Below are 282621 nucleotides of genomic sequence, written 5' to 3' on the forward strand. Positions count from 1 at the left end.
CATATATTTGCTACTGTGGGCCTGTGTGGAGCCAGGGCTTAATAGAGAAAATGGGTAGTATTTTGCCTTACACTTTCTTGCCGTTTTAAACATCCGTCTAAGAAAATATGGCTAATGTTCTCCCCATGGCTGCAATGGCCATGGACTGTCTTTTCCTGTTTACCTGCAGCCTGGTTTAGTGGGGTTAATGTAGAAGACACAAAATCTGAAGGGAAGAGTCACTGCAAGTGTTTGGTGGGGAAGGGCCATGTGTAGGCCATGTGTTTCTAAATGAGATGGCTGCCATGGTTATTAATGCATTTCCTCCTTGTCTTTTTTGTTTTACTATCACATATGGGGCCATCTGGTTCCTCTGTGGGACTCCCAAGACTTTTTGGCAAGCACATATGTGAAGATGTCTAGGGTTTTTCCTCTCAAGCCTTTCTACTACATCTTATTTCTGGAAACCCTGCTTAAAAAAGAGCTTTCATGGACAGCTGCAGTCTCTACCTGTAACACAAACCTCCTCACTATCACCTGTGCTGACATTGTAGGGCAGCGTTGAGAAAAATCCTCCTTCAACTACAGGTCTGGTGGCACATTAAGAAAGCGAATGCACTTCGCAGGGTGGTTCAGGCACTGTGGCAGGTGGTGTGAGACAGATGCTTGTGGTCCCCTCAGCCTCTGAAGTGAGCATGTGGCATGGTATCTCAAGGCAGAAGGAAATTTTAAATATGCTCGAAGCACAAATTCATTCCTTTCAAGTCTTGAGAGGTTAGAAGCCCTTGAATTGTCTTGAGTGTTAATGTTTTTTCCTGTGCAGTATCAGGCGAGAAGCTGCTTATGGAGCTGTTGGGCCTTCTTGGAAGATAAATGTGACCTATAGAATCACATTTATCACGGTGTCTCTTGTAAGAAATACAGCCTGCTTTCAGGGTAGCTGGATGGATTACAGAGATGCAAAACTGGAACAATTCAGCAATCAGGAACTTGGTGCAAAGGCCTTCATGAAAGAGATGAAGCAACGACTAAAACTGGAATAAATTTGCTTTAGAAGGAAAGAAAATCATCACACAAGGGAAGGATTGCTTCAAGTGTAAGCAAGGAAATTGTGCTATGAGTAGTAAAGTTAGCCAGAGTAAAAGCACCAAATAAACTAAGTACCAGGAGATACATTTCAAACAAGTTTTATCTGGCTCTCAAATACTCCTTTTTGAGAGGTAGGGGCAGACATGTATTACAGCTGAGCAGTCTTGAGGGATGGATTCCATGCTGGGGGACACTGCCTCTGGTTATCATTTCAAATTTTCCAATTTCAGAACATTCAAAACTTTCCATCGCTGTCAAATCTGTTTAATAGAAAGTTATTCTTGTCTAACAAAACTGGTTTCTTATAAATAGCGAGGATTGGGCACAGCTTGTGGTTATAGTATAACAAAAATTCACTTCTGGAGGCCTCAGCTGTCCAACTAAGGGCTGTATGGAACTAGGGCCTGAGCTTCCCTGTTGCCTTTGAGATTGGTTGCAGGGCATTATCTCAACAGCTTGGTTTCAAAGGCTGTGCAATTATAATGTCCCTCAAAGAGTTTATAACCTAGAGGTCAGAAAAAGGTATACACAGATGAAACAAATGGCTTGGGGTGACATAAGCTGTTGTATGAGATCTAAGATGATATGGAAACACTTCACCAGTAAATGTCCATGGTCTCAGTACTCTGCCCTCCCAGCCACTGTCAGGCTGCAGTTCATCCTGTGCCCAAAGGAGCCGGGGGGTTCAGGAGGGATTTCAGGTGGGACAAAGCAGTGACTATAGTTTTTGAGAATGTGGTATGCAAGTAATGCACTGCTGTGCAGGGAGGGTGAACCGATGCTGTTCTGAAGCCAGAAATTTGTGCCTGTGGCACTGAAGGAGAGAGACCAAGAGGGATTGGATAGCTGACATTATTTGCATATCACCTTGATTTTTATGCCACTTTTATGCTTAAGGGTTTGATTATGAGAAGAGTTTTGGCAGTGAAGAGGCTGGGATAAAAGGCTGGCTGAATTCTGGAGCAGCATGTAGGAAAAAATGGCAAGACTTTTCAGAGGGTTTTTTTTTTAATAAAAACTCTGCATTTGGGAAACCTATACTTCACTAATGTTAATTTACATCTGGCATTTAGTTTTGGTTTAATAACAGACATAGAAGGAAATTGAAAATATCTGAATGCTTTATCTCAACTTTTTTCTGAAGGAGATGTTTCAGCTAGGAAATAGAGATTTTGAGAGAGCAAGTGTAAGTACAGAAGAGGTGAGAAAATCAAATAGATAAAAAGAAATCAAGAGGGGGTCTGGAAGAAAGATGGCCTAAATGACTGGAAAAAAAGTCTTCACAAGCAGGACTCAAATTAGATTTTAACGTGGATTTTCATTTATGCACAATATGCCTTAATTTTTTTTATGTTTCTGAGGAAAATAGCTCATAGTTCTGTTGATTCTCAGGCGGTAAAAAGACTGTGATTTCAGACTGCTATCATTAGAAACAATTGTCTGGAATTACTACTAATTGGTGAAGCTAGGGCAAATTCTGCTCTTACACCACCCACTCTGCTGTTTGCTGCATATATAGGCTTGTTTTCTGACATCTCTCCTGCTCATAGTTCACAGAAAATGCCATACTGGTAGGTGATTGTCATCATCAGGCCTGAAGATGGGCAGAGGTAGCAGCTGCTCATGGCCTTTGTTCCCACCAACTCCAGGTAAAGATCCTGGTGAAATGGGACAGTTGCTGCTTTTCAAACAAGTTAGTAGGTCAAATTAAAAACAGAGCTCTCAGCTGGCTGAGTGCCTCGTCTTCCCTACAAATTCACTTATGCTTGGGTCATGAATTTTCTTTTTCCCCCTCCTATAAGGATTTAGTCTCTGTTACAAAATCAGGGTATAAAAAAATTTCATACCACTGTAACAGGTACAATAATCTTTTGGATGAATTCAAATCCTTGCAATTATTATTCCAGCTCAAGCTAAATTAAATTTAACAATACAGAAAGTAGCTTCTGGAGTACCGTAAATCTCACTTCAGGCTTTGATGAATCCGGATTAGTATTTTTGGTTGGAAAGAGACATAATGAAGCCATGACTGCTTGGAAAAATTCTAAAGATTAGTTACACCCTGCTTAAAGGGAAATTATTTTGATCCACAGCTTTTACTTCTGTTTAATAACCTCTGTAAACTTCTCTGAATGACTCTGAAAAGATTAATTCCGCGGAATTTAAGTTGGAAGCATTTTGTGACTGAAAATTTTACCACGTCCTGTGGACTTCATATGCCACTTGTGCACCAGGAGGAGGAGTATGAAGGATGCTGACCTACTTTAGAACAACGGAAAACAGATTTAGGAAATAATTAAAAAATAAATCCTTCTCGTTCAGGATAATTCTTGCAGAACAATAGAGCAATATTTGAAGCTTTAAAACTATATGTTCTAATTTCACTGTATTTTTCATTTAGAAAAACACTTAAAAAATGAAGATTCTCCATTCAGTGGGGAAATTGTGCAGTGTCTTGAAGATACTATTGCTGCTATTAAGAAATTGGTAAGAAAAATCTAATATTTAGTTTCAAATACGTGGGGAAAAGTTAGTTGGTAGCCATGAAATTAATCTTTTATGGTTGTACTGTGTTCTCTTGTGTGAGTAATATTCTACCTTTAGAGAGAGAAAGAGACAGTTTGGAGTGAAGTTGTTGGGTGCTTGCATGCACTTTGCTGCCTGCAGAAGTTTGGCTATAACTGAACAAACCAACCTGACTAGTACAGGTCACACAGCTGATCCAAGCCTTAGCTCACCTGCTGATATTTTAATGGGGGAACAGTAGATACCACTTATACTAGGGGCTAGTGAAATTTGAGGCGTGGCCAGCCTTCTGTTGAAGTAAAAAGAGGAAGGGTCTTATGCTCAGCAGAGTAATTTGGGACTCAGGGTTGAAGGTTTTTTTTCCCCTTTACTCTGGTGTGTCTTCATAGTTTGCTTTTGTGTGAGAAGTGTAAGCTCTGAACCTGCAGTGACTTAGTAGGAGTATCACAAAAATCACTTGAAGGCTAAGGTGTACTTGTGTAGAGCTTTTTATGTCATAAGGGCATTAATGCTGTGGGTGCAAGGGAGAAAAATAATGCTTCCCTCTCAGGGCTACTGTGAGGATACACCCACTAATGTTAGTGTGTTCTGCAGATGGTACAGAGTTCAGCAGGTAGGTGGTTTGCCCTATGACTAGGTACAAAAGGATTTTTTTTTAACAGTTTGTTTTTCCTTGAAACAATTGCATTGTGTGTGACAATAAGAGTCTCTATAGTAATTATGAGCTGAGGATGGCTGTTCGTAGGTAGCTAACTTTTTCTGTAAGACCTCTGAAGCCATTAAAGCCAGAATGGCTTCAAACAGAAGGTATTTTAAAAGTATCTCCATAATGTATTTGTCTAGGTAGGTGTAAATCTTGTAAAACTTTACTTTCTCCTTCAGTAGGCCTCTAAGTCGTCTATTTCAGACCAGCTCTGCATTAGCCTGTCAAATGAGTGTTTTATGTAACGTGCTGAAATCATAAAGCTGTTTTCTTTTTCACTGCTTCAGCTAATTGACGATGTAACTCATACGAAATTAAAACCTTTTACACATTTATTTTACACCTCTAAATATTTCATCTTCCCAAGGAAATGAGAGTAATTTATATGTGTGCATATAGAATTTGCTCTGTAGACAGTAAAATTCAACAGTAGACAGTAAAACTCAACAGTATCTTTTCTTCCCATAGTGTCTCAGCTGGCGACTGTAACTGCTAGCAAAACTGAAGGAGAAAGATAGGATTCATTTTATGCATAAGTTGTGATGCCAAAGTCAACATCTGTTTAAGAACGGATTTCTTTCCCAGCCATTTGGGGCTTCATCAACCCGCCTACAATTCCCAGTCATACAAATTTGGGGATTCAGTTGTTTGAAGGCTTTTCCCACAATCAGTTCAGTCTGTTTTCTCTTGCTCCACCGTCACTCTAAAAGTGACCCTTTTCATACCATTAATTGTGAACCAGAAGATGACTTTCTAGTGTGTCTCAAGGCCAGCTAGGGTCCCCCTTCTTCAGTATAGCTTCAGGCCACAGGGAAATGACACTCTGCTGTTGCTTAAATAATACCTCTCATGCACAATGGCAGAAGCTGACAGCTAAGACCTTCCCTGCCAGCACAGCTTTTGTAGCAGAGATGTCAGTAATGGCTTCCTGAAGGTTGTTAACAGTCAGAAGCCAACAGTTCCTGGAGATACATAGGTTTGTTCAGCTACCTGTAAAACAAGTTAGTTGTTATTTTGAAGAGTGAAAGAAAGGAAAGAGAGCAAGTATGAGCAAGGGGAATGATATACCTAGGCATGGAAAATATCCAGTATCAACTAACTAAAAAAAGAAATAAATGGTTTGTCAGGAAGAAGTGCTTTTTCATCTGTTGTATTACTTGGTTCTCACTTGTGGATTTTTTAATTGTCAGGAAGAAATTCGAAGACATACCCTTGAATGCCTAGAAGAGGAGACTATAAAAACCAGCAATCTTTGCTTCAGAATGCAGAGTTTTCCGGGAGAGATTTTTGCAGAGATGACAGGTAGTACTGACTTAACCAGCTCTGAAAAAACAAGAGAATTGAGTTTTCTATGCATTTAAACAACTTGAAGTATTCTATAAAATAAATCTTACTGCTAAAGGTAATAACTTTCAATAATAACTTCTTAATGAAAGAAGATAGGTGTTTGCTGATGTATGATACTGTGAGGGATTATTGTCTCACATAAGAGTATAAACGAGAGATATCTTCACTGAAGACCATGCACAAGCACTAGAGGAATGACTGGAGAATTGCAGTATTCAGTTCTGATCCCAGCTGTGCCACAGCCTTTCTCTGCTACTTAAGAAGGAGCACTTGAGTGCTCTGGGCTGCAAGTTCCCTCTTTGTGAAGTTGGGATAATAATGCTTATCTGATGCACTATTACTTTTGGGTGGGGTTCATCTGACCAAATGCTTATCAACTGTCTCTTTTAGACAGTGAAGACAGAGATGCACTTCTAGGCATGATTCATCTCACCCTAGAATAGATGTTTAAAGCAAGTCAGAAGAATCATGAGTTGGAAGTGCCTCTTTCTCTCTACTGGCTATGAAGGGAGGCTAAAGTCCTGGCTCAAATGTAGGTATCTAGATGAAAATAAAGTTGAGCTCTATTTCTTCTCCCCCCCCCCCCCCCCCCCCAGGTATGGCTTGACTTTTAAGATGACCAAGGCATATTCTGCTACCACCCTTCTCTTTACACTGTAGTCACAAAGCAAAGTGGTCAGGGAGCTGATCTAGATGAATGTTAGGATTTCTTCTTTTTGGGAGAAGCAAGGGAGTTGGAGTTCTTTATCTGGCTAACCATGAGGCTGCATGATTGTTAGTGGTGGTGTTATCAATTAATATGTACAATATGATTGAAATAACCAGGGAGCTGCTAAAGTCCTGTGTACAGTCCCCATCAGTTAATAGCTAAAATAGGAAAACAATAACTAGACATGATTCAGTGTTTAGGAACTAATTACTAGACCATGGGGCTTTATGTTTATGTCAGAAAAGGTAATGGATTGTGGTCTGGTTGATAAACCTTGAAGAACCACTTGGAACTGCCAAGATTAGGGAAGAAGTAGGTAAAAGGTAATTCCTACAGGGGGAGATCGCGACCACCGACTCATTGACCACCTACGCAAATGATACCACCTACTCAAAAGAAGACAATGAAGGAAGAAGAAAGCGTCTACGCACTAATTTACATGAGGGGCAAAGAAGAAAGAATGGATCATTAAGGAAAATAACAATGAATATGTATTAGTTAAGTGTCTAAATGTGAGAATTTTTGAGACAAGGGTGTGCTGTCTTGAGACACCCATTCAAGCGCATCAATGAAATTAATTTGAAAATACCTTGACTCTGTGTGTTACTGGCTTGCCCGCTGGGTAAATGAACCCTGTTTGTGGGACAACAGTGGCACAGGAGGAGGGATGGCAACATGGCAGGGTGGCCAGCGAGAGCAGGACTGCTCCTTTTGGAGTACTATGGAGTTAGATCAGCTTTAGGTTTGTCATGAAACAGCAACCAGAGCTGCTCTTTTTCTTTTTTTTCTTTTTTTTTCTTTTTTCTTTTTTTTTCTTTTTTTCTTTTTTCTTTTTTCTTTTGTTTTCTTTGTTTTTCTTTTTTTTTTAATTTTTTTTTTCCCAGCTACATTCTATGTTTGTTGTTTACTTTCTCATAGCAAGTTTACTCCCTCACCTTCTCTCTGCCTATACCACGTGGCTGCTATGCAGTTAGTCGATTGTTTATACTAGCTGCTCCCATTCTGCACTGCCTAAGTGTTTTTGTGTGGGTGGATGTACACTAATGTGACTGTTATCTCAGAAGCTGAAGAGATGCTGTAGTACAACACCCCTGCACAGAGGAGCTTTATCCACAGTGCCTCTTCATGCAGGCTCTTCACTTTTACACAGCAGTGGCTCTTCTGGGAGAAAATCTATTGAATTTCAAGCCAGGTGATCCTGTTCCTTGTCCCTGGCTGCCAGAGCTGGTTATGCAGAAGATTGGGGGGGGGGGGGGGAATAATTTTTATCAGTTCACAATACATCTAGGGAATTTCTTAGACATATAGTATGAAAAAGAGCAATTGTTCCATGAGAACACAGCAGGCTTCTTGTTGATAAATGCAGATGACTCAGGGAAAATGTGATAAGACTAAACTACTGAAATACCATGCATGATTTCAGGGACGTTAGTGTCTTAGAATCACAGCTATCCCTTACCAGGCGCTAGTACCAATAGTAGTGAATTAAAGATTATGGATCAATCCCTTATTGCATTATCTTGTATATACCTTTTTATAGATAAAAGGCTTCTGCATGTTTTGCATTTATTTTTTAGCTCTTGTTACTGCTGCACGCGAATCTAGTGCTGCTAAGATACATCAGCTGCAGTCTGCATTGAAAAGCATTGCTTATGAAATTGAATTACTGGATGAGAAGCAAAGCCTTTGTGAAAGACAGAATGCTGCACTGTGGTATGTTTTCATTTGAACAAGGAAAACCATACTAGTGAGATGATTAAGGAGAACTGAAATGTTATCAAAACATGCTGAGTAGTGCTTGGCCCTCACCCCTGCAGCTAGCCACAAATGTTCCTAGGCAACTCTTTGCTGCAGCAGCAAGCCTGGTTTTTAAGATCTATTTTCTTGAAGAGCAGAGCCCGCCTGCTGCTGCCTGCCCTCTGTAGCCCTGACAAGCTCTCTTAGGGAAAATTGTCTGCAGCTTCACTTCTCACACCAGCAGGGAGAGTTTTCTTTTTCAACAATTAATGTTAAGGAACTACTACAGACAAAAATCAGTTTTCAGTTAAAACAAGAACAGTGGAAGGAACTCTGAATCAGTAACTGTGCTAGAGACCCATCTTCCTCTTCAAGAGTTACCCCAAGAGGATACAGAGACTTGGGAGATACTTGTTTTCTCCCTGCCAGATTTCATGTTACTGTCACCTTCTGCCTTGCTGCTAGAGCTGTTCAAAAATAAATCGCAATGCATTTTCTTAGGGGAAGCCTGCATTCTTTATTCTTTCAATGCTTGCAAGCAGCCGTTCCATTTTTAATGAAACTTGTGGAAAATAATCACGCCAGTAAAAGTAAAGCTTTGATAAAGTTATAATACAAACAACTGAAAGCTGTTTCATTGGAATGCAAGGTCTTAGATGGTCTTCATCACAGGTACTGCTGCACGTCATGCTTTATAGTATATATAGTGCTATAGTAGACTGAGTTGCTAACATATGGATAGGCAAGGATTCATTTCAACGAACATCTGAACCCAGTCTTCGATCTGAATGAATGGTAGGAAATATAATTTTCATCTATTTTTTTTTTTTTTCCAGTGAGGAACAGGAATACTTGCGGACACAGTATAAAGAAAGAGTAGACTTGCTGAATGAAAGGATGGCAACAAAAGTTAACACAAATGTTCTCTTAATTGAAACTTGTGATAAAACAAGAGATACAGAAAGAGAAATAATCAGGGCAAAGGCAGCATTAGCAGAATTGAAAGAAAAAATAGCTGAAAAAATAAGCAAACTTGAGAAAGAGAAAGAAGAATGTGATAAAAAGGTAAAGGTTTTAAAATGTACTTCACAGTAAATTACCTTAGAAATTATTGCAGATGTTGTATTTTGCTTTCTCATATGGTGCTAACATATGTCTCCACAGCAGCACAAACAGAAAAGTGACTCTCTTGACATCAGGTGCACACATGCTGTTTTGACTTCTGTATGCATGTACTTATCTGTGTGTGGTGTGTATACATATACACACAAACACGCACACATCAAAATTGCATGGTATATGAAATTTGTTTTCTAGCAGCACATCTCAGAGTGTCATGTCTGTATTGGTGCTTCTTACTGACTGTGGGACAAATAATCATGTACTGGGAACTCAACCCCTCCAGGCAAACTGCTTAAAATAAAGGTACCTATATTTTCCAGCAAGCTCTGAGATAAGGTTTTACTGTTTTTTTTATAGTCTGCCCTACTTTCAGTTGTGTATATTTGATATTCTTTCTGAACAATAACATAAAAACAGATGATCAGATTAAAAGAAAACTTTCTAGTAGAAAATATGATATAATCAGGTTCCTACACTAGAATAAAATCACATGAAATTTTGACAGATCAGGTCCTAATTTGCTTGTTATATTAATTAAATATTGTTTCTTTTTCTTATAGAATTTTGTCATTTGGTACATAGCTGTGGCTTTTGCAGAAAATTATTTTCTTCCAGTGTAAATTTTGTGCTCATTTAATTTTGGAAGACTTCAGATGTTTTAATATAAATTTTTAAACATTGTACCGTACATTGCTCAATTAATTGTATTATTTTTAATGTAGAAGAGAGAAATGAAAAAAATCCTTGATACTCAGGAGGCAAACAATTCCAAGAAAAAGCATGAACTTGAAAACTTGAATATAAAATCTTTGGACCTACAGCATTTGATAGGTCTGAATTCAATGGTAAGTTATATAGAAAATTGTTTTGGTTCATTAATGCAAAGATCAAAATTCAATTCATAATTGGTCAATGTGAGGGGAATTTATAGAGAAACACAGTCCCTACCTTTTAAGAAGAAAAATAAGCTTGCATGATGTCTAATTGACTGACATTATTAACTGTTAGTTACTCGGTTGTAAAGTCACTTTAAAAAATAGAAGGTCCATATAGACTGTTTTTACCAACTTAATGAAACAGTTGGCTACTATGTGCTCGTCAATCTATTTATCAGGACATTGTTATAGGGAATATTAAAAAAAGTCAGTGAGACGATGACTTGGCTCCCAGTCCTGCACATGGCTCTGGTAGAGGTAGTTGGAGGACTAGCTGAAAAAGAGACATGATAATCAACAGATATTTAGTGGATGCAAACTATGATGTAAGGGGAAGAAATAGGAAGAAATTTAGAAAAGAAGGCTGTTCAGATATTATGAAAGAGTTTGTACTGGAAAAGTGTTGTAGAAACTAAAACAAACAAGGAGACTTTAATATGCCCAACCGCCTGGGAATGCATTCAGCAGTGTAAGTAACTCCACACTGGTGGACATGACAATTTTAAGGAGGCTCAGGATCTGGAAAGTCAAGGCTAATAGGGCTAAAAGACAACCAGGCTTTCTCTGTCTGCCACCTATTTAATATGGGCTTCCAGTTCAACCCTGCCTACTCTAGAACTACTTTTCCCTTTTTGCAGGGATAACTTATCAGAGAAAAGTAAGGAAAGATCAGTGTCTTCATCTTTCCTGTTATGATTTCTTGCAGAGTTAACTCAAACTATGTGCATTCAGTTTAATATCTGCTAAGTTACCTCAGGACTCCTGAAAGCAACCATACTGCAAAACTAATACTTGTGTAATGAGTTGAGCCAAACTGAGATGTAAAACATCCATTTTCTGTCCCAGTCTTGCCAACTTCTGTTAGAAGCACTGCTGCCCTCCCAGTAAAAGTCCTTTCTGTCTGAATGAGTATCATGTTAGTAAAAATTCCAGAACCGTACCTGAGTTAACTCTGCAGCGAGGTTCCCTTGAATGACAGATTTCATAGGTTAATTTTTTAAAGTGTCTTTTCATTACCAACCTGCACTGATTTTTTTTTTAACTCTTTCAGTGATTAAATACAGTAGATAAAGCCTTAACCACTACTTCCTCAGTATTCTTTCTTTGCAGGCTGTAGTAATTTTGACTGAAATCTCAGAGTGGCTAGAAAATAGCAGTCTCATGCAGATGTTATGAAATCTTAAAAAAAAAAAAAAAAAAGACCGACAAGTGGCAGTAAAGGGATTCATTATCTGCTGTTTTGGAAATTTCAGATGTTTTTGACATAGTCTGTTATATTTTTTATAGGCTATATTTAATGAGGAAAGTCTCATAGCAAAACTGAAAGAAAAAAGCAAGCAACTGGAAAAAACCCTGGAATTAAAAAAGACAGACATGCTGGCACTCTCAGAGAAGAAGTAAGAATTACTATACCACTTGAGTTGATCTTTTTGCTAAACCTGCATTAATGTTTTCTGAGGGAATTTTTGCCCAGTATTTAAGAAGAACCAGCCAAATTCTATAAAGTATGTGAATTATATAATGGGAATCTTTCTGTTGGCGTCAGTGGGCATACAGTAAAGACTTGGAGGACAGCTGAAGCTAATCTAAATTAGCTGTCAGGGAACAAATATTCACAAACAGTGCCCTTTGGGCTAGAGTTATACTGTTATTCTAACAATACACATGGTTGGAAAGACAGTCATTACTCCCTGCATATGCTATCATTGTCCTATCAGCTGGAATACTTATATTTGCTGTGGCACAGAGATTTCTTCTTCTGTATGTTACCTGAGATGCAAAGCATGACAAATGATGTGAATAAGCAAAATAATCCAAATATCGTTCTATGGGCTTGTCTATGTTACACCCATGGAGCTCAATGTGGAGATCCTCAATTTAGTATTATCCAGGCTAGCTCCATAGCTCTTCTCTTCTGATGCTGCCATAGGCCTTCTGAAGGGTTATATGACCAAAGAGATCGGGAGAAAAACTGAGACTTGTCCTGGTGATTCAAACTTCTTTTTTGAACCCATTTCTCTGTACAAGCTGAGCTGAGAATCCCTACAAAGAAGAAAATATAAGTTCTTGGAAACTTGGCTAAAATTATTGCTCTGAACTCCACTATTTGTCTTGATGGCAGAACTAATTCATTAATGTCTTCATGAAATGAATGTTGCCATTAATTAACAATGTAATTACTGTAAAAAATGAGCTGCAGCCAGCATCCGGCTGTGGCTCTTGATCCTGTAGGCAGTTATAAATTGCTTATCTTTACTCTCCTGAGTATTAACTTTAGTAGAAATATTTGTGCAAGGGAAGTTGACCATGCTCATGTTTCGAGGGTCCAAACAGTTATGATCTGGTGATGACCACAGAGCTGTGGGCTATGGTGAATTTCATAGCCTGGGTGTAACAGAAGCAGTGTCTTTCTGTTCTTTTTGTGCTGCATTTTTATAGCTGCTGTGTTGTGAATGTCTTTATTTGTTTTAGAGTGTTTGTCCTTCATAACTTATTCTACTATTTAATGTAACAGATGAGTTTGGCAGTTGAGTTAAAGAAAGGATCTGGTCAATGTATTTTTTCTTTCACAGTGTTTGGCACATGCTCTCAAAGCCTGGTCAATATGGATTTCTGGTTCTATATTTGTTTGCTATAAGATTACTAGGATGCTGGGGCTTTCTATTCCTCTTTTTTCTTTTTGATATCCTCTCCTCCTCCATATCAGATTTCTTTCTTCAGACACTTCTTTAGGTAGGCTTATACTTCTTGCATGACTCCTGTTTTGTATGGAAGATAGAAAAAGGAAGTGAGTATCCCTTGTTCTGACTGCATCCTGTAAAACATACAAATGCACAATGTTCATCCAAGCAAGAAATATAAATCTATGCACAAACTTTCCGATTTTAACCTGTAGATCTGTTGCTAGTAGGACTTACCCACCTGAAAACCTATCTGCTTTCTCCTTGTGTACTTTTTCGATCAGTTTGTCTATAGAAAATATTGCCTCTCCCCACAAGCCTTCCTTGGCTTGTATTTTGTATTTTAAGATCCTGTAGTAGAAAGCCTACTAGTTCTCTATGTCCTTACCTTCTTTGCAAGTTGTATTCTCATCAGGTATATTACAGGAAAGTAATGAAAAAAGACACCTGAATGGAATAGAGCTCAAATGTATGTAGGCATAGATTATGTTCACATGAGGGGCCTGAGAATAAGAATGCATGATTTTTTATTTTTTTTAAATATTTTTTTGTTAATGCCCTCCTAAATATGTCTACATTGGCTTTGTTTAATAGGAATCAGCTTGATTCTGAATTACTGCTTTTACAATCAAAAATTGCCCAAGAAAAGGAAGATTTCAATAAGGAACTTGAAAAGGTAAGAGAGATATTTTTATTCTGGCTCAGAGTTTTTACTAGGCCTTATCTTGTTGAAATACTCAATGAGAACAGGCCTGCACAAAGTGTGACATGTGAGGTGCTTTAGGTGCTTTGATTTGCCTGTGCCTCTGTGCTTGATGAGTGCGAGCAGGGAGAAGAGGCACAAACATTTGCAGGACATGTGGCTTCTACCTTCTACTATACTTGGGTTTTGGAAGCCGTGATGGAGGTAGGGGCAAGATCTTCTCTTCAACTGAGGCCACGGGCTGATGTTGAAAGACTTAAAGGGCACTGACAGGTGGGGTAAGCTTGAGCGTGTGGTCTTCTGTGCTGGGATATAAGGGAATAGAGGGTTATGAGCTTAGGATGTTGATTTGGGAGGGAGTATATGTGCAGTAAGAGAATGGGGCAGACAGATGTATGTAGGAGGATTGTGGGGAGATTTGTTAACAAGGATGAGGTTGGGCTCCTGGTCTGGAAAGCTGAGTGCAGTTTTCATAGTCATCCTTGTTGACTTGCTCCATGCTTTTTAATATTATTATTAGCTTTTATTGCATGTGGGGAAAATGTAACTAGTGGTGGCACTCCATTTGCTGAACCTGTGAAGGAATGCCGACTGCCTGAGATTATTGTTATGTAGACTACACACATCTATCAGGGGTGGTTTCCTAGCTATGTTCATAACTTCTCCAAAGGTGTACATATCAAACAAGATGTTGGTCCATTAAAAATGCTGCCATACTGACATTCGGCAGCACTAGGTGGGAGCCACATTCTCCCCATCCTATGGCAACCCCACCTGTTCTTCTACTGCCTTCCTACCATCAAAAGCCAGGACCCCAATCATCATCTTCCTATTTCCTTTTTCTCTTCCATCTTCCTGCCCTTGCCTCATTCAGCCAGGACCCGTGACTCCTGCTTCCTTCCATCTTGATATTGCATGCCCACCAGCCCAGTGTTCCTTCATTGTCAAGCTTTCCTCATTTCTACTTTATCACTCTTTGTAGTCCACACAGTGGAAGTCACTACCTCCAGCTGGAGCAAAGTACCATGTGTCTGGGAGCAGCATGCAGCTTGCAGGCTGCTTCAGAGTGGTGAATTTGAATGAGGCCGTGGAAATCAAGATCCAGAAACATGATCTTGATGTGCCATCTATATATGTTAATTACATACACGCTGTGAATCTTGATTCATTGTAAAGTTCTCTAAGATTTTTTTGATTAAAGGAACTATAGCAGTATAAAATGTTGTTATAAGGTAAAACGGAGACAGAAATAATAATAAGCTAACATCTATGGTCCTTATTTCTAGACTAAGGAAGATCTAAGCAATGCTAAATGCCTGAATAAAAAACTTAAATTAGAAAATAAAGCTGTGCGCCAAAAGTATGAACAAGTACTGGAAGAAGAACAACGCTGGGCTATAAAAAGGGATGAGATGGTGGCAAAGTAGGTTTTACCTGTCAGCTTTTGAATACAGATTTCTTAAGTTTGTGATTTTATGACTAAGGATTTTCTTGCTACATAGTGAGATCATGTTTCTGACAAGGTATCTAACATTTCTTTTTTTCTTCTGGTAGATTGGGGAAATTATCTGTTTTATTGGATGAAAAGCTTGAATTTCTGGCAAATCATATGATGGAAAAGAAAAACCTAGAGAAAGAGATTGAAAATCTTGAAGACAGCCTACTGTATGTAGTTTTTCAATCTTGACAACAGTAAATGGCCTCAGTACTGTTTACTCAGGAGTTCAGCTGGTTTAAGTGATTCTGAAGTGTAACATTCAATAGGGAAGTTAAATGGGTTTATAAACTATACTAGTAGGCTGGTATGAAACTTCATACAAAAAAGAGGTTAGCTGCCAATTACCCTAATTTAATCTGCAGTTTCTTATCACCAAGCAATGCACATACAAATACTGAAGGCTATTGAAGCAATGCAGAATGTAAAACTTCACAAACAGTTGGGACTGTGAACTCCATAGTGTGGTACCAGGTCTTGGACCAAGCCACTACCCTTTTATGGTGGTATCTGAGAAAATCTGCTTTTACTCAGATAAAGCTAAGTAAGCACAGATTTGCCCTGTGCACAGAAGTGCTCTGCAAAAGAAATCTTTGGCTTGTGTAGTCTAAGCAGAACAGACGTCCTGTGCAGTGGGGGATGGCTGGCAGGAGCACGGTCAAAGCACTGCAGCTCTCTGTTAGCCTGTAGTTGGTGGAAGAGATTTGGGATTTTGCTGCCATAGGGTGAGGGTAGGCCCGTGTGTGCTGACCCCAGATATCCTGCTTTGGACCCAGTTCATCTATTTGCTAGAGAATCAGGAGATCAAGGCCTTACATTACACACTAACAATCAAATTCTGTCATGTAACAAAGGTAAGCCTGACAAACGGGAGAGCTTTTCTTTTTGTCTCTGCTGGAGTCTCATTCTTTGCAAGAGAAAGTAAAAAGGTTCAGCCAATTAATCTTATGTCCCTCAAACTTAGCAGAGCCAAATATTTGCATGCACTCTGTGTTTTGAATGACATCAGTTGTGCTGGTTCTGTGCAATATTTTCACAGTGTGGCACTGAAGGGGCTGTGCTCCTGGGGTCTTCCTGTTATCTAAAACCTCCTGACGAATGTTTTGTTAATATGGAGTTGCCCTACTTATAGATATAATTATAACTAAAAAGTAAGAAAATAACTGCTCACCTCCCTTTTCATCCTGAATAAGAAAACATACAATACATTTATTCTGCTTTGTAGGAAAAGAAGTACATTTCTATCTTGATAGGATCGGTGTCTGCATTTTTCCTGGCAAAGGAAATATTGTTGCCATGTAAACGTGGGATGCAGAAAATAAGACCATGAGGTAGTCACACACTGCTAAAAAGGAGGTAGCCATGCACTGCTAAAGAGGACGAGAACTTGTAATGAAGTGCAATGTATATACAGTATAAAACTAAGTTAGCAAGATAATGAGGTGAAATAAGCATCGCATAGTATCTTGATGCCAATTGGATATCTACACTAATGATAGTAAAGGAAAGAGTTGTAAGAGCTTTCTCCTAGAGACAATCAGCTTTTAATTTCAGACTTTTAAACTAGACTACATGGAACTGTGCAAAATGCACCGCAGCTCTGATCCCTCAGAAAAACTGATTGTAAAATTCCCTTCTCCCAGTCCCTGTCCCCATACTTCCCTAGGTTTTTATTTTATGTCTGTACATAATTATCTTGTCCTGTGAATTTTCACTAGCTTCACAACATCCCTCTATATCAAACCCCAAATAATTTAATTTCAGTGGACATCACAGACCTCCCAGTTACTTTAACAGGGCCACCAAACTGGAAATCAAAATTAAGATCTTTTGTTAATTTTTTTTTTTCTAAAAGTAATATGCAATATATTCAGAATCTCACTGTTCACCTTACAAGATTGACTGATTATTTTTTTTTTAATGAGCAATTTCAAATGAAGTCTGTCAGATTTCATTCAAAGAGGGCAGTCTTCAATTGATTAAAACCTCTGAACTGAGAAGTTGACAATAATGAATGTAGTTTTAGAAAGTATGGAACGGAAGTCTAATTTTTCAGTGTTTTCTAATAATTATTTGGGACGCATTCTGCTACTAGTAAAATGTCTTGCAGTGCTGGCTCCATACATTTAGCTTTGCATTTAGAACAATAAAACCTTTGGAAGAAAGCACCATACTATCTCTTTGTAAATCCATGTGGGGTTTGGAGTAGGTGCTTCCCACCACCTTTGTGTCTTGAAGGAGTGAGAATCACTGGTTTCATACTACCAGCCTTTTTATTGTATTGAACTCTCCTAGAATGGGTCGAATACGTATAAAGTTCATGCATTTTAGTATTTACCACACGTAATACACTGGAAAATACATACAAAATTAAAATAAATTGATTTGTCCATCTGGCCAGAAGTTCTACTTCTGAAAATGCTCTTTTGTAGTACTTGCTACTAATACATTAGAGTAATTGTTCATTTCCGAAACATCTGTTCTTGTGTTTTGCATTTGTTTATTGTTTCTGGCTTGAAAAAAATACTCCTGGATTTGCCTTGGGTCCCTAACAAGACCCTCTGAATTTTAAACTGATGTTTCTAACCTGAGAAACAACAATGTGTTAACACATAGCTATGGTTGAACACTATAATATGTGTAGGTTTTTGAGACGTGACCCACAGGTGCCATATTGTCTCTCTCCAACTAGTGTTAATATGTTGGTTGGTGGGAAGGAAATTTTGAAAAACTGTACTAAAATTTTGACATAGAGTAAGCACTCTCCAAATCTTCAGCATTATTTCTGAAAGTTTACCTTTCTTACCCCCAGAAATACTACAAAGAGCTATGCAGAAGAGCTGGCATCTCTAAAGCAAGACTCGAAGACAGAAAATAAGACAAGGTAGGATAAACTAGAAAGTGTGCATTGTATCTTTAAAACAAAGCAGCAAATTAATGAATTACTGCATCTTGTTGGTGCTATTATATAAGAGATATAAACCCAAAGACTTACTATGTAAATATTCAGTGATATGATGGCAGGTAAAAGGACATCTCCTCAAGTATATCCAAGGTTTCATTTGAATATTAGTGCTATACTGCCAAGTGGTGAGAACCACTGAACTTACTGTATAAGTGGCTTTTAATCATTATGGTACTAAGTGTTCTAAGTTATTTTATAAGCTATTTGGGATTTTCCCAGGATATGGACACTTATGTAAATTGTAAAACTGCATTTTTTAATTTATTTGTTTTCATTAATTTCAATTAATGTTCATTGGTAGCTGATCCTGCACCTCTGAGGTCAATGAGAGCTTTGCCATTGAATTCGATGAGAAAAAAGTGTCTCAGTTCCCTGTAGTATCAAGCACCCATAGCTCCAGCTAGGAAGTATGGGAACTTTGTGTGCTGAACACCTTTCAAAATCAGGTCCTCAGACTGGTGGGATCTGGGGTTCCAGCTGTCATATACACAAATCCTTTGACTGAGTCTGTAAGAAAGAGATATCCTTGCATTTTCAGGTATTTCATCTTTCTTCCTTGGATTTATGTATTTTTCATTACTTAAACAGTGTCTTCTACTGAATCTGTCTTTTTAGGAAACTTTTAGAGAGAATTGTAAGGAGCATGTTACACAAAAGTCACAAAAAGACTAAGGGTTATTTTATCTATATTCAGAACATCTGCCATGAAGTAGTTTGCATCACTCTTCATTTACACAGACGTGTCTACCCACAGTGGTGTGAGGTACCTATAGAAAAAGCCTTGAGTTGGATAAATCTAGGTGAATGATTGTAGCTGGAATTAGAGTGATATAAGGCTTTCCTGCTAGTTTTGAGTTTCTCAGCACCTGCCAGATTTCAGCTGAAGCTCTTGGGGGTCTGTTCATACTGTTTGTCTAAACTCAGTTTTGTGTGTCTGGTTCTTGAGGTGCTATCATTCCACACCAATATGGAGATACCTTCTTGTCAGAGCATTAAGACCTATGTACTTGGTAGGTTTTGGGGGCTTTTTTTTTTTTTTTCTTCCATGAATGCCTCCTTGTATGTGAGATCCCTGATAGGATTTTCACCTCCACTTCATTACTGGCAAGAAAAAAAGTTAATTCAGGAAAGTACTTAGCCCCCTACAGTTGGTAGGATGCTCTCCAAAATAAACCCATTGTCTGCTCAGCTGTTTCAGACTAGCTCTGCAGCTCTGACTTCTCATTTGATTATTCTGCCATGTAAGGTGCAAAGAGATCTGGAGATTTCTTGGTCATCTGGTCCCGTCTGGTTCTCCCCTGAATATTGCATCATAATTTTGTCTTCCAAAAATAATCATACTCAATCCAAAAAGCCATTGTTGCTTTCCCCCCTTACTCTCATTAAGATGTCATTCTGAAATCTTATTCTTTTGATGAATAGTAAAAAAATAGTTTTTTCTGACTTCCAGTCTGCATTTTCACATAGACAGCTAATGCCTTTTTAGTTTTGTATCAGTGTAGTCTTTTATCCTTTTCACGGTTTACAAACCCTAGAGTTTTATGAATGTGAAATCTTGTCCCTTCCAACCTTCCGATTTGCTAAGCTAAATTAACCAAATTATTTGGTCCAGACTTATGCTAACTAATTTTAGGCACATAACAGAGGCACTTAAGTGAGACTAGTCACCTTAAGACTCCTCCTCCAGGTTCAGTAGAGGTTTTTCTGTCTCTTCATGCATCTCTCCTAGATTTTGTCAGGATCCCAGACTTCTATTTTAACCACTTTGATTGTAGTCATGAAGTTACAGGTTATATGTTTGAGTCTTCCAACCACTCAAATTAGGCTTGCAGTGCCTCTGATAATGTTGTCTCCCTTCTCTGTTTCTTCTCCCAATTTCAATTTATTTCTGTTCATGTGTCTGTCACTAGAGTAATGCTTCATTGGAAGCTACTGTACTTAGCAAAGCAGAGGGAACTCTTTTTCTCAGAGGAGGAGAATACAAACAGAAAAGTTAATGAAAGAATAGAGGCTGGCAAAAAAAGGCATGCTGAACTACTTCTGGAGGTATGTTTAACAACAGGTATTTTAACCCATTACATCCAGTGTTACGATACATTCATGCTGTACATAATCAGAGTAAACCGACACCTAAGTAAGTAACCTCCAAAGGCCAATTCTTTGTAAGCTATTAAACATGATATCAGGTCTAAAGATCTTCAGTATCTAAAAATCTAAATATCTCCATGCTTGGAGATATTCAAAAGCCATTTGGATACGGTCCTGGCCAACTTGCTCCAAGTGGCCCTGCTTGAGCAGGGGGTTGGACACAATGACCTCCAGAGGTCCCTTCCAACCTCAACTATTCTGTGATTCTGTGATCTGAGCTTAACTCCTATTAATAACCATTTTAAAGCAATTATTTATCTTAGCAGATGTTGTGTTTTAAATGCAGATTGCTCTCATTTTGCTCTAATTGCTTATTTCTGAGTGGTCCACGTAGACATTACGTATTTCAGAAATCACTGACCTTCATTTTGCTTTCCATTATGAGATTGAAGACCTTGAGAAAAAGCTTTTTCAGTCTGAAAAGCAAGCCAAAGCCCTGAGTGAAGAAGCAAGTAAGAGGGAAAATGATTACAGGAATTATAATGAGGAGTTTACTAACAAAATAAAATGTCTGGAGGTAAGTTTCATTGTTCTTTTTATTAACCTTGGGAAGATTTCTGATGGATGAATTGGTAGTGTTTGTTGCACCTCATTGCATCTATGCTCATTGGAGCTACGCTCATATGTGACCCATCTGTCAGTAATTGTTTCAAGAAAATTCTCTACTTTTCAGGTTGGTGTTTTGTTTTGGTTTGGTTTTTTAATGGTCAAAAACACTTAAGACCCTCACATTGAGACACTAGAGTCAGTACACAACTATATATGTACATGTATGTATATATATTCATGTATGTATGGGCATCTATGCCAAAAGAATGCAGTGAAGGTGTTTCTCAGAAGGGATGCCTCCCATTTTAAAATAAAAATATTGCAGGACCAGATTCGTTCCTGAGATGCATCCAGTTTAGCTTTGTAGTGAGCCTCCCAATGTGTAACCTGTTCATGTAGAATTTGTTTCATCATTTTTGGGTAAACAGGCCAACATTCATGGAGATATGACAGCTTGATTTTAGACACTGGTCAAATTCTCCTCTGAATTATTGTTGTTGTAAATCTATTGGAGTGACTGATGGTGTGCAAGACATAACCCAAGGCTACTTAGTGTCAGTGTTCTTTAAAACACTGATGAGCTTTCTTTCCCAAAGAAAGTAGGACACTGAAATGCTGAATATGAACTATGCAGAGCTTTCAAAGATTTCAAGCACTTCTCCGATCTTTGGTATATAGCATACCCTCTATCCCCAGGGAAACTGTCTGATTCATCGTCAACAGTCTGATTGGAGAGAGGATAAATCACATGCCAGGAGTGTAAGAAATATTCTCTTTGTACGTCTGAGCTTAGAAAGGTAGATTTACAGAAGGCCTTGAAGATCTTTGGAGAGGTTATGCTCCCATATCATGCAAGACAGTTATGGTCATGTAACTGCTCAAGCTTCCCTAAAAATGAGTGCTGGGACTGTCGCTGCTAAGTAAACAGTTGTGCTGGATTCATTCTCATGCTCTTTCTGGCAGTTGAGCTATGCAGAGTATACAAAAGACATGCTAAATATACCTTGACACTCTCTGTCTTTTCTTTAATATGATCCATTCTAAAAGAGTTTTTCCCCCATCTAATAGAGTGCTGACGAAACTGTTATCAGAAGGTTGCCATTTCCTTTGTGGCCTGGACAGAGCCAGATTGAAAAAGTAATTGTAACTGTTTATTTTCATTCAGTGACACGCTCTAGCATTTTCTCCTTTTCTAGCTGTTTTCCTGCTTTGCTTTCATTTCCTACCATTTTGATGAAACAATTGCAGTTGCTTTTTTTTCTTCCCCTTTTTACTTTTGGAACTTTCAGCATTTTCTTGCACTTGCTCTCCACTCTTTTCATCCGCAAAATGATTCTGTCTGAATGCTGTCTCATGGAGGTGGTCTGTGCAAGGGGAATAAATTCCTTTGTAAGAGTCATGTCAGATCAGGTTCATTCTGCTCTGTCTGGAGCATCATGATGATGCATGATATCAAATTAGTCCATAGAAATGAGACTCAGATCGCCTTTCTTTCTCTGCCTTCTTCACTTATCTGTATCTGCCAAGGGAGCCATTTCATCTATTCTCCTCCATGTTTTCCAGTTTTTTCATTCTTTTTACCCATCCTTCTACTACAGTCCTTAAAAAAAAAAAAAAAAAACAAACAGCTCATGAGCATATCCAAACATCTATACTTTGAGGTTTTCTGATATTTCTAGTCTTTGATCACAGAAGTGGATGTGACTTACCTGACTTCAGAGTCTCAGAGGGAACAAAAACTTGTAGTGCAGCATTTGACATTAATGTCCTGTAAAGAAGCAAGTTCAGAGTCCTGGTGTTACACTTCACATCCTGGGCCCAGTTTCATTTCTTTGTATGGCTTTATTCCTTGGCTATCATCTTGTCTCTCTCTTAATATTGTTCTTCAAGTCTCCCAGTCTATATAGGTTGTTCCTGTTCTCCCTTTTTGTATTTTAATGTGTTGCAGCAAAAGAGAAGAGATGTATTTTTCCACTGCAAAGTCATCTAACTCATGACTTGTGTTCCTTTGGCCCTAAACAAGATGAGATTCCACTATGCTGACAGATGCACATACATTGAATTAGACTTTTTTTTTTTCCTTTAAAATCAAACGTCAGATTTTTTTTAAAGCTAAGGAATGAGACAGAGAAAGATTAAAGTGTACAGATTTGTAGTGGTATTTAGGTGATGATCTGCTTAGTCTTTAAGAGCTAATAGTACCTTCTTCCCCATACTGATATAACAGAGTGCAAAGATTCCCAGGCTGGTAAGTCTGTGCAGCCCCGTTATAGGGGGATGTATAGGTCAGATCCAGGAGCACTGTAGTTACATTTGTATTAAACAAATATTAGTATGATTGAAAAAAAATTTGCTTACGGCTGGGCACGGAGAAACAACATGAGACACGTCAAGCCACAAAATGACATGCTGGTAGGAAAGGACATGTGGAATAATGTGAAAGCCCTCCATGTTTGTGGTAAGATAAAGACATATTAGTTTTGCTTCACTGATGGGTCAGCAGAATCAAATGCCTAGTATACTAATGCCAGCATCAGAAAAGTAACATCTCAGGCAAGAATAGGGAAGGAACCAGTTAGCAAGCATACCTAGAGAACTCAGATACCTTCAGATCATCTAAGTCTGATGAAATTCACCTTCAGGTAGTTAAGTTAAGTTAATTTCAGAGCTATTCATGGTTATATTTAAGTGCACATCAAGAATAGGTGAGCAAAGCTCAAATCAACTTCAGTTCCCAAAATAGCCCTACTGGGTAAGACACAATGTTGGTCCTACCAGGATCCTGTCTTCTGCAGTGATCAATAGTCCTTCTTGGAGAAGTAATGTAAGAACAGTAAAATATAGACTGACCCTTCTTCTGTATAATTTCCGTGACAAATGAAGTGTCAGGGACTTCTTTGGATGGAGATGGTATCTGCATTTAATAGCCTTTGATGGAATTTTATGCTATGCTGGATCTTCAGTGCAATATTCTCCTATCACTGATTGATTCTTTTAGCTCACATATACATTTATCCTCCGTAACAACCTATAACATATAATTTATTTAATAAGGACAATAATTTTCTTTTGTTTAAACCTGCTGTCTCACAAGTTTATTGGCATCTTGCAGTTCTTGTGTTACAAGAAACAGTGAATAACTGTTGTCTTCTCATCTTCTCCAGCAAAGATGTGTGATTTTACACACCTTTATTGTGTGTGTCCTCAGTTGCCTCTTTTCCAGGCTGAAGAATCCCAGGTACAAATACAATTGGAAAATCATCCTAGATAATGGTTACCCATGCTTTACTGACAAAACAGAATAATGGTCCGTGTTAGTTTGCGGGAGGTCTGCTCTCAGCCTGGAATTAATCTGTAATTATTTCCTTCATGACTCAAGTGATAGGATAGAGTGAATACTTACTGTATCTGCAGATGACAAACATGGTAAGAGTGGGAGCACGCTCTGCAGGGCAGAAGAACTAGAATTCAGAATTATTTTAGCAAGCTAGAGAAGTAATTTTGGGGAAAAAAGATCATAATAAAATCCCTGTACAACTCCACCACAAGGCAGGCGTTTAGGCAGTGATAAATAGTATTAAAGCTGATGAGTTGAACATAAGTCAACAAAGATTTGTAGTAATGAAAAAGGCAACCGTCAAACCAGTCTGTATAAAGAGGCAGATAGCCAGGCAAGGCTTGTGATGTAAGTTTTCTACTCCACCTGGGTTTGGTAGGACACAGCTGGAGTACAGTTTTTGGTATTGATCACCTCATTTAAGGAGGATGTAGTTTATTTTGAGGTCCAAGAGGTAAAAGTAAAGATGATCAGAAAAAAAAAGATGTGCAGCTTTTCCATTTAAAATAGGTAAATCTAACAGAAAACATGGTAGTAACTACTGAATAAATAAAAATTGATAACAAGGTGATAAGCTTTTCTCCTTGTCCACTTGTTGAGACAAAGAACAGGGAAGAGAATAGATTTAACTTAAGAAAAATTTAGGCCCTAAGAAAGCATTGACAGCACAAATAGTAAAACCCTGGAATCAGTTGTCTGAGACACGGTATCTCTACCACTAGGGTTTTTAAGGACAAATCAAACATCTGTCATGGGTACTTAGGTCTAATTGATTCTGCTGTACAGCAAAAAGATGGACTAAGATGACCTTTTGGGATCATTTCCAGTATTCTTTTATCTGGGTTTTTTTTTCCTCTGGATATGTTGAATTATTTATGCATTTAAATGCTGCTTAGATTATTGATTAATATTTAGTTTCATTAAAGAATGACATCAAAACTGCAACTGAAAATCTGCTTAAAAAAGAACAAGAATTAAACACAAGCAGACTAACCTTGCAAGAAACCCAGAGAGAAACAGAACAGAAGTATGCAAAATACCAAGAACTGAGGAAATAATTTTTAGGTAAGTATTAAGTAGCTCCTCTACATAGTGGGGCTTTTTCTTGCTGTTTCCAAAATCAGCATGCCATAGCCCTTTGTCTGCCTATGGCTCAGGTGATCTATAAAACAAGTATAAGCTGAGCTCTTTGCAACAACTGGAGTCTGTAGACATGGCCATAACATAAATATGAAGCATTTTTAAAAAATGCCAGACTAGTTAAACAGGTGGCTTACTGATGGAACCTAGTTTTATTTATAACAGCTTAACTTTAATGTTCAGTCATTACACTGTCTAAAACCCCTTTTCTTGCTTTGTAGAAAAGAAAGATGAAGAGGTACGAGTCAAAAAAGCCATTCAGCAGTCGATCAAAACTACTGAGAAGCTCAAGGAGGACATGGTAATAACTTAAAACTCAGCTGTACTACTTCTGCAAGTTTCCACCACCAACTTTATTTCCTCCTAGTAAAGACCAGGCACACATGGAGACTGGGATCGGGGGAGACAGGCTGGGACTGGGGACATACCTTCCTCCCTGCTGCTGTGTTTCCCTCTGGGCGATGCCTCAGACCTCAGCTCAACCTGTAACCCAGCATTTATATCAAGCTGCCCTTGTGCTTGATTTTGCATTCCTTAGGCATGTAAGCAAGTAAAAAAGAAGCTGGTGAACTAAGGGCATTTGTGAACCTGCTTCTATTCAGATGGTTGCTGCTGCTAGGGCAGGAATTTCTGCCACCTCAGTAACTCATATTTGAAAAATCTTCCTGTATCCTTGCCTCTTTATCTGTATTTCTCATTTCTGACTTCAGGCATCCAATCAGCACCAGCGTGAGGAGAGAGAAAGTTGTAGAGCTGTGGGGGTAGTTGCAGTGCCTCAAAATGTCTGAGGCATGGTAAATCTAGTGCTTCCAGCCACAGTGTCCCCGCAGAGCTCGCACAGTGACTCTGCCTGTCAGCCACCCTCAGACCTGCTACAGCTGATAAGCCCAAGTGCAGTAGCCACAGTGCGTGTCAGACATGCTGTGCCCGCACTGGTCATTTTTATGGTGCATACTTAACCAGTCCCAGTATGTACTGGGGCCATTTGCTTAGGGCTGCTGGGCATCAGGCAGCCTGGCCAGAGGCTGGGCTGTACATCCCAGGTAAACAATCAGATTGCTTTTGCTTTCTGTTTCTCTGCCAGAACAAAACTTTTAAGTGGAAAAGAAACACAGTCACACCTTCTGCTGCTAATAGGAAGAATTAAAATGTCTTTCGGTACTGATAAGCATAAGACAAGCTCAATAAACTACATAAAGGGCTCTTATGAGGCTGGTCAGATTGCAGGATTCGTGCCCCAGTGGTCTGGTAACGGGCAAATCTCTGATGAGCTCCACAGAAGCCACATCAACACAGAAATTTTCTCTGTTCAGAAAACGGGGGAGACCTGTTTCTCCAACCATATTAGAATAGGAATAGCACAACAAAACAGTTGTGTACACCTGAGCCTCCAGTGACAGAAAAGTGATGCTCCTGTCATTGGGTGACCCTGCAGCAGGAAGGTCACTTCACATCAGAGCTTGTTCCTTTCTTGTGGACCACAAGCAGTCACTTCCCCACTCTGTATCTCTTCCTCCTCGTTGGTAAGAGGGCATAGATACCCATCTCAGATGGTACTTTGAAATTTTTAAGTGAAAGCTGCCGCATAACAAAAACTGTCTTCACTTCATTTAATTACAAAAAACCTATTTAAAGATCAGTTAGCAGTGAAGAGTTTATTATTAACAGCCGGAGCTGAGGAACAAGTTGCGGATCAAGCGTGATGCTGCAACCGGCCAGCTGAAAAATCATACAGAGAGTATGAAGCTGCTAGAACGAGACATCTATGAGATCAACAGGAAACTTGACATTGTGAACACTGAGAACTGCAGATTGAAATTAGTGAGTATATTGAAGTTTGACAGTGTTCCTTCCCAGTATGAAGTTCTCTGTACGTTTTTCATTTCACAGAGAACTAGCTGTGGAAGATGATGAAACATAAACAGCACAGGGCAAACCAGGCCTTTTAAATGAATGTGTGGGGCTGTGTTTAATTTGGAAGGAAACAAAGAGGAATATCCAAGGTCCAGGCATCTCCCTGAGACATAATCAATATCGTATATCTACTGCATTCAGTCAGGGATTGTAGGAAAAGGCCTTCCTGCCACATGAAGGGGGCTGAGATGAACGTGAGATGTAGAATAGGCCTGTGCAATTTCGAATATATGCTTTTGAAAATGCTCTGTGTACCTTTCAGGCCCTGGGCTATCAGGGTAGTAGAATCTCCTTCCCCATAAAACACATGAAGTAAAAGTGGTCTTATTGCCAACTGTTACTGGGCTGCCATGTGGACCTGAACCCACATTTGTGCAGCCATGTGAGCTACGTTTGTAAGACGATCTGAACCCTGTGCACTGTTTGCTGCCTGCAAGCACAGAGCTCTACTGCTGCAAGGGCAGCTGCCTGAATCTGTGTGTGTGCTAGCACTGCAGATGCTAGGTACCAGCTATTCTGCAGCTCTATCTGATTACACCCTTATGGAAACAAAGGCTTCCCTCAGGAAGAAAACTCTTGGTTATACTACAAACATCACTCTCCTTACGTTCAATTCACTAACAGAAGCTGAGCAGCTCTGATTTTTCTGATGCCTGTATTGCACCAGGGAATGCCTTTTATTGTGCCTGACCTGGGCCATCTAACCCATTTCAGCCAAACCTGGGACAGTACAAGCTGGGTACTGGTAGAGCTGATCCAACGTGAAAGAGTCCATCCTATTTTGGGGGAGTGAGTGAGGAAGAGTTTCCCTTTTTGCACATGATCTGTGCTGTTCTGCCTGTTCTCCACATCCTCATCAATTTTATTTGGTAGCATGGACATAGCTGGCTTGTGTTGATTTTGGCAACTGTTAAAATTTGTTCAACAAGATGAAATGGATGCTATTGTTGAAAGAAAGCCTGTCCAGAGGAATACATTAACCTTTTTATTTCCATAAGCTAAAACTCAGTTTATTCTTCCTGATCTCTCTAGAAACAGTGAAACTGTTTGGAAATTATTTAGAAAACTGTGGCAAGTATTCAGTTGTAATTATTTTTTAACAGTGCAATGCGCAGATAAAAGAAGATATTTTTGCAATGAATGCTGAAGCAGAAAACCACAAGTCAGCAACAGTCAAAATCCTGAATGACCTAGCAGTGCTTCATGGTAACATGTTAATAATGATTTCAAAACAAAAAAGTGTAATTTTTAAAAGAATATGTCTCAGTCCTTATGTCTTTTTTTGGCACAGCAATCTGCCACATTTTAACTGTTGTGTCTGTTGTAGATCATCTTCTGAAGGGATGGGCAGAGGAGAGCTTGATTCAAAAGGTGAATTTCAATTTTCTATCATACTTTTTTGCATAAATATATTTCAGTTACCATGTAAAAAATAAAATTTCATATTGCAAATAAGGCACTACAATCTTTGAAGTCATACAGGGGCAAAGTATTAAACCTATGTTTTCCAACATTGTATAAAAGTCCTGGTTATAAAAATAATTTTTCCCAATGTTGTTCCTTTTGCTGGTCTTATATTCAAGCCTTACTTAAATGTGTACATAACAGCTGGGGATAGCCTTCATTTTGAACAGGAATTAAACCAAACTATCATGTAAGTTTTCCTCCAGTTATTCCATCAGAAAGTCAAACTGCTTTTTTTATGCAAGGATTGGGTAGTTAATGGAAAAACTTCCTGCAGAGGTACAGGTCTGGTGGCCAGTCAAGCTGTGGGAAAACAAGACAAACAAAACAAGTTTCTTAACATTTTGTGAAGGTTTTGTTTGTTTGGGGTTTTTTTAAAGAAAAAATAAGTTCTACTCTGTGTCTTTACAGGAATTTCTGGAGAATGAGCAGGAAGTACTGAACGCAGTGACAGCTCTAACAAGAAAAATTCAACAACGAGAGGAAAAGATTGGTGATATTAATAGGAGGCTACAAAATAAGCTGGAAGGACTGACTTCTCTGTTTGACAAAAAAATCTAGAATGGATGATCACTTAAAGATACACTAAACTTTTTTCCCACCCTTTTAAAAAGTTTTTTCTTTTTCTTTTTTTTTTTTTTTTAAATCCCAGAATATGTTAATTCTTAGCAGTTTGTGATAAAACACAAGTAGTACAGCCATGTTCTATCTGATAACTTTGCTGCAGATTGAGACCTAGTGGTACATTTATTAGAAGAACTAGGCATGCTTTATAACACAGCCTGGATATTATCATCTTTAATTTCCACTTTCTAAAGGGTTGTGATAACAACAGTGAGGGGGTTGTAAAATAGTCTGAGCATCACTGGTCTCTCCAGAACTATATGTTTGCTTTTCCACAAAGGGTAGATAAAGCTAACAGACCCCCCCCAAATCCCGCAGGTTGTGGTTGCATGGTTATCACTATAGGACTATATGGTTGATTATTGTTTATGTTCTTTAGAACTTTACGTGTGGGCAATTTGTACTGCTGTTTTCATTTAAATGAACAATATTCGGTACTCGTGTCTTGGGGAGAGGTAATATTACACAGGGGCCCTGGGCGCATACAATCACTTGCTTCAGGGCCTCCTTTTAACTCAGACCTATAGATACCTGCTTTACTTGTTGGTTCACAGAGGTCTCATTTGTAATGAGTCACAGGTTTGGTCACTGAATGACCATCGTCTTGTTCAGAATCTTTTTTTATAAATATTAAAGCTGAAAGGCTACGGCATACAGGCTGCTTTGAAATCATGGGGTGTGGGTAGTGTGGCAGGAAACCAGGGAGAGGAATGATGAATTTTCAGAGGAAGGGAATGGCCCTGGAAGGAAGTCAGGCAGAGAGGGGAAGGATGGTGAACATACAGCAGAAGAGAATCCTGCTTCATCTGAAAGCCTGCGCCAGTATTATTTTCTGTGTCAGTTGTGCAGGGCAGGTTCCTTCACGAGGAGCCTGCACAAAAACATTGCTTAGTCATTGAAAACTGCATGTATTAATTTAGCTGCGTCTACCTAACTTTTTGGCTGCCATTACATTTTTTAATGCTAGTGAGTGAAGGTGATAAAAAGAGTTTATTAATTTTTATTTTACATTCCAGGTTTTGCTGAAGGCTAAAGCGCTAGAGCCCAGCAGGAAGGTCAGTGTTTGGATATGCCATGCATGGTCCACAGGGCACACTGCCTTCCTGTAAGCTCTGCTTTTAATAGAGTCCCTCATTCTGCAGCCTTCAAAATCAACACATGATTCTCTAGACCTATCAAAAGATGTATGCTTTACTACAGCTAACATTACCTAGGGGTTGTTGTTACTTTTTCTTTTTAAAAACAAGATATAGCCCAACATTTAAACCCAATACATATAGTCCATACATAGAAATGCACATAAAAGTGTGCAGTCCTTAGTACCACACCTTTTCAAAGGGCTTTTCCTGCACGGTGCTGCACTGGCTGCTCGCATGCCTACAGTGCCTGTACTGATGTGACAGTTGTGCAAATGTAGACATAAAACTGTGTTTAGGGCATTTTAAAGAAAAATAGGCCTATGACTCAGTTATGGAAATGGTATTTTAACACATGACTTTTAAAACCATACTTTTAGAACTGTCGTCTAGATTGTGTCTGCAAAGTACATATTGTATATAGCAGTATAGACAGCATTTGATTCCCTTAAGGAGATCAATTACTTCCTTAATCCCTAAATAAAAGCTTACTTCTGCATGCAAGACCTAGTTTGTTTGCACACTATTTTTAGAAGCAGTGAACTTGTCAATTGGCGTTTCAAAGGAAAAAAGCTATCATCAGGAAAGGCGTTCAGATGTAATGAAATCAAACCTTCTATGGAGAAAGAGGAGAGCGACATCTCGAGGCAGCCTGGCTGAGATGACACCCCTCAAAGCCCCTGAGCTGCTGGCAGGCTCTGTCCTTACCAATGTTGATAGGTAATAGAATAGAAAAGGCATTACTGTCGCACTTAAATGTAGAAATACACAGTTATTTGCACTGCTACAGCCAATGATCCATACAGCAGGAAGAGTTTAAATTAAGATTATTCTTCCCTCTGTGTTTAGACCTTCAGCACTGCTCTGCATCTTCTTCTAGACCCTCTATAGCACTAAGTTACCGGTGACTAACATACAGGATACACGCTTTGGGTATCTTCCTGTACAATTCAGAGAGAAGGCTAGAGTCTGTCAGTGAACATTTTGCTTCAGCAAGGCCAAAAGCTCACTTCTGAACAGCCTCAGAAATTCTAGCAATTCTTATCAAGGTGTTCACATGAAGTATAGATTTTGATGAATGTAAAGCAAAGATAATGGTATCTCTTTAAGGAGATAAGCAATCTCCAATTCTTTTTATTAAATCTGTGCTGGTTTTGTACTTCAGTCACTCTAGCAGTTTCTGTCATTGCAGCGGTGATATTGCATAAAGAGCTGTTCTTTTCTCAGCTGCTAAACTCCACTCCTGCCTAACCACTGCTCTTGCAGTAGTACGGGTACAGCTGCGGCCACACAGTGAGACATGTGAGCAGCTGGCACCACTGATACACAGGTGAAACGGGCATGAAGTGCTCTTGCAGGAGGAAGCTAAGGTGACTGTGCTGAAAGGTGCAGAGAAGGCTTCACCCAGACATAGTGAACAGATGCTTCACAGGCTTACCCACAGCAAGTGGTTTGCTGACAACTACCAGGAAAAGAAAATCTTTGATCTTAGATGGAAATTTATAATCAAGGTATAAGAAAATGGCTTTAGGGGGAAGGGTACTACTACTGTTTAATCTTCTCCAGGAAGAGGTCTCCATACATGAAGTACACAGAGCATAAACTATAGAGAACTTTACGCTTTCCTCTCCTTCTACCTAGCAGTCAGACTAAAGCATCATGAGGAATCATGCTCAGCATGTTTTATTTTTTGATGGAAGAAAGACAAAAGTCTGTTTTCACTAGTGGGGGATAGCAGCTAGAGTACATGATGAGAAAGCTCTATGTACGTGAAGCTCTATGGTATATTCAAGCCCTATTTGTTTTACTGAAAGTCTATTGAAAACCAGGCTCTATTGTTTTATTCAAACACCACCTAAAATATCGTATTAGGAAATAAACATATACAAGCAAACCTCTGTACTAGAATGTAGCACAAGCTTTTTATACAGATTCACAGTGATAAATAGATACAAAGACATTCCCTTTGATCTATACGAGACACAAAGAATACAAAGTGCAGCTTTTTAATATTACACAGTCTCACTCAGAGGTGTTTCACCTAGAAGTCTTGTACATAAATAACTTCTTTTAAAACAGAAGTTTCCAAAGTGTAACAAGTACTAAAATTGCTTAATCCAGATCATTAGGACAGGGTTGTTGGCACAGGCTCCTTTTAATGTCCATTTCCACCTTCTGAGAGTATGCGTGACGGCTCGGTGTACTTCGCTGTCACTAAGTAGAAGAGGGCAGGTGCAGGCACCAAGGCAAGCAACGGCAGGTCCTGCTCAAGCTTATCCAGTTTGGAAATGGAGATGATTCCATAGGCATGAAGTAACCAGTGGCTGAAGAGGACAACAAGCCTTTTCTTCCTCACAAGAAGATCCTTGAAAGACTTGCAAAATAAAGAGAGTATCCTGTTAGCATTCAGCCTGTTACCTAGTCCCTGATGTTTAAGAGAGGTTCTAGGTAGCGCAGAGAGACTGTGGGAAGCCTCCTGGGTTTGAGACCTTCCAGCACATAACACAGTTTCTCAGTGCGCCACAAGAGGGAACTCTCGCAGGAGCTTCTTCCTCCAGCTAAGAGGAGAAGTCATAGAGGAAGAGGTTTAAACACAGAATACACTGCTGAGAAAAGGCAAGAGACGAAGTGGTCTCTGCTCATTCCAGTATTTTATATTATGAGTTTTAACACAGGAAACATGTTTACCTACCTCCACTTCAGAAGCAGACATGTACACAGCCAGCGTAACCAAAGACAACACCAGTATGATGTATGGGAAGGCATAATCTAAAGGCAAACATTGAACACATGAGCAGGAAAAAGAACACGATAGACATTGCAGCAGAGACAGTTTTTCCACATATAACCATGGGTGTGAAGTAAACTAAGCTACTACAGCCTGCCTCTTATCATCTCATCAAACACGCACAGCAGTAAGGGTCCAATACAACTATTCAACACTTTTGTCTTAGGTTTTCAAACTTTTTCTAATATTTCTAGGTGGAATTACTGTACACTTAAATCACTAGTTGAAAAAGGCAGATAACGAGAAAAGTAGTCAGGCTGGGTGGGGATTTTGCGGCACCTGTCCCCTTCAAGTGACAAGTAAGCCGGAAGCTAAACCAAAAATAGCTGATCTCCCCAAACTTATACTATAAGCCGTCTCTGAAATCAGACAAACTCTACCTTAGCAGGAAGTGGAATTAACTCCCTCTGAGGTAATTTCCTCTCATACCCCCTCTACTCCCTTTCTGGGAAAAGGACAGTCTCTAGCACCACTGGCAGAGGCAAAGCAGTGTTGGTCAGGAGCCTCGTTAGGACAGGGCTACTGCTGAGCAACATTTTCAGGTAAGACTCCTCACAATAACCTTAAACAATGTCCATATTCTCAAAGCAAAAAAGAGTGTCATGTCCCTTCCCTCCCTCCCTCCCATAAGTCATTTGTTTGTGTGTGTTTATAGGTGCATTTATTAGTGTTACTAGGAGGGAACTCACAGAGCAAGCCTCCTCCAACGGCCTGAAGCACGGTGAGGATAGGAAAGAAGTACAGCGCTGCATAAATGCTTTTAAATCGATCAGACTTTCCTAAACCACAGGCAATTTTCTTAACCAGAAGAGGCCGAAGTAGCATCATTAACACAAGACAGAAGGCGTAATATATAAACACAATGGTGTACCTGGGGAAAAAAAAAAAAAAAAGAAATTCCTTAAAATGTGCAGTTCTTTTTCTCCTGCAGACTCAACTCAGAACCAGGGAGTTTGGGGTTAGAGTCAGTCAAGTCTAAAGAATTTAAAATCAAAGGATGTAAACACAGAATGACGGGTTCACTTTTCCTAGGGGAAATGGTTAAGATGCAGCAAAGGGGAAAAAAAAGGAAGTCTTACGCTTCATAGCTAAATAGCCTAGACAATGCCACCTTCTTTGGTGGCTCAGAAAGTCATTAGGTGTTGCTAAGTGTTTCACGCATAAAACAGCTCAATGCATGAAAGACTTCAGGGGACTGATACTCATTGGTCTGAGTTATATCTGAACACTTTTTGCAGCTTTGAGAAGAGGCACGGACAGAAACATGCTTGTATAAAAGGAAGGGACAGACAGGAGCACAAATGCCTTTAGACTCACAGGGGATAGACTGCTTCATGAGTGCAGTGCACCGTGGTGATGTAGTCGGGACTTGGGTTGTAAAGCATCGTGTACCAGTCCGAAAGCTTCTTCACCTTGCAGGAGCGGATATGCAGAGAGCCGACAGGGTCACTGACGAGCAGCGTAACAATTGCTGCAATGCTGCACTCGAACAAGGCGGTGACGTGCTGCAACAACGCGCTGGAGCTGTGGAAGGAAAAAGAGAGATTTACTACTATTGTGCTAAACCTATAGGAAATTCGAATGCCGACTGGGAAGTGGAGACCCATGCAGTACAGAACCTTCTACAGACTTACTATTCCCTGTGACCAAGGTTAGGACAACTCTGAATAAAAAGTTAAGTATTTGAAGCTGAATGTGAAAACTCATTTACAATCTCAGATGATTTAGTGTGCAAAATGTGATTGAACAACATTCCAGCTTCTTAAATGAAAGCTTGCTGTAGCATAAGCATCCTGTCAGGTGAGGGATGACAACACTCATGCTCTTGCAGTTTCAAAGAAAGCAGCAGTGAGGATAAGACACCACGCGTCTCAGAATGGATAACATTGTTACATACGATATAAGTAAAATTTTCGAAGCTGCAAGTCCTTGTTAAAGATGGTATATAATAATATATTAAACTCTCTCAGTCCCCTATGTTTTCAGCGTTTAGTACACTCCAGAGTCATTACTTCTTAAAAGTTCCAGTCTGGCACCTAACGGCCACATGTAGTGTGGTTTTAAACTCCTTTTTTACAGAACTTCCTTGATGCACCACGCTGACGTAAAGGTTACATCAGCTATGTTATCAGGACCAAAACCCAGTATACATATTCCTAAAGAGAAAACTCAAACCCATTCTCTCATTGCATGGGTGCAGCACTGCTGATCTGGGCCTCTGCAGGTGGTAGGCCTGGCCCAGGAGAGAGGGCATGACACACTCTCGCCCGCTACTGGGAAAGCCAATCTAGCCCAAATTGCCAGAAAGACCAGCCACCACCACATTAAATAGACACAGACCATCTCCTGAGGGCAGTGACTGGCAAGAAGGACCGGCAGGACTCTTACATTTGTAAATAACCCCGCCCCCCTCCCGCTGCCCAAAGCTTATGTGCTACCATATCAACTCAACCAACAGCATGAACTGCTGCACAGTTCAATTCAGCATCTCAGGTTGATCACTCATGGATACGAGATTTCCATTTTTAAATAACTTATCTGAAGAACAGGTATACGAACCTCTTTTTTCCTGAATACCATTCAATAAAGAACCAGTGTAAAACCAGAGGAAGCATGGCCATGAAGCCAAGGTACAGCCAGTCATAGCGGTCTGGAGATCCCATACATTCCCGGCAGATTTTGTTGTCATCAGTTCTTTGACCTCTAGGGCATACCTACAAAAAGCAGAGACTTTGTTTACAAAGCATCCGAGTACCAATAACGAACCATTATGGTTTCTAGAAAAACAGCCTGAAGTAGTACTGGGGCAAGAAAAGTATCAGATTTTTAAAGAGATGAAACATTAACCTCAGCCATTTCTCAGCTTACACTGGCGTTGCTCTCTCTGGCTGTTGCTTCTTAATATAAACAAAGGTGAAGCATGTTTAAAAGGCTTCATCCAAGACCCCCTTTTCCTCTCCTGCTGTCCTGTTATCGCTAAGCTCACTCACCAGGTCGCTCACAACCACTGCCCCCCCAGAGTTTCTTGCTCCCCGTTTATTCCACCCTTCCTGGATCTTACTCTCCCTTAGTACTCCAATAAAATCTGCAGGCAGAGTGATTTCAGCACAGTTCTCTGTACCATCCCATTCTCTTCCAGCTTTCACAGCCCCTCCGCTCAGCTCCATTTTAGCACCGAGCCTTCAGCACCTCCTTCGGGAAACACTTCATCGAGCAGCTCCTGCTTTCGGTAAGGGAGCTCTGCCCGCCCTTTGCAGCCTCATCTCCCCCGATCCCCAAGGCACCTCGGGGCTGCGGGCCGCGGTGCTGCTTACAGCGGGATCCGCATCAGCCTCCGCAGCGGTGCGGTGCGGTCCGGCCCGCGCTGCCGATGCCAGGCCCAGCCCGGGAGCGAGCGGGGCCATCCCCCCTCCCCAGGCCGAGCCCCTCCGGCGCCGCACTCACCCCGCAGTCCCCGTAGGTCTCCACGGAGCCGTTGACCGACAGGACGGTCCTGCCGCAGTACAGCCCGAGACAGGCGGGCTGGATGTCCACAGCTGCGGGGAGAGCGCAGCCCGCGTTACCGCGGCGCTCCGATACGATCCGCCCCCCCCCCCCCCCGCCTCGCACACGGCGGCTCCCCCCGCAGCCGAGAGGCACCGAGCAGCACCCCAGCCCGCTCCAGCCGCTGACACCCCCCCCCCTCGATTCCCCATCCCTACTCCCACTCGGGTACCGCCGGGCCCGGTGCCCCCGGCCCGGCCCGTCCTACCGGAGCGGAACATCCCGGTAACCCAACAATAGGCCCTCCCGCTCCGCCGAGCTACTTCCGTACGCGCCACTTCCGCTTCCGACGCGGGCACACGCTCTACACCCCCCTCCCTTCGGAGGAACGTGGTGTGGGCGTGGTCACGCCCAAGGGGCGGGGTTGCTCCGCCCATGAGTGAGGCCATACGCAGGGGCGGGATTGCTCTGCCTCGGGGGGGCGTGGCTGCGGGCGGGGGGGGTGGCTGCGGGCGGGGGGGCGTGCCCCGCGTGGTTCCCGCCCAGTCCCCTCGGGGTGAGAGCGATGGCGGCGGAGGCGGCGGAGGCCGGCGGGGGTTGTGCGGGCCGGGGGCTGCCGCCGCACTCGCCCTCGGGCCTGGTGCTGCAGACGGTGGAGATGCACACGGGCGGCGAGCCGCTGCGCATCATCCCGCGGCTGGAGGCGGCGGAGGCGGCGGCGGAGAGCAGGGGGCTGTCGCTGCTGTCGTTGCGGCGGGAAGTGGCGGCCACGCAGGACCACGTGCGGCGGGCGCTGGTGCACGAGCCGCGGGGCCACGCCGGCATGTACGGGGCGGTGGTGGTTCGTGGCGGGGCGGCCGCCGCCGGCGCCCACCTGGCAGCCCTCTTCCTGCACGGCGCCGGCTATAGCGCCATGTGCGGCCACGCCGTGCTGGCCCTCGGTCGCTTCGCCCTCGACTACGGGCTGGTGGCGGAGCCCAGCCGCCCCGAGACCGCCGTCCGCCTGCGCTGCCCCTGCGGGCCCGTCACCGCCTTTGTGCCCTGGGACGGCAGCCGTAGCGGCAACCCCGTCCGCTTCCACAGTGTGCCCGCCTTCGCTGCCGCCACCGGTAGGAACCGGGCGCGCCGCAATGGGTTTTGGGGTCGGGGGGGGGTGGGGTTGGTGGTGGCCGTGCTGTGGTTTGGGGGCTGGCGGCCTGGCTGAGGAGCGTCTGGCAAATCCCTCCCCAATTCCGATGTTCCTCAGAGGCCGCCAGGGATGGCATAAGGCGTCACATGCTGCTCTCTGGCATGGGAGCGCTCAAGTCATTGTCCCCGTCCCCTCCTCTTGCGTGCGGCTGGGTCCCTTCACTCTGCGTGCGAGCCCATGGCTCAGCATGGTTTCCCCTCCTCACAGACCTCCCTTTCCCTGCCCAGACTTGGCCATCGACATCCCTGGTCACGGGAAGGTGGTGGTCGACATCGGCTATGGTGGCACTTTCTACGCCTTCCTCAGCGCCGAGCAGCTGGGCCTTGATGTGTGCTCCTCAAAGACCAGAGACCTCGTCAATGCGGCGAGCGCAGTGACGGAAGCGGTGAAGAAACAGGTATGGCGGAGTGCTGCGGTACCCCAGTGTGTACCCTTCAGGGGTGACTGCACCAGAGTGAGGCCCTTTATTCCCCCAAGACGCTCGGGGTGGGAGGGAGTCCTACCCTTCCAGCCCCATGTTGAACTTCAGAGTCCTCCTCCAGCCTCACAAGGATGTGAGAAGGAGCTCGCTTTCTTGCTGCTCCATCCGTCTGTTACTGGAGAAGCAGAGGTGGAAACGCAGCACTGTGGCCTCGTCCCCTTCCTCTGGTCTCTCGAGGAAGCTGTGCTGCACGCACTGCTGACTGCCCAGCCGTGCTGCGTGTTGGTGAACCTGTCTGTGCTGTTCCCAGTTCAAGCTTCATCACCCTGAAAGTGAAGACCTGGCTTTCCTCTATGGCACCATACTGACAGATGGGAAAGACGCCTTTAGTGAGGAGCCCACCACCAACATCTGTGTGTTTGCAGACGAACAGGTACAGAAACGGGCTCTTCTCAGACACACGAGGCACCACCTTTTCCACTGCAGAGACGAGGGACAGCTCTGCTGCTTCTTGGTTTGAGCAGCGATTGTTGCTTCTGCTGCAGTGATGTCTCTGAAGAGCTGAGTGTCACTTAACACATGCCGGTTTAGTTCCTAATGACAGAAATACTTCTGCACATCCTAGACGGTGGCATTTAAAAAACATTCATACCCATGTCTCATAGGTGGGAGTTTCCCAGGAGTTCAGGGGCTGAGGTGGGATCCCAACATAGTGCATGTCCTTAAAGGTCCCAGTCTAGGGAACAGTTGCTGGGGATGAACAGAGCAAGAGAGAAAAGAGGAGGTGTAAACTTCTATCCTTGTCTGCAGGGGGTAAGGTATCAGTCATGTAAATAGCAGGGGAAGTTTTGGTTGGACTTCCAGCAGTGAGGAGTGTGGAGCACTGGGACAGATCACCTTGGAAGCTGGCCAACACTGTGTTTTTGGAGGTTTTAAAAACCAGGCTGGCCAGCAGCGCTTTCAGCGTAAGGAGAACTAATCCTACCTTGATGCGTGAGAATGGGGAAGGTGGCCTCTGCTCCTCTCAGTCCTTTTGCTGTGATGCTCGGAAGCTTTCAAGTGCTCCCTAAATAGCCTCAACATTTATTAGATCATTCATCCCTACAAGTTTGCCAAAGCTGATCATAATCCAAAAGTACCCCAAACCTTATTTTGTCTTCTCATTTGTGATGTATCTGGATTCTGGTCAAAACCCTGGGCTAGAGGGGTTTCCCCCAAGCACAGTATAAAGGTGGCAAAGAGAACTGAGAGAAGCAATATCGTTTTCTATTAAACCCCAAAACACTAGAGCTGGTTAATCTTCTCTTCTGAATGTAGGTTGACCGAAGTCCAACTGGTTCGGGTGTGACAGCTCGCATCGCCTTGCAGTACCATAAGGGACTCATCCAGCTGAATCAGACCAGAAAGTTTCGGAGCAGCACCACAGGGTCCTTGTTCACCGGGAAGGCAGTGAAGGCAAGTGGCTTGTCCTCTGTCTTGAGGACTGCTGGAAAAGTCCTGTTGCCTTGGCTCAGTGAAGAAGCAGAAAAGTCTTTCTGTACCTGGAGAAGGACGTATGGAAGGAGGGAGGTGCCTGGGTGTCTTGCTTTCCCACAAGCCTCAGGCTTCAAGATTTTTTATTAGGGAAGCAAGCAACAGTAAGACCTTGTTCTCTTGCATGGCTTCCCTGCAAATCCTCTCTCGGCCATCAGGAAAGGACCAGGGTGAGAAAATCTCCGATGCTGATGTAGATAAATCAGTCTGGTCCATTCTCAGTGGCAGCTAAGGGTGGATTCCTGGTTTAGTCCCCTCTTCCCTGCTTAAAGGCTGAGTGCATTATTCAGAGATGTAGAAGCTGGGTCTGCACATCCAGGTTTCCAGGCCTGGCCCTGGCCCCATGGGATCTGGCAGCACGTGGCTGTGAAGGTTTGGATGTGCCCCAGGGAGCTCTTGGTCTTTGGCTGCAAGTGCCCACCAGCTTGTCGGCCTCCTTTGAGGCAAACCCACACTGTGGCAGTGCGGGGGCTTGTGAGGTCGGAGCAGCAGTTGTGCAGGTGTGGAGCTCATGCAGGCAAGGTGAGGTGGTAAAAGGGCTGCTGCGCACTTTGGGATGTACGTGGGCAGGGCAGAGCGGTTGGTGAGGGGTGCTCGGTGCCAGGTAGCGCTGGCATTTCGTGGAGTCAGGAGAGCAGAGAACCTCCTGTCGCCTCTGTCCTGATCCTCATACCTCTGCAGGAAGCCAAGTTTGGGGACTACAACGCTGTCATCGTGGAAGTCTCGGGAGAAGCCTTTTACACTGGTACAGCCACCTTCACTGTCGAAGAGGAGGACCCGCTGAAACATGGCTTCTTTTTCAAGTGATCTGAGCCACTGGGCAGTGGCAAGGTCTCCCTGATGGTGCTGCACTTCTCCTGCCCACGCATTTCTGTTCTGCTTCTCCGCACGGCTCGTTGCAATATGCCAGAGCAACAGGAACAGCCTTTGGTGGAGTGACAGTGTCTGCCATGTTTCAGGATAACAGGGCGTGTTCTCCTGTTGTGATTAGCATATTGGGTGCAATGTGATTAGCATATATGGGCTGCTCTGAGAAGGCATAATCTTTTTCTTTTTTTTTTTTTTCAATAATTATTCACAGAAAACAGAGCTGATCTTGGAGAGCTATCTTCAAATCTGTGTGCCTTCTGTATGTCTGCAAATTACTAATTTCAAATGCAGATTCCTATTAAATGCCAGCTGAAGACACTGCCTTTCTCCTCATTTTCACTCCCGGAGCTCATTTCCAGGACTCTGCCCAGTGTGTCAGGGCTGTTGGTTTGAATTGCCTGCTCTTTCTCGATTCCTCCTGCTCAGCTGGCCATGCTACTCTGTCTCACGTCCCAGCTTCCCTCATCTACCCTGCTCAGTCCTGTCCCGACACCCCCTTCCTCACTGCACTCCTTTCATTCCTGCCAGAGCTCTCCTGCGTCCTGGGGCTGGTTGCAGGTACTTGCTCAGAACTTCCTGCTGTCCCTGCTGCGTGTCCAGGTCAGGCCGCTTCCCTAAACCTTCCTCTCTTGCTTATCTTGGACCGTTGGCTGCAAATACCCTGTGGTTAACTTTCAACAGCAGGAATTTGAAGGTCTGAGCCATTAAGACCTTTGATTGCTAATTATTTACTGATGATTGTGTCTCAGCCCTGGGGGCAGCTTTGCAGTGGCAGAAGCAAAGCTTCAGACCACTTGTGGCCTGTAATTTCCACTGTGTCTCTGGACAAAATGGTGTTCGTTTATTGAAGACACTCCTGAGACCGTGCCTCGTTAAAATGAGACATGAGAATGATCATCTCCCAGTAGCTCATGCAGTGGAAGGGAACAATTCATACTGGAAAGCTTGGAAAAGGTTGGCAGAGAAAAGCCTGGGAGGAGTTTCTTCTGTCAGCTTGAAAATTATAACTTTGGAATGGGAAGAAACAAAAATCCCCTCGTTCAGAGAACGGCTGTGCTGCCAACAACAGTGATTTTTTAGGGGCTTTTGCTCCTAGCTTTCCTGTAACCCCCAGATAAATCCCGTACAGCCTCTGGTCCAGGGGAGCAAGAAGTGACGCACCAATCCTCTGCGCTTGCAGCAGCAAATTCCACGACGTGTTTCTAGCTTCTGGGCATCTCCCTTGTCACCAGCCCCCCAGCCTGGCTCCCGGGGAAGAGCTGGGGCAGCAAGTCACGAAGCCCAGCATGGAAAGGAAGGTTGGAAGCTCTTCAGCCATTAATTGGGTCGCAGCCTTCGTTATTCACTATCCCTATCCCTAAGGAATTTTTCATGTAGGAGCAGGCAGCTCCAGCATGGCTGAGAGCAGGGGTACGGGGTCCTGCTGCCGATGGGAGGGGGGCTCCCGGTCTGACCCCTCAAGCCCTCAGCTTCTGAGACCCCAGCCCAGAGAGCATGGGGGGGTGGTCCCGGCCTCACTGGAATGTCTGGGGGTAGCTGGCCCCTGCCCCTTCGTGGTGGGCTGCAGGGCCGTGAGGGGAGAGGGGTGTGAGGGGAGAGGGACCGTGAGGGGAGAGGGACCGTGAGGGGAGAGGGGTGTGAGGGGAGAGGGGCCGTGAGGGGAGAGGGGCCGTGAGGGGAGAGGGACCGTGAGGGGAGAGGGACCGTGAGGGGAGAGGGACCATGAGGGGAGAGGGGTGTGAGGGGAGAGGGACCATGAGGGGGAGAGGGGTGTGAGGGGAGAGGGGCCGTGAGGGGAGAGGGCTGTGAGGGGAGAGGGCTGTGAGGGGAGAGGGACCATGAGGGGAGAGGGGCGTGAGGGGAGAGGGGCCGTGAGGGGAGAGGGGTGTGAGGGGAGAGGGCTGTGAAAGGAGGGGGGCCATGAGGGCAGAGGGGCCGTGAGGGGAGAGGGCCATGAGGGGAGAGGGGGCTGTGGGGACCCGTCCCCGACTCTGGGATGGGGATGATGCCGGTGTGGGCTGAAGCGGGGGGGGGGGGGGGGGGGGGGGGGAGTCCCTGTCCCCAGCCCAGCCGTGATGGCCGGGGTCTCCCGTCCCCGCCGCTCGGCTGGGGGAGCCGGTTCCCCGGGCAACGGCGGCTGGGCGACGTCAGCGGCTGGCGGGGCCGGCGGCCCGGCGCGGGCGGGGAGCGGGGCGGGCGGGCAGCGCCTCTGCAGCCGCGGCGCGGGCCGGGGCATGAGGCTGCGCATGGAGCCGGCGGCGGCCGTGCCGGGCAACCTCTCCCGCGGCGGCGGCGGCGGCAACGAGAGCGGCGGCGCGGCGGCGGGAGCGGCGGCGGGGGTGGTCTGCGGCGGCGCTGGCCTCGCAGGCGCTGGCGCTGCTGCTCATCTTCGCCCTCTCGGCGCTGGGCAACGGGGCGGTGGTGCTGGTGATCGCCCGGCACCGGCAGCTCCGCACGGTCACCAACGCCTTCGTGCTGTCGCTGTCGCTGTCGGAGCTGCTGGGCGCCCTGCTCTGCCTGCCCCTGGCCTTCCTCAGCCTGCTCAGCCGCCCGCCCGGCGCCTGGCTCTTCGGGCAGCGCCTCTGCCTGGCCAGCGCCGCCCTCCATGCCGGGCTGGGCATCGCCGCCACCCTCACCATGGCCCTCCTCTCCTTCGACCGCTACTGCGCCATCGTCCGCCAGCCCCGACACAAGATGGGCCGCCGTCGCGCCGCCCAGCTCCTGGCCGCCGTCTGGCTGGCCGCCCTGGCCCTGGCCGGACCCTGGTACGGGCTGGCGGGCGAGGGGCGGCAGGAGGCCCGGCCTGGGGCCTACCGCTGCATCTACGTGCTGCCCTGGGGCTCCTCCCGGCTGGGGCCGCCCTACGGCGCGGCCCTCATCGTGCTCTGCTACCTCCTGCCCTTCGCCCTCATGTGCTTCTGCCACTACAACATCTGCCGGGCCGTGCGGCTGGCCGAGAGCCGCGTGCGGCCCCTCACCACCTACGGGCACCTGCTGCGGGCCTACGGGGAGATGCGCACGGCCACCACCGTCCTCATCATGATCGTCTCCATCATCTGCTGCTGGGGGCCCTACTGCATCCTGGGGCTGGCCGCCGCCGCCGGCCACCTGCCCTTCTCGCCCACCATGGACGCCGTAGCCAGCGGGATGGCCTGGGCCAACGGCGCCATCAACCCACTCATCTACGCCGCCCGCAACCCCAACATCTCCGTGCTGCTGCGGCGCAGTCGTGAGGGTGGCTACAGGACTAGGAACAATGTGGCGGCCTACCTCTCGGTCCCGGGCCGCCAGCCGGAGCCCTGGAACCGGGCTGACCGCGTCCGGGAGCGCTACGTCAACCGGCACAGCGGCCCCCCCGGGCAGCGCCCCGACCTCCTCCAGCCCGGCGAGCGGGGCAGAGGTGGCCATGTGGGCCTGCAAGAACCCCGCTGTACTCTTCTGTCGGGATGGGCAACCAGACACCATCTCTGAGGCTGCCTTGCCGGCCAAAGCAGACACCGTCGACACCAGCCTCTGAAGGGATGGGGGTCTGGGGTGGAGTCACTGGGCTCCGGGGCTGTCTCCCTGAGGAAACGCAGGCAGCCCCGGCACTTGGAGCCCTTTGCAGCCAGATTACCGGGAAATGGGAGGGACGGGACTGCATGAGCCACAGTGTGGTTTCTTCTCCATTCTGTGAACTGGTTTGGATACCCAGTCTGCGAGCAGCAAGAGCTCCACAGGGAAATCAAGTCCCTCTTCACTTTCAGCAGGCCTGACACACTGGTGATAGCCGCCAAGCCCAGCCAGCACAAGAGCTTGACTGCAAGAATGAAACGGTGTTTTCTCCAGTCCTGTAGGAAGTGCCACAGTGAAGCTGAGACAGACACACAAATAAGCCCAAACTGATTGACTGTGTGAGCTGTTTGTTAAGTGCCAAAAAAATGACTGAAAGCTGAGCACTGGCAGCTGGAAGACACTCTGAAAACATCACTGTGAAAATGGCATCATGGCAAGAAAATGTTGCTTTAACCCATCATATATGGAAGTGCTGATAGTCAGAAGGTCATAGACTGTAGGACAGGCTAAAAAAGTGATCTATTAAGAAAGATGATTTTTTTTTTTCTTCAAACTCCCAAGCATAACAAAATAGTAATTGTTGTGACAGGGAAGATATATGATATCGGGAGGGAGGGAAAGGAAGGTGAAACCTCAGCTGTCAGAATTTCAGCAGCCTTTTTTTTTTTTTTGCAGGTACAGTCAGCTTAAAATACTATGAGTATGAGAAATGAGTGTTCTTCAGACAGACTGAGGAAAAGGGTGTGGGTGTAGACTGCTATCACTGAGTTTGTGCACAAGGTGTGCGTTTTCTTTCTGAGCTCATCCAAAGTGTCTCACATCTCTTAAGAGTTTAACCGTGTTTAGAGGAGCCATGTGAGAGAGGTGAGTATCTGAAAGGACAGGTAAAGCAATATCATGTGCTCTTTGTGTGCTCTTAAGCATGTGAATACGTGTATATGCAGAGAACAGCTATTACTGTATTGATGGCAGCAATCTGCTGCTGGACTTTAATATTTAAAAGCCAACTCTGTTTGCCATTGAAAAAAAGGAAAATACACAATGGAAGTGCGATTGCACGGCATAAATTCATGTGAATTTATCGGTGTAATTTTTTTGTCCAAAGGCCTAAAGCCTTAAATTAGTATTTTGAATCAGAAACTAAGACTGGGCCTTCCTTTATCTTTGCCAGAGTTAAATGTGAAAAACAGGCAGTGTTTTTCCTTGTACAGGCTTTAAAAATAAAATGTTACTGTTTTACCGGCTTTTTCAACTGTTTGTGACCCAAGTGAACATACTATCATTATTTTGTAAGTGAGACAAGAAATAAATTGTCTTTTATGCAGGAGATTAAAGTGTCTCAGCCTGGCATCGTTTTCAGCCCAGCCTTGATAAGGGAACTTCTGTAAAAAATTGCCAGATGAACGATAGCAGAGAGAGACCTAAGTGTTTGTGAAATTTTAAGGCAGCTGTTTTTCATGCTGTGAGCATTACTGTAATTTTCTTCTGTGATGCTCCTGAAGTCCACGAGGAAAAGGTTTGACCCTTGACTACTTCTCAGCACTGATACTTTGCCCTGCAGATCCTGGATTTTACAAGTTGAACAGTGTATTCATACTGTTTGAGAGAGAAGCTGTACAGAAAACCCACAGCTTTTCACACAAGCTGTTTGACAGCAAGTGAACACTAGTGACTTCTTAGAAGGGTAGGACAGGAATTTCTTGCATACCTGCCCTTCCGCAGCAAGGTATGGCTAGTGTAAAGTGAAAGAGGTGGTTGTGAATGATGAGATTAGGTTTAACTCTTACCTAGGTAGCTGGCAGGTGGTAACAAGGAGATTGGTGCGGTCTAATTTGCCATACAGATCACTCTGGTGTTTGAACAGCTTCAAAAGCTTTTGCCTGAGTTCCACTAGTCATTGACTCTTGTATTATCTATAGAAAACTTTAACTACGATCCAGGAGATAGCAGAGAAAACCCGTGGGGTTCTGCCTTCCCAGAAGGGACATTTCTCCATGAGTTGTAGCAACAGTCCTTAGAGTAAATTCCAGTGCTCTGTAACGCTGGGAGGACAGAAGCAAGGAAAACTGTCCAAGCTGAATACTCATCAGCCTTGTGCAGTATAGACAGCAGGCAAAGGCAGACTGCTTCTAGTTCCTGTATCACCTGCAGTGCAGCACCCTAACTCCGATCCTCTGGCCATGGTACAGCTAGCGTGTTTGGCTTGTATCCTTATTGTGGTATGAAGTCCATGTTGTAGGAGAAAGCATGGCACTGTTTTTAGCCTGGCCCCCCTGCAGCTCTGAAGCAGAGCCTGTACTTTGACCAGAAGTGATCATTTAGAGCCTTCCTGTCTTTAGCACCATACCTATTCATGGCGGTTTTTTGCACTTTTTGCATGCAAGAAGAGATTTCTCTGCCAATTGGAACAAACTTGGTCAGAATAGATGAACTAAGGGGTGGTTCTTGGGTTAAGAAGATGAGGAAGATGAAGGTCCAGCACCACTGCGCCTGACTTGTGGCGTGCCATTCAGTGCTATCTGTGGCTACATTGATCTTACAGCAGAAAGCCCCTGAGAAGGGTGGTCCTGCTCCCCTTGGTGCTCAGCTCTGGCCACCTTCCCAGTCCCTTCTGTCCCCACCACCCCAGCTGACTCTCGCTAACCAGCTCAGGCACTAAACCACAGAAAACCACTGATTCCCTCTTTTGCATGCTGGTTTAGTTTTCTACTGCTTTAATACCCTGACCAGCGTACCACAGGCCAGGTAAGCATCTCGCTTCTGGCAAGGTCAGGATTGGGGATGCTAGGACTGAGGTCGACCACGAAGTGTCGTGGGAGCTGCACCAGGAGTGAACTAACACAGCTTTCTAGGAAGGTGGTAGTGAAGTTGGAACAACACAGATTTCAAAATGTTTTTAACAAGCACTGGCCGGTGCCCATATGTTAGTCTTGTATGTGAAGAGCTGAATAAGGGCAGCTGGCTGCAGCCTTTGAGCCTTCACAAATTAGCACATTTCTGTTAAACACTAACTTGGGCTGTAGCAAGGGGAGGTTCTTGACCAGATCCTTTTTGACGTGGACCTGCTGCAGCTCCACTAGAGAGCCAGCCTGTGTTTTAAAGCTGTGCCTGTCCTGTATTCCTCATAATCATAGAATCATAGAATCATTTAGGTTGGAAAAGACCCTTAAGATCATCAAGTCCAACTGTAAACCTAACACTGCCAACTCCACCACTAAACTATGTCCCTAAGCCCCATGTCCATACATCTTTTAAATACCTCCAGGGATGGTGCCTCAACCACTTCCCTGGGCAGCCTGTTCCAATGCTTGACAACCCATTCAGTGAAGAAATGTTTCCTAATATCCAATCTAAACTTCCCCTGGCATAACTTGAGGCCATTTCCTCTCATCCTATCACTCGTTACTTGGGAAAAGAGACCTGTACTCACCTCGCCACAACCTCCTCTCAGGTAGCTGTAGAGAGTGATAAGGTCTCCCCCCCCAGCCTCCTGTTCTCCAGACTAAACAACCCCACCTCTCTCAGACATTCCTCATATCACAGCACTGTTGAGCAAGTCAGGTACATGGGTCTCTCCTGCCACATTTTTAGAAGTATGTTTTAAAAAATACAACAAAGTGTGAAGTGTCTTAAATAAACCACAAAGAGCAGAGAGAGAGACACACGCAAACACACACAAAGCACGCCAAAGGCTGCAGTCTGCCTGTCAAAAGGGTACTTGAAATGCTGCTGTGTCCCAGCTGTGCTGAAGGTTGCTGCTTCTCACCGGCAGTGCAGGGTGGGCGAGAAGGTCTTGGCCATGCTAGCATACAAGCCTTGTTCCTGACAATAGCTCTGTGTGTTCATCCAGAAGAAGGAGACCTGAGGTTGTTTTACTCACTGTTATATAAAACCTCACTGTTTAGCTCTGAAAACTCTGCCCATGGTCACAGCTGCTTGTTCCTGGGTAAGAAAACATTGAGGAGGTGGCTCCTCGCCAAGCCTCTATGGGGACATCACCTCCACATCTCTTACATGCCTATGCTGGTGTCACCCCTCTTAGAGATCCCCTTTCTTTGGGCTGAAGGAGAACTCAGAAGGCAGCAAGACACCGAGGTTTTAGACACTGCAAAACTAGCTTTGAGGGTCCAACCCTCCAGCCATGGGTCTGCAATAGTTCTTCCCTTCTTCCTCCCTTGAGATGAGCCTGGATGCTAGGTGAACCACAATCTTGTTTGCACAAGGACTCTGCAAAGGATGTTGGGACACTTTTTAGCACCCCAATTCAAAAATCACGTGGGTTATTCAGTGCAGGATATTTGGCATAAGGGAGATGGCAGTTCACATGTTTTGAAGACCAGTTAAGCCCTGGATACCAGTGACAATGTTAGTCAAAGCCAAATTAAAAATTACTCCTTGGGCTCTTTAGTCCCTCGTTGACTTTCCAGCGTACTTACTTACCCTCAGTTTAAGAGTGCCATACTATCTGGCAATGATATGCATGCCACTGATATAACTAATGCATTATATCTTAGAAGGAAAAACATTAAGTCTTGATGAATGACAAGCATTTTAGAAGGAATTTTTCCAACTGGAGTCAGTGGTAGTTTTGATGTTGATTTAATCATCACATTCATTCAAGTCATTATTTTCCACTCCCTTCCTAATCTCTGGATGAAGTCTTCGTTCAAAGCAAATGCTTTGTGCATAACTTATGAATTGTGAACAATTACCAATTTATAAGTGACAGCCTGATGGGCTGTAATACCTGACAATAATCACCAGAACCGGAACAGCTCCCGTGAATGAGATCACCCATTCCCACTTCTCTTTCAGCACTGGTGTTTGTTTGCATATCCAGTAGATGCCAGCAGAGACCTGACCACCCAGCACAGCTTTTCAACTAATGATCCTAAGAAAAGCCTCCTTCTGTTAATGAGATCAACCACTCTGCCTTCAGGACTGCTGCATCCCAAATAAAAGCATTCAGAGTGAGGGTTGCGACCAACACAGTGCAAGCTGCAAGAGTAGCTTTCTGAAACCTAGTTTCAAAGACAGATTCAGTAGTCATCAAACTCAACATGTGCTGCTCTTTGGAAGGTTTGTCAAAGAGGCTGGAATGAATAGTTTGGAAAGCGCATCAGAAAAGTGGCATTTTGTGCAACACGCTTTTCAGAGCTGCAGAAGCTGCAGCCTGGGTGCCTGGTGAGATCAGTCCTGATGCTGGCAGGGCACTTAGTTCAGCGGCAGAGCTGCCTCTTCAGTCTAGCTGCATTTGTATTTTTATATGGTGACTCTGATGATTGATTATTAATAATAAATGGGTGCACCTCTAGATCTGCTTGCAAAGCATTACACAGCTACAAGGTAGTAACTAAGTGCCGGCAAAATAAAATGGTCCCAAATCCTCCAGGAGGAGTAACCTGCAATGGGATCCAGGCTTGGGTGACCCTATGCCCAGCTGCGCTGCACTGCTTTGCTGCTGCAAGCCATGAGCTTGCCCAGACTAGTGGGGTGAGTCCCAGTGACTTCACTGGGGCTGGATGTGGGAGGGTGAGGCACTATCCATACCATGGCCAGCCCTCTTGCTGTTCCCAATTTGCGAAGGAGCAATGGGTTTCTAATGCTATGCTGCTGGCAGCACACTGCGAGTCTTGAAGCATCTACGGTCATCCCAGCTGAAGTGCTTGGGGAATAGCTCTGCGTTTCTAGATATTTTTTCCTAGGAAATCACCACTGTAAGAAGCAGGAGGAAAAGTGACATGGAGAGGCAGACTGTAAATCCCTCTCAATGGCATCAAATGGATGAGCCACTGGGGAAATCAAAGTGAAAGTAGTAGAAACCCCAGAGCACAACACTAGGGCCTGCATTAGTCTAGCAGGGCAGTGATGGATGATCTGCTCAGCCAAGAAGTCCCCAGGAGGCTGTGACAGAAGCCAGAGGAGACTTAGCAAGGGGAGCTTAAAGGTGAAGGGAATGCCGACACAGCATGACGCGCACTGAGGGTCAGATCCTGCCCTGGATTCACTTGCAAAGACGCCCCTCCTCGCCAGGCAGCTGTGCCAGAAGGAAGGCAGGTGGTGACACCCTCCAGCATTTCTGTCCCAGGGAGCTGGCAGGGTTGTGCCAAGCAGCTCCCAGGCCAGGCTGGCGTGTCTGCACAGCCCTGCCCTGCTCCTGTCCCCATCACTGTGGGCATCGCCACCCTGTGCTCGGCTCCACATGCCTCAGGGGTGGGTTTTTGACTGAGCCTTAAACTCAGGCTCTTCTAGCACAAATTGCATTAGCCACAACCAAAGAACAATCTGTGCGTTTTCTGCAGGGATGATTGTGCTCATCTTGCCACCCCAACTGGAGGGGCTGTGCTGGTGCTTGCTGCTCAGGCAGCGGTCAAGCCCTGCAGCCTTGCTCTGTTTGTACTGGGTGAAACAGCACACCAATGTGCCCGCAGGCTTCTGGGGTCATCACGAAAGGTGAGCTGGATCCAGCTATGATTCATAAGAGGAAGTAAATTCACTCTGAGAGGAGCCGTTTGTTATTTGTGCTATTTCTCGACTTGCTGGCACTGAGCTCCTCCAGATTCAGCTGGCTTTGGAAAGGCAAGCACTGGCAGAAGCCCACAAAACTGATTAGGGAGCAATTTCCAAATACTTGGGTTCCTTAATTTTATGCATCCATTATTCTTGCCTTTATAAACTATTTTCAACCTTATCTCTTTCATAAAGAGTCAGGTCAGAAACTAATAAACAAGGGAGCATCTAAAGGGATTCATAAACTAAAAAAAGTTTTTTTTAAAGCTTTGCTCTGAAAAGAGGATTTCACCTTTTCTCAGAGGGGTTTTTATTGTTGTGTGTGCACTGAAGAGTTAAAGGCCTTTGCAAATCTCAGTGCTTCACGCATCTTTCCCTTCAGACTTGGGGACACCGTCTCCTCCTTGCCACCATAAGGAGAAGCAGAAAGTTGCAGCAAGGGTGACTTTGGGGACGTCACTTACTTAGGAAAATGACACTCCTCAGCTCCCAGGGTGGAGATCAGGAGTGGAAATACTCAGTGCTGCCCTTCCACTTCTGGAGGAACATCCCTGTTTCTCCCAGGGGCCAGAGCAAGTCTGGCTGAAGGCAGCAGGAATCCCTCCACCTGCTTCTGCCAGCAGTACTGATGCATAGGCTTAAACACTTAGGTTTATGCTCGGAGGCTTGACCAGAGGGTTTCGCTGAAGTGTGCACACTCAGAGCAGATGGAAATTGTCCCCAGGTTTGGGCTGCACGTGGGCACTGGTCTGGCTCCCAGGAGAGGCTGACAGCTAGCACCGGGCCAGTCCATCCCACCACAGCAGAGGGCAGCTGGGGAGATGCTGGTGCTGTGGCTGGTGAGGAACAAACCCCCCCCGGAGGGGTCCTAAAAATTCAAAACCCTCAGGGTCATAGATGTGGACAAAAGCAGTAAGATAAATTTCTCTTAAATCGCTCCCCCAGCAATTCCCTCACAACCATGTAAATGTGATTTGCTTTCCTGACCTAGCAACATACTCTGAACTAATCTCAGCATCAGGGGAAAAAATGCTCTGAGTAACCAGGTCACTTATTTCTCCAGTGAAATCTAATGTGCCACGGCACTTGTGCTTCTCCCTGACCTTTGCCTGTGGCTTCTGTGCTCAGTCTGGTGCATTTTACAGAACATTTGGTAATATACAAAGCCTGAGGTCGTGTCAAGTTTTGAATACAACATCTGAATTGTGGATTCTTTCCAGAAAAATGTAACAACTCAAACAGTGATTGCCCTCTGCTATTAAAGTGGAAAGATTTGCTGTCGAAACTAGGTCTTGCCTGAGTGCTTCACACACTGATTTCACAATAAAAAGGGTCTCAGGGAGAGATCAGGAGCTGGGCGAAGCACAAGGCTGGGGCTTTCTCACCTCTCCTTGAGCCCAGGCGATGATCTGCACAGAGCTTGGCAAAAGTAAAGCTGTGTGAATGTACACAAGCACAAATTGAAGCAGATGGAAAAGCTTCCATTACCCCACAGTGCCCAAATCCTAGGTAAAGCCAGGGCACTGTCCCAGCCCGGCTTTGTTTACAGCAGCGTCCTGGAAGCCAAAGGGATGGGTTAGGCAGCAGGAGCATAGCTATGTTTGGCTGTCCCATGTCCTCCAGACTTGCTGTTGTGGTGCCCAGGATAAATCCTTGGTTTAGGGCAGCCCTGCTTGCCGTTGCGCAGGTACACGTCTTACCTCTCCTGAGGTCAGGCTGAACTGAGAGGGTGGGCACGTAAGCAAATGCTGGAATATGGGCCGGTAAAGAAAGCAGTGGAAAAATGACAATTCAATGACTTATCTTTACAGAGCTGCCCTGGGAACTGGGGAACTCCACCTTAATGTCAGGTTCCTGCAACATGACAACAGAGTGCAAGGAAAGCTGGGTTTTAGCAAGAGGACCCTGCATGAAACAGGCTCCCACACAGATTCTAGCACTGGGACAAGTCCTGGGGGGTGGGAGGGCACTATATTGGAGTGAGGCCCTCTATGATTTCAAAAGCCATGGAGATAAGTTCAGATGACCCGTGAAAGTATTTTAAGTTAGTTTATCTTGGACATACATGCATTCATGTTGCCTGCATGCACACACAGAGTGCACCAACCTGAAGCTCAGGCAGTGCGGAAAGTTGCAGTGAAGCCCACATTGTGACCTTTGGCTCTTTGACTCAAATTATGATTAATTAAAATTATCCCTCCTCAACTACGCTGGGGGAACTTAAATATGAAATTTAGCATCCTGACTGTTCCACAGCCAGAGAACACTGAACTTTTCAGACCACAGTGGAGGTCTGGCAGAGGAAAGCAAGAGGCAGGGTTGATTTTATACTCAGGACAGCTCTAAAACCGTGAAGTCTAGAAAGTGCCAGCAGATGGTGGTGCTGCCTTTCCTGAGGCTCTGCTGGGGCCCTGCAGCACAGGCTCCTGGCTTTCTCCTTGGCTCACCTGCACACACTCAACAAGCCTGGTTTAAGGCTAAAAATAACATAAAATGCTCAGAGGTTTCAGGTCAGAGTGCCTCTGAGTAAAACGGAGAACTCTCCTTTTCACATGGATATATTGCAGGACCCCGAGCAATGCCAGGGAGAGAGCTCACAGGAGAGATGTCTGCAGGATTTGCTGCAGGAGAGGGGATGGGGATGGTGCTGGCTCACAGCCTCCCTCCTGCACCCATCAGCCTTCGTGTCACCTTGACCTTTCCCATCCCACACAGAAGCACAGCTTGAAGGGCATGTTCACCCTACAGCACAGGCTGGTACAGAAATACCTGGGTGCTTTTATGGAGTTTTATTGCTGTGCTAGTCTCTGCATTGAGGGATGAGCCTGTTCCTGGGGCGCTCCAGTGATGCCAACCCTGCGCAAGAGCCGCAGATCTGGTGATCGGGCTGTGGGAGATCATGACGCTGGCAAAGTGCAATTTTACTCCATAACATCTGCTTGACCTGTGACATAGGCACTGGCATCGGGGACAGAGCCAGGTCCAGCTGCAACACAGGTTGGAGCAGGACTGGCAGCATGCCCGCTTCGCTTACCCTTTCCCAGGGGTCTCCAGGATGGATGCCAAAGCCTGACAGATCCATCGGTCCTATTGTACCTTGCCTTGGGAGTAAATAAATATTTCTGGCCATGAAGTCTGGCAAGCTCCTTCCAACCCAGCATCCTGCGACCCCTTGCCGGTGGCACCAAAGCGGCAGTGCTGCCAGTGGGGCTGGGAGCCCGCTGTCTCCCTGTCGAGCTGTGCCTGCCCGACTTGCTGAGCTGAGTTTTGCATGCAATACTGTGTCTGCATCAGGCCATCGCCCCAACCTCTTGACTCATCTTTTCCAAGCTGGGTCATAATGCCAAGGATAACAGGTTGAATGTGGGAGATGACACCTGATGCTCCTCGCTCCAGCGGGACTCCCAGTCACCCCAGCCTTCGGCAATGGGGAAAGCTGCCAGGCTGGAGCGGAGCACAGCCAAGGCTGGCTCAGCAGGTTTGGTGCCACCGACCCGGGTGGCCCCATGGCGCAATTCCTCCAGGAGTGCCATGCCCCGCAGCTCCCCTGGCACCGGCGAGTCTGGGCAGGTTTGGCCCATCCAGCATGCCCTCCTCATGGCTTTAGCTTGAGGGAGCAGCCAGGATTTGGGGCACAGAAGCCCTTTTTCAGGTAAAAACCCAGCCAGCCAGGCCATTGGTGGACATGAGCTCCTGGTGGCATGGGCTCACGTAGCACAGCTGTACCAGTCCAGCACAGCACCCGCTCCAGTCCTCTTTCCTCTGGGATAACAAACATTGTATCTCAAATTTATGTTCTCAAGCCATAGGTGCTGCTATTTCAACCCTCAGGAAGGGTTTGCAGGCTGGGAAGCTGGCACGTTACCAGGCTTTTTTTCCCATCAAATATCTTGGTTGAATAAAAAGCCATGCCCTGTCCTTGCTCACATCTCCCACCACCACCCCGACCTGGGGCCTGTCCTGTGTCACACATTGGTGTGGCCCAGGAAACCTGCAATCTGCCATTAACCGGAATTTCAGGTCCTCATCGGGTTGTAGGGTTTGGCCGGCTTGTTCACATCCATTTATGGATGCACCCCAGAGCACTCCTGTGCTGGGGACATGGGGATTTATGAAGGGAAGAGCTGCTGAAGCCATTCCCCTTTTGCTTGGGTCCTTTCACTACACAGCCCGGGGGTGCTTTCGCGTGGCATCACCAGCCCACCCGGCCGCTGCGATGGTACCACCACCATCCCGCGCTCCCCGCCAGCCCAAATCTGACCAACGCTGGGCCATAAATATGTTCCGTGGTAGGAAACACAGGCCATGGCATGTAAATAGGAGAAAGCTGCAGTGTCTGCCAGCCTGGATGCTGAGTGGGATCGCACCAAAGGAAGCCCCAACAAGCCCAGGGACATGTTAGATGCCCCCTCTGTGCTGGCTTACTGGTTATACTGGGGAAAGCCCTGATCAATGGGGGGAAGTGTATGGGTCTGAGCACAGTGTAGGCACTCCTGTCACTAGAGACAGCGAGGTCTGGGGACACTGGGTGCTGTGAAGGTCACTCAATGCAAAGACCATTGGAAAAAGTAGAAAAATAACATAGAGCCCAGATGGAAAGGTGTGTGGGAAAGGCAATGGTGAGCGTGAATAGGCCAAGAGGAGTTTGGGCTACTGCCAAGAAAACATCTCTGGCGTGTCTAGATAGGCTTGCTAGAGGCACGTTGGCCAGCCCAGCCAGCACCGGCTCAGCTCCGTCAGCTGGAGAAAGGGAGACGATCCAATCCCGGGATGCAAAACTGGCAGCTGCCTCAATGCAGGCTCCTAGAAAAGGTGGGAACAGGCATTAGCAGCAACGCAGCGGGGAGAAATGAATGGGGTCGCTAACTGGGAGCCGTTTCAGAGCCCACAGGTGGGTGACCACGAGGATGCTGCGAGCCAGGAGGGTGGAAGAACCCCCCACCGCCTAAAACCCAGCATGCAGGAAAGCGGTGAAGCCACCCGCCAACTCCAGCAATGACTGCAAATACACTCGAAAAAAAGCAACCTGTGGAGGGCCTTTTCTTCAACACCTGTCTCAATACCCAAATATCCCATTCTCCCCCCCCCCCCCCCCAAATAACTCGCGGGTCTGCCATGTACACTCACCAAAATTGTTTTTCTTTATTGCATATTGCCGTCTTAGAAAATGTACAGTCTCATAACATTACACAGCATTTCCCGCTAGCTAAGACTACTAACATCCTTGCACCTAACAGACTACCTTGGTCACTACGAAGCTAATAAGGTCCAAGACATATACTTCAGTTTACAAATTATTATGGATTTTTTTTTTTCCTTTTTGGCATTATTAAAAAAAAAAAAACCAACATTTTTAAAATACACACCTAAGAGAAAAGAGTGGCTACTTACACCAGCACCAATCTAAAAGTAGTTTTCGACAATGGCACATGGAATTACCTGCACACAGCCTTTGTATTTATTTATAGAGATATAATATTTTTTCTTTTTTCTTTTTTTTTTTTGAAAGAAAACAAAGAAATGGCAAACTCAGCCTGAAAACAAGGCTGTTGTAAAACAATAAAAAAAAAAAACAAACAGGTTTGGAAGGGCAAGAGGAAATCTGCCAGGAAAGGTCCTGATGTGGCACTGGGGTCGCGGAGGCAGGAGCTGGGGGTGGGTGCTGGCGGCTGAGCCCCGCACCCAAGGACCCCGGGAGGCGATCACCCTCTCCGACTCCCACCGCCTTTTGAATTAAACACATGTGACCAACCATTCCTTAAACCATCAGAGGCCAGACTTTTTTTTTTTAACCTTTTTTTTTCTTCTTTTTTTTATATTTTAAATTCCCCCCAAAGTCCATTCCCTCAATCGTATCAGCCCCATTTTTTCAGCCATAAATAAAAAATATAAATAGAGGCACTTTAGTTAAGGAATAGTATTATCATTACCTTTTGTCTTTATTTCCCCCTCCTTCTTAAAGCAAAGTGCTTAACTCCACCTTTGAACATAATCTGCAGGTTTTGCAGCTGCTTGGATACGAGGTGCTGGACTTTTTTTTTGCGCTTACCTGCTTTATTTATTACTGCTTTAAATGCTACTCAGAAAGTCTTTTTTTTTTCTTTTCTTTTTCTTTTTTTTTTTTTTTAATCTACAGTGCGTCAAAAGTTGCAATGAAGAAAAGAACTAAATGGTAAAACCACAGTTCTTGACAGCTCTGGTTAGAGAGAGATTTCACAGCTTTCACTCAGCACACAGACCCCGTGGCCTTCAGGTGCTTAGAACCATATTTTTTTATACAAATTAGTTTAAACAGCACTTTTGCTATACAGTACATATAGTTAACTGACATCCCATACCCCACCAGTAATACCGATTATCTGACAAAAAAAAAAAACCAAACCAACCTTATTTCAAATAGTGTTAATATCTAGTGCAACAGGGACAAACTCATCTCTCCACAGGAAAAAGAACAAACAAAAAAAAAGGATCACAAAAGTATTGGTGGTATAAAAAGGTTTTGTTTTGTTTTCTTAAAAAACACACCACAAATAAATAAAAGTAAAAAGTAACAGTCCTCTATATACTCAGCATAATTTAAGAATAGAAATGTTAATATGTTAATGGTGGTTACTTTTTATTCTCCAATTCTCAATTTTCTAAACCTTTAAATTATTACTCCCTGAGAGCTTTGAATTATTTTTTTTTTTTTTGTCTTTTTTTGGACTGACATTTGACAGGTAGTTCTGCTTACAAATTTGCAATGACAATGAACAGCAAACCAGTCGAAAAAGGACCTGGCTAAGAGATGAGCATTTCTTGGCATCGCTGCTTCTGTGTGTCTGATAAAGAAAAGAGAAAAGAAGGTGGGTGAAAGCCAGCCAGTTTTGCACCAGCCCCTTTGTATATCAGAGACCTTCAGTCCTGACCACCTTTACAGAGGATACAGTTTGTCCCATTGAACAGAAAGCAAGAATAAAAATTACAACACAAAAGTTTATGCGCTTTGTCTCCTCCAAGAACCGACCTTTCCCACTGTGTTGGGCCAGCAAACGTTATAAAAGTATAAATACATCTGTGTGGCGTTAGAGCGATAAGCACTTTGGGGTAAACTTTTTCCTTTAGCAAGGTGGCGGCAAGAGGAAAAAGAGCGTTTCCCAAGGACGACGGGCAGAGCATCGCCGGGAGTGCCCATGGCGCCGAGCTTGGGAACCAGCGCGAAAGCACAGATCTGCGAGTTTTTTGGAATAACCACAACAAGAAAAAAAACAACCAACGGATTAAAGTTCAGTCAACTTTGTTTTTTTCTTTTCTTCTTTAAACCGCTCGGCTTGTGTGCAAGGCGTCCCCTGCAAATGGCCCGGGGGGGGTCCGAGCAGGAGAGTGGTGGGGAGCGGCTTCCCATTGCCTTTGGGGACCATGGGGACCGCCGGAATCTCTGGGTTGGGTCCTCTCTTGCTCCGCGGACGCAGCATTGTGCTTGTGCATGGGGAGAACTACTTTTCGGAGTGGGTCAGAGGGGAAGAGGCAGCGCTGGCACCCATCAAGGTGGGCTGCCCACACACCTCCATCCGCGCCCCCGACCCGACTATATACACGGTATATACACACACACACTCGCCCGTGGGGAGAAAGAGCGTGCCACTGTTTCGCTTTGAATCACAAGGCAGTATAACGGGAATAAAAAACCCCCCCTAGCCACTTCAAAAAGACTAACCCGCGTTTTTTTTGTCGGGTTTTGTGGTTGTTGTTGTTTGTTTTTCAGAAGTTGAGCTTGGTGACGGGCCGCTCGCGGCTGCTGTCGGCCAGCTGGTTGGCGATGCGCTTGCGGTTGCGCTTCAGTTTGGAGAGGTCCTTGTCGAAGACTTCACCTGAGCGCAGGGCCGAGACGAGGTCGTCGAACTCACCGCCTTCTTCCCCGCTCTCCTTCGCCTTCCTCGCCTTGCGCTCCCGCTCCCGCTGCTCCTTCAGCTACGTGCCATGGCGCAGGGGGGAAAGGAGACATCTCACTCTCATGCAGGTGGTTGTGGGGCTGCCCAACACACGTGTGGTGACCCCCAAACTCATGAAACAAGAGCGGTTTCCCACCCTAGTGCTTAGCATGCGAGAGCTGGTCAGGATTATTGATACAACCCACGGGCTGAGGTCCACAGCCCCATGGCTGCTGCTAGTGGGTCACAGCAGCCCACAGGCAGCACCAGCTCTACTGTGTGTTTCAGCTCCAAGATTTCCAACCCAAGGTCATTAGTTAATTAAGCAATCAACAGTGAAAAGCAGGTGGGTCTAAGAGCACAGAAGCTCATTGCCCAGTCTTCAGTGCTCCCCGTGCCACCATGGGCACTATGGGCACGGTTGCCATCCCTGGGTGCCCCTGGGGTGCTGCCGGACTCGCCGGTGCCCGCTCACCTGCGCCTCCATGCGTGCCCGGCGCTCCTCCTCCTCCTTCCTCCTCCTCATGTTCTCGTTCTCCTGCTTGGCCTCGGTCACGGCTTGAAGGAACTGGTCGAAGATGCCGAAGAACTCGTCAGGCTGCATTTTGTCCGTGTCTTCTCCAAAGTGCTTCACAGCCTTGGAAAACTGGGGAAGAGAAGACAGGGGTCCGTCAGTCTTGGAGAAACCCACTGTGCCAGCGAAACCGCCCATGGGAAGCCTTCAACCTGATGGAGCGGAGAGAAACACTTCCAGTGGCCACAGCGGAGAGCAGGGCTTTGCTTCATCAAGCCTTGACTTAAACATGAAATAAATCATCCGATGTTTTACCTGCTGCCCTGTAAGAGCCAACCTGGATCACTCCCGAGCCCCCTCTTCCCTTCTCGCCTCTGGCTCTGCTGAGCTCCCCCCCTGCCCCAGCTCGACTTTATTAACTAAGCAGCAGTAAAAACAAGGAAGCAAAATATTGTGGGACTGAAGACCGAAGACATAAAACTAATAGTAAACACGGCAGGGGAAGGGAAACTCGCACTTTTAAGTTTTTCTTTGAAGTATTTTTGGGGTATTATTTATCATTGCCACATGCTCTGCTATTGAAACCAAATGTGTTGGTGAAACTTCTAAAAGACATTTCTGCCCGGGCTCAGGCACAGCCCAGAGTAGGGAAATAGGGAGTTTTCCGGCCTTTCGTGCTGTTTGCACACCATTAATGTAAGGGAGTCGAATGAGGCCGTAGCAAAGGTCAGGACAGGACATCCACGATCTGCCGATCCACCTCGGTCCCCAAGGAGCCTGTGGGTCGTCCTTGGGACTGACATCCTTTGTTCTCACTTTCAGTTTGAAGGAGAGTCTTTGTGCACAGAAAGTTTGTTAAAATTGTGATGGCGCGTTCTGAAGATAAGCACGCTTAAAAGAAAAGAAAAACAAAATCAAAGCACAAACAGATTTATTAGTTGCTTTGAGTTTGCTGGGTAGACTGAGAGGAACATTTTTAAAGCCTGCCTGTATGATTTAGTTTTATTTGCAGGGGTGCCCCAGGCTCTTCAAAAGACATTTAGGGCATTTTTATTTCTTTGTTTACTTAAGAGACTTAGCACTTCAAGATGGGAATTCCTTCAAGGGAGGAATCTGAGAGGTGCCACTATATAAGTCAAAATAATTGAGGTTATTCTTATTGATTTTCATCAAGATATTAAATTCTCTGCCATGTTACAGAGATTCTGGTAGGGGGAGAAAGGCTGAAAATGTTATTCTCACAGGATTTAAAGTTTATAAAACAGTGATGTTTCTGCTTTCCTAAAAGAAAGTAGTAACATCATGTGAATCTGGACATGTGTTTAAAAAGCAAAGAGCTGGTGCACTTTCCACAACCCATCCTATCCAATAACCATGGGAAGAAGAGCTGCACATTGCTTCAGAGTGGACTTCAATGGGCGCTGGGGACCATGACCAGACCTTCTCCTCCAGATCCAGCCAAGTCAGCAGAAGACGTTAGTTTGCAGAGCATTTGTCATCATCTCCACAGTCCTAACTTACTGCAGGGAAGATTTACTAGGTTAGTGTCAATAGTTTAAACGAGTGGCCTGGGTTAGCCATGGCCTCAGGAAGGCAATGGTCTGAAAGACAGTGCCAATTGGACATTGGTACAAGCAGGGAGAAGGAGGCGGTGACACTTGGTAACTTCTGTCTTTGGAGAGATAGCTCATGCAGTGGGACAATGATGGGACCTCTAAAACGGCCTGTGCTGGACTATCTCCCTGCCACTTCAACCAAGATGAAGGCCAGGCCAGGGAGGAGATACTGAAAGACTGTTCTTGGAGGCAATGGAAACCACCTGCGTGCCCCTTTGCTGAAAGAGGAAAAGCAAAAGGTGCTTGGGAATCACCGATGTCAGCCAATGGCCACCCCTTTGCTGTGATTTAAACCAGGCTGGTAGGGAGAAAAGGACAACATGGTAAGAGGTCCTTGCACGTGGCTGCAAAGCACTCACCAAGGCATTATTCTGGGGAAGGTGAACCTTTTAAGTAGCTTCTCTAGCCAGGTCTGAAGCTGGCCTCAATTCATGTCACTGAGCTCCTCTCCCTCTTCTCTGGAGAGAATAGCTGGGCAGGTCTCAGACCAAAGTTACGTGTTGGATGTTATTTTGCCCTGTAGAAGTGCGGTCACTCGGGCAGAGACTGGGTTGTCTCTGATATCAACCTCTGGGTGACCTCATGTCCAGCCTGAAGACCTGGTTGCATTTTTAACACCTTTTCCATCAACAACAGACAGAACAGCCTGCTTTCTTGCCACCTTCAGCTTTCATTGGCCAAGAAGCCCCAGCTTCCCAAGACTGGGATATTTCCATTTTAAGACACTGAAAACAAAGCAAGCCCTCTAGGCTTGAGTGAAAGCTCTTCATCAAAACTCAGATCCTCACAAATGACCTATCATCTCCTCCTCTGATGGACACAACTCTCCCATGGCTAGCGACTGCCTTGCATTTCCAGAAGATAGACAGGTATCTCATGGCTTTCTACAGCACACCTTGCGTCCCAGAAGCAGTCTGTTGGCCTGACCTGCAAACCCCTGGCATGTTGGGTTGTGGAGCAGGAAAAAGGCCCTGGGGACAGACAGGGACATACCCACCCCCCCACTCCAAACAAACCATGAATAGCAGCCCAGCCCCTTTCTCATGTCAGGGTCTCAGCAAGACACTCGCATGGTCTTGTGGGAGAGGTATCTGAGATGTTAACATGCAGCATGTGCTCTGGCAAGGCCAGGACCATCCCTCCCCTCTTGGCTGGAGGAAAGGCTGAAACACTACCCAGATCTCAAGGACATTAGTGACCTTACCAGCTCTTTCGCTTCCATCAGAAGATCTTCGACATCCGAAAAGCTGAAGCTGGCTAGTGTGATGAACTGGCTGACGACAGACACAAACTTGTCGCCTGTTTGCTGAACCTGAGACTTCTGGAAGTCCAGCTCCTTTGGGGAAAAGAAATGTACATCTGGTCAGGCCTTGGCTGATGAGGGACATAAATACCATCAGCCTTCGGTAGTGCCGTTGGGTGTGTGCCTGCATCAGTGCCACGGGTCCTGGCTGCACCGCCACCGCTGCTCCCTCCTGCCATGCGCAAGACCACAGATTACCCCGTTTTACAATATCATGCCTGCAGTATGCTTTTAAGGCCAAATCCTGCAGAGGAGCTCATGGAAGCAGCGTAATTTAGCAAGACAGTGAGTCCTTCGGGATACCTCCTCCATTTCATCACCACTCCAGCTGGGCTGCAGAAGCGCTCCCCAGCCCAAGCCCCAACCCTCTGCAGTTTTACAGCCAAAGGGAGACCCCTCAGCACATCACGGGTCCTCCACAGGCATCATCACTAGACTTAGTCAGCCTCCCTTGGCGTATTAGGATCATAGAATCATAGAATGGATATAAACCACACACGTGCCTAACCACACACGGTAACTTTGGTGCCAAAACAGCCCTAAGAGGACAGGCACACGTGCAGGGCAGGAAGGAAAGACAAACAGATCTCCAGGATGTGAGATAAAAGCAGCTTCGCTGGGAGCTCCCTTGCCTGCCTCCCTAAGGAGGGATGCTGTGGTGCTCAGAGCCAGGCTGGACTATATTGGATTTAAATAATACTTACAGTCTCCACTGCTCTCAGGCCGCTCCTCAGAGTGTTTATTTCTTTCTCCAGCTCGGTCATGCTGTTGGAAATGGTAGGATGTTAATTTTCAGCCTTCCCTAGCAAATCCTACAGTTCTCTGACCAACCTGACCGTGTTTTTCCACTGAAAAGACCCCGGCACCGCACACATTGCCTACTGTTTGCAGAGCAGTGTGTCTCGAGCAGCAAATCGGGCTGACAGCCTCTAAGCTAGGACAGCTGCCTATCTCAAAGTGGCTGCAGTTGCTTGTTTTAAAGCAAAGCACTTTTCTGTATTTTTAAAGGGGACTGTGCAGGCTTAGCAAGCTCAGCAGCCTCCAGACCTCTGCAAGCAAAAGCAGAGCTCAGGAGAGGGATTTGCTGGGCACAGATTTCCCTTCCCCTCTTGAGGGCCAGCAGAAGATAGGCTTGTTGTCCCAGTACACAGCGAACAGTTTTTCAGGGTACCGTGGTTAGGTGAATGCCATGCAAAGCATCCTTCCTAGCAGTGAGGCTTTCATAAAGGGAGACAACCCAAATACAGAAAATAAAAATAAATCATCCCATCTGGCGCTGACTTTGTTTACACAAGGCTCATGCCCCCGATGAGCTTCGAGTTCAAGTGCTTACGGGTTTCTACCACTACATCTGAGGGGAAGCTTTCTCACAAAGCCTCGATGACCGCAGGCTTGATGCCTTTCCAGGGGTGTCTGTCCTAGGGCTGGGGTCCCTGGAAACGCTGACGTCGGGTCACGGGGCAAGCGTTCCTGGCAGGTTTAGTCTGGGAAAATGCAGTTTTGGGAGCCCTGTGCTCCAGCAGTTCATTACTAGTGGTGGGATTGACAGAGGCAGCAATTTTGCTTCACAGCTGCAGGGCTGGGGGGAATTTAGGGTTTTCCAGAGCTTTAGAAACTTTTTTTGGTTTCACTCTAGATTGGACCAAACCCAAATATTACATACGGTGTCCAGTTTAGAGCAAAATGATAACATTTTTTTTTGAAAAAAAACCCTCTATGCAGACATTTTCTTTCCCATACGTGTATCTGTACAACAGCTGCAGATACACGAGCATGAGAAAGCCGGAGCCTCCAGTGGTGAGGAGCATGTCCTGCTTAACCATGTTCTCAGCCGATGCCTACGAGCACAGCCGCCACACACTCCTTGCACGCCAAGATTTGTCCTGTCACTTTGTTTAATCCCTATGGCTGACTATTTTACATTTTAAACGTAAGGATGCTTGCTTTGCACATTACAGCTCTTCCGTGGGGAGGCCACTATTGCTACAAACGCACTTTGAAACTTGAAAGACCCTTGAGCCGCCACAAACTCTGTGCATATTTGCCATCCCCTCTCTAAAAAGCTGCAGTTTCAGGCCCGTTTCATGTCCACAGCTAACACAAACGCGTGCTGACTGCAGAAACGTGTGATCTTTGCTGCTCAGGTCCCCGAAGCAGCAAAGCCCGTAAGCTCCCGGTGAACTTTAAAACCGAAACAGAGCCTCATTGATTTCAGAGGGACTTCAGCACATACTTGAGGGCTTTGCAGAGCAACAGCAGATTCCTCCTGCACTTAAAAGTTCAGCGTGTGTTCAAGGGCTTTGCTGAACGGGGGCCTCTGCCTGCAAAGAGACAGCGGCAGACTGCTCCGAACAGGTCACCGGGAGGCAAGCAGGGTTTAAAAGCTCTTCGCAAACACCAGAAGCTCCGTGTTGGTGGTGAAACGAGGGCCAGGCAGGACCCGGAGGCAGGTGAGCCCCTCGCACTGCTGCCTGGTCCTGCCCGCGCTGCAGGCAAAGCCTCCCTGCCACACGCAGATAAACAGCTGCCCTTTATCTGCAGCCACACCGCAACCGCTTCCTCCCGGATTACTTAACGTACCATTAGAAATTAATTAAATGCTTCTGCGGTGAGATAACAACAGGAAACGGCTGCTCCAAGCAGCTCCCCTCCCTCTCGGTCGGAGGCTCGCAGCCCTTTGCTGCAAGGGCTGAGATTTAAAGCCACCAGGTGATGTTTGCTCCTGCCTTTGGGGCTGCTCTCAGGCCAGCGTGGCCGCAGCACAGGGCCCAGCCCGTCGGCCAGGATCCGGCCAGGAGTGTGAGCAGGGGAGGGCGACATGGAAAGGCAGGCTGAAGCGAGGGGAGAGGCGCTTCCAGCATTCCTTAAGCACCACCTAAATCCCTGCTTACTTGACTTTGGCTGCCTGTGGGATGTCTCGCAGCTCCTCGTGCAGGCGGAGGACTTTGGGATATTTCTTTTCAACGATAGTGATGAGATAGTGCAGAAGGGTGATGTTCCTAGGAGAGAGGAGCGGCGAGGTCAGCGTGGCGGCACCATGGGGAGACGAGAGCTCAGTCGAAACCCCTGCTTAAATCCCAACCCTAGTAATGAACTGTTTTGGGATTTCTGCAAGGATGCTGCTCGCTGCCTGTCTGGGGACATGGGATGGGTCTGTCCCATGCACAGCCACAGTGCAGAGCAGCCTGGTCCCTGCAAGCAAATGCCCTCCACAGGAGGGACCCAGGGGAAGTGACTTGAGCATCACCGCTCCCGTCCTCCGTTGTCTTTACTGATGGATGAGACCAGGCAGGTTTGAGACCTGATCCAGCTCCTCTCACTCTGTGCATGGAGCTCAGTGGGGAAGAGCAAACCAGGCGATGGCTGTGGCAGCTTAGGGGGGCTGCAGAGGGGGTTCCCATGGAGAAGAGCCGCTGAGACCCCTCCTCTGGCCACTGTGCCACAGCACGGTGGCTCTTGGCTTCTCAATGGGGGAAAAAAGCATTTGGAGGATGATCCTCCTAATCAGCCTTGGCCGCTGTTTAGCCAGCCCAGGAAGGAAAGCCCCCATCAATCCCCCTGATGATCTGCAGCTTGGCTTCCCTCAAAATCTGTCCTGCTCAAAAAATGGATGCTTGCAGTATCAGGTGCACCAGATGGGGCAGCATGAGGGAGGGGACTGCTCACACCTACCCACATCCCAGAGGCAACACTAATGGCCCCTTCGTTCTCCCAACAACCCTGGGGCCCACAGACACTACTGAGGGCGAGGGCAGGGGCTGCTCACTTGTCAATGCTGGACTTGGTGTCCGCGATCTTGTTGAGGCTGGAGATCTTAAACCCGAAGGCGTTGCCCCTCTGGCCCTTGTTCATGTAGTTCCCGAAGGCCAGGACCACCTCTAAGAGCTGCTGGAGGCTGCTGCTCTGCAGCACTGCCTTGGAGCCGGCACGGATGGCTGAAAGCAGAGAGGTGTGGGACATTACCCCCTGCCACGACAGCACACCAGTCCCCTTTTCTTGCAGCAACCCCCTCAGTGCCCCCATGACCAAAGAGTGACCACCAAGTCCCTCCTTTCCCCTGTGTCACTGCAACCTCCACGCGGACCAGGCTCGCCCTGGCACGGAGGGATGCTCTTCCTACGAGCACTCCCTGTGCCGGCACAGAGCCCCTTAGCAGGTCTGGTCACTTGCCTTCCACCTTGGGTTTGACTTCTGCAACTCTCTCTGCAAACTTCTTCTTGAAGTAGAGGGACTGCAGCCTTTGCTGATAATGGTTTATCCTGGAAGAAAAAGAGGTGCAGGTTGAGCTTTGCTTCCTCCAGGAAGAGGTCTTGCTCTGCTGCTCACAGCTGTGCTTACAAAGCACGTTTGAACCACAGCGATTAAAAAATAATGACCGCATTTCTCCCTGAAACTATGCCGAGGTGGTGAAAAATGACAACTGAAGCTACAGCTGTCCTGCGGTGGATCCAGGTGGGCTCTTAAGCACATGCTTAAGCCTATCCTTAACTCAGCATGTTCAACAAATGCACTTTTACACCCTATTGCTATGAACAAACAGTTCTTTTACAACCACTCCGTAACAAAGATGCTAATGAGGTCTGGGCTCCCAATGGCTCTGTGATGAGCTGCAGCTGGACACAGGCACACCAACTACCAGCACTAACAAAACTGGACCTTCAGATCCTCAAAATGATGGCCTGGGCTGGGAAGCCACCAACACAGCCCAATCCGGCTCTTTCCTGGGCAAGTTAGGGATGGCTCTGCTCCTGTCAGTTGTATTTAGGCTAAACACGATCTCACTTGTACGCAAATGGCAGTCTGATTTGAGTCATTTGGACCAAGGACCCATGGGAGACAGACAAGGCCATGGGCTACGCTGTCGTTGTGCTAATCAAAGGTGACAGAGACATCACACTCAGTTACAGACCACAGGGCAAATTAAAAAGCCGTGCCAGAAATCAAGGAAAATATTTGCATCGGCACATTGTGCTTTCCAAAAGATGAAGGCATGGGAGCAACACTTGGGCAAGAGACTGTGAAGAAGAAAGGTGACCTGTGATAGGAAAGCTAATTCTGAGCATCTTCCAGCCCCGAGGGCTCAGGTCTGAACTTCACAGCTCTGTGCTGCCTGTCTTTGACACTCAGCAACTACACGGTGCATCGCCCCGGTGTTCATTGCCGCATTTCTCAGGGAGGACAGGAGTGTTTCTATTTTTGATCTCCCAGTACAATCTCAGATGTAAAACTCACTGACTTTGCAAACAAGTAACTTGCTTGAAGTTCAGCTAAGAAATGCAAAGAGCTCAATTCTCAGTTGGATTTAAATAAGGAGCTTCAAGATTTTAAACCAGCACCTCTAGAGGATGTGCATGCAAAAGATAAGGTTATTCATCCCTGAAGACTTCTAAGTCTTAAATGATTGCTACCAGGAGGAGGAAGAAATGACATTTGCTTTCTGTCTCATATATTCTCAGGAGCCCCAGGGACAAGTCATTCCTGAGGTGAAGAGTGGGACTCATCTACACAGCAGGGCAAAATTTACATACATCAGTCTTCAGTATTCATTAGGATATGTTCATGTGAAAGGGAAAGGAGCATTGTGTTACCATTCAAACAGCACTTCCCACCTGGGCCATGATGCAGATGATGCAGTCTTTTGCAGAGTTGTGCCAGACTGAGCTTTTCTCCCCCGAATGAGAGGGGAAATGTGTCGGGACATGACCTGGGAAGCCAACACCTCTCTCCAGACGGTCCATATCCCCATCCCTCCCCCCTGCTCTGTTCACCTGCTGCTTGTCTGGGACACGCAACCCTGATTTTAGGAGCACAGCATCATGAGCGATCCTTATGGGTGGGAGCACCTTGCTTGCCCTCCTGTCCATTTAGCCCACTCATTTCTTGATGTGAAAAACAGTAAGCAGGGCTTATTTCCCAACGCGGCTCCATGAAACAGCCACCTCGTGACCAGCCCGTGCAGCCACTGGCCAAAACCTGTGTCTCCTGGGCCACCAACCTGCTCATTTCGAAGAGGAACCGGTCAGCCTTGGCCATGCGGTCCAGCTCGTGCTTATGCTCTTCCAGCAGGTCAATGTCACCCTTTTCAGGAACAAACTTCAGGAGCTAAACAAGGGAAAGCACACTGGTGGACATGAGGTCCATGCAGTTTTTCAGGAGCAAAATGGTGATTTATTTACTTGAATCTACTACCTGTTCAGCATATACAGACAGCGACCCCAAGGCACCTGTGAAATAACTGTTATCGCTGTCCCTGTGACCTTCCTCCCATTACTCCATCAAATTAGTGCCTCTTGCTTCTGCCCTGCCATCACTCTGGTTTTACAACAGATGTACTACGTGTGCTCCAAGGAGGTTTCGACATCAGCTCTGCCAGAGATGTCAGGGACTCTCATTTGCTGCAATCTACCTATTTGCAGATGGAAATTTTGTGCAATGAATCCTCCCATGTCTCTGCTGAAAGCGCAATTACCAGCTCAGCTTTAAGGACAGGTGAATAATATGCTTCCAAAGGGATTCAGAGGCCGTTAAGAAATGGAATTCCCTTTTTGAGGACTGTACAAACGCTGAACAAGCTTTCAAAAATAAACGTCCACCAAGCATGAACTTCAAGCCGCAACCACAAAATGGGCAACTGGCCCAGCCTCGGGGTCCCAGGGCAGACCCGGGTACAGGCATGGCATGTGGAGGCCATGCGGCTCCCAGCGCCGATGCTACGACTGAGCTGCTTTCCTGCTGCTCCAGCCCACTTGGGTGGTTTTTCAACATGCAGTTGGTAAATAATTTGGGGCCCTGACACACTTCTTGAAGCTGCAGTTTGGTCCCAAGCACCTTGCACAGTATGGTGTCAGCATGAGGCAACCACGGAGGAGCATGAGACATGTTGCCCACCTGCTCCAGCATGTCTTTTGGGAGGTCCTCCTGCTCGTCCATTGTCAAAATCGCTCGTTTGATCTCCTCGTTTGAGAGTTTCAGCCTGGAAGGTGGAGGGGAAGAAGAGTTATTCCCAGCCCAGCCAACAGGCAAGGTTCAGGAGCATTTCCTTACACACCCATGCAACATGAACAGCTTAAGTCCCGGTCAGCAGCAGCATCACAAATAACACTATACAGCGTGTTATGAAGAAGGATGTGTGAGAAACGTGGTAGGACCGTGCTCTGCCAAGGCACAGCACAGAGCCGCCCTGACCCCGCTGCCAACAGGGGGTCAAACCCCACCAGCAAATTCCCTCTCCCCGCACCGCAGCTGCTGTCCCCTATTTTATAGTATTTTAAATAAGTATTCTATGTAGTATATTATACATGTATTCAAAATAGATAACTTTTCTATGTAACTCTGGCCCGTAGCAATGCTGCTCCTGCAGTGCCAGCATCCCTGAGGGCCACGGGGTCAGTGGTGGTCATGCTCCCTGTCAGCAGCACAGCCCAGCTCAGCAGTGCTCCTTGAACCCATTGCCACAACCCCTAAGGAAAATTTGTCCAATTTCTGCTGCTCTTCTTGGATTTGAACATTGCCTCCCCCACCTCCCCCAGCTGCTTTTCGTTGGAGTCTCCCTCTAGGAAGAAAGAGGAAGAAACCCAAAATTTGGGGAAACGGCTGCTCAGCATCGCAGGAAACCCATCAGGGGTTTTTTTGGAGGGGTGGGGATTCAATGTCCTTCAAAGTGTAACAGGTTGGAAACCAGCCCCCACCTCCACCTTTTTCTTCCTCCACTTCACGTAACAGGAATTGAAGATGTAGCCTCAAATTGGAGATTTCTAAAAACACAGACCACTGTATCACAACAAGCAACAACAGGCTGGTCTGCCCCCAGCAGCGTGCCCTGATCTGAGGCAACAGATAGACAGAAAGATGCCCTCAGCTCTTCCTGGGCTAAAGCAGCCATTAATTACAGTTTAATACGTCTGCAGCACTCCCTGTGACCACTCCCTGCAATTACTTTGATTGCAAAACCACACATATTTTTCTTCACGTTTTTGCATTGTGGTTGATAAATAATCTAAATGCAAAAGAGGGAAAGCCCGGAAACTCCTGCAACTCTGTCTGCCAATACCCTATCCGTTGCCCAGCTTGCAGCGATGGTTAAAGCCGTTGCAATAGATACAGTTTAAAAAAAATAATCCCCTGTTCTTGCATGCAGGGAAAAGTTGCGTAGTTGAAAAGACCCATTGGTGGGCTTTAAAGAAACTGATCGCCTCAGTCTCGGTGATCAGAGCTGCCAAGGGATGCTGAAATGCTGGATGTGGCTCAAAGGAACAAGCTGAAACAGAAACACATCCTATGGCGTGATGTGAGAGCTTGTGTCAACCTGATCAGCAGATCAAAAAGAAGATCGGGAGCTGACTTGATCACTGCTGACTTGATCGTTAATTAAACGAGGAGGGTATTTTTCATCCTGGCATCTCTTCAGGGAGCAGACTGAGACTGTAGAGCTGGCTTTTAGAAGATGAAGCTGAAGCAGGAAGGGTGCTGGTCTCTAAGACCAGGGTAGCAAGAGCTTGGTTTAGCTTGAAATCTTTTGCTCAAGACCTGAAGTGAAGGATTAGCTTTATCGAGGCTGGCGGATCTTACAGACCCGGCAAGTAAATATTTGTTCCTTATGAGCTGATGTTTCTCATCCCGTACCCAGTCCTCTCTCACCTCCTGCTCGAGGGAGCCTCCCAAGAGAGGGTTTGTTAAACGAGGAGTGAGTTAAAATCTCACCTCAGCCAGGGGAGGAAGCACAAAGGTTGCGCTGAGCAGCGGCCAGGACAATTGCTAGGGTGGCCTCACAAGGAGCAAACCCGATCCATGAAAAATGTCCCTTCTGATGCTCGCAGTGATGAGCAGACATGTCCTGGAGACACCCCTACCTGTCCCGCACAAGGGCAGTGGCCGGGATGGACACGACTTGAGGTGGGATATGAAGCTGCAGCAGGGCTCCTTTTACACCCAAGCAGTGACACCAGAGCTCAGACCGCCAACAAATGTCACATTGGTCCCCACCCGGGTGAAAAGCAGACACTGGCTGGGTTTGGACATTTGGGGGATCCCTGGGAGGGAAAAATGCTCCTGGGAGAAGGGGGCAGGTAGGCAGCTACCCCTCATCCAAAGCCAAAGTGAACACCTAAATGATTGTCTCCAGGAGGGCGGTGAAAGATGAGGGTGACTTTTGTAAGCCCTGCTCATTAAGAGCAAAGTCAATAATAGAATATATTTAAAAAAAAAAAAAAAGCTGAAAAAACTTTTCTCAGGAATCATCAAAACCCAGTGCCAAGAACAAGAGCCTGTCCCGGCACCGGCAGAGAGCAAGCGCAGGGCGCCAGAAGAAAACAGCTTCTCAGACAATTTGATGGGAAAGGGGCCAGTGAAAGCTAGAAGCTTATCTATAACTACAATAATTATCATTGTTGGCAGCAGCTGTCGAACGCGAGCCGTCTGAGAGGAACGGGGTCACAGGACTTGCTGTCACAGGGATTTAAAGCCAGCAGCCCGCCGATGCAAAGTGACAGCTCGCCAGCCTGACAAGCGCGGAGCTATTTTGCGTGGCTTTTGTAGAGTCCCGCGAAGGACGTAATAAGTGTGAAGGGGAAAAATGAATTCTGCCGGGAAAGGGACGCGCCCTCTTGAAAAGCCACATTCATTTGAGAAAAAATGCTCCATGCTGCCTCGCTGGAGAGAGGAATCAAACGAGCCATTCACTGCCAGCACAGGCAGAAAGCAATAGAGCAAGGGTTTGATTTGCATCTTGCAGAACGCAGCGCTAAATATACACATGTACACAGGGAGCAAAAGCAAGGACATGGCGGGTTCACAGAGGGAGACTTGATAATTCACTGACATTGGCAAAGCATTCTCAAAAAAAAAAAAGAAGAAAAAAGCAAGTGTTAAAAATATTCTTGTGCTGCACTACAAGCCAGAGGAAAATCCAGTGATCTCACTGCACAGTAATTTCTCCCAAAGCAAGGGAAACAAGCAAAAAAATAAATCTACAGAGAGAGATAAAGTATCTCGCTGGCCGTAATCTTTCCACGCTGCAAGCCAGACAATGCCTGGTGAGCTTACAAACGTCTGGGCTAAATCAGGGGCCAAGCTTGCAGGTCCTTTCACATGTGAAAGTCTGCTCGTCCCCGTGGTGGCCGCATGAGCGAGGCAGGAGAGCAGCAGCCTGGCTGCAGCGAGCCACCCTGCGAGACCAGTCCCTTTGCAACGCTGGGACCAGGGACCCGCTGCTCTGCCCAGCTTAGGGATGGGCAGCTGGGGTGGGCAGAGATGGAAGGGTTTGCCCAAGGTCACACGGAGTCTGCTAGAGATGCAGGGGCTGGACCTGAGCCTACCAGCAGGATGCTTGGGCTTCGTCCTGACACTGCCCTTCCTTTTAGCCACTTGGCATCAAGAGTAAATCGCCCAAAGGGATTTTGGGGAAGCTTGATTGCGGTCCCTTGCAGAAATGGGGGAAGGGGCAGCTTTGGTTGCTGCTGCTGCAGTGCTAGAGAAATGTCTTGCCCGGCTGGCCCCTCTGCCCATGTGTCACTGGGAGCACCACTGGACAAACCCCAAAGCACCTCCAAAGCAGCGGCCGGCACAAGCCACTGCTCCCCCAGAGCCACTCGTCCCCATAGGGCCCCGATGCTGTGGGACATGCGTGGGAAAAGCTGTATGAGAGGCCTGGGGACCACCCTGCTGGGCAGGTCTGATCCCGCTTCTCCCCTAGGAAATGACCCAAAGGGGAGGGCAGACAAGGCAGCGGCCTCTGCGTTGCCCTTTTTGTGGGATTAATTACTGGCGACTCATTTCCAGCCATCACTTTCTTGGAAGAGAAAGGTTTGCTCGTGAGATGAAATTTGAAATTAGGACCTTTACTCAGTAAGACATGCAAGATGTCTTTGAAGTTAAGTGCTTGGGTAGCTCCCCTTCCCACCAAAGGGGCTATTTGTGTGCTTAACTTTCAATTATACACTTAAACCTCTGGCTGAATTACACCTAACCCCACTCTGACTACGCTCAGCCTAAGTACTCCGGGGAGCAGCCAAGCCAGTGCCCCAAATCCCATCGCTTTACTTGCTAATAGCTGGCTGCCATAGACGTACTCATTTGCCTGCTGCTTTAAACTCCACTTTCATCATCATCCTTTTTATTTGGACAGCTAGGAAATACGAAAATCCCCAGAAGCAACCCAGAGCAGAAACGGCCATAAACACAGCAATTTTACCACTGAATGCTGGAGCTCATGGCTCGCTGCACTCATCGCTCCCGCTGCCTGCGGGGTGGCAGACCACCTCTGGGAGAGCTTGAAGAAGCACCAGGGACCACGAGTTATCCACCCAGAGGGGTTTTTTTGCAAGCATCAGCCTCTGTATGCTTTCCAGGGAAGGAAACCAGCTGGGCTGCCCAGGCAAGGCACCGGCTCCGCTGACCCACGGTCCAGGAAAACACAGAATTTGGGCACCACGGCTGCAAGCCCAACCTGCCACCAATGCTGCTCCATCCCAGCTGGTCCTGGGTGGCACAAAAGCTTCTGTCCTTCCAGGCAGCAGAGCGAATATTTCTGAATGGAGCTATATTTGACTGCTGTTGGGATTTTTTTTTTCCTGGGTGAGTCAGAAAAAAGTGGCATTTTCTGCTGCTGTTTGGTTTTTTTCTTTTTTTTTTCAAGTAGCTACACTGATAGTTGATCCTTTCAGACCACCACAGCCTGGCTTCTCCTTTCTCAGGAGTCAGTCTTATTGGTGTAGTTTATCTTGCCAAAAAAGGCCCTTTTTATCCTCTTGGCAGCAAGCCGGGGATGGGATTAAATTGCTGGTAGCAGTGCTAAGCCCGCCTGGTGAGGGGCGTGCAGGAGGCTGTCATCCCAGCAGGGCTGGGCAGCTGGAAGAGGGGGACATCCCCTTCCCAAAATCCAGATGTGGCACAGGACAGCCACACAGGCAGCCAGGCCCTGGCCGAATTACGGTGCCGCTCCCCGCACTCTGCCGATACCCAGCGCTTTCCCCAGCCTAACAGAGACCCTCTTCAGCTGCCATCAAAAAGCAAACAAAACCCAGGCTGAGGAAGATAAGAGGTGACATTACCCTCCCTCCCATCCCCTATACAGGCTCACTGGGTATCCCAGCCCCTCTGGGGCTTTCCAGGGACACCAAATTGCCACGTACCCGGTTAATCGCATCTCCTCCCCGTGCCACCCCGCTACGAATGGTGTAAGGCTATAGCTGGGTTCAGGTGTCGCTGGCTCTCCTCCTGCACTGGTTCCTGTCATTAAACCCCCCTCCCAGGGATGAGGAGCACCCCCCCCAGCCCAGGGCAGGGCATCAAGCATCCCCCCACTCCCCAGAGGACGAGAAGGCATTAACCATACCTGGAGAGAAGGATATTGCAATTCTGAGCTCTCCGGCCATCTATGACCGAAAGTTCCTTGACTTTATGCCGGGAACTCAAAGTGTCATCGATAGCATCTTCCTTCTACAAAAAAACAAGGGAAAAAAAAAAAAAGAAAGCCTGGAGAAAAGCCATGGAGAAGCAAAGACATTTAGTACTCTCTGCACATAGCAGCGTGATACACAGTGGGCCCCCATTAATCAGGAGTGTCACCATGGGTTACGGGTAAAACCCATCGCCTGTAACTGAAACACAGTAAGTCATTTCATAAACCAGAGCTGGCTTTGAAGCCACTGGTTAGAAATGTAAATATTTTCTCAGACAGGGAAGATTTAAAAATCTGCAAACACATAGGCGCTGCTGAATAAATAAAGCCGGGCTTTCTTAGCATACATATTTGTGATACTTCATTAAATCCTCGCATGAAATATTTCATTATGGGCTGCTGCACACACTCAGCATCACTCTTGTTCTTCACCCCTGCTCCAAACATCTGCAGTCGCCCTTCACACATCAGTCCTCCCGAGCAAGCTAACCAATACAAGGTACCAGACCTGCAAACGCAACCTGCAGCATTTGCTGCTCTTTCGGTGAAATTCTCCCAAAGTAAGGGATTTGAAAGCAGGAATCAGTGTGGCATAAGCACCTACATCTCCTAAGCAGCTGAAATACATTACCTTCAAATGACTAACAATATATCAAATTGCAGTTGTGGGCGAATGGGCAGATCTACATAACAGCAATTTTGCAGGGTTGCCCAAGGGGTTCATGTTGCCCCCGGTTTTAAGTTACCATATCACATGTTTTAGTAAGGTTAATCAATTAAAAGCCAGCTATTCAATCCTTCTGCAAGGAACACAACCTGGAGCTGCAAGGTGCCACACACCACGGATCCGCACTAAACGTCTATGAGCATAGGAAACCTGGCACACAGCCACCACACGGGTTGAGAGTGAGCACAAAAGTTCCCATTTTTTACTCTTTTTCTTGTTTGAATGAAAAAAAAACCCAACAGCTATAAGAAGCGGGAAGCTGCTGGGACGGGTGGTGCAGAGCGAACGCAGTGGCAGGTGAAGGAAGGTGAGCCCCAAGTCACCTACCACCCGCTGCCCCTCTTGTGTGCCTTGCCTGCTCTGACCACACCGAAACAGAGAGCTTCAACCCACAGGTACAAGTTTATTTATTTCCATGTTTTGACAAGCAAAAATGCTCAGGGGTAGGAGCTTCTCTGTGTTAAGCTGCATCTGAAAATTTAACCCCTGGACTCAAGATGTTGGCTTCAATGTCCGGCCAGACAGCAGAAAGGGCAGCTTCTTACTTACCAGCCTCCCCAGCATCAACTTTCAAGCTGCTCCTCCTGGTGATCTTTGTACCTCTCCGATTGAAAGCCCACTTTGCCGCATGTTAACCCCCCGGCAGCAGCACGGCGTGCGTCCCCCGTGTCCCCAGCCCCGCGCTCGCCCTGCCCTCACCGCTCGCAGGCGCCGAGCTCCTGCGGATGCTCGCTTACCTGTCTGGAGTTACCGTTCACAAAGAAGTCCTACGGCCATAGCAGAAGCATGGAAAAAGGCAGTAAAAACACATGCAGTTCAGTGATCTCAGCGAAACCAAAAGGAATCGAAGCACAGACAAGGGGAGGGTGCAATACAGGGGGGCTTGGCAGCACGGGGAGGCACTCGGGGTCTGCCAGCGCCGAAATAGGGGGAATGGACGTGAAAATGCGGTGAGGATTGAAGGATGTGCAAGGATGGATCAGGCCAAGGTGCTGCTCCACGAGGCGGGGACGTGGGACGAGGTGGGAGGACGCTGGCCAAGCCCTGCCACCGCTCTGCGCGAGAGTCGGCGAGCGCTGGCCCAAAGGCACAGCACCGCTCAGCCCGCCGTGCTGGGGAAGGAAATTGCTAGTTTTTACAAATCTGAGGGACTGAAATGCCAACGTGACTGCCAGGAAAAACAGGGCTTTCAAGTGGAAATAACGAGAGGCTCATCCCGGAGCAAATCTGGCCACAGCAAAACTTTACCATTTGCCATGGCAACACGTTTCCCCTCGGCTTCTCCTCCGACAGGGACAACCCCCCTTCTCCAGGGCTCGGCAGCCTGGCTGAATTGCCACCCTGATGTCCCACCGGTGCTGTGCTCCTCCAAAGACCTGGTTGTCCTGCTGGGCTCCCCCCACCAGACTGGAAGCATGGGCAGCAAAGCCGGCATCATACATGCGTGCACACACACACAGAAGTTTTCCCTCATTCCCTGGGCTGCATCTTTTTTTTTTTTTTTTGTACTTGGCTCAAGAGACCTCTGTGCGTGGGGAGGGAGGTTTCAAAGGTGCATAAATGGTTGGTTGTTTTTTTTTTTTAAAAAAAAAAGGGGAAGGCAGGCAGTGAGTGGAGGGGGTGGATGGGTCCAAACGCTGTTGGTTTACAAAGGCATTTCCCTCCAGCTCCTCTGCGCAGAGGTGACTGATGACCCATGTGCCTGGTTTGAGTTGGTCATCCCCAAACACAGCCCCATCACTGCTGCCTTTTTAGAGGAAACCTTGTTTATGTGGGTTTTCCCCTGACTAGCTGTCGAGGCTAGATCAGCCCAGGACCCACACGTGGCTCTGGGCAGGAGGATGGGAAAGGGCTCCGATAGATACCACCGAACACCTGGGCCTGGGGAACCAGCACCCGCCGGGGGCTGAGCTGCGCCGATTGCAAGGCCCGTGGCTAAAAATCAGTGTGTCAGGCTTTCCTCGAGCCCACAGAAACACTGTGGCCAACTAGCAGAACAAGACGTGCCAGGAGGCAAAGAAATATCAGCCAAGAAAAGGAGCGACAGACCCTTTCTTCGGCGTGAGGGATGGGTGCCCATGGCTGTGTTACGGGCACCCCGGCGTAGCGCTGAGCAGTTCCTCGAGGCAGCATTGCACCCGTCTGTGTAGACACATGTGTCGAAGAGCTGCCATGACCATCCCCAGGAGCAGACCTCCGGCAATGCCACCACATCGGGGGCTTTGCAAGGAAATGGGGACCTGCAGACCCTGAGTAAGGACACCCAAGCTGCCACTGCTGTACTTGAGGGAGGTCAGATGAAAAACCATACGATTTAGCTGTATGTGAGGCTGTTGCAAAGGCAGAATTTAACTCTGTGGATCATTTAAGGTTGAGGATCAGTGTTTCATAAAGCAACATCTTCCGAGCAGGCTCCCTTGTGGGACAGGCACAAACCACACCCACAAGCTGCAATGGGTATCTTCTTGTTCATTTAACTGGTCCTTAATTAGGAAGCCTTCCTTCCATCCCAACGCCCAGACCTGCCCCACGATGCTCAGACCAGCTCCACACTGCTGGAGAGGAGAAGGACACGGTCCTCCTGCAGTCTCCTGCTCTGGGAGAGGGATGGCTCCTCATGCATTAAGGTAGAGAAAAGGCTCATTACAAAAACCCTCCCTCTCTGCCTCAAACCAGCCTCATCCCTGCCCCTTTCCCTTGCATGAACTGTGATCCAGCCTCTGCTGCGGGATGGCGGTGTAAGAAGGACTAGCTTTAAATCTGCTGTCACCATCCCCACAAACATTCTCCACTCCTGTTGCCCCTGGCCCCTGCGCAGGTCACTCTCGCTTGCACGGAGGAGCTGGAGGCTTTTCTTCTTTCATCCTTTTTTGGGAGATGAATTCTTTCCTGGCTCACTGCTAAGCCCCTGGTTCAACAACACTATTTTTTCCACTTGGCCCTGGCTCTTTTACATCACTCACCACTGCAGAACCTGCCAGGACTGCCCCGGCCGTGGCACTGCCACTTAATCAGCATCACTCCCAGCCTCTTCCCCTTGCAGGCTCTCAAAACATCCCTGACAGAGGAGACGCAGAGCCCTCTGTAGCACATCTAAGCTCTGATGGCCCTAGACTTGTTTTTCTCCATCACCACATACACATCCTTAAGCAGCTACCCCCGGTCCTGCTGGGTCCTCACACCACAGCCTGAAACACAGAGCTCCTGTTGGTTTTTCTGTTATATCTAGCAAGATTGGTAAATGCTGGTATTATGTGTAGCTGCGGGGATGAGCCCTTCTCTGGGGACAGGGACATCTGCAGAGCATCGGCGGGGAGGATGGGGAGAATATGGGCTCTCCTGACAGCTCTGGGCAAGCATCCATACTTCGCTCAGCACGCGGCAAGGATGCTCCCAGGCTGAGCCCCAGGAAGCCCAGAGGGCTCCTGTCCTCCCCGGGTGGAAAGGGCCTTTCCTGAGAGCTGCAGAGCTCACTTTATAGCTTGTGTTTACATTCCAGCTTGTGACATGGGATAAGCATTTAAAGAGATGCTTAAAATTAAGTACATCATTAAGTGTCGGGTCTGTGCACTACTTAGGGATTCCCAGGCACTATGGCAATAAAAATAGCCAAGTCCCATCAACAGCAGCTCCGCAACAGCTCCTCGTGGGTGGTCTGAGAGCTCTCTGCACCACGCACACCTCTACATGCTGCTCCCAAACCCTGCTGGGGTGCCAGCCACAGTGAGGTACCACCCGGCCATGCGATTTTGGAGCCCCGGTGTGCTCAGGGCATGGGCAGGCAGGCAGCCCCTGATGTCCCACATTGTGTCTGAGGACAAGTGAGAGGTGCGATCACCAAGGAAGTGATTTTCAGCCAAGGGCTCAAGACGGGGAGCAGCGAGGAGAAATCCCTGCTCCTCCACTGCTTGCTCAGAACAGAAACCAACTTTTTCTAGAGCTCAAAACCGCTGCAAATTATTAAGGCATTAGTTCATCATCCTTCCCTGCAGGGGACAGGCGATTCGCATGGAGCTCCCCCAGCCCCACGCCGTATGCGAAGTGCCCCGTGGTGCGTGTGTTATCTCAAGGAGTGTCACTAACCCCACGTGCTGGTGTGTGTGTGGCAGCTGTCTGCAGAGCCGTGCTGCCAGCAACGCCGGGGCACACAGCCAGGCACCCTCTCCCCACGCTGGAACTGCACGTGGGGGCACCCTGGGGACCTGCAGGTCAGCAACCATGTGCCTTCAGGTCCAGGGGGGATGTATCCCATCACTTAACTCACACAAACGGGTGCTACCATGAAGGCTGGATGAGCCACAAGGAACTCGTGCGTCATGCTCCCATGGGTGGCTCCAGCCCCAGCAGCATCTCAACAGGTAAGCTTTTACCTCCTCTTTCCCAATCTCCTTTCCAGACGCTCTCGCAGCATCTTCTGCCAGTCCCACCCCAGTCCCTGGCTCCCACGTTCAGCTCCGTCTTGGTCCTCATCCCATCTGGGGTGAAAGCCCGTGTCACAGAGCTCCTTGCAGCATCTCCCCCTTCTTGCTGGCCCTGAACCTAACCACCTGCTTCACCCAGCAGGACCTCGGCCAAGCCAAATTATATTTAAATTCCTGCCTGGCAATAATCCGCAGCACACCAGGTGATTCACGGACTCAGGCAGGCAAGCCAGAGGGCAAACTGTCCCGCTGACACACCAGGTTTCTATTCTTGCTTCTCTTCCATTTTCACCTTGTCTGCAGACATGCCCTTCAGTAGGCATGAGTCAAGCTCCAAAAATGCTGGGGGAAAGAGCCAGCACTGTGGTCACCTATTCCCGAAACACACCGGGGCAGCACATACTTCTGATGGGTTACTGTTGATATTTGCCCTGTTCTAATCCGCCCTGATCTTTCCCTCAATTAGCCTCTGGAAGAGATTAAACTCTCACATTGTCTAAGGAGCTTATGTGTCGGGTCCACTCCTTCCTGGTACCATCCCTCTGCCTGAGCCTGGCAAGAGCAGGACAACCTGTCCTCTCCTCCCAGCAACGCAGCCAGATGCTCAGCAGGTAAACACGACTTTTTCAGCCTTTCTCCTTGCTTTTTCTCCTGCCTTCTCAAAAAAATTGCTTTTGCCCATCGTGGTCCTGCCTGGGGTAAAACAAGTGTCTAATTTTCTTCGTGGGCTTTGATGCCTTCCAAAGTGGGGCCATATTGCTTGAGCAGGAGATTAAAAAGCAGAGACTTTTGCCTGCAGTGTCATTATTTTGGTTTGGGATTTGCTTTTTTGTTCAAAGCTCACATTTTGCTCTGGGCTCACTACAAAAATAAAAGAAGAGATCCACCCATGGTAGATGTGGGCAAAACTTAGTCCTTCTTGGCCAGAGAGGGATAGAAATTTTCCACCCAATACAGAGACACGAAGCAGTTGCTGTTAAGAGCGATCCAAAAATATTACCCAACCGTGGCCACATCCGGGGGCTATTTTCATACATTCCCTGTCTCTTTTTTTTTGTTTTCTTTTGTAATCCATCTTCATGACACACGTGGTCAGGTGTGTGGGCAGGGGCGAACTCAGGCACTCCGAGCTGTGAACGGCCACTTCAATGCAAAAGACACTGGCATACGGATGAGAGGATAAAGCAGATCAAGTCAATCTGCCAAACACGGTGTTGGTATGAAATAATGATGGGAGATGTGTTTTGAGACCACAAGTGAAACCGCGCAACCTCGTAACGGTGGCACCTTGCCCAGATCCCCGCATGTGCCCCGGGCCAGCCGTTACCTGCTGTCTTTGGTAGGCGGAGAATGTCCTTTCCAGGTCTTCGAGATCCAGGATTTTGAACACTTTTGCATCATCTATGTCGGTCCACACGGTGCCTGCCAGCTTGTTCTGCAAGACAGCAGGAGCATTGCAGGTTGGGGGTCCCCTGCCCACCTGCCCTTACATCACCGGGTGGCCATCCAGCATACTCCAGTTTCCCTGCCCAAATTATTTCCCGGCTTACCTCTGGCAGCTTGGACCAGTTGAAGGACTTGAGGGCGTTCGTCGGCTGTGGGATGCTCTTCTTCTTGAGGGCCAAGCCCAGAGGTGCTCCGGGGGGAGGCATCACCCCATCCAGGGGTGGGGGGCCGGGGGGGGGTGGGGGACCGCCTGGAGGTGGGGGTGGTGGGGGAGGCGGTGGGGGACATCCCCCTGGGGGCGGCGGCGGTGGTGGAGGGGGAAGAAGGGATCCGGGAGCTGGAGAAGGTAAAGGGCCACCGGGAGCTCCTGGTGGCAAGGGAGGTCCTCCGGGGCTGGCAGCACAGATCGCCCTCTGGGAGAGAAAGAGGAAGGGAGACTGGTCATAGGGAGCTGGGGGACACCACCCAAGAAACACCCCCATGCCCATTTTTAATTTTTTTGGCCAAAATTTAACCAGCATAGGAAGCACTCAAAGGCTTTAGCACTCCTGACTGAGGTCCGATGCAGCTGGAGAGGCAAAATCACCCCATCACCTGGGACGGACATCTGGGTGGCCCTCCCAAAAAGTACCTTTCTCAGCCCCCTGTACAGCTCAGCCTCCAGAAATCACCCCATGGTTTTTGCAGGGGGTTTGGGACTGGGCCACAATGTGGAGGAGGTTTGGGGCCTCACCCTGCTCATCTCGTGGAGCTGCGCCGTGAGATCCGCCACCTGCTGCTTGACCTGCTTGTGCTCGCTGGACTCCTTTTCCAGCTTCTCCTTCATCTTGTTCAGCGTCTGCATCATTTCTTCCTTCTCCTGGGCCTTGGCATCGCACTCCCGCTCCTTCTTCTCCAGCTTCTGCTGAAGCTCGCTGTGCTCTGAAACAGCCCCACGAGAGCACTTTTGGGTTACAAACACTCCCTTCTGGTAAATGGCAGCACGTGGGGGACTAACCCCCACACTACCCTGCAGAGAAGCTGTGCAGTTAAGACAAGGGAGCATGTGCTGGGCCTTAATACCCTGGCCAGGGCCTCCCCATGAAAAAACGAATATCTCTTTTGCCCATTTCCCTTGTAAGCCCCATAGCGTGATATTATCTCAGCCACTCAATAAAGCCCGCAGAGTCCATCCAGCTAAATAAATGTATACGTTGTCTGTTTAGCTTACCATGTGCGCTAAGGTTAAAGTTAATGCCGTATATCTCTCCATCACTCACCTTTTCGCATTTTTTCTGCTTGCTCTTTCCACTGCTTCACTTCATTTTCATTGACTAACCTAAAAGGAAAAGACGTGTAGCACGTGAGACAATCCTACCACAGTAAACAAGTGACCATCACCAGCAAGAAACACGACTGAGCAAGCATGGGCAGTGGGATTTAAGGCTCCCAAACTGGTATTTCTAACAAACACCTCTGCTTTGCCTCCCCCCAGCAGGGTTTTGCAGTCTGGGATGCAGTGCTGTCTCAACAGCTCCAGGGGTGCTGGCTTGTCCGACCGAGGAGCAGAAACATCCGCGGGTGACAGTAAGTGATGAATAAGGAACAGTGACAGCAGCGGTTGGGGGAAATAGCTCACTGAAGACACAGAGGCTGAGCTTAATTCACCTGCACATTGTGCTTAAGAGGTCAAAGTGATGCCAACCCGGCAGGGATAACCCCCAGCCCTGGCCCTCTCGCCTGCCAGAGCAGGAGGCAGCAAAGCCACGGCGGGCCCGTGTTGGTGCTGCTCAGCAGCCAGCCCTGGGAAAGGCGGGCAAGCACTCACATTCGGACGACGTTTTTGATATTGAAGTTTTCCAGGGGAGTGGCGTCGGGGTCCTGCCCTTTGTCACTCTGGATGACGATCTGCTGCACGATCCTGTCAAGCAGCAGCCAGTACTGGACAGTGTTGCCGCTTCTTTTATCTGTCGGGGAAGGAGGGGAGAGAGTAAGGGGAGCAGCAGGGACATCGCTGGTGCCCCCGGGGAGGAGACGTGGGCTGCCAAGCCCCCGGCAGCTGTGGGTTTCCTCGCTTCCCCCAGGACTCACAAGGCATTTGGAGACAGTGGTGGAGAATAGACATAAAGTGCGGGTACGCCTCGGTGTGTGTCAGCCTCTTCCTCGTCAGCTCGAACATCTGAGTCGCGCTTTTGGTGTCGATGTGGACCTGCGGATAGGAGCGAAGCGAGGTCAGGCCATCAGACCGGCGACGGCACCTCTTGTTTCCTGAGTCGGAGCTCCAAACCCCACGAGCCATCCCCACCCCACAGCTGATGGACAGACAAGCCCCACTGTCCTGACGGGGGCAAACAGCGCTGGTCGGCAGCCAGAGGAGAAAAGGGATGAAGCAGACTGTAGGATGGAGGCTGCAACAGAGCAGGGCAACAGGAGACAGATTTCCCAACCTCCAAATTTTATCCAAAAGACCGTGCTTTGTCCCAGGCCACATAGGTGCTTTTAAAAGGAACCATGACATTGAGTGCCGGTGTTTGCATCAGCAACATTCGTACTCACCAGCTCAAATCTTTTGGCAAATTCCAGTTCGTCTTCGTTTCTAAGCATTTCGAAAAAATCTAAGTGCCTGAGGAAAAAAAGGGGAAAAAACAGACTGTTAAAAGCAGATATGAATGTGACAATTAGTAAATTGCAGGCAGCCAGTCTGGCAGCAGCCCAGAGACAAGCAAGACTTGAAACATCAACCGGATCTTCAGTCTCGAGCTCCCAGTCACTACAGCCTGTCCGAGGAGCCTTTTGGGATGCGAAGAGGAGGAGGAGGACTGGCAGCATCCCCCAGGCCCCTGATGGCACATCCTTCCCAGCTCAACCCTAAGTTAGAGCGCAGCAAAACCATGCTGGGGCTTTCCCCTCCCTCTCTGGTGACAACAAAGAATTTCCTCAAGAGGGGTAAGTCTAGACTCACATGTTTTCCCCAAAGGCTAAGTCCAGAAACCAGAAAGAGAGGGTGCAAGGCAAGGGCAAAAAACGCCAGTGGGCTGGGGGTCACTACTCACCGGTCGAGGGTTGAATTTTCATGCTCTCTTAGTTTATCAATGACTGGCTGGATCCCAAGCATAAGAAATTCATATCTCAGATGGAGTCTGAAATCCAGGCTTTCCTGCAAGGGACAGTTGTGGGGTCAACACATCAAGATGCACATCCTCAGCAAGCTTATTAAAATAAAACCACCCCAAACCCACCAAAACACCTCCCTCTCCAAGAGCCCCAGCGCTCACCACGCCTGCCCCTTGGCTCAGGACTGCGTTGATGAAGGACATGATGGCTGTCTTGAGGCTCACTTCATCCCGATACCGCCCCGTGCTCTTGTCCAAGTCATTGATCAGCGTCTGCCAAACACACAATGTCAGTTAAACACCCAGTGACAGCCCCAATGCTGCACAAACAGTCAGGGGACGCATGCAGGAACAACTCCTCGTGATGCTCCTACAGCCCCTGCAGCAACCTGCTGGCGATGGATCATCAGCTGCTGCCTGCTGTAATGCAGCCCACCCCAGCACCCATTTCGGCTAACATCAGCCCATCCAGATGTGCTGCAGCCTTGCAGAGCTGTGATCCCAGCGACCCTGCACAAGGAAGAATTTTTTTTGGGGGGGGGGGTGTTGCCTTAAATTGTGTTAAAGGTGTTAAAACCTTAAAGAGTGGTTCCTCACTCTTTGCTCAGCTGCAGATCCCATCAGACATGGTTCTGGGGTAATTCCCAGAGTATCTAAGTTGCAAACGGCCATAATAAATCATTTGCAAGCAGCATTTAGATATCAAGGAGGAAGAAGGGACAAGAATGCCGAATTTCAGGAGCTGAGGGGCAAGTTGAGACCCACCTACCTGAAAACGAGTCCGTTCGCTGGCGTATTTCTGGTAGTGCAGCATTGCCTCCAGTACCTTTTTGTGGCCCCCGGGAACCAGGCACACAGCGCCCATGATTTCCAGCACTGCCACCTTCGTCTTAATATTCTCCGTGCTCAGACTCTGAGCGATTACGTTAATACTCTCCGAATGGGCCAGGACGTGAGCCCGGCCCAGGGAGTTGTTCATTAGTGCTTTTATACATCCAATGAGCGAGGTATGTATCCGAGACTCTGCCGTCTCATAGTCCATGCTTTTGAGAAAGTTCAGAATACACGACAAGCCATCCAGGTCGATGAACCGGGTTACAAACCTGTTAGAAAGAGGGTTTCTAGCTTTAACACCAAATGCTAAAGGACCCTTTTACCCTCAAACAGGGCTGACTTGTCTGTTGTTGTAAACCCAGGACCTTCTTATATATTTTTTCCTGGACTTTGGACAGCAAAAAGCCTGCAGGACTCCTACAGCCCAGAGACAGGGATGGGATTGCAAAAATCAATTTAATCAGTGCCCGGTAGCGTAGGCAACCAGGCACCATCTGCACAAGGTTGTCCAGAGGTAGGATATTTGGAAGAGGACCAGCTAACCCAGCCATCAGCACAAGCCCCAGGGTGGAGGTTAGGAGTTTGCAGCCACGCTGCTGCAAAACCTTCCCAGTCCCCAACCTGAGTCTTAAATCTCACTCGCTTGGGACCAGTTTTGCACAGGACTGGAAGAAACTCCCAAGCGCTGGAGTCACCTCCTTGTCAGCCACAGACACCCCAATGTCAGCTGAGCCCGTGACCATGATGCCTGTCAGACTTTCTGCTTTCTGCTGCCTCTCCTGCCTCACCACCCACATCCTTCTCCTCCCTTAGGTACATCTCACCAATTTTAAGGGATTTCTGATTTTTATGATGACTTGTAACACCGCTAAATAGAAAGCAGGCAGCAAATGCATGGCAGTGCCCCAGGCAGATTCGCTAGAGCAGGCAGACATAACACTGCACGCTGCTCAGGCATTTTAGGACCTCCCTGCCCGATGCCATCCAGGCATGGGTGTATTCTGGTTTGGCAAAAGGCATGGGCTCGGAAAGCAAATGAGCCAAGAACATCCCAGCACTGGGATGATTTTAATTCGAAACAAGCCATGCTGATGCGCAGCAACAAAAGGGGTAATTGCAGGCTCGGGGAAAACTGATTTCTCTGCTTCAAAGCCTGCTCTTCTTCCAGCCAAAGTCAATAGGAAATTTGATGTTCACTTCCCTGGGAGCAAAAGCAGGTCCAACAGGTAAAATTGTCTATAAAGCCTGCTGGATCCTTCTGACTTCCAGCGAGACAGACTCACAAACCACTTTTAAGGACTTTGCAAAGTTTCATGGCTGGGTAACAGCCCTGCTCCCAGGGGACTGTGGGGAGCCAGCACCCAAGATGCCCAGGTTCCATGGAAATTGGGTGCTCGCCCTCGACCCTGGGAATTTCTTACCAAGTACCATCACCAGAACCATTGCAAAAGAGAAACCGAAGAGGGGAATGCAATTACAAGCAATAGCTGTTTCTTCCATAACCAGACCGGGTCAAGAAACATTTTCCCATCAGAAAATGTTGACCTGAGGCATCTTAAAGGTTTTGCAGATGTGTGCATGCAGACTCCAGAGAAACTGAATTTAGGAAAAACTACAGACATTCAGAAAGAGTCACACCCTTTCTTTATCCTCCCCATCAAAACCTCCTAGCAACATTTTTTTTTCTCTTCATAAAAGCCTGAAGATTCATGTGATTTTATTCCTTTAAAAAGTGCAAGAGAAGTTGAAGTTGAAACAAAGGGCCTGGTTGACCAACAAAAATTGGATTTTTTTTTTTTTTTTAAATTCAATCTGGAAGGAATTTTTACATTCTGTTCCAATGAGAAAAAAAGCAAATTTGAAAAAAAAAAAAAGTCACCTGATTTCCCTGAACAGATGTGAAGGTCCTGGTGGCTCTCAGCCACTAAAAGGACCGAGGAAAAGGAAAAAAATGACAAGAGGTGAATTGAAAAAAGCAAGTGGTGTTTCAGGGCCCTTGCCTCCCTCATCCTGAGCAGGCCCCATTTATACTTCTATTTAACCCCCCCTCCACCAGAGGTCAGGAATCAAGACCCATGTCCGCGGCGACAAAGCCAGGAAAGGAAGGGAATTGCCTCATTGGTTTCGTCCGCAGTGCAGTCTTCAAACTTTCAATTGTTTTATTTCTCTCCTCCTCATCTTCTTTTTCCAAAGCGATCAGCGATTTCCTCTGTGAAAAGAGAAAGGCAGATATAAGAGGGGAGGTTTCCCTGCGAAGCTTGTGCCCAAGGAGTGGGAGCACCCGCCACCTTGCCATGCCGTGCCAAGCCATGGGGACGGAGCTGGGACCCTAAACTGACTCTGGAAGTCTGAAGTCCAGATCCTTATGGCAATCGCAGAACTTGGGAAAAGGGGCAGTTTGGAAAAACTCCTGTGGTCTGCAAGGAGATGGCCTGGACTGGGGACAGCAGGGTGAATGCGTCGCTTTAGGCTGAAGACGGCTGCCTGCAAGCACCCAGACAACTCGCTAGCACATGTAAAATTAAGCTGCGAGTGTTTGGGGCATCACAAGTCAGCGACACCTCAACTCACATTGGCTTTGGAGCAGCGTTGCTGATGGCCTTGCATCTCCCCAGCCACTTGGGTTTTGTTTCAAAGCAGCAGGAAACAAACATCGGCCGGTGCTGAGCGAGGCCGCAGCAACCCAGTGCCCTCTTCCCCAAACCAGTCCTCACCCCCCAGCAAGCCCTGGCAAGATGCTGGGCTTCACTGCCCTGAGACAACTGGGACAGCTGGATCACCACCTCAAAAGGACACACTTAGCATTGTCCTGCGTGATCATTAAGTTCCAGAGTTAACGCCCTGCAGGCAGGAGTGGTGTCACCCCAAATTCCTGACCTGCAACTCACCCAGACAAGCCCACGCTGGGAGGATGCTCATGACTGTCCCCCTGCATCCCTCAGACTCGGAGAAGAGAGAGGGAAAGGCTGCAATTCAGGCAAGGAGCTTCCCAACTCGTGGGCTCTGGATGTAAATCCTGGCATGTCCCCTCCAGCCCACGACCCTCCAGGAAACACACTTTGTAAAGGAAAGAGGTAAATAAGTGCATCACAGTATCCCATAAGAAAGTGTCTGGCTGAACCCTGCTCAGAGATGCCACAGGTGACATCCGGGTGACGTGAATCTCGATGCATTTCCAGGGCTGGGATGCAGCGGGCTAAGCCAATACTAATTGGGGGTCCACAGAGGGAAGGTGTTAAATTGGGGTAGGGGAGAAAGAAGGGTCCTTTAGCCTGCCCTGGCACCCATGCATCCCAACAGGTACCCATGTGCCCCCGCAGAGGAGGTGGGGGGCTCAGGGGACGCCCTGCAGCCTGGAGGGGACGGGATGCTGCAGCCACGCTCGGGGTCAGCCAGGGTGGATCCTGCCAACCCTGTCGCTCCCAGGTCTCCCAGTGCAACCCCCTAACGTGCATCCATGTTGGGGACAGTGGCTGTGTGCACGGGATGCCCTCGGCATCTCCCACACTGGATTTTGCTATCAAGCTGGCACTGGGGGCCAGGACCCTGGCTCCTGCGGCTTTACCCGAGTAGCACGGCTGCCTGCAGCCCTGGGCATGCATGGGGTACGGCTTGCTCACCCCAACTAATGCAACCAAGGCCAGAGCTAAAGAAATACCCTGGGTACGTCCTGCACCATCCGACGGCGCTGGGCCCTCGGAGGTGTCAGGGTGAGCCCTGCCAGCACCAGCCGAGGCTAAAGCAAAGGAGGGAGAAAGGGTCCCAGCAGATGTAAAGAGCTGCACTGATGCCCGCATTTAACCCAGCTCCTCTTCGACAGCGTGTCAGGGAGATCAAAGCCACCCTCCAGGCATCTGGCAGGCTTTGATCACAAGCTCTGCTCAGGCTCAGGGCTTCAACCGGCTGGCAGCACATGGCCAGCCCTGGGCATCCCTGCCTTCCCGGAGGGGAGCAGAATGCTCCCTCCTGGCTCGCAGCCCTCTGCTTCACCCCTCTGTCCCCACTCCCCCACCCAGCCCTACCTTCCCCGTCACCCTGGCCCCATGACAGCAGGGCAAACACGGAGGAAAAAAAAGAGAAAAATTATGCTTTTCTTTTTCGTTTTCCATGCTGCTCACATCTCTAGTGCAGCGGCCACAAACCTCGTCACCTTCCGATTCTGAAAGCAGAAGCGAGGATGGAGGAGCTCTGAACTGTGCAGCTTTGCAGGAAATAAACTGTATTTCCTACAGAAGAGTGCTATTTCTGTCTCACCTGGCAAGAAAGCATTTCATAAAATTACATCTAAACACGTGCCTCATGGGACGGACAACCAGCAGCGTCGTGTTTCACTGTGGCCGCCCAGCACAGAAGGCTGTCTCAGGAGCAAGGTGGTAGCAGGCATCCATGAAAAAGCACAGGAGCTATCAGCTTCAAAGCAACCACAGCAGCTTGGTGCCCCAGCAGCATTGCACAATCAAATGGGGTCTTTAAAAACCAGCCTGGTGGTTTTATACAGAGAGCTGCTGTTTGCCATCTGTCTTGCAGCCTCCCAGCCTGGGGCAAGATGAAATGCCCTTCCTGCCATAGAAAATGCCTCTGTTTTCCAGCGCTATCTGTTGGTCTAATGGCAGATATCCTTAAATCCTTACATCAGGGGTTTCTGAACTTCTAGGACAGATTGCAAGCTACCGCCAACTCCAAATTATTGAGAGACCTGCAGACCCGAAAGGCTGAAAACAGCCAGGTCACAACTTTGTCACCCTCTCGGGCACAACGCTGGCTGTGCTGCCGACTGCCACCACTGCACTGCTGCCCCATATGGGGTTCGCAAGCACCAAAGCATTGGAGAAATACTTACAGCAGCCATTGAATTCAGCTGATCAATATAAAACTCCGGCCAGCTGGTGGCTCCTTTATTTTCTTCCTGGTCCTGGGGAGGGGATAAAAGTGAAACAAAGACAGCAGATTAGTAGAAATAGTGTTAACATCCCCTGCCCTTCATGACCAACCACCTCTGAAGTGCCCTTGAGCTCTTGCATTACTTTATATCAATATAAGCGTGTCTTTCTACATTCTGAGCTCACCACTGACAGCTCCAGCTATGGGAACATCACCTGATTTATTGAACTAGCATATTTTATATACGATCTATGTTACACCATCTGCCTGTGACCAAACTCTGCCCCAATGATACCACATCAGTCTTGTGATTATCAGCTTCGGAGAAACCACAGTGAAATTTTACATTCAGATTTCTCTTATACTGACTCTACAGTGCCCTTGAAGTTTTGGCTGCACAGCCTTGATGAATGTGCTTTGGGGAAAAAAACAAGAGCCTCTTACAAGTAATGAAGAGTGAATAAATGTGACATGAACTAGGCTCCACTCTTGGAGCAGGACCACGATTTACCAACATCCTGAGAGAGACTCCAGGCATAACAGACAGCTCCTCTGGGAGCTTCATCAGTTGTTAGGAGAGAACATGCACTTGGCAATATCCCCCGTTAAAGGATGTCACCCCTGGGCCCATGATCTATGACACTGAATGATGCACAGCCTCATTTCATCATCCCGGTCTACGATGCCCTGCATCTGGTGGGACTCACAAGGAGTTTTCAGGTTCTACCATGTTCTTGTAGGACATGACTGAAGGACCTCTGAGCATAGCTTGGATAGATTATGCTGCATGTCCCCAGGGACTGCTTGGAGCAAGTATGCAGATTTTGAGGGAATACTTCAAAATCAACCCTTTTCCCCTCTGAATTTTCCTCTAAAAACTTATACCAAAAGAAGAAAAAGGATTCACAGCAGAAATGCCACACATATCTAGGCCGTAGAGTCAACTGATACTACACATCACAGGCATCTTCCCTCACTAACCATCTTCAGTTCGCAGCCCAACTTGCTGCATAGCTTTTCCCTGCTCCCTCACTTTAAGAGATGTTTGCAAAGGTCATCCTACACTGCAATCGCCTGTGACGGTGGGAGCTGCACGACCTACTCCTCTGCTCCCACGTCCGTGCATGCAGACAATTACCGATCCTCCAGCTGATTTCAGCAAGCCCAAGGAGCACAGTCCCAAATATTTACTGCAGTTCAAGAGGCATACGTGGGAAATGTTCGTGCATCCAAACTTTCCAAGCCGCAGCTTGCCAAGATGAGAAAACACGGAGTCAGCGATAGGTAATTTAGACAGGACCCAGTTCCCCCCCCCAGGCAGTGCAGCCCATCCCTGCAGACCTGACCCTTCGCTGTGCCTGGCTCTGGGATGGGGACAAAAGAAGTTTGGGAGCAACAAGGGACCTGGCAAACCATCGGGAATCTTCTGTGACATGCTGAGGGCCAAGAGAAGCTGCTCGTGTGGCCTTGTGGCCACCTCCAGCCCTCTCCAAGTGGCTGTGATCCAGTCTGGCAGTAACCAGATCACCACGAGCAGCTCTCCGTGCTGGCTGCCCATGTTCTCGGGCAGGCTGCCCGCTGACAGATGCACATCCACAAGCCTCACTTTTTTTTAATCTTCTATAGATCTGGTCAAGTGTAAAGCAAATAAAATAACTTTCCTGAGCAAGAAGACTGCATTCAGCCCTCCCTGCCCTCTGTGTTAATACTTTGGGTTGTTCTCCCCTTCTTCTCCTGCCAAGAACCGAGGTTTTGAATGAAACACTTGATTCGCCTGCCCTCCACATTTTTTTTTTTACCCAAGTGGGAATCAGCAGAGAGCAAGAATTTTTCTGAGATGTTAGAAAAACAACCCCAAAATCTGTCCTACCTATGCTAGTGCCAAACCTAACAAACCTGAAGGAGGTCCCACCGCCTGCCTCTGCATGGATGGAGGACCATTCATAGTCATGCTCTGACAACTAGTTTTTGCCAGCAAAATAAAACCATCCCCATCCTGACCAAATAGTGCTTAAAAAAAGAGAAATGCTCATCTGCTGGCTGAGTGTGCAACACCCAGCCTGATGGGGAGAGACAGTGATGCCTTTGGTCTTCTCGCAGCCAGGAAAAATGGGATGTGCTGGCTTCTCTTTGCTTTCCCCTCTCCTGAAAACTTGCCTGCAGCAAAGGCAAGAGGACGGAGGTGCAGAGACCTCTCGCCATCCGCTGGCAAATCGACTCGGTGAAGTAACCTCTCCAAATAACCCAGGGACCGTCCAGCTGCCCTCCTGCCACATTTCTGGCCACGTCTGGGACCACGTGCAGGTACTGTCACCTGCCAGCATCGAGTCTGGCCACCCGAAGCCAAGGCCAGGGGGAGGTTTCTGCCACAGTGGGGGAAACCCAACACCTTCCCAAGGGGCTGGGAAGCGGACAGCCACTTGCGTCTGTCTGGTCGCTCAGAGCTTTCCACTGCTGGATTGTGCAGAGGAACATCTGCCGTGCCTGCAGGAATCCCGGCAGCTGGCATGTCCGCTCACATACAGCCTGCCAAAAGACATCCAGGTTGTCAGAAAGATGCTCAGGAGCACGGAGAAAGCGTCAGGGGGCTTGAGAAACAGGGGTGTAATTCATATTTACGAGTCAAATGAAAAGGCACAAATTATATCACCACCCCTTGCAGAGCCGAAGGAAGGTCTTCTGCTTCTCCTGAGCTGGGCGAGAAACGTGAACTGTCGTATTTTGCAAAGTATTTGTCACCCCAGGGAAACACACATCATTTCTGCAACATGTGGGTTAGAGCCAACAGCTTAACCCAGGCGGGACCACCAGTTCCCGGGAGCGAGGTGGGAGCAGGATATGGGGGAACTACCCATGGCCAACCACCATGGCGACACGGGGATGTGAGGTCAGGCTGTACCCGATGGCAGGTTCAATCTGCAGAGCATCGCTTGCATTATTTTCCCACAACCAAAGGGCAGTTTCTTGGTGCTAGCCCAATTCAGTGTTGCCCACCCGTCCTGCTGGATGACCCCATGGTTCCTCAGTGATGCCAAGCGGCTGGGGTGAGGCTCGGGCCACCTTCCTGCTCGGTGATGATCCCATCTGACACAGGCAGCCAGGTCTTTCTGGTTTCTCAGCTCACATCGCACGCCTTTCTAAAGGACACTCCTGTCTGCTCCAGTGTGCAAAAGCACAGCCGTACCCAGCACGATGTCTAAATGCACCAGAAAGAGAGCACGTAAACATGACAGAGGCACTGAAGAAGAAGGGAGGGATGCTGGGGAGCCACGAGCCCCGTGCACATCTGCCAAGCCAGCCCTCCAAGCAATCCTACGCTCCGCTGCGGGAAGGCTCTGCACAAACCCTGCAAAGCCTGTGGGCAAAGACTGTGATTTTCCCAGCTTTCCTGCCCTGCTTTAGAGGCTGGCATGCAAACAGTGCCCTGGGGGATGGCGGAGCTGGGGCACCCATGTGTGCCTTGAACATGGTCCAAAAAGGGACCAGCTCCTGTCACCTCCTGGAGACGTCACTGGAGGTCCTCCCCATCACCCCAGGGTACCACCAGCACCTCTTATAAGGAGCATCCCTCTCCCACCAGAACTCCCAGCAGCGACACCAACTGGGAAGGGCGGCAAGGTCCCTACCACGGCACAGCACCAAGAGCTGTCCAGATGCACCCAGTCAGCAGATTTGCACAGGGAGCGAGATCCATGCTGAGGAATGGGGTGGGAAGGCAGCGAGGCCGGCTCATCCCATATCCCAGGACCTTCCCACGTGGTGTGAACACCTGTGAGGCGGGCAGGGATCCGGACCTGCTGCTCATTTAGGGCTGAAAAGAAGCAGTGGAGCACAAAAATAAAGGTCTCCAGGGGGTGGAGGGAGGCTGAACAACAAAATTGGCTAAACTGCTCATTTATAATTAACATGCTGCATTATAAATATTTCCCTTTGCTCGGCTCCCTCGGGCTCTTGCATTTCCTCCCTGAAACCCCCAATTTAGAGAGCACTCTCAATTAAGTGCAGCAGAACCTCATTAATTCAGATGAGCAGCCGGGCAGGCTCATCAGAAAGCAGCTTCCCAGGCAAAGGGGGACTGCACAATAAAGCCGGCAAAGATCAGGGCACGGGCTTCCCTCAGCTCACTGCAGGACATTGCTCAGTGGTAATTACTGCGGCTAATGGTCTACAGCACACTGATAAGTGTCCTTTAGTGCATGTGGTGGTGGTAAAGAGATCTCCCGACAAAGTGACAAGCCTGGAGGGAAATGACTCACAAGGCTTTGCTCAGAGGCAGGAGAACAGAGGAACCTCTCTGGGCACCATGGGTTGAAAGGGTGAATTTGTAAAATGGTTTCCCAGTACCCAGGGTGGGTTTTGGGGATGTGAGTTTTGCTGCCTGCCTTTGACGAGGGATCCCCAGACATGGAGCTGAGTACCGCCAACGTCAGCTCACCAGGATGCTCCATCGCATCCCACCCGTCTGGCACCAGGGACACAAACATCTCCCAATTTCTTCTCTGGGCTGTGTTTAGCTCTTTGCTGTGTTCGCTTTGTTCTCAAGAAGCACAGAAGCGAGGGCTGATCCGAACCCCGCTGACAGCCTGATGCCATGCTGTGGCTTACTACGAGCTGCTCTTTTAGAGGCAGGCTGATGGCTGTAATTGCATAGTGCAGGGACAGGCATCCCTTCTCATCTGTAACATTTGCACCAACATCCCTCACTGTCCTCCAGGAAACGGCCCTGACGGACACACGTGCTCTGCTGCAAAAATTAGGAAACGCCAAAGCCGGGCAACCAAGGGCAATCTTTGCCCTGTCCCCTCCTTCATTTCCCACCCGCTCCCCCCGACATCCACTTCTTCCTTCCAGGGACCTGGCAAAAATACAGATCACATCAGCTGTGGCCCCGGCACTGCTGTGCCTTCTCCTCCCCTCCGCTGCCCCTTCGCCCCCAAGCTCCATGCATGGGGCTGACGGATGCTGCTGCTCGGCTGTTTTGCACCGTGGTGGCAGTGGTGGAGGGTTGTCGTGGTGTGAACCCAGTGAACAAGCTCCATCCCCTCCGTCAGCACCCAGGCAAGGTGCCTCATTAGTGGGAGCTTTTCGAAGCAAAGGTCACCGATCCGCCAGCTCCAGCCATCCCTTTGCTCCTCCGGGGGAGACTTCACGCTCCGCAGCCCTGCCACGTCTTGGTGACAAGCCCGACACTTCCACAGCCGGCATGCCTCCCCCTCGGGGTGCCAGCAGCTCCCACAAGCAGAAGTGCCCTTGCTCATCCCAGTGACCATCCTTGGGACACTGGGCAGCAGCACAGAGGAGGTGGCAGCTCAGACAGTGGTGGCTTGAAAGTAGTTTGCAGGCCGGTCTCAGCCCTGTTTGGGCACTGTTATTTACACCTGGAAGGTGTGTCCCCACCAGCTCCTGCTGCTCTGACCTGCAGGAACACAGCTGCTGGGAGTAATGCACCCTCCTGCTTGCAGCATGACCCCATGGAAGTGGGGAGAAAGACACCTGTGAAGCTCCTCAGTGCTTCGTTAGGGCTGCTTTGCTTCTAAATCAAGCTTCTGGTGACACCTTTTAGATGCCCAGCCTGCAGGAGATGTCTCTCTCTGATTCAGCAGCCTCCTTCCCACACTTGCAGCCCATGGTGGTGGTGATGGATCTGGAGCTGCTCTGGGTAACTGAGCCCCGGAGGGTGGCCGGCCAGGTTCCCCACCCACCTGACATCCAACACACCAGGTTAGATCCTTCAAGGTGAAACCAAGTTAGAAGGAAAGGGCTGGCTCACAGCAACCAGCTCCGAGCAAACACTGGAGAGCCCTTTAGCGACAACGCTCGTGACTTTGATGGTTCACCTCCCTCTCGGCATCACCTGCAAGGCTGGTCTGCCCCAGGAGAACTTCACACCAGGAAAGTCACAGCAAGGGGTTAAAAAAAAACCCCTCTTCAGTTGGCATCTGCTGTAAAAACGGAAGCAAACCCCTTAATTTTTATGCATCCTCCTGATTGCATTTTCATTTTGCACAGGGTTCCCCACCCCTCCTTGCTGCTCCGTAACAGCCAAGCAAGGGAAAGCCGGCGGCAGCTGGCAGCCCACGTTTTGGACAACCCCCCTCCCTTCCTGCCACGGATAATCCACCTGGATGCTGTTTGCAAGGTCAAAAAAGAAGCAGACAGTGGTGCGGATGGGTTTTAAAACCGACAGGTCTGCAGCCTGCACGGGAGGTTTAAATCCAGCCCAGCTCTGCTGACATGGCCGAGCTGTTGCCAGGTGTGCGCTGGTGGACGTTTTGGCCCACCGTAGCCCTCCGGGTCTCCATTGTCCCTCCAGCCGCTTGGCCCACCCAGGTACCCCTGCAACAAAACCTAAATGACACAACTAAAGCCCCTTCCCCATGGAACAATGCTGCGAAGGGCTGTAACCTCATCAGATTCCCCCCGAGTTGGGATCTCGGGGTTCGAGCCACCCCATCCCAGACCACTGGTTTTATGTATGCTAACACTTGCTATACCCTCTGCTCTACAAATACACACATGCCCTTGTACGCTTTTCCCAGGGTTTAAAAATTATGCTCCCCATAAGCAAATATAGCATGACCAGATGCCTTTCGTAGTCAGCTGGTTCATTGTTTGAAAAGCTTCGCTTTAAAATCCAAAAAGATTGCTAACAGATGCATTTTTTGGCCAGAGACGGAAAAAAACCTTGCTTAAACAAAAGTGTGTTGTGATTGGAACTAAAAAGGGAATTACCTTTAAAGATAAAAACTATAAACATTTCCTATTGAAAAATACCCCCAGCCATGCAAACAGATCGTTTTTCTGTCAGCCTGAGAAAATGACACCTGAGATGATATTTCAACCTGCTGCTGCAATAACCACAGGTATATCTGGATGCTCAGGGGCCATGGAACACTTCTCGTCCATCCCAGGTGACCCAGGAGCACGGCAAAACGCCGAGGTATTTTTTCCTCCTCCCCTTGCATGCCATCTTTGTCAGCTTTTGCTCTTAGTTCTGCTACTGCAGGAAAAAAAAATAATAAATTGATGGTTCTTTAAATGAAGGAAGCAGCAACACAAGCCCCGTGAATGAGCTGCAGGACTGAGCAGGAAAAGTAGAAGAGTGAGCTGGAAAAAGCAAAGCTCTCTGGAGGGAGTGGGTGGAAGGCGCAGTCAGAGAGGAAAGAAGCTGTCTGGCTGGGAAATACAGTATTATTGGAAAGCCATCACTCATTTCCCTATTTATCACATTTTTCCCCATTCTCCCCTGCAAAAGCACCACGGCTGCCTTCTCCTAATGCGAAGGGAGCTTGGTTTTATACCTGACGCCTGAGGAAATTTTATGCACCCAGCATTAGCGATGCCAACGGGTTTTCAACACAAGCTTAAAGAGTACAGCATTGCTTGGTATCCCTGGTCATTTTTCTCCTACCCCAGCTTTACAGATGCTCAGAGAGCTCAGCTGAATCAAAAGGGAGTGGAGCAGAGTCAGACCCTGCCTTTGCCTGAGCTGGTTTTCACTGCCAATCCCTTCCACCTGGTTGTTTATGCTGAGCTTCTGCCTGAACACCACTGTATCCACCCATATTTTGAGGCTCATAAAAAATCACCCAGCAAGCTGCTTTAATAGCTTAACATTATGTATATCAGCTGGCAGGAGGCAAACCTCCCGCAATTAAGAGGTGCTGCAGACTAAAGTGCAAAGTGTTAATTATTAACTCCCTTTGGAGCATGGCCTCCTGAGAAAGGCCATCCTGAGTCACCCTCTTTCACTGAAGCAAATCCGCAGCCAAAGAAACGCTAAAGCTGGAAACCCTCCTGCTTCCTCCCCGCGCTTCCGAGCAATATCCTCTCCTGGAGAGCGGGGCCAGCAGGGAGTGAAATATTTCGGGATGAGGTATGAAACGAGTCATCCTCCAGAAATACCACTTCTAAAAGCAGATTTCATCCCGCTGTTAATGTATCTCCACCTTTGCATTTCCCTGCTTTATTACAGCCGTAGAGGGGGCTGACGACTTCAAAGAAGGTCTCTCCAACAATCTTCAAATCTCTCTCCTGACCCAAGCACTGCACGGCTGCTGGATTTAATGTAGACTTCAGTTCCTGTTTGGGTCGCTGCCGACAGACTCGCCAGACCCCATCACGAGATGCTGTCTGTCTCTCTGCTCTCCCCCTGCCCCCCCAGAGCATCACAGGGCGATGCAGGTGGGTGGAATGGGACCGTGAGGAGTTCATCTAGTGCAACCCTCTGCTCCGAGCAGAGTCAGGGCTGGGATCAGACCTGCCGTCTCCATGGATGGAGAATCAGGGAGAACAAAACTTCTGCCCTGCCAAGCCCGTGCTGTGGGCTGGGATAAAAACAGCTGCTTGCAGGGCAGAGAAACCAGGATACAGGGCTGCAGGCCAGGGGGAAATATTCCAGGGAAGGAAATATGCCTGGGGAATAGCTGGTTTCCCTTATTTCCTCTTGACGAGCAGTGCCAAGGCCAGGCGCTGCCAGCTCCCTTTCCAGGACAACCCAGCCCAACAAAATGTCTCATTTTGGTCACCTTTTACCAAATCTTGCCCATCATGGGAATATATAAAACATGCAACAACTGGGATGCACTCTGGGAGAGCTGAGTATGGTGGATGACATCGATGGCAAAGCAGAAGCACCCAGACATGGCACACAGTAGCAGGGAACGTGCTGGAAGGACAGATATTCAGATGCTTTCTGTGCTGCACACACCTTTGCTGTCGATTGAGGCAGGGGAGTGCCCTGGCTGCATGGGCTACAGCCACAGCACGAGATATTTTGGAGCCCAGCAAAGCTGATTTTCAAGGAAAACCCCCAGTAAAAGGCTGGGCAGCATTTCTGTCTTGCCTTGTGCTGCTCTTTCGAGATGGAGCTCGTTGCAACTGGTCTCTGCGATTGTGGCAGGGAGCACTGCAACCAGCAGGAAAATGGGGAAAATGCTAAAAATTAGAAATGCCCCAAACTGGTGCTTTCAGACTCAAAGTCTGACCGAAGTTGCCTGACTCTTAACAGTCTGTTTCCAACAGGAGCCAAAATTGGCAGCAGAGGAAAGAGCAAAAACTGCTCAGGGGACAATTTTGAATCCCTAATAAGTCAGGCAGCTGCCTGTGACTGATGTCCACCTTTGCCAGCCCCCTCAGACCCACCAGGTGAAACTGGGTGTTACCAGCACCTGAAGTGATGACTTGCTATAAAACACAGGCAGGCCAAAGGGTTTGGGTGCATCCTGGACCTCCCAAATGACCGCTGCTCAGCCTGCAGCCAAGGCAGGGAGGTAGGACCCCTGCCCTGTCTCCAGCTCCACCGCTCCAGCCAAACCCCAGCCATTGCTCTCAGCTGGAGAAGCCCAGCCCCTCTCCTTGATGCCAAGCTACCCTGTAGGTGATTTGTCCTCATAAAAACATAGGTACATAAGTAAGATTTACCATGAGCCACTGGGATAGCCACTGATATTTCTGCTGCCTACTGGTCCTCATCACATAGGAGCGGGACTGCCTAAAGCCTGCTGTGCATAGAGATGTTCTCCAGCCCATGTGATTCCTGGTTTCCTCCACTGCTGGAGCCTCTGCTGATATGGTCTCACCCATTTTTAATTAAAAAGCAGGAGAAAAGCATTCGTCTCCACCAGCACAACTCCTTCAGAGCAAGCAGTGGCACGTACGCTCTGCAGCTCACCGAGACGGCATCATGAGCAGGGAACGAGCAGCTGAGAGCAGCCAGAGGAACAAGGACCAGAGCAGAACAGCAGCCAGGTTCCAGCCTTGGACAGGCACCTGGTCTGGGGACCTCTGAGGATGCCACGGGGTGCTTCTGTGGCTCCTTCCTTCAACACCCCCCAGGAGCAGGGAGTTTCTCAGCATGGTTTTTAAAAAACCATGAGCACAAGGAGGTGCTGGAACGGGAAAGAGGCACCATCAGCCCCAATTAAACCCCTCCTCGGGAGATTAGACAGCATGTAATCTCCACTCACAATAATAATTACACAGCTTGCTTGATTTAAGTCTCTGTTGTCTCTCCTTGTCCAGACTCACTGGAGCACAGCTCCGCTTATCCCACAGGCAGTGATGAGAGAGCATCCCCTGCCCATTTTCTTCTTGATTCAGACCAGTGCCTGTAATTTGTTAACATCTCTTCTCCCCTCCGATTTGAATCTCGGGCATGGCAGGCCTCTGTCTAACAATAATACAGGGATTTCAGGGGTATTTATGAGAGGCTTAAAACTTAATCCTACATGAGCAAGGTAAGCCTGCTCTTGGCCTAAAACGTGGCTGGAAAATCTGGTGCCATTGCTACAGCAGGGAAAAGAGGCATTAATGGCACTGAGCACCCTTCGAGTGGGGCCAGGCGACCGCTAGCACTGCTGAGGCAACTCCTGCAGCCAGGAGAGGGGACGCAGAGGCGAATTTGGGAACCGAATCACTGAATCATAGAATAGTTTGGGTTGGAAGGGACCTTAAGGGTCATCTAGTCCAACCCCCCTGCAGTGAGCTGGGACATCTTCAACTAGATCAGGCTGCTCAGAGCCCCGTCCAGCCTGACCTTGAATACTTCCAGGGATGGGGCATCTACCACCTCTCCGGGCAACCTGTGCCAGTGTTTCACCACCCTCAGCATAAAAAATTTCTTCCTTATATCTAGTCTAAATCTACCCTCTTTTAGTTTAAAGCCATTACCTCTTGTCCTATTGCATCAGGGCCTACTAAAAAGTCTGTCCCCATCTTTCTTCTAAGCCCCCTTTAAGTGCTGAAAGGCTGCAATAAGGTCTCCCCAGAGCCTTCTCTTCTCCAGGCTGAACAACCCCAACTCTCTCAACCTTTCTTCACAGCAGAGGTGTTCCATCCCTCTGATCATTTTTGTGGCCCTCCTCTGGACCCGCTCCAACGGGTCCATGCCCCCAACTGGGGGCATCTCCCTTGCAGGCCTTGGTGTCCTTCCATCTGCTTGCAAGATTGAAGATTTTTGCCCCATTTCTCTCCACAGCCGTACATCCTGCAGGATCTCTGCTTTGGCCAAGGCTGGGAGGGAAAATGAGTCCCAGCACGGATAGCTGAGAGTAACTCCTGTGCCAACATACAGGGGCAAAAATCTTCAGTTTACTGGGGGAAAAAAAGAGTGATTTTGGCCACTTGGCAGGCTGCCAGCCCGTGGTACCCCACGCTGCTCGGGCTGCACGCCCCCAGGAGCAAAAGCAAACGTCAGCCTACCAGCATTGGGAAGATGTCCGCGCATGTTTTCGGCTTGAGAAACGGGGCCGCGAGGGCAGCATCGCAGAGAGGACGGTCACGCCGGGGGAGCTCGGCAGACAGATCAGTGACTCACATCAACCCTCGTCTCTTATCAGTGGTATCTGTTACACCCGTGAACCTAAAGCCCTTCATCGCCCCAGGGGTGACACAGCTTCACCCTAAAAGCAACCTCCGCACCACCGGGCTAAAGCTCTCACAGGCTGCGCTGCGGGGGCACGGCTTCCCCAGCGGCACTTTCGTTTGTGCCATCCTCTGGCAAGAGCCGGTGGGAGGACAAAAATGATGCCCAAGCCTGTTTCAAGGCAGCAAACTGGAAAGCCAGGAGAGGGGGAGGCTTTCGGGCAGGCTGTAATCAGGCCTCCAGACATCAGCAGAGAAAAGCAGGGCTACGAGAGATGGTGAGCGGAGCAGTCCCCCCCACTGCCGCAACGCCAGCCTCCGTGGCCACGGAGCTCCGGGTGGCCCTGCTCGCGCTGGCATGGATGAGCAGGGGTGGGGGACACCCGTGTGGGGCACCGGGATGCCTCCTCCAGACTGAACGAGCCCAGGAAAAAAAGCTATGCATTTTGGAGACTGCAGACCTCACCGGTCGCCCTTGCTTCCCCAGGGAACACTTCTGGGACACCCCAAATACCACTCAGCATCCCAAGAGAGCTGTGTCCCTCCCCACATCTCCTCCCCACCCTCCACGGGGGAGGGAAGGGGCTCAGCCCCCGACCACAGCGCAGGCGGGTCTCTTACTTTCTTCTTGCTGCAGTAGATCTGCCACTTCTTCTCTGCCGGCAGCGCAAACATGGCCTCTCTGTGCTTGTCCGTGAGGTCAAGTTCATCCTGGAAAGGGGGAAAAAAACCCACAAAACATGCAACATGAGTACACAAACAGGTGATGGCACAGACACAACCCCCCAGATAAGCATCGTAAATCAATGTGGGGCCACACCACAGCGCAGCGGTGGGCCCGCAGCATCGCCCCGTGACTATCGATTTGTCAGGGCAATGATGCTAATTCTCATCCTGCTGTTTCTGACCTCCCCCTGACTCCTGGGCTATAGCTGGCTGCTGGGAGGACGGGGCTGCAAACCTCCCTGTCTCGTTCCTCCCGGACATCGCCTTCATTGCTTTTAAAGGCAGCAAGCGTTTTAGAAAGGACAGGCATGAAGCTGTTACAGCTGCCCGCAAGATAGCCTCGCACAGAGGATTGAGAGCTCCAGATGATAGACCGCATCTAAGACACGTACAGTGAAGAACAATTCAAATAAGACCTTTTTTACCACCACAGATAACTGCTTCACTGAGCACCCTGAGCGGCCCAGCCCATTGCCATTGCTGACACCCTCATATCGTTAAAAACTGGGGCTTTTTTTGGCTTTTAGTTTGTTTTCCTATAACTAAAAATAGAAAGCTCTTTTCCTAATATCTACAGTTCATAAAGAGGTACATCTTCTCCACCAAAACTGGACTATGTGTTGCCTGGCAGGGATAAAGCTGTTTACTGACTGAAACCTTTATTGGTTTATCGGATGTTATTTTAAAGGACACATCCATTTTCGACTTGGAGACTCAGTTAGCAGCATGGCCTCCGCCGGGATGCCCGAGTATTATCAAAGCCTCGTCGCTTCCTGGTGCTAGATGTAGGTCAAAGCTTTTATCAGAGAACTAAATAAAACATTCAGGCAGGGCTGGGAGGCTCGTTGCTAAAGCCAACATTGATCTTACAACCATGGATGTCTCTTAAAATCACCACCACTGATGACAATCCTCGTGCTGGAGGGGTGTTGGTGCAGCACCGGGAGTGCTGCAGATGCTGCAGAAGGTCACAGGAGAGCCCTGTTATGGCCCCCAGCCAACTCATCCCACCCAGCCAGTGGATTTAAGTAAGAGGATCCCCATTAAAAATTACACACTTAATTCCAGCAACTAAAAAAAGCAAAAAAATAAAAAAAAGATACCACATGGAGACCCATTAAAGTTTCCCTGCCTGAATAATAATGCTTATCTACTAAAGCTGGTAGCCCCTGGTACCCCAATGAAAGGTAAAAGCCCCATTTGGTGAAGGCTGAGCAAGATGCCTAGGGGGGAAGATGGGTCCCTGCATCAGCAAGCACTCAGGCCATGAAGAAATTCAGCTAACCTAATTAAAGCTCATATTGCACCCAGTAGCCAAGGAAGGGAGCCTTCAGCTATCTTGTAACCCAAACCCAAGGGCCCTCCAGCACAACACGCAGTGACAGAAGGGTGCCGGTGGTTCTGAACATCTCAGATAGGCTTATCCATCTACTTCAGGTATTGATTTCACTTCTTGATGAAATTACTCCTCAAAAGCAAAGGTGTCGTGGAGCTTTTTCCGTTACATACGCATGGAGGAGCTTTGCCTCTTCCTTGACTTTTCCCCCCTGTATCGACCGACTCTTCAAACCACTGTGCTGCACAGAGCTGACATTGGTGCAGCTCTGGAAGCAGATTTGCAAGACACCCTTACAACAGAAATAAACATGCTGCCATGACAAGAGACTTGGAAAAAAGTGAGGACTGAGAAAGCCTGCGCCCAACCTGAGACACCTCTCCCCACCCTGTGCCCAGGAAGGAGAACCTGCCTTAGGGACTCCTCCAACGAGCGCCGTTTTCAAACCTCCCCAAGTCCTTACAATTTGGGAGGTCAGGGATTCATATCCAGCAACTGATCTCCTTCCCAGCCTTGGGCAAGTCTCATCACCCTTCCATGCCTCAAAACAGAAATTGCACTCGACATCCTTTGCTGTTGTCTCCTCAAACAACGAGCCGGTCAGACACCCAAGCTCTGCTTCAGCCCCAATTCGGCAGATCTAAAGGCAGCCAACAGCATGACACCTGACACAGGGGCCTGGCTGAAATGCAACTCGTTGGAAAAGGGCATTTGGGCATGTGGGAGAGGATGAGGGTCTCCTGATAAATATTTACCTCTGCAGTGAGGGTTTGAGTGAGAGCAGGAAAGTGCTTCTACTGCAACCTCGCTTCCCTGCCACGTGAATCTGGGATTCAGGCACGAAAACACCAGCCACGCACATCTGTACTCAGGTTCTAAGAAAAATATTTATTGAAAACTTTCAAAATACCCATACCCTAAAAATACAACTTGTGCAAACGTGAAGATTTATTAACCAAGAAAAAAAGTCTAAGCTGAGCTGAAGCCTACGTGGGAGCAAGAATGGATAAAGCAGAAGAACATACTAGGTGCTGGCACATGACAACATGCAAACACATCCAAAAAAGGTGCAGAAACGCTTCTGAGTCCCACACAGCACGTTTCATTGTGGCTGAGCTCTAACATGTTCAGTCATTGCAGCCTGCGTCACTCAGCAACACCTACCTAATGATATCTTGCAGGATGCTTGGGAGAGGTGTTTAAATAAATACTATGTGGCACCCAGCGAATATGAAAATCCTCATAATCAAACAGTGACTAATGACTGTTATTCTGAGTTGTAACAGCAACTTAGCCGTGAAGAGTCAGGTCTTCGCTGGTTTTACGTGTATGGGGATTCCGGCACCCACCTCCAGCCCTTCGCTTATGCTCACTAATGGCTCTCTCAGTACTCCTTGGCCCCAAGCAGGCTACTCAGAAACTGCCATTCAAACTCCAAAAGATCAAGAGAGGACAGGAACATTAGCCATTTTCCGGGGGCTCACAGACCACTGTACAAACGCAGCTCTGACAAAGCCTTTAGCAATTGCACAGCGGGGTGGTAGCGCAGCAGAGAAGCCGTGCACAACCTCAAACCCGTATGTGCCTTCAATTAATAATCACGAGCTCGATAATTAGGTAATTCTAACTGGCAATTAATTTTATAGGCCATTTGCAAGCCATGCACTCCCGCTACAGCGTGCGATGTTGGCGGCTGTTGAAGAATGAGAAGATAACTGGTAGGTCAGTGTCCATCGCCCCCGCAGCCCTCACCCCTCACTTCAGCCTCACCTCTCACAGCTCTGCCCCTTCCACCTGGCTGCCTCCCATGGCAGGATCTGCCAACTTCGCTATTTTAAATATTTTTTTGGAATCGGGTCAAAGGCACGTAAAATAACAGCCTCATTTTGCTACCAAAAGGAAGTCTCTGCCCAGAGTGTTTTTACTGGAAAGAGATATGCTACTCTTAAATATTCATCCCGTACAGTTAAACTATTCACCTTTACATCAGGAAACACGTTTCCACATTAAATCTTCATTTGAATATGATTTAAAAAAAAACATCATAGGGGAGATTTGATTCTCGGTGTGTATTTGCTATTTCTAGGAGGCAAAATACTTCCATGCAGCTTGCTTTGCTGATGGCTCTCCGCTCAAGCCAAGCAAACCTCCCCCTCTCTGAGCACGGCACGAGCTCCAGTGAAGGTGATCCCACACCATTCTCCTAAAGGTACCTTAGAAACACGTGGCTCACCTCAGCATGCTGTGAGCACAATCCCATGGGCCAAACAAGTTTTTATCAAGTGATCTATACCTTTCCCTTGGAGGACACACGAGTGGCGCTCGGGGCAGGGCATGTTCCCATGGCCCGTACCTCCCCGAGCTGGCAATGGGGTGGTATGAGGAGCCCAGACCACCGGAGGTCATCTGGTCCAACCCCCTGCTCAAGGAGGGCCACCTAGAGCCATTGCCCAGAACCATGTCCAGATGGCTTTTGAGTCTCTCCAAGAAGGGAGACTCTACCACCTCTGGTTTGCAGCCACCGTAGTCTCCAACCACCTCTTGAAGGCAAAGCCAGACCAAGCAGAAAAGCGAGGCGTTGCCGCTGCAAGAAATGTTTGACCCTCCCAGCAGAAAGGGTACCAAGTCCAGCCCCAGACTCACAGTGCGGTCCTCGGTGAAAGCTCCTGTCCCTGCCACTTCATCCATGCCCCAGTGGATGTTTTAATGCGCTTCTTCCATAGGCTGAGAGCCACAGGCTTTAATGGGGGCAACAGCAAGAAGCCAGCAGGATGCTGCAAATCTCCTGATTTCAGAAATGACCTCCAGAACAGGCTCTTGGAGCTGGGCGAGCCCGAGCGCTGCCCACCCATGGCCGCAACACCCCAGCATGACCATCATGGGTTCTTCCCCTACACCCCACAGGTCCTGCGGGCCACCAAACATTCTGCAAGAAGTAGCTGGAGACTAGAGATTAAGTAAGGGACAACTCCCTATACAGGGGTCTGCACCACCAAAATATCTTTAGAAGTTGTAGGAAAAATGATGAAAAACCTTTAAGTCTAATGCACCTTTCTGGCCAATAAATTGTGTAACTGTAATACATGGAGGAGTTGGGGGAAAATAAGGAGATCATCCATTGCCATAATTGAAATAAAAATTAATTAAAATTTGCTGGCTTGTTCTGGGTTTATATATACATACATATGTGTGCATATATATATATACGGAAACAGACATACAGAAAGACATCACCAGATCAATAAATCACCAACATTATAAAAAGCAAGTGAATTTACTCCTGATGGATGGATGCAGAGTTTAGAACCTTCTGTAAGTGAGACTACAGTACGTAAAGGCAAGCTCCATTGCATCCTCAAATAAAGCACGAGAGATCCAAGATTGCTTAAAAAAAAGAAAAAAAAAAGAAAAAATAGAAAGAAAGAAACGAGTGGGAATGTTTTGGCAACATTTGGCATTAACTGGTACAGCATGGGAATTAAAAATTAAATAAATAATGGCCTGTTGAAGCCTGCATCAGCTTCCTTTCTCAGGGGTCATATCGCTTTTTCACTCTCTTCCAGGCATTCTTCTCCAAGTTCATCAATTTGATTTATCCCAGAACGCTGCAGTGTCAAGGGAAACGGCAATCAGCATTTTTCCCCCTGTACCTCATCTAATCTTCTTCCGCTGGGCGAAGGCGCTGCCCGCACGACCAGCTGGGCAGCTGCCTGCCCGTGACTGCCAGCCCTGACTGCGATCTGCACCGGCGCACGATAAACCTCTGCCTCAGAATCCATCTTACTCAGCTCGTTATTTTCTTTTTCAGCTGTTTTCTTGAAGAAGCAGACTTATTAATCAGTGGCTGTTACAGTGCAAACAACAACCGCCTTCACACGCATCCTGCACCGCAGGAGGAGCTCCTCTATCTGCAACATCTATTTAGGTGATTACAATTCTCAATGCATGCAGATTTATCTTTTTTTGTTGTTTGTTTTTTTTTTTTTTAAAAAAGGAAGGTACTGAATGAAGTCTTTTATTTTTAGTATTAGTAATAAAAATACCTCCTCCCCAGCACACATCCTTTCAGCCATAGGACCCTGAGAACTTAAAAACAACCCCTCAGACAAACTGACCCCAGCCAACATTATCACTGTATATTTTTAATTTACCCACAACAACATGCAGCTGGAATTACAGAACATGAAGAAAAATCAACTATTCATATTTCTTAATGAATAAGCATAACAGATAGAAGATTTTTATTAATTTTGCCTTTATCAGGTAATTAATTTTTTGAATAAAGGAAATTGCTTACAGCAAGGGAATGAGTAGCAGCAACAAGGAATAATGTGTAAGCACTTCAAAGTGCTTATGCCTAGTCAACCTCCTCCCACATTGAATTTTTAGTCCCAGATTGGAAGAGAAAAGACCCCAATCCACCCTGCTCTGCAGCTTTCAGTTATTAGCCTGAACGCATTGGACATACATAAATAAAATATGTATTCTTTTCTTCTTCTGCAGGAAAGATTATGGCCATCAATAGCTGATTTAGCTCTTCAATAAACTCTAGCCACAGCTGGTTCATGTTGCCATCAGTTCAAACACCTAACTGAGGCAGACAGCATGTAATGCTTTAATGTTATTTAATTTAATTCATTATTTTAATAGGCTAAAGGTTTTAAAGGTGTTCATATTCCAGTACTAGTGTATTTTAAAAGAGAAGTATCCACTTAGGTTTCCCAATCTTTTTTGTTGTAATTTATATCTATAACCACTTATATACTCTTTTTTTTATTTATTGAGCTCGGCCTTCTGTGACCTTTTCACCGACATCATCTGGAATTTAATTAACACAGGGTACTTTTCCAGCGGGAGTTATTGATCTACACAATTTTATCCCTAAGAGCACTCTCAGACCTAGAAGTTCTGCAGGTGGATTGCCTGCGCACTTTTTCCACACAATTGTACATAAACCCTGAAAACAAAAAAATAAGGTGTATCAGCTCATTATTTACTATTGTGATAGCTAAAACAGATTAAATCCCACCAACCACAGCTGGACGTGACTGCCCTTTGGTGGGTGCACCTCCTACCATAATAAAGCACAGAGCTGGCAAAAAATAGGAAGAAGATTTCAGATGTGGATTTCCCACCTATTTACGGAGCCAAAGAAGCGGCTCCCTTTTCGATCAGTTTTTAGATATCACCTCTGTGGCTGGCATCCCTGAGAGCTACTGAAGTTGGAAGTCAAGCCAACAGGTCAAGTGTGGCTTCAGATGTCCCCTGCCTGACAGGGATGCTCACGGAGGAAAACTGTGCATGGTTGGTCTGGGGCTAAACCGCTCCAAGGTTTCCCCAGATAACACCCTGGGAAGGGCTTCAAAAAGGGGCTGGATGGGAATTAGTGGCTGCAAAGCCCCACGCCAACTCGATCCTGAAAGCTTCCCAAGATTTACCACTCTGCGCATGGGACCCGAAGGATGCAGCCGAGGGAAGCAGGAGCTAGCCACAGCCTGATGCTGATGGGCAACATAAGATGGAAATGGACTCCTTGCATACCCATAACTTGGATGGGACAAGTGGTCCTCATTTCCCCATAACCCTGGCTTTAGTCACACCTGGCATCCTAAAGACATTTTTAAGAACTTAGTCAGGTGCAAAGACAGAGAGTCACCCTGAAGGAGTCAATTTCTGACCGAGGTTTGACATCCAGCAAGATGCCTAGAGCAAGCAGGCATCAGATGGGCTTATAGATGTGTTGTTGGGGAAGGGAAGCTGACCCCTGTAAATAACAGTATTGATTTGAACACTGGAGTTGGTGGGAATTAGGACCTCCGGGTGCTCAGGCAGGATCCTGCCTGTGGGGCTGCAGAAAGCCTCGGCTGCCAGAAGCCGACTTTGGTGATGCTTGCATGTCGAGGAACACCCGGACTCTGCCGGCAACAGATACTACAGCGGTATGGACGGCTTTCATTTGCATCTGCCAACGGATACGAGGCATGCACGGACTATTCCCAGCAGGAAAGCCTCGTGCTGAGGTTGGTGATGAAGCACAACCCATGTGCTGCTCAAACCTGCCTATAACTCCAGCAACACCTAACCACCGAGCAATCAGGAAGGAGAAGACCACTGCTGGAGCAGATGCCCCATCCAATGAGGCCGGTACCCTCCGTGGTGACCTGTGCCAGAAACACTTGGAGCCGGTGCAAGCCAAAAACCTAAATGCCCCAATTAAGGTCACCGACGCGTTACCGAATGAGCTGCCCACGCATCTCCCAGGGATGTGGCCTCCTCTTTTACGAAGTGCAAAGTGGAAAGCATTTAGCAGGTAGACCATATAATTTTTCCACTTCAGCTGTACTTCTCCTGGAAACAAAAGGGTTTCTTATGTGCTCTCTACCTTCAGCTGGAGTTCACATTGTGCTATAACATGGCTCCTTTGTAAAATTACAGGTCGGGAACAGCATGGTTTTGGGGCAAGCCCCCACACTAGTTTGTAGCTGTTACAGATATTGCAATTACATGAATGCTTCAGCTGAAATATAGCGTTCCTTAGTGGATTACTTCATTCAGGTTCGTGGAACGCGTGTAGGCAGAAAATCCTTATTTTCTCACCAAGTAGGTGTGTGACTTCTGTATCAGATGCTTACCTATTAAAACATACATTTAAGAGATTATCTGTGAGGGTGTAATGCCACGAGGTGATGAAAACAAGCGCTGTGAGTGGTGGGCTGGGCTGGGCTGGGAGCCTGGCAGGTCCAGGCTGTTTGCATCTAATGAGCAGAACCTGGGCAGACCTGTAAAAGTGTCCACATGGTTCCCTGCAGAGTGAATTTAAAAGCAGACATTACCGAATCACTTGGTTTTCTTCCTTAAAAGCAATCATAAGCTCAAGGGAGCTTGGTCTTGGGAGATGGTGGTGGGACAGGGTCAGAAGTCCCGTGCTGAGTGTCTGACCCTGGAGTGACTCTGCAGAAAGGGGTGTTTTGCCCAGGACACAATTTTCTGGGTACCAACTGCATGCTTTTCTTTGCATATACAGGGGAAAATGGCTTCGGCCACTATTCAGTGGTTCACAAAATCCTGAAGTCCTTAATGCTGCAAAGACCAGGCAGCAAAAAATGACAGCTGACCTGCAAGCATGAAATGCAAAGCTTGGCTTTGCAGCTGATCCCTCAGCTGTTACTTAAAAGCCGTGTTGTTTTGCAAGGCCAAAAACCTCATACTTTCTCCTTACTGGATTAGAAACTGGGGGAAAAGCACATTACTTAAGTTCCTAAGTAAAACTGGATATCTCTAGCAATGAGTTCCCAACCTGGCACTGTTATTAACATGTAACAGTGCTCACACTGACCGCACCGCCGCTTTCTCCTCGCATTGAGGTAGTCCTCCGCTCCCCATTTGGGCAGCATATAAAATTGCAATCATCCCAGCACGCTGAGAGGGCAGGAAGGCACGGCTCTGCGGGACAGTTACGCATGGAGCATCTTACCCAAGCACCCCACATCATGAGCCACAGACCGATCGCCCACCATGAAGCATTTCAAAGGCGACACAGAATTAATCTCTGTGACGGGGGATGCTATCTCCTAACAGATAGCATCCAAAGAGCGGCTCTAATGAAATGCACTAGTTGCCCCAAGTACAGCAAAAACAAATGCTGTAATAAATCTTGTAAGCTGCCAGAGACCTTTTTTTTGTTCCCCAGGCTCCCAAGTTTCCACTACTTCATAAAGCAGCAGGGAGGGATGGAGCAGCCTTCCACGTTGCGGGAGGGGAAGGCATAAAGCCCAGCACTTCAGAGACCATGTGTGAATATCTCCCCTCCAGCAGATCCCAGTGAAGGCAGTGACTAACACCATGCAACGCCAGCGGGCAAGGGTCTGCACCAGTCCTGAGCCCAGGGGGCTGGGGACACTGCACAGCCACCAGCCACCCGCCTCCTGGCATCACCTCCCCAGGTCTCTAAGACCTGCTGGGTGCTGAAGTCTGGGCAGAGGGACCCGGGGAAAGTTACCTGTTCTGGTTTCATAGGCTACAAGTGGGCTGCTGCATATCACAGGCGGGATGCAGGGCTAGACGGTGGCTGCTCTAATTTCTTCCCCATTGCTAATGACAATGAATGCTCCAGAGGCAAGCAAAGCCACGCTGGACCCGGCAGCTCCTCCGAGCATCCAGGTGGTCTGAGGAGTTGCCGGAGCATCGTTCTGGTACTGCCGGGACAGAGACGCTGCCCCACCGGGAAGAGTGCCAGCGAGGGGTCCTGTGTCCTGCTGGGGCTCCCGCTGCCCTCTCCAGACCAAGCCGTTCAATCCCCCGTGCCTCCACCCCCCGCCCGGTGCACATCCCGTGGGGCCGATGCACACCACCACACACAGAGCGTTTCATTACAAACCTCAGAGTGACAGGGAGTGTTAAGCAGATATAAAGGACATCAGTCATTTACCCATCTGGTGGAAAGTCTAGTTGCTGGCAGAAAATAGGGAGGATTGTTACGGCAAGATCTACCATATGGCCCCATTATGTGGAGCTTTGCAAGTGCTTTCTCTGAGTGTGCAAGCAAGATTTCAGCCTTTGAAGAAACGCCGTATTGTTAGCCTGGATACGCAAGAGCCTCTTGAAAGAAGCCGTGGCAGATGGCACAGCTTTGTTCTCTTGGTTCGCAGGCAGCTCGCGCAGCCCCAGATATTCCCCCTTGCCGGGGCTGAGCAGCCCCACGGCACAGCGATCCTCCTGATGTGTCCTACGGGAGGACCAATGGCTCCCGCAACTCCTTAAATCCAATGGATGTTGCCTGGCAGGTACCACACCGCTGCACGAGCCCCAGGAAGCAAACACCGCCGGCCTGAGCCGGCGGTTGCACCGGTGTCGATGCAAGGAGAGCTGCACGAAATTGCAAAACCTTGTCCCAGCCAAGGGAGCTGCAAATCAGTAAATCTTCCTGAAACACCCTGCTTTTGTCTGTGCCTCCCTGCCAGCACCTGCTCCTTCCTGGGTGGCTGAGTCTGGCCGGAGCCCCAGCAGGACAGCGGACAAAGAAAAGCCTTTCAGACAGGGCTGGTGCCCGCTTGAGCGACATCCCAACAATACCCCGATGAAAACCCATTCAGCGCAGGCGGGGGGAAAGGAAGGGAAAGGGAAAAGCTTCCTCCGGGAGGAAGCAGCGATCAGTCACTGACCACAGCAACAACATCTGCATCTGCCCTGAGCCAGGCAGGCTCCCTGCTGCGTACCGCTGGCTGGGACAGGGCACGTTGTCCCTGCAGCTCGGGATGAAATCGGGCATTTCTTACAGGCTAATTGTTCCTGTTTGTGCCCAGGCAAAAAAACCCATCCCTTGTTTCCCTGTTGTTCCTCCTGAGAAACACTTGCAGGGCCACAGAATAAACCCCTAAATATTTAACTATTCTATTTAACTATTCTAGTTAAAATCCAAAGTGTCCATCTAACATAAAGCAGGCCATAAAACAGACACCGGGAGAGTAGATCACGCCTTTAGCTGACCTTGGAGTCACAGCTGCTCCACGTCCCTCTGCAGCTCAGGCCCTCGTCCTTGGCCGCTGGCACGGGACAATCACCAATTTCTCACGCTACGGATGTTTCCTGACTCAGACCAACAGGCACACTTAAAAAATACCCGAAGCCCAGAGAATACTTTGAGGGATGGCTCCAAAAAGAAAGAGTTTTTGCCCTTTGGTGTATGCAGCAGGCTGGGATCTGCAGAGCAGGGACCCTGCTGGAATGTTGGTCTCTGTGGGAGGATTGTCCAGCCCGGTGACCAAACCCACTGCTGCAACGTCCCCAAAGATACCACCCATCCCAGGCCTGAAATCTTCCACTCCTGCCACTCCAAGACCCTAATGGGAACAAACGGGGCAGAAAAGTCACTATTAAGCTGCAAGAGAAGAGTTGGCCAAGGACCAACCTGAGCTGGCAAAGTCTCCAGATCCCTTCCAACCCCTTTGACTTCCCTCAACCCAATCGACCGAGACAACCGAGGACTTTGGAGGGAGCCCTGTTCCCACAGAGCGGGCACAAGCCATCCCGCGCTGGACAGTCGAGCGTGACAGGCCGGGTTGCATCAGGCTCCTGCAGGCGTAAAAATCAGCCCAGCACCTCTGAGTGCTTTCTCTGTCTCTCTTCCAAATGTTACACAGTGGGTTTATACAGAAACAGTGGGACACTTTCCAAACCATTTAACTAATGCTGAAATTTAATACCCGACACCAACAGGTTACTGAGAGCAAGAAGGAGCTGTTGTAATGGGGGGGGGGGGGATTTGCAACTTCACTCCCCTGAATGGGAATCTGCCCTCTTGCACCCGCGGGGCAGAGCTTGGTTTCCCCCTCCTTCCCACCCGGCACTGGCTCGGGTTGAGATTTGCCTGATGGGTTTTTTGGGGAGCCAGGGGGTTGCAGCTGCTTGCACAGCAGCATGGTGAGCACTCGCTGTCCCCCCTCCCTATATGACTTCAGTCCCTGGGGAACCAGCATGGCTCCTGCTGCCGGTGTGCCCTGGAGCAGCAGCTGCCTCTGAGCCTTATTCCCACCCTTGGCTGGGGGAAAAAACCCAAAATCTCGGTAGCACGGAGCAAGAGATGGAGAGCAGAAGGGCCACACCAGGGTGTGTCCCGGGCCTGACTGGTCCCTGCAAGCACCGCTGGGCTCCTGCCTCAACCGCACACACAGCGGTTCCCTGTGGCTCAGCCTCTGCATCAAGCATCTGGCTGAATTTGGGGGAGATGCTTTGAAAACCCTGGGCTGAGACGAGGTGCCGCAGGCTTGGTGGGGCTCCAGCAGGTGAGGCTGCGTACATGCCTCCTTCAGCCTGGCTGGCGATGCCGAGCCACAGCGCAACAAGCCCTTACGCCGCCTTTGGCTGTGGCATGGGAAGAGTTTTCCATGGGAAAGAATTTCCCCAGGAAAATCTGATTTGGCCAAGTTATCAGTGGAGAAGAACGTGGAACAGAGGCAGTCACTCCACCTGAACAGACCAAACCTGACCAGCGGCATTTTGCACAATTGCTGCAAGAAGAGTCCTGCTGCAGGGACGTCTCATCCCCACCGTGCTGTGTTGGGTGTCCCAGTCTGCCAGACGTCTCATCCTGTCCACGGAGAAGGACATCTGGCCAAAACTGGCTCTCGTCATACAACCTGGAGCTCTCCTCTACCAAGTGGCTTGGTCACCAAAACCACACTGCCTGGCATCTAACACGACATGCTATACCATGAGGTGTGACTGAGCAGCGTCACGACTCCCAGCTCCCTCTGTGCATTAAAACACCGTAGAGAAATCCCATTTCACTGCTGAATCAACTCCAAGTGGAGCACTCTGGGTCCATCCAACAAACCACACCAAAATGTTTTCGCTTAGAGGAAATTAAAGCTTTTTTGGCTGTCAATTTTTTTTTTCCATGTTTTTCAGGGTTTTGGTACCGAGGGATAAAGAAACAATATCCTGACTCTCCAAATCTCAATTTAGCCCACACCCAAGGATCTCTGTGAAGCAGAGTGCCCAGCAAGTAAAGTCACTTTGCACCTACAAGGGACAACCTGCTTTACTGGCTCGGACAGCCCTGCATCACCCCAGAGGTGCACAAAGCCAGACAAGCCCCCAGCCCCTGCTCTAAGAAATCAAGGCTTTCTAACAAGAAATAGAAACCACCCCAAACTGGCAGGACTTTAGGGAGGAGCAGAGCTCAAGGTTCAGTGCAGAACCACTCCCAACAGCAGCCCCGATGCTCCCTTCACACCAAAGCTTGCCTGAAAACTCAAAACCAAGCCTGGGGAGACTAGAAAGAGGGGAAAAAACACCCAGGGGCTGGGGAGGGAATAAAAATTAAAAGCATCCTACTTACCACCAGCTCGGTGAACATGACGTCCAGCTCCTCCACCGGCGGCATGGGCAGCGCGGGCTCCATGGTCTGGAGGGCGAAGCTGCTGTCATTGCGCAGCCGGTACGTGATCTCGGGGTGGTCGCTGCTGCGAAAGCAGCAGAAGATGAAGGAGATCCCCCGACCGCTCCTCTTCCTTGGGGCCATGGCCAAAATCCTCTGCGTCCCTCCCTCCTGGGCACTAGATCCTGAGGGGAAGAGAAGAGAGGAGGCTTAAGCAGCTGCCCCACAGCGCTGCGCTCCCGTCCCGCCGAGGGGAGGAGGAATCAAAGCCACCCACGCGCTCGGTGCGGAGGGGAAGAGCGGAGATGGTTTACGTGCCAAATATTTCTGCTCAGATTTGACGTTTACGGTCCTGGCAACCTTGACGACTGCGCGAATTAAAAAGATACATTTGCTTTGCCTTGTGCCGAAGCCGGCAGCAGCAGGGGGGACACGCCGCCATCCCCGTAGGGAGAGGGGTCCTGGACCCCCACCACTGCTGCAAATCTCAGCAAATCCCCGCCGACCTCCCCGTGCGGTGGCAGCCAGGCCAGCCCCCGTCTCAGTCCGGCTAGGGTTATGGCAAATTTGGGAGGCTGCTGCCAGGAACAGCTGGATTTACTCAGAGCCACCAGGTACATGGTCCCCAGCATGGATGACTCAGTGCTTGAAGACCTCATGTGGCTCAGGATGCCCTGAGCCACAGATGGCAGCAGAGCTGAGAAAATATCTTATATTCTCCCCTCAGCTCTTAAACGTGTCCCTAAACATCCACCGGCAACTGCCGGTTGGGCGGGTTTTTTTCATGGAAAGTTTTACTTGGCTTTAATTAGATAAACCCTACTTGAAATTCCAGTAAATATTTACAAGACGCGATTTCAGCTGATAAAAATCACACGGTGCCGGTAGCTCAGACTTTCCTACGCAGTGCTTACGTCGGGCACCACTCATGCTGGCGGTCACTTGGGTTTTGCTGATTTCTGAAACTCAGGTTGGGAGCAAAGCTCAGGGTGGGAGACATGTGTCTTGCCTGATTGCTAATGTCAAGGACCTGGCAAATACTGTCCCAAAATTGTGACTGTGAAGACAACGATATAAGAGGAGGGCCACCTACGAGGAATGAGGATGGCAGAGAAACACCCTAACAAAAAAAGTCAACCAGCAAAGTAGAGAATTTTTAAAAAGCCTAAACATTTGTCTTATAAAGCCACACACCCACACATTTTATCTCTGCGAAACAAGACGCCGAGATGTTAAGAGACAGGACAAACAGCCAAGGTTAATGCAGAAAGTTGAAATAAGGATGACTCAGATTTATTAACAAAGCTATGAAGAGACTTGGGAAAAAAGGTCGTCATTTGAAGAGGAGTGTCTGATCTCCCTGGAGCCAGCCATTCCCTTCTGACTACAGATTTATACACCCAAATAAACAGCTGCTGTGACCCGTGGAGAGCCAGCACCGGAGGCAGGTTGGGGGCAGACCTGGGGTCAGACCCTGCACCACCGCTTGCATGGCAAACGCTGCCCTCCCAAAATAGGGACCTTGCAGAAAATTTAGGCTCTACCCACGTTACTTTAGCAGAGGATCTGACCCTTGAAATTATCTTCGATGTCACGTTTTTAGCACATGGTGTAATCATCTGCTGAACCACGAACGGTGGGAAACAGCTATTGGGTCTTCACACTGGATAATCCCAGGCTGTGCAATTGCTCTATGCCCAGTCCGGAGGGTCCCTCTTCCCAAAGAGCCCTGAATCTCATTTCACATTTAGCATCTTGGATGTAGAAAAATGCAGCTGCTGGAGGAATTTCAGCTGCCATGAAAGCTCTCTCATCGCAGCTCCTCCGCAGCCAGCACCGCAGCAAATCCATTAGCAGCCTGCTGGCATCCCTTCAGTGTTAGGGGGGGTTGGGACCTGCTGGGGAGTTTCTTTCCTAGAGGAGGGAGGGAAACAAAAAACCATAGGCACACAGACCTCTGTCCCCTCCAACGTGGAGGAAAACATTGCAGACTGGGGTTTTAAAGAGCCACGAGGAGCAGGGCACAGACAGAGATGCTGGTGGCTGCCCAGTGCTTCATGCCTGGCGCAGGAGCTTGGTCCCGACCCATACATCCTCAGCTGTGCAAATTTTGGTTGCTTGGTCATTCCCAGTCCACGTGTACAGCCACGCCATGCCCAGAGCAGGGCCTGATCCTGCTCCCGCAGCTGGTCCGGAGCAAACAGACCTGTTCTCCTCTTCCACGGGGTGTTTTCCATCCCATTTTCAAAACCATGTCAACTTCATCCTTGAAACCTGCTGCTATGTACAAGCTCTGACTTGGGCTTGCAAAAATGTACTGAAAGCTTTTATCAGAACAACACCTGCTCTTCAGAGATACACGCTCCTGACGATGTTTTACGAGGAGTTTGAATGACAGACTAAAAGACAAGGTTTTATTTTGGGTTTTAAAGCAGAGAGTCATGTAGCAACCAAGACAAGGTATTTTTGAGCTGCTTCCAACTTTGGAGCTACTGAGGTTCCTCATTTTCATCTATAAACAATTACAAAAACCAAACCACCCTATAGTGCAGGCTGAGTGGGCTGTAGGTTATTAGCAATCAAGGCTAAAAAGGGTTAGAGAGAGAATATGTTAGCTACCAGGCAAATAGCATTAAACCTTCAGAAGGCTGATGAATATTCATTGACATGATGGATCAAAATCAAAACACAGCTCGCTGGCAGGTCTTGGGGAGCGGCAGACAGTGCAGATTGCACCGTCAGAAGTCCAGCTACACAGCCTTCTCCTTCCCTGCTAAACCTACAGAAATCAGTTATTCATGGAGAAAAACTGACAGCCCCTGGCAACCTGGAGGCTTGCATTAAGGACAGCAGAAGGGACCAGTTCCACACAGCACCACATGTTAAGTGTCCTGCTCCCACCTCCCATTTATACCTTTAAGAGCTAATTAGATCAATAAATTTAAGTCAGATTGTGATCTAATGGTGCTTTCTGGCCTTTACTATTGAGCAGGCCAGAATAAATTAAGTTTAATTGCCCTGTATGTACAGAGCCAGGGAAGATAGGATGGGAAGGCTCACTGAAGGAACTTCTAGCCAAACCCCAAATCCCAAGGCAGGACTGATGGGGCTGAATCATTCCCAAACAACTTTGCTTTCACAGAAACAAGGGTGGAAATGTGTGTGTGATGGGCTCAGCCTGGAAGCCCAGGGAGAAGAGGATGATGATGAGAAGAAGCTTAGCTCACATGTGCCACCAGGACTGACTGGGATCCCCACGCAAGACAGAGGCCATGGGCTGCAGTTCAGCGATGCACAGAGAGACAAGTTTTGGGTTTTTTTCCCAGCCCTAAAAAAAAGCATCAAGCCTACATCGCCCTGAGCAGTGCTTAAATGAAATCAGTCATTAGGAGAAAATTGGACCCCGGTGTCGTTTCCGCCTTTGCTTTAAGGAAAGGAGAGCAGCAATTACCGCTTGCATATTCAACAGCCTCCTCGGCAAGCTAAATTAGCCCGCGTAGAGCAACGTGCTGCCAAAGCCTGTCTGTGACTGATGCCCCAACAAGCTGGTTTAAAGCCAGCACCAGTATTACAGCATTGCGGTCTGCAGCCTAAAAATACCCAGCAAGGGTACAAACACATGCAAAGGAGCATGCACGCTCCCCTTCACACCCGCCTCCAAACCCGCCCAGAAGCTAAGAGCTAAATCCTCAAATATGAATATTAGCGTGTTGTTTTTCTGGCTCCTCTCCCATCCCCTCCCAAAACAAGGATGCAGGATCCTGAGCGAGCTCTTTCTCAACGGGGAGCTTTATTTCAGTGCATTGCACAAGGGGAGAGTATTTTTGTGCAAGCGTAGTAATGCTCACTGACCGTCTCTGCCGAGCCCCGACCGATTTCGGCATCTTGGGCCACGCCAAGCTTTGCCTCCCCGCACCCCATAGAGTTTTGGTGCAGCCTGGGATGCTCCTGACCGACAGAAATTTTCTGGCTCTCTTCCATCACTGCAAAGTGACCTCCTTGGCTGGCGGTAGCTGAGAGGCGCTTGGCCTCCGCAGGCAGTTTTGGAAGACACCGTCACCCCCACCAAGTGCTAGAGCCAGGTGTCCTGAACCACTTTTTACAGCACGTAGAAGGCAGAAATTTGGCATCCTACACATTGCACCCTATGGTTGTCCCATCCCACCACTGAGCAATGGTGCACCCTCCCCCTCAATGCTTCTCCCCATGCATGTAACACCCAGCGCAGGGCGCAGTGCCGAGGTGCACGTCAAACCCACTAAATACTTGCATCATTTTTTTAAGCAAATATTTCTAGATGATTTTCCTTCCATTGTAAGTCGTGTCCAGACCTCCACGGCAATAAAAACTGGATGCTCCCACAGTATTTTTCAGACCAGCTGTACGTTTGAGGCATCCCCTGAGAAGCATCAAAGCCTTCCCCGGGCACATTTGGATTTTTCACCTTATGGACCCAAGACAGCCAGCACCCTCCCTGGCTCCTCTCACTAACCTCACCTCTTCTTGGTTTAGGTCCCAATTGCGAGCCCTCCGAAACGCGTGCGTGGTGCTCTGCCCATCCGATCAGGCAGCAGCATTTAGGCTCGCCCCTCTCAAGAGTGAGAAGTGCTGCTCCGTTTCATGTTTGCACCAAAGCCGGTGCAAAGAAACACTTTTTAACAAGGGGGACCCAAGCATTATTTAATTTTAAAAATGAAAGATTTGAAATAGAGCCCTTGCGTGGATGAAAAGCTCAGAAACAGGATTGCCGTCCCCTAAGCAGGAGCCACCTCCCCTCCAATGCAGAAGCCTGGAGGACCTGAGCCCATCACCAGCACCTCCAGCATGGATCCCACGCTGAGCACGGTGCCAGCATCCCCAGCATGGCTTTTCCTATTTAAAGTAACCAGGATGATTTTTTGGCCACAAGCTCCCATGCTGTTTTCCAAAAACCTTTTTCTCCAGCATAAAGCTGTTTTCAGGCACAGGCTGCACAGGAGGGGAATGTTTGCGTTTGGTGAAAATCCGTGCACATTGGCAGGAGGGGGGGAAAACCCCAAAACACTCGGCTAAAAGGCTTTAAATTGTTTGACGATTGCCTTTTCCCCCTTCATCTACCTGTGAAACAGCAGCTGCAAAAGGGCATGGGGACAGGACCCTTCCCGTGAAGCCGCAGGAAAATCAGCTGCCAGGAGGAGCCTGACTCATCGCTAAATCACAAGAGCACTAATTCTCAGCCTAAGCAAATCTCAAAGACTTGGGTTTCATGGATTTATAAATACATCTGCCAAATCCTGAATTACCCTCCTCCCCCTTCCCAGAAATCCTGTTATACTCCATGAACCCAACAAAGAGAGTTTTGCATCTCCAAATCTTGCTCGGGCTGCCCAGTACCCAAAGGATGCTGACAGGAGCTGGCTGCAGTCGCAGGCTCTCAGCTCGCTCCTGGAAAGCCCCATCTGCCAGCACCATCAAAAACCCAACGCTCGCCTAAAATGTGTTGCCTCTTCTTTGTGTTATTTCCTTTTCTTGTGGCATTCGTCACAACCTGAAGTGTACATCGGGGCCTGCCGTCTCGCAAGAAGGCATTTTATGCTGCTCAAGGGCAGACGAGCTTCAGGGGCTCGATGGTGAAATTCAGCAAGAAAAATCAAACCAGTTGATTCACAGAGCCAGTAAACACTTATACATTCATTGGGGTTGGGGGAAACCCGGTTGCACAAATTTGTAACACACCAGAAAAAGCCTTCCTTTTTCCATCTAAACAAAATTTACATCTACTGCAAGCAGCGAAAGTGCTGGGAGAGGCTTTTTTGTATGTGTCTGCATAGGGCTCCCTCCCAGGCTCCCCCCCAGGGAGGTGTTGATGATGCTACTCAGTGAAAAGAGCAACCACCTCCATCGCATTGCGAGAATATCACAGCCTGGCTTGCAAGTCGCCTCTCCGGCGCACGAGCAAGCTCCCGGCCAAGGGAAGCACACACGCTGTTGACTCTGCAATCCATTTTTTGTGGGGAAGAGCGTGGCGCACAGCAGGGTGAGATGAGATCTGTCTTAACACTCTCCAACTGAAATCAATCCTCAGAGCAGTGCCGCTTGGTTTGGCAAGCCAGCAAAAGTCTGGAGCAAGGGATGGTTGCTGGTGTGTTGCAGGACCACATCTGTCCCAGGGCATGAAGGTAAGCCTGGGTCCAAGGAGAAGGTGCTGAGGGCTTGCAGCATCCATCCTCCATGGCACGAGCTGCCCCGGGCATCCTCACACAGTCCTTTACCCCTCTGCTGGTTGCAGAGACCAGCACAGCTCAGTGCACAGGTGAATCTGACCAGGGAAGATGCTGCTGGAGCAAAACTTTGTTTAGTTTTTGAGGATTAGAAACCAAACCCTGCTGGAAGTTTCCCAGTCAGCTAGATGGTGAGTAGTGCAGTAACACTGAAGGAGGTCACAAGTTCTCCACTAAAAGGGTAAACTTAATCGGTGACGAGCTGAGTGCCGGCGCCAGATCCTCTAAACCGCTACAGACTGCTTCTTATGGGAGCTCCAGCAGATCGGCTCAGGCAAATGCCATTTATTTCAGGAACAAGGACAACAAGCGTGAAACCACAGAAAAGACCCAGTTTGGGAACCTATATAAATATATATATATTCCTTAATACTCACTAGGGTGCTAAATGACCCAATTCTACAAATGCACATGTGCCTTTTTTCCAGCAGCCAGGTGGATTTATGGTCCTTCTTTTGCAGAAGCAAACAAAAAAGAGGGGTGGGTTGGTGGTAGGAGGAAGAAAGAGTTTTCAAGTCACATATTCCTCCCTTAAATGCCCTGAATGATTTGCATCCTGAAACCCAGGCACAACACTTGTCGAAGGTGAGTTAAACCCAAGAGACTTCCCAGTAAGGCGGAGGGAGGTGGAGGCGGCAGGGGGGCTCTCCAGGAAGGATGCCGGAGCATCCCTCTGCCCTCCCCATGCCCCGGTCTGGCTTCAAAAGGCAGCACAGAAAAACCTGGCAGAAAGGAAAGGCAACGCCAAGGGACCGTTGCTCCCAGTGCTCCCCTCACCCCGCTCTTGTTTTGGGGCGGCAGCTGTCGGTGCTGCATTGTGGTGGGGCTCAAAGGGGCAGAGACAGCCCTTTCAGAGCCAAGGTCATGCGTGGGGAAAGATTAGCACTGACCTGGGGCTCTCCTGAAAGCCTGCAGCCTTGCAGAGAAGACCTTCACAAAAGTTGTCCTTTCCCGTTTGAACCTGGTCTCTCAGGGAGCCTTTGCGGGTGTCCAGGCTGGGTAATGCTAAGCCTTGGCTAGGCAGCCCTTGAGGCCAAAAACAGTCAAGAGAGAGACGCAAGACCCCCTGAGCAGTTCAGGGGGCTGCTACAGCACTACCGAGCATCCCAGAGCAAGCATCCTCCTCCATCCCATCTCCATCCTCATCACCTGGCACAAGCACAAGCCAACATCCAGCCCCGCTCCACTTCCATTGACGGTTTTGGCCCCACCTTGGGGAAAATGCTCATGCAAAGCACAAAACACTTCCAGGAGGCTGATAATACCAAGTTGTGAAGCGTATCAGAAGTTACATATAATTAGCCAGGAAGAGCAGCTTCAGCGATCAGAAACCTCCTGAGATGTCAGGCACGGGGACCACCTTCTAGCCCAGCCACTGGAAGGAAACCTCCCCTCTCAATATTTCCCTCTCCATCTGAAAGGATGTGGATTTAAGTCGCTTCATTTCTGAGATCACTCCTGGCTCCGACTACTCCCTTTGATGATGCAAATTTTGTCAATAAAAACTCAACAGCCTGGCAAGCGGGGAGACAGGAGCTGTATTTCCCACTGGAAGAGGATATTTGTTTGCCAATTAGCCTTTTCTTGGAGAACAATAGTTCAATAAAAGCTTTCCTTTATTTTAATTCCCCCTTTTTTCTTCCCCCAAGCCTCAAGCCCTGCTCCTCCAGTGAATATTTGGGCTCTGACTTTGATTTATTGCATGCAAAGCCTCAATGCTGAGCTTTCCATTTCACTGCTCCCCATTTCAGCAGTAATCCCCGGGGTAAGATGGGCTCTCTGAGTGTAAAACCAAGGGGTAAGGCAGGCAGGTTTTTCCTCTTTTAAAGCCTCTTAATTAATTTCACTTCGCAAACTGGAGTTTCCAAGTTGCTCAGCAGCAGACGCTTCCAGTCCATCAGCACAGCAACGTCTGCCATGGGGCCACCACCATGGCAAGGCAACGAGGAGCTACCAGCTGAGTCCCTACAGGCTAGTTTTGGGTTGTATTTGGAGATTTTTAGGATTATCCATGCTTAAGGTGAGGCTACTGAAACCACTGGTGTTCACGCAGCTCGTGGTGTGTAGCAAGCTGGGTTTTTTTCTCTTTCAAAATGGAAACTGGGTGGAGACTGCTGTAAAGAGAAGTCCTTCCTAACAGGGACCCTGATGGGTAGATATCATTAACTTCAAGATATCATTAAACTTGTAGTCCAGAAAGTGCCCAAAGCAGACAAAACACATTTATCAGATCTCTCAGCTGGCCTACCCATCTGCAATGCTGATTTCCCTTTAAAGATTTTTAAACCCTGATGTTAATCCAGAGTGATTTTTTCCCCCTGAAGTACAAACCTAGGGCTGAGAATTCCTTGATAAATATGTCTGATGGCAGAAATGGCCCGCTGGCTGCTTGCCTTCCAGTATGACACTAATACCTCCCTGTGCTTCAGCAGATGAACACCGAAAAACAATATATGTGAGTTCACATCAGGCACAGTGTGATCCCAACAGCTCCAACGCAACGCCTGCTCCCACCCGGCCTGGGAAAAAGCAGCAATTTTTATCACATTACACTAAAAGACCGTTTGCATTTAAACATAATAAAGAAAAGCAGGCGAGCACAGCAAGCGAGACTAATTGGAAGGCTTGATTACTTTTTTTTTTTAATGTGGATGCAACACAATGTAGCCTATGGCAAAAGCCCTGCTTTGACCAGGATGGAGCTGCACCACCCCACGCCACAGGACAACAGGACTCAGGTTTCCCAGGAGAGCTGCTGAAACCCCCCACCTCCAATTCGGAGGACCCGGCTTAATGGAGGCATGTCATTTTAACTGCCTAACCTAAATTGCCTAACCTTTAATTCCTTGCCTCCCACCCATGGCAGGGATCAAGGAAGGGCTCACTCCAAAGTTGGCCGACTCATCGCTGCCATGGACAGACTGAAGGAAGGTCCCTCTTCCCTGGCAGGACCATCCAAAAGGGAAAGTCTGTCTGGTGGAGATCCCAAGGGGATGCATTTAAAAATCAATAGAGGCTATTTTAACGCTTAATCCAGGAAAAGTATCAGCATCAGCAGCATCGATACAAACCAAATTTAAACATACTGAGTACAAGCACAGGATTTTTATTTTTTCTTTTGCATTGATTTAACCAAATCTGGTTTTCCCTAGACACTTTGAAGTCCAAACAGGGCATCTGTAGCATGCCTAATGCTTCAGGCATCCTGCCTGTCTCCATCTCTATATGCTGCTTAAAAAATGAGCTGCTCCAGTGAGGAAACCCCCCTCGAAAGTGCAATATTGCAGTGACAATGGCCACCTCCCTGCCAGGGCTACGTACAGAAGTGGATTTCTCTTCTTTGCACATTTTCACACTGCACCCGCCAATTGCAATACAAGCTTCCCATCCCTGTAGATATTTATACAATGATCTTCCTTTTCATTAAAAAAGAAAAAAACCCCAGCCTTGCAATTGCAAAGAACTGCTTGAAAAAGTGACCCAAGGGGACCCTGAGAGGCTCAGACACCCTGAGAGAAGATAACTGTGTTTGAAGTTTTTAATTTAATCTCATCTGCTGCAGGAGGGCAGTCTGGGTCTTCGTATATTTGGGACTAGCCACACTCCAGACGCACCCACAAGCACAGACGTACCTTCTCAGCGGCCACCGCAGGCATGTCGTGGGCTCAGAAAGCCACAATGTCACTAATTTCAGTTGGGGTACAGCACCATGCTCTGCCCTCTTCCATCCGCCAGCTCCCTCCTGCACACCCACTGCTATCTCTGCAGAGATGCTCCATGGTTCAACACCATCACTTTGCTCACCTTCCCGAGTCTTCGAACCAGTCCTCGATTCTCCTGGCCCTTTCCAAGCTCACAACTCCTTGCAGATGACTTCTTGCTTGGGGTTGGAGTCCACCACTCTGGCCAGCAAAGTGAAAGTACTTCTCCCCATAGACACCAGTCCAGTTTACTCACAATTCGAAGCAATGGCGAACTTCACCTCTTTGAGGGTTCCTGAGTCCTGGTGGCGGCAGGGTTTTCAGGGGTCTTCACATCTGCTATCCGGGCAAGGCTTCACGGTACCGCTGGTGATCAGCGCCTTTGTGACATCCCTTCAAAGCTCACCCAGCTCTCCAGGGAGAAAGTGTGTCCCCAGCACCCCAAAACACCCCCCCATTCCTTTAGCAGCTTTGAAGCTGAAACACCTCTAGCAGCAGAGGTGGCAATTGAGTTTGCTGATAGGAGCCACTCAGGGCTGCAGCTTTCCATTAACCAGCTAACCAGTGTCTTTCAACACTGCCCAGACAACACCACTGATAACGAAGCAGGGCCCAGCAGGTCTAACCAAGTTTGACACACAGTGAGCTGAGCCCCACTCCTTGCTTCATGCTTCCTCATGCCCATGTTATGAGGGTCACAAGCCGGCCAAACAAAGGCTTCAAGTGGGGCGAGCCACATTCATTGGGCTCCCAAAGTGGCTAAGCAGAGCCCTGACAACAAAAAAGCAAAGCCAAGTCACTGACTTGGGGGCAATGACATCAGAGCATCTCTGCTGAGACACCCAAAGGTACCATTGCTCTGCGCTTTGCCGTGAGATGAAGGTCACCACGAGAATGGGCTGGGTAAGGCTGTTTTCTGCTTAGCTCTTAGCACAAGCACATCCATCTCAAACCCTCCCTACAAAGGAACAAGAACATCCAGAACCTCGAACATGCAGAACCTCGAACATGCAGAACCTTGAACATCCAGAACCTCCAACATCCAGAACCTCCAACATCCAGAACCTCCAACATCCAGAACCTCCAACATGTAGAAGAACCTCCATCTCAAACCCCTCCCTGCAAGGGAGAGCCTGCAGGTTTGCTGCCTAGCCACTGCCCTAAACCTTGAAAAACATTTTCCTCCGTGTCTAACCTCGGTAGCCCATTGCTCCAAATTAACACTGCAGTTTGGATGCCCTAAACACATGCTAATGAAATAACTCAAAGAGAGAGCGATCCCGAGATCATCCACAATCTCGTGACTGTCCACAGGGGAAGGAAATTAAATGGCTTTTGGATGACAAATCTTAGCAGCATTTTCCAGGACAAGACCTGTAACGCTGGTGAGAAAGCTTGAAGAAGCTGCAAATTGGATTTAGGTACCTGAAAACTCCAGATTCACTCCACTACCATCAGAGATGCTACAGGAAGAGAAAACACCCTGAAATAACTGCCTCTACAGACAAAAACTTTCAAAACCCCATTAATACAGGTTTTTAGAGCTGGCAGAAGCTACCCATCCCCATTGACTGCAACACGAGCCGTGAGAGCAGGAGGAGGGGAGAAAAAGCATCTTCCAGGCAATCACAGGCTTTTTTTGCCCAGTTGAGTGCCTCGTGGGGAGAGCAACCCATACATCAACAGGAGCACTTGAAGCATGCCAGTGGTTTATAAATTCACTTTCAGTAGATTTACCAACACGTCATATGGAAAAGGAATGCGTGCTATGCAAATCCAGCCCCAGACTGCTCCCTGCCTAATCTAGCTTTAGATTCAAATGCTTATTACCATGGCGTCTAATCGGGTAATGCGTAATAGACAGGTTTAGTTTGGGCTCCCAGTACTTCAGCTGTGTTCTTACTACAGCACCAAATGGAGAAGGAAAAAAAAGAAACAAAGAGAAAAAAACTCAACACGGCAAAGAATTCAAGCTCTGGTGGAAAGCAGAGAACAAAAACCAGGCGTGGAAAAAAGTATTGACACCTACCAGTGAAAGCCAGGCAGATATGCAAGCATTTGGCAGCTCACCAAGAACACAATGAATGTTGAGTCCTGTTCCCACCCCATCATATCCCTGCAGGGAAGTAGGTGGCTGGTCTTTCAGGGTCTCTTCCCCGCTCCCCCCCGCACCTCCGTGAGACATAAGGTGATGCAAGGATCTCACACACCCACGTAGGACCCATCTACCAGCAGCTAGCTCCCAGCAGCACCAAGTACAGCTGGTCACACCATAACCTCCACACTACCTTATGGATGCTCTGGGCACCCATGCTCTAAAGCCTGGGTAACACGTGCCAACCAGGAGCTGTCTTCTGGTTTGGGGAGGAAGGGTTGCTTTGCTGCATCAGGGTCTGCAGCAGGACACAGGGACCATGGGAACGTCATTCCCGGAGGCCACCACCTCCCTGTTTGCTGGCACCAGCCACACAGCAGGGCTTACACCATGGCCAAGGTCATCTCTGCCCTCACCTGCACCAGGCAAGGTGATTCATTTCACGTCTAAGTTTGTCAAATACAGTTGGTCTGTCCAAGCCATATGTCATCCCTGGTACCTCCAGGATACAACCTAGATGCCAACCTCTTACCTCCACCATGCAGCTACAACTCAGCCACTGTGCACCAGAAATAACCCAGGGGCAGGGACACAGGACCCACCACTCAGGCTTGACAGGTTCTTCTCTCCATCTGCTGCTCATCTGCCACGCTAAGCTTTCCTGCGATGGAAGATGGTGAGGTTTTCAACACCATCGTCCAGCTCCCACCTTCAGGATGCTGAAACCCTGCAGCTTGTCCTCCCCTGCCTCCACAATGCCGACTGGCATGCAGACCTGCAACCAGCTCCAGCAAGGGTCAAGACATGCGAATGTTGCTACCTGCCTGTGAAGACCCTACAAGACTGCGTTGACCCTGCTACGCTACAGAAACTACACTCAGTGGGGTAAGCAGCACTAGGAATACCAACACTAACAAAGAAGAGGTTTCCCTCCATGAACCTAAGCAATATAAGCTACATTTATATTAAGTCTGCAGGATGAACTTACATTTATTAGACATCAGAGAATTCACGTAGGCGAACATCGCCCCTGAAACACCTATGTGTCTGTGCAGAGTCCAGCAGTGTGGGCTCTCTAGTGTCTCGTAATGTGGTAAATCCAGCTAAAGCACTCTTTATGGCTTGGATGTTCATAACATTTATGTGTATTCCCTGGTGTCTAGTACAGGCTGAGTTTTCATTGCATCCCTTCCCTTAATAAAAAACCTCCACAACACCCTTCTAACCTGATGCCTGTTTTGACAAAACTTGCAACAGCACCACATATTTGAGATGAAAATCAGCCTGGAACAGAGGACAAAACCAGCCAAAGGACTTGATGAATTGTCAGTTACAGGGGATAAGGAGTAGATGGACAGACCAACTTTAAAGCTTCCTTTCATTAGGAAACTAAGCTAAAATCACAGGTTAACTTTCAATGATGCATGTTATTACTGAGGAAAGTGAGGTGGCTGATAATCTGCCTCTAAGGCACATGTGCTCTATGCTTCATCATTTACTGAATGAACATTCAAATGCTTTGAAAGGAGAAGGAAAACAAACCCAAAGAAACTGGAGGTTGCAGCTTGCAGCGTTTTCATAAGCCTGTTCAAAGACCAAGCCAGATTTACCAGCCCCTGCGTCGCTGCCCGGCTGCATGGGTGGCTGGCCGGGCTCTCTCTCTGACTCTGCACCTCCCCAGCTCATGGCAGTGCCTGGAGCTGGTCTGGGGGACTTTTTTCCTCTCTCCTGTAGCCGAAATGACAGCTGGGATGGTTAAATGGGGTGGAAAGACCCCTTTTCCTATGCAGCCCAGCCCACAGTGCAGAAGGAAGAAACCCTTTGCGAAACTCCCTGCCTGAGGACATGGATGGAGATTCTAGTGTAGGAGTCCTTCCCAGCACCGAAGGAGCCACGCAAATAGTATTTACCTGGCCACAGGGACTAAATACCCCAGGAAAGTCATACTCATTTGTAAGCCAAAAAAAGAAAGAGTTCGCATTCCCATATTTACACCACTCCTGCTTCTGGAGCTCTGTCTACAACAGTCTCTGGGACAGGGTCATTCCCAGTGATGACTGTGAAGAGGTCCCAGTGAAGAGGTCCTTCATCCCACCATGGCACAAGGACTCATGGATAGTTCACACACACATATTTCCAAGGGAAAAAATATTTTAAAGCCTCAGAAGCTGCATTTCTGGAGCTGTGGATAACACACATGCAAAGAGCATGGTTCACTTATGATAACCCAGGATGGCAACCCACTTGAGATGTAAAAATAATTTAATGAATAAGTATATTTAGATTTATAACCCCACAGCAGCTTTATTTATAGGGATGCCAATCACTTTTACACAGATATAAAATTGGCTGGCAGAATGCCTTAGACTATATCCAGAAACCCATCTGTAACAAATCTAAGCCGTGATATCTCTGCAGACGTTTGGCCAAACAATAACGCTAATGCCAGCCATCTTGACTTTAAACGTACAGATGGGCTGGTGGGGGCTCGCCAAGCCTGCCACACAGCCAAAGATGGATGAATTTTGCTATCACCTACTATAAACTGGTTGGGGAAAGGACCAGACGAAGGAAAACCAGTCACCGTCTGGGCTGTGTGGATGCTAATAGCAACTCAACGCTGGCTGCAGAGCAAGCCAGCATCCAGCTGGCTACAGGTGAACCTCTTTCAAAACCTTTCATCACTGAAATGGGAAGCTACAAGCAGGGAAAAAAGTCCCACTGGAGCTCTGCAGCACCTTTAAAAGGCAAGGGAATTAAGCTAGGGCTCTTGCATATAGTTTTTTGATCCATCACTCAAGACATAAAGCTGGGACAGAGGAAGATGCAGAAGAACTTAATTGAAAGTCATGTCTTGGCTCTCGATCTCAAAGCAGACGAGGATTTCTAGTGAGACTTCTCCTCTTCCACCGCTGCCCAGGATCTCACAGCTTTATCTAAACCTGCAGACGTCAAGGGGAGAGGTTGCCGTTGATTTCCACGGGGCTGGCGTTGCAGCATCCCAGATTGCCTTGTGTGTCTGGGGGCTTTCTGTTGCTGCCCCTCCAGCTCAAGCAGGGACCACCTGGAGAACTGAAAAGTCGTGTCTAATTCACAAGAAACAAAGAAAAAACTGCTCTTCGTCCCAGTGGGGCTTCTGAGGTCTGGTTGTCTCAGAAATGGGGCAAAACAGGGATGGTTCCACATCAAGTACAGGCTATGGGTAAATGCATCTCATCCATGAAAGCTGCAGTATTTTGGCAAATGCCAAGGCAGAAAAGGTTACTCCAGAATATTACTTTGAATAGCTCTGGGAACAAACCCAGCATTAATTTTCAACACTTATTCAGCAAATTATTTGAATAAACTGAGGGAGGCTTGCACACACATACTGACAGCATTATTTCATAGATTTTTGCCTCTGCTTCTTAGATAATTTATGAGAAAACAAGTCCCAGCAAACACGATTGCCTTCCAGTTCGATGCATGGATTCAACTGACCCGGCCTTGGGGACAAGGTAACCTCTCAAGATCCCTTCCAGCCCAATTTTAATACCATTTTACACCGCAACCTGTTTACATGCTGGCATTTGCTCTGACTCATCCCTGGAAATAAGTATGTCTAAAAGTAATCGATGGAAAGAAAAAACAGAAACCCAACAGCAGTTCCCTCTCCTGAGGACAAAGCAAAGGAAAATAACCAGACGCAGGGCTATGACATCCTCGATCCAAATGTTGTCCAAAACATTTCCAAATGTTTTCCAAAACTTCCAGCTGAAGCTTTCACAGCTAGGCTGCGACTCCACCAAAGCCTCAGGCATTGAGTGCGGCATCACGATGCGTTGCAGCGTGTGCCGAGGAGATGGTTGGTGATGACTTTTCCAATGATATACCTGCCAAAACACACCCGAGACCCTTGTGCAGAAAACATAGCGCTTCAAAGAAAAACTGCCTCTGGTTTCTCAACAGGGCATCTTCCAACATGATGGAGCTCGACTTCTATGTGGGCTTTCAGGAAGACAGAGTCAATGAATGCATGTGGCCAGATGTCCTCACCTTCACAGCAGGCTTTTGAGTTTATTCCAAGCACCTTAGGAAATCATTCCTCTGCCTCTAATCCTTTGGAATTATGGAAATAATAAAATGTAAAAAACCCACATATGGAAAGTAAAGAGAAAAAAAAATACGTTTTCTACACTTAAGCAAGAAATGCTGAAGTTCTGTCCAAACATCAACAAATGTGGACATTTATGGTTATTACACAGCCAAAACAGAGATGGTTGTGTGAGATGCCAGTCTGAGCAGCTGACCCCAACCACTGCAGCCAAAGGGCGAGCAGCGAGGTCTCACCAGTGCTCAGCTGCAAGAACCAACTGCTCTGGGGACCAGGGGGCTGGCACATGGCAGGTCCCTGTCCCCAGCCTCCTCACCCTGCTGCTAACACAACAGCTTCCACCTACGCCAACAGCCTGATCAGAAACGGCAGTGCCTGTAAAGCGGAGTCTCAGAGGTCCTTCAAAGACCAAAGCTGATCTCCACTTCTTTCAGCTTGCTTCTGGACACAATCAAAATCCAGAGCAGGCTCCTTTCCGAAGGAACCCTCCTATCAACTGTATGTGGGCTTTTGATTAGACCTTTTGTAGAGTTGAAAAAAAAGCCTTGCTTGAGGATGATAAAGTCTAGACACTACAATATATTTTCCAGCTGATCTAGCAAACCTAAAAAGCCCTCCCTTGATCTCGGACTGCCACGATCAAAGCCATTATCCCATTCAGAGCCCTTCTGAAACTTTAGCTTCCAAATGTGCAAGTTATTTTAAAAATCTAAACCAGGCCAAGCCTCTTGTTTGGAGTTTTATGAGGAAAACGGGGTGTGCTCCTCCCAAACCTTCCCCCACCACGTCTGGAAGTGGCTGGTGGGCACATGGTGGAGGGCGAGAGCAGGGAAGCGGCCCCATGCCTAGGGGCACCTCAGTGGCACCCAGTGGCCATGGTCTACTTGTGTGGGAGGACACAGCCCGTCCCCCCAGGGTGGCTATGGTATGGGGGAATATTCCCCACCCTTGACTGAGATGAATTTTCTTGGAGAGCAAACATCCTTTGCATCCCCATCCTTAGCATTTGTGTCTGCCTTTGGCATCTTCCGTCACAGCGGTGTGTTATTCTGGGGTCCAAGAAAAGGGCAGCTTGAAATACTTTCATTTCCTACAGGAATTAAACAAAACTAAGTGCTACAAATTTCCTTTACCAGGATGCCCAAGCGCGCAAAGAACATCCAGTTCTGCACCAGGGGACAACCAGGGAAATAAGGTATTCCAGGAAAAAAATCATTCTCCACCCTCTTGGAGGAGTGTTTCCTGGTGGCTGAAGGGAAAGGAGAAACACACAGCCCTGCAAAAGCATAGGAAAGCCAAAGGGGCATCAGTGGCCCTTAAGTGGGATACTCAAAGAGAGGTGATGGAAGACCAGCCACCTCATCCCAGACCAGCCGGTGCTGCGTGGTGAGCATCAAACCTCCTGGCATGGAGTGGCCTCTGCGGGAGAGGGGACCCGTGGTCAGTCCCAATCGCCAAGGCTCACAGCGGCCAGACTAGCAGAAGTCAAGGTCAGGTGGTCTAGAGTGATGAGGAGCTTTGGGAGAACTGGAAAGGCTTTTTGAAAGCACATGGTCACCAAGCTGCACCTCCGGTGTCCCAAGGTGAACTTCTAACAGGCAGATGTTCTTCAAAGAGAGATGGGGACAGGAGGTGACTTTTGCCACAGAAAGGAGAAGAGAGCAACACGGAGCTTCACATGCTCCAAAGCCATTTAAAAGCTAAATGTAGCTCCCTAGTGAATGCTTCGTTTAACTAAGCAGCTTCTAAAGCGCCAGGCAAACAAGTCACATCGTCTCCTTTCCCTCCCAGCATCCGCCTCCACGATGCTGCCCACCTCCCTTCCCCCCTGTGCTTTCACCCTCCTCAACTCCTAGCAGCATTGCTCCTCCTCCCCACCTCTCCCTCTGCCCAAACCAAGCAGATCTGCAAAAGGTTGAGTGAAGCAGGCGGGCGCATACCAGTAGGACGGGGATTAGAGACCTGCCACCCCCGCCGGCATCCCTCGCTGTGGCTGGAGGGGCCACGCCAGGCAGGAGCAACGGCCACGCTGCACATCACACATCCCCGGCGCTTTGGGAAGTGTCGTCTGAACCTCCACCAGCTTTCCAGCTGGGTCAAGTTAAAAATCAGGTCAACAGTCTTCCTGAAGAGTATTTCCATCAAATTGGACTTTTCCCACCCGCAAGCACACTGGAGCAGAAAGAGCGAGGGCCATTGGCAACCCGGTGCTGGCTGTGACAGCCGCCACATCAGTCCCAGAGGGGACAGAGGATTTGCCAGCATCTCCTCAAAATGTTGCTCGGGAGCTAGGTGAGGTGGACAGGACATGGGAAACCTGCCCAGCTTCAGCTCTGCCACACCACAGCATCCAACACGTGCCCCATCGCAGTTGTTTGTCTTTACTCTCCCCAACAAATGCAGAGAGGAGATGGACTTCAACCTTAGCCTCCATGCAAGTGTGTTTCGCTGGGTCGACTGAAGCCACCAAAGCCCCACAGATTCTGATGGTCCCACCTTGCCCTCGCCCTGGCCCCTTCCCTCTAATGAGCTTCTCCTGGCAAAGGAGAGCAAAGCCGCGCTGCGCATCCGATATCCCCGAGAAGGGCTAACATGAAGTTACTGACCTCGAAAATTTATGGTCCCCATCACATGAAAGAGCAAACGAGCTGATGGCAATGGCTGCTTCTGGATTTAAAAGGATCTAAACCCATAACAGAAGCAGCGTGCGCCTCAAACCCTTCCCCCAGAGTTTGTACGCTGCGCACAATAAATGAGGTGGCGAGGGGCAGCTGATGAACCAGCATCCCAGCACCCAACCCCTACCAACCCCTACCATCCCAGCTTGGGAAGAAAGGGAAACCAAGGGAAAAAAAGCAAATCATCTGGCCCCACACTGCCATCAGCATGGCAGCTGCCCTCCGCTGCTCTTGGTGATAAATATTGAAGGGAAAACATAGCGCAATTCATTTAGTCACCGAGCATGAACCAAGCGTGGGTTCAGCACCACATCTGTCTCGTTGTGAGGCTTTCCAGCCATCCCATCCTCTTCTGCAGTGTTTTTCTGTGTCCTTCTCACCTCCCGTCTTAAAGAGATGGGAAATGTGGGAATTGGGAAGGTCCCCCTTCCCAAACCAAACGCGCAACTACAGGCTGAAAAACACCCAATTTCCAATCCTGGCAAACTTACAGTGGTAACTTATTTCCAGGCAGAGCTGTGATTTTTATAAGGGATACCACCAGGTTAAGGAGTCAAAGGTGTAACTGTACAAGCGAAAGCAAAAGCCCTTTATTTACGTAAAGCCATTTTTTTCTTCCCCCTCCTGAAATGACAGGGAGTAACACAGCTCTTGCCAGTTTAGTGGGGTATACATGAAGGCTTGGCTGAAAGCAACCTTATTAAACTGGCTGGGTCGTTAAGCACCAATCCAAACATGCAGTCCTCTGATCACTGCATGACGGGCTGGGAACCCAAGGCAACTCGCAATTAAACCCGTGACAATCAGAAAAAATCCTTACAACCCCCCCCAAGCAGAATCTACCAACACCATCCCCGCCCTCCCTTCTTTTTTCTTTATTTACTTACATAAGCAGCATGACAGATAACTTGGAGGAAATCAAATGCTTAATGATTAAGCGACACTTAGGCAGCACTCTGGAAGATAAATACGCCCTTTGGAAATCCTGCAACAAAAACAGAAGGTATAAACAGACAGTAACTAATTATTCTGATTAAATCTTGGAAGACCTGAAATACTCCACTGCAGCAGAACAAAGCCAGTGTGCGCTGGGGCTGCTCGCAAAAATAAGTCACACCCTTTTTTAAAAGAATTCACCCAAATAAACCTAAGCGCTTCTGTGTTGTTTTTGTTTGCGTGCCTGTTTCTTAAGGTCTAGGCTGATAGGAAACCTCCGCCGTACCCTAAAGGGATCCCCTCGCCTTCAGCTAAAATTAGACTTCAAGGAAAACAGGCGAAGGCGGGTGTCTCCAACCTGCGCCAGCACGGCAACGCTCCCGCCGCGTGCTTGAGGAGCGGCGCGTCGGGGTTTTTCCTCCCCTCCCATCGAAACCAAAAAGAGAGGGGGGTTTGGATTAAAAGAAATTAAGGAAAATAAATAAATAAGGCGTGCTCCTAGGGAGAAAGGAGGGGATGGCAGGTCTACCCCGCTGCTGGGCTCGGAGGGATCTGAGCTGGGACCAGGATGTGGGGAGGTGGGGATGCAGCTGAGCCATGGGGATGGGATGAGATGGGATGGAATGCTCAACCTAGCGGTGAGAGCAGCCGGCAAAGCCCACCAGCAGCTTACCCCCCATCATGGATGCAGAGTAAGGCACCTGCTTTATTGTGAGCCATGACACCAGCGCCAGGAGCCTCTGTTACAGCAGAAGGCGTGCAGAGCAAGACAAGGGGATGCGCTCAGTAGACTCTCCTCTACTCTCCTTGCTTTGGAGGAAAACCATCGTTTTCCTCCTCCCCTTCTCTCTGCCCTCCCCCCACCACGTTAAATGCCCGCAGAGCTCGGGGGAATATTGAATCTCAAACCTCAGTAATCAATCGGTTCACCCTCACGCATGAGAAAGAGTCACAGCAGTAAGCACCAAATCCCATTTCTACCCAGCAATCCAACATTTTAATTATGTACGTAACATTTCCCTTTTAACATAAATCCTGAAGAGATCCAGGCAGCCCCCGGGTTGTGGGTGGGGAAGGACACGGTGCCGGGGAAGAACATGGGGCGGGGGGAGGAAAGGGAGGAGAAACCATTCTGGCAATTATTTAAAATGACAACTTTATACGGCTGCTCCAGTTTGCCGTTGGCACGACGATGCTTTGACCTTGCGTTCGCCGTCCCAGAGGATGGGCAGCAGCGTGGCAAGCAGCAAGCCCACATCCAGCCCCGCCACCAGAAGCTGCATCGGTTTTATCCCAACACGCCAGCAAGTGTGCGGGAAAATGGGGACAGAAAACGCAAGACGGGCACACGTGGAAAGGCTTGGGCCAGGCCATGATACAAATAACAGCAATAGGGCCTCTCCACCAGTGCTGTGAGACTTACTCCAAAGCCTGTTCACATCAGAGGGAGCCTTTCCAGCTGCGTTTGAGCAGGTTTGGGATAGTTCCCTGCCAACACTTGTTACTTCCAAGTGCAAGCACGGCCAGACCAGCAGGACCATCACACGGCTGCCAGTGCAACAGGTAGGCAGCTCCGAGCAACATCCCTCCTTCACCCAACCAGACCAGTCCCGAGTGGCATAGCTCACAAACAGCTACGTTAAAATATGTACTTTTTTTTTGTTAAATATAAACACATGCACAGACTTTTCTAATATACAGGAACAAAAGAGGGGACACCCCGCTGAAACCCCATGTGCAGCTCAACTGCTCTCTGCAGTGACGAAGGAAATGAGAAGCAGAGACCAGGCACACACCCGCTCGCCGTGGCGTGGTTTGGCTCTGGGAACGGTTCTGGATTCCCCAGCATGAGCTCTGACCTCCAAAAGATGCAGAACGGTCTCGGAGCCACTCTGGAGGAGAAGTGGAGGGGTCCCTGGGGGCTCAGCTCAGCAGGCGGAGAGCCGGGCTCCGGGTGCTCACGGGGTCGGCTGACCCGACTCCACGGCCCATCAGCTCAGAGGTCCCCAAAACACCCCTCGTGCCACAAGAACAAGTCAGGAACTATGCCAAACCCACGGTGCACAGCAGAAAGGAAAGTCCCCTCCTGGGTCTTGGCAACAGGATGAACCCATCCGCGACCACAGCTCCAGCCTTGCCAGACCACGGTGCTCGGACAAAGCAAGGGAAACAAGCACAGGGTTGAAGGCCTTGGGCTTATCTTTGATTTCTCTATAGGTAGCAGAGCTGCGTTTCTGAACCCTCTGTTTTCAGGCAGATCCTGCATCAGGCTTTGTAAACACACGTGCATCGCTTTCAAAAGGCTCACAAAAGCAGTTTTTGGAAGAGGAGGTGTCACGGTGCAGCAGGAATTTTTCACTTCCTCTCGACAGGAAACATCACGCAGAGATACAAAAGGGAAACCTACATGTAACTGAGATTTCTGCACCGTGTTCTCCTTCCAAAGGCCAACGCTCCCTCCCCTCCTTTATTTTTGGCTTCAGTTTCCCCAAGACCTGTAACATCAGGAATTGCTTGGCACAACGGACAGAGTCCTCAAGCTCCACACACTATCTAGAGAAACTACTGCACTTACACACTCCCTGGTCTCATTAGCCCACAGTGGGAGGTGCATAAGTAAGAGGGACCAGGCACCATCAGCCGCCTGCAGCATGTTCCCGGAGGATCGAGCCGTATCCCCATCCTCTACCAAAGAGCAGGACTTTGCAGTGCAATTCAGGACAGAGATACTCAGTGCAGTATCTAGAGCAAATTAAACCTCCCAGGCACAGCAGCGAGCACGGATTTATTGACTTACGGAAAACGTCCTTATAAATTACTTCATTCAGATCAACGGGACAAGACAAAACGAGGGCTATCCTCAGCGGTGAGAGGCTGCAGCGCTATCATTTCAGTCCCATACTCCAGAAGAAACCACTGTTTCGGAACAGACACTTCTAGCAGGGCTTCGCAGGGCTGGCGGAGGACGATACAGAGGCCAGTGCAGATCTGTGCCGTGTCTCACCCCGTCCCCACCTCTCTGCGCTACAGCAAGCGGAACCAATGGATGATTCTCGCAAGCGAGTAGGTAAAAATGCTGCTTGGCGTCAGCTTCGCATCCACAGAAGCTCCATCCTCACCTGCTTGTTGGCTTGTGTAGGGCTGCAGCCACCAGGCAGGGTGGGACATGGAGGCTGCTGCCACCGACAGCATCCCGTGCGCTGCCCCAGCCACCCCTTCAGGGTCTGCTCGCCACGGGGCAGGGAGGTGGGACTGCCTGCCTGGTGAGACGTGGCACGGATCCCTGCTGACCTCTTCCGCATTGTCCTCCTCCAGCCCCGCGAACCCACGTTAGAAGCGTCTGCTCTGAAAGAGTGATTTCTCCTGGAGTACGGGACTCCCGAGCGTTGCAGCTCGTCATTCTTCTCCGCTTCTCTTGATACCGATAGCTTAACGTGCTTTCATCAAACTCAAACTCCCTCCCAGGGCCACCTGCGGTCTGGATCCAGGACACTGAGACAAGGCTAAGGCCATTTTCTGCAAATGTTTGTTCCACTGGTTAAATGCAGCTCAAAAATAAATAAATATCCAGATGTACCTGTGCCTTGTTCTGGATAGCAAGCATCTGGCTTTGGCTTCCAGACACGGGCTGTTTGCTGGACTGAAGAGCCGCTGGGTGCCCACCACCACCCCCCTGACAAAGCGCTATACACTTGCATTTTGTAGCTTCTTGACGAAAAGGCGAGAGGAGCGCTCAAATAGCCCAGCACGAAGCATCTCCCCAGCTTTTATGCACGTGCGGCACTTCCCCGCACCCTCATCAGTCAAACCGGCCCCGTCAACACCGAGGGCAGGGTCAGGCGCTGCTCTTCCACCGCGGGCTCAGCAGCAGTCCTGCTCCCAAACTGCTTTTCGCAGGAGCGGGCAGAGCTGACCATGGCTCAAACCGCTTTCCACAGCTCCAAATTACCTCCTGGGATCACATCCCAGCATCCCCATCTTCAGATCATCTCCTAGTCTTTAAAACTGGTGCCAATTTGAGACCTACTTTAAAAAACCATCAGCCAAGATACTGAGTCATGTTGTTAGATGCCTCCAAGGTGGTACCTACGGAGGTCTTCTAGGAATGCCTCCGCCTCATGTGAACTCCCCCGCTGGTTACATTAAAAATACAATTATCTCTGTGGATTAATAAAGGGTACCGCATCTCTGCCAGCAACCTGAGGCAGGGACTCCCAGCAGCAATGAGTTCACGTTATCAGGGCGCGCAGGCACACACAGCTGTGTTTGTGGTCCCCATCGCTTGCAGTCACCCACGCCCTGCCACGCTGCCTCACCCGTTCCCCAAAACACACCCCGTCCCCCGAGGGAACGATTAGTATTTTCATAAACAAACGTGTCTCGTCACATCTATTCACTTAACTCAGCCATCGAGGGGTTGCCATTCCCGCGTGCATTGGCTTTGCAGAATAAAACGCTAATGGCTTTTGCATCCCCGGTGTGACACCGTTCCTCGCCTCCGCTCAGCCCCAGGGCACGGCTCCCGGCTCCACAGCATCCTTCTGGCTCCGCAGCATCCTTCTACCTCGTGGACCAGGAACCCCTGCCCTGGACGGACCACCTGCCTCCACCATGCTATTTGGGAGTGCTGGGGAGAAAACGGCTCCTTTGCGTGGTGAGGATTAAAAAAATAAACGGACTCACATCACTGTAGCGTTTGCAAACGTTCCCTCATAGCAGATGAGCCCTGTACGGCACCGGGGAGCATGGGTGGTCGAAACAGAGGGTGCCAGCCACTGCTCACAGCTCTTGGGAGCCCAATAAATAACACTGCGGAGCGCAGAGCTCGGAGCTGGGAAGGCTGCAAGCCCTGCCAGCCCTTCCCAGCCCAGGCGAGAGGGAGAGCGAGCTGGCACGTGTGCTTTGTGCGGGTCCTTGCAGCCCTGGCTGCCGGCTCCAAGCACTTTCTGGTTGCGCCGTCTCAGAAATCACCCTCATCGTGAATATCTTTGAGGCCAGGCACAGCAGCGTTTGGGGACTATCGCTCTCCGCTGCAGCCCTAAAATGAGCTCTGTGCTCTCGCCGTGGCACGGCAGGTACCCAGACGAGGCGGGTGAGCCCGTGAGCATCCCTGAGCACCCGGGGCTTCCCTTCAGCTGCTGCCCGTGCGATACCCAAAGCAATACAGAACAGGCACAGATCTACCTTTGATGACTTTAATGCAACGCAGGAATATGCAGCCAGCAAACAGCCACTTCTTCGCGCGCTAGAAATCATTTAAAATGGCAAAGAGGAAAGGCAGAGCGTGGGGCTAGAGCCAACGCCAGCAAACGCCGTGGGGATGAAGGCGCAGAAGACGTGCCACCACCCCCTGCAGTTTTCACCCTCGCCAGGGGACCTTCTTCCGACTGTACACGTGCTGCTCTGCTCCTGAGACACCAGGAAAGCACAAACTGCCCTGCCCTCGGAAAGCGGTTCTCTGCTTTTCACAGCTAACAGAGTCAGGCATTGCCACAGAAGCCAAGGAGTTGATCTTTCAAGGGCAAAGCTGATTCCTCCCACCTTTTATCTAAAATTTGCCTCCCCTCTCCATCTGTAAGCCAAATCAGGGATGAAGCAGGTCAGTGGCTCATTCTTTTAGGTACCGCTATGATACATATATATAATTTTCTTTGTTTTTAATTAAAGGGAAACTCAGTCACTTAAACACTTCAGTCAGCTTAATTCTCTCTCTCTCTCCAGGAGTTTTTGGCTTTTTAAATAACAGAAGCAATCAATCATCCCATGGAGGGCAAACACCCATTTCTCCCCGAAGCCCCCAGCTCCAGCCGCAGCTGCAGCCATCCGGGCTCCTCCCGGCATGCTGGGGTGGAGGAGCGGGAGAGCGTGGTGGGCTGGCACGGTACGGCATGCCAGGCTCCCAACACACAGGCGGATAAGGGGGTTAAATCCAGCTACTCAAGGATAAGCTGGTCAGATACTGCAGATAAGCAAATGGTGAATAGCGGTTTGCCAGCCTACAGCAAATACCGACACGACCCGGTGCATGACTGTCACCAGGTATTTAACTCAGAAGTTGCCGATATTGGAGACCCTGAAGCTATATTTCGTTAAAGCTCTCCTGATGAACTGCTTTCTTGGCTATTTTGAAGCCTGCAATAGAGAAAGCTGAAAAGATAAAGCAACTCTTAGCTTTGAGGCTGGCACCACGGACAAGATGCAGCAGTGCTTTTTACCTGTTGTTGTGACTTTTTGGCCTTTCAAGGACACTCGTGGGGCCAAACACAGAAGAATCTGAGATGCTGTCACACCAGACAAATCTCAGGAGATGAAGCAACCAGAGACCCACCCAGCAGCTCAGGCAGAGCACCAACACAGACAGACCGGGGTGCAAACAGGCGGCCCCCAACACGCACATGGCCACTTGCTGATCTTAATCCCAGGCACATAAATCCCCAGGTGGCACCTTTGGACTAATACCTTAAATTTCCTTCCTGCTGAGACTTAATTTCCCTTTTGCCTTCCAAGACTAAAACTTCTTCCAACTGCTGCTCAAGCCGACCAACAACTTTTTACTTTTTTGCATCCAGAAATACTGAAGTGCTGCCTCTGGGAATTCTGCAAAGACGGAGAGGGCCCTGTTCTCTGTCCTGAAGCCACCAGCCATGCCCAGGTAGCTGCAGCATGGCCACTAAACTTTAAAACCTGTCAGACAATGGAAAGCTTATGGGTACGCTGCAAGACCTAGTGCTTCCAAAAGCTGCATTCCCCAAAAACCCGGAGCTGGAGATCTCCACGCAGCTGCCTATGGAGCATCCCGCACCTCGGCCGTGGTCCAGATACAGGTTAGCAAGAGAGAGCAACGTGGGTCTTGGCCATGGGACGCCCCATCCTGCTCTCCTCCCAGCTCCGTTCGGAGGCAGCCAGCTGCGTCCCGCGTTAGAGCGTTTTGCGTAATCAAAATGGGAGTTAGCCTCTGTAACCACGACTCGAAGGGTATATTTAACTCAACTGGAAGACAAAGGAGATCGGGTCCACCGCAGATTAAATTAGCTGAGCCTGCTTATGCCAGGAGCTCCCGTCTGCCATGGACCACGCCTCCCACGGATTTATTCCTCCTAGCTCCACGATTTAGTGGTCCCCCAAGGAGGAATGGACCTGCTCCATCAAAGCTCTGAAAAGGGAAATACACAGCAAAGAGGCAGCGAAGTAGGTCCAACAGGTTCCCAAAGTCTTGGGCAGGACACAGTCTCACAAGGGTTTGCATCACCTGTCTAGACCCCAGAGCCGCGGCGCGGGATGAGGTGCAGTAACCTGCACGGTGCTGCACCACCTTCAGCCCAAAGGGAGGAAGAGGAGGATGGGGGACAACGGGGAATCTCCTCAAACCACCCCAGACCCCAGCTCCAGCGTGTCCCCTGCACCCCAGCACAGCATGGGAGGAGGGTGAGGATGTTTCCCTCGTGGTCTTCAGGACCTTTGCTTCAGATCTGCCTCCTGGGAAAACGTTCAGTTTTCCTGCCTAGCTTCCACCGGTAACATTTCACCCCCCATCTCCTTCACTGCGGTCTCACACAACTCAAAGGCGCGGCCAAAGATGTGGTTATTTTTATATTTTCCTCCCAGGAGATGGTATCTCCACAGGGCATGGCTGCCACGCCACATCAGATCACTGCACCGCGCCGGCTCAGCCCCACGACAGCAGGACGAAGCCTGAGGGAGACCCTGCTGCCGGGTGTTTTTCTGTCTCACTGGCATTAAAACTCCCCAGATTTCCAATCAAGGGCATACCAAAAAGCAAAACAGCCCCAGCCCTAAAGGTAGCAAAGTGCTGTCCCACCCCCTCTCTCCATAACCCCCCACCCAAGCACCAAAACCATCTTCCAGTCATCCTAGTTTTGGATTTTTCCGAGGCTTTTGCATTCGTCATTGCACCCCACAAGGCACTTGCCTCACTCAGATCCAGGTCTTTGTGGATCCAGGACTTCCAAGTTGACCTAAATTTCCCCCGCAAACAGGCAAGAACTGGGTTTGGCCGTGCCAGGACGTCGAGGTCCACAAGATGACCATCCTCGATGTGGCACATGGGCTTCAGCACAACATGGAATTTCTTTAGACCCGCATCTCTTATTGGGCACTTTTACACTGGGAGAAGAAAAAAAAGCAGTACTTCCACAGGTAATCTAAGAGCTTTTGCACTTTAAAGAGCAGGGAGATGGAGAGCAAAGCGTGGGGCACGCAGGGAGAGGCTGGTTCGTACACCCATGGGAGAGGGCCAAGCCGTGCAGGAGGATGGTCTCGTGTGTGCTACGGCCCATCTGCAGCAGCTACGCCCTTGCATGAACACAACATCGTGATCCCACTACCAACACCCCGTAACCCACCGCTGGCAGAGCCCACACTCCCGGTTCGGAGCTGGGGCGGCAGCGGTGGGTGGCAGCCAGGAGGGCTGGGATGGGGAAAATGGGATCCTTTCCAACACAGGCAGCGCAGTTCGCCCAGTGTTTTCCTTCCCTCCTTCCCTCGAGATCACTCTCCCCACCGTTTGGCCACGACAGAGAATCCAGGCATTCACGGGAGAAGGTATTAGGCTGTGTACTGCTTGTCTGCAGTTACTTTATAAATAAAGGTGATCATAACGAATGTTTGCACCCTCACACAAATCCCAGTGCCCTTCCCCCACCCACACCTCCCAAAGCAGAGCACAAATCCAGCTGCTCTGCAATCTTATCTTGACGCAGAAACGGTCTGGGACAGAGATATAAGGGTTCCCCGAAGGCACGGTTTCTTAAAGGCATCTTTATTTAGTCGGTTCTCTTCAAAAATGCTGCACTGAAGTGCCGCTCCCGCACCGGTTTTCATTGCAGCAGCAGCAAACACCACCCAGGCAGGGTCCCCCAGCGTGGCGATGCAATTTCCCCCCCCACCCCCCCGGAAAGTCACGGGGTTTTCCCAGGCTGAAAAGCAACCCAAGACCAGGGGGATACACCAAGGGCAAGGCACTTCGGGTGACCCACAGCTGAGTGTCACCAGGAGCTCCCAAACGCGCCCTGGTCTCACCCCAGGGATCTTACAGGGATGGGGACCGGCACATTAATGGAGTCCATGGGATGTTCCCTATTTATCCAGCAGCTCTGCCTCCAACCCCACGCCCGCTATCCCAGGGATTGCACGCTAGCAGCCACATAACACCTAATCCCAGGTTTCAAGAACCAGAGCTACAAAACAACCGCACAAAGAGGCAGCAGTTCGCACGCATCCCGGGGAACCTCCCCACAACCAACGCCTCTCTATTTATCCAACAGGCGATCTTTACACGTTCAGCTGTTTTCATCCCACCCCGCTATTAATGGATGCAAAAGGCAGTTGGGTAAGGCGTTCGGCAAAAATCTCATTTAGAGATCAAGACAAGCTTAATTGCTTTCTAGCCAGACCTGCACAAAGATGGCTTACTCCACAAATACAGTTGCTAATCTGCCCATTATACGCCCTAAGCTCCCACCCACAAAGAAAAAGAAAATAAAGAAAAGATGCACAAAGGAATGCAGTATTTTGAGCATGTTACTTCCAGCAAGTAACACATCAGCAGCGATGAATTCTGCAAGAACAAGGGCTTTGCTTTTCTTTGAAGGAAAAGGATAACCGAGTGGTAAACAAAATAAAAACAAAAAGACCTAACGTAGATCAAATCTGCATTCTCCACAGGCAATCCCCATCCCTTTCGGGTTCTTGAAGAGCATTTCCAGCAGCTATTGTTTCTGCAGGCAGGCAGAAGCAGGCGAAAAGCTTAAGCGGCCAAGGAGACGTCATGTCACAAGTGACGGAGTAGAAAGGATGTAGAACCTCGTGACTAAAAAGCACAGGACTGAAACCCTGGAGAGCTGAATTCACTTCCTAACTTAGCTGTAAAAAAAAAAAAATTAAAAACCGCGAGTTTCCTGTGTGATCACATCCTAGATGATTTATTCAAGAACCCGGTGTCGAAAAGCAAGGGAGGGGGAGGAAGCAGGAGGAGGAAGGGGAAGACTCGGTCCTGTGGGCTTTTAACAGGCTTGGGGTTACACCAGCACTGGCAAGCTGTTAGCATCCACCTGCGCTGGGCACTGAATGACCTGGAGCTGGTGCCGGGAAAGCACTGAGCATCCCATGAGCTCAGGTGAGAGACCACCCTGCTCCTCTGCCCAGATGTGCGGCGCAGGCTCGCCCATGCCACATCCCCAACAGCGGCATCCCGCAAGCTTTCAGAACGTGGAACTCCGAACAAAAACAAAACCACGTGCAAAACGGAAAGGTTAGTGATAATTTCCCCTCTTGGAGCTACGCAAGAATTTAGAAAGAAAATAAAGCTGTCCTCCAAACGCAGCATGTTATAAATTAGACGGCAATGCAATTACAGCGCCGCAAAGCCAGCGGCAGCAGCGGCACAGGTAGAGAGGTGACGAAAGTGCCTTTTGGTTACAACCTTCTCCCCTTGTGCAACAACCCGGGACTCCCAGCTCTGGCACTGCAGGTCTGTTTATTTTCCCGAATTCGAGCCAATTCTGCTCGGCAGGAAGCGCTGCACCCAAGGGAGAGCGGAGCTGCGGATCCTCTGGCAGGACAGAGCCAAAAGCACGGCCAGCACTGGAAAGGACAGCGGTCATCTGGTTTGGACCTTTACAGCAACATCTCTCAAGCTCCAGAGCACCTTTGCAAGAGCCTTTTGCAGCAGGTGGGTTCACTACAGGGCGGAAAGCCAGAGAGGTGTTTTTCCAAGACCTTCCTCAACCATGACGCGTGCTCGCAAATCCAAGGCTTAGCTCAAGCAAAGGGCAGCCTGGTCCCTGGCCTTGGACAAGGCTTGCCAGGCGTGGAGGTGTGGGGCTGGTGCCATCCCAAAAAGCTGCCATGGGAACCCCAGAGTGAACAGACTCAAACTTTTACTTTCAACAGGGACAGCAGCTGTAATTAGCAGCACTGAGCACAGCCCAGGTGCTGGGTATGGACATCCCCGTGATGGTCACTGACAAGGCGACTGTTAGATGTGGTTTGTTCGGCTTCCCTCCCTGTCCCAGAAAAACGAGCACCCATTTTTCAAGGGTCTTTCTCCACCCCCTCCGCGCTGCCCAAAGAATCCATTTCCCAGAGCAAGAACATGCATCTCAGGATGCACTGTAACAGCCCGTTGCCGTACCTGGAGCTCAGCCCTCAGTGTCCCCAGGGATGGATCCCTCCTTAATTGCTCCAACACCCCACGGCATACTGGCAACACCAGACCCCAAAGACACAGTCTCGCCCCGACTCCCACCAAAATGAAAGACGTAGTCCAAAACACAAGGCAAAGGGAAGAAAACGTCGCCGTGAGGCAACCAAGCTACAGCTGTGAGACACGTCATCGCCACCGTCTCATGCATCTCTCACCTAGTTCAGCCTCAACCCCAGTGCAAAGCCAACAGAGCTTCCTCTGATGCCACTATGAGCGATCCTTTGGAAAACCATCCGCTGAGTATTTTGAGGTTAAAGTCCCTCTTTACTCTCTTTTTCTCATGCTGAAAGCTGTCACGCTATAGGAGGGCTTGAAAAGCGAGGGAGATACTGTATTTTACAGCTAAGGGAACGGCACAATTTCATGACTACGTAACCCAAATCACAGCCCATCGCACATCACCGCAGTTTGAACACACCTATGGTCAGCGCTGCATCACTTCAAAAATGGCAAATTTTGTTGAACCTGGTGAACAGAAGAGCAGCATTTAATACAAAAGTAAAAGTGAGAAAACGATGAGCATAAAGACTCATTTCCAGCTCCATACCCAAAAGCAAACTGACTGCAGGGATTACAGTATTTAGCATGCTCCAAAAATTTTCCTCGACATCTTTTTGCTCCCTGTGATGGGTAGAGACGTCTTGTGGCTCTAGAGCCACCAGCTGTTTCACATGCAGCTTGCCAGGCAGCACTCTCTACAGAAGATAAAAGGAGCTGGAGTTTATAAATGGATCCGAGTTGTCCCTAAAAAGCCTCCAGCCTCTTTGCAGGATGCCTCCAAAATGCCAGGGCGAGGAGGCAGCACGTGGGCTGAGGTCTCAAAACCAACCTCTCGTACCCAGAGAGCTTTGGTAAGCAAACGGCTTACGTAAAATATCTGCCAGGACACCCGTCTGAAGCACCGGCTCTCGTAAACAAGGCTGCTCCAGAGGCACTGGGGATTAGCGCAGTTCAAACAGTCCTTGGCGTGACTTACCGGAGTACCCAGGAACAGATTTGCAAATTCAGCTTTTCTCCTGCCTGACGCTCGCCTGGCACCACCGAACAACACCCAGGTTCCCGGCAGCCTTAACCCTACCGACTCCTGCACACGGAAGGTGAGAAACAGGGACGGGGATGGGAGAAGCCCCGTGCTTGACCACAGGACTTGATGGAAGAAGGAAACCCAAGGCGGCATCGCCGTGGGCCTGCTCTTCTCCCTTGCAGCTGGAGGAGGTCCAGCACCAGGCCGTCCGCAAGCAAGCTGGGCGAGCGTCCCTCGGCAGAGGAACGGCAGCCGAAAGATATGCATGGGATATGCAAGGACGGTGCCAAGCAAAACAGGGCAGCTGAAAATCACCATGCATCTGAAAGGCTTAACCCAATATTAAGGCAGAGTGCAGCCTCTCTTCCCTGCGCTGGGCACGCAGCCGCAGCCAAGACACTCCTAGCGCTTTGGGGGCAGAGGGGAGAAAACCTCAGCAAAGGAAGCGTCCTTTGCACGCGATTTCTGTGAAAGCCAGGCACGGCGAGGGTACCCACCTTCCCAGCGGCATCTCCCCCGTCCTCAGCTCTGCCTTGGGCAAGAAGGTGCTGCGGTTGCCAGAAGCAGCAGCGTGAAGGAATGGGAGCGTGAAGGGTGCCTGGCAGCCACGGCAGAGAAAGCTTTACACAAACAGATTCACAGTCGCTTACGTCCACACAAGCATCCTTGAAGGAAACAGCTGCGCCGGACCTCAGCTGCCGCAGACTCGCCAGGATTGCACACGAGTTCACAGCTCTTCCGAGCACCGTTCATTCAGAAGATGCTAAGGCCAAGCGAGAAACAAGCACCCAAAAAAAAAAATTTAAAAATCTCACGACTAGGTGAAAGTCAGATGGACGTGCAGCTCTAGAGAGCTGCCTCGGAAAGGTCTGCACAAAAGAAACACTCAGGAGCAGCAGCGGGGCAGACCCACCACAGCCTAAGCTAAACGTCATGCAACGCATCTGAGCCAGAAAACATCCCGGCTGCGCTGCCTCTGCAGCCATGCCATGGCAAGCAATTAATCTTGCTTGTTTGGGGTGGGGGAAGTGGTCTCCCGACTGTTCCTCCATCCTTCACCTCCCTGCTGCAGCCGGGAGCAAGATCTGCTGCTAGCAGAGGTTGCCCGTAACAGGCACTGAGCTGCTAGGACATCACCCGAGCAGCATAACATGCCGTGGGTCTTTCCAACACCCTGACCCACTGCGCTCAGACCCGAGTGACTGCAGGTCCCGTCCCAGAACGATGCCGCTCTGCTTCCCCCATTCTCACACTCCAGTTTTCTTTGATTTTTAGGACAAGTACCATCCTCTCCTCCCACCCCAAGCGGTGCAAAGCTGGCTCCCGGCTGCAGAGCACAGCCCCAGCTCCCCTGCCCTGCAGCCTCAGGGTACAGGCAGTTTTGCTCCTGTCCAAAAACAGTGCGTGCACTTTCCTGCTTGCTGATAGTCTACCCTCAAACGCTCAGCCCTAAAATCTCTGAGGACACCCTGCGTGCTACAAGAACCTCCATTGGGAAGACAAGCTGATCCTCGCTCCCGCAAATCATCGAAGGAACCAACACCCTGCAGAGCCTTCCCCAAAAGCTGCCAAGCTCCGTAGCTAAGTTTTGCATATTGGTACAGAGCCCAGCTGCTGGTGTTTCATCCAAACCCCCCCAAGTCAGCCTCTGAATGGCACAATTTTGAATTGCCTTCCTCCTGCCACAGTGCCCCGGGGCAGGATCTGCCAGCAGCCCAGCCCACGGGCACAAAAGCCCCACGTGAAAGAGGAGCAGCAGGGAGCAACCAACACCTGGAGATCCCACTGCAGTTTCCTCTGCTCTCCTGAGCAGGGCACGGGTCAGACGAATTAACTGGGTCCTTCCCCTCTCTTTATCTCACCGATGTCTGGCTGCTGCTGGGCTGCTTTGAGCTTTGGCGCGGCTGCTTTCCACCCAGGGCCTGTGCAAGAAGGGAAGAGGAGCCTCAGGGCAAAACTCCTGGCAACAGCCCAAATCCAGAGATTGGGAATTGGGTCACTGCCTTCAGCTTCTGAAAACCGTCCCTTCAGGAGGGCTGGTAAAAGCAGCAACAGTCGCCTTCGCCACCAAAGCCAGCGCTGAACACTTCTGCTGCTCCTCCACCACACCCTCCACACGTTATTTCATTTACCCTCTTGTAAAAACCTTGACGGAGCAGCATGGAGAGGGACAGCCCTGACTTCCAGGCGGTGAAGCTGCATGCACAGGGAAGACATGATTCAGGTAAGCAGCACGTAGCTGAAAGCCCATCACTATGCAACGCTCACCCAGAGGAATGCATAAGACGAAACATGAAGCCACTTGTCTAGCGAGGCGAATAACCCTTCAATCATCTGCCAGGCCCTGCAAGCGCCGGGGAGCTTGGCGTTCTGGCTTGAGAAAGACGAGGATGCCTCCAACCAGCAACATACCACCTCCTACTAACCGCACTGAGGACGCGCTGCTGTATTTCCTCGGTGCCGAGTCCAGAAGAGTTCAGCGAGAGCGCTCCAAAACGACGTAAAAGAAAAACCCAAACAGCAGCGAAGCAACTGGCGTGTCCTCCGGGAGGAGACGAGGCACGAAGAGCAACCCTGCTCCGGTGGTTTGACACGTTAGCGCCAGTCAGCAGTGCTCTAATGACAGGCTGGCGCGTGCCGTGGTGGGTGAGAACATGCCCGTCCACCAACCCTGACCCTCCAGCGGGTCAAGGCAACGTTTTGAACACAAAGACTCTCCAGGCAACTCAGTCCATGAGGAGTAATACATAGAGTAATTTACAGAGTCACGATAATACTGACTCATCAATGACTGTCACTAGGTTGGGCCACCTCATCCATTTGGCTGATTTAGGAAGAGGCCAGGAGCTATCTCCTCGCCCAGGCGCTCCAAGCAGCACAAACCTCTTCCATTTAGCAAATTCACAACAAACTCCCCCAAAGGACTGGGGACAAACGCAGGAGGGAGCACAAACAGGACGGGGTGATCAGAGATTCACGCGGAGTGCGCAGAGGTTACTCCAGACCTGGGCACAGCATGGGATGGGACACCCTTGGGAATGAACCCACCCAACTTCACCACGAGGAAAACACAGGCCAGATGTTCAGGCAACTTCACGCATTAATTTGGTTAATTTGCTATAATTCAGGTGGCTGGTGCTCAGGCCACACCAATCATGAAACAAAGCACTGTCAGCTCACATCATGAAACTCTCCAGTCAACTAACCACGTCTTCATGGCGTGCCACGCCGCTTCTCTCATCTCCACCTCCTTTGGTTTTCTTCTCAGCGGCCACAAAGATTTGAAAGCTCTATGACTCACCGAGCTGAGATTTTCTACGCTACTCCAGAACTCCTGGTTCTTCAGCGTATTCCAAAACATCACAACATGCCAAGAGGACAGGAGATACCAAGTGGAAATGATCTCCTGAGAGGGCAGGAGGGTAAGCAGGCACCAGCACGGCTTTCCTCCCAACCCAGCTCAGGTTGAGGAAGCAGGGGGGGGGAAGGAGAATCAAAGGCAAATAGCAAATCACAACTAGAGTCTTGCAAGGGGCTGAGGACTCTCTATTTTTTGCATGGAATAGGAAGTTGGAAATACATCATTAAGGGTGAGGGAGCTAACGCAACATGCAGAAAAGCTTCTGCTGCCGTATTTAACTTCTTTCCAACCCTTTACTAGTTGTTTCTCTCATCCCCTAGTATGGTAAGCACATAGAGTAAGTAAATCTATATGGCTTAGCATCTAGATTAACTAACACAGAAGTCAGAATCAGAGATTCATTATTTCTTCCCCAATTTACAGCCCTTTGTTCAGACCACCTCTTTTTTCAGCACAGCACTGGTGTCTGTTGTGGTGCAGGAGTGAAAAGTACACATATGATTATCTTAAAAGGGTGGCTGCGGCGGGGGGGAGAAATCAATATGGACATGATTTGAATTTTACAGCATTCGGCTGCCACGACTCGCAAATAAACAGCTGTCCCAGCAGGTCCGTGCAAGCTTAACAGCACAGCAGTAAAACGCAAGGTTTTTCTTCCCCTTTTAAGAGTTTTACTTGTATAAAAGAGTGTATTTAAAAAAAAATAATCGCAGGCTGAAGAACCGTAGTTAGGTCACACTCAGTTCCAGCAGAACAAGCGCATCCTGCTTCACATGGCCTCACCAGTCACTCCACAGCAGTGGCAGCTTTCCGAAGCCAAGTTAAGATATTTAATTACCAGCATCAAGTCAGAAACCAAGGCATCCAACAAAATCCTCATTTGTGAGCGAAGCCTCCAGAAATGTCGTTGAGCAGGCTTTGGCAATCTCCAAAGCTGACAGCTGGATGCCCTGGCTTATCGACTGCTAGAGCACACGCAAAAAAAAAAAAAAAAAAAGCTCTGAAAACTTGCAGTGCTGAGCAAGCCTTCAAGGCAACCCTGCCAGCCTCTCAAAAATGCTCACCCAAATAGGCAAGCTTCATTTATTAATACTTCAGAGATAAAAGTGGCCGTGTAGGAGCGGCTCAGTGCATATCTGCGCAGCAGGAGCACGGGCAGAAGACAACCACCCACTCTGGGTGGTGCATCTATCAGCATCCATGGCCAGCTTATAACCAGTTCAGGTCATAAACGCAGCAGGTACGTTTGCTACCTGTGCATGCGGTGGGCTGCTGTAAGCGCATCAGCCAAAGACCTTCAGGCAGCGACCCAGCGCCGACGGTCAATGCATGCAAACTGCAAAGCAAGAGGATGGAGTGACAGGAGCCAAGCTCCTGGCTGGCCGGTAAACAATATTTGCGAGGAGCCCGGCCACCCAACAGCTCCCTGCCTCCCCTGTGTTGGTTTCCTCAGCTGTGACAATGACAGTGCAGGAGAAGAGGGGGAAGAAACCAAAACAAAGCGCAGAAGCAAGGGGAGATAAACATGACCTAGTTAGACCGGCTGTCCCCAGCTCCTGCCCATCCCCAGCGAGAGGGCTCATCTGGGACCGGAGGAGCCGGCCCGCCGTGGCTGTCCCTTTCCCGCACCCCTGCTGCAAACAAAGGGTCAGATAAGGAGCCAGCTCAGGTCAAGACCGGTTTGACTCCGTTTCGAGCCCAGGGGAGCGGATTCGGCGCTGATTTTACACCTCACCCATCCTGTTTGCCTCCCCGGGGCGGAGGCCAGAACGCAGAGCGACACGCATACGCCTGGCTGGCTGGACCCAAAAACCCCAGGGCCGTGGCAGGGGCAGCACCGGCAGAACCACACGCCAGCTGAGAGCTGGCCGGAGCGAGGAAGTGTCAGTGCTTCCTGCTGTCACACGCCGTCGGGCAGTCAGACATCACGGACTTTGGCTTTTGCTTCCTGCTCCCGACGGAGCAAGGGCAGGTCCCAGCGTACGGCCACGGGGAGAGCAAGGCGAGTCGCTCATTAAACGAGGAACAGCAAGGTGGATGCCTGACCCGCAGGGCTCGGGAGGCAACGCACGCCGAAATGAACCCTGGCGCCCATGGAAAGAGGTCTGGACGCTGCAGGACCTGTTTACTCCTGGTGGGACCGAAAGAGGGGCAGGCAGGGAATGCCCACGGCTTTGGCCTATGTTGTTTTCAGTCAGGGAGGATAACAAGGGTGCATCGCAGTTCACCACGGTGGCCTTAATACACAACGCCACTCGATTTCCTATGCAGTATCAGAATCGACCTCTAGAGAGGGAAAAAAAAAAAAAATGAAAAAGCCTTGTTCTGCTGTCCTTCTCGGTGCAGCCGGGAGAAGCCGGCTGGCTGTACAATGCTGAGCGTCTGCAGTGCTTGGGCCTGGCCGAAACCACCGGGGCAGCCCGTGCCCACGGGCTCCCCTCCCCTCGCCGCAGCACCTGGAAAACGGGGCTCGGCTGCACCCTGCGATCTCCCACCCTCCTCCGATGTCTGCGGGGAGCTCCTCGCCCCCAGTTGGGCAGCGCGCAGCCCCACCAGCTCAAGCGGCTTTCGTCAGGAGGAGAATTATCATCCGTTTTTGCCTTAAATTAGCCTTGATCGCTTAAAGATGCAGAAAGCCTGTTTGGCACAGGCGCCGATGCACGAGGCAGCACGGCTCTCTGCAAGCGGTGCGGACCCCAGCGATGAAACTCCACTGCTAACACTGATGACTTTGTGCCAAGCCAGTCAAGATCAGGCAGGATCCGACCGCATCCATCGCACGCCAATGGCAGCGGGTGCCAAGCCCTGAGGCTTGCGTGCAGCAAGGGTATCGTCCTTCCTCCGTGCAGGCCCCCTGACCCGAACCTCCCCAGACTTCCAGCCCGGCGCAGCCAGCGACAGACCCCGACCTCTCCGGCTGGCAGCTCTCCGGCTGGTGCCCGAGCCACAAACCCGCTCGTCCTCCGCCGCTGATGCAGCCATACCCGAACACCGAGACGCACCGAAATCCTGCTGCCACCCCGGCTCCCGCATCGGAGCATCGGGCTGGACCAGAGCACGCCTGCAGCAAGGTGTTTGACACCAGCGCGGGCGGCTCCGCACGTACGGACGATTAAGCAGCCCCAAATTGCTGTGCCGGCTGGGGAGGCATGGGGGCGGGGGTGCAGAGACACCCCCCCCAAAACCCGCTCTGCTCAGCCGGGGGTACCCCATCCCTGGGGCTCTGCAGGTACGCAGGGGGCCACATCCCACCCCTGCGGGGCCCAAGCCCGGTTCGGGAGCTGCCGCAGGGGCGGGAGCCGCCGTGCCAGCGGGAGCCGGGGCCGGAGCAGCCCTCGGAGGCGTTGCCATGGAGAAGGCAGCGCAGCAGCATCCCGCATCCCACGCCCGCGGGTGGGCGCCCCCCCCCCGGCGTCCACAGGGGCGGGCACCGCCCGGGCACGGCGACGGGGCCCCGCTCCCCTCCCCGCGCCACACCGGGGCCGGAGAGCACGCCAGGCCCCGCGGGACCCCGCACCCGGGACACCGGCGGAAAGGGGGGGGCGCCCAGGGCCCCCGCCGCGCCCCCGCCCGAGGGGACGACCCCACGCAGCGCCCCGCGGTGGGGTGGGGCGCGGGCTCGGCTTCCGCCCTCCCCACCTGCCCCACGGCGGGGGAAAGGCAGCCCCCCGAGGGTAGAGAAACCCCGGCACCCCCCCCCCGCCACAGGCACGGCCAGCGCCCACGGCCCACGGGAGAAAGGCAACGCTCCCCCCCCTCCGCCGCCGCCGCCGCCGCCAAAACCCACGCAGCCGAAAGGGAAGGAGGGAAGGAAGGAAGGACGGAAGGGAGGGAGGGCGGGAGGGAGGGAGGGAGGGGCGAGCGGCGGCGGAGCCGCTTCCCGGCCGCGGTGGACTCACCCCCCGGGCGCGGACCGCCGTACCTGCCGGCGCGGCGCTGGGCTGCGCGGCGCGGAGCCCGCCCGGCCCCGGCCCACAATGGGCCGCGGCCGCCCCGCCCCTCCCGTACGGCCCGGCCCCGCCCCGCCCCGCGCGCTGACGTCACCCCGCCGCCGCCACGCCCCCCCGCCGCCGCCGGCGGGAGTTGTAGTGAAGCGCGGGCAGCGGCGTGGGGCCGGCGGTGGCGGTGTCCGAATCGAGGGGGCCCGGGTGGGACGACGGCCCTTGCGCGGAGCGGGAGGCGCGGTGCGGGTCTCCCGCCGTTGCTTGTGCTGCGGAGGAACGGCAGGCCGCGTCCTGGGGGCGGGATGGGAGGAGGGCGGGGAGGGTGCGGCTCCCACCCGCGGCGAGCAACGAAGATGGCAGCTCCATCCGCCCGGCGAACGTGGGTGATCGCGGGCACGCGGGAGGAGCGTCCCGGCGGCCTGACAAAAGGTCTCCCAAGCCACGACGTTCTCCGCCTGTCAGCTCGGGTTGAAGAAATCCGTTTTCCAGGGGTTCCCATTTCACGTAAACCAGAGCAGCGATCTGATACGTGGCTGGATTTCCACAAGCACCGGAATAGCCTCCTTGCATGAGATAAGGCTGTGGGCTTCAAGCAGGAGGAGTAGTTATTGCTTTCAGTGCAGATCAAAACTGCAGATCAAATTAATAGCGGGTAACATTTTAGCTTAAGTAAGCTTTTTCCTTTTTTTTTCTGGATAAGAGGTCAACATCTCGTATGAATTTTTGTCTCGGCAACAACTGCATGGGAAGGTCTGAAAGGCTGGAAGGGATTTACAGGGATTGTTTTTCACATGGAGCCCACACAAATTGATACAGAGACAAAGAAAGGGCCAATGGTGGGAAAGGAAAGAGCGAGCATCCATGGGGGAGTTGATAGCAAAGCGTGGAACAAAATGTAACGTGAGAACCCGGCTAGGTTATACACAGCCGTCCAGACTCCTAGGTGGCCTTCTGTACGAGGGAGAGAGACGGAAATGTATGTATGTATGTATGGAGTCCATGCGAGTGTTGCTAGACAGGTTAAGCCCCTCGGGCCCGACGCTGGCATTTTCTGCCCATCTGAGCTCCGTCACAGGGTTTGATCTGCAAAATAAAACCAGGGTTGGACCCGTAGAGCTTCAACCCATCCTATACGGTTTCAGTCCCAAACCCCACAGTTCACACCAAAATCCAGGTTCCAAACAAGCAGTCTATAACACCCCTGGAGGAAAATGCAAGAGAGTCTCAGGAATTGTATGCCCATTAGAGAAATTTGTTAAAACGTCAGCTGAATTTTTTTGTTTTTCAGGCAAGAAGGTATATTTTATCTCAACAAAGCCACAATTCCATAAAGTGGATTTTCTCCTTCTTCTCACCGTGCCCAGTCCTTTTCCGAACCTCTTCTGGTCTCCTGTAGCAATGAGCTCCGCAGGATAAGTGTGACTTGCCAGGGAAAAAACTATTTCACTTCACTGGTTGTGAATTTCAAAGTCATCCCAGTTCCCTGTTACCGGGCTGGGTTCAATTCTGAGCTTTTTAAAAGCGCTCTTCACAGCCTAGTCTTTGGCAAATAACCACCAGCCCTTGAGCTGTCATCCTGCGAATGAATCCTTCAGCAGGGAATCCATCCTGCACCTTCCTGGAAACTAGTCGATACTCTGAAAACTGAAATAACCCCTTCTGAAACCATCGACACCTTTCTATAGACATACTTGTCTTGCCAAGGACTTACCATTCCCCAGAAGCATGAGAAGATGCAAACTGCCAGAGGTACCCCAGAACCTGTCTCTGCGTCCGTGCCAGCCCACAGCAAGAGATGCATTCCTGTAATTGCTGTTTGCATCCTGATGGCTGTATGATGCATGAGGTGTCCCATCTGGGTCATGGTGGGGCTTGGGAGGTTCCAAGTGCTGGGACCCTTCTTTGCAGAGGGGCACATCGGAGGCTGCATCTCAAGCTGAAGTACCAGAAAAAGGGCTCACAGATCATACTGGCAAAAGGAGTAATTACAAGTTGCCACAACCAGCTGGTTTTTGCACAGGGGTACAGCAGGGACCCAAGGTGCAAATGGCAACGTACTCATCGTAGTGTGCGGGCGCTCTCTTAACGTTACCTTGGTGTTGGTGCAATGGGAGGTGACAATCATGGAGGCACTTTGGGGGTAAAAGGTGTCAAGGGCAGATTATCTGGAGCAGTAAGCCCAATGATGGTGCTGTGAAACTGGTGGGACACAAGGATAAGCATATCTGTACTGGGGAAGAGCCAGCGCAGCTTTTGACGAGAGAAATTATAACTCTCAAAATCTACCGCAGTCTTTGGATGGAGCCAAAGATTTGGTGGACAACAGAGATCTAATGGATATAAGAGATACGGATTTCCTAAAGGCTCTGACAAAATCCTTCATCGAAGGCTCTTGAGGTGAGTAAGGAGCCATGAAAAATTAAGTTGTTTAAAGACAGAAATCACAAAGGCCAGACAGGAATGGTCAGTCTCCGCAGTGGAGGGTTGTCCAGGGGAGTTTGGTGGAGATCTCTGCAGGGGTCTGTGCTGCTCAGCATCTTCATCAATGATGTGGAAGTGGGGGCGAGTGGGGAGGTGGCGAGGGTTGCTAGTGACGCTGAGCTGCTTGGAAAGGCCGACGGCAGCAAACCGCAGAAGGACCTCAGGACACTCGGTGATAAAATGACAGATGAAATTCAGCGAAGATAAATGTAAGTGATGAGCCTCAGAGGAAGCACTCCTAACATCATGCACACAGTGATGCGCTCTGAACTCACCGTCACCCCACAGGAAAAGGATCCTCGGTTATAAGAAGAAATTTGGTGAAAGCATCAAGTCATTGCCGAGCAGCAGTCAAGAAAGCAAATAAACAGGTAGGAGTTAATGAGGAAAGAGGAAAAACTACCGTACAAATTCCTGGTTTGCTCTCCTCTTGAATACTGTGAGCAGTTCTGGTCTCTGTTCTCACCAAAGAAAGAATGATCAAAGATATGGAGCATTTTTCACCCAGGTAACTGGCTAGGCTAGGACTATTCAATACAGTATTTCTATACAAGCCTTGGGCTCAGGAAGTCCTGGAGCTGCAGCCTGCTGCAGGCTTGGAGAGTTTACAGGAAAGTATCCCTGTACCCTTCTCATACCCTTGACTTGCCATGCACCATTGGTTATGGGAGAGAGAGGAGGCTGGGCGGCATGATCCCTGCGTCCGACCCAGCACAGCTTTTCTTATGTTCTTGCATTCATCTTTGTTCCTCCACAAAATGTCATCCCAGGACTCCCCTTCTCACTCCCCTCCTCAAGGACATTTGTTAACCATGTAGTGATGGTTTGATCTGGAAGGTCCCAGCCTGGGCAAGCAGCTGCATAATGGTTGGCACCTGGAAGTGCATCTTCCTCATCGAAATGGCTCAGCCATTTTTTGGAGCTATAATTGCCTCCTCGGAGCTTGTTTGGAGGCTGCTTATCAAGTGCCATTGTGTTGCTTCCCTGCTTGTTTTTCCAACAGCTGCCTATTAAATTAAGCTCCTATATTCAGACAGGAAAACCCAATAACAAACCAGCTGCCCAAAGCCTTTTGGCTAAGTAGGACACATGCAGTAGTCATCCCGTAAAACAGATGAGCATCCAGCCCTGAGAAGGGGAGAACATGGGTACCAAGCCTGCCTGGAGAATAATCCCTATAATGCCTTGTAACAGGAGGCTTTTGATAAGGTTTGTTCATTGGATGCAAAACTAAACCAGGACTTTCTCTGAGCTGTGGGGAAAAAAAATGGGTTTCTTGCTCTAAATCTGTATGAATATACTCGGTATTGTTCATTGTTAGCTGCTCACTAGACCCTATAAATGTTCTCTGAGCTCAATCCGTGTGAGATCAATACTGTCTTATCCCCGAGGGAGAGTTTTTATGTGTCTGCTCCAGTGAAACTTAAAAGGACACTCTTGATTCAGCTGAGAGTAATAGAATATGGAACCCATCCCCTTACAAAAATTAAATAAAATTGATTTTGGAAGAAAAAAGCCCTCTCTTCTTGAGGTTATAGTCTTTCATGTTGCACAGATGATTTTCAGCAGAAGAATGGGCCATAGCTTTTATTTAATTGTTGTTTTGGTCTAAGCCAAAGACTTGCGCCAAACGAACAAAACCACACTCTGAGCTGCTACCACCATCCTGCTCCACTGGAGCTTACGGGAAGATTTCCATCGACCGCAATCAGGGCTGGTTTTAGCTCAAAGGTAGGAGACAGCGTTATTATGCTTTTTGCTCTTTCTTTGATAGGAGGCTTTTAGAGTACGTAGAGGACCTTTTGCGGCTCTGTATCTGAGCTGGGAGGTTCTGCTTGAAAACAAACCGCACCCTAAGCCAGCATTATCTGTGACAGCGCCGAGCCCAATCTCGCCCCAGGATTCACATCAGCTCCCAGCAGCTGGCAGGGGGAGGCGAAGCTTCGGCGTAATGTTTCATAGCCTCAAAAGGGAAAATAAATGCATTCCCAAGGCAGGACTCAGCCGTGCCTGTGTTGGCTGGGAGAGTTAGCAGAGACTCAGTGGATTTAGACCTGATTCTGCAAAGTCCTTAAGCTTGTAAGGAATTTGTAATTTGCTTGTAAGCAAATACCCGTTCGCTTCAATGGCATTTAATCACATGCACATAAATGCTTTATGGCATACAAGGGAGTTGTATATTGGTGGAGGTGGGGATACTTAGCCCAAGCAACTGACTTCTTTTCCAATGTGTTCAGAGAAGGGTAAAATGTAAGAAATAATTAGAGAGCAGATTGTGAGACTTCTTGTGAACAGCTACTGACTCTAGTAGAGGTCTTCCCCAGACCTGCCCTGTCCAAGCCCACTCTCTGCTGGGAGATTCTAGGAGAGCGCAGCCTCTGCCAGCCCATTCCCCTGCACAAACCACTGTGCCCTGCAGGGAACAGATAACTCCGACGAGTGGCAGCGAGATATAAAGCACTTGCAGGCATGCTGGGGGTATAGGAAGCCATTAATAATCTCAGTGCGTCGGCCAGGGTCTTTCACCCTGCGCCTCTCTGCGACTCCTGCGGTTGCCTTTCTCCCCTCTCGTCTGCTTTCTGCAGCCGCCTGAAGCGCCTCGTACTTCCCTCGCCATCCATCCTCCGGGCTGTCTCCCGTGAGATGCTGTGCGTGTGGCCGTGCCCTGGTTTGGATCATCTTGCTTGTGCCTGGCCTGTCTTCAGCAGGCTCCTGCCGCGGAGCTCCTGGCTGCTCGTGAAGCCAAGGGTGAATCCTCCTCCCCGGATCCTCCTGCCGGCACCAGGCTTCACGCGCAGCCTTGTGCCAGCATCAGATGCTGGGCCTGGGGGGAAATGTGCTGCTCAGGGTGGGTCAAAGGCACTATCTCTTCCCCCCTAGAGTCCTTGACCCTGCTAGAAGACAAGCCATTCCTGATTAGGGGTATGTAACTTTGCCCGTGTCTTTGCCCCCTATTCCTGGAGATTACTTTTCTTGCTCTGAATTGCTATCGAAGGTACCAGACAAAAAGACCCAACCCTGTTTCAAGGCAGACAGAGCAAATTCTCAATGGATGAAAGTTCAGTGGCCCGTTATCTTTCTCACATCCAGGGTTATTTATTTCCCAAGAGCAGCGATAGAGGTAAGGTGAGGGGTAGCAGCCAGGGAAGAGCTGAAGCAGGAGGAAGAGCAGAGAAGAGGTGGGAGAGGGGTGTAAATCAGTGCCTCTCTCTCAAGCCCAGAGACCACTGCAGATTTACACCAGCTGTTGCTCGGGCTGTCAGAGAAGGGTTTAACAGGGATGCGTGCATACGCGGCCTACAGGGAGAGCTGCTTTTATTTGTTCACATCTAGCCGGGGTTGAATTTATTGCCTTTGCAGAGGGGCCAGCAAAAAGCCAGGGCGTCACTTAAATCCCATTTAAAACCTCAGATTAAGGCTTTGCAGGAAGTGCAAATGGGGAGGTGGAAGTGGCCTGGCCAGATGCTGGCTCCATTGCTTGGGGGAGCGGGCTACAAACCCACCTTGCCGTGATGACCAGGGAGCCAAGTGAGGCTGTTGCCTGATCAGTAGAGTATCTTTTGCTCCAGAGCTGTAGCAGAGACAGAGTGAGGAAGTGCCAAGTCGCCTTAGGCTCATGCTGAGCCTGCATCCTTTTAATGGAGCATAAAACAGTTAACCCCCCAGGTCACCAGGTGGGTCCCAGCCCAACTCCACCATCCGTTAGGGAGAGGAGCTTATCCAATGGGAATTAGGAACCCTCATCAACGGGCTAGCTGCATTTGAAATATCTTAATCCTCCTGATTTTTGATACGATTCAGTCTTCTAAGCATGTATCTTACCTCTGCAAGATGCCTAAGCCAATTCTCGGCGGTGTTTGTCCCTAGTGACTGAGCCAAGGTCACACATGGAGCTTGTGGCTGACCTGCAAACTGCTCCCAGATACCCCAAGTCCTGGCCGAGTGCATTAAATCTCAAGACCGTCTCTGTCTTGCTCGCTATTTTGGTCACCCTGATTTGTCCTGCATCATTAAATTTTTACAGCGCTTGACTCCAGATGACTTCAAGTTTGTGCCTCCTGTCTCCAGTAAGTGCAGAGCTAAGAGGTTTTGTTCCTCCCAGCACAAGGGCAGGAATGTGAAGACTCAGCGACCAGCTCAGGCAGGAAAATTTCTCCCATCCCTGATGGCTGTGTAACTGGACATACATGCTCCCAGTATCTTTCAAAGCATCAGTGTCGCTTTTGCAGGCCTTGGTACTGCATTTCTTTCTAATAAGCAGAATTGTGGGCAGATCTGATACAAGACTTGAACAACAATGTTACAGTCAGCAGAACAGTGGGTCCTGTTGCATCCCCGTCGAGAGATTGCAGGGCAGGCATCCTGCGTGGATGGAGCAAGCACAGGACTGCTCCAGCCTCCCCGCTCCATCGTTGGGCACTCCTGGGGGGACATCAGTGCCCTGAGATCATCTTTCTTGGCTGGGTATATTTGCTTATGGGTTTTCCCTGGAGGGCTTCTGGTTGCTCTCCAGTTGCAGTTTCTCTGCCGCGAGGACTTTCACAGGCTCGCCTGCCCTTTTCCATGGTACCCAGATGCTGCTCCACCCCAGGGTCACTGTGCTGCTGTGGCTTCATCAGCTCATCAGAGCCACTGGGCTGGGAGTGGTGTTTGCGAGGGGGAAGGAGAGGTATTGCAGCCATCTCTGGCTGCTCTGGGCTGCACCCGCAGGAATAGACCTACTGGAAAGTTTTCCTGGCTGGACATGGGGTTGGACACTGCAGGAAAGCTTTTCTCTTTCTTCTGCTCAGCCTTTTTCCTGATTGCCCAAGCACACAAACCTCTCCTCCACCTCTGTTTGCCTTGCAATAATCTTAGGTCCATGCACAAGGCTCTGGCCGATATCCTGGCAGGACTGACGTCCTTAGTATCTAAAAGATGTCCACGGCTGGTGCTGCTCGGAGGTCTTAAACTCAGATTGCAGCCTTGGGAGAGCACCACCTCCCCAGCACAGAAGGAGCCGCTGGGAGAGCAGGGGTGAGTGGCCCTGCCATGCGGTGGAGGGCTGGGGACAGTAGGAGACGCGGCAGTGACAGCAGCCTCCCTGCACCACCTGCCCCGGCGAGCTGGATGGACCCCGGCTGTGCCCTCCCTGCCCCGAATCGCTGGTGACACAAGGGTGTTGCCAGGCTGGCAGAGAGGGAAATCACGGTCGCACCAACAGCAAGGGGGACCTCCCCAGTTGCAACCTCCTTAGTCACAGCTGGATTACTAACGCCACTCTTATATTTTCCATGGGGGCGGCATGAGTAAGAGCTGACTCCTGGGGCTGGTTGTTGCCTCCAGAAACCCTTAAGGAGAGAAGAGCTGACAGGACTATCAGGCTGTTTAAGTTTCGGGCCAAATCAGGGGAGCCGAACGGTTGTGCTGAGAGTGGGATGATGACTCAGGCACAGGACAGAGCCAGCCCAGGGGGGCTGGGATGGAGAGGACGGCCCCAAGCATCCTCCAAGGCAGTGTCACTAGGAGGGGATGGGCATACATAGCTCAGCCTTTTCCACCATCTGTGAAACACCTCAGTCCCTCCAGAGATTATATTTGGGACATGGACTTGTGTTGGAGAAGATCCCCCAGCTCCTGCAGCAAGCCTGGTCTGTTCATGGCTCTCCCCACTTTGACCCATGGCGAGTCTGGGGTGAGATCAGGTCTTGGGAGCGTTTTTACACCTCTCAGATGCCTGGCTTGTGTAGAAGGGGCAACACAAATGCTGAGCATAGGTTGCAGGTTTCAGGGCTCAAACACATGCCAAGTCTCGCACGTCTCCCGTAGCTCCCAGCCGTGCGTATCGCAGCAGCCCCGGGCTCCAGGCTCCAGCCTCCCCGCAGCTGGCTGGGCATTTGCAGTGCAGGAGGTGGGAGATGGCGGCCCCCCCGCTCCCTCCGGGGCTGCCCCCAGACCCCGCGGCAATTCCCCTCCCTGTGCAGACCTGGGAAGGGGAAGAAGAACCTTCCCACTTGGGCTGAGACGATGGGAATGAAACCTCGCTCCCCCGGCACCGACTGCCGAGGCGGTGGGAACGTGAGCTCAGCCCCTAGGCAACTTAATGGGCTTTTAAAAAACCCCTTTGTATCGGATCCATTCTTCTTCCCAAAGCTTGCTGGCTCCGCTCCAAGGGGAAACCTTTGATTCTGCAAATACACCACAATTATCATCCCGAGGAGTCTCAGCTATCGGGCTCCCTGCCTCTGAAAGATCAGCAGGATGCCGGAGAGGTGCTTAAATCATTTCATCCTAAGAAAGCCTTGGGCTGTAACAGCTTCCCTGTTGCTCGGAAAAAGCCACCCCTCTCCCAACAGCTTGGCTCCATTTTTCTTCCAATGATACCGTCGCTAGTGGAGGCAGGGCAGGCAGCGCTGCGGAAACCAGGCCACCGGGGTTCCCGGTGATTTCATCAGTCCCGAGACCGGGGCTTGCAGTGATTTATGAGCTCGCAAGAATCTCGCTGTGGAGTTATCTCCCCCTCCCCGCTTTTTATCGCTGTGCAGATAGGGATTCAGCGATAGAGCTCTTCTGGGTACCGTAGCAAGCTTGGTCTGTTTGACGGTTGCAAATATTTTTCTCCAACATTACACGGGTCCATGTGCACAGGCTGCTCTTGCCAGCATCGCCACCACCCAGCACCGAGAAGCTCAGCTTGGCCTGGAGGAGCCCAAACCAAAAGCTTAGCAAGCACAGCACCCACTCCCTGACTCCTATGCCTTGTTCACGATTCCCCTAAGCTCTCCCCATCTCTTCAAGGTAGGTTTTTATTACTTTTAAATTGCTGGAATTATTTTTTTTCCCGAAGTATTTTTATTTTCTTCAGATTATACAAATCCTGCCCTTCTGCAGTGCTCTCCAGTCTCAGGCTGGGACTTTTGAAGGGGATTTAGGGGAGTTGTTAGGTGCTCTGCTTCCAGCAGGAGCCCAGCGCTTCTCCCCTTGTCGAAATCCTGTTAAAGCAGGTCATCAGTATTTTTCTGCAGCTGTTTTTCTTAGTAGTCTAAATAAAGCTTTCAAGTTACGACTCATTGATGTGAGGCCAGATTCAGAGGCTGTCAGTTCCTTTGTGTATCCTCAACTTGTCCGGGAGTGTTTTGTTTTATTTTGGGATGGCTGCTTGCTTCTGGGGTTTGCTGCAAAGCTGTGCATTTAGCAGCCCCCTCCTGCCACATTCTTCTGCCTGCCAGTGATGGCGTAAGCTTGCAGCGCTGATGAATCCGGCCCCTGCAACTCCCTTGCACTGTACCTGCCTTTCTGCAAGGGTAAAGGATTTTGCAAGCAGGAATTTGCTCTGACCACGGGAACACCCTCCCTTTGCCATCGCAGGAGCCCCAGGGAAAGGTGTGCTTCACTCCTGCTAAGCAGCCAAGGCCAGTGTCCCTCCCAAGCTGCAGTCACAGCCCTTGCAACCCCAGGACACAGATGGAGTTTCTTCCTCACAGAAATTAATTATATGGGGAAGGCTGATCCCCTTTGGTGACACACAGCTATTGCTGTGTGGGTCCAGCAGAGGCTGAAAAGGGGGCTGAAACTACGTGGCGTCCCCTTCTCCTCCCCATCCCCATCCTGTCTCCTTGTGCTTGCCCCGGCCACGGGCCACTCGCTTGGTCACACTGGTGTTGCGAAGCCAGCCAGTTCCACAGGCCAGCCCAGGATGAAGGCGATGGGAGCACAGGAGGCTGAGCCAGCTCTGCAACCAGGAGAAACGTGGACTCACAGCTTAGGGACCAACACAGCTCACCCCAGAAATCTATAGAGAGGGCAACAGGCTGAAACTAAAAATCCACTCCTACCCTTTATCAAAACCACTGCCACTTACTTAGGATGCTCCAGGCATGATTCAACACTCATTATCTTCATTGTGCTGGAGATTAGGCTGCAATCTTTCCAGATAATAGCTTTATTAGCTCTGTATTATTCTTTCTATGTTATTTATTTACACTAAGTCCAGAACACTCAAAGCTTTCACTGGGACAGTGAGATCGGTTCAGCGGACAACATTTTACACTGTTTTTTACACTAGCAAAGATCCTGTGTAGAAGGAGCTATCCCAGGCCAAACGTGCTCTTGCTGATGAGGTCTCTTTGGCTCAAGGAAGCTGTACATGTTATGGATGCCCCACCAAATACTAATAGTGAGGGAAGGTCATCTTCTAGGGCTTCAGCACAGGCAACGGGCTGTTGTGTCCCTTTACCTGCTGCGTTGGGCAGATGGCTCTGCCAGGGCTGCTCCTGGCCAAGGGACAACTAACACCCATGGCACAGCTCACTGGGGGCTCTTTCTTGGGCTCCCATGACCCGTCTGCCTCCATCCATCCATCCTGCTCTGGCACAGGCTGGCACCAACCCTCTTTTGGCTGGGACAAGCTTTCACTCTCCCCCACCTCTCCTGAAGCAAGGCCTGGAAAAGAAATTAGACTCCACTAATTACTGATTTAATGATAATTGCATGGGCTCCTGGCTTTGGCCTTGCATGTCAGCAAAGACGGCACTCGGGCCACTGCAAACCCGTGGCAGCCCAGTGTACCAATCCTGGGTATAAGGGCTGGTTTGAGTCGGCCTCGGGGAGGGCTGCCCAGGAGGTCCTGCTGTATACAGTGGTGAAACTACCCAGCCCAGATTTTCCTCTGACTTGGCATCACTGCCGAGGATGACTGTGGGAGATGACAGCAGATGAGTCTCCATTCACCTTTGCCCTGTCCTTGACAACCTTGGCATGAAAACCAGGAGAGGACAACCTGACCCTCCGGACAACCAGCTCCTCTCTGGGATGCAAGGGTCTTTTTCCGGCACAGGGTACTCGACTCCCTCCATTCTTTTCTAAGTGACTTTCTTTGCAATCAGGGGTGCCAACCATGCTATTAGCACAGCTCCAAGTCTGGATTAAAGGGACCAACATGAAGCTGGCTGGTTTTTTGGCTCACGCTCTCCCTATCAGTTCTTGGTGCCCACTACTTCTAGCACTGAGCACTGCACTGCATGACACCCAACACACTCCCTGCAGGGGAAGCTTCAGGAATGTCCTATCGCCCATCTGAGTTCAGTAACTGCAAAAGCAGAGCTGGAGGCAGGCGCTTCATGCATGTTCTTGATAGCCCCAAATGGCCCCGTTCTGCCCCGCTCACTCCTGGAAGAGGGATTCCCACTTGGGGAGCGAACCCTTGCAACGAACCCATGACACAGGTGCTGCGGCTCCCCCAACAAACCTGGCAGATGCTGTGGGCTAGCTTCGATATGTATTTCTTTGCTATTCAAAGCAGTCTCTCCTGGAAGGGCTTGGACTGGAGGCTGTATATAAAAGCTGCCATTGTTTTTATTGGGCTACCATCCATCCGTTTAAAGCACGGATGCCCTGAGTGATTCTGCTGGTGGGAAGCCGAGGTGAAGAGGCTCCTTTGGATGTGCTCAGAAATTGTCTCTGCATCCAGGACTCCTTTTAGAGATGTTTAACATCGTCCATCTTTCAGGCCTCTCAAAGCACTGCCATGTCTCTGGGGTTTGGTATAAACACTTAGCTTCAGAGGCCGTGACAGGGAGCGGGGCAGGCAGTGCAGTTGTGAGATGTCCTGCGTCAGAAGTGGTGCAATTTGTACCTGTGTGAAAGCGCCCCAGCAGAGAAACAGGGGATCTGGGAGATGCACCTCTCCGTTCCCGGCCCAGCCCAGAGGCAGCCTGCCAGCCCCAGAGCAGCGGGCAGCATTGCTGCTGCCCACTGCTCTGGCAGCATATGGACAAAGCTCTAATGGAACTACAATAGAGACCATGCTTGTTTGTCTTTGCTTGCTGTCTGTACTCCGTATCAACCAGAGCTGTCTGGAAGCAAGCTCTGGATAATATTTCCTGGACTGTTCCTCTTCAAAAGCCCAGCTCCAGCGTTCTGCTGCTGCCAGCAGCGTACTGCCCCAGCACTGCCTCTGACTGAAGCTGTAGTCAAGCCAAGAAGGGACGAGTTGGCTGGTAACTCCTTTTGAACCACAGGAGGGGAGTCTCCATCCCTCTACCCACCTGCAGTCCACCTACCTGTATCCCACCTTGGACTCTGCTACCCAACAGCTGGCTGCCACCACCCAGCTCAGCTCCATCTGCTCCTCTCTCCCGTACCCGTCCCTTTGCCATCAGGACATACCTTCCCTGTGTGCAGATGTCCAGGGAAGCTGCATGGCAGCACGAAGAGAGTGCTGGTCCCCCTTATGCCTGCTGCAGCCATGGCTCCTGGGACTCAGGCTGCGACTAGATGACTTGCCCAAGACCAAAGAGCGGATCAGTGTCAGAGGAGGGAGGCAGACATCCCTCCCTGCGCTGTGCCTCTGACCCAGCCTCATTCTATGTGAAAAGCGCACAAACCGGACATTCAACTTACCACATCTTTGCACAAGGCTGTCCACGTCTGGGGCTGCAAGGGAATTATCAGGTGCTCTTGTGGCTCTGCAGAGAAGCCAGGAGTCTAAGGGAAGGGTTACTGATTGCATTTTGGCCCTGGGGAGCTGTGTTGGACAAACTGCTGTATAATCACTGCACAATCCAGGCTGCAGAACAGCATTGTAATATTTTTCTCTTATCATTGTGCAGCTTTGGAGGCTCTTATTTGTTCTCCTTTATCCATGTGAATGTGTCCAAGAACACAGCAGCCTCTGCCTGCAGAATGGCTCCTATTGTTCCCTTTGTTCGTTCGTCTGGGCTGTTCCTCAGCCTCCTCTCTCGCTTCCTGCAAAGAGACAAACTCAGTGTCGTCAAAAAGTATCTTTACAGCTTGATCTTAGATATGAGCTCAGCCATGGAAAAGGCAGAGGGCATATTTTCCTGAATATTCCAGCTTTCTGTGATCCAGAGGGGAGCATGGTGAAAGGTACCCTGAGCTCACACAATGGATTAGCTGCCTTTAACTTCAACCAGGATCTACTCACCCATGCCCACTGCAAGCTGCTCTGAACTAATGCTGAAAATAGATGGCATTGGATTGGGCCTTTTGGCTGATCTATCTGTTTCTCCTGAAGTGCTGACCCTTTTTGTTTGAATAAATCCACAATAACACACTATATCAGCTTGGAAGAGAAACAAAGAATCTGAGGTACATGAGAAATATAGCACCGCATTTCAATTTTTTTTCCTGCTTCTTCTGATGCAAAAGCTTTTACATGCCTTCATGCTGAAAACAGGCTAGAATCAACTTAGATTTTAAAATTATTTAACTTACAGATTTTTTTTTGTGACCACGGAACTGAATTCAGTGCTTTTCAAAACCAGGCCTCCTGCTTTGCAAAAAAGTCTCTCCGATTTCTAGATCAGCCCTTTCCACTTCTTGTTTCGGACAGGTGTGCAGCAGTTTATCCTAACGTGATCTGTGTAATCTTTACACCCTGTTGAGTGCGCAGTTTCTAAACAAACCTCAAACAAACCTCAGTTCCCTCTGAAAACCCACCTTCTCTTAATCCTCCTCACGGAAAACCTGTAGGAAGATGTCAAATTATACAAATGAGAACTTCGGCATGGCTGGGTTAGCGTAGGCTGAATTAGTCATCAAAGTTACAGCTGGAGGTTGTTAATCTGTTGGTGACTTCCAAGCAAATTATTTTTATTTTCTGTTTACAAAATAAGAGAATGAGATTATTGGTTAGGCCTTGAGGCGCGATGCATCACTGGTGGTGGTAAAACAAAGATGACGTGGAGCTTGCTCGCACACAGATGAAGGTGTGCTCCTTCATTAAGCCTGAGTCATCGCTTCCATTAGGAGCAGGATTGAAGGACGGCGCAGAAAGGCTGTGCATGCACTAGAGCCGCTCGCTGCCACGGGGCTGCTGGCAGTGGCCAGCACCAGCTGAAAGCCCTGATCCTGCACTTTGCAGCACTCTGGCTGTGGCACGCACAACTGGTGAGACAGGTTGGAAATCGCTGGCTCAAAGCTGGATGCATGCTTCGGCTTTCCCATCTGCCTTGCTGGGAATTGCTCTTTAGACTGAGCTTGTGTGGGCTGGAGGCCGAAAACTTTTTTTTTTTAAGGTCTTGTTACTTTTATGTACCGAATTAAGCAGGGAAAATCACTTGCTGCTGTTCAAGTCTCATGGATATACAGCGCTGTTAATCTCAGACTTCACAAATTGTTAATTAAGCTTCCCCAAATCATGAGGGGTTGGTGTTTTGGGGGTTTTTTTTTTATTAAATAACAGAAGTTGGCTCTCTTCATTGGGTTCTGTGCTTTCAGGACATGTCTTGGCTTTTTTCCCTGCACATGTAGCAGCAGAAACAACCCCTTCTGCAAAAGTTAAAACCTGTAACACAATTGCCTGACTCCAAAACCAGGAATTTAGATTAACACCCACTTCCTAAAGACCCAAATTAAACCTTTGGACATGGGCAGTATAGGTAGGAGTAGTCATTTCGGTGCCCAGGGGCCAAGCTCTTTCTGACCTGACCTCATTGCTTTTAGCAGAGGACTCTTTGAGACTGCCATTGCTGGGCACCCATTATGTGATCCACAGACTGCGGAGGAAAAAAACCCCAAAGAGCAGCTGATTTTCAACGTGGCCTCTCCTCTGCCTTGTGGCAAAGCCCCTTCCTGCAATGCAGAAAGCAGCAAAACCCTCCCAACCCAGCACTTCTATTTTCAAGCAATGTCAAGGTGAACCGTCCACTGAGGTAATGTAGTTTGCACATTGGCCACCGAGTTTTTCATGTGCTTGCCTGCCAGTGAAGAAGAACCGGTGCTGTGTTCCCCAAACTGGTTGCTGGAATGGGAGCACGGAGGCAAGCAAAACGCCTTGGCAGAGAGACGAAGGAGCAAATAACCACTAGCCAGCCGAGCCCCCAGTGTCTCTGTCCTCTGCTCAGCTCACAAAGCAAGAGCAAAGAACAAATCTCCTTTCCTGTCCCTCCTACCTCCCCGAATCCCTTCTCATTAAGGAAAGAAAAGGTCAATACTGACGGTGTTGAAATGAAGCACAAGGACCGAAACGCCTCCTGTGCCTGGTGCAGGGCGCTGAAAGAGCCAAGCGTGAACCAACATTTTCCAGAGTCTCTATCAGGTTGGGGTGACTGTTTTGGCTTGCCAGTGTGCAAGGAAGGAGCCTGACTTCAGGAAGCAATTTGCAACCAGGCCTTTAGGAGGCTAGGGGGAAAAAAAAAAAAAAGCACCTGTGAGTGGGTCATAGCTCGGCCTCCCCAGAGAGAGGTTTGAAAAGTGTCTGGCAATTTGGGAAATTCAAAAGGTGGCAGACAACCCCCACCAGGAGGACGTTGAGGAAATCTGAGGCTCGCCGCACCAGAGAGTCCTTGGCGAGACTTCCCCAGCTCAGCCCAAGGCACCCACTTCCCTCCTTGCAGCATCTGTTTGCCAATCCATCCGTGCAAAAAAGTCCCCACCTGGACCTGTGTCATCCTCAGCACAAGTGCATCTTCCCAAATGCTGCATGGGGAGATGGTGTTTCCCACCCTACCACTTTACTCACCTACCTCATCTCTCTGCAGCTATCTGCCAGCTCAGCTCTCCCCAGCACGTCATAGCTTCTTGCTTCATCTCCATGCCCCAGCAGAAGGTCTCCTGGCCAAGCGTGGATTTGGTCAACGGTAATCGTCTTGCTCCACTTTCATTCCACTGCCTTCCTGTTTTCTCCTGTGCTTCCCCTCACGCTTCCCATTAACATCTCATCAGCCACTTTGAGACCTGCCCATGGATCATCTGCAGTGATGGCTACAGAGATCACAGCTAGTAGCAGCACCCAAGGCATTGAGGCTGTACCCTCACAGAAAGTAAACTCTTCTGTGTCCTTGTGCTTTTCTGTCTGTCCATGTCCATCCGCCATTTGTCTCTGCTCCTAAATCCCTAGGCACCTTGGGTGGAAGGAGATGCCCCTTTGGTCTCTATGTATCCATCATTGCTTATGATGCTCTCCTGGGTCCCAAGCGGAACCTGTTGGGCTCTGTGCAATGTAGACCTCAAGGATGACTTGAAATGGTGGAGCGCCAGGCTTGCACATTTGTGCTGGACATTAGCTGCAGCTTGCTTTCTCCTACAGCTGGTCAAGGACTTCCTGCTGAAAGGCATCTGTGAGGGAAATGCCTGTTGCTGCAAACAGATACATCCTACAAGATGATGCCAGTTTTGCTGACATTTTCCCATTTTTTCTCTTAACCTGAAAATAAAACATTTTTCTTCCCCATTTGGTCATTCCAGGCTTCACAGTTTCAGTTTGGCCAGTTGCTTTTAGCTGCTGTGAGTTTGATGTTAATCTGTGTCCATCTGAGTTGCTTTTTACTTGGGTGCATTGTGAGAGAGATTGCCTAAGCCTGGGCAAAAAACAGGGGCAAAAGCCCCTTGGACCAGCATTGCAATGAACAGCTTGTATGCTGCAAACTGAGCATGGCTGGAAGGTTTAAACGTGCCCAGAATTGTGACAAATACTGTTCTGCGAAAACCAGGAAGATTTTCCCTTTTCTTGCCCTGATTTGGTCTCAAACTAATTGTTTAAAGAACTTGACTTTTTCCTAGGAACGGAAAATTTGGTTTTCGACCAACCTCCCACTTGCAATCTTCAATCTGTTTTAGAAGGAACCATTGTTTTGTTTTTATTCAGTGAAAACAGACATCATTGGTATACCCCCAAATACTCCTTTCCTGTGTACCAACGACACAAGATATTTGCCTTGGCCTACCAGTTACAATGGTGCCCTGAGGGAAGTTGAATTAAGCCCTGGTGATGAGTTACAGTGCATAACACATCCCAAATACAACCACTGTGATTTATGACCGCTGACATGACAAAGATTTTGTCTGGTAGTGAGGAGTGATGGCTGATGTCCCTCTAAATGCTTATCATTTCTGGCAGCTTAATTGAATGCCGTTAACAGATGCGACGAAACTGAGAAACATTTCTCCTGCTAGCAGGCCTCATTGGACCAGCAAAGCCCAGTGTTGGCCTTATTTCCCTGTTTTCAGGTATTTCCCTTTGAAGTCAGGGGGTGCAGAAATTATCTTCCTAAATGAAATATGCTACAAAAGGAGCATATTATTCACGTATTTGATGTTAGGACACCCTGGCAGGAGAGCAACCTCCCGTGATGAGTGGTAAGAGGGGACCCTCGGGGAGTTGCTGCAGTTTTTCCACCGTGGATTGATGTGTCCCTTATTGAGCATGCAGAGGACTTGGGCTTAAGTCTGACTCGGAGCCTTGCCCTTCTTCTGGAGATTTTGAAGCTCTTCAGACCAGTTGAGCAAAAACCCAGATAACCGTGACAGCAAGGGCATCCAGCCCCGGCCTGTGAGGCGTTTTGGGAGCAGCTCTGCAACACAAGAGCTCCAGCGGAGGGAGTGGAGGAAGCCAAGCATTTCTGGCAGACTTGCAGGCAGCTGGGAGCTGTGCAGGAGATCCCACTCCCTTTGGGTGGCCTGAGCGCTGCAGGAGGGCAGCTTTTGCTCAGTACCCAAGAGAGTAGCAAACTCAAGCCCAGCAGAGGCAGGTGGAGGGAGAAAGCTCGTTACTTCAAAGCTGCTGTGTGCAGGAAGAGGCTAAAATGCAGGAGATGGTTTTTAACAGGGTTCATCTATAGCAGCAATGGATGCCTGTGGCCCAGAGTGACTTTTAGGAAAGATTAAGTTATGCATACAGCAGGTCCTCTTGCAGCAGCTGAGCCGGGCTAGTCTCTCATCCAACTTCATGCACCAGGGTGTTATCTTTTTCTTGGGAAAGCCATAGAAAACTGGGTAGAATTTAAATTATACCCCAGAGAAGTTGGCTTGCTTCTCTGACAGAGGTCATAATGAGGGAGTCGGGATTCCAGTTATAGCTCGGCACAGCAGATGTAGCTGGTTTTGCAGATGATAAAAATACAGCCTTGTCTCAGGAATGCTGCAGAAGTGAGGCATGCATGTGGGTTCATTTTTTCAGAGCAGTTCTTTAACTCTGGCTGTACTGTACAACAGTTGTTTCCATTGGGAAATCAATATTTACATAGTAAACAGTGATGAGACATGGGCTGGGTGCCATCCAAGCACGTAGCAGGACCCGCTCTGTCAAATGCCCACACCTCAAACTGTGGAAAATGTTACTCTTCTCTCTTTTGGGATAGGAGTAGTTTTTCATTACCAGTGATGAATACTATTTTATTTTTACTCTGCTTTGTATGCTTTTCAAGGCCTGCTTGCAAGGAAGGAGGCAGCCACTGAAATATAGGAAGCCACACTATATACTCTCCTGTATCACGCACAACTCGCCTCTTCTGATCAGAATTCAAGGCCTGGTGCGCAGAATTAGCCATCCCCACAAATGAAAGCAATTTATCGCAGAAAGCAATCAGAACTGACACTTCAAATATACTAAACTTCCAGCACAACCTGAGCTCCTGTTTGATCTCATCTGTATATCAGGGACCTCCTCAGGGCTCCTGCCACTCCACTGCCTGCAGAGACCTTCACCTAGGGGACAAACACTGCCCTCCAAGGAGCATGTCACTGCTGGGGCGAGGCTCAGCTGGGACTAACACAAACACGGCTATGTGGGCTCGGTGGTCCACAAGGCATTGCCGATGGAGGAATGCACTGCAGGCAGAGCAGCTCTGCCCGTTCTTACTTTACCTGGATGCTATGATGAGTCCACGTCCTCCTGTTTTGCAACAACACTCCTGAAGCTGGCTGTGTAATGCTGCCTAGCACCGTATTCCCTCCTGTTTGCAGAAGTGGCTTGCAGCTGTAAGAAAAATGTTGTGTCTCTAATCTCTATTTACACAGCATGGAGATAAAGAAATTCCTCAACAATCAGTTAATCTCTCTTTGGGCTGACGTGACCATCTTTGCTCAGCTCAGCTGCAAAGCAGCAACACATGCAAACACACCACAGTGCTTTGTGGACTAGGGAAGGAGCATCGCGTGAAACCAAGCTCTGTACCAAAGTCTTTTGCTGAGCGTGATGTCTGTGCACTGCAAATGTCCCCTGAAACAGGCAGGATGATGCTGAGAGGAAGGGCAGACCCATCTTCTGGAAGCTGACGTGTTTGAAGCTCTTGCCCATTTTTGGCACGTGATTTGAAGCAAGAGGCCTGCTTTTGGGTGGGTTTCTGCTGTAAATTCTGTTGGTCGTCTGCAGCAGTGAGGTGCCGCTAGCAGATATGCCATCCCCACCGTGAGCTGGCCTACTCATGCAAGTAAGGTCTGAGCAAGCTCTGCATGAACTCACCGCCTGGCCCTAACGGATTGGAAAAACAGGAAACTCTTTCAAAGGTGTCTAAGGATTTGATGTTGACGTTTGAATTTCCCTTTCATATCACTGCAACATTTTTGTCCAGGCACTTTATCCCTGCACTGCGAAGCTGTAATTTATTTCTAGTCAGAGATTTTGTGCTTTTGAAAATAAAGCACAAGGAGGACAGAAAATAAAAGTATTCCAAGACACTTCAGTGCATTAGACAAGTGTTTATTATGGGAAACTGAGGCTTTCCAGCTCTTGGGGAAAAGCATATCTTGTGTACAAAGAATTTAGCAAAAAGACAAAGCTGGTCTGCCTACTGAGATTTTTGGTGCTCTATGGTTTGAGGAAAAACCAGAACATACTCATCAGTAGAAACAGAGTTATAACACAGTGACAATAACCTAGAAGGAGCTGAAAGGGACTGAGAACAGTGCAGACTGCATGGCCATGCAGCTGGGAAAGCATCATCCTTGCTCAACCAGGCCCCAAAGCAAGCAGATGGGCTGAGAAAACATGGCAGGGTTATTGTGGGGGCTCCTCTGGTGACAGTCTCACCTGTGAAATGGGCTCCATTTGCCAGCAGCTTGTAATCACAGAGGCTGTGGGCACGGGATCAGGCAGAGAGCACCTCATCCTCTTCCCAGGAGCTGCTGGGAACCAGCTCCCAGAGCAGCAACTGGCAGCAGTGGTTTTTTGAAAAATGCACCCTTGGTGTTGCAGCTGAAGCTGGCCACATTTTCCTCTCAGCAAATTGTGCACTGGGAGGAACTGTGGAAAAAAAATCCACCAAGAATCTATGAATGTAATCCCTCAGGTGAAACTCCATCCCACTTGCAACCCAACTCAGCAAATGTTAATGCCCTGTCCCTGCATTCGCATTCCCATCAGAGCCATTTTCCCCAGACAATGGCCGCCTTTGCCCTGGTAAACACAGAAAGTAGGCATTTCCTCAGAGGAAGTTAATTTGGATTTTTAGACCAAAAAAAAAAATAGGAAGAGTGGGAAACAAAATCTTTTCAGTAACCTGGGAAAGTACTATCAGACAAGACCTTTTCTGCTAAACGGAAACACTTTCCCCAGGCCATTGAGATGCTAAGGACCAACACATTAACATTATCTTTAAATGAAGAAAATCAGATTTCCCTGCATTTAATTTTACCGGTACACATACCATAGTCATTGAAGCCCTGACTTTATTTTAAGAGAGTGATTCATGCATTTAGCTTTTGGTTCATTTCTGTCTTAGTTTCAGAGCCATAATAAATCTCACTTTGGAGGTGCAGAATGATTAATTTCTCAACCACATTTTTGCTTTGAAGTGTCTATTGGCTGTTAATAAAGTAAGCCTTTTTACATCCTCTTCAAAGTCACAAAACACAAACACACGTGGATGCTCTGGGCCAAAGGAGGGAGCTGAAAATCTGTCTGGCAGCGAGAATTTAGCTGAAATGAGGAGGGGGGCTCCTATCTTACCACCCTGGGGAAGAGTGCTGCATTTGTTTAGCCAAAACCACTGTGTGCGGAGGCAATGGGAAGGTCGGGACTGGGTCTCTGGAGCTCCTTATTTAGAGGGTGGAGTCTGGGGGAATGAACATTACATTTTGTTAGAAAACCACTAGTGTTTTTACAGCACAGATTTAATAAAGCTAATTTATGACTGACTGAAAGTTAAATACCTTACAACCCTGCACTTTTAGCATTTGCTTAGTGCCATACGCTGTAGGGTCTGTGTCCGACCCACAACTACTTTAACGACGTGTCTAGAAAGGCTCGCGCCTCTGAGACATGGAGAAACATGTGGCAATCAGAGGAGCAAATTCCCGGCTGGCTGGCGTAGCTGGGCAGTCACCCTCTGAAGCCACCAGCTCAGGCTGGCTGGGAACAAGCTTCAGGCACTCGGGGGGTTGATTTTTTACAACAGGCAGAGTAAGAACGGAATGCTGAACTCAGGTGCTGATGCTCTGGGCCATAGCAGTTGTGCAAAGGTCCCCCCATTCTCGGAGAAGGGTTTCTTCAGGAGAACAGGTGGTGCATAGCAACCTCCATCCCAGGTCTGCAGCTGCACTGCATCAAAGCAAGCTGGAATTAAGTCAGGCATATCCCATCAAAAGGGTTCTCTCTGGAAGGTGTAGTTTTCAAAAACAAACCTTCCTTTTTCTAAAATATTTCCCATTTACATTAGGGAAAGCCACATTTAGCTGTTCTGTTTCAGTCACTTAGCTCTAAACCAGAACGTGCCACTGAGCGTGACACGTTTCAGTTTTAAAAGAGCTTGAGATCATCTGACAGTATTTCCCCATGATGCATCTGCCTTGCAAGAGCCAGCTTCCAGAGTTCAAGCCCCTTCTTAGGGGCAGGACACTTGGGAAGGCTGCATGTCCTAAAAATATCCCACTGCTAAAGTTTTGTGATGCAGTATGGGAACTGCCCGACTTTTGGAGTATGGTGGGAGAGGAGGTTTGGGCTGGGAAGCCAGCTCGTCACAGAGAAGGGGAAGGTGATGTTCTTGGACTACAGTTCCCATGACCCTGTGCAAAAGTGGGGGCGGGGAGATTCAGGCTGCCAAAAAGTGTTTCCATGTGAGAACTTTTCTACTAAATACATGAAACAATGGAATCCATCGCTATAAAAGCAGAAGGAAAAATCTGAATTTTTCTTGCACAAAATTTCAGGGTTTGGGGTGAAATTAAGTGCTGGAATGTCCTGGGATGTCAGCATTAATTTTGCTAACCTGAAAAGCCAGACTTTGCAGATGGGGCCCCTGCACCCAAGAAATCCCCACTTGCTCTCTCACCTTCCATGGGACTGCCAACTGCCAGCACAAGTGAAAGCCCTTCCTTGGTCTTTGCATTCAGCAAGGCCCCAGTTTGGGCAAACCCCAAATTCCTTATTAAAGCATGTCAGATTTATACCAGCATGAAGGACAACAGAGGAGAGGCAAGCTCAACAAGCTGCTGATGCAACAATACAGCTTAGGCTACAGCTTTCTGCTTTTCTATCTTGGGAGCCTCATAGGGGAAGGTTGGCTTATATGGGGGGTAGGCTGACTTTTTTCACCAGCTCTCCTGCTAACAGCACAGGGCACCCTAAGGGTGTTTTGTCTCACCTGGTGCCTCAGCACAGACAAGAGCCTAAATAAACCCACAGGAGCTTTCCCATTTGCAGCAGTGGGAGCATGGACCAGAGCAGTGCCAGCTGCAGCTGCCATGAACCACAGCAGATGCTGAGCACTGCTGCCAAAATCAACCAATGTGCCTGTGAGAAGTGCCTGTATAAGATCCTCACACCCACCCTGCTATATAGATGTGCCTTCTATGTCCTCTCTCTGCTCTCAACATGTCCATTTTCTCCAGCTGAGGGTCACCTGGGGGATGGGCCCTAACCTGGGTGATCCAAGAAGCCCCACGGCTGAGCTAACCAGAGACCCCCACCCAAATCTTACACTCAGGCACTGGTGAACAGCTCTGAAATCACTCAGCAGTGAACACCCCTCCATATTAGCAACTGTGAGTATTTAGACACATCAGAGCAATAGCAAAGTGCACCGTGTGCTGCAGGACCAGCTCAGACCTATAGCTGAGGAGGCAGGACAAATGATAGGGACATTATTTATTAGGGACTGAGCCAAAAAAACCCATCCTCCAGGCCCAAGCGTTTCATTTGTTCCACTGCTAAAGAGAAGTCGCTGCTAATGACAGGATGAACAACTCGACAAAATACATGCTGTGGAGCCAAAGGTCCTCATTACAGAGAAATCTGACTCCTCTGTCACAGAGCGAGGCTGGAATGAGCATTACCTGTGCTGCTGCAGGTCCAGCGTCCTTTCCCCAAGCAGTCTCCGGCACTCCTTCAGCCTCCTGCCCGCCTGGCAGGGAGGACACAGGTGGATTCCTCCCGCTGCCTTTGCAGACTCCTGAGCCAAGCGAGGAAGAGGAGTGTGCAGGGAAGAGGCCATTAGCAGTGCGCAGCAGCTTCTCACAGCCATAAATCTCAGAAATTGCAAATATTTATTAACATTTGTTGGGTTTGGCTTTTGTTTTTTCTTTGTTTTTTTTTTTTTTTTTGACAATAGGACCTGTGGCATTGTCAGTGTTGGAGGCCTGGATTTGACATTTCTGCTCTCAGTCCTGCCTAGATCAGTCTCAAAAAGGTGCCTCTGCCCCTCTCCTTGTTATGGTGTGTGATTTTAAGGGCTTTAGTGGGTAACACCCATTCTCTCTCCCCAGCTTGTGCTCAGGAGGTGGGAGAGCAGCTGACCCCCCCAGCTTTAACCTGAAAGCAGGCAGGGTTGTGCAACAGGGTAACTGAGCTGCAGCATATTGCTAGCAGGTTAGCTGCCAGCACCATTCCCAAAATCATGTCCTAGCCTATCTGGAAGACTCATCTGTATGGCTTGAGTCAACTTACAGCTGCCAGCATCTGGGCTATGTCCCTCCCCAAATTCATCCTGCCAACAGTTCAGAGGGCTGCAGCAGGATGGCAGGGTGGAAATCAAAAGGGACTTCAGCAAATCAAGTCTCCTTTACGCCTGGGATGTTTCTGTCTTCCTCTGCTCCCATGGCCAGCTTGTCAAAGCCTTGCCCCATGTAAGAAATATTGAAATAATATTGTAATAATTTTAGTAATACATAATTATACACAATAGTAATATTGTAGTAACTCTATTGTGTGATAAACAATATTGAAACAATACAGGGTCATAACACTTGCACACCAGTTTCCATTAATTGTTACGTGAAACACGCATGATTCCAGGAAGCACGTTGTTTGGAAATAGCAACTTTTCCACCATTCTCTACCAGCATTTTGTGTACATGTCATTTCAATCTGCTTGGCAAACACAGGCTGTGATTGATGTGGCTAAGAGACTTTATCCATTTAATCACTCACCCTGTTTTTAGATCTGTGCTTTCTGTGATCTGCCTTCAGCTTGCCAAACATCTCTTGCAGCTCGTAACTCATCTCAGAGCAGTCAAAGCATGTGAATAGGGACTACAGGGATCACAGCCTTTTCTGGAGGAAGGTCGAGCCCTGGCAGAAATAAACCAACCCATCACCCCCTGGCATGAGGCTTTCCCACTACCTCTGACCCCACCAAAGCCTGTTCTCCTGTCCCAAGGGTGAGGGTAGAAAGCAAGATGAGGAGAGCGCATGGAAAAGTAGCTGCGTAAGCTCTAGCATCAGAGTGAAGTTGCCACTAATGACTTTATGAAATGACTCTACGAAACACTATTTTGGTGAAAACCTGCTCCCCATCATGCCTCTAGCTCTCACCCACAGCTTGCCAAACTCATTGGGAAAGCTTCAGCAGTGTCATCAGCCACTGGTTTCAATAGTCTCCCGCAGAAATACAAAGACATACTCTCCTCTGAGGTGATGCTTCGGCCAGAACTTAACCCTGAGGAGATGCCAGTGCCCACAGGCAGCAGGTGATGTGGACAGCTCTGTATAGCACCATGAGGGGTACTGCTGTATCCTGCTTGCACAGGGAGGAGTTTGAGCCACAGCGGTTGCACTCAGGCCACGATTCTGCTTTACCGCCCTGCTAAACTCTGGAGACCTCAGTCTCGTTCAAGTTTGTCCTTGGGAGCTGCCAATCGCACCTCCAGTGGGACTGGCTCAGTGGTGACCAAAAGCCCCTGGCAGCACACGTGTATTCTTTACTCCTTCCTTGTGCTGGGGCAGTCAGGTCTTTCATGCCACTGCTGCTGTGGCCTGCTACAGTGCTGCACGCTTGACACAGTGTTTCACTCTACCCTGTCCTTTGCAATGGATTAATGGATTAACCCCTGATCTTTGCAGTGACCTAACTTGTGTTCTGATTGATGGCTCTACTTGTTTTCTTGCATTTTGCATCACCAACACAAGAGAAAGGACCACCATACAAAAGAAACAGCTGCTAAAGAGGAGGAAAGAAACTCAGCAAGTACTTTATGGGCAATTCCCATCCTTTGTTCCACAGTAGGTGTGATTTGGGGTAGCCAAACATTTGGAAATGGCTGTTTCTCTCTCTTGCCCAGCTCTCATTGCTTTAACAAGACTAGGAACCAACTATGGAAGATTGATGTTTTGGAGAGGGCAAGAATGTCTTTAGCCATTCGCTTGTTACGCTTTTTCAGGACCATAGTTGAATACATAAATCTCTGGCTCCAGCTAGAGGCCATTCATGGCTAGGGTTCTACCCTGAAAGGAGCTCTCATTACAAAGTATTGCTGTATTAAGGTGCATAGTGCAACAATATAACAAACATCCCAAAGAGAACCATAAGAGCAGAGACCCGGGAGACTTTCACATGCTGTCCATCCCAGACACCAGGACTTTCCTCCTTGTCTATCAAGCAACAAGATGAGATGCTGTTCCCTTCCCTCCATCTATGTTATCAAGCCAATGAGCCTCGTAATGTATTAACCCTACCTGACACTGTGAAACAAGACCTCTGTTTGACTGAGCTATTGCCCTGGTAGTTACGCACAAAGCCTGGCTGCTTTGTTAAAGGTGAAGCCCTGCGAGTGCAGTGCCTGCCTTCCCCAACTGGGCAGGAATCAGGTAGGACTTGATTCCTGGGCAAGACTTGTGATACTGCTCGAGCCTCACTGCAAGTAGTGAGCAGGGTGCCCCAGCCAAAGACCAGCATCGTCACGGAGGGCTGATGGCCAGCCATTTCAGCCCCCTTTCTGTCCTCTGGTGGGTGAAGCAGCGCCTGGGCAAGGGGATGTGCTGAGGGATGCTGGCACACAAGGTCCCGCTGTGGGGAGTGGTAGCGATACAAGGGGATGTGCCAGGGAGCCCACTGGGCAGAGACTCACCCCTGTGGGGTGCTACCGCAGCTAGAAGCCAGCCCAGCTGGAATACGTACAGTACGCTCAGACACCGAAGGAGGGAGGCTGCTTTTCCCCCAGAGCTCACGTGGAGAGACCAGAGAGAACAGAGGAAGAACCAATTGCCCATGTCAGTGCTGAGAGCTCAGTCAACTCCTCGAGTGCAAGGGTGGCGATTCAACACATTTGGAGGACTGGGACCTCAGGGCAGTGCCTATGAACCTCGTCCCTGACAGCGTGATGCAGTCACCCGGTGACAGGTATGGGTGGCCAAGGCTGCAAGCGTAGGCAAGATGAGTGAGAATTACCGAGAGAATTAGGACTGTGAAAAATCAAAGACCAGGGCAAAAAGCCCTAATGGGATGTAACTGGCAAAGGCGTGGAGGGGGAACAAGAGGACCAAACCATCTTGCTGGAGGCTCCTGCCCAGCACTTGTGGTCCGGGGAGTTTCCAGGGGACGTTGCGGGTGTTGGGGAGCCCAGAGGGAACACCAGTGCAGGGGCAGTATGAGTGGCCTGAGAAATCTGACGTAGAGGAGGCTCTCTTCTGGGGTCTTAATCAAAGGAAAAGCAACTCTGCCAGGGGAAACAAGCCCGCTGTAGGAGGCAAGACTGGGTTTGTCTGGCCTTGAGAAAAGAAGGCTTAGGGGAGACCTTGTCACCCTGTTCTAGTATTTAAAGGGTGGCTAAAAAGAAGATGGAGACTCCCTTTTTCCAAGGAGTCACGTGGAAAAGATGCGGGGTAATGGGTACAAGTTAATCCTGGGGAGACTTTGATTGGACAGAAAAGGAAGATTTTTCACAATGAGAACAATCAGCCATTGGAATAATCTCCCTAGGGAAGTGGTGGATTCCCCAACATTTAAGATTAAGGTACTTTTAAGGTTTGGCTGGACAGGGTGCTGGGCCATCTTGTCTAAACCCTGCTTTTGCCAAGAAAGGTTTAAGCAGACGATCCTTGAGCTCCCTTCCAACCTGGTATTCTAGGATTCTATGAATTGTTTTCCTTTATATCCATCAACATCCCCTCCCAAAACACAGCAGTTCCTTCCAGTCCACTCAAATGCTAAGAAAAACCCACACCAACCCAGAAAGCCCAGAGGAGCTCTACCGGCTGACTGGGATTGTCCCTCTTGCAACAAGATCGTGAGCAGGTTTGCAGCAACATTTGTGGGAGCTACCACTGACAGCAGCAGCGTTTTCCAGAGACACCCTCCGTCTGTAATATGGACGGCCACTTGGCAGCGGAGCGGTTCTTTCCTCCCACACGCAGACCCACCTGGAGTGTACCTTTAAAGCCCTGCCACGACCCGGGCTGGACAGACCTGGGGGGGAGGTCGAGGCGAGTTCGGAATTCCCTCGGGCTAAATTAAGGGGAAACGACACCAAACGATCAGTGAAACGTGTTATGCGCGGCAGAAGCAGCCTGAACTTGGGAGGCGTTAACAGCAGGTGGCGGGGTTTCTCACAGCAGGAATTGGCGCGAAACCACCTCAGCAACCCGTGTCACCCGCGGTAACGGCACACATCAGCTCGGGGAAGGAGGAGAGCCCTCCCGCTGAGGCAGGGGCTCGGAGCGGCCCCCCCTTGCTTTCGAAACTCCTTCGCAGAGAAGAGCCCGGGGGCGGCTGGATCCGCTCCTAGTCCCAGGCTTGGTCAGCGGTTTTATGTCTTAAAGGGATGAGGTGTAGGGGTGATAAAAGGAGAGAGAGACGGAGGGAAGGAAAAGAGAACGATTTCGCCGGCCCAATCAGCCTCGCGGCCCAGTTTCAGTAGGAGCGCGCGTAGGCCTTCCGTTGCTGCCGTTTTATCATCTCCTTGCCCCTCCTTCGGGCGGGCACTCGAGCTCATTAGGCTAATTAGGTGTCCTGCGCAGTTTGTGCTTTCAGAACTTTCGGGAGATGGGTCGTTGGGCTCGGGGGTCCTGTGGGGAGTAACGTCTTCCCTGCAGGCGTGAGCGTTGTGTGATCTGTGGCCCTGCGGTGAGCTGCCCTGCTCAGCACATCAGAAGAGCGTTGTCAGAACAGTGAGCTGTGCACCCTACAGCACGGCCTCCACCTCCTGTTGCTGATCTGGGCCGACCGGCTTCTTTTCACCTGCGGTTCCTTGCTGTGCAGTGTTCGTCGTCGTCGTCGTCGTTGTGCAGGGTTCGTCCTTACGCAGAACTTGCCCCACCACGATGTTTGAGACATTAACTCCTTCAGTCTCTCACAAGCCCTCAGGTTCAAAAAAGGTCTCCTACCCAGCGTAGTGCAGTTTTCCTCTTTGGGGGCAGAAACTAATTTCAAGAGTTAAAACAGAGGGAGTATCAAAGATGCCTTGGCACATGCCTTGGGAGGGAGGGATGCCAGAGGCTGTGAAGTTTACTGGCCTCTGCCATAAGGAGGGGGAAAATGAAACACCATATAAATACGATGCACCTAAATATTGCCAGAGTGGGTGTGTGATAAATATCCAGGCAGAAAGAGGCAGACAGCTCCCACACACTTGCTCCAGCTACGCTAAGTGGTACGTTTCCTGCTAAAGACAATCTAAACCCCAAAGATATAGCTTAAAATCCTAAGGACTCATGAAGGATGAATATGATATCATGAGATGACCAAATGCTACTTGAAAGACACAATCCTATCAGAGAGAAAGTAAAAGCCAGTAAAGCCAGCCTCAGCCTACCAAATGATTAGGAAGATGTCTGAGTTGCCTTCTCCCTGCCAAATGTCAGCATTATGAAAACAGGCCTCTTGAAGGTCTCAGCTAGCCAGAGTTTGCAGTAGTGGGAGGAGGGCAGCACCATTACCTGGTAGGGGGGTGATGCAGGTATTTACTCAGTGTGTCTTCAGGGTGGTGGAGGAAGCACAGCATGTTCTCCACCAGCCACTCCCTCGTGCAGGTACGCTCCAGCTCCATGCAGATGCAGGATTCTCTCACCCGCATCTCCTCCATGGGGACTATATCAAAGTGGAAGGCGTGCCCAAGGAGAGAATGCAGGGGCACAAGCAGGTGGTAGACAGCATTGTCCTCATGAGGACTCCAGCCTCCAAAGGCGCTGCCCACCCCGATGGCTGGCTGCAGCACCAGCAAGAAATTATTCAAGAAAAGCTATCAAAAAACATGGAGGAAGTCGCTACCAGCTCCTACGCCACCTTGCATTTGTTGGCTGGGTTCTGCGCTGGACACTGAATGCCATTTTGAAAAACCATGCCCATAATCACTATCATCATAGGGATCTTCTTCACTTTCTTCCCCTCCTGACCCTCACCCCCTACTCCTCTTCCTCCTCCTCTACCTCCTCCTGCTCCATGTCACTGCTGGAGCACTCCTTCTCACTGCTGCTGACATCCTCACAGCTCCTTTTTTTTTTCCTGAGCCACCAGCAGAGCCCGAAGAGCAGGAGCAGGACTCCAGCAGCGGCCCAGAACTGCCACTGCCGCAAGGCAGCAAAGAGCAGGGCTCCCCAGACAAAGCCTCCCTGCTCCTGGGTTCCCTGCTCCAGCTCCTGCAGCAGCCGAGTCATCTTCCAGCTAAGGTACTCCTCATGCTGCTGCATGCGCTCGCGTGTGGCCTCATCCAGCTCATCACCGACCACCTGAGCATTCCAGAGGATGCTTTGCACAATGAGGGTGAAGAATTGTATGACAGCCATGGCCTGCAGGAGGAGGGAGAGAAGGGGTTCAGGGGGGCTGGGAGGGAGGGAGCTGGCGTCGGGGGGAGCAGGGGCGGGAGCCGCAGGGAGCTGGGGGCAGGTAGGAGAGGGGGCGAGGCAGCTGGGAGGCAGCAAGGCCTGCGCCCAGCCCCGGTGGCGGCGGCACCGTGCCCTGCCCAAGGTGTTGCCGCGAGCAGCTGGGCCCTCGATGCAGGCTGAGAACCCCCCCCCCCCCGGGGGCCCTCATCCAGCCCAGCCTCCCCCCGCCTGCGCACTCACCGCTCGCCCAGGCTGTACTGGGGCAGCGCTGCCAGCTGGTGCCTTTTATACCCCCCCCCCCATTGTGACTCGTCCCCTCTGATGTCACAGGTGCCAGAGCGCATCATGGGCACGCCCGCCGGCCAGCCCCGGCCTTCGGCCTCACCCCGGCTCAGCGACTCACAGCTGCCCTGGTGTACTGGTGAAGGCTGGGCTAGAGTTCGTTTTCTTCACGGGAGCTTGCGTGCTGCTTTATGTTGGATTTCTTGCCATCTGCCTGCCAACGGCAATCTCACAATCACGGAACGTCCTGAGTTGGAAGGGACCCCCGAGGGTCATCGAGTCCAACCCCTGACTCTGCATCGGGCAAACTTAAAGATAAATCCTAGAATCCTAGAATCCCTTAGGCTGGAAAAGACCCTTAAGACCATCGAGTCCAACTGCAAACCTCACCCTGCCAACTCCTCCAGTAAACCATGTCCCCGAGCACCACGGCTACATGTTTTTTAAATACCTGCAGGCATGCTGCCTCAACCACTTCCCTGGGCAGCCTGTTCCAATGCTTGATAACCCTTGCAATAAAGAAATTTTGCCTAATATTCAATCTAAACCTCCCCTGCTGCAACTTGAGGCCGCGTCATAGAATCATAGAATCATAGAATCATTTAGGTTGGAAAAGACCTTCAAGATCATCGAGTCCAACCATCAACCATGCCCACTCAACCATGTCCTGAAGTACCCCGTCTACTCGCTTTTTGAATACCTCCAGGGATGGTGACCCAAGCCCTTCCCTGGGCAGCCTATGCCAATGTCTGACAACCCTCTCAGTAAAGAAATTTTTCCTAATATCTAACCTAAATCTCCCTTGCCGCAACTTGAGGCCATTTCCTCTCGTCCTATCTCCAGCCACCTGACCGAAGAGACCAGCACCCACCTCACTACAACCCCCCTTCAGGTAGCTGTAGAGAGCTATAAGGTCTCCCCTCAGCCTCCTCCTCTCTAGACTAAACAGCCCCAGCTCCCTCAGCCGCTCCTCATAAGACTTATGCTCCAGGCCCCGCACCGACTTGGTTGCCCTTCTCTGAACATGCTCCAGCAACCCCTCTCGTCCTATCACCTCCTGCCTGAGAAAAGCGACCGACACCCACAACCTCCTTTCTGGTAGTTGTAGAGAGCGATGAGGTCTCCCCGCCTCAGCCTCCTGTTCTCCAGACTAAACAAGCCCAGCTCCCTCAGCCGCTCCTCATAAGACTTGTTCTCTAGACCCTTCACCAGCTTCGCTGCTCTTCTTTGGATGCGCTCCAGCACCTCAATGTCTTTCCTGTAGCGAGGGGCCCAAAACTGAACGCGCTAGTCGAGGTGAGGTCTCACCAGTGCCGAGTCCAGGGCGGGACGATCGCTTCCCTAGTCCTGCTGGCCACACTATTTCTGATACAAGCCGGGATGCTCCTGGCCTTCTTGGCCACCTGGGCACACTGCCGGCCGTCGACCAACACCCCCAGGTCCTTTTCCGCCTGGCAGCTTTCCAGCCACTCTTCCCCAAGCCTATAGCATTGCGTGGGGCTGTTAAAACCCAAGCGCAGGACCCGGCACTTAGCCTTGTTGAATCCCATGCAGTTGGCCTCAGCCCATCAATCCAGCCTGTCCAGATCCCTCTGGCGAGCCTTTCTACCCTCAAGCAGATCAACGCTCCCGCCCAACTTAGCGTCATCTGCAAACTGACTGAGCGTGCGCTTGATCCCCTCGTCCAGATCAGTGGTAAAGATATTGAACAGAACTCACCCCAATACTGAGCCCTGGTGAACACCACTTGTGACCGGCCGCCAGCTAGATGTAACTCCCTTCACCACAACTCTCTCTCATATATCTGAGAGCATTGTCCAATTGCTTCTTGAATACCAACAGGCTTGGGGCCGTGACCCTTTCCGAGGAGGGGCTTGTTCCACTGCTTGACCACCCTCTCGCTGAAGAACTTTTTCCCGCTCTCCAATCGGAACTTCCCTTGACGCAGCTTTAAGCCATTCCTTCGTGTCCTATCACCGGACCCCAGGGAGAAGAGATCGGCACCTCCCTCTCCGCTCCCCGTCCCGAGGAAGTTGTAGGCAGCAATGTTGTAGGCCAGCCCTCGGTCTCCTCTCCTCTAAGCTGAACAAACCCAGTGTCCTCAGCTGCGCCTCATCAGGACATGTCCACTAGTCCTTTCACCGTCTTCGTTGCCCTCCTTTGGACACGTTCTAATATCTTTACATCCTGCGTCCATCGTGGAGCCCAAAGCTGCACACGGTACGCGCGGTGAGGCCGCGCCCCTCCTGAGCGTAGTGGGTCAATCCCTTCTTTCCACCGGCCAGCTCTACTGTGCCTAAGGCACCCCAGGAGATGGCTGGCCCGTTGGGCTGCCGGGACACGTCGTTGACTCCTACTGAGCTTACCACCAACCAAGACCCCCCCCAGATCCCTTTCCAGAGCCCATACGTTCCCGTCGGCCGCCTAAGTTCCCAAAGGAGACTCCTGGTCAGCCAAGCCACCCTTCTGGCCCTCGTGCTTGACTTGCGACACATTGCAATTGCCCGCTCCTGTGCCCTTAAGAAACGGCTCTTTTTTTAAAAAGTGACCGGCATTTACGGGCAACGATACCCTCGAAAGCAGATTCCCAGGGGACCCTGCTATCTAGCTCCTTGAGCAGCCTAAAGTCTGCTCTCCCAGAATCCAGGGGAGTAGCTCTGCGGACAGTGTTTCCCATATCACCAAAGATTTTAAACTCAACCATTTTCTGATCACTATGGCCAAGACAGCCACCAATCGTCACTTCACCCACAAGACCCTCTCTATGTACGAACAACAGGTCTAGGAGGGCACCCTTCCTAGTCGGCTCCCGTAGTACCCGTATCAAAGAGTCGTCTTCAACGTGGGCTTCAGGAATTCCCTGCGCCTGTTCACGTCTGCTCTGTGACAGCCCCAGTTCGCAGCTGGGAAGCCGCAGCCGCCCATAAGGACGACAGAGGGCGACTGATCCAGAGATTTCCCGTGATTCCTTATAGATTCATACGTTGGCGTCCTCGTCCTGGCTGGGTGATCCATAGTAGACTCCTGCAAGGACATCCACTTTATTAGCTTTTCCCCTAATCTTTACGCAGAGGCTCTCGACCACGTCGTCCCCAGCTGCAAGCGCTCTACAGTCCAACCCCTCCTTTACATACAGCACTGCCCCTCCGCCTTGCCTGCCCTGCCTCTCTCTCCTGAAGAGCCTGGAAGGGTCCGTCACTGCACTCCCGTCACAGGACTCTTCCCAGCAAGTGTCCCTTAGGCCAGTGACGTCGTTGCTCTGGGACCGAGCCAAGGCCTCCAGCTCCTCCTGCCTCTTCCTCGCACCGCGTGCTTGAGCCTACAGACGTTTCAAATGCGCTCCTGTGTACTCGGTACATGGTGGAGCAGAGCGGAAGCTCTGCGCACCGTTCCTCCAACATTGTCGCGCCGTCCCTAGCTTATCACTAGTAGGACTGATTTTACCCCTTCCCCCCTTCAAACCTAGTTTAAAGCTCTTTCAGTCAGCCCCGCTCGCTCGTGAGCAAAAATACTTTTCCCCCACTACGAACGGGGGATCTCGTCAGGCCCCAGCAGGCCTGGTGTCGCGTAGACCGTCCCATGGTTGAAAAACCCCCAATTCTGCCAGTGACGCTAGCCTCGGAGCCAGGTGCTGATACGCTGCGTCCGCCTGTGTGTTTCGATGTCATTCCCTACAGCTGGGAGGACAGAGGAGAATACTACCTGTGCTCCTGATCCCTCTACCGATCTGCCCGAGGCCCTGAAGTCTCTTTTGATCGCCCTTGGACTTCTCATCACGACTTCCTTGGTACCCACACGAAAAAGCAAGAGCGGCTAATAATGAGGGCCGTACAAGGCTCGGAATTTTCCTGGTAACGCCTTCAACCCGAGCCCCAGGGAGGCAGAAGGCTTCCCAAAAAGGCGCGTCTGGTTGGCAGACCGGGGCAGGAGTGAACGAATTCTTTACGTTGCTTTGCCTGGGCGTGTAGCTCGTGCTTTACCTACTAAACTGTCCTCTCTCAACCCACAAGCTTTCCCACTTTGACCCTTCAGATTCTCTCCACCATGCCGCTGCGGGCAGGGGATTGAGTAGCTGCGTGATGATGCCAAGCTGCCTGCTGGCATTAACCCACAGCACCTGGGCAGCCAAAGCCCAGTGAATCATTGAGACCAGAGCCCACTGCACCAGCTCTTCTGCAAGATGCTCCCCGACGCCGTGGCAGCTGAGCTGTCAGCACCCTATGCCCGCATTCCCCGACCCAGAGATGCACGGACACTCTCGGACACAGCCTTTGTCCAAACAAGACATTTATTGACATCTTTGCGCACGGTAGATCTCCCGGAGGGAATGGACTCGCTCAGAGAGGGAGGGCGGTCGCTGTCCGCGTGGTAAGAGGCATCTCTGTCGCAAGGCTCCTTGCAATGGCCCCTTCGGCTGCATCGGGTCCCACTCCGCAGCGTGTGCTTTTGCTGTGGCAGAAACCTGCGGCAGCGATTGCCACTGCCAATTGAGGAGCGTGTTCTCCGTGTCCAGCGCGCTCAGTTCTGCAGCACCAGCTCCCCGAGGAGTGACTTCAGGCCTGGCCCTGTGCCTGAAGAGGCTGGGACCCTGATTTTTTCCTCAGCTCCTCCTCGGGGTGGTGCAGGAAGCACAGCACGTCCTCCACCAGCCGCTCCCTCGTGCAGGTGCACTCCAGCTCCACGCGGAGGCCGGAGTTCCTCGCTGGCATCTCCCCCGTGGTGCCCAGCTGCGGGTGGAAGGCGTGCCCACGGGGGGGCTTCAGGGGCACGAGTAGGCGGCAGACAGCGTCATCTTAACAAGGACTTCAACCTTCCAAGAATCTGCTCGCACCGACGTCTGGCTTCAATCGCGGCATGAAATTTTTCCTCGCATCTTTGGGAGATACGGTAAAATTCCGCCATCTCGTCCATCATTGTGAACGCTTGTTGCAGTTCCCAGATGCGCTTGGTCAAAATCCTGCCCACATCCGCTGCAGTACGGGGGTTTACGTTTTCCTCCTCCTCATCCACCTTCTTTCCGCAGCTGGCCTCCTTGCTGCTGCTGGCTGGCTGACGGCTCCTTTTCCTGAGCCACCAGCAGAGCCCGAAGAGCAGGAGCAGGACTCCAGCAACGGCCCAGAACTGCCACTGCTGCAAGGCAGCAAAGAGCAGGGCTCGCCAGGCAAAGCCGCTCTGCTCCTGGGCCCTCATCTCCAGCTGCTGCGTCCTCAGCTCCAGCTGCTGCCTCCCCTGCTCCAGCTCCTGCAGCAGCCGAGTCATCTCTCGGCTCAGATAGGTCTCACGCTGCTGCATGCGCTCGCGTGTGGCCTCATCCGGCGCGTCACTGACCACCTGAGCATTGCAGAGGATGCTTCGCACAACCAGGGTGAAGAACTGCATGGCAGCCATGGCCTGCAGGAGGAGGGAGAGAAGGGGTTCAGGGGGGCTGGGAGGGAGGGAGCTGGCGACGGGGGGAGCAGGGGCGGGAGCCGCAGGGAGCTGGGGGCAGGTAGGAGAGGGGGCGAGGCAGCTGGGAGGCAGCAAGGCCTGCGCCCAGCCCTGGTGGCGGCGGCATCGTGCCCTGCCCAAGGTGTTGCCGCGAGCAGCTGGGCCCTCGATGCAGGCTGAGAACCCACCCCCCCCCCCGGGGGCCCTCGTCCAGCCCAGCCTCCCCCCGCCTGCGCACTCACCGCTCGCCCAGGCTGTACTGGGGCAGCGCTGCCAGCTGGTGCCTTTTATACCCCCCCCCCCCATTGTGACTCGTCCCCTCTGATGTCACAGGTGCCAGAGCGCATCACGGGCACGCCCGCCGGCCAGCCCCGGCCTTCGGCCTCACCCCGGCTCAGCGACTCACAGCTGCCCTGGTGTACTGGTGAAGGCTGGGCTAGAGTTCGTTTTCTTCACGGGAGCTTGCGTGCTGCTTTATGTTGGATTTCTTGCCATCTGCCTGCCAACGGCAATCTCACAATCACGGAACGTCCTGAGTTGGAAGGGACCCCCGAGGATCATCGAGTCGAACCCTGACTCCACACCGGGCAACCTTAAAGAGAAATCCTAGAATCCTAGAATCCCTTAGGCTGGAAAAGACCCTTAAGACCATCGAGTCCAACTGCAAACCTCACCCTGCCAACTCCTCCAGTAAACCATGTCCCCGAGCACCACGGCTACATGTTTTTTAAATACCTGCAGGCATGCTGCCTCAACCACTTCCCTGGGCAGCCTGTTCCAATGCTTGATAACCCTTGCAATAAAGAAATTTTGCCTAATATTCAATCTAAACCTCCCCTGGTGCAACTTGAGGCCGCGTCATAGAATCATAGAATCATAGAATCATTTAGGTTGGAAAAGACCTTCAAGATCATCGAGTCCAACCATCAACCATGCCCACTCAACCATGTCCTGAAGTACCCCGTCTACTCGCTTTTTGAATACCTCCAGGGATGGTGACCCAAGCCCTTCCCTGGGCAGCCTATGCCAATGTCTGACAACCCTCTCAGTAAAGAAATTTTTCCTAATATCTAACCTAAATCTCCCTTGCCGCAACTTGAGGCCATTTCCTCTCGTCCTATCTCCAGCCACCTGACCGAAGAGACCAGCACCCACCTCACTACAACCCCCCTTCAGGTAGCTGTAGAGAGCTATAAGGTCTCCCCTCAGCCTCCTCCTCTCTAGACTAAACAGCCCCAGCTCCCTCAGCCGCTCCTCATAAGACTTATGCTCCAGGCCCCGCACCGACTTGGTTGCCCTTCTCTGAACATGCTCCAGCAACTCCTCTCGTCCTATCACCTCCTGCCTGAGAAAAGCGACCGACACCCACAACCTCCTTTCTGGTAGTTGTAGAGAGCGATGAGGTCTCCCCACCTCAGCCTCCTGTTCTCCAGACTAAACAAGCCCAGCTCCCTCAGCCGCTCCTCATAAGACTTGTTCTCTAGACCCTTCACCAGCTTCGCTGCTCTTCTTTGGATGCGCTCCAGCACCTCAATGTCTTTCCTGTAGCGAGGGGCCCAAAACTGAACGCGCTAGTCGAGGTGAGGTCTCACCAGTGCCGAGTCCAGGGCGGGACGATCGCTTCCCTAGTCCTGCTGGCCACACTATTTCTGATACAAGCCGGGATGCTCCTGGCCTTCTTGGCCACCTGGGCACACTGCCGGCCGTCGACCAACACCCCCAGGTCCTTTTCCGCCTGGCAGCTTTCCAGCCACTCTTCCCCAAGCCTATAGCATTGCGTGGGGCTGTTAAAACCCAAGCGCAGGACCCGGCACTTAGCCTTGTTGAATCCCATACAGTTGGCCTCAGCCCATCGATCCAGCCTGTCCAGATCCCTCTGGCGAGCCTTTCTACCCTCAAGCAGATCAACGCTCCCGCCCAACTTAGTGTCATCTGCAAACTGACTGAGCGTGCGCTCGATCCCCTCGTCCAGATCAGTGGTAAAGATATTGAACAGAACTCACCCCAATACTGAGCCCTGGTGAACACCACTTGTGACCGGCCGCCAGCTAGATGTAACTCCCTTCACCACAACTCTCTCTCATATATCTGAGAGCATTGTCCAATTGCTTCTTGAATACCAACAGGCTTGGGGCCGTGACCCTTTCCGGGGAGGGGCTTGTTCCACTGCTTGACCACCCTCTCGCTGAAGAACTTTTTCCCGCTCTCCAATCGGAACTTCCCTTGACGCAGCTTTAAGCCATTCCTTCGTGTCCTATCACCGGACCCCAGGGAGAAGAGATCGGCACCTCCCTCTCCGCTCCCCGTCCCGAGGAAGTTGTAGGCAGCAATGTTGTAGGCCAGCCCTCGGTCTCCTCTCCTCTAAGCTGAACAAACCCAGTGTCCTCAGCTGCGCCTCATCAGGACATGTCCGCTAGTCCTTTCACCGTCTTCGTTGCCCTCCTTTGGACACGTTCTAATATCTTTACATCCTGCGTCCATCGTGGAGCCCAAAGCTGCACACGGTACGCGCGGTGAGGCCGCGCCCCTCCTGAGCGTAGTGGGTCAATCCCTTCTTTCCACCGGCCAGCTCTACTGTGCCTAAGGCACCCCAGGAGATGGCTGGCCCGTTGGGCTGCCGGGACACGTCGTTGACTCCTACTGAGCTTACCACCAACCAAGACCCCCCCCAGATCCCTTTCCAGAGCCCATACGTTCCCGTCGGCCGCCTAAGTTCCCAAAGGAGACTCCTGGTCAGCCAAGCCACCCTTCTGGCCCTCGTGCTTGACTTGCGACACATTGCAATTGCCCGCTCCTGTGCCCTTAAGAAACGGCTCTTTTTTTAAAAAGTGACCGGCATTTACGGGCAACGATACCCTCGAAAGCAGATTCCCAGGGGACCCTGCTATCTAGCTCCTTGAGCAGCCTAAAGTCTGCTCTCCCAGAATCCAGGGGAGTAGCTCTGCGGACAGTGTTTCCCATATCACCAAAGATTTTAAACTCAACCATTTTCTGATCACTATGGCCAAGACAGCCACCAATCGTCACTTCACCCACAAGACCCTCTCTATGTACGAACAACAGGTCTAGGAGGGCACCCTTCCTAGTCGGCTCCCGTAGTACCCGTATCAAAGAGTCGTCTTCAACGTGGGCTTCAGGAATTCCCTGCGCCTGTTCACGTCTGCTCTGTGACAGCCCCAGTTCGCAGCTGGGAAGCCGCAGCCGCCCATAAGGACGACAGAGGGCGACTGATCCAGAGATTTCCCGTGATTCCTTATAGATTCATACGTTGGCGTCCTCGTCCTGGCTGGGTGATCCATAGTAGACTCCTGCAAGGACATCCACTTTATTAGCTTTTCCCCTAATCTTTACGCAGAGGCTCTCGACCACGTCGTCCCCAGCTGCAAGCGCTCTACAGTCCAACCCCTCCTTTACATACAGCACTGCCCCTCCGCCTTGCCTGCCCTGCCTCTCTCTCCTGAAGAGCCTGGAAGGGTCCGTCACTGCACTCCCGTCACAGGACTCTTCCCAGCAAGTGTCCCTTAGGCCAGTGACGTCGTTGCTCTGGGACCGAGCCAAGGCCTCCAGCTCCTCCTGCCTCTTCCTCGCACCGCGTGCTTGAGCCTACAGACGTTTCAAATGCGCTCCTGTGTACTCGGTACATGGTGGAGCAGAGCGGAAGCTCTGCGCACCGTTCCTCCAACATTGTCGCGCCGTCCCTAGCTTATCACTAGTAGGACTGATTTTACCCCTTCCCCCCTTCAAACCTAGTTTAAAGCTCTTTCAGTCAGCCCCGCTCGCTCGTGAGCAAAAATACTTTTCCCCCACTACGAACGGGGGATCTCGTCAGGCCCCAGCAGGCCTGGTGTCGCGTAGACCGTCCCATGGTTGAAAAACCCCCAATTCTGCCAGTGACGCTAGCCTCGGAGCCAGGTGCTGATACGCTGCGTCCGCCTGTGTGTTTCGATGTCATTCCCTACAGCTGGGAGGACAGAGGAGAATACTACCTGTGCTCCTGATCCCTCTACCGATCTGCCCGAGGCCCTGAAGTCTCTTTTGATCGCCCTTGGACTTCTCATCACGACTTCCTTGGTACCCACACGAAAAAGCAAGAGCGGCTAATAATGAGGGCCGTACAAGGCTCGGAATTTTCCTGGTAACGCCTTCAACCCGAGCCCCAGGGAGGCAGAAGGCTTCCCAAAAAGGCGCGTCTGGTTGGCAGACCGGGGCAGGAGTGAACGAATTCTTTACGTTGCTTTGCCTGGGCGTGTAGCTCGTGCTTTACCTACTAAACTGTCCTCTCTCAACCCACAAGCTTTCCCACTTTGACCCTTCAGATTCTCTCCACCATGCCGCTGCGGGCAGGGGATTGAGTAGCTGCGTGATGATGCCAAGCTGCCTGCTGGCATTAACCCACAGCACCTGGGCAGCCAAAGCCCAGTGAATCATTGAGACCAGAGCCCACTGCACCAGCTCTTCTGCAAGATGCTCCCCGACGCCGTGGCAGCTGAGCTGTCAGCACCCTATGCCCGCATTCCCCGACCCAGAGATGCACGGACACTCTCGGACACAGCCTTTGTCCAAACAAGACATTTATTGACATCTTTGCGCACGGTAGATCTCCCGGAGGGAATGGACTCGCTCAGAGAGGGAGGGCGGTCGCTGTCCGCGTGGTAAGAGGCATCTCTGTCGCAAGGCTCCTTGCAATGGCCCCTTTGGCTGCATCGGGTCCCACTCCGCAGCGTGTGCTTTTGCTGTGGCAGAAACCTGCGGCAGCGATTGCCACTGCCAATTGAGGAGCGTGTTCTCCGTGTCCAGCGCGCTCAGTTCTGCAGCACCAGCTCCCCGAGGAGTGACTTCAGGCCTGGCCCTGTGCCTGAAGAGGCTGGGACCCTGATTTTTTCCTCAGCTCCTCCTCGGGGTGGTGCAGGAAGCACAGCACGTCCTCCACCAGCCGCTCCCTCGTGCAGGTGCACTCCAGCTCCACGCGGAGGCCGGAGTTCCTCGCTGGCATCTCCCCCGTGGTGCCCAGCTGCGGGTGGAAGGCGTGCCCACGGGGGGGCTTCAGGGGCACGAGTAGGCGGCAGACAGCGTCATCTTAACAAGGACTTCAACCTTCCAAGAATCTGCTCGCACCGACGTCTGGCTTCAATCGCGGCATGAAATTTTTCCTCGCATCTTTGGGAGATACGGTAAAATTCCGCCATCTCGTCCATCATTGTGAACGCTTGTTGCAGTTCCCAGATGCGCTTGGTCAAAATCCTGCCCACATCCGCTGCAGTACGGGGGTTTACGTTTTCCTCCTCCTCATCCACCTTCTTTCCGCAGCTGGCCTCCTTGCTGCTGCTGGCTGGCTGACGGCTCCTTTTCCTGAGCCACCAGCAGAGCCCGAAGAGCAGGAGCAGGACTCCAGCAACGGCCCAGAACTGCCACTGCTGCAAGGCAGCAAAGAGCAGGGCTCGCCAGGCAAAGCCGCTCTGCTCCTGGGCCCTCATCTCCAGCTGCTGCGTCCTCAGCTCCAGCTGCTGCCTCCCCTGCTCCAGCTCCTGCAGCAGCCGAGTCATCTCTCGGCTCAGATAGGTCTCACGCTGCTGCATGCGCTCGCGTGTGGCCTCATCCGGCGCGTCACTGACCACCTGAGCATTGCAGAGGATGCTTCGCACAACCAGGGTGAAGAACTGCATGGCAGCCATGGCCTGCAGGAGGAGGGAGAGAAGGGGTTCAGGGGGGCTGGGAGGGAGGGAGCTGGCGACGGGGGGAGCAGGGGCGGGAGCCGCAGGGAGCTGGGGGCAGGTAGGAGAGGGGGCGAGGCAGCTGGGAGGCAGCAAGGCCTGCGCCCAGCCCCGGTGGCGGTGGCATCGTGCCCTGCCCAAGGTGTTGCCGCGAGCAGCTGGGCCCTCGATGCAGGCTGAGAACCCACGCCCCCGGGGGCCCTCGTCCAGCCCAGCCTCCCCCCGCCTGCGCACTCACCGCTCGCCCAGGCTGTACTGGGGCAGCGCTGCCAGCTGGTGCCTTTTATACCCCCCCCCCCATTGTGACTCGTCCCCTCTGATGTCACAGGTGCCAGAGCGCATCACGGGCACGCCCGCCGGCCAGCCCCGGCCTTCGGCCTCACCCCGGCTCAGCGACTCACAGCTGCCCTGGTGTACTGGTGAAGGCTGGGCTAGAGTTCGTTTTCTTCACGGGAGCTTGCGTGCTGCTTTATGTTGGATTTCTTGCCATCTGCCTGCCAACGGCAATCTCACAATCACGGAACGTCCTGAGTTGGAAGGGACCCCCGAGGATCATCGAGTCGAACCCTGACTCCACACCGGGCAACCTTAAAGAGAAATCCTAGAATCCTAGAATCCCTTAGGCTGGAAAAGACCCTTAAGACCATCGAGTCCAACTGCAAACCTCACCCTGCCAACTCCTCCAGTAAACCATGTCCCCGAGCACCACGGCTACATGTTTTTTAAATACCTGCAGGCATGCTGCCTCAACCACTTCCCTGGGCAGCCTGTTCCAATGCTTGATAACCCTTGCAATAAAGAAATTTTGCCTAATATTCAATCTAAACCTCCCCTGGTGCAACTTGAGGCCGCGTCATAGAATCATAGAATCATAGAATCATTTAGGTTGGAAAAGACCTTCAAGATCATCGAGTCCAACCATCAACCATGCCCACTCAACCATGTCCTGAAGTACCCCGTCTACTCGCTTTTTGAATACCTCCAGGGATGGTGACCCAAGCCCTTCCCTGGGCAGCCTATGCCAATGTCTGACAACCCTCTCAGTAAAGAAATTTTTCCTAATATCTAACCTAAATCTCCCTTGCCGCAACTTGAGGCCATTTCCTCTCGTCCTATCTCCAGCCACCTGACCGAAGAGACCAGCACCCACCTCACTACAACCCCCCTTCAGGTAGCTGTAGAGAGCTATAAGGTCTCCCCTCAGCCTCCTCCTCTCTAGACTAAACAGCCCCAGCTCCCTCAGCCGCTCCTCATAAGACTTATGCTCCAGGCCCCGCACCGACTTGGTTGCCCTTCTCTGAACGTGCTCCAGCAACCCCTCTCGTCCTATCACCTCCTGCCTGAGAAAAGCGACCGACACCCACAACCTCCTTTCTGGTAGTTGTAGAGAGCGATGAGGTCTCCCCGCCTCAGCCTCCTGTTCTCCAGACTAAACAAGCCCAGCTCCCTCAGCCGCTCCTCATAAGACTTGTTCTCTAGACCCTTCACCAGCTTCGCTGCTCTTCTTTGGATGCGCTCCAGCACCTCAATGTCTTTCCTGTAGCGAGGGGCCCAAAACTGAACGCGCTAGTCGAGGTGAGGTCTCACCAGTGCCGAGTCCAGGGCGGGACGATCGCTTCCCTAGTCCTGCTGGCCACACTATTTCTGATACAAGCCGGGATGCTCCTGGCCTTCTTGGCCACCTGGGCACACTGCCGGCCGTCGACCAACACCCCCAGGTCCTTTTCCGCCTGGCAGCTTTCCAGCCACTCTTCCCCAAGCCTATAGCATTGCGTGGGGCTGTTAAAACCCAAGCGCAGGACCCGGCACTTAGCCTTGTTGAATCCCATACAGTTGGCCTCAGCCCATCGATCCAGCCTGTCCAGATCCCTCTGGCGAGCCTTTCTACCCTCAAGCAGATCAACGCTCCCGCCCAACTTAGTGTCATCTGCAAACTGACTGAGCGTGCGCTCGATCCCCTCGTCCAGATCAGTGGTAAAGATATTGAACAGAACTCACCCCAATACTGAGCCCTGGTGAACACCACTTGTGACCGGCCGCCAGCTAGATGTAACTCCCTTCACCACAACTCTCTCTCATATATCTGAGAGCATTGTCCAATTGCTTCTTGAATACCAACAGGCTTGGGGCCGTGACCCTTTCCGGGGAGGGGCTTGTTCCACTGCTTGACCACCCTCTCGCTGAAGAACTTTTTCCCGCTCTCCAATCGGAACTTCCCTTGACGCAGCTTTAAGCCATTCCTTCGTGTCCTATCACCGGACCCCAGGGAGAAGAGATCGGCACCTCCCTCTCCGCTCCCCGTCCCGAGGAAGTTGTAGGCAGCAATGTTGTAGGCCAGCCCTCGGTCTCCTCTCCTCTAAGCTGAACAAACCCAGTGTCCTCAGCTGCGCCTCATCAGGACATGTCCGCTAGTCCTTTCACCGTCTTCGTTGCCCTCCTTTGGACACGTTCTAATATCTTTACATCCTGCGTCCATCGTGGAGCCCAAAGCTGCACACGGTACGCGCGGTGAGGCCGCGCCCCTCCTGAGCGTAGTGGGTCAATCCCTTCTTTCCACCGGCCAGCTCTACTGTGCCTAAGGCACCCCAGGAGATGGCTGGCCCGTTGGGCTGCCGGGACACGTCGTTGACTCCTACTGAGCTTACCACCAACCAAGACCCCCCCCAGATCCCTTTCCAGAGCCCATACGTTCCCGTCGGCCGCCTAAGTTCCCAAAGGAGACTCCTGGTCAGCCAAGCCACCCTTCTGGCCCTCGTGCTTGACTTGCGACACATTGCAATTGCCCGCTCCTGTGCCCTTAAGAAACGGCTCTTTTTTTAAAAAGTGACCGGCATTTACGGGCAACGATACCCTCGAAAGCAGATTCCCAGGGGACCCTGCTATCTAGCTCCTTGAGCAGCCTAAAGTCTGCTCTCCCAGAATCCAGGGGAGTAGCTCTGCGGACAGTGTTTCCCATATCACCAAAGATTTTAAACTCAACCATTTTCTGATCACTATGGCCAAGACAGCCACCAATCGTCACTTCACCCACAAGACCCTCTCTATGTACGAACAACAGGTCTAGGAGGGCACCCTTCCTAGTCGGCTCCCGTAGTACCCGTATCAAAGAGTCGTCTTCAACGTGGGCTTCAGGAATTCCCTGCGCCTGTTCACGTCTGCTCTGTGACAGCCCCAGTTCGCAGCTGGGAAGCCGCAGCCGCCCATAAGGACGACAGAGGGCGACTGATCCAGAGATTTCCCGTGATTCCTTATAGATTCATACGTTGGCGTCCTCGTCCTGGCTGGGTGATCCATAGTAGACTCCTGCAAGGACATCCACTTTATTAGCTTTTCCCCTAATCTTTACGCAGAGGCTCTCGACCATGTCGTCCCCAGCTGCAAGCGCTCTACGGTCCAACCCCTCCTTTACATACAGCACTGCCCCTCCGCCTTGCCTGCCCTGCCTCTCTCTCCTGAAGAGCCTGGAAGGGTCCGTCACTGCACTCCCGTCACAGGACTCTTCCCAGCAAGTGTCCCTTAGGCCAGTGACGTCGTTGCTCTGGGACCGAGCCAAGGCCTCCAGCTCCTCCTGCCTCTTCCTCGCACCGCGTGCTTGAGCCTACAGACGTTTCAAATGCGCTCCTGTGTACTCGGTACATGGTGGAGCAGAGCGGAAGCTCTGCGCACCGTTCCTCCAACATTGTCGCGCCGTCCCTAGCTTATCACTAGTAGGACTGATTTTACCCCTTCCCCCCTTCAAACCTAGTTTAAAGCTCTTTCAGTCAGCCCCGCTCGCTCGTGAGCAAAAATACTTTTCCCCCACTACGAACGGGGGATCTCGTCAGGCCCCAGCAGGCCTGGTGTCGCGTAGACCGTCCCATGGTTGAAAAACCCCCAATTCTGCCAGTGACGCTAGCCTCGGAGCCAGGTGCTGATACGCTGCGTCCGCCTGTGTGTTTCGATGTCATTCCCTACAGCTGGGAGGACAGAGGAGAATACTACCTGTGCTCCTGATCCCTCTACCGATCTGCCCGAGGCCCTGAAGTCTCTTTTGATCGCCCTTGGACTTCTCATCACGACTTCCTTGGTACCCACACGAAAAAGCAAGAGCGGCTAATAATGAGGGCCGTACAAGGCTCGGAATTTTCCTGGTAACGCCTTCAACCCGAGCCCCAGGGAGGCAGAAGGCTTCCCAAAAAGGCGCGTCTGGTTGGCAGACCGGGGCAGGAGTGAACGAATTCTTTACGTTGCTTTGCCTGGGCGTGTAGCTCGTGCTTTACCTACTAAACTGTCCTCTCTCAACCCACAAGCTTTCCCACTTTGACCCTTCAGATTCTCTCCACCATGCCGCTGCGGGCAGGGGATTGAGTAGCTGCGTGATGATGCCAAGCTGCCTGCTGGCATTAACCCACAGCACCTGGGCAGCCAAAGCCCAGTGAATCATTGAGACCAGAGCCCACTGCACCAGCTCTTCTGCAAGATGCTCCCCGACGCCGTGGCAGCTGAGCTGTCAGCACCCTATGCCCGCATTCCCCGACCCAGAGATGCACGGACACTCTCGGACACAGCCTTTGTCCAAACAAGACATTTATTGACATCTTTGCGCACGGTAGATCTCCCGGAGGGAATGGACTCGCTCAGAGAGGGAGGGCGGTCGCTGTCCGCGTGGTAAGAGGCATCTCTGTCGCAAGGCTCCTTGCAATGGCCCCTTTGGCTGCATCGGGTCCCACTCCGCAGCGTGTGCTTTTGCTGTGGCAGAAACCTGCGGCAGCGATTGCCACTGCCAATTGAGGAGCGTGTTCTCCGTGTCCAGCGCGCTCAGTTCTGCAGCACCAGCTCCCCGAGGAGTGACTTCAGGCCTGGCCCTGTGCCTGAAGAGGCTGGGACCCTGATTTTTTCCTCAGCTCCTCCTCGGGGTGGTGCAGGAAGCACAGCACGTCCTCCACCAGCCGCTCCCTCGTGCAGGTGCACTCCAGCTCCACGCGGAGGCCGGAGTTCCTCGCTGGCATCTCCCCCGTGGTGCCCAGCTGCGGGTGGAAGGCGTGCCCACGGGGGGGCTTCAGGGGCACGAGTAGGCGGCAGACAGCGTCATCTTAACAAGGACTTCAACCTTCCAAGAATCTGCTCGCACCGACGTCTGGCTTCAATCGCGGCATGAAATTTTTCCTCGCATCTTTGGGAGATACGGTAAAATTCCGCCATCTCGTCCATCATTGTGAACGCTTGTTGCAGTTCCCAGATGCGCTTGGTCAAAATCCTGCCCACATCCGCTGCAGTACGGGGGTTTACGTTTTCCTCCTCCTCATCCACCTTCTTTCCGCAGCTGGCCTCCTTGCTGCTGCTGGCTGGCTGACGGCTCCTTTTCCTGAGCCACCAGCAGAGCCCGAAGAGCAGGAGCAGGACTCCAGCAACGGCCCAGAACTGCCACTGCTGCAAGGCAGCAAAGAGCAGGGCTCGCCAGGCAAAGCCGCTCTGCTCCTGGGCCCTCATCTCCAGCTGCTGCGTCCTCAGCTCCAGCTGCTGCCTCCCCTGCTCCAGCTCCTGCAGCAGCCGAGTCATCTCTCGGCTCAGATAGGTCTCACGCTGCTGCATGCGCTCGCGTGTGGCCTCATCCGGCGCGTCACTGACCACCTGAGCATTGCAGAGGATGCTTCGCACAACCAGGGTGAAGAACTGCATGGCAGCCATGGCCTGCAGGAGGAGGGAGAGAAGGGGTTCAGGGGGGCTGGGAGGGAGGGAGCTGGCGACGGGGGGAGCAGGGGCGGGAGCCGCAGGGAGCTGGGGGCAGGTAGGAGAGGGGGCGAGGCAGCTGGGAGGCAGCAAGGCCTGCGCCCAGCCCCGGTGGCGGTGGCATCGTGCCCTGCCCAAGGTGTTGCCGCGAGCAGCTGGGCCCTCGATGCAGGCTGAGAACCCACGCCCCCGGGGGCCCTCGTCCAGCCCAGCCTCCCCCCGCCTGCGCACTCACCGCTCGCCCAGGCTGTACTGGGGCAGCGCTGCCAGCTGGTGCCTTTTATACCCCCCCCCCCATTGTGACTCGTCCCCTCTGATGTCACAGGTGCCAGAGCGCATCACGGGCACGCCCGCCGGCCAGCCCCGGCCTTCGGCCTCACCCCGGCTCAGCGACTCACAGCTGCCCTGGTGTACTGGTGAAGGCTGGGCTAGAGTTCGTTTTCTTCACGGGAGCTTGCGTGCTGCTTTATGTTGGATTTCTTGCCATCTGCCTGCCAACGGCAATCTCACAATCACGGAACGTCCTGAGTTGGAAGGGACCCCCGAGGATCATCGAGTCGAACCCTGACTCCACACCGGGCAACCTTAAAGAGAAATCCTAGAATCCTAGAATCCCTTAGGCTGGAAAAGACCCTTAAGACCATCGAGTCCAACTGCAAACCTCACCCTGCCAACTCCTCCAGTAAACCATGTCCCCGAGCACCACGGCTACATGTTTTTTAAATACCTGCAGGCATGCTGCCTCAACCACTTCCCTGGGCAGCCTGTTCCAATGCTTGATAACCCTTGCAATAAAGAAATTTTGCCTAATATTCAATCTAAACCTCCCCTGGTGCAACTTGAGGCCGCGTCATAGAATCATAGAATCATAGAATCATTTAGGTTGGAAAAGACCTTCAAGATCATCGAGTCCAACCATCAACCATGCCCACTCAACCATGTCCTGAAGTACCCCGTCTACTCGCTTTTTGAATACCTCCAGGGATGGTGACCAAGCCCTTCCCTGGGCAGCCTATGCCAATGTCTGACAACCCTCTCAGTAAAGAAATTTTTCCTAATATCTAACCTAAATCTCCCTTGCCGCAACTTGAGGCCATTTCCTCTCGTCCTATCTCCAGCCACCTGACCGAAGAGACCAGCACCCACCTCACTACAACCCCCCTTCAGGTAGCTGTAGAGAGCTATAAGGTCTCCCCTCAGCCTCCTCCTCTCTAGACTAAACAGCCCCAGCTCCCTCAGCCGCTCCTCATAAGACTTATGCTCCAGGCCCCGCACCGACTTGGTTGCCCTTCTCTGAACGTGCTCCAGCAACCCCTCTCGTCCTATCACCTCCTGCCTGAGAAAAGCGACCGACACCCACAACCTCCTTTCTGGTAGTTGTAGAGAGCGATGAGGTCTCCCCGCCTCAGCCTCCTGTTCTCCAGACTAAACAAGCCCAGCTCCCTCAGCCGCTCCTCATAAGACTTGTTCTCTAGACCCTTCACCAGCTTCGCTGCTCTTCTTTGGATGCGCTCCAGCACCTCAATGTCTTTCCTGTAGCGAGGGGCCCAAAACTGAACGCGCTAGTCGAGGTGAGGTCTCACCAGTGCCGAGTCCAGGGCGGACGATCGCTTCCCTAGTCCTGCTGGCCACACTATTTCTGATACAAGCCGGGATGCTCCTGGCCTTCTTGGCCACCTGGGCACACTGCCGGCCGTCGACCAACACCCCCAGGTCCTTTTCCGCCTGGCAGCTTTCCAGCCACTCTTCCCCAAGCCTATAGCATTGCGTGGGGCTGTTAAAACCCAAGCGCAGGACCCGGCACTTAGCCTTGTTTTGTTGAATCCCATACAGTTGGCCTCAGCCCATCGATCCAGCCTGTCCAGATCCCTCTGGCGAGCCTTTCTACCCTCAAGCAGATCAACGCTCCCGCCCAACTTAGTGTCATCTGCAAACTGACTGAGCGTGCGCTCGATCCCCTCGTCCAGATCAGTGGTAAAGATATTGAACAGAACTCACCCCAATACTGAGCCCTGGTGAACACCACTTGTGACCGGCCGCCAGCTAGATGTAACTCCCTTCACCACAACTCTCTCTCATATATCTGAGAGCATTGTCCAATTGCTTCTTGAATACCAACAGGCTTGGGGCCGTGACCCTTTCCGGGGAGGGGCTTGTTCCACTGCTTGACCACCCTCTCGCTGAAGAACTTTTTCCCGCTCTCCAATCGGAACTTCCCTTGACGCAGCTTTAAGCCATTCCTTCGTGTCCTATCACCGGACCCCAGGGAGAAGAGATCGGCACCTCCCTCTCCGCTCCCCGTCCCGAGGAAGTTGTAGGCAGCAATGTTGTAGGCCAGCCCTCGGTCTCCTCTCCTCTAAGCTGAACAAACCCAGTGTCCTCAGCTGCGCCTCATCAGGACATGTCCGCTAGTCCTTTCACCGTCTTCGTTGCCCTCCTTTGGACACGTTCTAATATCTTTACATCCTGCGTCCATCGTGGAGCCCAAAGCTGCACACGGTACGCGCGGTGAGGCCGCGCCCCTCCTGAGCGTAGTGGGTCAATCCCTTCTTTCCACCGGCCAGCTCTACTGTGCCTAAGGCACCCCAGGAGATGGCTGGCCCGTTGGGCTGCCGGGACACGTCGTTGACTCCTACTGAGCTTACCACCAACCAAGACCCCCCCCAGATCCCTTTCCAGAGCCCATACGTTCCCGTCGGCCGCCTAAGTTCCCAAAGGAGACTCCTGGTCAGCCAAGCCACCCTTCTGGCCCTCGTGCTTGACTTGCGACACATTGCAATTGCCCGCTCCTGTGCCCTTAAGAAACGGCTCTTTTTTTAAAAAGTGACCGGCATTTACGGGCAACGATACCCTCGAAAGCAGATTCCCAGGGGACCCTGCTATCTAGCTCCTTGAGCAGCCTAAAGTCTGCTCTCCCAGAATCCAGGGGAGTAGCTCTGCGGACAGTGTTTCCCATATCACCAAAGATTTTAAACTCAACCATTTTCTGATCACTATGGCCAAGACAGCCACCAATCGTCACTTCACCCACAAGACCCTCTCTATGTACGAACAACAGGTCTAGGAGGGCACCCTTCCTAGTCGGCTCCCGTAGTACCCGTATCAAAGAGTCGTCTTCAACGTGGGCTTCAGGAATTCCCTGCGCCTGTTCACGTCTGCTCTGTGACAGCCCCAGTTCGCAGCTGGGAAGCCGCAGCCGCCCATAAGGACGACAGAGGGCGACTGATCCAGAGATTTCCCGTGATTCCTTATAGATTCATACGTTGGCGTCCTCGTCCTGGCTGGGTGATCCATAGTAGACTCCTGCAAGGACATCCACTTTATTAGCTTTTCCCCTAATCTTTACGCAGAGGCTCTCGACCATGTCGTCCCCAGCTGCAAGCGCTCTACAGTCCAACCCCTCCTTTACATACAGCACTGCCCCTCCGCCTTGCCTGCCCTGCCTCTCTCTCCTGAAGAGCCTGGAAGGGTCCGTCACTGCACTCCCGTCACAGGACTCTTCCCAGCAAGTGTCCCTTAGGCCAGTGACGTCGTTGCTCTGGGACCGAGCCAAGGCCTCCAGCTCCTCCTGCCTCTTCCTCGCACCGCGTGCTTGAGCCTACAGACGTTTCAAATGCGCTCCTGTGTACTCGGTACATGGTGGAGCAGAGCGGAAGCTCTGCGCACCGTTCCTCCAACATTGTCGCGCCGTCCCTAGCTTATCACTAGTAGGACTGATTTTACCCCTTCCCCCCTTCAAACCTAGTTTAAAGCTCTTTCAGTCAGCCCCGCTCGCTCGTGAGCAAAAATACTTTTCCCCCACTACGAACGGGGGATCTCGTCAGGCCCCAGCAGGCCTGGTGTCGCGTAGACCGTCCCATGGTTGAAAAACCCCAATTCTGCCAGTGACGCTAGCCTCGGAGCCAGGTGCTGATACGCTGCGTCCGCCTGTGTGTTTCGATGTCATTCCCTACAGCTGGGAGGACAGAGGAGAATACTACCTGTGCTCCTGATCCCTCTACCGATCTGCCCGAGGCCCTGAAGTCTCTTTTGATCGCCCTTGGACTTCTCATCACGACTTCCTTGGTACCCCACGAAAAAAGCAAGAGCGGCTAATAATGAGGGCCGTACAAGGCTCGGAATTTCCTGGTAACGCCTTCAACCCGAGCCCCAGGGAGGCAGAAGGCTTCCCAAAAAGGCGCGTCTGGTTGGCAGACCGGGGCAGGAGTGTGAACGAATTCTTTACAGTTTGCTTTGCCTGGGCGTGTAGCTCGTGCTTTACCTACTAAACTGTCCTCTCTCAACCCACAAGCTTTCCCACTTTGACCCTTCAGATTCTCTCCACCATGCCGCTGCGGGCAGGGGATTGAGTAGCTGCGTGATGATGCCAAGGCCTGCTGGCATTAACCCACAGCACCTGGGCAGCCAAAGCCCAGTGAATCATTGAGACCAGAGCCCACTGCACCAGCTCTTCTGCAAGATGCTCCCCGACGCCGTGGCAGCTGAGCTGTCAGCACCCTATGCCCGCATTCCCCGACCCAGAGATGCACGGACACTCTCGGACACAGCCTTTGTCCAAACAAGACATTTATTGACATCTTTGCGCACGGTAGATCTCCCGGAGGGAATGGACTCGCTCAGAGAGGGAGGGCGGTCGCTGTCCGCGTGGTAAGAGGCATCTCTGTCGCAAGGCTCCTTGCAATGGCCCCTTTGGCTGCATCGGGTCCCACTCCGCAGCGTGTGCTTTTGCTGTGGCAGAAACCTGCGGCAGCGATTGCCACTGCCAATTGAGGAGCGTGTTCTCCGTGTCCAGCGCGCTCAGTTCTGCAGCACCAGCTCCCCGAGGAGTGACTTCAGGCCTGGCCCTGTGCCTGAAGAGGCTGGGACCCTGATTTTTTCCTCAGCTCCTCCTCGGGGTGGTGCAGGAAGCACAGCACGTCCTCCACCAGCCGCTCCCTCGTGCAGGTGCACTCCAGCTCCACGCGGAGGCCGGAGTTCCTCGCTGGCATCTCCCCCGTGGTGCCCAGCTGCGGGTGGAAGGCGTGCCCACGGGGGGGCTTCAGGGGCACGAGTAGGCGGCAGACAGCGTCATCTTAACAAGGACTTCAACCTTCCAAGAATCTGCTCGCACCGACGTCTGGCTTCAATCGCGGCATGAAATTTTTCCTCGCATCTTTGGGAGATACGGTAAAATTCCGCCATCTCGTCCATCATTGTGAACGCTTGTTGCAGTTCCCAGATGCGCTTGGTCAAAATCCTGCCCACATCCGCTGCAGTACGGGGGTTTACGTTTTCCTCCTCCTCATCCACCTTCTTTCCGCAGCTGGCCTCCTTGCTGCTGCTGGCTGGCTGACGGCTCCTTTTCCTGAGCCACCAGCAGAGCCCGAAGAGCAGGAGCAGGACTCCAGCAACGGCCCAGAACTGCCACTGCTGCAAGGCAGCAAAGAGCAGGGCTCGCCAGGCAAAGCCGCTCTGCTCCTGGGCCCTCATCTCCAGCTGCTGCGTCCTCAGCTCCAGCTGCTGCCTCCCCTGCTCCAGCTCCTGCAGCAGCCGAGTCATCTCTCGGCTCAGATAGGTCTCACGCTGCTGCATGCGCTCGCGTGTGGCCTCATCCGGCGCGTCACTGACCACCTGAGCATTGCAGAGGATGCTTCGCACAACCAGGGTGAAGAACTGCATGGCAGCCATGGCCTGCAGGAGGAGGGAGAGAAGGGGTTCAGGGGGGCTGGGAGGGAGGGAGCTGGCGACGGGGGGAGCAGGGGCGGGAGCCGCAGGGAGCTGGGGGCAGGTAGGAGAGGGGGCGAGGCAGCTGGGAGGCAGCAAGGCCTGCGCCCAGCCCTGGTGGCGGCGGCATCGTGCCCTGCCCAAGGTGTTGCCGCGAGCAGCTGGGCCCTCGATGCAGGCTGAGAACCCACCCCCCCCCGGGGGCCCTCGTCCAGCCCAGCCTCCCCCCGCCTGCGCACTCACCGCTCGCCCAGGCTGTACTGGGGCAGCGCTGCCAGCTGGTGCCTTTTATACCCCCCCCCCCCCCATTGTGACTCGTCCCCTCTGATGTCACAGGTGCCAGAGCGCATCACGGGCACGCCCGCCGGCCAGCCCCGGCCTTCGGCCTCACCCCGGCTCAGCGACTCACAGCTGCCCTGGTGTACTGGTGAAGGCTGGGCTAGAGTTCGTTTTCTTCACGGGAGCTTGCGTGCTGCTTTATGTTGGATTTCTTGCCATCTGCCTGCCAACGGCAATCTCACAATCACGGAACGTCCTGAGTTGGAAGGGACCCCCGAGGATCATCGAGTCGAACCCTGACTCCACACCGGGCAACCTTAAAGAGAAATCCTAGAATCCTAGAATCCCTTAGGCTGGAAAAGACCCTTAAGACCATCGAGTCCAACTGCAAACCTCACCCTGCCAACTCCTCCAGTAAACCATGTCCCCGAGCACCACGGCTACATGTTTTTTAAATACCTGCAGGCATGCTGCCTCAACCACTTCCCTGGGCAGCCTGTTCCAATGCTTGATAACCCTTGCAATAAAGAAATTTTGCCTAATATTCAATCTAAACCTCCCCTGGTGCAACTTGAGGCCGCGTCATAGAATCATAGAATCATAGAATCATTTAGGTTGGAAAAGACCTTCAAGATCATCGAGTCCAACCATCAACCATGCCCACTCAACCATGTCCTGAAGTACCCCGTCTACTCGCTTTTTGAATACCTCCAGGGATGGTGACCCAAGCCCTTCCCTGGGCAGCCTATGCCAATGTCTGACAACCCTCTCAGTAAAGAAATTTTTCCTAATATCTAACCTAAATCTCCCTTGCCGCAACTTGAGGCCATTTCCTCTCGTCCTATCTCCAGCCACCTGACCGAAGAGACCAGCACCCACCTCACTACAACCCCCCTTCAGGTAGCTGTAGAGAGCTATAAGGTCTCCCCTCAGCCTCCTCCTCTCTAGACTAAACAGCCCCAGCTCCCTCAGCCGCTCCTCATAAGACTTATGCTCCAGGCCCCGCACCGACTTGGTTGCCCTTCTCTGAACATGCTCCAGCAACTCCTCTCGTCCTATCACCTCCTGCCTGAGAAAAGCGACCGACACCCACAACCTCCTTTCTGGTAGTTGTAGAGAGCGATGAGGTCTCCCCGCCTCAGCCTCCTGTTCTCCAGACTAAACAAGCCCAGCTCCCTCAGCCGCTCCTCATAAGACTTGTTCTCTAGACCCTTCACCAGCTTCGCTGCTCTTCTTTGGATGCGCTCCAGCACCTCAATGTCTTTCCTGTAGCGAGGGGCCCAAAACTGAACGCGCTAGTCGAGGTGAGGTCTCACCAGTGCCGAGTCCAGGGCGGGACGATCGCTTCCCTAGTCCTGCTGGCCACACTATTTCTGATACAAGCCGGGATGCTCCTGGCCTTCTTGGCCACCTGGGCACACTGCCGGCCGTCGACCAACACCCCCAGGTCCTTTTCCGCCTGGCAGCTTTCCAGCCACTCTTCCCCAAGCCTATAGCATTGCGTGGGGCTGTTAAAACCCAAGCGCAGGACCCGGCACTTAGCCTTGTTGAATCCCATACAGTTGGCCTCAGCCCATCGATCCAGCCTGTCCAGATCCCTCTGGCGAGCCTTTCTACCCTCAAGCAGATCAACGCTCCCGCCCAACTTAGTGTCATCTGCAAACTGACTGAGCGTGCGCTCGATCCCCTCGTCCAGATCAGTGGTAAAGATATTGAACAGAACTCACCCCAATACTGAGCCCTGGTGAACACCACTTGTGACCGGCCGCCAGCTAGATGTAACTCCCTTCACCACAACTCTCTCTCATATATCTGAGAGCATTGTCCAATTGCTTCTTGAATACCAACAGGCTTGGGGCCGTGACCCTTTCCGGGGAGGGGCTTGTTCCACTTCTTGACCACCCTCTCGCTGAAGAACTTTTTCCCGCTCTCCAATCGGAACTTCCCTTGACGCAGCTTTAAGCCATTCCTTCGTGTCCTATCACCGGACCCCAGGGAGAAGAGATCGGCACCTCCCTCTCCGCTCCCCGTCCCGAGGAAGTTGTAGGCAGCAATGTTGTAGGCCAGCCCTCGGTCTCCTCTCCTCTAAGCTGAACAAACCCAGTGTCCTCAGCTGCGCCTCATCAGGACATGTCCGCTAGTCCTTTCACCGTCTTCGTTGCCCTCCTTTGGACACGTTCTAATATCTTTACATCCTGCGTCCATCGTGGAGCCCAAAGCTGCACACGGTACGCGCGGTGAGGCCGCGCCCCTCCTGAGCGTAGTGGGTCAATCCCTTCTTTCCACCGGCCAGCTCTACTGTGCCTAAGGCACCCCAGGAGATGGCTGGCCCGTTGGGCTGCCGGGACACGTCGTTGACTCCTACTGAGCTTACCACCAACCAAGACCCCCCCCAGATCCCTTTCCAGAGCCCATACGTTCCCGTCGGCCGCCTAAGTTCCCAAAGGAGACTCCTGGTCAGCCAAGCCACCCTTCTGGCCCTCGTGCTTGACTTGCGACACATTGCAATTGCCCGCTCCTGTGCCCTTAAGAAACGGCTCTTTTTTTAAAAAGTGACCGGCATTTACGGGCAACGATACCCTCGAAAGCAGATTCCCAGGGGACCCTGCTATCTAGCTCCTTGAGCAGCCTAAAGTCTGCTCTCCCAGAATCCAGGGGAGTAGCTCTGCGGACAGTGTTTCCCATATCACCAAAGATTTTAAACTCAACCATTTTCTGATCACTATGGCCAAGACAGCCACCAATCGTCACTTCACCCACAAGACCCTCTCTATGTACGAACAACAGGTCTAGGAGGGCACCCTTCCTAGTCGGCTCCCGTAGTACCCGTATCAAAGAGTCGTCTTCAACGTGGGCTTCAGGAATTCCCTGCGCCTGTTCACGTCTGCTCTGTGACAGCCCCAGTTCGCAGCTGGGAAGCCGCAGCCGCCCATAAGGACGACAGAGGGCGACTGATCCAGAGATTTCCCGTGATTCCTTATAGATTCATACGTTGGCGTCCTCGTCCTGGCTGGGTGATCCATAGTAGACTCCTGCAAGGACATCCACTTTATTAGCTTTTCCCCTAATCTTTACGCAGAGGCTCTCGACCATGTCGTCCCCAGCTGCAAGCGCTCTACAGTCCAACCCCTCCTTTACATACAGTACTGCCCCTCCGCCTTGCCTGCCCTGCCTCTCTCTCCTGAAGAGCCTGGAAGGGTCCGTCACTGCACTCCCGTCACAGGACTCTTCCCAGCAAGTGTCCCTTAGGCCAGTGACGTCGTTGCTCTGGGACCGAGCCAAGGCCTCCAGCTCCTCCTGCCTCTTCCTCGCACCGCGTGCTTGAGCCTACAGACGTTTCAAATGCGCTCCTGTGTACTCGGTACATGGTGGAGCAGAGCGGAAGCTCTGCGCACCGTTCCTCCAACATTGTCGCGCCGTCCCTAGCTTATCACTAGTAGGACTGATTTTACCCCTTCCCCCCTTCAAACCTAGTTTAAAGCTCTTTCAGTCAGCCCCGCTCGCTCGTGAGCAAAAATACTTTTCCCCCACTACGAACGGGGGATCTCGTCAGGCCCCAGCAGGCCTGGTGTCGCGTAGACCGTCCCATGGTTGAAAAACCCCCAATTCTGCCAGTGACGCTAGCCTCGGAGCCAGGTGCTGATACGCTGCGTCCGCCTGTGTGTTTCGATGTCATTCCCTACAGCTGGGAGGACAGAGGAGAATACTACCTGTGCTCCTGATCCCTCTACCGATCTGCCCGAGGCCCTGAAGTCTCTTTTGATCGCCCTTGGACTTCTCATCACGACTTCCTTGGTACCCACACGAAAAAGCAAGAGCGGCTAATAATGAGGGCCGTACAAGGCTCGGAATTTTCCTGGTAACGCCTTCAACCCGAGCCCCAGGGAGGCAGAAGGCTTCCCAAAAAGGCGCGTCTGGTTGGCAGACCGGGGCAGGAGTGAACGAATTCTTTACGTTGCTTTGCCTGGGCGTGTAGCTCGTGCTTTACCTACTGAACTGTCCTCTCTCAACCCACAAGCTTTCCCACTTTGACCCTTCAGATTCTCTCCACCATGCCGCTGCGGGCAGGGGATTGAGTAGCTGCGTGATGATGCCAAGCTGCCTGCTGGCATTAACCCACAGCACCTGGGCAGCCAAAGCCCAGTGAATCATTGAGACCAGAGCCCACTGCACCAGCTCTTCTGCAAGATGCTCCCCGACGCCGTGGCAGCTGAGCTGTCAGCACCCTATGCCCGCATTCCCCGACCCAGAGATGCACGGACACTCTCGGACACAGCCTTTGTCCAAACAAGACATTTATTGACATCTTTGCGCACGGTAGATCTCCCGGAGGGAATGGACTCGCTCAGAGAGGGAGGGCGGTCGCTGTCCGCGTGGTAAGAGGCATCTCTGTCGCAAGGCTCCTTGCAATGGCCCCTTTGGCTGCATCGGGTCCCACTCTGCAGCGTGTGCTTTTGCTGTGGCAGAAACCTGCGGCAGCGATTGCCACTGCCAATTGAGGAGCGTGTTCTCCGTGTCCAGCGCGCTCAGTTCTGCAGCACCAGCTCCCCGAGGAGTGACTTCAGGCCTGGCCCTGTGCCTGAAGAGGCTGGGACCCTGATTTTTTCCTCAGCTCCTCCTCGGGGTGGTGCAGGAAGCACAGCACGTCCTCCACCAGCCGCTCCCTCGTGCAGGTGCACTCCAGCTCCACGCGGAGGCCGGAGTTCCTCGCTGGCATCTCCCCCGTGGTGCCCAGCTGCGGGTGGAAGGCGTGCCCACGGGGGGGCTTCAGGGGCACGAGTAGGCGGCAGACAGCGTCATCTTAACAAGGACTTCAACCTTCCAAGAATCTGCTCGCACCGACGTCTGGCTTCAATCGCGGCATGAAATTTTTCCTCGCATCTTTGGGAGATACGGTAAAATTCCGCCATCTCGTCCATCATTGTGAACGCTTGTTGCAGTTCCCAGATGCGCTTGGTCAAAATCCTGCCCACATCCGCTGCAGTACGGGGGTTTACGTTTTCCTCCTCCTCATCCACCTTCTTTCCGCAGCTGGCCTCCTTGCTGCTGCTGGCTGGCTGACGGCTCCTTTTCCTGAGCCACCAGCAGAGCCCGAAGAGCAGGAGCAGGACTCCAGCAACGGCCCAGAACTGCCACTGCTGCAAGGCAGCAAAGAGCAGGGCTCGCCAGGCAAAGCCGCTCTGCTCCTGGGCCCTCATCTCCAGCTGCTGCGTCCTCAGCTCCAGCTGCTGCCTCCCCTGCTCCAGCTCCTGCAGCAGCCGAGTCATCTCTCGGCTCAGATAGGTCTCACGCTGCTGCATGCGCTCGCGTGTGGCCTCATCCGGCGCGTCACTGACCACCTGAGCATTGCAGAGGATGCTTCGCACAACCAGGGTGAAGAACTGCATGGCAGCCATGGCCTGCAGGAGGAGGGAGAGAAGGGGTTCAGGGGGGCTGGGAGGGAGGGAGCTGGCGACGGGGGGAGCAGGGGCGGGAGCCGCAGGGAGCTGGGGGCAGGTAGGAGAGGGGGCGAGGCAGCTGGGAGGCAGCAAGGCCTGCGCCCAGCCCTGGTGGCGGCGGCATCGTGCCCTGCCCAAGGTGTTGCCGCGAGCAGCTGGGCCCTCGATGCAGGCTGAGAACCCACCCCCCCGGGGGCCCTCGTCCAGCCCAGCCTCCCCCTGCCTGCGCACTCACCGCTCGCCCAGGCTGTACTGGGGCAGCGCTGCCAGCTGGTGCCTTTTATACCCCCCCCCCCCCCATTGTGACTCGTCCCCTCTGATGTCACAGGTGCCAGAGCGCATCACGGGCACGCCCGCCGGCCAGCCCCGGCCTTCGGCCTCACCCCGGCTCAGCGACTCACAGCTGCCCTGGTGTACTGGTGAAGGCTGGGCTAGAGTTCGTTTTCTTCACGGGAGCTTGCGTGCTGCTTTATGTTGGATTTCTTGCCATCTGCCTGCCAACGGCAATCTCACAATCACGGAACGTCCTGAGTTGGAAGGGACCCCCGAGGGTCATCGAGTCCAACCCCTGACTCTGCATCGGGCAAACTTAAAGATAAATCCTAGAATCCTAGAATCCCTTAGGCTGGAAAAGACCCTTAAGACCATCGAGTCCAACTGCAAACCTCACCCTGCCAACTCCTCCAGTAAACCATGTCCCCGAGCACCACGGCTACATGTTTTTTAAATACCTGCAGGCATGCTGCCTCAACCACTTCTCTGGGCAGCCTGTTCCAATGCTTGATAACCCTTGCAATAAAGATAGTTTTCTTAATATTCAATCAGTTGTGCAGACTAAACAACCCTAGCTCCCTCAGCTGCTCCTCAAAGGACTTGTTCTCTAGACCCTTCACCAGCTTTGCTGCTCTTCTTTGGATGCGCTCCAGCACCTCAGTGTCATTCCTGTACTGAGTGGCCGAAATCTGAGCAGACTAATTGAGGCGAAGTCTCACCAGTGCTGTGTCCAGCAGGGGATGATGACTTCCATAGTCCTGCTGCCTATGTCGCCGAGGCTCACACAATCAAATTAAACATGTTAAAATCAACAAGTGTATTCTTCAATCAAAAACGTTTAGAACTCCAACAACAGTAGTAAACCACAGGTTCAATGATGTAAGGGGAAATGTATACTACAGGACCTTGTTAAGAATTCTTAAGCTGTAGAAATATTAACCCAAAACGCGCATATAACTCACTCTAATGAATGAAGGCTCTCAACCTTGAGGTGGTACTTCCAGTGCTGTGTCGACCAAAGGGGATAGTCCCCAACTGCAGACCCGCTGCTCCAAGGAGGACCAACTTAATTTGCCCTCTGGCAGGGCACCATTTATACCATCGTCGAATCTGGCTTGTGGTTATATATGGTCATATTAGTCCTCATTGGTCGAGGGTCAACACTTTGTTATTCCTACATGTGTACCTGGTGGTTGTAACTCGACCGTGCAGGTGGGGCGGCTTGACCCCCTGACTGTGGCTTCTGGGGTTTTTTTCTCTTTTTCATGGCCGAGAAGTTTCAGTCTCTATCAGGGCGAGTGTACCTGCCACACAATCCACCCCGTGACCACAGCCACAATTCAGCTGGTTTCCTTGGAGTGGTGGTACAGTGACCCCTTGCCTCCAAAGTTAAAAGGGATCACAGTTTTGGTGAGTTTTGACGCTCATTGTGGATCGTCATTTCCTTCTTATTCTGAAGTTATAATGGGGTATCTAATACAGTAAAAGGTTTTAAGGGAGTATACTTAACCATTAATACAGATTTCACTACCACGCGTTTAATAAAGTTTATTGTAATACAGATTATAATAATCATAACTACAATCATTGTTAAAGATTGGAAGAGGCTGGTTATCCATCTCGACAAAGAAAATCCAAACATACCAAAAACCTTTCCCAGCCAATTAGTCCCTAGTGCAGCAACATTTGCATCTGAGTCTTTTGCCACTTTCTTCATTTTGTTGATTTGGTCCTGAAGCAGCACTGATACATTTGGAATGTGGACACAGCAGTCATCCACTGACATGTTCAAAACTCTTCATACACCTTTCTCCTTTAGTAGCATCAAATCCAGTATGGCTCGGGTTTGGATGGTCATTTTACTCGTATGTTGTAACTGATCGTTCAAGAGCCCCAAACTGTCAGACACAGCATTGGCTAAGGCTGATAGTTGTAGACCCAGTTCTAGAATGCTCTGTCGGTTTCACACCAGAGCAATTCCTAGCCCAAATATTGACTCCATCCACCATCCGACTTGTGTTGAGGCTTCCTGCCATCCCTTCTGAAAATCCCTTGGCCTATGTTCCCACCACTTGTATGGCATAGGTCCTTCCCAATTAACAGGACAGAGAGAAAGCACATCTAATGTGCAGGCTAGTCCTGGGATGGTTGGATATAGTCGGGAATATAGGTGGCCGTCAGAACATGCCCACACTAAGTTAGGGTGTGCTGAGACGCTGGATGTTTGACATGAACCTGGTATGGTAGTAAGGGGACGACAGTAGTCTCTCTCGCTCCAGTTCAGGACCAAAGGTTGTGAGTAGCTAGTATTGCTACACAGACAGCCTTGTATTAGAGCTTCTTGGATGGGAGGTTATAGCCACAGTAATGGCATTTTATCCTTGCACCCAAATTCCACCTGACAGTTCCCGAGCAGACATTTCCCCGCCAGTATTATTTTTTCTTTTTCTCCATATCAGCTAGGTCCACAGGTGTGTCTAGCCCACACGCACTTGAGGGGGCAGTCAAAAGAGTTTCCGTTACATGTACTGGGACATTCACTGTTATCCTGTTCAGGGTGTTTGATACACCATGAGGCATTTAATGGCTTTGTGTTTTGAGGAGAATGTTCATTAGTGTTCCATCGAGCACTATATTTGGTAGTCCCCCATGGAATTTCGGGGCATGGTGTAGTACCATTCCAGCTCCACCCTGTGGCCTCATGGGTAGGCTGGAGAATATAATTACATCTGGTGTTCTATACCGAACTAGCATTTACCGCACCTGGTGACCAACTGTAGGCAAGAGAAGTATAGCCTCCTCCCCTGCCCTCTTTGAACCTCCAGCTATAACTGTTAAATTGCTCCCATGTGAGCTCAAGGGCTAGCGATATATTGATGTCCTGCACAAAAATCAGTAGAGTGTCTTCAGCTGACTTGGGGGTAGGTAGGCAAACCGTTACAGAAGTTAGGTTCCTCATTTGGGCGAATCCCACTATCACTTTTGCTACTACGTTGTCATCCAGATCTTCACCATGCACGCTGGCCACCATCATCACTGCCAGTAGGAGCACCAGGATGGCTTATTTCTCCGTTGTCCTGTAAGAAAACACAAAGCTAGGCCTCAGTCCTTTGAGACCAGGTCTCGGGGTTAGAAGTCGGGGATTATCCACCAGGCACTGATACGGGGAGTCTTTCCACTCCTGTCTAGGGCTTCCCAGGCATATAAGCCTCTGGGTTTAGGCAGGGTCATAGGAACAGTGCCAATGGAGGGCAGTTTCACCATGACAGGTTGGCCCACATACATCCTTAGTGGGAACTGGTGTCCGTGATCGTCCGGTACAGAGTCATCACACGTTAATGGTCCCGTAGGACAAAATGCTTGAATTTTTGGACTTCAATAATTTCCCCATCGGTTATTAACAGTAAAAACTCCTTGTGGTAATCGTATGTCTCAGTTATGGTGTGAGACGTCAGCATGTCTTTTGATCAAACCACTGGTTCGTTCAACTGTACTGTTAGCTTGGGCATAATATGGTGTGTGAAACACCTATTTGATGCCTTCCCCTCGTGCCCCGTCTTGTGCCGCTGTGGCCATGAAATGTGACCCATTGTCACTTTGTATACATTCAGGAATAGGTAAAATAATAAATCATTCTCACAGAGCTTGGACTCTCTGATCTCCGGTGGCTGTGCTAATGGCTGTGGCCATAGACAATCCCGGTACCACCTCTACTCCTACCAAAATATATTTCCTCCCATGGGGTGGTTTCAAACGGCCAACCTAATCAATCTGCCACGTGCTCCAAAGAGCCTTGCCTTGTCTGATATGCTGGGCCGGGGCTTGATTTGGGTGATCAGCCTTGAGCCTTATTCGGCATTGTGCGCAAGCCGTGAGGATCGCTTCACAGGTTTTCATAGGCAACGGCCAACCCCGGGATCGCCATTCATAACAGAGATCTGCTTTCCCTGGGTGGCTTCGCTTGATATGCAACCATTCAGCTAATCCGTCCCAATCTTCCTTCTCACTGGTGACCGTCCTGATTTGGGCCAGGTGGTCCACCTGGTGGTTCCATTTTGCAGGGGGGGTTCCATCCCGTGCGTGGCCCTTTACCCATCCCACCTTTAAAGGCCGGGACCTCCCTGTTGCCAGGAGACATTGCCAGTCCTCTGTCCTCCATACCTTTGTACGACCTATTTCCCATTTACTAGATTCCCACTGACATATCCATTCTGTAACGCCCTTAATGGTTGCATAGGAGTCGGTATAAACGACAGTAGCACCATTCTCTGTGGCCAGTAATAGAGCCCGTAATTCTCCTACTTGTGCACTACCTTCACCCTCTTCTTCGACTGTCTTCCCAGTACAATTTCTAATGCTACTGCTTTATATTGCCATCTTGATCCCACTGGATGGGCAGATGCATCAGTGAACCATACTCCGTGCGTATCGGAGCCTGCCACAAATTCAGGTGCCTCTTCAATCGGAGAAGGTTTGTAGGGTCGACCCAACAAGGTCAGATTGGGGTTTACAGGCTGTTGTAGTCCGGAGGCCTTAAGCGGACCCTCTTTTAGTGGACGCAACTGGCTAATCCCTTCTAAGTATGCATACCATTTCCTAACTGTGGCCTTTTGGGCTTCTCCCGTGGGAGGAGGAGATCCATGGAGGACTGAGTTTAGGAGAGGAAGAGGGCCCTGTACTGTAACATCCTGTAACGTGTGCAGCTTTTCAGCCTCCTTAACCACTCTAATGAGGGAAAGGACCCCTTTTTCCCAGTCCAAGTACCGTTGCTCGGTCTCCTTAAATGAAGCGGAAGAGAACAATAAAGGTCTAGCTGGTGTTCATGGTCCCTTTTGAAACATGCCACAGTACGAAGCATGTGCAGCAAATCCCCAGTCCACCCCTAAAGGATCTCGCGGGTGCAACGGGCCTAGCCTCTGGTAAGCCTTGAGCTCATCTTTCAGGATATTGAGAGCTTCTGTATGTTGCGGAGTCCAATCCCATTTCCTTTTCTTTCAAAGCAAGTCATACAGAGGGCGGGCAATCACTGAGAACCCGGGTATATGTTTTCTCCAGTAGCCCAAGGTACCTAGCAGCTGCTGGAATTCCATCTTATTGCCTGGAGTCTGTCCCTTCTCAATAGCTGACAGAGTGTCATCAGGTACCGTGACTGCTCCAGCTATCAACCAAGCTCCTAGGAATTTAATTTCTTGTCCGGGACCTTGACATTTAGAAAGCGGAATGTCTAGCCCATTCTTGGTCAACAGATTCCAGATGGCTTCGGCCACTTGCCCTACCTGTTCCTTGTTCTCTCCACCAACTACGATATCATCTCTATATTGATATGTATGGATGCCTTATGGCACTTCCACAGCATTGAGAAGCTTGGCTAAGGCACCGTGGGCAACAGTAGGAGAGTGCCTGTATCCTCGGGGAAGTTGATTAAAGGTGTATTGTGTCCCCTCCCAAGTAAATGCGAACTGGGGTTTGTTCTCTTCCCTTAGGGGAATCATCAAAAACATATCCTTGACATCTAAAGCAGCCGTCCATGGGTGGGCAGCTGCCTGTATTGCCGTTACTATTTAGGTTACGCTTGGGATGGCAGCAGTTAATGGTGGGGTATTAACTGTTTAATGTCCTATCATCAGTTGTTAATTGCCACCTCCCACCCGGTTTACGGACTGGCCAAGCTGGAGAATTATAAGGGGAGTGTGTGCGACTTATGATCTGTCTTTTCTCGAGGTCGTTAATTACTTCTGAAATCCCCCCTGTGGTAGCGGGTATCGAGAGACACGGGTTACTTTAGATGGCGGTAGCGCAGGAGCAACCTACAAAGTTTTCACATGGGTAGCCTCTGCCCCTCTGCCTCCACAGCTCCACACCCTGCCATTGCGTAGCTACCATCGTTTGCCTGCCAGCACGTCGAATCCTAGTACATTTCCCTTGTCAGAGCTCACAGCCACTTCCACAGCCGTCACTCTCTTTTCCCCAGGCAGCCCGAGTTCAGTTTGAGCTATGGGACATTGTTCTGCCGCTCCTGCCTGGCACTCCTATTATGTTTACGGTCTTTCTTGAGGGTTTGATTCCTAGCTCATCAGCTAGTTGTTCATGTAAAACACTCATTCGGGCCCCTGTATCCATCGGGAGTTCCGAACTTACCCGTCTTGGACCCACAGGAACCAAGAGTGTATGAGGCTCCTCATCAGCAGACCACTGGGAAGAACTCACCGCGCGGACGGGGCGGCCTGAACCCCACGCCGCAGCTCCTAGCTTCTTCACTCTTCCCGTTGCCCTCGCAGTGCCGCGCGAGGGCGGGGCGCGGGTGCCGGCGTCTCCCTTCGGTCTCCAGTTTTCCCCTCTGGCGATTCCACCGGCTGCCGGCCTTTCTCCGCCGCTCATCCCCTCCGGGATCGGCCCGCCGCCCCGCCCCGCCCCGGGGACGGGGGTCAGGCCCGCGCCAGGGGCGGGGCGGCGTTCGGGGCGGGGCTTGCGACTGCCTTGCCGGACCTGCCCGCCGCCCGCCGCGCCGCCCTCCGGCTCCGCCCACCGGCCCTCGCGCCCGTGAGCCGCGGCGCTGTGGGACACTTCCGCCCAGCTCGACGCCTGCGCGGGCCGGGCCGTGAGTGGCGGTTTTGGCGGGTTGCGCTCAGCCCTTTCTCTGAGGGACGTCCTCGGAGGCTTTTTAAGGCGTCCCTAGCCCTCTGAGAAGAGGTCTAAGGTGGCGGGGGTCCACCTCTGTGGGCGTCGCCATCCCTCGCTGCCCGCCCCCTGTCGTAGAATCTTAGAATCGTTTCGGTTGGAAAAGACCTTCAAGATCATCGAGTCCAACCACCAACCGTGCCCACTAAACCACGTCCTGAAGTACCCCGTCCGCTCGCTTTTTGAACACCTCCGGGGCTGGTGACTCAGCCGCTTCCCTGGGCAGCCTATCCCAAGGTCTGACGACCCTCTTGGTAAGGAAAAGTTTCCCAACACCTAACCTCAATCTCCCTTGCCGCAACTTGAGGCCGTTTCCTCTCGCCCTATCTCCAGCCACCTGACAGAAGAGACCGGCACCCACAAACATACACCGCCTGAACACGGGAGGCCTTTTGCACCCCCTCCGTCAACCCCGACAACGCCTTTACCCGAACAGTAAGGGATTCTCCTCTCTCCTTGGGGTCCGCACCCCCAGCCCGATAGGCTACTCGGGACGTTCTCGGTTGATCGTCCCCAGGTCCGTCAGTCAGAAACACTCCCGATCCCCAGAAACCCCTAGCTGCATCATCACTGAAGAGCATCTAATGTGCCCCCATTAAAGAAACTCCCCACACTCTTCATGAGGGTGGGTGTAACCGCAGCAGCCAAGATGTCAATAAACCACTGCTTTGAACAAAAGCTGCGTCCATGAGCGTCCATGACATGAGCATGTTGGGTTACTATTTCTAAAGCTTAAGCATTCTAATTGTTAAAGGATTTTCAGTCACGGGTTTCTCTAGGTTTGCTTTATTAACAACCCCGAGTTGGGCCACCACCGCAGTGAATGGCGCACTTCCAAAAGTTTCCAAACCTTACATACCCTTTTGCCACCCACTGTCCCACTCCAAAGTCTCTGTAATTTTCCAGCCGAAGTCTCTGTAATTTTCCAGCCGATTTCCTGTTCTCATATCGTTATCCTTCATCGTCTTATCTCATCCGTTCTCCATTCTCATGTCTCGGTTCTCCTGAGATTGGTGGTCATAGGCAGAAGGTCTCCGCTCACCATCGTCACTTATCTTCTTACACTTCAAAGGTACCTATGAATTTCCAGAGAAACTACTCAGGTTATTTCATTAATTTACCTTGTTCTAAAGTTAATCACTTACTCCCGTGTCTTAGGTCTAAGATGTATGATCCTTCCTCTGTTGATTCAGCTTGACTGGATTTTAAGCCAGCCATGAAGAGGGAGTCTCATAGAACAATTACGCAGCTCATAGATATTGTTTTATAAGCGCCCGCATTCTATCAGTCATATCTAAACCAATTTCTAATCATTAGTTGCATGTCCAATATGAATAGTCTTAAAACAATGAGGCTTAAGGCCTAGTTCCTTTTACACTAATGTTGGTTGTGTAGTATTAATTTCCCCTAACATCATTGAACCGCTGGTTTACTAATGTTCTTGGAGTGCTAGACAATTTTGATTGAAGAACAAACATGTTGATTTTAAAACGTTTAATGAGATTGTCTGAGCCTCGGTGACAGAAGACGTGAAGGAATGGCTTAAAGCTGCGTCAAGGGCAGTTCCGATTGGATATTAGGAAAAAGTTCTTCAGCGAGAGGGTGGTCAAGCAGCGGAACAAGCCCCTCCCCGGAAAGGGTCACAGCCCCAAGCCTCTTGGTATTCAAGAAGCATTTGCACATAGGCTCATTCTATGATACATATTTGAGGTTGCCTCGTGCGGAGTCAGGGGTTGGACTCGATGACCCTCGGGGGTCCCTTCCAACTCGGGACGTTCCGTGATTGCGAGATTGCCGTTGGCAGGCAGATGGCAAGAAATCCAACATAAAGCAGCACGCAAGCTCCCGTGAAGAAAACGAACTCTAGCCCAGCCTTCACCAGTACACCAGGGCAGCTGCGAGTCGCTGAGCCGGGGTGAGGCCGAAGGCCGGGGCTGGCCGGCGGGCGTGCCCGTGATGCGCTCTGGCACCTGTGACATCAGAGGGGACGAGTCACAATGGGGGGGGGGGGGGTATAAAAGGCACCAGCTGGCAGCGCTGCCCCAGTACAGCCTGGGCGAGCGGTGAGTGCGCAGGCGGGGGGAGGCTGGGCTGGACGAGGGCCCCCGGGGGGGGGGGGGGGTTCTCAGCCTGCATCGAGGGCCCAGCTGCTCGCGGCAACACCTTGGGCAGGGCACGGTGCCGCCGCCACCGGGGCTGGGCGCAGGCCTTGCTGCCTCCCAGCTGCCTCGCCCCCTCTCCTACCTGCCCCCAGCTCCCTGCGGCTCCCGCCCCTGCTCCCCCCGACGCCAGCTCCCTCCCTCCCAGCCCCCCCGAACCCCTTCTCTCCCTCCTCCTGCAGGCCATGGCTGTCATACAATTCTTCACCCTCATTGTGCAAAGCATCCTCTGGAACGCTCAGGTGGTCGGTGATGAGCTGGATGAGGCCACACGCGAGCGCATGCAGCAGCGTGAGGAGTACCTTAGCTGGGAGATGACTTGGCTGCTGCAGGAGCTGGAGCAGGGGATGCAAGTGCTGGAGCTGAGGACCCAGGAGCAGAGCGGCTTTGCCTGGGGAGCCCTGCTCTTTGCTGCCTTGCAGCAGTGGCAGTTCTGGGCCGTTGCTGGAGTCCTGCTCCTGCTCTTCGGGCTCTGCTGGTGGCTCAGGAAAAGGAGCTGTCAGCCAGCCAGCAGCAGCAAGGAGGCCAGCTGCAGAAAGAAGGCGGATAAGGAGGAGCAAAAAGTAAAATCCAGTGTTGCTGTGGATGTGGGCAGAATTTCAGTCAAGCGCCTCCTGGACCTGCCAGAATCGTTCACAATGGTGGACGAGATGGTGGATGAACTTCTCCGTATGTGCCGAAAACTTTCCAGGAATAGTTTTATGCCGCGACCGAAGCCAGCTGTCGGTGTGAGAAGCGCCTTAGAAGGTTGGAGTCTCTGTGAGGATGATGCTGTCTACCACCTGCTCGTGCCCCTGAAGCCCCCCCGTGGGCACGCCTTCCACCTGCAGCTGGGCACCACCGGGGACGTGCCAGCGAGGAACTCCAGGCTCCGCGTGGAGCTGGAGTGCACCTGCACGAGGGAGCGGCTGGTGGAGGACGTGCTGTGCTTCCTGCACCACCCCAAGGAGGAGCTGAGGAAAAATCAGGGTCCCAGCCTCCTAGGCACCCTCTGCACCGGCCCCTACCTAGACATGGGGAAAACCACCCGCTGGTTCCAGATCTTGGTAAAAGCAGCCTGGGCGGTTTTGCCTCAGTCGAGACACTACCGTTTAACCGTGCTGCCCTCCAGGCGCTCCTGCAAGCTCCGGCTGACGAACGCTTCCGATAGTCCCCTGCTGATTGAGATGATATTTGGGGTGCAGCAAGATGGCTTGGACACCTTCCTGAGCATCGAGTAGGCAGAGGCCAGTGTTACCAGCAGCAGGACGTGGCCAGAGAGCCGTGCTATGGCAGAGGTGCAGTTCTTCAGGCATATGGCCAGGCCTGAAGTAACTCCCCGGGGAGCTGCTGCTGCAGAACTGAGCACGCTGGGCACGGAGAACACGCTCCTCTATCGGCACTGGGAATTGCTGCCGCACCTTTCCTCCACAGCAAAAGCACACTCTGGGGAGTCTGACCTGATGCAGCTGAAGAGGCTGTTGCAAGGAGGCTTGTGACAGAGGCTCTTGTTGCCACCTGGACAGTGACCACCCCTGCCTCTTTGAGAGAGGCCATTCCTTCTGGGAGCTTTATGCTGTGCAAAGTTGCCAATGAATGGTGTGTTTGAACAAACGCTGCATCTGTGAGTGTCCATGCATCAGTTTGTTGGGGAATGCGGGCATAGGGTGCTGACGGCTCAGCTGCCACAGAGTCAGGGAGCATTTTGCAGAAGAGCTGATGTGGTGGGCTCTGGCTTCACTGATTCTGTGACTAAGGCTCCTCCCCCTGTCCATGCTCCTGCACTGGGGCTATCAGAATAATTCGTCACCCTCCACAGCCGTGCATGACAGAATATGATTCATCTACTGCAGCAGAAGGAGCAGAGGACCCAGGAGCAGAGGATGCAGAAGCAGAGCGGCGGCGACGCGGGGGGCGTGGCGGCGGCGGGGTGACGTCAGCGCGCGGGGCGGGGCGGGGCCGGGCCGTACGGGAGGGGCGGGGCGGCCGCGGCCCATTGTGGGCCGGGGCCGGGCGGGCTCCGCGCCGCGCAGCCCAGCGCCGCGCCGGCAGGTACGGCGGTCCGCGCCCGGGGGGTGAGTCCACCGCGGCCGGGAAGCGGCTCCGCCGCCGCTCGCCCCTCCCTCCCTCCCTCCCGCCCTCCCTCCCTTCCGTCCTTCCTTCCTTCCCTTTCGGCTGCGTGGGTTTTGGCGGCGGCGGCGGCGGCGGCGGCGGAGCGGGGGGAGCGTTGCCTTTCTCCCGTGGGCCGTGGGCGCTGGCCGTGCCTGTGGCGGGGGGGGTGCCGGAGTTTCTCTACCCTCGGGGGGCTGCCTTTCCCCCGCCGTGGGGCAGGTGGGGAGGGCGGAAGCCGAGCCCGCGCCCCACCCCACCGCGGGGCGCTGCGTGGGGTCGTCCCCTCGGGCGGGGGCGCGGCGGGGGCCCTGGGCGCCCCCCCCTTTCCGCCGGTGTCCCGGGTGCGGGGTCCCGCGGGGCCTGGCGTGCTCTCCGGCCCCGGTGTGGCGCGGGGAGGGGAGCGGGGCCCCGTCGCCGTGCCCGGGCGGTGCCCGCCCCTGTGGACGCCGGGGGGGGGGCGCCCACCCGCGGGCGTGGGATGCGGGATGCTGCTGCGCTGCCTTCTCCATGGCAACGCCTCCGAGGGCTGCTCCGGCCCCGGCTCCCGCTGGCACGGCGGCTCCCGCCCCTGCGGCAGCTCCCGAACCGGGCTTGGGCCCCGCAGGGGTGGGATGTGGCCCCCTGCGTACCTGCAGAGCCCCAGGGATGGGGTACCCCCGGCTGAGCAGAGCGGGTTTTGGGGGGGGTGTCTCTGCACCCCCGCCCCCATGCCTCCCCAGCCGGCACAGCAATTTGGGGCTGCTTAATCGTCCGTACGTGCGGAGCCGCCCGCGCTGGTGTCAAACACCTTGCTGCAGGCGTGCTCTGGTCCAGCCCGATGCTCCGATGCGGGAGCCGGGGTGGCAGCAGGATTTCGGTGCGTCTCGGTGTTCGGGTATGGCTGCATCAGCGGCGGAGGACGAGCGGGTTTGTGGCTCGGGCACCAGCCGGAGAGCTGCCAGCCGGAGAGGTCGGGGTCTGTCGCTGGCTGCGCCGGGCTGGAAGTCTGGGGAGGTTCGGGTCAGGGGGCCTGCACGGAGGAAGGACGATACCCTTGCTGCACGCAAGCCTCAGGGCTTGGCACCCGCTGCCATTGGCGTGCGATGGATGCGGTCGGATCCTGCCTGATCTTGACTGGCTTGGCACAAAGTCATCAGTGTTAGCAGTGGAGTTTCATCGCTGGGGTCCGCACCGCTTGCAGAGAGCCGTGCTGCCTCGTGCATCGGCGCCTGTGCCAAACTGGCTTTCTGCATCTTTAAGCGATCAAGGCTAATTTAAGGCAAAAACGGATGATAATTCTCCTCCTGACGAAAGCCGCTTGAGCTGGTGGGGCTGCGCGCTGCCCAACTGGGGGCGAGGAGCTCCCCGCAGACATCGGAGGAGGGTGGGAGATCGCAGGGTGCAGCCGAGCCCCGTTTTCCAGGTGCTGCGGCGAGGGGAGGGGAGCCCGTGGGCACGGGCTGCCCCGGTGGTTTCGGCCAGGCCCAAGCACTGCAGACGCTCAGCATTGTACAGCCAGCCGGCTTCTCCCGGCTGCACCGAGAAGGACAGCAGAACAAGGCTTTTTCATTTTTTTTTTTTTTCCCTCTCTAGAGGTCGATTCTGATACTGCATAGGAAATCGAGTGGCGTTGTGTATTAAGGCCACCGTGGTGAACTGCGATGCACCCTTGTTATCCTCCCTGACTGAAAACAACATAGGCCAAAGCCGTGGGCATTCCCTGCCTGCCCCTCTTTCGGTCCCACCAGGAGTAAACAGGTCCTGCAGCGTCCAGACCTCTTTCCATGGGCGCCAGGGTTCATTTCGGCGTGCGTTGCCTCCCGAGCCCTGCGGGTCAGGCATCCACCTTGCTGTTCCTCGTTTAATGAGCGACTCGCCTTGCTCTCCCCGTGGCCGTACGCTGGGACCTGCCCTTGCTCCGTCGGGAGCAGGAAGCAAAAGCCAAAGTCCGTGATGTCTGACTGCCTGACGGCGTGTGACAGCAGGAAGCACTGACACTTCCTCGCTCCGGCCAGCTCTCAGCTGGCGTGTGGTTCTGCCGGTGCTGCCCCTGCCACGGCCCTGGGGTTTTTGGGTCCAGCCAGCCAGGCGTATGCGTGTCGCTCTGCGTTCTGGCCTCCGCCCCGGGGAGGCAAACAGGATGGGTGAGGTGTAAAATCAGCGCCGAATCCGCTCCCCTGGGCTCGAAACGGAGTCAAACCGGTCTTGACCTGAGCTGGCTCCTTATCTGACCCTTTGTTTGCAGCAGGGGTGCGGGAAAGGGACAGCCACGGCGGGCCGGCTCCTCCGGTCCCAGATGAGCCCTCTCGCTGGGGATGGGCAGGAGCTGGGGACAGCCGGTCTAACTAGGTCATGTTTATCTCCCCTTGCTTCTGCGCTTTGTTTTGGTTTCTTCCCCCTCTTCTCCTGCACTGTCATTGTCACAGCTGAGGAAACCAACACAGGGGAGGCAGGGAGCTGTTGGGTGGCCGGGCTCCTCGCAAATATTGTTTACCGGCCAGCCAGGAGCTTGGCTCCTGTCACTCCATCCTCTTGCTTTGCAGTTTGCATGCATTGACCGTCGGCGCTGGGTCGCTGCCTGAAGGTCTTTGGCTGATGCGCTTACAGCAGCCCACCGCATGCACAGGTAGCAAACGTACCTGCTGCGTTTATGACCTGAACTGGTTATAAGCTGGCCATGGATGCTGATAGATGCACCACCCAGAGCGGGTGGTCGTCTTCTGCCCGTGCTCCTGCTGCGCAGATATGCACTGAGCCGCTCCTACACGGCCACTTTTATCTCTGAAGTATTAATAAATGAAGCTTGCCTATTTGGGTGAGCCTTTTTGAGAGGCTGGCAGGGTTGCCTTGAAGGCTTGCTCAGCACTGCAAGTTTTCAGAGCTTTTTTTTTTTTTTTTTTTTTTGCGTGTGCTCTAGCAGTCGATAAGCCAGGGCATCCAGCTGTCAGCTTTGGAGATTGCCAAAGCCTGCTCAACGACATTTCTGCAGGCTTCGCTCACAAATGAGGATTTTGTTGGACGCCTTGGTTTCTGACTTGATGCTGGTAATTAAATATCTTAACTTGGCTTCGGAAAGCTGCCACTGCTGTGGAGTGACTGGTGAGGCCATGTGAAGCAGGATGCGCTTGTTCTGCTGGAAGTGAGTGTGACCTAACTACGGTTCTTCAGCCTGCGATTATTTTTTTTTAAATACACTCTTTTATACAAGTAAAACTCTTAAAAGGGGAAGAAAAACCTTGCGTTTTACTGCTGTGCTGTTAAGCTTGCACGGACCTGCTGGGACAGCTGTTTATTTGCGAGTCGTGGCAGCCGAATGCTGTAAAATTCAAATCATGTCCATATTGATTTCTCCCCCCCGCCCCAGCCACCCTTTTAAGATAATCATATGTGTACTTTTCACTCCTGCACCACAACAGACACCAGTGCTGTGCTGAAAAAAGAGGTGGTCTGAACAAAGGGCTGTAAATTGGGGAAGAAATAATGAATCTCTGATTCTGACTTCTGTGTTGGTTAATCTAGATGCTAAGCCATATAGATTTACTTACTCTATGTGCTTACCATACTAGGGGATGAGAGAAACAACTAGTAAAGGGTTGGAAAGAAGTTAAATACGGCAGCAGAAGCTTTTCTGCATGTTGCGTTAGCTCCCTCACCCTTAATGATGTATTTCCAACTTCCTATTCCATGCAAAAAATAGAGAGTCCTCAGCCCCTTGCAAGACTCTAGTTGTGATTTGCTATTTGCCTTTGATTCTCCTTCCCCCCCCCTGCTTCCTCAACCTGAGCTGGGTTGGGAGGAAAGCCGTGCTGGTGCCTGCTTACCCTCCTGCCCTCTCAGGAGATCATTTCCACTTGGTATCTCCTGTCCTCTTGGCATGTTGTGATGTTTTGGAATACGCTGAAGAACCAGGAGTTCTGGAGTAGCGTAGAAAATCTCAGCTCGGTGAGTCATAGAGCTTTCAAATCTTTGTGGCCGCTGAGAAGAAAACCAAAGGAGGTGGAGATGAGAGAAGCGGCGTGGCACGCCATGAAGACGTGGTTAGTTGACTGGAGAGTTTCATGATGTGAGCTGACAGTGCTTTGTTTCATGATTGGTGTGGCCTGAGCACCAGCCACCTGAATTATAGCAAATTAACCAAATTAATGCGTGAAGTTGCCTGAACATCTGGCCTGTGTTTTCCTCGTGGTGAAGTTGGGTGGGTTCATTCCCAAGGGTGTCCCATCCCATGCTGTGCCCAGGTCTGGAGTAACCTCTGCGCACTCCGCGTGAATCTCTGATCACCCCGTCCTGTTTGTGCTCCCTCCTGCGTTTGTCCCCAGTCCTTTGGGGGAGTTTGTTGTGAATTTGCTAAATGGAAGAGGTTTGTGCTGCTTGGAGCGCCTGGGCGAGGAGATAGCTCCTGGCCTCTTCCTAAATCAGCCAAATGGATGAGGTGGCCCAACCTAGTGACAGTCATTGATGAGTCAGTATTATCGTGACTCTGTAAATTACTCTATGTATTACTCCTCATGGACTGAGTTGCCTGGAGAGTCTTTGTGTTCAAAACGTTGCCTTGACCCGCTGGAGGGTCAGGGTTGGTGGACGGGCATGTTCTCACCCACCACGGCACGCGCCAGCCTGTCATTAGAGCACTGCTGACTGGCGCTAACGTGTCAAACCACCGGAGCAGGGTTGCTCTTCGTGCCTCGTCTCCTCCCGGAGGACACGCCAGTTGCTTCGCTGCTGTTTGGGTTTTTCTTTTACGTCGTTTTGGAGCGCTCTCGCTGAACTCTTCTGGACTCGGCACCGAGGAAATACAGCAGCGCGTCCTCAGTGCGGTTAGTAGGAGGTGGTATGTTGCTGGTTGGAGGCATCCTCGTCTTTCTCAAGCCAGAACGCCAAGCTCCCCGGCGCTTGCAGGGCCTGGCAGATGATTGAAGGGTTATTCGCCTCGCTAGACAAGTGGCTTCATGTTTCGTCTTATGCATTCCTCTGGGTGAGCGTTGCATAGTGATGGGCTTTCAGCTACGTGCTGCTTACCTGAATCATGTCTTCCCTGTGCATGCAGCTTCACCGCCTGGAAGTCAGGGCTGTCCCTCTCCATGCTGCTCCGTCAAGGTTTTTACAAGAGGGTAAATGAAATAACGTGTGGAGGGTGTGGTGGAGGAGCAGCAGAAGTGTTCAGCGCTGGCTTTGGTGGCGAAGGCGACTGTTGCTGCTTTTACCAGCCCTCCTGAAGGGACGGTTTTCAGAAGCTGAAGGCAGTGACCCAATTCCCAATCTCTGGATTTGGGCTGTTGCCAGGAGTTTTGCCCTGAGGCTCCTCTTCCCTTCTTGCACAGGCCCTGGGTGGAAAGCAGCCGCGCCAAAGCTCAAAGCAGCCCAGCAGCAGCCAGACATCGGTGAGATAAAGAGAGGGGAAGGACCCAGTTAATTCGTCTGACCCGTGCCCTGCTCAGGAGAGCAGAGGAAACTGCAGTGGGATCTCCAGGTGTTGGTTGCTCCCTGCTGCTCCTCTTTCACGTGGGGCTTTTGTGCCCGTGGGCTGGGCTGCTGGCAGATCCTGCCCCGGGGCACTGTGGCAGGAGGAAGGCAATTCAAAATTGTGCCATTCAGAGGCTGACTTGGGGGGGTTTGGATGAAACACCAGCAGCTGGGCTCTGTACCAATATGCAAAACTTAGCTACGGAGCTTGGCAGCTTTTGGGGAAGGCTCTGCAGGGTGTTGGTTCCTTCGATGATTTGCGGGAGCGAGGATCAGCTTGTCTTCCCAATGGAGGTTCTTGTAGCACGCAGGGTGTCCTCAGAGATTTTAGGGCTGAGCGTTTGAGGGTAGACTATCAGCAAGCAGGAAAGTGCACGCACTGTTTTTGGACAGGAGCAAAACTGCCTGTACCCTGAGGCTGCAGGGCAGGGGAGCTGGGGCTGTGCTCTGCAGCCAGGAGCCAGCTTTGCACCGCTTGGGGTGGGAGGAGAGGATGGTACTTGTCCTAGAAATCAAAGAAAACTGGAGTGTGAGAATGGGGGAAGCAGAGCGGCATCGTTCTGGGACGGGACCTGCAGTCACTCGGGTCTGAGCGCAGTGGGTCAGGGTGTTGGAAAGACCCACGGCATGTTATGCTGCTCGGGTGATGTCCTAGCAGCTCAGTGCCTGTTACGGGCAACCTCTGCTAGCAGCAGATCTTGCTCCCGGCTGCAGCAGGGAGGTGAAGGATGGAGGAACAGTCGGGAGACCACTTCCCCCACCCCAAACAAGCAAGATTAATTGCTTGCCATGGCATGGCTGCAGAGGCAGCGCAGCCGGGATGTTTTCTGGCTCAGATGCGTTGCATGACGTTTAGCTTAGGCTGTGGTGGGTCTGCCCCGCTGCTGCTCCTGAGTGTTTCTTTTGTGCAGACCTTTCCGAGGCAGCTCTCTAGAGCTGCACGTCCATCTGACTTTCACCTAGTCGTGAGATTTTTAAATTTTTTTTTCTGCGTGCTTGTTTCTCGCTTGGCCTTAGCATCTTCTGAATGAACGGTGCTCGGAAGAGCTGTGAACTCGTGTGCAATCCTGGCGAGTCTGCGGCAGCTGAGGTCCGGCGCAGCTGTTTCCTTCAAGGATGCTTGTGTGGACGTAAGCGACTGTGAATCTGTTTGTGTAAAGCTTTCTCTGCCGTGGCTGCCAGGCACCCTTCACGCTCCCATTCCTTCACGCTGCTGCTTCTGGCAACCGCAGCACCTTCTTGCCCAAGGCAGAGCTGAGGACGGGGGAGATGCCGCTGGGAAGGTGGGTACCCTCGCCGTGCCTGGCTTTCACAGAAATCGCGTGCAAAGGACGCTTCCTTTGCTGAGGTTTTCTCCCCTCTGCCCCCAAAGCGCTAGGAGTGTCTTGGCTGCGGCTGCGTGCCCAGCGCAGGGAAGAGAGGCTGCACTCTGCCTTAATATCGGGTTAAGCCTTTCAGATGCATGGTGATTTTCAGCTGCCCTGTTTTGCTTGGCACCGTCCTTGCATATCCCATGCATATCTTTCGGCTGCCGTTCCTCTGCCGAGGGACGCTCGCCCAGCTTGCTTGCGGACGGCCTGGTGCTGGACCTCCTCCAGCTGCAAGGGAGAAGAGCAGGCCCACGGCGATGCCGCCTTGGGTTTCCTTCTTCCATCAAGTCCTGTGGTCAAGCACGGGGCTTCTCCCATCCCCGTCCCTGTTTCTCACCTTCCGTGTGCAGGAGTCGGTAGGGTTAAGGCTGCCGGGAACCTGGGTGTTGTTCGGTGGTGCCAGGCGAGCGTCAGGCAGGAGAAAAGCTGAATTTGCAAATCTGTTCCTGGGTACTCCGGTAAGTCACGCCAAGGACTGTTTGAACTGCGCTAATCCCCAGTGCCTCTGGAGCAGCCTTGTTTACGAGAGCCGGTGCTTCAGACGGGTGTCCTGGCAGATATTTTACGTAAGCCGTTTGCTTACCAAAGCTCTCTGGGTACGAGAGGTTGGTTTTGAGACCTCAGCCCACGTGCTGCCTCCTCGCCCTGGCATTTTGGAGGCATCCTGCAAAGAGGCTGGAGGCTTTTTAGGGACAACTCGGATCCATTTATAAACTCCAGCTCCTTTTATCTTCTGTAGAGAGTGCTGCCTGGCAAGCTGCATGTGAAACAGCTGGTGGCTCTAGAGCCACAAGACGTCTCTACCCATCACAGGGAGCAAAAAGATGTCGAGGAAAATTTTTGGAGCATGCTAAATACTGTAATCCCTGCAGTCAGTTTGCTTTTGGGTATGGAGCTGGAAATGAGTCTTTATGCTCATCGTTTTCTCACTTTTACTTTTGTATTAAATGCTGCTCTTCTGTTCACCAGGTTCAACAAAATTTGCCATTTTTGAAGTGATGCAGCGCTGACCATAGGTGTGTTCAAACTGCGGTGATGTGCGATGGGCTGTGATTTGGGTTACGTAGTCATGAAATTGTGCCGTTCCCTTAGCTGTAAAATACAGTATCTCCCTCGCTTTTCAAGCCCTCCTATAGCGTGACAGCTTTCAGCATGAGAAAAAGAGAGTAAAGAGGGACTTTAACCTCAAAATACTCAGCGGATGGTTTTCCAAAGGATCGCTCATAGTGGCATCAGAGGAAGCTCTGTTGGCTTTGCACTGGGGTTGAGGCTGAACTAGGTGAGAGATGCATGAGACGGTGGCGATGACGTGTCTCACAGCTGTAGCTTGGTTGCCTCACGGCGACGTTTTCTTCCCTTTGCCTTGTGTTTTGGACTACGTCTTTCATTTTGGTGGGAGTCGGGGCGAGACTGTGTCTTTGGGGTCTGGTGTTGCCAGTATGCCGTGGGGTGTTGGAGCAATTAAGGAGGGATCCATCCCTGGGGACACTGAGGGCTGAGCTCCAGGTACGGCAACGGGCTGTTACAGTGCATCCTGAGATGCATGTTCTTGCTCTGGGAAATGGATTCTTTGGGCAGCGCGGAGGGGGTGGAGAAAGACCCTTGAAAAATGGGTGCTCGTTTTTCTGGGACAGGGAGGGAAGCCGAACAAACCACATCTAACAGTCGCCTTGTCAGTGACCATCACGGGGATGTCCATACCCAGCACCTGGGCTGTGCTCAGTGCTGCTAATTACAGCTGCTGTCCCTGTTGAAAGTAAAAGTTTGAGTCTGTTCACTCTGGGGTTCCCATGGCAGCTTTTTGGGATGGCACCAGCCCCACACCTCCACGCCTGGCAGGCCTTGTCCAAGGCCAGGGACCAGGCTGCCCTTTGCTTGAGCTAAGCCTTGGATTTGCGAGCACGCGTCATGGTTGAGGAAGGTCTTGGAAAAACACCTCTCTGGCTTTCCGCCCTGTAGTGAACCCACCTGCTGCAAAAGGCTCTTGCAAAGGTGCTCTGGAGCTTGAGAGATGTTGCTGTAAAGGTCCAAACCAGATGACCGCTGTCCTTTCCAGTGCTGGCCGTGCTTTTGGCTCTGTCCTGCCAGAGGATCCGCAGCTCCGCTCTCCCTTGGGTGCAGCGCTTCCTGCCGAGCAGAATTGGCTCGAATTCGGGAAAATAAACAGACCTGCAGTGCCGGAGCTGGGAGTCCCGGGTTGTTGCACAAGGGGAGAAGGTTGTAACCAAAAGGCACTTTCGTCACCTCTCTACCTGTGCCGCTGCTGCCGCTGGCTTTGCGGCGCTGTAATTGCATTGCCGTCTAATTTATAACATGCTGCGTTTGGAGGACAGCTTTATTTTCTTTCTAAATTCTTGCGTAGCTCCAAGAGGGGAAATTATCACTAACCTTTCCGTTTTGCACGTGGTTTTGTTTTTGTTCGGAGTTCCACGTTCTGAAAGCTTGCGGGATGCCGCTGTTGGGGATGTGGCATGGGCGAGCCTGCGCCGCACATCTGGGCAGAGGAGCAGGGTGGTCTCTCACCTGAGCTCATGGGATGCTCAGTGCTTTCCCGGCACCAGCTCCAGGTCATTCAGTGCCCAGCGCAGGTGGATGCTAACAGCTTGCCAGTGCTGGTGTAACCCCAAGCCTGTTAAAAGCCCACAGGACCGAGTCTTCCCCTTCCTCCTCCTGCTTCCTCCCCCTCCCTTGCTTTTCGACACCGGGTTCTTGAATAAATCATCTAGGATGTGATCACACAGGAAACTCGCGGTTTTTAATTTTTTTTTTTTTACAGCTAAGTTAGGAAGTGAATTCAGCTCTCCAGGGTTTCAGTCCTGTGCTTTTTAGTCACGAGGTTCTACATCCTTTCTACTCCGTCACTTGTGACATGACGTCTCCTTGGCCGCTTAAGCTTTTCGCCTGCTTCTGCCTGCCTGCAGAAACAATAGCTGCTGGAAATGCTCTTCAAGAACCCGAAAGGGATGGGGATTGCCTGTGGAGAATGCAGATTTGATCTACGTTAGGTCTTTTTGTTTTTATTTTGTTTACCACTCGGTTATCCTTTTCCTTCAAAGAAAAGCAAAGCCCTTGTTCTTGCAGAATTCATCGCTGCTGATGTGTTACTTGCTGGAAGTAACATGCTCAAAATACTGCATTCCTTTGTGCATCTTTTCTTTATTTTCTTTTTCTTTGTGGGTGGGAGCTTAGGGCGTATAATGGGCAGATTAGCAACTGTATTTGTGGAGTAAGCCATCTTTGTGCAGGTCTGGCTAGAAAGCAATTAAGCTTGTCTTGATCTCTAAATGAGATTTTTGCCGAACGCCTTACCCAACTGCCTTTTGCATCCATTAATAGCGGGGTGGGATGAAAACAGCTGAACGTGTAAAGATCGCCTGTTGGATAAATAGAGAGGCGTTGGTTGTGGGGAGGTTCCCCGGGATGCGTGCGAACTGCTGCCTCTTTGTGCGGTTGTTTTGTAGCTCTGGTTCTTGAAACCTGGGATTAGGTGTTATGTGGCTGCTAGCGTGCAATCCCTGGGATAGCGGGCGTGGGGTTGGAGGCAGAGCTGCTGGATAAATAGGGAACATCCCATGGACTCCATTAATGTGCCGGTCCCCATCCCTGTAAGATCCCTGGGGTGAGACCAGGGCGCGTTTGGGAGCTCCTGGTGACACTCAGCTGTGGGTCACCCGAAGTGCCTTGCCCTTGGTGTATCCCCCTGGTCTTGGGTTGCTTTTCAGCCTGGGAAAACCCCGTGACTTTCCGGGGGGGTGGGGGGGGAAATTGCATCGCCACGCTGGGGGACCCTGCCTGGGTGGTGTTTGCTGCTGCTGCAATGAAAACCGGTGCGGGAGCGGCACTTCAGTGCAGCATTTTTGAAGAGAACCGACTAAATAAAGATGCCTTTAAGAAACCGTGCCTTCGGGGAACCCTTATATCTCTGTCCCAGACCGTTTCTGCGTCAAGATAAGATTGCAGAGCAGCTGGATTTGTGCTCTGCTTTGGGAGGTGTGGGTGGGGGAAGGGCACTGGGATTTGTGTGAGGGTGCAAACATTCGTTATGATCACCTTTATTTATAAAGTAACTGCAGACAAGCAGTACACAGCCTAATACCTTCTCCCGTGAATGCCTGGATTCTCTGTCGTGGCCAAACGGTGGGGAGAGTGATCTCGAGGGAAGGAGGGAAGGAAAACACTGGGCGAACTGCGCTGCCTGTGTTGGAAAGGATCCCATTTTCCCCATCCCAGCCCTCCTGGCTGCCACCCACCGCTGCCGCCCCAGCTCCGAACCGGGAGTGTGGGCTCTGCCAGCGGTGGGTTACGGGGTGTTGGTAGTGGGATCACGATGTTGTGTTCATGCAAGGGCGTAGCTGCTGCAGATGGGCCGTAGCACACACGAGACCATCCTCCTGCACGGCTTGGCCCTCTCCCATGGGTGTACGAACCAGCCTCTCCCTGCGTGCCCCACGCTTTGCTCTCCATCTCCCTGCTCTTTAAAGTGCAAAAGCTCTTAGATTACCTGTGGAAGTACTGCTTTTTTTTCTTCTCCCAGTGTAAAAGTGCCCAATAAGAGATGCGGGTCTAAAGAAATTCCATGTTGTGCTGAAGCCCATGTGCCACATCGAGGATGGTCATCTTGTGGACCTCGACGTCCTGGCACGGCCAAACCCAGTTCTTGCCTGTTTGCGGGGGAAATTTAGGTCAACTTGGAAGTCCTGGATCCACAAAGACCTGGATCTGAGTGAGGCAAGTGCCTTGTGGGGTGCAATGACGAATGCAAAAGCCTCGGAAAAATCCAAAACTAGGATGACTGGAAGATGGTTTTGGTGCTTGGGTGGGGGGTTATGGAGAGAGGGGGTGGGACAGCACTTTGCTACCTTTAGGGCTGGGGCTGTTTTGCTTTTTGGTATGCCCTTGATTGGAAATCTGGGGAGTTTTAATGCCAGTGAGACAGAAAAACACCCGGCAGCAGGGTCTCCCTCAGGCTTCGTCCTGCTGTCGTGGGGCTGAGCCGGCGCGGTGCAGTGATCTGATGTGGCGTGGCAGCCATGCCCTGTGGAGATACCATCTCCTGGGAGGAAAATATAAAAATAACCACATCTTTGGCCGCGCCTTTGAGTTGTGTGAGACCGCAGTGAAGGAGATGGGGGGTGAAATGTTACCGGTGGAAGCTAGGCAGGAAAACTGAACGTTTTCCCAGGAGGCAGATCTGAAGCAAAGGTCCTGAAGACCACGAGGGAAACATCCTCACCCTCCTCCCATGCTGTGCTGGGGTGCAGGGGACACGCTGGAGCTGGGGTCTGGGGTGGTTTGAGGAGATTCCCCGTTGTCCCCCATCCTCCTCTTCCTCCCTTTGGGCTGAAGGTGGTGCAGCACCGTGCAGGTTACTGCACCTCATCCCGCGCCGCGGCTCTGGGGTCTAGACAGGTGATGCAAACCCTTGTGAGACTGTGTCCTGCCCAAGACTTTGGGAACCTGTTGGACCTACTTCGCTGCCTCTTTGCTGTGTATTTCCCTTTTCAGAGCTTTGATGGAGCAGGTCCATTCCTCCTTGGGGGACCACTAAATCGTGGAGCTAGGAGGAATAAATCCGTGGGAGGCGTGGTCCATGGCAGACGGGAGCTCCTGGCATAAGCAGGCTCAGCTAATTTAATCTGCGGTGGACCCGATCTCCTTTGTCTTCCAGTTGAGTTAAATATACCCTTCGAGTCGTGGTTACAGAGGCTAACTCCCATTTTGATTACGCAAAACGCTCTAACGCGGGACGCAGCTGGCTGCCTCCGAACGGAGCTGGGAGGAGAGCAGGATGGGGCGTCCCATGGCCAAGACCCACGTTGCTCTCTCTTGCTAACCTGTATCTGGACCACGGCCGAGGTGCGGGATGCTCCATAGGCAGCTGCGTGGAGATCTCCAGCTCCGGGTTTTTGGGGAATGCAGCTTTTGGAAGCACTAGGTCTTGCGGCGTACCCATAAGCTTTCCATTGTCTGACAGGTTTTAAAGTTTAGTGGCCATGCTGCAGCTACCTGGGCATGGCTGGTGGCTTCAGGACAGAGAACAGGGCCCTCTCCGTCTTTGCAGAATTCCCAGAGGCAGCACTTCAGTATTTCTGGATGCAAAAAAGTAAAAAGTTGTTGGTCGGCTTGAGCAGCAGTTGGAAGAAGTTTTAGTCTTGGAAGGCAAAAGGGAAATTAAGTCTCAGCAGGAAGGAAATTTAAGGTATTAGTCCAAAGGTGCCACCTGGGGATTTATGTGCCTGGGATTAAGATCAGCAAGTGGCCATGTGCGTGTTGGGGGCCGCCTGTTTGCACCCCGGTCTGTCTGTGTTGGTGCTCTGCCTGAGCTGCTGGGTGGGTCTCTGGTTGCTTCATCTCCTGAGATTTGTCTGGTGTGACAGCATCTCAGATTCTTCTGTGTTTGGCCCCACGAGTGTCCTTGAAAGGCCAAAAAGTCACAACAACAGGTAAAAAGCACTGCTGCATCTTGTCCGTGGTGCCAGCCTCAAAGCTAAGAGTTGCTTTATCTTTTCAGCTTTCTCTATTGCAGGCTTCAAAATAGCCAAGAAAGCAGTTCATCAGGAGAGCTTTAACGAAATATAGCTTCAGGGTCTCCAATATCGGCAACTTCTGAGTTAAATACCTGGTGACAGTCATGCACCGGGTTGTGTCGGTATTTGCTGTAGGCTGGCAAACCGCTATTCACCATTTGCTTATCTGCAGTATCTGACCAGCTTATCCTTGAGTAGCTGGATTTAACCCCCTTATCCGCCTGTGTGTTGGGAGCCTGGCATGCCGTACCGTGCCAGCCCACCACGCTCTCCCGCTCCTCCACCCCAGCATGCCGGGAGGAGCCCGGATGGCTGCAGCTGCGGCTGGAGCTGGGGGCTTCGGGGAGAAATGGGTGTTTGCCCTCCATGGGATGATTGATTGCTTCTGTTATTTAAAAAGCCAAAAACTCCTGGAGAGAGAGAGAGAATTAAGCTGACTGAAGTGTTTAAGTGACTGAGTTTCCCTTTAATTAAAAACAAAGAAAATTATATATATGTATCATAGCGGTACCTAAAAGAATGAGCCACTGACCTGCTTCATCCCTGATTTGGCTTACAGATGGAGAGGGGAGGCAAATTTTAGATAAAAGGTGGGAGGAATCAGCTTTGCCCTTGAAAGATCAACTCCTTGGCTTCTGTGGCAATGCCTGACTCTGTTAGCTGTGAAAAGCAGAGAACCGCTTTCCGAGGGCAGGGCAGTTTGTGCTTTCCTGGTGTCTCAGGAGCAGAGCAGCACGTGTACAGTCGGAAGAAGGTCCCCTGGCGAGGGTGAAAACTGCAGGGGGTGGTGGCACGTCTTCTGCGCCTTCATCCCCACGGCGTTTGCTGGCGTTGGCTCTAGCCCCACGCTCTGCCTTTCCTCTTTGCCATTTTAAATGATTTCTAGCGCGCGAAGAAGTGGCTGTTTGCTGGCTGCATATTCCTGCGTTGCATTAAAGTCATCAAAGGTAGATCTGTGCCTGTTCTGTATTGCTTTGGGTATCGCACGGGCAGCAGCTGAAGGGAAGCCCCGGGTGCTCAGGGATGCTCACGGGCTCACCCGCCTCGTCTGGGTACCTGCCGTGCCACGGCGAGAGCACAGAGCTCATTTTAGGGCTGCAGCGGAGAGCGATAGTCCCCAAACGCTGCTGTGCCTGGCCTCAAAGATATTCACGATGAGGGTGATTTCTGAGACGGCGCAACCAGAAAGTGCTTGGAGCCGGCAGCCAGGGCTGCAAGGACCCGCACAAAGCACACGTGCCAGCTCGCTCTCCCTCTCGCCTGGGCTGGGAAGGGCTGGCAGGGCTTGCAGCCTTCCCAGCTCCGAGCTCTGCGCTCCGCAGTGTTATTTATTGGGCTCCCAAGAGCTGTGAGCAGTGGCTGGCACCCTCTGTTTCGACCACCCATGCTCCCCGGTGCCGTGCAGGGCTCATCTGCTATGAGGGAACGTTTGCAAACACTACAGTGATGTGAGTCCGTTTATTTTTTTAATCCTCACCACGCAAAGGAGCCGTTTTCTCCCCAGCACTCCCAAATAGCATGGTGGAGGCAGGTGGTCCGTCCAGGGCAGGGGTTCCTGGTCCACGAGGTAGAAGGATGCTGCGGAGCCAGAAGGATGCTGTGGAGCCAGGAGCCGTGCCCTGGGGCTGAGCGGAGGCGAGGAACGGTGTCACACCGGGGATGCAAAGGCCATTAGCGTTTTATTCTGCAAAGCCAATGCACGCGGGAATGGCAACCCCTCGATGGCTGAGTTAAGTGAATAGATGTGACGAGACACGTTTGTTTATGAAAATACTAATCGTTCCCTCGGGGGACGGGGTGTGTTTTGGGGAACGGGTGAGGCAGCGTGGCAGGGCGTGGGTGACTGCAAGCGATGGGGACCACAAACACAGCTGTGTGTGCCTGCGCACCCTGATAACGTGAACTCATTGCTGCTGGGAGTCCCTGCCTCAGGTTGCTGGCAGAGATGCGGTACCCTTTATTAATCCACAGAGATAATTGTATTTTTAATGTAACCAGTGGGGGAGTTCACATGAGGCGGAGGCATTCCTAGAAGACCTCCGTAGGTACCACCTTGGAGGCATCTAACAACATGACTCAGCATCTTGGCTGATGGTTTTTTAAAGTAGGTCTCAAATTGGCACCAGTTTTAAAGACTAGGAGATGATCTGAAGATGGGGATGCTGGGATGTGATCCCAGGAGGTAATTTGGAGCTGTGGAAAGCGGTTTGAGCCATGGTCAGCTCTGCCCGCTCCTGCGAAAAGCAGTTTGGGAGCAGGACTGCTGCTGAGCCCGCGGTGGAAGAGCAGCGCCTGACCCTGCCCTCGGTGTTGACGGGGCCGGTTTGACTGATGAGGGTGCGGGGAAGTGCCGCACGTGCATAAAAGCTGGGGAGATGCTTCGTGCTGGGCTATTTGAGCGCTCCTCTCGCCTTTTCGTCAAGAAGCTACAAAATGCAAGTGTATAGCGCTTTGTCAGGGGGGTGGTGGTGGGCACCCAGCGGCTCTTCAGTCCAGCAAACAGCCCGTGTCTGGAAGCCAAAGCCAGATGCTTGCTATCCAGAACAAGGCACAGGTACATCTGGATATTTATTTATTTTTGAGCTGCATTTAACCAGTGGAACAAACATTTGCAGAAAATGGCCTTAGCCTTGTCTCAGTGTCCTGGATCCAGACCGCAGGTGGCCCTGGGAGGGAGTTTGAGTTTGATGAAAGCACGTTAAGCTATCGGTATCAAGAGAAGCGGAGAAGAATGACGAGCTGCAACGCTCGGGAGTCCCGTACTCCAGGAGAAATCACTCTTTCAGAGCAGACGCTTCTAACGTGGGTTCGCGGGGCTGGAGGAGGACAATGCGGAAGAGGTCAGCAGGGATCCGTGCCACGTCTCACCAGGCAGGCAGTCCCACCTCCCTGCCCCGTGGCGAGCAGACCCTGAAGGGGTGGCTGGGGCAGCGCACGGGATGCTGTCGGTGGCAGCAGCCTCCATGTCCCACCCTGCCTGGTGGCTGCAGCCCTACACAAGCCAACAAGCAGGTGAGGATGGAGCTTCTGTGGATGCGAAGCTGACGCCAAGCAGCATTTTTACCTACTCGCTTGCGAGAATCATCCATTGGTTCTGCTTGCTGTAGCGCAGAGAGGTGGGGACGGGGTGAGACACGGCACAGATCTGCGCTGGCCTCTGTATCGTCCTCCGCCAGCCCTGCGAAGCCCTGCTAGAAGTGTCTGTTCCGAAACAGTGGTTTCTTCTGGAGTATGGGACTGAAATGATAGCGCTGCAGCCTCTCACCGCTGAGGATAGCCCTCGTTTTGTCTTGTCCCGTTGATCTGAATGAAGTAATTTATAAGGACGTTTTCCGTAAGTCAATAAATCCGTGCTCGCTGCTGTGCCTGGGAGGTTTAATTTGCTCTAGATACTGCACTGAGTATCTCTGTCCTGAATTGCACTGCAAAGTCCTGCTCTTTGGGAGAGGATGGGGATACGGCTCGATCCTCCGGGAACATGCTGCAGGCGGCTGATGGTGCCTGGTCCCTCTTACTTATGCACCTCCCACTGTGGGCTAATGAGACCAGGGAGCGTGTAAGTGCAGTAGTTTCTCTAGATAGTGTGTGGAGCTTGAGGACTCTGTCCGTTGTGCCAAGCAATTCCTGATGTTACAGGTCTTGGGGAAACTGAAGCCAAAAATAAAGGAGGGGAGGGAGCGTTGGCCTTTGGAAGGAGAACACGGTGCAGAAATCTCAGTTACATGTAGGTTTCCCTTTTGTATCTCTGCGTGATGTTTCCTGTCGAGAGGAAGTGAAAAATTCCTGCTGCACCGTGACACCTCCTCTTCCAAAAACTGCTTTTGTGAGCCTTTTGAAAGCGATGCACGTGTGTTTACAAAGCCTGATGCAGGATCTGCCTGAAAACAGAGGGTTCAGAAACGCAGCTCTGCTACCTATAGAGAAATCAAAGATAAGCCCAAGGCCTTCAACCCTGTGCTTGTTTCCCTTGCTTTGTCCGAGCACCGTGGTCTGGCAAGGCTGGAGCTGTGGTCGCGGATGGGTTCATCCTGTTGCCAAGACCCAGGAGGGGACTTTCCTTTCTGCTGTGCACCGTGGGTTTGGGATAGTTCCTGACTTGTTCTTGTGGCACGAGGGGTGTTTTGGGGACCTCTGAGCTGATGGGCCGTGGAGTCGGGTCAGCCGACCCCGTGAGCACCCGGAGCCCGGCTCTCCGCCTGCTGAGCTGAGCCCCCAGGGACCCCTCCACTTCTCCTCCAGAGTGGCTCCGAGACCGTTCTGCATCTTTTGGAGGTCAGAGCTCATGCTGGGGAATCCAGAACCGTTCCCAGAGCCAAACCACGCCACGGCGAGCGGGTGTGTGCCTGGTCTCTGCTTCTCATTTCCTTCGTCACTGCAGAGAGCAGTTGAGCTGCACATGGGGTTTCAGCGGGGTGTCCCCTCTTTTGTTCCTGTATATTAGAAAAGTCTGTGCATGTGTTTATATTTAACAAAAAAAAAGTACATATTTTAACGTAGCTGTTTGTGAGCTATGCCACTCGGGACTGGTCTGGTTGGGTGAAGGAGGGATGTTGCTCGGAGCTGCCTACCTGTTGCACTGGCAGCCGTGTGATGGTCCTGCTGGTCTGGCCGTGCTTGCACTTGGAAGTAACAAGTGTTGGCAGGGAACTATCCCAAACCTGCTCAAACGCAGCTGGAAAGGCTCCCTCTGATGTGAACAGGCTTTGGAGTAAGTCTCACAGCACAGGTGGAGAGGCCCTATTGCTGTTATTTGTATCATGGCCTGGCCCAAGCCTTTCCACGTGTGCCCGTCTTGCGTTTTCTGTCCCCATTTTCCCGCACACTTGCTGGCGTGTTGGGATAAAACCGATGCAGCTTCTGGTGGCAGGGCTGGATGTGGGCTTGCTGCTTGCCACGCTGCTGCCCATCCTCTGGGACGGCGAACGCAAGGTCAAAGCATCGTCGTGCCAACGGCAAACTGGAGCAGCCGTATAAAGTTGTCATTTTAAATAATTGCCAGAATGGTTTCTCCTCCCTTTCCTCCCCCCGCCCCATGTTCTTCCCCGGCACCGTGTCCTTCCCCACCCACAACCCGGGGGCTGCCTGGATCTCTTCAGGATTTATGTTAAAAGGGAAATGTTACGTACATAATTAAAATGTTGGATTGCTGGGTAGAAATGGGATTTGGTGCTTACTGCTGTGACTCTTTCTCATGCGTGAGGGTGAACCGATTGATTACTGAGGTTTGAGATTCAATATTCCCCCGAGCTCTGCGGGCATTTAACGTGGTGGGGGGAGGGCAGAGAGAAGGGGAGGAGGAAAACGATGGTTTTCCTCCAAAGCAAGGAGAGTAGGGGAGAGTCTACTGAGCGCATCCCCTTGTCTTGCTCTGCACGCCTTCTGCTGTAACAGAGGCTCCTGGCGCTGGTGTCATGGCTCACAATAAAGCAGGTGCCTTACTCTGCATCCATGATGGGGGGTAAGCTGCTGGTGGGCTTTGCCGGCTGCTCTCACCGCTAGGTTGAGCATTCCATCCCATCTCATCCCATCCCCATGGCTCAGCTGCATCCCCACCTCCCCACATCCTGGTCCCAGCTCAGATCCCTCCGAGCCCAGCAGCGGGGTAGACCTGCCATCCCCTCCTTTCTCCCTAGGAGCACGCCTTATTTATTTATTTTCCTTAATTTCTTTTAATCCAAACCCCCCTCTCTTTTTGGTTTCGATGGGAGGGGAGGAAAAACCCCGACGCGCCGCTCCTCAAGCACGCGGTGGGAGCCTTGCCATGCCGGTGCAGGTTGGAGACACCCGTTTTCCTTGAAGTCTAATTTTAGCTGAAGGCGAGGGGATCCCTTTAGGGTACGGCGGAGGTTTCCTATCAGCCTAGACCTTAAGAAACAGGCACGCAAACAAAAACAACACAGAAGCACTTAGGTTTATTTGGGTGAATTCTTTTAAAAAAGGGTGTGACTTATTTTTGGGAGCAGCCCCAGCGCACACTGGCTTTGTTCTGCTGCAGTGGAGTATTTCAGGTCTTCCAAGATTTAATCAGAATAATTAGTTACTGTCTGTTTATACCTTCTGTTTTTGTTGCAGGATTTCCAAAGGGCGTATTTATCTTCCAGAGTGCTGCCTAAGTGTCGCTTAATCATTAAGCATTTGATTTCCTCCAAGTTATCTGTCATGCTGCTTATGTAAGTAAATAAAGAAAAAAGAAGGGAGGGCGGGGATGGTGTTGGTAGATTCTGCTTGGGGGGGGTTGTAAGGATTTTTTCTGATTGTCACGGGTTTAATTGCGAGTTGCCTTGGGTTCCCAGCCCGTCATGCAGTGATCAGAGGACTGCATGTTTGGATTGGTGCTTAACAACCCAGCCAGTTTAATGAGGTTGCTTTCAGCCAAGCCTTCATGTATACCCCACTAAACTGGCAAGAGCTGTGTTACTCCCTGTCATTTCAGGAGGGGGAAGAAAAAAATGGCTTTACGTAAATAAAGGGCTTTTGCTTTCGCTTGTACAGTTACACCTTTGACTCCTTAACCTGGTGGTATCCCTTATAAAAATCACAGCTCTGCCTGGAAATAAGTTACCACTGTAAGTTTGCCAGGATTGGAAATTGGGTGTTTTTCAGCCTGTATTTGCACGTTTGGTTTGGGAAGGGGGACCTTCCCAATTCCCACATTTCCCATCTCTTTAAGACGGGAGGTGAGAAGGACACAGAAAAACACTGCAGAAGAGGATGGGATGGCTGGAAAGCCTCACAACGAGACAGATGTGGTGCTGAACCCACCCCTGTTCATGCTCGGTGACTAAATGAATTGCACAATGTTTTCCCTTCAATATTTATCACCAAGAGCAGCGGAGGGCAGCTGCCATGCTGATGGCAGTGTGGGGCCAGATGATTTGCTTTTTTTCCCTTGGTTTCCCTTTCTTCCCAAGCTGGGATGGTAGGGGTTGGTAGGGGTTGGGTGCTGGGATGCTGGCTCATTGTTACGGATGCACGACTAACCAAATCCAACAGGTGTTAAAACTCAGATTTATTCTTCAGCAAAAGCTAGTTAGAAGTCCGGTAACATTTTATAAAGCCACAGGCTCAACGATGTAAAGAGAAGTAATACTACACGGCCGACTTAAGAATCCCCAGGATTCAAAGTGATGGCTCAAAACGCGCATATCACTCACCTAAAAGCTGAGGGCTCTCTCCCTCGAGGAGTTACCTCGGGCGGTGCCCCGGCCCGAGGGGGAGTCCCCGATTGCAGACCCGCTGCTCCGAGGAGGACTGCCAACGTGTCCTCCGGCGGGACCCCGTTTATACCCCTGTCGAATCTGACCTGTGGTCATTTAATTCTGTTGGCCAGGAGGGTCACCTCGGTGTACCTGGCACATCTCAATTGGCCAGTTCAAATTTCAACCGGCAGCCTCCAGGGTTTCCTTCCCCTTCTCCCTTCCTGGAGAAGTTTTGTTTCCTGCTGGCAGGCTGGGGCGGGGGGGGAATGTACTGCCACAGAAGTATCCATATGAATTACGTCAAAATGTAAGCATAGATAATAGAAGCACTAACGAGCATTCTTTAGGATAAGATGCATCAAACATGCAGAAGATCACACTGCGCAGAATCATCCGAGAAGGGTCAAGTAGTGGACAAGTGAGGAAGACTACGGAAGACCACCAGAGGACTCCTGAAGACCACCAGAGACCTTCAATGCGCCTGCGTAAAGGACATTTGCATATGCTAATAGCTTCCCAGAAAACTAATGAATATGTATAACATTTCTCGGAAATCTAGTGAATATGTATGTAGAACATGTACTTAACCTGCACATTTAGACCTGACGGGGAGCACGATGGGTGGAGCGATCCCCCGTGCACCCAGCGCTGCAATAAAGAATGCCTGCATTCTAAAACTCCAAAATCGAGTCTCAGAGAGTTTCTTCGGCTTTTTCGGTATCAACACCCCCAGTTTGCAGCTGGGAAGCAGAAGTCGCCCATAAGGACGACACAGGGCGACTGATCCAGAGATTTCCCGTGATTCCTGATAGATTTATACGTTGCTGTCCTGATCCTGGCTGGGTGATCCATCGTAGACTCCTGCAAGGACGTCCGCTTTATTAGCTTTTCCCCTAATCTTTACGCAGAGGCTCTCAACCATGTTGTCCCCAGCCGCAAGCGCTGTACAGTCCAACCCCTCCTTTACATACAGCACTGCCCCTCCGCCTCGCCTGCCCTGCCTCTCTCTCCTGAAGAGCCTGGAAGGGTCCGTCACTGCACTCCCGTCACAGGACTCTTCCCAGCAAGTGTCCCTTAGGCCAGTGACGTCGTTGCTCTGGGACCGAGCCAAGGCCTCCAGCTCCTCCTGCCTCTTCCTCGCACCGCGCGCTTGAGCCTACAGACGTTTCAAATGCGCTCCAGTGTCCTCGGCACATCGTGGAGCAGAGCGAAACCTCCGCGCACCGTTCCTCCAACATTGTCGTGCCATCATTAGCTTATCACTGGTAAGCCTGATTTTACGCCCTCCCCCCCTTCAAACCTAGTTTAAAGCTCTTTCAGTCAGCCCCGCTCGCTCGTGAGCAAAAATACTTTTCCCCTACTACGAACGGGGGATCTCGTCAGGCCCCAGCAGGCCTGGTGTCGCGTAGACCGTCCCATGGTTGAAAAACCCCCAATTCTGCCAGTGACGCTAGCCTCGGAGCCAGGTGCCGATACGCTGCATCCGCCTGTGTGTTTCGATGTCATTCCCTACAGCTGGGAGGACAGAGGAGAACACTACCTGTGCTCCTGATCCCTCCACCAATCTGCCCGAGGCCCTGAAGTCTCTTTTGACTTCGTTGGTACCCACACGAAAAAGCAAGAGGGGCTAATAATGAGGGCCGTACAAGGCTCAGAAGTTTCCTGGTAACGCCTTCAACCCGAGCCCCAGGGAGGCAGAAGGCTTCCCAAAAAGGCGCGTCTGGTTGGCAGACCGGGGCAGGAGTGAACGAATTCTTTACGTTGCTTTGCCTGGGCGTGTGCTTGTGCTTTACCTACTGAACTGTCCTCTCTCAACCCACAAGCTTTCCCACTTTGACCCTCCAGATTCTCTCCACCGTGCCACTGCGGGCAAGGGATTGAGTAGCTGCGTGATGATGCCAAGCTGCCTGCTGGCATTACCCCACAGCACCTGGGAAGCCAAAGCCCGGTGAATCCTTGAGACCAGAGCCCACTGCACCAGCTCTTCTGCAAGATGCTCCCCGACGCCATGGCAGCTGAGCTGTCAGCACCCTATGCCCGCATTCCCCGACCCAGAGATGCACGGACACTCACGGACACAGCCTTTGTCCAAACAAGAGATTTATTGACATCTTTGGGCACGGTGGATCTCCCGGAGGGAATGGACTCTCTCAGAGACAGAGGGCGGTCGCTGTCCGCGTGGTAAGAGGCATCTCTGTCGCAAGGCTCCTTGCAATGGCCCCTTCGGCTGCATCGGGTCCCACTCCGCAGCGTGTGCTTTTGCTGTGGCAGAAACCTGCGGCAGCGATTGCCACTGCCAATTGAGGAGCGTGTTCTCCGTGTCCAGCGCGCTCAGTTCTGCAGCACCAGCTCCCCGAGGAGTGACTTCAGGCCTGGCCCTGTGCCTGAAGAGGCTGGGACCCTGATTTTTTCCTCAGCTCCTCCTCGGGGTGGTGCAGGAAGCACAGCACGTCCTCCACCAGCCGCTCCCTCGTGCAGGTGCACTCCAGCTCCACGCGGAGGCCGGAGTTCCTCGCTGGCATCTCCCCCGTGGTGCCCAGCTGCGGGTGGAAGGCGTGCCCACGGGGGGGCTTCAGGGGCACGAGTAGGCGGCAGACAGCGTCATCTTAACAAGGACTTCAACCTTCCAAGAATCTGCTCGCACCGACGTCTGGCTTCAATCGCGGCATGAAATTTTTCCTCGCATCTTTGGGAGATACGGTAAAATTCCGCCATCTCGTCCATCATTGTGAACGCTTGTTGCAGTTCCCAGATGCGCTTGGTCAAAATCCTGCCCACATCCGCTGCAGTACGGGGGTTTACGTTTTCCTCCTCCTCATCCACCTTCTTTCCGCAGCTGGCCTCCTTGCTGCTGCTGGCTGGCTGACGGCTCCTTTTCCTGAGCCACCAGCAGAGCCCGAAGAGCAGGAGCAGGACTCCAGCAACGGCCCAGAACTGCCACTGCTGCAAGGCAGCAAAGAGCAGGGCTCGCCAGGCAAAGCCGCTCTGCTCCTGGGCCCTCATCTCCAGCTGCTGCGTCCTCAGCTCCAGCTGCTGCCTCCCCTGCTCCAGCTCCTGCAGCAGCCGAGTCATCTCTCGGCTCAGATAGGTCTCACGCTGCTGCATGCGCTCGCGTGTGGCCTCATCCGGCGCGTCACTGACCACCTGAGCATTGCAGAGGATGCTTCGCACAACCAGGGTGAAGAACTGCATGGCAGCCATGGCCTGCAGGAGGAGGGAGAGAAGGGGTTCAGGGGGGCTGGGAGGGAGGGAGCTGGCGTCGGGGGGAGCAGGGGCGGGAGCCGCAGGGAGCTGGGGGCAGGTAGGAGAGGGGGCGAGGCAGCTGGGAGGCAGCAAGGCCTGCGCCCAGCCCCGGTGGCGGCGGCACCGTGCCCTGCCCAAGGTGTTGCCGCGAGCAGCTGGGCCCTCGATGCAGGCTGAGAACCCACCCCCCCCCCGGGGGCCCTCGTCCAGCCCAGCCTCCCCCCGCCTGCGCACTCACCGCTCGCCCAGGCTGTACTGGGGCAGCGCTGCCAGCTGGTGCCTTTTATACCCCCCCCCCCCCATTGTGACTCGTCCCCTCTGATGTCACAGGTGCCAGAGCGCATCACGGGCACGCCCGCCGGCCAGCCCCGGCCTTCGGCCTCACCCCGGCTCAGCGACTCGCAGCTGCCCTGGTGTACTGGTGAAGGCTGGGCTAGAGTTCGTTTTCTTCACGGGAGCTTGCGTGCTGCTTTATGTTGGATTTCTTGCCATCTGCCTGCCAACGGCAATCTCACAATCACGGAACGTCCTGAGTTGGAAGGGACCCCCGAGGATCATCGAGTCGAACCCTGACTCCACACCGGGCAACCTTAAAGAGAAATCCTAGAATCCTAGAATCCCTTAGGCTGGAAAAGACCCTTAAGACCATCGAGTCCAACTGCAAACCTCACCCTGCCAACTCCTCCAGTAAACCATGTCCCCGAGCACCACGGCTACATGTTTTTTAAATACCTGCAGGCATGCTGCCTCAACCACTTCCCTGGGCAGCCTGTTCCAATGCTTGATAACCCTTGCAATAAAGAAATTTTGCCTAATATTCAATCTAAACCTCCCCTGGTGCAACTTGAGGCCGCGTCATAGAATCATAGAATCATAGAATCATTTAGGTTGGAAAAGACCTTCAAGATCATCGAGTCCAACCATCAACCATGCCCACTCAACCATGTCCTGAAGTACCCCGTCTACTCGCTTTTTGAATACCTCCAGGGATGGTGACCCAAGCCCTTCCCTGGGCAGCCTATGCCAATGTCTGACAACCCTCTCAGTAAAGAAATTTTTCCTAATATCTAACCTAAATCTCCCTTGCCGCAACTTGAGGCCATTTCCTCTCGTCCTATCTCCAGCCACCTGACCGAAGAGACCAGCACCCACCTCACTACAACCCCCCTTCAGGTAGCTGTAGAGAGCTATAAGGTCTCCCCTCAGCCTCCTCCTCTCTAGACTAAACAGCCCCAGCTCCCTCAGCCGCTCCTCATAAGACTTATGCTCCAGGCCCCGCACCGACTTGGTTGCCCTTCTCTGAACATGCTCCAGCAACCCCTCTCGTCCTATCACCTCCTGCCTGAGAAAAGCGACCGACACCCACAACCTCCTTTCTGGTAGTTGTAGAGAGCGATGAGGTCTCCCCGCCTCAGCCTCCTGTTCTCCAGACTAAACAAGCCCAGCTCCCTCAGCCGCTCCTCATAAGACTTGTTCTCTAGACCCTTCACCAGCTTCGCTGCTCTTCTTTGGATGCGCTCCAGCACCTCAATGTCTTTCCTGTAGCGAGGGGCCCAAAACTGAACGCGCTAGTCGAGGTGAGGTCTCACCAGTGCCGAGTCCAGGGCGGGACGATCGCTTCCCTAGTCCTGCTGGCCACACTATTTCTGATACAAGCCGGGATGCTCCTGGCCTTCTTGGCCACCTGGGCACACTGCCGGCCGTCGACCAACACCCCCAGGTCCTTTTCCGCCTGGCAGCTTTCCAGCCACTCTTCCCCAAGCCTATAGCATTGCGTGGGGCTGTTAAAACCCAAGCGCAGGACCCGGCACTTAGCCTTGTTGAATCCCATACAGTTGGCCTCAGCCCATCGATCCAGCCTGTCCAGATCCCTCTGGCGAGCCTTTCTACCCTCAAGCAGATCAACGCTCCCGCCCAACTTAGTGTCATCTGCAAACTGACTGAGCGTGCGCTCGATCCCCTCATCCAGATCAGTGGTAAAGATATTGAACAGAACTCACCCCAATACTGAGCCCTGGTGAACACCACTTGTGACCGGCCGCCAGCTAGATGTAACTCCCTTCACCACAACTCTCTCTCATATATCTGAGAGCATTGTCCAATTGCTTCTTGAATACCAACAGGCTTGGGGCCGTGACCCTTTCCGGGGAGGGGCTTGTTCCACTGCTTGACCACCCTCTCGCTGAAGAACTTTTTCCCGCTCTCCAATCGGAACTTCCCTTGACGCAGCTTTAAGCCATTCCTTCGTGTCCTATCACCGGACCCCAGGGAGAAGAGATCGGCACCTCCCTCTCCGCTCCCCGTCCCGAGGAAGTTGTAGGCAGCAATGTTGTAGGCCAGCCCTCGGTCTCCTCTCCTCTAAGCTGAACAAACCCAGTGTCCTCAGCTGCGCCTCATCAGGACATGTCCGCTAGTCCTTTCACCGTCTTCGTTGCCCTCCTTTGGACACGTTCTAATATCTTTACATCCTGCGTCCATCGTGGAGCCCAAAGCTGCACACGGTACGCGCGGTGAGGCCGCGCCCCTCCTGAGCGTAGTGGGTCAATCCCTTCTTTCCACCGGCCAGCTCTACTGTGCCTAAGGCACCCCAGGAGATGGCTGGCCCGTTGGGCTGCCGGGACACGTCGTTGACTCCTACTGAGCTTACCACCAACCAAGACCCCCCCCAGATCCCTTTCCAGAGCCCATACGTTCCCGTCGGCCGCCTAAGTTCCCAAAGGAGACTCCTGGTCAGCCAAGCCACCCTTCTGGCCCTCGTGCTTGACTTGCGACACATTGCAATTGCCCGCTCCTGTGCCCTTAAGAAACGGCTCTTTTTTTAAAAAGTGACCGGCATTTACGGGCAACGATACCCTCGAAAGCAGATTCCCAGGGGACCCTGCTATCTAGCTCCTTGAGCAGCCTAAAGTCTGCTCTCCCAGAATCCAGGGGAGTAGCTCTGCGGACAGTGTTTCCCATATCACCAAAGATTTTAAACTCAACCATTTTCTGATCACTATGGCCAAGACAGCCACCAATCGTCACTTCACCCACAAGACCCTCTCTATGTACGAACAACAGGTCTAGGAGGGCACCCTTCCTAGTCGGCTCCCGTAGTACCCGTATCAAAGAGTCGTCTTCAACGTGGGCTTCAGGAATTCCCTGCGCCTGTTCACGTCTGCTCTGTGACAGCCCCAGTTCGCAGCTGGGAAGCCGCAGCCGCCCATAAGGACGACAGAGGGCGACTGATCCAGAGATTTCCCGTGATTCCTTATAGATTCATACGTTGGCGTCCTCGTCCTGGCTGGGTGATCCATAGTAGACTCCTGCAAGGACATCCACTTTATTAGCTTTTCCCCTAATCTTTACGCAGAGGCTCTCGACCATGTCGTCCCCAGCTGCAAGCGCTCTACAGTCCAACCCCTCCTTTACATACAGCACTGCCCCTCCGCCTTGCCTGCCCTGCCTCTCTCTCCTGAAGAGCCTGGAAGGGTCCGTCACTGCACTCCCGTCACAGGACTCTTCCCAGCAAGTGTCCCTTAGGCCAGTGACGTCGTTGCTCTGGGACCGAGCCAAGGCCTCCAGCTCCTCCTGCCTCTTCCTCGCACCGCGCGCTTGAGCCTACGGACGTTTCAAATGCGCTCCAGTGTCCTCGGCACATCGTGGAGCAGAGCGAAACCTCCGCGCACCGTTCCTCCAACATTGTCGTGCCATCATTAGCTTATCACTGGTAAGCCTGATTTTACGCCCTCCCCCCCTTCAAACCTAGTTTAAAGCTCTTTCAGTCAGCCCCGCTCGCTCGTGAGCAAAAATACTTTTCCCCCACTACGAACGGGGGATCTCGTCAGGCCCCAGCAGGCCTGGTGTCGCGTAGACCGTCCCATGGTTGAAAAACCCCCAATTCTGCCAGTGACGCTAGCCTCGGAGCCAGGTGCTGATACGCTGCGTCCGCCTGTGTGTTTCGATGTCATTCCCTACAGCTGGGAGGACAGAGGAGAATACTACCTGTGCTCCTGATCCCTCTACCGATCTGCCCGAGGCCCTGAAGTCTCTTTTGATCGCCCTTGGACTTCTCATCACGACTTCCTTGGTACCCACACGAAAAAGCAAGAGCGGCTAATAATGAGGGCCGTACAAGGCTCGGAATTTTCCTGGTAACGCCTTCAACCCGAGCCCCAGGGAGGCAGAAGGCTTCCCAAAAAGGCGCGTCTGGTTGGCAGACCGGGGCAGGAGTGAACGAATTCTTTACGTTGCTTTGCCTGGGCGTGTAGCTCGTGCTTTACCTACTAAACTGTCCTCTCTCAACCCACAAGCTTTCCCACTTTGACCCTTCAGATTCTCTCCACCATGCCGCTGCGGGCAGGGGATTGAGTAGCTGCGTGATGATGCCAAGCTGCCTGCTGGCATTAACCCACAGCACCTGGGCAGCCAAAGCCCAGTGAATCATTGAGACCAGAGCCCACTGCACCAGCTCTTCTGCAAGATGCTCCCCGACGCCGTGGCAGCTGAGCTGTCAGCACCCTATGCCCGCATTCCCCGACCCAGAGATGCACGGACACTCTCGGACACAGCCTTTGTCCAAACAAGACATTTATTGACATCTTTGCGCACGGTAGATCTCCCGGAGGGAATGGACTCGCTCAGAGAGGGAGGGCGGTCGCTGTCCGCATGGTAAGAGGCATCTCTGTCGCAAGGCTCCTTGCAATGGCCCCTTTGGCTGCATCGGGTCCCACTCCGCAGCGTGTGCTTTTGCTGTGGCAGAAACCTGCGGCAGCGATTGCCACTGCCAATTGAGGAGCGTGTTCTCCGTGTCCAGCGCGCTCAGTTCTGCAGCACCAGCTCCCCGAGGAGTGACTTCAGGCCTGGCCCTGTGCCTGAAGAGGCTGGGACCCTGATTTTTTCCTCAGCTCCTCCTCGGGGTGGTGCAGGAAGCACAGCACGTCCTCCACCAGCCGCTCCCTCGTGCAGGTGCACTCCAGCTCCACGCGGAGGCCGGAGTTCCTCGCTGGCATCTCCCCCGTGGTGCCCAGCTGCGGGTGGAAGGCGTGCCCACGGGGGGGCTTCAGGGGCACGAGTAGGCGGCAGACAGCGTCATCTTAACAAGGACTTCAACCTTCCAAGAATCTGCTCGCACCGACGTCTGGCTTCAATCGCGGCATGAAATTTTTCCTCGCATCTTTGGGAGATACGGTAAAATTCCGCCATCTCGTCCATCATTGTGAACGCTTGTTGCAGTTCCCAGATGCGCTTGGTCAAAATCCTGCCCACATCCGCTGCAGTACGGGGGTTTACGTTTTCCTCCTCCTCATCCACCTTCTTTCCGCAGCTGGCCTCCTTGCTGCTGCTGGCTGGCTGACGGCTCCTTTTCCTGAGCCACCAGCAGAGCCCGAAGAGCAGGAGCAGGACTCCAGCAACGGCCCAGAACTGCCACTGCTGCAAGGCAGCAAAGAGCAGGGCTCGCCAGGCAAAGCCGCTCTGCTCCTGGGCCCTCATCTCCAGCTGCTGCGTCCTCAGCTCCAGCTGCTGCCTCCCCTGCTCCAGCTCCTGCAGCAGCCGAGTCATCTCTCGGCTCAGATAGGTCTCACGCTGCTGCATGCGCTCGCGTGTGGCCTCATCCGGCGCGTCACTGACCACCTGAGCATTGCAGAGGATGCTTCGCACAACCAGGGTGAAGAACTGCATGGCAGCCATGGCCTGCAGGAGGAGGGAGAGAAGGGGTTCAGGGGGGCTGGGAGGGAGGGAGCTGGCGTCGGGGGGAGCAGGGGCGGGAGCCGCAGGGAGCTGGGGGCAGGTAGGAGAGGGGGCGAGGCAGCTGGGAGGCAGCAAGGCCTGCGCCCAGCCCTGGTGGCGGCGGCATCGTGCCCTGCCCAAGGTGTTGCCGCGAGCAGCTGGGCCCTCGATGCAGGCTGAGAACCCACCCCCCCCCCCGGGGGCCCTCGTCCAGCCCAGCCTCCCCCCGCCTGCGCACTCACCGCTCGCCCAGGCTGTACTGGGGCAGCGCTGCCAGCTGGTGCCTTTTATACCCCCCCCCCCCCCATTGTGACTCGTCCCCTCTGATGTCACAGGTGCCAGAGCGCATCACGGGCACGCCCGCCGGCCAGCCCCGGCCTTCGGCCTCACCCCGGCTCAGCGACTCACAGCTGCCCTGGTGTACTGGTGAAGGCTGGGCTAGAGTTCGTTTTCTTCACGGGAGCTTGCGTGCTGCTTTATGTTGGATTTCTTGCCATCTGCCTGCCAACGGCAATCTCACAATCACGGAACGTCCTGAGTTGGAAGGGACCCCCGAGGGTCATCGAGTCCAACCCCTGACTCTGCATCGGGCAACCTTAAAGAGAAATCCTAGAATCCTAGAATCCCTTAGGCTGGAAAAGACCCTTAAGACCATCGAGTCCAACTGCAAACCTCACCCTGCCAACTCCTCCAGTAAACCATGTCCCCGAGCACCACGGCTACATGTTTTTTAAATACCTGCAGGCATGCTGCCTCAACCACTTCTCTGGGCAGCCTGTTCCAATGCTTGATAACCCTTGCAATAAAGATAGTTTTCTTAATATTCAATCAGTTGTGCAGACTAAACAACCCTAGCTCCCTCAGCTGCTCCTCAAAGGACTTGTTCTCTAGACCCTTCACCAGCTTTGCTGCTCTTCTTTGGATGCGCTCCAGCACCTCAGTGTCATTCCTGTACTGAGTGGCCGAAATCTGAGCAGACTAATTGAGGCGAAGTCTCACCAGTGCTGTGTCCAGCAGGGGATGATGACTTCCATAGTCCTGCTGCCTATGTCGCCGAGGCTCACACAATCAAATTAAACATGTTAAAATCAACAAGTGTATTCTTCAATCAAAAACGTTTAGAACTCCAACAACAGTAGTAAACCACAGGTTCAATGATGTAAGGGGAAATGTATACTACAGGACCTTGTTAAGAATTCTTAAGCTGTAGAAATATTAACCCAAAACGCGCATATAACTCACTCTAATGAATGAAGGCTCTCAACCTTGAGGTGGTACTTCCAGTGCTGTGTCGACCAAAGGGGATAGTCCCCAACTGCAGACCCGCTGCTCCAAGGAGGACCAACTTAATTTGCCCTCTGGCAGGGCACCATTTATACCATCGTCGAATCTGGCTTGTGGTTATATATGGTCATATTAGTCCTCATTGGTCGAGGGTCAACACTTTGTTATTCCTACATGTGTACCTGGTGGTTGTAACTCGACCGTGCAGGTGGGGCGGCTTGACCCCCTGACTGTGGCTTCTGGGGTTTTTTTCTCTTTTTCATGGCCGAGAAGTTTCAGTCTCTATCAGGGCGAGTGTACCTGCCACACAATCCACCCCGTGACCACAGCCACAATTCAGCTGGTTTCCTTGGAGTGGTGGTACAGTGACCCCTTGCCTCCAAAGTTAAAAGGGATCACAGTTTTGGTGAGTTTTGACGCTCATTGTGGATCGTCATTTCCTTCTTATTCTGAAGTTATAATGGGGTATCTAATACAGTAAAAGGTTTTAAGGGAGTATACTTAACCATTAATACAGATTTCACTACCACGCGTTTAATAAAGTTTATTGTAATACAGATTATAATAATCATAACTACAATCATTGTTAAAGATTGGAAGAGGCTGGTTATCCATCTCGACAAAGAAAATCCAAACATACCAAAAACCTTTCCCAGCCAATTAGTCCCTAGTGCAGCAACATTTGCATCTGAGTCTTTTGCCACTTTCTTCATTTTGTTGATTTGGTCCTGAAGCAGCACTGATACATTTGGAATGTGGACACAGCAGTCATCCACTGACATGTTCAAAACTCTTCATACACCTTTCTCCTTTAGTAGCATCAAATCCAGTATGGCTCGGGTTTGGATGGTCATTTTACTCGTATGTTGTAACTGATCGTTCAAGAGCCCCAAACTGTCAGACACAGCATTGGCTAAGGCTGATAGTTGTAGACCCAGTTCTAGAATGCTCTGTCGGTTTCACACCAGAGCAATTCCTAGCCCAAATATTGACTCCATCCACCATCCGACTTGTGTTGAGGCTTCCTGCCATCCCTTCTGAAAATCCCTTGGCCTATGTTCCCACCACTTGTATGGCATAGGTCCTTCCCAATTAACAGGACAGAGAGAAAGCACATCTAATGTGCAGGCTAGTCCTGGGATGGTTGGATATAGTCGGGAATATAGGTGGCCGTCAGAACATGCCCACACTAAGTTAGGGTGTGCTGAGACGCTGGATGTTTGACATGAACCTGGTATGGTAGTAAGGGGACGACAGTAGTCTCTCTCGCTCCAGTTCAGGACCAAAGGTTGTGAGTAGCTAGTATTGCTACACAGACAGCCTTGTATTAGAGCTTCTTGGATGGGAGGTTATAGCCACAGTAATGGCATTTTATCCTTGCACCCAAATTCCACCTGACAGTTCCCGAGCAGACATTTCCCCGCCAGTATTATTTTTTCTTTTTCTCCATATCAGCTAGGTCCACAGGTGTGTCTAGCCCACACGCACTTGAGGGGGCAGTCAAAAGAGTTTCCGTTACATGTACTGGGACATTCACTGTTATCCTGTTCAGGGTGTTTGATACACCATGAGGCATTTAATGGCTTTGTGTTTTGAGGAGAATGTTCATTAGTGTTCCATCGAGCACTATATTTGGTAGTCCCCCATGGAATTTCGGGGCATGGTGTAGTACCATTCCAGCTCCACCCTGTGGCCTCATGGGTAGGCTGGAGAATATAATTACATCTGGTGTTCTATACCGAACTAGCATTTACCGCACCTGGTGACCAACTGTAGGCAAGAGAAGTATAGCCTCCTCCCCTGCCCTCTTTGAACCTCCAGCTATAACTGTTAAATTGCTCCCATGTGAGCTCAAGGGCTAGCGATATATTGATGTCCTGCACAAAAATCAGTAGAGTGTCTTCAGCTGACTTGGGGGTAGGTAGGCAAACCGTTACAGAAGTTAGGTTCCTCATTTGGGCGAATCCCACTATCACTTTTGCTACTACGTTGTCATCCAGATCTTCACCATGCACGCTGGCCACCATCATCACTGCCAGTAGGAGCACCAGGATGGCTTATTTCTCCGTTGTCCTGTAAGAAAACACAAAGCTAGGCCTCAGTCCTTTGAGACCAGGTCTCGGGGTTAGAAGTCGGGGATTATCCACCAGGCACTGATACGGGGAGTCTTTCCACTCCTGTCTAGGGCTTCCCAGGCATATAAGCCTCTGGGTTTAGGCAGGGTCATAGGAACAGTGCCAATGGAGGGCAGTTTCACCATGACAGGTTGGCCCACATACATCCTTAGTGGGAACTGGTGTCCGTGATCGTCCGGTACAGAGTCATCACACGTTAATGGTCCCGTAGGACAAAATGCTTGAATTTTTGGACTTCAATAATTTCCCCATCGGTTATTAACAGTAAAAACTCCTTGTGGTAATCGTATGTCTCAGTTATGGTGTGAGACGTCAGCATGTCTTTTGATCAAACCACTGGTTCGTTCAACTGTACTGTTAGCTTGGGCATAATATGGTGTGTGAAACACCTATTTGATGCCTTCCCCTCGTGCCCCGTCTTGTGCCGCTGTGGCCATGAAATGTGACCCATTGTCACTTTGTATACATTCAGGAATAGGTAAAATAATAAATCATTCTCACAGAGCTTGGACTCTCTGATCTCCGGTGGCTGTGCTAATGGCTGTGGCCATAGACAATCCCGGTACCACCTCTACTCCTACCAAAATATATTTCCTCCCATGGGGTGGTTTCAAACGGCCAACCTAATCAATCTGCCACGTGCTCCAAAGAGCCTTGCCTTGTCTGATATGCTGGGCCGGGGCTTGATTTGGGTGATCAGCCTTGAGCCTTATTCGGCATTGTGCGCAAGCCGTGAGGATCGCTTCACAGGTTTTCATAGGCAACGGCCAACCCCGGGATCGCCATTCATAACAGAGATCTGCTTTCCCTGGGTGGCTTCGCTTGATATGCAACCATTCAGCTAATCCGTCCCAATCTTCCTTCTCACTGGTGACCGTCCTGATTTGGGCCAGGTGGTCCACCTGGTGGTTCCATTTTGCAGGGGGGGTTCCATCCCGTGCGTGGCCCTTTACCCATCCCACCTTTAAAGGCCGGGACCTCCCTGTTGCCAGGAGACATTGCCAGTCCTCTGTCCTCCATACCTTTGTACGACCTATTTCCCATTTACTAGATTCCCACTGACATATCCATTCTGTAACGCCCTTAATGGTTGCATAGGAGTCGGTATAAACGACAGTAGCACCATTCTCTGTGGCCAGTAATAGAGCCCGTAATTCTCCTACTTGTGCACTACCTTCACCCTCTTCTTCGACTGTCTTCCCAGTACAATTTCTAATGCTACTGCTTTATATTGCCATCTTGATCCCACTGGATGGGCAGATGCATCAGTGAACCATACTCCGTGCGTATCGGAGCCTGCCACAAATTCAGGTGCCTCTTCAATCGGAGAAGGTTTGTAGGGTCGACCCAACAAGGTCAGATTGGGGTTTACAGGCTGTTGTAGTCCGGAGGCCTTAAGCGGACCCTCTTTTAGTGGACGCAACTGGCTAATCCCTTCTAAGTATGCATACCATTTCCTAACTGTGGCCTTTTGGGCTTCTCCCGTGGGAGGAGGAGATCCATGGAGGACTGAGTTTAGGAGAGGAAGAGGGCCCTGTACTGTAACATCCTGTAACGTGTGCAGCTTTTCAGCCTCCTTAACCACTCTAATGAGGGAAAGGACCCCTTTTTCCCAGTCCAAGTACCGTTGCTCGGTCTCCTTAAATGAAGCGGAAGAGAACAATAAAGGTCTAGCTGGTGTTCATGGTCCCTTTTGAAACATGCCACAGTACGAAGCATGTGCAGCAAATCCCCAGTCCACCCCTAAAGGATCTCGCGGGTGCAACGGGCCTAGCCTCTGGTAAGCCTTGAGCTCATCTTTCAGGATATTGAGAGCTTCTGTATGTTGCGGAGTCCAATCCCATTTCCTTTTCTTTCAAAGCAAGTCATACAGAGGGCGGGCAATCACTGAGAACCCGGGTATATGTTTTCTCCAGTAGCCCAAGGTACCTAGCAGCTGCTGGAATTCCATCTTATTGCCTGGAGTCTGTCCCTTCTCAATAGCTGACAGAGTGTCATCAGGTACCGTGACTGCTCCAGCTATCAACCAAGCTCCTAGGAATTTAATTTCTTGTCCGGGACCTTGACATTTAGAAAGCGGAATGTCTAGCCCATTCTTGGTCAACAGATTCCAGATGGCTTCGGCCACTTGCCCTACCTGTTCCTTGTTCTCTCCACCAACTACGATATCATCTCTATATTGATATGTATGGATGCCTTATGGCACTTCCACAGCATTGAGAAGCTTGGCTAAGGCACCGTGGGCAACAGTAGGAGAGTGCCTGTATCCTCGGGGAAGTTGATTAAAGGTGTATTGTGTCCCCTCCCAAGTAAATGCGAACTGGGGTTTGTTCTCTTCCCTTAGGGGAATCATCAAAAACATATCCTTGACATCTAAAGCAGCCGTCCATGGGTGGGCAGCTGCCTGTATTGCCGTTACTATTTAGGTTACGCTTGGGATGGCAGCAGTTAATGGTGGGGTATTAACTGTTTAATGTCCTATCATCAGTTGTTAATTGCCACCTCCCACCCGGTTTACGGACTGGCCAAGCTGGAGAATTATAAGGGGAGTGTGTGCGACTTATGATCTGTCTTTTCTCGAGGTCGTTAATTACTTCTGAAATCCCCCCTGTGGTAGCGGGTATCGAGAGACACGGGTTACTTTAGATGGCGGTAGCGCAGGAGCAACCTACAAAGTTTTCACATGGGTAGCCTCTGCCCCTCTGCCTCCACAGCTCCACACCCTGCCATTGCGTAGCTACCATCGTTTGCCTGCCAGCACGTCGAATCCTAGTACATTTCCCTTGTCAGAGCTCACAGCCACTTCCACAGCCGTCACTCTCTTTTCCCCAGGCAGCCCGAGTTCAGTTTGAGCTATGGGACATTGTTCTGCCGCTCCTGCCTGGCACTCCTATTATGTTTACGGTCTTTCTTGAGGGTTTGATTCCTAGCTCATCAGCTAGTTGTTCATGTAAAACACTCATTCGGGCCCCTGTATCCGTCGGGAGTTCCGAACTTACCCGTCTTGGACCCACAGGAACCAAGAGTGTATGAGGCTCCTCATCAGCAGACCACTGGGAAGAACTCACCGCGCGGACGGGGCGGCCTGAACCCCACGCCGCAGCTCCTAGCTTCTTCACTCTTCCCGTTGCCCTCGCAGTGCCGCGCGAGGGCGGGGCGCGGGTGCCGGCGTCTCCCTTCGGTCTCCAGTTTTCCCCTCTGGCGATTCCACCGGCTGCCGGCCTTTCTCCGCCGCTCATCCCCTCCGGGATCGGCCCGCCGCCCCGCCCCGCCCCGGGGACGGGGGTCAGGCCCGCGCCAGGGGCGGGGCGGCGTTCGGGGCGGGGCTTGCGACTGCCTTGCCGGACCTGCCCGCCGCCCGCCGCGCCGCCCTCCGGCTCCGCCCACCGGCCCTCGCGCCCGTGAGCCGCGGCGCTGTGGGACACTTCCGCCCAGCTCGACGCCTGCGCGGGCCGGGCCGTGAGTGGCGGTTTTGGCGGGTTGCGCTCAGCCCTTTCTCTGAGGGACGTCCTCGGAGGCTTTTTAAGGCGTCCCTAGCCCTCTGAGAAGAGGTCTAAGGTGGCGGGGGTCCACCTCTGTGGGCGTCGCCATCCCTCGCTGCCCGCCCCCTGTCGTAGAATCTTAGAATCGTTTCGGTTGGAAAAGACCTTCAAGATCATCGAGTCCAACCACCAACCGTGCCCACTAAACCACGTCCTGAAGTACCCCGTCCGCTCGCTTTTTGAACACCTCCGGGGCTGGTGACTCAGCCGCTTCCCTGGGCAGCCTATCCCAAGGTCTGACGACCCTCTCGGTAAGGAAAAGTTTCCCAACACCTAACCTCAATCTCCCTTGCCGCAACTTGAGGCCGTTTCCTCTCGCCCTATCTCCAGCCACCTGACAGAAGAGACCGGCACCCACAAACATACACCGCCTGAACACGGGAGGCCTTTTGCACCCCCTCCGTCAACCCCGACAACGCCTTTACCCGAACAGTAAGGGATTCTCCTCTCTCCTTGGGGTCCGCACCCCCAGCCCGATAGGCTACTCGGGACGTTCTCGGTTGATCGTCCCCAGGTCCGTCAGTCAGAAACACTCCCGATCCCCAGAAACCCCTAGCTGCATCATCACTGAAGAGCATCTAATGTGCCCCCATTAAAGAAACTCCCCACACTCTTCATGAGGGTGGGTGTAACCGCAGCAGCCAAGATGTCAATAAACCACTGCTTTGAACAAAAGCTGCGTCCATGAGCGTCCATGACATGAGCATGTTGGGTTACTATTTCTAAAGCTTAAGCATTCTAATTGTTAAAGGATTTTCAGTCACGGGTTTCTCTAGGTTTGCTTTATTAACAACCCCGAGTTGGGCCACCACCGCAGTGAATGGCGCACTTCCAAAAGTTTCCAAACCTTACATACCCTTTTGCCACCCACTGTCCCACTCCAAAGTCTCTGTAATTTTCCAGCCGAAGTCTCTGTAATTTTCCAGCCGATTTCCTGTTCTCATATCGTTATCCTTCATCGTCTTATCTCATCCGTTCTCCATTCTCATGTCTCGGTTCTCCTGAGATTGGTGGTCATAGGCAGAAGGTCTCCGCTCACCATCGTCACTTATCTTCTTACACTTCAAAGGTACCTATGAATTTCCAGAGAAACTACTCAGGTTATTTCATTAATTTACCTTGTTCTAAAGTTAATCACTTACTCCCGTGTCTTAGGTCTAAGATTTATGATCCTTCCTCTGTTGATTCAGCTTGACTGGATTTTAAGCCAGCCATGAAGAGGGAGTCTCATAGAACAATTACGCAGCTCATAGATATTGTTTTATAAGCGCCCGCATTCTATCAGTCATATCTAAACCAATTTCTAATCATTAGTTGCATGTCCAATATGAATAGTCTTAAAACAATGAGGCTTAAGGCCTAGTTCCTTTTACACTAATGTTGGTTGTGTAGTATTAATTTCCCCTAACATCATTGAACCGCTGGTTTACTAATGTTCTTGGAGTGCTAGACAATTTTGATTGAAGAACAAACATGTTGATTTTAAAACGTTTAATGAGATTGTCTGAGCCTCGGTGACAGAAGACGTGAAGGAATGGCTTAAAGCTGCGTCAAGGGCAGTTCCGATTGGATATTAGGAAAAAGTTCTTCAGCGAGAGGGTGGTCAAGCAGCGGAACAAGCCCCTCCCCGGAAAGGGTCACAGCCCCAAGCCTCTTGGTATTCAAGAAGCATTTGCACATAGGCTCATTCTATGATACATATTTGAGGTTGCCTCGTGCGGAGTCAGGGGTTGGACTCGATGACCCTCGGGGGTCCCTTCCAACTCGGGACGTTCCGTGATTGCGAGATTGCCGTTGGCAGGCAGATGGCAAGAAATCCAACATAAAGCAGCACGCAAGCTCCCGTGAAGAAAACGAACTCTAGCCCAGCCTTCACCAGTACACCAGGGCAGCTGTGAGTCGCTGAGCCGGGGTGAGGCCGAAGGCCGGGGCTGGCCGGCGGGCGTGCCCGTGATGCGCTCTGGCACCTGTGACATCAGAGGGGACGAGTCACAATGGGGGGGGGGGGGTATAAAAGGCACCAGCTGGCAGCGCTGCCCCAGTACAGCCTGGGCGAGCGGTGAGTGCGCAGGCGGGGGGAGGCTGGGCTGGACGAGGGCCCCCGGGGGGGGGGTGGGTTCTCAGCCTGCATCGAGGGCCCAGCTGCTCGCGGCAACACCTTGGGCAGGGCACGGTGCCGCCGCCACCGGGGCTGGGCGCAGGCCTTGCTGCCTCCCAGCTGCCTCGCCCCCTCTCCTACCTGCCCCCAGCTCCCTGCGGCTCCCGCCCCTGCTCCCCCCGACGCCAGCTCCCTCCCTCCCAGCCCCCCCGAACCCCTTCTCTCCCTCCTCCTGCAGGCCATGGGTGTCATACAATTCTTCACCCTGGTTGTGCAAAGCATCCTCTGGAACGCTCAGGTGGTCGATGATGAGCTGGATGAGGCCACACGCGAGCGCATGCAGCAGCGTGAGACGTACCTTAGCTGGAAGATGAGTCGGCTGCTGCAGGAGCTGGAGCAGGGGACACAGCAGCTGGAGCTGAGGACCCAGGAGCAGAGCGGCTTTGCCTGGGGAGCCCTGCTCTTTGCTGCCTTGCAGCAGTGGCAGTTCTGGGCTGTTGCTGGAGTCCTACTCCTGCTCTTCAGGCTCTGCTGGTGGCTCAGGAAAAGGAGCCATGAGGTGGACAGCAGCAGTGACGAGGAGAGTTCTAGCAGTGACAGGGAGCAGGCGGAAGAAGAAGACGACGACAGCGACAATGATCAGGGAAGGTTTTTTGAGGAGCGCATACAGTGGCCAGTTCAGAACCTAGCCAGGGACCGTCAGGTGGTAAAGGACCTCATAGACAACTTCATCCTTGTCTTCAGAGAAATCTTGTCAAATAGTTTCTTCCCAGTGCTGCAACCCGCCATCAGGGTGGGCAGCGCCTTTGAAGGTTGGAGTCCCCGCGAGGAAGACATCATCTACCGCCTGCTCGTGCCCCTGAAGCCCCCCCCTGGGCACGCCTTCCACCTGGAGTTGGGCAACAGGGGGGTGACGCCAGCATGGGACTCCTACGTCCGCGTGGAGCTGGTGTGCACCTGCAGGAGGGAGCAGCTGGTAGGAGACATGCTGTGCTTCCTGCACCACCCTGAGGAGGAGCTTAGGAGGGATCAGGATCCCAGCCTCCTACGCACCCTTTGCACTGGCTCCTACCTAGATGTGCAGAAAACTGCCCGCTGGTTCGATCAACTGGTGAGAGCAGCCTGGGTGGTTTTGCCTCAGTCAGCCACGTGGCGTCTAACCATGCTGCCCTCTAGCCGCTCCTGCAAATTCCAGGTGACAGAAGGCAACAACAAAACCCGCATTATTGAGATGATGTTTGGGGTGCAGCAAGGCAATTCGGACATCTTCGTGAGCAGCCAGAATTCAGAGGCCTTCTTCACCCCAAGCACGATGTGGCCAGAGAGCTACGCTGTGGCAGAGGCGAAGTTCTTCAGGCATATGGCCAGGCAGGTCCCGCATGACAGCTACCATCTCAGATGCCTGCAGGCCTACGCCCGCATCCTGGTGGGCACAGGCTTTTCCACCTATACGTTGAAGACAGTTGTGATGCACCTCCTGAACACCATACCCCTGTCAGGCTGGCACAGGAGGCATTTCCTGCTGCGGATGGAGGATATCTTGCGATACCTGCGCCGCTGCCTGGAGGAGAAACGCCTCGACCACTTCTTCTTAGGCAACGAGAGGGTGCCTGAGGAGATAATCTTGCCCCCAGACTTCCACATGGCCGAACCACTCAACCTCTTCCAGCGCCTGGTGCAGGATCCGGCTGCCCACGCCGAGGCAATGCGTGAGTATAGGGATCTGCAAGAACGGCTCACAAGACTGCTGCTCCTCGGCCGCTGAAAGAGATCTTCACACACAGAGCTGTGTTTGCGGGACTCACAGCTGATGGCAGACTACCACCTCATACCAGACTACCACCTCATACCGCAGGGAATAAGAGGGAAGAATGCGAGACACAGAAAGTAAAGGGAAAACCCTGTACAGCAGCCCTCTGTCAAGAGTGTCAGCGTTCTCCTCTAGGCAGTCTCCCCAGTGCAGCAGATGGTGGTGACTACGGCGGCTGCAAAGCTGACATTCATCCTCCTTCCCCCTCACAGTTGCGGCCATGGTGGCGATTTCACATGGGCCCAGAAATTCTTCCTGGCAGCTCCAGCCGTGCAGGGACCAAGCACAAGGCAGCGCTGATGTGCCTCTGTGTGTTCACTGCAGTCTGGATGGAGATAGCACCCATGCCAGACGCTTCCTGAGGAGCTGGTGCCACAGAACTGAGCACGCTGGACACGGAGAACACGCTCCTCAATTGGCAGTGGGAATTGCTGCTGCAGGATTCCGCCACAGCAAAAGCACACGCTGCAGAGTGGGACCCGATGCAGCCGAAGGGGCCATTGCAAGGAGCCTTGCGACAGAGATGCCTCTTACCACGCGGACAGCGACCGCCCTCCCTCTCTGAGCGAGTCCATTCCCTCCGGGAGATCCACCGTGCCCAAAGATGTCAATAAATCTCTTGTTTGGACAAAGGCTGTGTCCGTGAGTGTCCGTGCATCTCTGGGTCGGGGAATGCGGGCATAGGGTGCCGACAGCTCAGCTGCCACGGCGTCGGGGAGCATCTTGCAGAAGAGCTGGTGCAGTGGGCTCTGGTCTCAAGGATTCACTGGGCTTTGGCTTCCCAGGTGCTGTGGGGTAATGCCAGCAGGCAGCTTGGCATCATCACGCAGCTACTCAATCCCTTGCCCGCAGTGGCACGGTGGAGAGAATCTGGAGGGTCAAAGTGGGAAAGCTTGTGGGTTGAGAGAGGACAGTTCAGTAGGTAAAGCACAAGCACACGCCCAGGCAAAGCAACGTAAAGAATTCGTTCACTCCTGCCCCGGTCTGCCAACCAGACGCGCCTTTTTGGGAAGCCTTCTGCCTCCCTGGGGCTCGGGTTGAAGGCGTTACCAGGAAACTTCCGAGCCTTGTACAGCCCTCATTATTAGCCCCTCTTGCTTTTTCGTGTGGGTACCAACGAAGTCAAAAGAGACTTCAGGGCCTCGGGCAGATTGGTGGAGGGATCAGGAGCACAGGTAGTGTTCTCCTCTGTCCTCCCAGCTGTAGGGAATGACATCGAAACACACAGGCGGATGCAGCGTATCGGCACCTGGCTCCGAGGCTAGCGTCACTGGCAGAATTGGGGGTTTTTCAACCATGGGATGGTCTACGCGACACCAGGCCTGCTGGGGCCTGAAGAGATTCACCGTTCTCAATGGGGGAAAAGTATTTTTGCTCACGAGCGAGCGGGGCTGACTGAAAGAGCTTTAAACTAGGTTTGAAGGGGGGAAGGGGTAAAATCAGTCCTACTAGTGATAAGCTAGGGATGGCGCGACAATGTTGGAGGAACGGTGCGCAGAGCTTCCGCTCTGCTCCACCATGTACCGAGTACACAGGAGCACGTTTGAAACGTCTGTAGGCTCAAGCACGCGGTGCGAGGACGAGACAGGAGGAGCTAGAGGCCTTGGCTCGGTCCCAGAGCAACGACGTCACTGGCCTAAGGGACACTTGCTGGGAAGAGTCCTGTGACGGGAGTGCAGTGACGGACCCTTCCAGGCTCTTCAGGAGAGAGAGGCAGGGCAGGCGAGGCGGAGGGGCAGTGCTGTATGTAAAGGAGGGGTTGGACTGTAGAGCGCTTGCGGCTGGGGATGACGTGGTTGAGAGCCTCTGCGTAAAGATTAGGGGAAAAGCTAATAAAGCGGACGTCCTTGCAGGAGTCTACTATGGAGCACCCAGCCAGGATGAGAACACCAACTTATCAATCTATCAGGAATCACGGGAAATCTCTGGATCAGTCGCCCTCTGTCATCCTTATGGGCTGCGAACTGGGGCTGTCACAGAGCAGACGTGAACAGGCGCAGGGAATTCCTGAAGCCCACGTTGAAGACGACTCTTTGATACGGGTACTACGGGAGCCGACTAGGAAGGGTGCCCTCCTAGACCTGTTGTTCGTACATAGAGAGGGTCTTGTGGGTGAAGTGATGATTGGTGGCTGTCTTGGCCATAGTGATCAGAAAATGGTTGAGTTTAAAATCTTTGGTGATATGGGAAACACTGTCCGCAGAGCTACTCCCCTGGATTCTGGGAGAGCAGACTTTAGGCTGCTCAAGGAGCTAGTTAGCAAGGTCCCCTGGGAATCTGCTTTCGAGGGTATCGTTGCCCATAAATGCCGGTCACTTTTTAAGAGCCGTTTCTTAAGGGCACAGGAGCGGGCAATTGCAATGTGTCGCAAGTCAAGCACGAGGGCCAGAAGGGTGGCTTGGCTGACCAGGAGTCTCCTTTGGGAACTTAGGCGGCTGACGGGAACGTATGGGCTCTGGAAAGGGATCTGGGGGGTCTTGGTTGATGGGAATTCACTCAGCAATTACCACCACGGTCAAACCAGACTTGACCTGGGTAAATTAATGTAATTGATTGCCAACCAAACCCCATTAGGGTAATGAGAAATAAAACCAAATTTTAAAACACCTTCCTCCTGCCCCTCTCTTCTTCCCAGTCACGGTTTCACTCCCGAATTCTCTCCCTCCTTCCCCCCCAGTGGCACAGGGTGACGGGGAATTGGGTTCGGGTTCAGTTCATCGCATGTTGTCTCTGGCGCTCCTTCCTTCTCAGGGGCAGGAGTCATCACTCTTCCCCTGCTCCAGCGTGGGGTCCCTTCTACGGGAGACAGTCCTCCATGAATGTCTCCAGCGTGGGTCCTTCCCATGGGCTGCAGTTCTCCACGAACTGCTCCAGCATGGGTTCCTTCCACGGGGTGCAGTCCTTCAGGCACAGACTGCTCCAGTGTGGGTCCCCCACAGGGTCACAGCCTCCTTCGGGCACCCACCTGCTCCAGCGTGGGGTCCTCCACGGGCTGCAGGTGGATATCCTCTCCACCGTGGACCACCACGGGCTGCAGGGGAATCTCTGCTCCAGCGCCTGGAGCACCTCCTCCCCTCCTTCTCCTCTGTCCTTGGTGTCTGCAGGGTTGTTTCCCTCACATATTCTTACTCCTCTCTGCCACCTGCTGTTGCACAGCAGTTTTCCCCCCTTCTTAAATATGTCGTTCCAGAGACGCTACCACTATCACTGATGGGCTCGGCCTTGGCCAGCAGCGGATCCATCTTGGAGCTGGCTGGCATTGGCTCCGTTGTGTGGGAACATATTTAGCTAACGGTCACAAGAGCATTCCAGACGCCTTTAGAAGACCTTGAACAAAATAAACAAGGAGACAAAAAAAGAAAGATGCCAATTAGAAGAACACAGGTGCGCATTCCACAATAAAGGGAACTTGGCACAAAGAACCTCAAATTCGGCAGTTTATCTTGACCAATTAGACTGAGACAAGTTTCGCATGTTTTAGTTGGTATAACCAATTATGTCCTATGTTTATGCGCGTGTACAGAGTTGGTATAACCAATCATATTTTATGCTTGTGCGCGTGTACAATGACTTTGCAGAATATATGATTATAAATATGTGTGTATTTTGGCAATAAAGGGTCGTCTGCTTTCAACTTTACAGGCATCCGTTTATTTCTACCTCCTGCACCGTTGGACATGGGGGAAGCTTCCAGCAGCTTCTCACAAAAGCCACCCCTGTAACCCTCCTGCTACCAAAACCTTGCCACGTAGAGCCAGCACACCTTTTTAGCTCTTTCTGGCAACCTGTCCTGCCTACATGGTGCTCTTGCTTTGACCTAATGTTGCTGCTGCCAGCATCTGTGAGGCCTTAGCATGAGCTGTGTTAGCCAAAACTGAAGCAGGAACTGAAGGAACAGTCACAAACATCAAAAGCACCTGCACAAGTCAGGGGCCTGACCCTGCCAGAAACAGCTACTCAGCCACACATGACATCACAAGCACCTGCGCAGGCCAGGGTCTTGGTTCTGGCCTGTCAGTCACTCAGCTACGCATGACATCACCAGAATTTTAACAAGCAAGGGGCCTGATCCTGCCCTTTCAGTTACCCAGCCTCAAGGCTTGCAGTGGTCCTGGCCCTGACCCATGGGGTTTGGGGTGCCTGTCCCTGTCTGGTCCATGACCTCCAGGGTTTGCAGATGTCCTGCCCCTGTCCTAGACCTGACCCACAGGGTTTGGGGGGACCTCGCCCCTTTCCTGACCCTGGACCACACGGTCCATAGCTTCCTGTTTAGGGCCTGAACACACTCTTTGGAGCGTGGCAGGATGAAACCTCAATTTCTGTATGTCCAAACAAAAATACATCCAAAAAATTGTTACTTTTTGTATGCCAATTCTTGGGGGTTTGTATTTTTTTCAAATTGACAATGAATTTTAAACCTGATTTTTCACCTATTTTACCACCAACCACCTGTCACCGCCCCCCCCCCCCCGCCCCGCAACAGGACTTTTGCCAACAGGTCAAAGATTTGTGTTTTGTTTGGCATAATTTGGGCCAAAAAAAAGATGAAAACCTGGTGCTGGGGAGCCAAGAGTTGCACTTTTCTGGGACTGGCATGGGGCCTGTGCTGAGGCTTTGCTGCTTGACTCGTAACTAAAACTCTGAAATTTAAGGATGATCTTTTAACCGCTTGCTGCCCACTACCAAACATTAATTTTACTGGTTTTGAATAGCAAAACCCAGCAGTTTTAGGTCAGAGTTGACCCCAGCTGTCAAAGCAGGGCTGCATATCGCTGCCTCATCCTGGCGGGACCCAGGCAATAGCAGTTTTGGGGGATTTCACCCCAAAATATGGCTTGAGGCCATGTTTTTTGCCCCAACCCAGTGAGATAAATATGGGAAAATATTTGGCAGAAACATTTTTCCGTGGAGATGCTGCTTTTCTCCCTGTCACTGCCTTCCCCTGGGGCTTGCTAAAACCCATCCCTCTGTGCCCCAAATCCTTCAGAGGCCTTTGTCCCTTCTGGGTGTTCCCCCCCCCAGACCTTTTGGGTGCCCCCCATGTGCCTGTGTGCCCCTTTGGATGCCTCCCACGTGCCTCCATGCTCCTTTGTGGCACTCCTCAGGTCTCTTTGGGTGTCCCCTGTCTCCCTCGTGGATGTCCCCCAATCCTCTCAGGGTGCCCCTTTCGCCTCCCTGCTACCCCCTGGGAAGAGAGGCCCTGGAGTCCCTCATCACTTATCCCCATCGCCATACCCCCCACTGCTGGCACCCCCCTGAAACCCCACTGTTTCTCCCAGGGTGCCCTCGGTGGAAGCCTACGAAGCAGCCATGGTGCCGAGTGGGGTGGGGGATGCGCTTGGGTACTGGGGGGGCCGCTGAGAGTACTGCACCTCAGGACCCCGGATCCATGCTGAGCTGGCTGAGCTGGGGGGGGTTGGCAGCCATCACCCTCAAGCCCCCCAAGTGGCCCATCAGTGATGACACTGTCCTCCACCTCACAATCACCGAGGGCCTGGCCACAGGTGGGGGGGGTGGGCAGCAGGAGTCTCCATTGCACCCCACAGACACAGGGGAGGGTCCCCAGGAGATGGCGTCCCCATTGTACCCCAGGCCCACAGTGGAGTGAGTGTTCTGAGGGTGGGGGGGGTGGGCTGTCCCTGTTATACCCCTGGCCTGCATGCCAGTTCCCTGGGGGGGTTGGAGGTCCCTGTGATAAGCCTTGGGCTGCATGGTGGAGGTCCGGGGGTGGTGTTGGGGCTCCCCGTTATACCCCTGGGCTGTATGGGGCAGGGGGTCCCTTGGGACATTTGAGCATTCTCATTATACCTCTGAGCTGCCTAGGGGTGTTTCTGAGGGGGTTTGGGGGTTCTTGTTATACCTTTGACCCAGACTGGAGGGTCCCTGGGAGGGGCTTTTGGGGGTCACTGGCCAGCCCTGGAGGGGGTTTGGGGGCATCCTAATTCTGCCCACCTTTTAGGGGCTCCAGTGAGGTTCCCTATTTCTCCCCCCAAAAATTGGAGGGTCCCCCATTTCCACTCAGGGGGTGTCCTATTTTTCCCCACAGTCTGTGGGAATTTTTGTTCCCTTTCCTCCCATATTGGGTGCTGGGGGGGGCCCATTCCCCTCTCCTAATTTGGGGGGCCCAGAGCAGGTTACCACTTTCCCACCCAATTTGGGGTGCTCAGGAGGATTCTTCATTTCTCCTGAGTTTTGGGGTGGTCATGGATGTTGTCCCACTTCCCCTCCTGTTGGGGGGGGTGCATGGGGGGAGGGGGGCACAGGGGGACAGGACACTGGAGTGTCAGAGATGGAGGGATGGTGTTAGCACACTCAACTCCCAACTCCCAGGCCCTGAGGGAGCTCCCAGTCCTCAGAACACCCTGGCACAAGTGTCCGCAGTGCCATGATACCTAGGTTCTGCTGCCAGTCCTTGCCAGAAAACTATACCCCAACCCACTCACAGCCTCCTGCACCCTAATAGATCCTGTTGTTGCTGTAATTGCCAGCTACAGATTAGGTGGCAGTGGGGCAGTCCCAAGGGAAGGTTGAACTGGGCCAACAGAAGTCCTCCTGTCAAATTATGAGTTGTGGAGAAGTGTTACTGCCTGATAGCTGGATCTGTTGGTTTCCCACAACTGAAAACTACAGTGACGAGACCTTATGTTTGCTTCTTCAGCTCCTTCTTGAGGAACGAGCAGCATTGAATAGGTCTGCCAGTCCAGATGGCCCAAGGTCTTGAGGAACATGAGAGAAGAGCTGCCCTCACCAGCAATTTGTTTTGATTAACTAGCATCTAGGACGGTTGTATTAACTTGCATCTAGGCGGGATGTATTCATGATCACCCAGTGCACAGGGATAATGGTGGCTGGTTCATCAGATAGACTATCTGAATTTACCTTCCCAGCAGTCTAGACAGGTTATCACTATGGTTATGAAGCAGGTGTGTGGTGCCAGCATCAGCCCTCAGACAAGGATGTTGTACCTACAGAAGCTCCCAGCACTTAGGAAGTGCTGTTTTCATGACTGGGGTGAGTGGTGTCAGGCTAGCCCAGTGTCCAGACCCCTGGGTGGGAAGGAGTCAATGACAGTGCTTTGGCTCAGCCCAGATCCCCCTTCTCTCAGTGACTCTCATTCAGTAGCTACAACAAGTGCACAGCTCCAGCAGCCTCTACTAAGAGCATGTTCTGCAGCTTTTAATCTAGGCAAAATAAGGAGAAGAGCACAGTCATGGCTAACAGAAATTATTCTTACCTTTATGAGGAATGACTGCAAGTAGAGCACTCCACTGAGTGAATATGGGTTCCTCCTTCTTTTCTTCCCCAAAGCAACTTATTTGTGAAGATCCCAGTAGTGAACAGATACTGTGCTTTCTCTCCCTCTTTCCCTCTGCAAGTGTCAACCCAAGTACGAACAAGATGCTGTGTGATGGGACACTCCTCTCGTGTCAGAACAATCTGTAGTGGTTATTAAAGATTTGCAGGCAGGTATGAAGAAACAGACTGTGAAAAGATGGTGTGTATTCCCTGTTCCAGAGCTAGAGGAAAACAAAGGTCACCAATCTTCTGAAAGCTTCCTTGCAGTCAAGGGCTTCTGGAGATGCATGCACAAACATTAAACCTGCTACCTTGAGACGGGGCTAGAGGCAAACCCAGCTTAGTATGTACACACTTCAGAGGAGACATCATGAGAAAGATGAGGTTTCCTGGCACCTTACCCACCCTGATCAAACCACTGCAACTGAAGTCAATATCAAAATTCTCACCATCTTCCCTGAGTTTCATGTCTTTTCCATCCATTTTCCCCTCAGATGTATTGAAGAAAGAATCCACTTGTATTATCTTCATGTCTGCTGTGCAGACAAGGAAATGCTACATTTGTACGTGTAAAGGGATTTCTCTTGTCTTACAGGGCTGGGAGTCTGAGACACACAAAACAGTGAAGCCATAGGTGCCATTATTTGTATAGAAATAGTTTAAATGTGAGGAAGAAACACACCTTCGACACCCTGTAGTTTCAAAAGAAGTGAGAGGAAGCATGACACATCCTGTTTCTACAAACCCTTTTCCAGTAACTCTAAAGAAAATCTTTAAACTTTTAAGCGTATGCAAAGCTACTTACCTTCATTCATAGTTTTTCCTGTTTTCCTCTGAGGTCAAACAGATTTATGTGTGAAAGGACAACCTGCACTTGACAGAGTGAAGCCATTTGCCACTTCTTGTTTACACCAGTTCTGCAAAGCTAATCCCAGAGTCTCTGCCTTTTCTTGTATTATCAAACTCAATAAAAACATAAAAGCTTGAAGAGCAGAATAGGTGGCACATTTTAAATGCTTCTTCAAAGGCTGATTTGCTTCACTGTTTTCTCGCGATTAAAGCAGTGCATCTGCTGAAATAACAAAGAAATTGTGCACAAAGCAAATGAAAATGCTGGAAAATCTAAGGTCAAGCAAGTTATTCTGAGTGTTAAGAATGTCCATGGTACAGCCAAGCTCCAATCTGTCTGGTATCTGTTCCAAAGTCAATACCTTCATTCGACGACTTTGCTCTCCCACCCTACAAATTGTTCTCAATGGCAGCCAAATTCTCATTGAAGCTCACGGGAACAAGCTCTGACACTTACATAAGTGAGTTCCCAATGCATGGGAAGCATTCTTCTGAAATCAGTAGAGCCTACATTACTGTAGGTAACATAGAATTATAGAATCATTTAGGTTGGAAAAAACATTTAAGATCATCGAGTCCAACTGTTAACCTAACATTCCAACTCCACCACTAAACCATGTCCCGAAGCACCATGTTTACATGTCTTTTACATGTCTCTTCTTTGGACATGCTCCAGCACCTCAATGTCTTTCCTCTGGTGAGGGGCCCAAAACAAACATGCTATTTGAGCTGAGGTCTCACCAGTGCCGAGTATGGGGGGGGATCACTTCCCTAGTCCTGCTGGCCACGCTATTTCTGATACAAGCCAGGATGCTCCTGGCCCTCTTGGCCACCTGTGCACACTGCCGGCCATCAACCAACACCCCCAGATCCTTTTCCACCAGGCAGCTTTCCAGCCACTCTTCCCCAAGCCTATAGCATTGCGTGGGGCTGTTAAAACCCAGGCGCAGGACCCGGCACTTAGCCTTGTTGAATCCCATACAGTTGGCCTCAGCCCATCGATCCAGCCTGTCCAGATCCCTCTGGCGAGCCTTTCTACCCTCAAGCAGATCAACACTCCTGCCCAACTTGGCGTCATCTGCAAACTTACTGAGCAGACACTTAATCCCCTCATCCAGATCATTGATAAAAATATTAAAGATATTCAGAGATTACTGGTTAATTGGTTATACTTTGTCTAGTGTAGTAGAGTACTACAGGGGTCTGTCCTGGGGTCTGACCTGAGGTCTGTCCTGTTAAACATCTTTATCAGTGACCTGGAGGAGGTGATGGAATTCACTCTCATCAAGACTGCAGGTAGCAGCAAATTGAGAGGACCAGGCAATGTGCTTGCAGGCAGGGCTTGTCACCTGCTACGACTGGAGGAATGGGCCAACAGTAACTTTATGAAATTCAACAAGGACCAATGCAGAGTCATGCCCCTAGGAAAGTGGAATGCCTTGCAAGGATACAGTCTGAGGGCTGACTAACTGGGGATCATCTCTGCGGAAAAGAACCTGAGGGTTTGAGAGGCTGCCCAATTCCATCCTTGGAGGTTTTCTAAAACCTAGCTGGATAAAACCCTGAGCAACCTGGTCTGACCTCAGAGCTGATCTTGCTTTGAGCAAGAGGTTGCATTAGAAACCTCCTGAGGTCTCTTCCCACCTGAGTTATCCTGTGATCCTGTGTTGTCATAAAAGGCTTCATTATAGAGAAGTCCCGTTGGAATCAGTACACAGATGCTTTGTTTGCTGGGGCCCAGAGGTATGATCCAGGCAAAATCCCCAGGAATATTAGAGGCCTGTCAGCCTGTACACCCTTTAGGATCAAACCTGTAGGTTTTGAGGTTCTTTTCAAATTTTTAGGGCATACCAAGAGGTTGGCACAGTGTTTTCATCTGACATGCTGTACTGGGCCTGGCTAGGATAGAGTTAATTTTCTTCATAGCAGCGCATATGCTGCTGCGTTTTAGATTTTTGACCAAAACAGTACTGGTAACATGTTAATGTTCTAGCTTTTGCTGAACGGTGTTTGCACAACATCAAGGCTTTCTCTGTTTCTCACTCTGCCACCCTAGTGAATAGATCGGGGGGTACGTAATACGCTGGGAGTGGACAGAACCAGGCAGATTATCTGAACTAACCAAAGAGATATTCCATACCATATAATGTCATGCTCAGCAATAAAAGGGAAAAGAGGGGGCTTTAGGGGAATTAGCCATGTTTTGCTTCGGAACTGGCTGAGCACTTGTCTATCCACAGAAAGTGGTGAGTGATTGCTTTTGCATCACTTGTTTTGTTTTGTTTTCTTCCCTCTCCCACTTATCCTTCACTTACTAAACAATTTCCGTTTGGTTTTTTTTTGTCTGTTTTATCTTGACCCCCAAGTTTCCTTGGTTTTAGTCTTCCTTTCCTCTTCCCCTGTCCCATGCGGGTGGGGTGAGAAGTGAGTGAGCAACTGTGTGGTGCTTATCTGCCCGCCGAAGTTAACCCACAACACATGCCCTGCCTGTCTGTCAGTGGCAGGAGCAGTGGATGACCCCAAGGGTCTGCATGTCTTAATGAATTCCTAGGCTCTATTTACTTTGGCCCCTCACCAGAGGAATGACATTGAGGTGCTGGAGTATGTCCAAAGAAGAGCAGCGAAACTGGTGAAGGGTCTAGAGAACAAGTCTTTTGAGGAGTGGCTGACGGAACTAGGGTTGGTTAGTCTGGAGAACAGGAGGCTGAGGAGGGGAGACCTTCTCAGTCTCTACAACTACCTGAAAGGAGGCTGTAGAGAGGTGGGGGTCACTCTCTTTTCTCAAGTACCAAGCGATAGGATGAGAGGAAATGGCCTCAAGTTGTTCCAGGGAGGTTAAGATTGAATATTAGGAAAAATTTCTTTATTGAAAAGGTTATCAAGCACTGGAACAGGTTGCCCAGGGAAGTGGTTGCATCACCATGCCTTGAGGTATTTAAAAAAGTGTAGACATGGTGCTTAGGGACATGGTTTAGTGGCGGAGTTGGCAGTATGAGGTTTGTGGTTGGACTCGATGACCTTAAGGGTCTCTTCCAATCCAAATGATTCTATGATTCTATGAATCTGATGGCATAACCATTTTTTAATCCATCTAATTGTGCACCCAGCAACACCGTAATGTCCTCTCTTGTATACACTGCATAGGAAACGTTGGCAGAAGAATGTCCAGGCCTGGTACGTATGCAACCTGCAGCCATTTGCCTCTATGTCCAAGGTTTTGCTATGAGCTGTTGTAGCCGTGCTGGGCTGCATGACCCTGCCCTGCACTGCAAGCAGACAAGCAAAGCCCATTAGAGCAGCCCAGCTGTGTTTTCCTGAAGCTGCGCCTGAGCACAGGGCAAGAAGGATCTTCTGGGGTCATCAGGGCTTGCTCTGGAGTCCAGTTCTCAGAGTTCGCAGGAGGCAGAGGAGGGAAAATAATGTTTTTCCAAGCAAACTCCCCTGTGGGCCCTTTGCAGGCTATCCTCACCTGTCCCCAGAGCCTCTTGAGCAGAGATGGCCACCTGCCAGCTCCTCACATCCTGACCCACTTTTCCTGAGAACTCAGCAAGGCAGAGTTTCACAGACAAGAGGAAATCCCTAAACAGCATGCAACCCAGAGAGTGGAAAGTTTGGGGGTGGGAGGGGCGTTGGTGTTTTGGGTTTTTCCCAACTTCCCCATGAACGTATTTGACAGCTCGCTGTCCCTGTCAGCACAGGATCTCAGTGGAAACTGGAGCTGGGAGGGCTCTTCTTGCCTGGGGGAGGCTTCCCAGGAGCGCGAGGGATTTACCAGTCGCCACCTTTCATTTCCCTATCCCTTGCTGTGTCCCACTGAAGGCCATGTGCAGTGGCAAGCTGCAGACGGGTTTGCTGGTGGCCGGCTACTTCGTCTACCTGCTGGTGGGTGCAGCTGTGTTCCAGGCACTGGAGAGGACTGCTGAGAAGCAGGAGAAAATAGCAGCTGCCCAGATGAAGGAAGCTTTTCTGCAGAGCTTCACCCACCTCACGGTGGCGGAGATGGAGCAGTTTATGAAGGTAAGTGCCAGTCCTGCAGAAGCCCTTTCTCTCTCCTGTTTCCCTGTGAGATGTTGTTTCCTACTCAGCCTTGCTACACAGATAGCTTTCACTGCTTTCCTACTGATTTGATCATTTGGATGATTTTAGCAAACCCCGAGCTCACTCTCTGGTCTGAGCAGGCAGGCCACGATGATGGTAAATACAGCTTGTGTAACTTGAAAAAACCTTGTGTGTTAACTATTAACAGTCCGCATCCCACAATGTCCGGACTCTGTGGGGTCTTGCCTCCTGTTAATTGGACTTTCCGTGCGGCTGTCCTCATCTACTACGGATGGCATGGCAGTAAAAATGAGGTTGTCTGAAATGAATGGGTGTGGTTTCCCCTTACCACAGCATCATAGATAGCACAAAGCAACAATACAGCAACGTCTGAGGTAATCTGTTGGGTGAAAAAAAAGAAGCTCAAATCACTACAAGGAGGGTGGCATAGTCAGGGTTTACTTTTTGAAGATGCTGTAGAAGTGAAACAGGTAGCCTGGCCAAGGGAAAGGTGTTTCTGGTCACAGCACAGGAAGCTGAGAATGAGTATGGTTATCTCTTCATCTGCGGTATTTCCTAGCCCTATCTGCTACCGTGCAGAAGAAAATGGGGAGGGCAAATAGCCTTGCTGTAAGCATCTCTGCATGGGAAACTAACGAAGCTCTTAACGGGCCAGTTCACATGATGAGGAAAGGAGGGGAAGACCTGGTATTTCTGATAAACAACCAGCAATCCAGCCCTCAGTTCACATACGCACGCACCCTCTTCACCTTGAATTTTTTTGGCAGGTAGGGAAGGAGAAAAAAAAGAGGAACTTTTCAAGAAAATGAAATCTTTGTGCAAGGGCTGTGGAATGATTTCTGTTAGCTTTGATTTTCTGGGACAGCAGCAAAAAATATAGTGAGGGAGGAAGGGGCAGGGGGAAGACTTTTCTGGTGCAGTTTATTCCAGCTTGTGTCTTGCCTCTGGCAGGGCTCAGCCCTGGATTTTATCTAGGCTGTTTCTGTACAAACCAGCCTGCCTTCCAGATGTCCAGTCCAATGTTCTCTGTTTGCTAAAGGCAGGGACAGCTGGATACTGTTTGGGTTTTTAAATTTTTTTTTTTTTTAACTTTAAAAAAGAATTAACAGCACTTACTTAGAGTTAAAACCAAGGAAGAAGGGAATAGTCTGAAAATGCATGACATGATAGATGATAAGGCTGGAGGGGCTTAGGAGAAACATCTAGTCAAACCCCTGTGGCAGGGCAGTCTCAACTCAAGGCAAACCATTTCTGACAGTTGTTCATCTAACCTCATCTCAAAGGCCTCAATATAAATATGTGCCTGTGTGCTCACGCATGCAGTTTGGAGAAGAGTGTATAAGTCAGGCTGAATTCTGACTGTGGTCTGTCACGACCTGGGCTGGACAGACCAGGGAGGGGTCGTGGTGAGTTCGGAATTCCCTCAGGCTAAATTAAGGTGAGATGGCACCAAACGATCAGTTAAACATTTTATTCATGGTGGAAGCAGCCTGAACTTGAGATGCATAATGGTGGTGGGGTTTCTCTCAACAGGCATTGGCATGAAACTACCTCAGTCAACCGTGTAACCCGTAGTAACCATATACATCAATTCGGGGAAGAAGGAGAGCCCTCCCGTTGAGTCACAAAGTTCAGAGCGGACCCTCTTGCTTTTTAGACTCCTTCTCAGAGAAGAGCCTGGGGGTGGCTAGATCCACTCCTAGTCCCAGACTTGATCAACGGGTTTATGTCTAAAGCAATGAGGTGTAGGGACTATGGAAAAGGAGAGAGAAAGAGAGACAGAGAGAGAAAGAGGAAAACAAAAGAAAGATTTCACTGGTCCTGGGTCCAGCCTAGAGGTCCAGTTCCAGAGAGTGTGCGTGCATGGGGTTTCAGTTTGTGTCCTTTTACCATCTCCTTGCCCCGCCTTTGGGCGGGCACTCAAAGTCATTAGGCTAATTAGGTGGTGTGCAGTTTGTGCTTTCAGAACCTTTGGGAAATGGGTTGGTGGGCTTGGGGGTCCTTTGGGGAATAACTTCTCCTTCCCTGCAGGCATAACCATTGTTTGATCTTTGGCCATACCTGGTGCACCTGTGGTTCAGTGTTCATTGTTATGCAGAACTTGCCCCACCACAATGCTTGAGAAATTAACTCTTTCAGTCCCTCACATGGTCACACCAAGTGTAATGCTTTGCAAATCAATGGACTTTCTCTGAATTTAAATCTGTGACACTAATCAGAATACAGCCTTAAAATGAAATTCTCTGTGTAGTCACATGTACCCTGCTATAACTCACTGATGCCTTTCTGGGAGGGATCAGAGTCACTGCTCAGTGTGCCTGAATACAGGTGATTGATTAGATCCTGGATCCACCACTGCTGTCTCAAGGGCGAACTCAAAACCAGCAACCAGCCACTTCATCACTTAAGCCAGTGGGCTGTCTTGCTCTGCCATGTCCTAGTCATCTATAGGATCATTATTTCCAAAGTACTTAGCCTAAAAGAAAGTCCTTGATCACGCTAAAAGAAACAAGTTCTAACACTCACTAGAGCAGTCAGCATAAGCAGGGCAAAGGACTAACACTCAAAAACATGAGCTGGCTGCTACCCAACCTTGGAGGTAAAGGTGTGAATAGTGTCAGAGTATTGCTGAGGACAGGTGAGTGGTATTCACAGGAAAGGACCAGTAGTTGGCTAAATCTGCAGTATTCTTGCAGCAAGCACTTCAGAAGACCAGCCATGTTGATATCGAACTTTGCTTTCCCTCCCAGAACCTGACTGAAGCCATTCAGAATGGGGTATACCCTCTTGGAAATGAATCACAGACTGAAGACAGCAACTGGGATTTCAGTAACTCCTTCTTCTTTGCAGGCACAGTTGTCTCCACAATAGGTAGGTCTAATGCTTTCCATGTATGTGTGTTTGTGTGTGTGTGATGCTTATTATGTCTGGTTATTAGGACCTGAATGGATAATACTTTCAAGGATGAAAACTCCAGCCCTTTATCGTCATGGATGGTAAGCAGCAATGGACTTGGTCCTGAGACCTCACCACTGCACAGCTCTTTGTGCATTATTTTGGCTTGTGAAATACCAGTGGCCTTTCATATTATTTCTGACTTGTTTCTTCCTTTTGAGCCATCTGTTAAAATGTTCACTCTGCTGCCAGTTGTGGGTAGGAGAAAAATTTCACTTTCCTGGTCTTTATTCTAGGGTCAAACAGGCTTTAAATCCGAGAGTGCTGTAAAGCATAAAAGAATGGTAGGAAAGAAATGAACTCTGCTGGGGCATGAACACTGTCTCAATAACCTGTGCTGAGCCGTTAGTGCACATACTGAATTAGTAATATGCCAGGAGGAAAAAATGGGAAGGGGGTAAGGCAAATGCTGAGACTTTTACACTGCTGCTTCAAGCTGTTCTGACCTTTTCAGGGGCTGCCTGCCGCCACCTGCCTCTCCCTTTCTCTCAAATATGCCTTCAAAAAAGTGCAGGCCTCCCAAATTTAAGCATAAAATCCACACTGTTGGCTCCTGCTTTCATGATTTGCTTTCATGCAGTGAAAGTCAAATCTATGTTTTTGCAGAGTGAAGCTGAGGCCTTACTCCCACTACACCCTAGACACAACTATTCCACTGATCCATGAGTGTGACAGGTCACAAGGGACGCAGTGGTGTCCCAGCATCATGGCAGGTGTGTAGGTGTTGCATGAACCCATGTGGAGACCTCCCACTGTAGAAGAAAGGAAGGCTTCTGACCTATCACATCAATGACAAATGTTCCATGGTTACAACAACATTCACATATCGATAAAGCTTCCCTGGTTTGTCAGCACCCTGCTACTAGCCAATCCATTCCTTGCCACCACCTGTATTACTGTATTTTTTTAATTACAGCATTTCTATGCCAAACAAATTAGTCGCTTCCCATCAAATTTCTTTCCCTAGTGAGGCAGACAGGCTGTCCCAGGAAAAGCGCAGCTTTGCGTGTTTCTCTGCAGCTTCACTGCAGAGGTCTGTTTTGAAGGCACGTCAGGTACTTCCACCCATCTTCACCAGGTTTTGTCATGAAAATGGAATATTTCTGCAACAGGGAGCACAAGACAGCCCAAGCATTTGGGGGCCTAGTAGCCAATAAATCACTCAGCTGTTTTATTTGTCTTTCCCCCCAAAGAAAACATTGCATTTTCCAAGTAATGAATGCCTTGAGATGAACTGTGCTTGGGAAAGTGCCTTTTCTCAAGGTCACTGATAGAGTAAGGACATACACAAAGTACAGGACTCTTGCACTCAGGGATGTACCTCATGGGATCTAAAAGGAACATTCTCCAGTCCATTAAAGGACATGTTTGGAGTTCTGCAGCCGTTGTTCCACTACTTAGATAAATACTCTTTTAGTAGGACTTTAAGACAAATATCTCCCTGGCATGAATAAATCAGCCACCAGTAAGGTCTGGAGTAATTAGCACCATCTATTCTAATGCACACTGCACTGCCTCCAGGATTGGAGCCAGTATCTGGACATACCAACTTGCTGGCAGTTAGCCAGGGAGGTCATTAACACACAGGCAGATCAACAAGAAGCTGAAGATGGCTATATGTGATTCTGACATGACAAACAGCCTGGGACTCCAGCCTTGATGTCTTCCAGGTCCCCAGACTTCTGGTTTCTGTCTTTCCATGTATTTGTCACAGGACAGAGCATGTTTTCCATAACTGCTTTTAGATTGTGCTTCCATTCCCCCTAAGGCTGGATTGGGAGCACACAGCACTCTCTGCATCTCCCAAAACATGGAGGGTAAATCACTTTGCTTACTGCCTTTTTCAGAGAAAAAAGTGTGCATGTGAACTGAGAAGTCCTAGCCACATCTTTTGGGGTCAAAGGCAGGCCAGGCTGGGGTAGGTGTGAATGTGACTGTGGACTGCTCCAGTTCTCTGGAATATCTCCTCTGACCCAGTTTTTTCATAGGTTATGGCACGCTACATCCTAAAACTGCTGGGGGCCAGATCTTCTGTGTTTTTTTTGCTCTGTTTGGAATCCCTCTGAATATTGTTTTTCTGCACCGTGTTGGTAAGATGCTCTCACTGCTGTGTAAAAAGCTGGGGAAATTCCTGTACGAAAAAGGAATGAGAAAGGTAATTAGTTTTACTTACTCAGGCACATTTATAAGCTCATTTCTAGGTTTTTTTCTCAAGATACATGCTGGCATTATCCTCTATTATATTTGTTCTCATGCTGTGTTAAACATTGTGCTAGGAGAGGGAAAGAGACATTCTTCACTTGCAGAGCTGAACAGACAAGGCAACCATAGAGGATATATTCAGAGAAAGGGAAGCATTTTGTCTACCCATCTAAATGGCAGACATCCAGCCCCCTTCAGCAATCAATGGAGAGAGTGGGTGCCTCATCCTGCTTCTCTAGACACTTATCTCAGGAGCTAACACTCTAGGGAAGTGTCTGTCTCCCTTTATAACCAGTAAAGAGAGAGATGATTAAGCATCTCATCTTGAGGCAGGAAAAAGCAGGTGAGCTGTAAAAAGCTGTAAAAAGCAGGTGAGCTGTAGGGATTTCAATGGATATTGACTCAATGCCTAGTGTGTCACCCTTCCTTATTCATTATGCAGTCCTTCAATCCCTCTCCTCCCTTGACTTTGACAGAAAGGAAACATCAGGTTGAAGTTGTCCATTTCATCCCAGTTGCTGAAAGGTGAGGAGGCACCTGTAAAGGGCTAGAGAAAGATGTGTCTT

At 50.9% G+C, this 282621-nt stretch overlaps 9 protein-coding genes and 3 long non-coding RNA genes across 18 annotated transcripts in view; 7 read left to right on the forward strand and 5 right to left on the reverse strand.

Annotated features, from left to right (window-relative positions):
• Positions 1-4324: 4324 nt before the first annotated feature.
• Positions 4325-22808, reverse strand: LOC128140079 (uncharacterized). Its single transcript, XR_008234609.1, has 3 exons — positions 22398-22808; positions 5508-5620; positions 4325-5287 (listed from the first exon to the last, which is right to left on the reverse strand). It is a non-coding gene; the product is annotated as an uncharacterized LOC128140079 (long non-coding RNA).
• LOC128140080 (uncharacterized) lies at positions 20542-25484 on the forward strand. The gene is made up of 3 exons (XR_008234610.1): positions 20542-20656; positions 24952-25090; positions 25387-25484. It is a non-coding gene; the product is annotated as an uncharacterized LOC128140080 (long non-coding RNA).
• A 6633-nt stretch (positions 25485-32117) lies between these two features.
• Positions 32118-36947, reverse strand: JKAMP (JNK1/MAPK8 associated membrane protein). Its single transcript, XM_052783486.1, has 7 exons — positions 36843-36947; positions 36536-36627; positions 35651-35805; positions 34409-34615; positions 33781-33962; positions 32996-33072; positions 32118-32677 (listed from the first exon to the last, which is right to left on the reverse strand). Exons 1-7 carry the CDS (start codon positions 36853-36855, stop codon positions 32459-32461), a joined length of 945 nt encoding a protein of 314 aa, XP_052639446.1. The 5' UTR covers positions 36856-36947; the 3' UTR covers positions 32118-32458.
• A 187-nt stretch (positions 36948-37134) lies between these two features.
• On the forward strand, positions 37135-40905 carry L3HYPDH (trans-L-3-hydroxyproline dehydratase). The gene is made up of 5 exons (XM_052783487.1): positions 37135-37683; positions 37991-38160; positions 38495-38617; positions 39502-39643; positions 40403-40905. The coding sequence occupies exons 1-5, from the start codon at positions 37140-37142 to the stop codon at positions 40522-40524; spliced, it is 1101 nt and encodes a 366-aa protein (XP_052639447.1). The 5' UTR covers positions 37135-37139; the 3' UTR covers positions 40525-40905.
• Positions 40906-42821: 1916 nt separating this feature from the next.
• On the forward strand, positions 42822-44447 carry GPR135 (G protein-coupled receptor 135). The gene is given in 3 exon segments (XM_052783762.1): positions 42822-42923; positions 42925-43938; positions 43940-44447. Coding segments are annotated over 3 exon segments (1281 nt in total). The 3' UTR covers positions 44105-44447.
• An 11323-nt stretch (positions 44448-55770) lies between these two features.
• On the reverse strand, positions 55771-154477 carry DAAM1 (dishevelled associated activator of morphogenesis 1). Of its 5 annotated transcripts, none has more exons than XM_052783488.1 (27): positions 154369-154477; positions 134812-134909; positions 115059-115282; positions 101779-101868; positions 89753-89824; positions 87027-87121; positions 84848-85181; positions 84241-84351; positions 84019-84122; positions 83522-83588; positions 83057-83174; positions 82794-82932; positions 82246-82304; positions 81720-81907; positions 81091-81399; positions 80868-80975; positions 75857-75886; positions 74327-74430; positions 68884-68968; positions 67991-68097; positions 66166-66254; positions 65762-65930; positions 64887-64994; positions 62700-62760; positions 61897-62028; positions 59038-59208; positions 55771-58602 (listed from the first exon to the last, which is right to left on the reverse strand). In XM_052783488.1, the coding sequence occupies exons 3-27, from the start codon at positions 115239-115241 to the stop codon at positions 58393-58395; spliced, it is 3243 nt and encodes a 1080-aa protein (XP_052639448.1). In that variant the 5' UTR covers positions 115242-115282; positions 134812-134909; positions 154369-154477; the 3' UTR covers positions 55771-58392. The 5 variants fall into 5 exon arrangements, with proteins under 5 accessions (XP_052639448.1, XP_052639449.1, XP_052639450.1 ...); XM_052783489.1 differs by having other exon boundaries at positions 154392-154472; XM_052783490.1 differs by lacking the exon at positions 154369-154477 and adding an exon at positions 148850-149757.
• Positions 154478-214925: 60448 nt separating this feature from the next.
• Positions 214926-222064, reverse strand: LOC128140193 (translation initiation factor IF-2-like). Its single transcript, XM_052783729.1, has 3 exons — positions 221948-222064; positions 219546-220079; positions 214926-216484 (listed from the first exon to the last, which is right to left on the reverse strand). Exons 1-3 carry the CDS (start codon positions 222062-222064, stop codon positions 216416-216418), a joined length of 720 nt encoding a protein of 239 aa, XP_052639689.1. The 3' UTR covers positions 214926-216415.
• Positions 222065-222205: 141 nt separating this feature from the next.
• On the forward strand, positions 222206-223722 carry LOC128140194 (inositol 1,4,5-trisphosphate receptor-interacting protein-like 1). Its single transcript, XM_052783730.1, is given in 1 exon segment — positions 222206-223722. A coding segment is annotated over 1 exon segment (1293 nt). The 5' UTR covers positions 222206-222429.
• Positions 223723-224189: 467 nt separating this feature from the next.
• On the forward strand, positions 224190-248679 carry LOC128140084 (uncharacterized). Of its 2 annotated transcripts, XR_008234612.1 has the most exons (4): positions 224190-224298; positions 243747-243844; positions 245221-245358; positions 248447-248679. It is a non-coding gene; the product is annotated as an uncharacterized LOC128140084 (long non-coding RNA). The 2 variants fall into 2 exon arrangements; XR_008234611.1 differs by lacking the exon at positions 248447-248679 and having other exon boundaries at positions 245221-245473.
• Positions 248680-255623: 6944 nt separating this feature from the next.
• On the reverse strand, positions 255624-261482 carry LOC128140195 (translation initiation factor IF-2-like). The gene is made up of 3 exons (XM_052783731.1): positions 261396-261482; positions 260244-260777; positions 255624-257182 (listed from the first exon to the last, which is right to left on the reverse strand). The coding sequence occupies exons 1-3, from the start codon at positions 261480-261482 to the stop codon at positions 257114-257116; spliced, it is 690 nt and encodes a 229-aa protein (XP_052639691.1). The 3' UTR covers positions 255624-257113.
• A 1416-nt stretch (positions 261483-262898) lies between these two features.
• LOC128140251 (inositol 1,4,5-trisphosphate receptor-interacting protein-like 1) lies at positions 262899-264649 on the forward strand. The gene has a single exon (XM_052783764.1). The coding sequence runs from the start codon at positions 263126-263128 to the stop codon at positions 264647-264649; it is 1524 nt and encodes a 507-aa protein (XP_052639724.1). The 5' UTR covers positions 262899-263125.
• An 11860-nt stretch (positions 264650-276509) lies between these two features.
• LOC128140086 (potassium channel subfamily K member 16-like) overlaps positions 276510-282621 on the forward strand; it is an 11983-nt gene continuing 5871 nt past the window's right edge. For both annotated transcript variants that reach the window (XM_052783493.1, XM_052783494.1), the window contains exons 1-3: positions 276510-276856; positions 279649-279769; positions 281842-282008. In XM_052783493.1, the coding sequence (XP_052639453.1) occupies positions 276662-276856; positions 279649-279769; positions 281842-282008 (483 nt within the window). In that variant the 5' untranslated portion in view covers positions 276510-276661. The remainder of the gene's footprint in view (positions 276857-279648; positions 279770-281841; positions 282009-282621) is intronic.

Source organism: Harpia harpyja, chromosome 3 (assembly GCF_026419915.1).
Source record: "Harpia harpyja isolate bHarHar1 chromosome 3, bHarHar1 primary haplotype, whole genome shotgun sequence".
NCBI lineage: Eukaryota > Metazoa > Chordata > Aves > Accipitriformes > Accipitridae > Harpia > Harpia harpyja.

What these genes read in the sequence shown, in the direction of transcription:
- LOC128140195 (XM_052783731.1), bottom strand. Translation starts at nt 261,482, where the DNA reads ATGGACGCTCATGGACGCAGCTTTTGTTCAAAGCAGTGGTTTATTGAC. An exon ending in CACCCACCCTCATGAAGAGT is followed by an intron (nt 260,778 to 261,395) that starts GTGGGGAGTTTC and finishes TCAGAGGGCTAG; the next exon opens with GGACGCCTTAAAAAGCCTCC. An exon ending in TTCCTGTGGGTCCAAGACGG is followed by an intron (nt 257,183 to 260,243) that starts GTAAGTTCGGAA and finishes GTTTTCTTACAG; the next exon opens with GACAACGGAGAAATAAGCCA.
- LOC128140193 (XM_052783729.1), bottom strand. Translation starts at nt 222,064, where the DNA reads ATGTCACAGGTGCCAGAGCGCATCACGGGCACGCCCGCCGGCCAGCCC. An exon ending in CTGGTGAAGGCTGGGCTAGA is followed by an intron (nt 220,080 to 221,947) that starts GTTCGTTTTCTT and finishes TCAGAGGGCTAG; the next exon opens with GGACGCCTTAAAAAGCCTCC. An exon ending in TTCCTGTGGGTCCAAGACGG is followed by an intron (nt 216,485 to 219,545) that starts GTAAGTTCGGAA and finishes GTTTTCTTACAG; the next exon opens with GACAACGGAGAAATAAGCCA.
- L3HYPDH (XM_052783487.1), top strand. Translation starts at nt 37,140, where the DNA reads ATGGCGGCGGAGGCGGCGGAGGCCGGCGGGGGTTGTGCGGGCCGGGGG. An exon ending in CGCCTTCGCTGCCGCCACCG is followed by an intron (nt 37,684 to 37,990) that starts GTAGGAACCGGG and finishes TTCCCTGCCCAG; the next exon opens with ACTTGGCCATCGACATCCCT. An exon ending in CGGAAGCGGTGAAGAAACAG is followed by an intron (nt 38,161 to 38,494) that starts GTATGGCGGAGT and finishes TGCTGTTCCCAG; the next exon opens with TTCAAGCTTCATCACCCTGA.
- LOC128140251 (XM_052783764.1), top strand. Translation starts at nt 263,126, where the DNA reads ATGGGTGTCATACAATTCTTCACCCTGGTTGTGCAAAGCATCCTCTGG.
- DAAM1 (XM_052783488.1), bottom strand. Translation starts at nt 115,241, where the DNA reads ATGGCCCCAAGGAAGAGGAGCGGTCGGGGGATCTCCTTCATCTTCTGC. An exon ending in TGAGCCAAGGGGCAGGCGTG is followed by an intron (nt 84,123 to 84,240) that starts GTGAGCGCTGGG and finishes TGTCCCTTGCAG; the next exon opens with GAAAGCCTGGATTTCAGACT. An exon ending in CAAAAGACATGCTGGAGCAG is followed by an intron (nt 68,098 to 68,883) that starts GTGGGCAACATG and finishes TCCCTTGTTTAG; the next exon opens with CTCCTGAAGTTTGTTCCTGA.
- JKAMP (XM_052783486.1), bottom strand. An exon ending in AGACCTACGGGGACTGCGGG is followed by an intron (nt 35,806 to 36,535) that starts GTGAGTGCGGCG and finishes TGCTTTTTGTAG; the next exon opens with GTATGCCCTAGAGGTCAAAG. An exon ending in TGGTATTCAGGAAAAAAGAG is followed by an intron (nt 34,616 to 35,650) that starts GTTCGTATACCT and finishes TTCCTTCCACAG; the next exon opens with CTCCAGCGCGTTGTTGCAGC.